At 50.7% G+C, this 255798-nt stretch overlaps 2 protein-coding genes across 3 annotated transcripts; one reads left to right on the forward strand and one right to left on the reverse strand.

Annotated features, from left to right (window-relative positions):
* Positions 1-26451: 26451 nt before the first annotated feature.
* On the reverse strand, positions 26452-193988 carry LOC121269382 (macrophage-capping protein-like). Its single transcript, XM_041173972.1, has 10 exons — positions 193836-193988; positions 110870-110920; positions 107634-107812; positions 105568-105722; positions 86275-86436; positions 83466-83615; positions 31410-31502; positions 30198-30330; positions 28741-28829; positions 26452-26780 (listed from the first exon to the last, which is right to left on the reverse strand). Exons 2-10 carry the CDS (start codon positions 110917-110919, stop codon positions 26715-26717), a joined length of 1077 nt encoding a protein of 358 aa, XP_041029906.1. The 5' UTR covers position 110920; positions 193836-193988; the 3' UTR covers positions 26452-26714.
* Positions 193989-210588: 16600 nt separating this feature from the next.
* Positions 210589-233979, forward strand: LOC121269314 (NACHT, LRR and PYD domains-containing protein 3-like). 2 transcript variants are annotated; one of them, XM_041173854.1, is made up of 9 exons: positions 210589-210744; positions 215271-215435; positions 217738-217803; positions 221359-223093; positions 224549-224635; positions 227441-227611; positions 228007-228177; positions 231438-231605; positions 232532-233979. In XM_041173854.1, exons 2-9 carry the CDS (start codon positions 215393-215395, stop codon positions 232611-232613), a joined length of 2523 nt encoding a protein of 840 aa, XP_041029788.1. In that variant the 5' UTR covers positions 210589-210744; positions 215271-215392; the 3' UTR covers positions 232614-233979. The 2 variants fall into 2 exon arrangements, with proteins under 2 accessions (XP_041029788.1, XP_041029789.1); XM_041173855.1 differs by lacking the exon at positions 228007-228177.
* The last annotated feature ends 21819 nt before the right edge of the window (positions 233980-255798 follow it).

The following is a 255798-nucleotide window of genomic DNA, read 5'->3' on the forward strand; positions in this document are numbered from 1 at the left end:
CCAGCCAATAAAGTCAGAGAAAATGGTGAAAAGACTGAGTTAAAGGCTGTTGCTCTGAATGCACTCAATATTCATAAGAAGATGGATGATTTGCTGATAGAAACTGAAATAAATGAGTATGATCTGATGGCCATTACAGAGATGTGGTTGCAAAATGACCAAGACTGGGAACTGAATATTCGAGGGTATTTGACATTTTGGAAGGACAGGAAGAAAGGGAAAGGAGGTGGGGTAGCTCTGTTAATGAAGAATGAGATCAGTTGTGTGAAATGACCTTGGTTCAGGGGATCAAAATGTGGAATCAGTTTTGGGCGGAGATAAGAAATAGCAAAGGTAAGAAGCCACTGTGGGGTGTGGTTTATAGGCTGCCCTGATAGTAACTGCACTGTAGGACAGAGTATAAATCAAGAAATAATGGGGGCTTATAAGAGAGGTACCGCAATAATTGTGAGCAATTTTAATTGTCACATAGATTGGATGAATCAAGTTGGCAAAGGTAGCCTTGGAGATGAGTTTAGATGAATTCGGGACTGTTTTGTGGAACGATGAATTCTGGAACCAGGGAAAAGGCTTTTTTTCACCTGGCAATGTGTAATGACACTGAATGAATTAATAATTTCATTGTAAAAGATCCTCTAAGCAAGAGTGATCATAACAATGACAACAACTTATATTTACATAGAGTCTTTAACGTAATGAAACATCCCAAGGCACTTCAAAGGAGCATTATAAAACAAAGTTTAACACCAAGCACTAAAGGACGTATTAGCTCAGACGACCAGAGGCTCAATCAAAGAGGTGACTTCTAAGAAGTGTATTAAAGGAGGAAAATAGTGTCGAGAGGCAGAGAGGTGTCGGCAGTGAATTCCAGAGATTGGGGCCTAAGCAAGTGAAGGCAGGACTACCATTGTTGCAGCAATTTTAATTGGGATCCTGATAAAATGATAGAATTTCACATTCGGTTTGAGGGTGAGGAACTTGGGTTTGAAACTAGAGTCTTAAACTTAGATAATGACAATTGTATGAAGACAGAGTTGTCTATAGTGGACTGGGAAAATAAGTTTAAATTAATATGGTAGGTAAGGGGTGGGAAGACATTTAAGGAGATATTTTAGAACTCAAAGATATATTCCGTTAAGAAAGGAAGATTCTAGGAGAAGAATATACCAAAAGTTAAGGATAGTATCCCATTGAAAATGAAGTAATATAGTGCTGTGAAGATTAACAGAGCACAGCAGGTTGGGAAAATTTTAGAAACTAGCAAAGTATGGTTCAAAAATAGGAAAGAGGGAGAAATTAGAATATGAGACTAAACTAGCAAGAAATATTAAAATTGACAGCAAGAGATTCTACACGTATATAAAAAGGAGGAGAGTAGCTAAAATAAGTTTTGGTCCCTTAGGGGATGAGACTGGGGGTTAATGATGGGAAACAAGGAAATAGCAGAAATATTGAATAAGTACTTTTTCCTTCACTGTAGAAGGTACAAAAAACATCCCAAGAATGGTAGGAGATCAAGGGGCAAAGGGTGGGAGGAACTTAAAATAATCATTGTCAATAGAGAAAAAAATATTAGGAAAACTAATGGGACTTAAGGTTGGCAAGCCCCTTGGAGCTGAAGGCGTGCATCCTAGTGCTACATAATAGGTTGCTACACAATAGATAACAGCTCATGGTTTTGGGGTGATATATCAGCATGGATAGAGCATTGGCTAACAGGGAGCAGAATAAATAAATTGTCGAACTGTGAAGAGTGGAGTGCCACAGGGTTCAGTGCTGGGGGCTCAACTATTTACAATCTATATTAATCACTTGGATGAAGGGACCAAGTACACTGTAGCCAAATTTGCTAACAATACAAAGATAGGTAGGGATGCAAGTTGTGAGGAGGATACTGAGACTCTTCAAATGGATTTGGACTGGTGAAGCGAGTAGGCAAAAAAAATTGGCATGTGGAGTATCATGTGAGGTTGTCCCCTTTGGCAGGAAGAATAGAAAAGCAGATTATTATTTTAATGGAGACTGCAGAATGCTGCGGTGGAGTGGGACCTGGGTGTCCTGGTACATGAAAAGCCAAAAGTTACCATGCAGTTACAGCAAGTGATTGGAAAGGCAAATGGAATGATTTGTAAGGGGAATGGGATATAAAAGCAGGGAATTCTTGTTCGAACCATAGGCAGTCACTCAGGATCGAGGATGACTAGCATCCATTCCTGTTCATTGGGTTCAATGATGGCCGGTAAGTCCAATGCGAGATCTGCAGGCCCTGCCACATGTGGGGGCGGGTGGTGCTTGAAGGGTTGGGCAGAGGAGTTGCCTGGAGGTTTGAGCGCTCCCTCCAACGCCCTCGACTTCACCTCTGTGGGCCCCAGACAAAAGTCTCTCGAGGTTCTCGGCGCCTTAACCTCCAGTTTGGTCGGCCCCAAGCCAGGGGCTCCCATGAGTTGGCGAGAGGTTTGACCTCTTCAGGGGCGCTTTGAAGGAAAAACAAAAGCGTCTCCGCTGTTCTCTCCTGTTGTGACCAAGCTCCGAGTATGACAGTTGCTTCTGCGCAGCTCGCCTGGATTTCTGCACAGAGATTTGCTCTCCTTGTTTAAGGAGGGATATGCTTGTATTAGGGGCGTTTCAGAGAGGGCTCACTAGGTATGAAGGGCCTGGGATGAAGGGTTTGTCTTATGAGGAGAGGTTGAGCAGGTTGGGCCTCTACTCACTGGAGTTCAGAAACGGGGTGATCTTATTGAAACATTCTGACAGGGTGGATGCTGAGAGGATGTTTTCCCTTGGTGGGGGGCGGGGAATCTGGAACTAGAGAACTCCCATTTAAGAATAGGGGGTCTCCCATTTAAGTCAGAAATGAGGAGGAATTTCCTCTCTCAGAGGGTGGTTATTCTGAGGATTCCTCTTCCCCAGACGGCAGTGGAGGCTGGGTCATTGAATATGTCCAAGGCTGAGATAGACAGATTTCGGATTGACAAGGGAGCCGAGGGTTATGGGGGTGGGGGCGGAGAGAGGCAGGTAAGTGGAGTTAAGGCCACATTCAGAGCAGCCATGATCGGATGGAGTGGCAGAGCTGTCCTGAGGAGACTGTCCTCCTCCTGCTCCTATTTCTCATGTTCTTCTATTCTCACTTTCACTCACAGGCTCTCACCCTCACACCCACACTCTCACACTCCCGCACACACACTCACACTCTCACACTCCCGCACACACACCCACACTCTCACACTCCCGCACACACACCCACACTCTCACACTCCCGCACACACACCCACACTCTCACACTCCCGCACACACACTCACACTCTCACACTCCCGCACACACACCCACACTCTCACACTCCCGCACACACACCCACACTCTCACACTCCCGCACACACACCCACACTCTCACACTCCCGCACATACACTCACACTCTCACACTCCCGCACACACAGCCACACTCTCACACTCCCGCACACACACTCACACTCTCACACTCCCGCACACACACTCACACTCTCACAGTCCCGCACACACACCCACACTCTCACACTCCCGCACACACACTCACACTCTCACACTCCCGCACACACACCCACACTCTCACACTCCCGCACACACACCGACACTCTCACACTCCCACACACACACTCACACTCTCACACTCCCGCACACACACCGACTCTCTCACACTCCCGCACACACACTCACACTCTCACACTCCCGCACACACACTCACACTCTCACACTCCCGCACACACACCCACACTCTCACACTCCCGCACACACACTCACACTCTCACACTCCCGCACACACACCCACACTCTCACACTCCCGCACACACACCCACACTCTCACACTCCCGCACACACACCCATACTCTCACACTCCCACACACACACTCACACTCTCACACTCCCGCACACAAACTCACACTCTCACACTCCCACACACACACTCACAGTCTCACACTCCCGCACACACACCCACACTCTCACACTCCCGCACACACACCCACACTCTCACACTCCCGCACACACACTCACACTCTCACACTCCCACACACACACTCACACTCTCACACTCCCGCACACACACCCACACTCTCACACTCCCGCACACACACTCAAACTCTCACACTCCCGCACACAAACTCACACTCTCACACTCCCGCACACACACCCACACTCTCACACTCCCGCACACACACCCACACTCTCACACTCCCGCACACACACCCACACTCTCACACTCCCGCACACACACTCACACTCTCACACTCCCGCACACACACCCACACTCTCACACTCCCGCACACACACTCACACTCTCACACTCCCGCACACACACCCACACTCTCACACTCCCGCACACACACCCACACTCTCACACTCCCGCACACACACCCACACTCTCACACTCCCGCACACACACCGACACTCTCACACTCCCGCACACACACTCACACTCTCACACTCCCGCACACACACCCACACTCTCACACTCCCGCACACACACTCACACTCTCACACTCCCGCACACACACCCACACTCTCACACTCCCGCACACACACTCACACTCTCACACTCCCGCACACACACCCACACTCTCACACTCCCGCACACACACTCACACTCCTGCACACACACCCACACTCTCACACTCCCGCACACACACCCACACTCTCACACTCCTGCACACACACCCACACTCTCACACTCCCGCACACACACTCACACTCTCACACTCCCGCACACACACCCACACTCTCACACTCCCGCACACACACTCACACTCTCACACTCCCGCACACAAACTCACACTCTCACACTCCCGCACACAAACTCACACTCTCACACTCCCGCACACACACTCACACTCTGACACTCCCGCACACACACCCACACTCTCACACTCCCGCACACACACTCACACTCTCACACTCCCTCACACACACCCACACTCTCACACTCACGCACACACACCCAAACTCTCACACTCCCGCACACACACCCACACTCTCACACTCCCGCACACACACCCACACTCTCACACTCCCGCACACACACCCACACTCTCACACTCCCGCACACACACTCACACTCTCACACTCCCACACACACACCGACACTCTCACACTCCCGCACACACACTCACACTCTCACACTCCCGCACACACACTCACACTCTCACACTCCCGCACACACACCCACACTCTCACACTCCCGCACACACACTCACACTCTCACACTCCCGCACACACACCGACACTCTCACACTCCCGCACACACACTCACACTCTCACACTCCCGCACACACACCCACACTCTCACACTCCCGCACACACACTCACACTCTCACACCCACGCACACACACACCCACACTCTCACACTCCCGCACACACACTCACACTCTCACACTCCCGCACACACACCCACACTCTCACACTCCCGCACACACACCCACACTCTCACACTCCCACACACACACTCACACTCTCACACTCCCGCACACACACTCACACTCTCACACTCCCGCACACACACCCACACTCTCACACTCCCGCACACACACTCACACTCTCACACTCCCGCACACACACTCACACTCTCACACTCCCGCGCACACACTCACACTCTCACACTCCCGCACACACACTCACACTCTCACACTCCCGTACACACACCCACACTCTCACACTCCCGCACACACACTCACACTCTCACACTCCCGCACACACACTCACACTCTCACACTCACGCACACACACCCACACTCTCACACTCCCGCACACACTCCCACACTCTCACACTCCCACACACACACCGACACTCTCACACTCCCGCACACACACTCACACTCTCACACTCCCGCACACACACTCACACTCTCACACTCCCGCACACACACCCACACTCTCACACTCCCGCACACACACTCACACTCTCACACTCCCGCACACACACCGACACTCTCACACTCCCGCACACACACTCACACTCTCACACTCCCGCACACACACCGACTCTCTCACACTCCCGCACACACACTCACACTCTCACACTCCCGCACACACACCCACACTCTCACACTCCCGCACACACACCCACACTCTCACACTCCCGCACACACACCCACACTCTCACACTCCCGCACACACACCCACACTCTCACACTCCCGCACACACTCACACTCTCACACTCCCGCACACACACCCACACTCTCACACTCCCGCACACACACCCACACTCTCACACTCCCGCACACACACTCACACTCTCACACTCCCGCACACACACTCACACTCTCACACTCCCGCACACACACTCACACTCTCACACTCCCGCACACACACTCACACTCTCACACTCCCGCACACACACCGACACTCTCACACTCCTGCACACACACTCACACTCTCACACTCCCGCACACACACTCACACTCTCACACTCCCGCACACACACTCACACTCTCACACTCCCGCACACACACCGACACTCTCACACTCCCGCACACACACTCACACTCTCACACTCCCGCACACACACCCACACTCTCACACTCCCGCACACACACTCACACTCTCACACTCCCGCACACACACTCACACTCTCACACTCCCGCACACACACCCACACTCTCACACTCCCGCACACACACCCACACTCTCACACTCCCGCACACACACCCACACTCTCACACTCCCGCACACACACTCACACTCTCACACTCCCGCACACACACCCACACTCACACTCCCGCACACACACTCACACTCTCACACTCCCGCACACACACCCACACTCTCACACTCCCACACACACACCCACACTCTCACACTCCCACACACACACCGACACTCTCACACTCCCGCACACACACTCACACTCTCACACTCCCGCACACACACCCACACTCTCACACTCCTGCACACACACTCACACTCTCACACTCCCCCACACAAACTCACACTCTCACACTCCCGCACACACACTCACACTCTCACACTCCCGCACACACACCCACACTCTCACACTCACGCACACACACACCCACACTCTCACACTCCCGCACACACACCCACACTCTCACACTCCCGCACACACACTCACACTCTCACACTCCCGCACACACAGCCACACTCTCACACTCCCGCACACACACTCACACTCTCACACTCCCGCACACACACTCACACTCTCACAGTCCCGCACACACACCCACACTCTCACACTCCCGCACACACACTCACACTCTCACACTCCCGCACACACACCCACACTCTCACACTCCCGCACACACACCGACACTCTCACACTCCCACACACACACTCACACTCTCACACTCCCGCACACACACCGACTCTCTCACACTCCCGCACACACACTCACACTCTCACACTCCCGCACACACACTCACACTCTCACACTCCCGCACACACACCCACACTCTCACACTCCCGCACACACACTCACACTCTCACACTCCCGCACACACACCCACACTCTCACACTCCCGCACACACACCCACACTCTCACACTCCCGCACACACACCCATACTCTCACACTCCCGCACACACACTCACACTCTCACACTCCCGCACACAAACTCACACTCTCACACTCCCACACACACACTCACAGTCTCACACTCCCGCACACACACCCACACTCTCACACTCCCGCACACACACCCACACTCTCACACTCCCGCACACACACTCACACTCTCACACTCCCACACACACACTCACACTCTCACACTCCCGCACACACACCCACACTCTCACCCTCCCGCACACACACCCACACTCTCACACTCCTGCACACACACCCACACTCTCACACTCCCGCACACACACTCACACTCTCACACTCCCGCACACACACCCACACTCTCACACTCCCGCACACACACTCACACTCTCACACTCCCGCACACAAACTCACACTCTCACACTCCCGCACACAAACTCACACTCTCACACTCCCGCACACACACTCACACTCTGACACTCCCGCACACACACCCACACTCTCACACTCCCGCACACACACTCACACTCTCACACTCCCTCACACACACCCACACTCTCACACTCACGCACACACACCCAAACTCTCACACTCCCGCACACACTCACACTCTCACACTCCCGCACACACACCCACACTCTCACACTCCCGCACACACACCCACACTCTCACACTCCCGCACACACACTCACACTCTCACACTCCCACACACACACCGACACTCTCACACTCCCGCACACACACTTACACTCTCACACTCCCGCACACACACTCACACTCTCACACTCCCGCACACACACCCACACTCTCACACTCCCGCACACACACTCACACTCTCACACTCCCGCACACACACCGACACTCTCACACTCCCGCACACACACTCACACTCTCACACTCCCGCACACACACCCACACTCTCACACTCCCGCACACACACTCACACTCTCACACCCACGCACACACACACCCACACTCTCACACTCCCGCACACACACTCACACTCTCACACTCCCGCACACACACCCACACTCTCACACTCCCGCACACACACCCACACTCTCACACTCCCACACACACACTCACACTCTCACACTCCCGCACACACACTCACACTCTCACACTCCCGCACACACACCCACACTCTCACACTCCCGCACGCACACTCACACTCTCACACTCCCGCACACACACTCACACTCTCACACTCCCGCGCACACACTCACACTCTCACACTCCCGCACACACACTCACACTCTCACACTCCCGCACACACACCCACACTCTCACACTCCCGCACACACACTCACACTCTCACACTCCCGCACACACACTCACACTCTCACACTCACGCACACACACCCACACTCTCACACTCCCGCACACACACCCACACTCTCACACTCCCACACACACACCGACACTCTCACACTCCCGCACACACACTCACACTCTCACACTCCCGCACACACACTCACACTCTCACACTCCCGCACACACACCCACACTCTCACACTCCCGCACACACACTCACACTCTCACACTCCCGCACACACACCGACACTCTCACACTCCCGCACACACACTCACACTCTCACACTCCCGCACACACACCGACTCTCTCACACTCCCGCACACACACTCACACTCTCACACTTCCGCACACACACCCACACTCTCACACTCCCGCACACACACCCACACTCTCACACTCCCGCACACACACCCACACTCTCACACTCCCGCACACACACCCACACTCTCACACTCCCGCACACACTCACACTCTCACACTCCCGCACACACACCCACACTCTCACACTCCCGCACACACACCCACACTCTCACACTCCCGCACACACACTCACACTCTCACACTCCCGCACACACACTCACACTCTCACACTCCCGCACACACACTCACACTCTCACACTCCCGCACACACACTCACACTCTCACACTCCCGCACACACACCGACACTCTCACACTCCTGCACACACACTCACACTCTCACACTCCCGCACACACACTCACACTCTCACACTCCCGCACACACACTCACACTCTCACACTCCCGCACACACACCGACACTCTCACACTCCCGCACACACACTCACACTCTCACACTCCCGCACACACACCCACACTCTCACACTCCCGCACACACACTCACACTCTCACACTCCCGCACACACACTCACACTCTCACACTCCCGCACACACACCCACACTCTCACACTCCCGCACACACACCCACACTCTCACACTCCCGCACACACACCCACACTCTCACACTCCCGCACACACACTCACACTCTCACACTCCCGCACACACACCCACACTCACACTCCCGCACACACACTCACACTCTCACACTCCCGCACACACACCCACACTCTCACACTCCCACACACACACCCACACTCTCACACTCCCACACACACACCGACACTCTCACACTCCCGCACACACACTCACACTCTCACACTCCCGCACACACACCCACACTCTCACACTCCTGCACACACACTCACACTCTCACACTCCCCCACACAAACTCACACTCTCACACTCCCCCACACACACCCACACTCTCACACTCCTGCACACACACTCACACTCTCACACTCCCCCACACAAACTCACACTCTCACACTCCCGCACACACACTCACACTCTCACACTCCCGCACACACACCCACACTCTCACACTCACGCACACACACACCCACACTCTCACACTCCCGCACACACACCCACACTCTCACACTCCCGCACACACACTCACACTCTCACACTCCCGCACACACAGCCACACTCTCACACTCCCGCACACACACTCACACTCTCACACTCCCGCACACACACTCACACTCTCACAGTCCCGCACACACACCCACACTCTCACACTCCCGCACACACACTCACACTCTCACACTCCCGCACACACACCCACACTCTCACACTCCCGCACACACACCGACACTCTCACACTCCCACACACACACTCACACTCTCACACTCCCGCACACACACCGACTCTCTCACACTCCCGCACACACACTCACACTCTCACACTCCCGCACACACACTCACACTCTCACACTCCCGCACACACACCCACACTCTCACACTCCCGCACACACACTCACACTCTCACACTCCCGCACACACACCCACACTCTCACACTCCCGCACACACACCCACACTCTCACACTCCCGCACACACACCCATACTCTCACACTCCCGCACACACACTCACACTCTCACACTCCCGCACACAAACTCACACTCTCACACTCCCACACACACACTCACAGTCTCACACTCCCGCACACACACCCACACTCTCACACTCCCGCACACACACCCACACTCTCACACTCCCGCACACACACTCACACTCTCACACTCCCACACACACACTCACACTCTCACACTCCCGCACACACACCCACACTCTCACACTCCCGCACACACACTCAAACTCTCACACTCCCGCACACACACTCACACTCTCACACTCCCGCACACACACCCACACTCTCACACTCCCGCACACACACCCACACTCTCACACTCCCGCACACACACCCACACTCTCACACTCCCGCACACACACTCACACTCTCACACTCCCGCACACACACCCACACTCTCACACTCCCGCACACACACTCACACTCTCACACTCCCGCACACACACCCACACTCTCACACTCCCGCACACACACCCACACTCTCACACTCCCGCACACACACCCACACTCTCACACTCCCGCACACACACCGACACTCTCACACTCCCGCACACACACTCACACTCTCACACTCCCGCACACACACCCACACTCTCACACTCCCGCACACACACTCACACTCTCACACTCCCGCACACACACCCACACTCTCACACTCCTGCACACACACTCACACTCTCACACTCCCGCACACACACCCACACTCTCACACTCCCGCACACACACTCACACTCCTGCACACACACCCACACTCTCACACTCCCGCACACACACCCACACTCTCACACTCCTGCACACACACCCACACTCTCACACTCCCGCACACACACTCACACTCTCACACTCCCGCACACACACCCACACTCTCACACTCCCGCACACACACTCACACTCTCACACTCCCGCACACAAACTCACACTCTCACACTCCCGCACACAAACTCACACTCTCACACTCCCGCACACACACTCACACTCTGACACTCCCGCACACACACCCACACTCTCACACTCCCGCACACACACTCACACTCTCACACTCCCTCACACACACCCACACTCTCACACTCACGCACACACACCCAAACTCTCACACTCCCGCACACACTCACACTCTCACACTCCCGCACACACACCCACACTCTCACACTCCCGCACACACACCCACACTCTCACACTCCCGCACACACACTCACACTCTCACACTCCCACACACACACCGACACTCTCACACTCCCGCACACACACTCACACTCTCACACTCCCGCACACACACTCACACTCTCACACTCCCGCACACACACCCACACTCTCACACTCCCGCACACACACTCACACTCTCACACTCCCGCACACACACCGACACTCTCACACTCCCGCACACACACTCACACTCTCACACTCCCGCACACACACCCACACTCTCACACTCCCGCACACACACTCACACTCTCACACCCACGCACACACACACCCACACTCTCACACTCCCGCACACACACTCACACTCTCACACTCCCGCACACACACCCACACTCTCACACTCCCGCACACACACCCACACTCTCACACTCCCACACACACACTCACACTCTCACACTCCCGCACACACACTCACACTCTCACACTCCCGCACACACACCCACACTCTCACACTCCCGCACACACACTCACACTCTCACACTCCCGCACACACACTCACACTCTCACACTCCCGCGCACACACTCACACTCTCACACTCCCGCACACACACTCACACTCTCACACTCCCGCACACACACCCACACTCTCACACTCCCGCACACACACTCACACTCTCACACTCCCGCACACACACTCACACTCTCACACTCACGCACACACACCCACACTCTCACACTCCCGCACACACTCCCACACTCTCACACTCCCACACACACACCGACACTCTCACACTCCCGCACACACACTCACACTCTCACACTCCCGCACACACACTCACACTCTCACACTCCCGCACACACACCCACACTCTCACACTCCCGCACACACACTCACACTCTCACACTCCCGCACACACACCGACACTCTCACACTCCCGCACACACACTCACACTCTCACACTCCCGCACACACACCGACTCTCTCACACTCCCGCACACACACTCACACTCTCACACTTCCGCACACACACCCACACTCTCACACTCCCGCACACACACCCACACTCTCACACTCCCGCACACACACCCACACTCTCACACTCCCGCACACACACCCACACTCTCACACTCCCGCACACACTCACACTCTCACACTCCCGCACACACACCCACACTCTCACACTCCCGCACACACACCCACACTCTCACACTCCCGCACACACACTCACACTCTCACACTCCCGCACACACACTCACACTCTCACACTCCCGCACACACACTCACACTCTCACACTCCCGCACACACACTCACACTCTCACACTCCCGCACACACACCGACACTCTCACACTCCTGCACACACACTCACACTCTCACACTCCCGCACACACACTCACACTCTCACACTCCCGCACACACACTCACACTCTCACACTCCCGCACACACACCGACACTCTCACACTCCCGCACACACACTCACACTCTCACACTCCCGCACACACACCCACACTCTCACACTCCCGCACACACACTCACACTCTCACACTCCCGCACACACACTCACACTCTCACACTCCCGCACACACACCCACACTCTCACACTCCCGCACACACACCCACACTCTCACACTCCCGCACACACACCCACACTCTCACACTCCCGCACACACACTCACACTCTCACACTCCCGCACACACACCCACACTCACACTCCCGCACACACACTCACACTCTCACACTCCCGCACACACACCCACACTCTCACACTCCCACACACACACCCACACTCTCACACTCCCACACACACACCGACACTCTCACACTCCCGCACACACACTCACACTCTCACACTCCCGCACACACACCCACACTCTCACACTCCTGCACACACACTCACACTCTCACACTCCCCCACACAAACTCACACTCTCACACTCCCGCACACACACTCACACTCTCACACTCCCGCACACACACCCACACTCTCACACTCACGCACACACACACCCACACTCTCACACTCCCGCACACACACTCACACTCTCACACTCCCGCACACACACTCACACTCTCACACTCCCGCACACACACCCACACTCTCACACTCCCGCACACACACCCACACTCTCACACTCCCGCACACACACTCACACTCTCACACTCCCGCACACACACTCACACTCTCACACTCCCGCACACGCACCCACACTCTCACACTCCCGCACACGCACTCACACTCTCACACTCCCGCACACACACTCACACTCTCACACTCCCGCACACACACTCACACTCTCACACTCCCGCACACGCACCGACACTCTCACACTCCCGCACACACACTCACACTCTCACACTCCCACACACACACCCACACTCTCACACTCCCGCACACAAACTCACACTCTCACACTCCCGCACACACACCCACACTCTCACACTCCCGCACACACACCCACACTCTCACACTCCCGCACACACACCCACACTCTCACACTCCCGCACACACACTCACACTCTCACACTCCCGCACACACACCTACACTCTCACACTCCCGCACACACACTCACACTCTCGCACTCCTGCACACACACCCACACTCTCACACTCCCGCACACACACCCACACTCTCACACTCCCGCACACACACTCACACTCTCACACTCACGCACACTCACACTCATGCACACTCATGTGTACCCTCACACCCGCATCCTCACACCCGCAACCTCACACATGCACACTCACACCCGCACCCTCACACCCGCAACCTCACACATGCACACTCACATCCGCACCCTCACACCCGCAACCTCACACCCGCACCCTCACACACGCACACTCACACAATCTCACCCCACACATGTTCCCTCACACCCTCAACCTCACACACACACCCTCACACAAGCACACTCACACACATACCCTCACACTCTCACTCCCACACATGCACCCTCACACTCACACATTCTCATGCACACATTTACAGGTGCGCACTGACACACTCTCACCCTCACCCTCACACTTTCACCCTCAGCACAGAAGACACAGACACAGGCGCACTCTTGTGCACACAGGCACACATACACACTCACTCCCTCAAGCGCCCTCCCATGCGCACACGTACACATCACACAGGTCGAACAAGGCTTGAGATGAAAGTGGGGAGAGGGTATAGATATGGAACTGGAACCCACTATTCCCCACACCCTGTCCCAACACCCCAAACCCTCCCTGAGCCCTAAATCACGTGGACTGCTACTGCCCCCTTGAACTCTTGACACGTCTCCCTTCTTACCTCTCTCTCTCCTTGAATTTCTGTCCACTGTTATGTGAACCCAAGGATCAGATTGCTTTGACAAGCTGCCTGTTTCTGGAACTCAAGACACGCTAGTGCTCTGCTTTCCCTTTCTTTGATATGCAGCCTTTAACTTAACAATCGCTTTATTGAAAACATTCACTGCGATGTGTTCCCACACACAGGCTGTCTGCAGTAGCCACAGAGAGAGGCCCCAGTGTAACAGATCAGTACCACCCACAGCTCACACACAACCTCACAGGCAGGGCTGGAAGCAGCAAGGGGATCCACTCCATTCTCCCCCCACCCCTCTGTTTCCCTCTCGCCACCTGCAAACACCACCCCCTCCATGTGCTTTCCTAGTGTAAGAACATTCGCTCCAGGGGGTTTGACAGGGCAAATGCTGAGAGGTTGTTTCCCCTTGTGGGAGAGTCTAGGACCAGAGGGCAAATCTCAAAGTGAGGGGGCGCCCATTTAAAACAGAGATGAGGAGGAATTTCTTCTCTCAGAGGGTAGTGAATCCGTGGAATTCTTTACCACAGGGGGCTGTAGAGACTGCGGTGTTAAGTATATTCAAGGCTGAGATAGACAGATTTTTAACCAGTAAGGGAATTAAGGGTTATGGGGAAAAGGCAGGAAAGCGGAGTTGAGGATTATCAGATCAGCCATGAGATTCCTGTCCCTCTTGTTGAAGGGTGGCCAAGTTGCGCTATTAGTGATGGAGCTGATCTGCAGACACTTCTTAGGTGGAAACACTAAGTTTATTTACAATACACTCAGCAGCAACTGCACGCGTGCTCCCAACTCCAACTCTATCTCCACACTGACTGCGGATGTAGCCCGCGCTGCTCTCCTATTGGTTACTGCAGATCATGTGATCTTCCTTAACAAGTATTACTCTTAAAGGTGCAATGCACACTAAATAAAACCATACTTACTGCACCTCTCCTCTCCACAACGCCTGTCTCGACCTGCTTGTACCTTAAACGTCACACTGAATCTGCTACCCCTGAAGCCTACAGTCACCTCTGCCTGTATCTCACTCTTTCTAACCCCCACCCCCCATATCTCTCTGTTCCCATCTCTGCCCCACTCGCTCTTTCTTCTGCTGCTGATCCTTTCCCCTCCCGTCCATGTGTTTTTTTTTAATTCATTCACAGGATGTGGGTGCCGCTGGCTGGGCCCAGCATTTATTGCCCATTCCCCTAACTGCCCTTTGCCCAGAGGGCATTTAAGAGTCAACCACATTGCTGTGTGGGCCCGAGGTCACGATACTGCTACACCACCCTCACCTCCCCCACTCCGGCCTCTGCTCCCAGCCTGGACTTCCCCGCTCGGGGCTGGGGGGCTAGGTAGCAGGAGCTGGGAAAGTTCACGGCTCGGCCCCCCACCCCACCCCCCGCAACAGCCTCTCGGGGAGGCGCCAGCGAAGGGGGGGCCAACGTTGCCAGGGGGTCCAGGTGCCAGCTGGTGGGTTGTGCCAGCCAACCCGGGAAGCAGTGTGGGCCAGTGGAGGGTGGGGGTTGCCCAGTGCGGTGGTGGTGGTGGGGGGGTGGGGGGTGGGGGGGAGGATGCGGGGGGAGGCATGTCAAGGACCCACCCTGGGCTCCGTGGGACTTTGCCCCCGTCAAAAAAAATCAAAACGCAAAGCCCCACCCCCTCCCTCCCCCTCCCCTCACACCCCTTCGCCTTTTCAGACACTCCCCCACGGCCCCATCCAGGCCGCCTCAAGTCCCTCCACCCACCCCGTGGCCCCCCCTCCTAATCCAGTCACTGCGCTTGCCCCCACGCCCAGTGGCCCATCATATTCCACCCCACACCCCATGCCAAGCTCAGCCCTTCCCCCCTCGCCCAATGCTGTAACTGAGGGTACAGCCCCTCCTGGCTGCCCATCATGGTTGGGGGTGGGGGGTTCACTCTGGGAGGCCAGTGAGTCCTGAGCGTGGGCAATCGAGGAGGTTGCGGGGCTTCCTGATGAGAGTCTTGATCGAGCATGTAGCCCCCGAAAAGCTCTCTGCCACAAAGTTTACCTGTTTCTTGCTGAAACCTGTCCTCTCCGCCAAGCCGTTACATTTGGGCGACCGGGGGAGGGGGGGGGTTTAAAATAGCTCCCGCACAACGCCTCACCCGGTTACCGCGGGTACGCCGAATCTTAAGTGGAAGGAAGGACTAATCGCCGGCCATGCCAGGCTTTGACAGAGCCGACGCTTGCGACGCAGCTGCGGAAGGCTGGGTTTTATTCCGCGGGGGGACGAGTTTACCACGGAGGAGAAGCAGAGAGCGGACCCCGCAGTAAAGCCGGACAGTCTGACCCGCAGCCTGACGGCCCCGAGCTCACTCCAGAGTTCGGGCCCCCCCCCTGGCCTGTGTGACGAATCTCGAGCAGCTGACAGAACAGTCAGGCTTCGGGGACACGCTCGACGATTTGGTGAGTCGGAGAGTCGGAGAGGCCTACAGCGCAGGAAAAGGCCCTTCGGCCCATCGAGTCTGCACCGGTTAAACGAGTACCTAACTACCCCAATCCCATTTCCCAGCACTAGGCCTATAGCGTTGTCTGCCACGGCATCGCAAGTGCACATCCAAATACTTCTTAAATGTTATGAGGGTTCCTGCCTCTACCACACTTTCAGGCAGTGAGTTCCAGATTCCCACCACCCTCTGGGTGAAAACATTCTTCCTCACATCCCCTCTAAACCTCCTGCCCCTTACCTTAAATCTATACCCCCACCAAGGGGAAAAGTTCCTTCCTATCTACCCTATCTATGCCCCTCATGATTTTATACACCTGCATGTTCTGCGGGGCCGATTGGTTTGTGGAGTTGCAGGTGACCCCCACACAGAGCTGCTCGCTCACTGAGGTCAACACCGATTTCAACACAGAAACATGGAAACTAGGAGCAGGAGGAGGCCATTCGGCCCCTTCGAGCCTGCTCCGCCATTCATTATGATCATGGCTGATCATCCAACTCAATAGCCTGCTCCTGCTTTCTCCCCATACCCTTTGACCCCTTTCACCCCAAGAGCTATATCTAACTGCTTCTTGAAAACATACAATATTTTGGTCTCAACTACTTTCTGTGGTAACGAATTCCACAGGCTCACCGCTCTCTGGGTGAAGAAATTTCTCCTCATCTCAGTCCTAAATGGTCTACCCCATATCCTCAGACTGTGACCCCTGGGTCTGGACTCCCCCACCATTGGGAACATCCTTCCTGCATCTACCCTGTCTGGTCCTGTTAGAATTTTATAGGTTTCTATGAGATCCCCACTCATTCTTCTGAACTCAAGCGAATATAATCCTAATCGATCCAATCTCTCATATGTCAGTCCAGCCATCCCAGGAATCAGTCGGGTAAACCTTCGCTGCACTCCCTCTATAGCAAGTACATCCTTCCTTAGTTAAGGAGACCAAAACTGCACACAATATTCCAGGTGTGGTCTCACCAAGGCCCTGTGCAATTGCAGCAAGAAATCCATTTTCCTGTACTTGAATCCTCTCGCTATGAAGGCCAACATACCATTTGCCTTCTTTACTGCCTGCTGCACCTGCAGGCTTACCTTCAGCGACTGGTGTACAAAGACACCCAGGTCTCATTGCACATTCCCCTCACTCAATTTATAGCCGTTCAAATAATAATCTGCCTTCCTGTTTTTGCTACCAAAATGGATAACCTCACGTTTATACACAGTATACTACATCTGCCATGCACTTGCCCACTCACTCAGCTTGTCAGTATTGTCAGCTTGAACCGTGCCCTGGATGTCCCCCTCCCCATGGAGAGCGCTGCGGGAGACGATCGCAGACACACATCATGGTGCCGCACTTCACGTGGGGGTGAGGACCCGCAGCTAAAGCCAGGCCCTGCAGCATGGGAGCAAGAGGCAATGGCCCGCCAGGAGGAACGCGCAAAGGCCTAGCGGGAAGGCTCCCGGCGGCGGCTCCGAGGTTAAGCTTGCTATCGGCGCGGAGGCGAGGGCGGAGCGGAGGCCTGCGAATCCAAGGAGGCCAGAGCGCCACGGTCAGCGGGATCGAAACGAGCGAGAATACAGCAGAGGCTGAGCCCGCCCAGGCCGACGCTTTGCTGCCCCCTGTGTAACGTGAATGCTGTCAAAAACCGAACCGCTCACTGTCACAGCCCAAGTTAACCCGAAGCCACAAATAATGGAGGTGGGCACTGCTGCCCCCAACTAAAGTGGTGGGAGAGCACACTCTCAGCGACCTTAACAAAGGTAGACAGCCAATAAGCCAGAGGCAAACAACCACTAAATTAAAGACGTACACGGGACAGTCCTTTCAGGTAAAGGGCATCGTCATAACAGGCCCAGGGGGGCTGAATGGGGCCTCCTCCTGTTCCTGTGTAACAGGCTCGAGGAGGGGGCTGAATGGGCTTCTACTGTTGCTGTGTAACAGGCTCACAGGGGCTGAATGGGCCTCCTCCTGTCCCTGTGATGAATAACGCCAGAGAAAGATTGAACAGGATAATCTCCAGCCAAGGGAAGGCCGGGGAGGGTCTGAATAGAGGCCCTTCAAATCCCGCAAGGTTTCTGGGTAGAGTCGATACAGGGAGAAGGTTCCCTCCTGTCGGGGGGAGCTAAGCTAGAGGCCGTGGTGATAAGGCCGATGTGGGGAAGTCCAGCAGGGAAGCAGGCAGTGACTGGCTCACCCACAGGGTGAGGAGGATGTGGGACTCGCTGTCACAGGCTGAGGTGAATAGTGATACCGAAGGTGGGGAAGTGGCTGAACCCTTCACCCCGCGGTGAGACTAGCCAGATCGGGACGGGCACAAGGGCAGCAGCTCGTTCCAATCACAAAGGGGGAGGGGGAGGGGCTGCAACTTAGGGGGGAATGTTGGCCGAGTGGGGTTGGCACTAAATCTCCCATAGGCCCAGGTTAATGCTCTTGGGGGAGGGGGAGGAGATGGGGAGGGGGAGGGGTGGGGAAGGGGAGGGAGGGGTGCAAGGGAGGGGAGCAGAGGGGAGGGGCAGCAGGAGGGGAGTGGGAGGGAGATTGGGAAGGGATGGAAGGGGAGCGGAGGGGGAGGGGAGTGCAGCACTGTCAGAGGGTCAGTACTGAGGGAGTGCTGCACTGTCAGAGGGTCAGTACTGAGGGAGTGCTGCACTGTCAGAGGGTCAGTACTGAGGGAGCGCTGCACAGTCAGAGGGTCAGTCCTGAGGGACCGCTGCACTGTCAGAGGGTCAGTACTGAGGGAGTGCTGCACTGTCAGAGGGTCAGTACTGAGGGAGTGCTGCACTGTCGGAGGGTCAGTACTGAGGGAGTGCTGCACTGTCAGAGGGTCAGTACTGAGGAAGCACTGCACTGTCGGAGGGTCAGTACTGAGGGAGTGCTGCACTGTCGGATGGTCAGTACTGAGGGAGTGCTGCACTGTCAGAGGGTCAGCACTGAGGGAGTGCTGCACTGTCGGTGGGTCAGTAATGAGGGAGTGCTGCACTGTCAGAGGGTCAGCACTGAGGGAGTGCTACACTGGCGGAGGGTCAGTACTGAGGGAGTGCCGCACTGTCGGTGGGTCAGTACTGAGGGAGTGCCGCACTGTCGGTGGGTCAGTACTGAGGGAGTGCCGCACTGTCGGTGGGTCAGTACTGAGGGAGTGCCGCACTGTCGGTGGGTCAGTACTGAGGGAGTGCTGCACTGTCGGTGGTGCCGTGATTCAGATGAGCTTGTGGATCAAGTTCTGCACACACAGTCTCTGTCGAATGTCGATGATCCCATGACCCCTATGTGAAGTGGAGCGGAGAGAGCTGAGAGCAGATTTAATCGAGGCGTTCAAAACCATGAAGGTTTTCGACCTAGTACACAAGGAGAAACCATTCCCGGTGCCAGGAGGATCAGGAACTGGTTTGAAGGTAATCGGGGAGGGCAAGAAAGGGGAAGGACTCTTTCGAACGCAGTAACCTTGAGTGTGCTGCTTGGTGAACCTCTCCAAGGACTGTCGACGGCACTGTGGGCCGATTGGCCTCATAACAGGCTCAGGGGGATGAAGGGCCTCCTCCTGTTTCTGTATATTAGGCTCGAAGAGGGGGCTGAATGGGGCCTCCTCCTGGTCCTGTGTAACAGGCTCGAGGAGGGGGCTGAATGGGGCCTCCTCCTGGTCCTGTGTAACAGGCTCGAGGAGGGGGCTGAATGGGGCCTCCTCCTGTTCCTGTGTAACAGGCTCGAGGAAGGGGCTGAATGGGGCCTCCTCCTGTTCCTGTGTAACAGGCTCGAGGAGGGGGCTGAATGGGGCCTCCTCCTGTCCCTGTGTAACAGGCTCGAGGAGGGGGCTGAATGGGGCCTCCTCCTGTTCCTGTGTAACAGGCTCGAGGAGGGGGCTGAATGGGGCCTCTTCCTGTTCCTGTGTAAAAGCTCGAGAGGGCTGAATGGGCCTCCTCCTGTTCCTGTGTAACAGGTAGAGGAGGGGCTGAATGGCCTCAGCCTGTTCCCTCTTCACACCTCGACATGCTGCAATCAAATCTTCTAAATTCCAGACAGCACAGCCCTAGCTTGTGGAATCTCCCTTCATTTGAGCCCTGGAGAACAGGTATTATTCTGGTAAATTTACACTGTGCTCCCTGCAAGGCCCATGTACCCTTCCTGAGGTGTGATACCCAGAAGTGCTCACAGTGCCCCTGGCGCTGTCAAACCAGAGCTTTTTCACCTGAAGCATGGCTTCTACCCCCACTAGGCCCCTGCGTAGAAAGACCAGCATTGCAGTTGCTTATTTGATCATTCTCTGTCCTTGTTGACGACATTGTAAAGACCCGTGTGCCTGACAGGAATCGTTGGCCCCTTGTTCCAGAGGTGACCCCCGCTGGGGAGCAATGGTCTCTCTTCCAGAAACATTTATTTCCGTGCCAACTATTTCCGAAGGCTGAATAAAACTAACTTGTAGCTGGAGCTGCCCGAGCCGAGGGGATTTCGCCTCATCTCCATTTTCAATGGGCGGCTCTCTTATTTTTTGAAGTAGTGACCCCCAGTTCTAGATTCTTCCACAAGAGGAAACATCCTCTGCCCATCCAGCCTGTCAAGACCCCTCAGGATCTTATATGTTTCAATCAAGTCGCCTCTCACTCTTCTAAACTCCAGCAGATACAAGCCTAACCTGTCCAACCTTTCATAAGACTAAAGACAAAGGAGCAGAAATTAGGCCATTCGGCCCATCTAGTCTGCTCCGCCATTCAATCATGGCTGATAGGTTTCTCAACCCCATTCTCCCGCCTTCTCCCCATAACCTTTGATCCCCTTACCAGTCAAGAACCTATCTATCTCGGTCTTAAATACACTCAATGACCAGGCCTCCACAGGCAACCCACCTATTCCATGTGTTAGTCTGATAAACCTTCCCTGAACCGACTCTGACACATTGACATCCTTCCTTAAACAAGGGGACCGATACTGTACACAGTACTCCAGACGTGGTCTCACCAGTGCCCTGTGCGACTGAAGTATAACCTCCCTGATGTATTCAGTCCCCCTCCCAATAAACGATAACATTCTATTCACTTTCCTTATTACCGGTTGCAGATGCACACCAGCATTTTGTGATTCATGCACCAGGACACCCGGATCCCTCTACCTTAGGCGAGTCATTCTGGTAAATTTACACTGCTCGCCCTCTCAGGCCAATTTATCCTCCCTAAGGCGAATTGCCCGGAACTGCTCCCAATCCTCCAAGTGTGGTCTAACCAGGGCTTTGTGTAACTGGAGTGAAAGTTCTAGTCCCTGTTCCTCTTGTATTCTCACCTCTGGATACAAAGGTCAGCAACCCCTTCACCTTTTTCATTATATTTTTGCGCCTGTTATGGACACTTCAATGATTTTTCCACCTGAAACCACCCCTAAGTCTCTTTGGCCCTGCACTGTTTTGAGCCTTTCACCATGTAGCAAGTCCACTGCTTTATCCTTTTTCTGTCCGAAGTGAGTGAATTTAGATTTGCCAACACCGAAAGGCATTGGCCCAGGATTTAGCCATTGGCTTAATTTACCCAGGTCTCTCCCTGTACTTTACGTTTCCATCTTTGCAATGCTCTCCACCTTTGTGGCTTCAGTAAAGTCAAATATGCAGCTTTTCAGCCCCGTCGATAATGAACAGGGTCAATATTTGAGGCCCCGACAGAGATCCTTGTGGGGAAGGCATCTGTTCTACCCTGAGAGTTAGGGGACATGCCCACCAACCCTACTTTCTGGGTAGCACAGCGATGAGGCACCTTTAGCTTTGTTAATGGTCTGAGCAGAGGAATGGGAATGCACACAGGCATCAGACGTGAGAATCGCTGGATGTTTACAGGGAGGAGATGATATAGTGGTATTGTTACTGGGCTAGTAATCCAAACACTCAGGATAATACTCTGGGTGGACCCAGGTTCAAATCTCACCAGAGCAGATGGTGGAATTTCAATTCAATAGAAGTCTAATGGTGACCATTGGCGCCTGTTGTAAAAACCCATCTGGGTCACTAATGTCCTCCCTTTACAGAAGGGAATCAGCTTTCCTTCCTACATGTGACTCCTGTTGACCCTTAAAGGGGTAATTCAGGATGGGGAATAAAGGTTGGCCCAGGCAGCAACACCCACATCCCCCACGAATAAATAATTAATAAAAAAACACATCCATACAAGTGTTTATGTCCCACTCAAGCCTCCTCCCACTTTTCCCCATCCAAATCTATCACAGGAACCATCTTATTCCCTTCACCTTCACCATGTGCTGACTTCACTTCTCCCTGTGTGTTTTTTATAACTGATTCATTGACGGGACATGAACATCATTGGCAAGGCTGGCAGATGTTGCCCAGCCCTAACTGCCCTTCAACTGAACGTTTTGGAGGTGAAGCCAGCAGTTCAGAGACAACCACGTGTAGGCTCGGCCAGGTGGGGACAGCGGATTCCCTTCTCTGGGTGGGAGAGATAGTTACCAGTGGCCACTGGACAAGGGCTAATTTTATAATTCCAGATGTGGTTCCTGAAGTTAAGTTCCACCATCTGCCAGCGGTGGGATTTCAGCTCATCGATCCCTAGAGAGCGTCCGGGTTACTGGTCCGGCAGCCTTACCCCTAGGGACACCTGTCTCCCCACAGCGAGGGGGTGGTGGGGGGTGGTCAGGAAGCAGAGGAAACAGGATGAAGGTGACGGGCAGAACAGCGAGGTGAGGGGTATGAGTGTTACGCAGCGAGGTATCGCCATCCGGAAGGCGCTTCCTGAAAGGGCGGAGGAAGCAGGTTCAACAGGAACTTCCAAAAGGGGAATAAAATACGGAGAATTGACAGGGCTATGGTGGGGTGGGGAAGGGGGGAGGGGAGAGGAATTGGGAGGTATGAATGGAATGGACTCTTACACAGAGACGGGATCAGTCACACAAACAGATGTAGCGGCAGCAGAGCCAGTGAAACGAAACATAACTGGCGATGAATAACGCCAGAGAAAGATTGAACAGGATAATCTCCAGCCAAGGGAAGGCCGGGGAGGGTCTGAATAGAGGCCCTTCAAATCCCGCAAGGTTTCTGGGTAGAGTCGATACAGGGAGAAGGTTCCCTCCTGTCGGGGGGAGCTAAGCTAGAGGCCGTGGTGATAAGGCCGATGTGGGGAAGTCCAGCAGGGAAGCAGGCAGTGACTGGCTCACCCACAGGGTGAGGAGGATGTGGGACTCGCTGTCACAGACTGAGGTGAATAGTGATACCGAAGGTGGGGAAGTGGCTGAACCCTTCACCCCGCGGTGAGACTAGCCAGATCGGGACGGGCACAAGGGCAGCAGCTCGTTCCAATCACAAAGGGGGAGGGGGAGGGGCTGCAACTTAGGGGGGAATGTTGGCTGAGTGGGGTTGGCACTAAATCTCCCATAGGCCCAGGTTAATGCTCTTGGGGGAGGGGGAGGAGATGGGGAGGGGGAGGGCAGGATGTGTGGGGGGGGTGGAGGGGGAGGCAGAGGGGGGAGGGTAAGGGGAGGGGGTGGGGGTTAGGGGAGTGGAGCAAAGGGGAGGGGAGGGAGGAGGGGAGCAGGAGTGGAGGGGGAGGGGAGTGCTGCACTGTCAGAGGGCCAGTACTGAGGGAGTGCTGCACTGTCAGAGGGTCAGTACTGAGGGAGTGCTGCACTGTCAGAGGGTCAGTACTGAGGGAGTGCTGCACTGTCAGAGGGTCAGTACTGAGGGAGTGCTGCACTGTCAGAGGGTCAGTACTGAGGGAGTGCTGCACTGTCAGAGGGTCAGTACTGAGGGAGCGCTGCACTGTCAGAGGGTCAGTACTGAGGGAGTGCTGCACAGTCAGAGGGTCAGTACTGAGGGAGCGCTGCACAGTCAGAGGGTCAGTCCTGAGGGACCGCTGCACTGTCAGAGGGTCAGTACTGAGGGAGTGCTGCACTGTCAGAGGGTCAGTACTGAGGGAGTGCTGCACTGTCGGAGGGTCAGTACTGAGGGAGTGCTGCACTGTCAGAGGGTCAGTACTGAGGAAGCACTGCACTGTCGGAGGGTCAGTACTGAGGGAGTGCTGCACTGTCGGATGGTCAGTACTGAGGGAGTGCTGCACTGTCAGAGGGTCAGCACTGAGGGAGTGCTGCACTGTCGGTGGGTCAGTAATGAGGGAGTGCTGCACTGTCAGAGGGTCAGCACTGAGGGAGTGCTACACTGGCGGAGGGTCAGTACTGAGGGAGTGCCGCACTGTCGGTGGGTCAGTACTGAGGGAGTGCCGCACTGTCGGTGGGTCAGTACTGAGGGAGTGCCGCACTGTCGGTGGGTCAGTACTGAGGGAGTGCCGCACTGTCGGTGGGTCAGTACTGAGGGAGTGCTGCACTGTCGGTGGTGCCGTGATTCAGATGAGCTTGTGGATCAAGTTCTGCACACACAGTCTCTGTCGAATGTCGATGATCCCATGACCCCTATGTGAAGTGGAGCGGAGAGAGCTGAGAGCAGATTTAATCGAGGCGTTCAAAACCATGAAGGTTTTCGACCTAGTACACAAGGAGAAACCATTCCCAGTGGCAGGAGGATCAGGAACTGGTTTGAAGGTAATCGGGAAGGGGACTGGATGGGAAGAAAGGGGAAGGATTCTTTCGAACGCAGTAACCTTGAGTGTGCTGCTTGGTGAACCTCTCCAAGAGCTGTCGACGGCACTGTGGGCCGATTGGCCTCATCCTGTTCCTGGAATCCTGCCCTCCTCGAGACTGACCTGGATGGACCGTGCTGATTCCTGTGCAACACTGAAACCAGTCAGAAGAAAATTCAAGGGACCATTTGAAAGTCTGAGACATTTATTGAGGGAAGGAGAGAGAGAGAAGCTGCGCTAGGAGCAGTGGGGAGGTACGGACACGATGATTTGGAGATAGGCAAGGAGGGTCAAAGGGCCCGGTTTTGTGCCCTTGTGTGGGGTAGGTTCAGAGTGTGAGGGAGGCATTGCCAGGCGGAACGTGAGAGGGAGGTGGCGACCCGCTTTCCCATTTCGTGCGTCTCATTTTCAGTCACCGCACAGGAAGATCCAAGCCGCCAATCGCTGAGCTCAGTTCCAGGCTTTGAAGAACTGCTTGAAAAAGGCCGTCTCCAGTCCTTCCGGAATGATCTCCACCTGAAAGCAAAACAAGAACAGGGTCGATAAGCCTCCATCCCACTGAACATCCAACCTGTCACACGGGAACAGGAGGAGCCCCCATTCAGCCCCTCAAGCCTGTTACACAGGAACAGGAGGAGGCCCCATTCAGCCCCTCCTCGAGCCTGTTACACAGGAACAGGAGGAGGCCATTCAGCCCCTCCTTGAGCCTGTTACACAGGAACAGGAGGAGGCCCCATTCAGCCCCCCTCCTCGAGCCTGTTACACAGGAACAGGAGGAGGCCATTCAGCCCCTTGAGCCTGTTACACAGGAACAGGAGGAGGCTCATTCAGCCCCTCGAGCCTGTTACACAGGAACAGGAGGAGGCCATTCATCCTCTTCGAGCCTGTTACACATTGCCCCAGATTCCCAGTCCGGTTATTCCGAGGTGGAGGTGGGCTGCTTCGGGACCATTGAGAATAACACCAGTCACATTCCAGTAATCATTGCAAAATGTGACCCCACTTATTTATTGAACAGAGTTTAAATTCCACCAGCTGTTGTGGATGGGATTTGGACCCATGGCTCTGAGTCATTACAGTACAGTCGGGTCTGCTGGATTACTGGGGACTGGTAACAGATCCCTCCACACCCTGTGGTGAGATCACACAGTGCAGAAGAGGCCCTTCGGCCCATCGAGTCTGCACCGACACGTGAGAAACACCTGACCTACCTCCCTAATCCCATTTACCAGCACTTGGCCCCATAGCCTTGAATGTTATGAGGTGCCAAGTGCTCATCCAGGTACTTTTTAAAGGATGTGAGGCCTCCCACCTCCACCACCCTCCCAGGCAGCGCACTCCAGACCCTCACCACCCTCTGGGTAAAAACGCTTCTCCTCACATCCCCCCCCTAAACCTCCTGCCCCTCACCTTGAACTTATGCCCCCTTGTGATTGACCCTTCAACTAAGGGGAACAGCTGCTCCCTATCCACCCTGTCCATGCCCCTCATAATCTTGTGCACCTCGATCAGGTCGCCCCTCAGTCTTCTCTGCTCCAATGAAAACAACCCAAATTATCCAACCTCTCTTCATAACTTAAATGTTTCATCCCAGGCAACATCCTGGTGAATCTCCTCTGCACCCCCTCCAGTGCAATCACATCCTTCCTATAATGTGGCGACCAGAACTGCACACAGTACACCAGCTGTGGCCTCACCAAGGTCCTATACAACTCCAACATGACCTCCCTACTTTTGTAATCATTCACTTGTCTAAAAGTGCTGAGAGGAGTTTGACAGGACCGGGTCTGAGAAGCTGTCCTTCACTCTGACTGGAGGGCCCTGGAATAAGGGGTAGGTGGTGGGGTATTGTCACTGGACTAGTGAACCGCAGGCCCAGGGTAATGCTCGAGGCACCTGGGCTTGACTCGCACCAGGTCCGACAGTGAAATTTAAATTCAATTTCAATAAAAGTCTCATGATGACCACGAACCCATCGTCCATGGTTGTAAAAAAAACACCATCCACGAATGGGTCAAGTTGGCCGTCTTTGCCTGTCCTGCAGGTGAATCCAGACCCACAGCAAAGTGGTGGACTCAGCCTGAGTGAGTGAGCCGCTGCATCAGGGATGGGCAATAATCGCTGGCAGAGCCAGCCATTCCTCACCCACCATCCAATGGGAAACGTCAAGGGACCCGAGCCCCAGGGATACGGGGACTGGCCATTCTGGACTGAGATGAGGAGGAATTCCTTCAGCCAGAGGGTTGGCAATCTTTGCGAGTCTCTGGCCCAGAGACCTTGTGGAGGCTCTTTCGTTGAACATACTCAGGGCCTGAGTTCGATAGTTGGACCCTGGGGAGAATCAAGGGTTAAGGAGCGAGGCGGGGAGAGTGGAGCTGAAGGGGGAAGGTTCAGTCATGGTCTTATTGAATGGCGGAGCAGGCTCAAAGGGCCGAATGGTCTACTCCTGAGCGATTTCCTAAGCCCTGAGGAATACCTGGGTGCAGGGTGGATACTTCCTCTGGTTAATCACATCCTCGGCAACTTTCAGGGCAGCTCGTTTCTCCTCGCTGTTTGCTCTTCGACCTGCATGAGGTAAGAGAGTAAAACAGAGTTACACGCTGGGGTTACACACTGGGGTCACCACATCATCCACTGGGGTCACACACTGGGGTCACCACATCACACGTTGGGGTTACACACTGGGGTCACCACATCACACACTGGGGTTACACACACGGGTCACCACATCACACACTGGGGTCACCACATCACACACTGGGGTTACACACTGGGGTCACCACATCACACGCTGGGGTCACCACATCACACACTGGGGTTACACACTGGGGTCACCACATCACACGCTGGGGTTACACACTGGGGTCACCACATCACACACTGGGGTCACAACATCACACACTGGGGTCACACACTGAGGTCACCACATCACACACTGGGGTCACACAGTGGGGTCACCACATCACATGCTGGGGTCACACACTGGGGTCACCACATCACACACTGGGGTCACACACTGGGGTCACCACATCACACACTGGAGTTACACATTGGGGTCACCACATCACACACTGGGTTACACACTGGAGCCACCACATCAAACACTGGGGTCACACACTGTGATCACTAAATCAAACACTGGGGTCACACATTGCGAACTCTACATCACACACTGGGGTCACACACTGCGATCAGTACATCACACACTGGGTTCACACACTGGGGTCACACACTGGGTTCACACACTGGGGTCACACACTGCGATCACTACATCACACACTGGGGTCACACACTGATTACGACATCACACACTGGGGTCACACACTGATTACGACATCACACACTGGGGTCACACACTGCGATCACTACATCACACACTGGGTTCACACACTGGGGTCACACACTGGGTTCACACACTGGGGTCACACACTGATTACGACATCACACACTGGGGTCACACACTGATTACGACATCACACACTGGGGTCACACACTGCGATCACTACATCACACACTGGGTTCACACACTGGGGTCACACACTGGGTTCATACACTGGGGTCACACACTGGGTTCACACACTGGGGTCACACACTGATTACGACATCACACACTGGGGTCACACACTGATTACGACATCACACACTGGGGTCACACACTGCGATCACTACATCACACACTGGGTTCACACACTGGGGTCACACACTGCGATCACTACATCACACACTGGGTTCATACACTGGGGTCACACACTGGGGTCACACACTGGGGTCACACACTGTGTGGTAAGTAAGCCCTCTGGCACCCATTCTTGGGGATGAGGTGCCCCAGCGGTTGAGTGGGTGAGCAGCCCACTCCTCCCCCTGAGGTGGGGCCAGTCACCTGGTCCAGCCTGCCGGATAATAGATGCCGGGAATGTGAGGTCAGGTCCTCACCTTTCCAGACGTAGATCTTCCCGCACACTCCGTTGTCCAGAACGAAGCAGTCCTCGGACTGGAGCATCTCTCTGGCGAAGGGGTTCTGGGACGACACCGGAGTGAGAGTCATGGCCCCAGTCGCATCGGAGACCTGCAGAAGCAACCAGAGTCGGTGCGGGGGCGAGTGAGAGCAGCTCTCGAATCCCTCACGGCCCTCAACCTTATCTTGTTCCAAAGCACCCCGCACACCAGCCCCACACACCAGCCCCGCACCACCCACCACAGCCCACTGCCCCCGAAGAGGACAAAAAGTGAACGGCTCACATTTATATAGCGCCTTCTGTAAACAAGTACGCGATTCAAAAGGAGTCCCCGCTGCGCTGTGGGAAACGCAGCGGCCAATACATGCACAGCAAGATCCCACAAGCAGCAATAGTCGGATACCATTTGTGCCGGGCGATGACCATCTCCGACAAGAGAGAATCTAACCATCGCCCCCACCTTGACGTTCAATGGCATCACCATCGCTGAATCCGCCCACTGTCAACACCCTGGGGGTTACCATTGACCAGAAACTGATCTGGACGAGCCATATAAATACTGTGGGTACAAGAGCGGGTCAGAGGCTGGGAATCCTGCAGCGAATAACTCACCTCCTGACTCCCCAAAGTCTGTCCACCATCTACAAGGTACAAGTAAGGAGTGTGATGGATACTCCCCACTTGCCTGGCTGAGTGCAGCTCCCACAACGCTCAAGAAGCTCAACACCGTCCAGGACAAAGCAGCCCTGCTTGATTGGCTCCCCATCCACAAACATCCACTCCCTCCACCACCGGCACACAGTAGCAGCAGTGTGTGTACCATCTACCAGATGCACTGCAGGAGCTCACCAAGGCTCCTTCGACAGCACCTTCCAAACCCACGGCCACTACCATCTAGAAGGACAAGGGCAGCAGACACATGGGGAACACCAACACCTGGAAGTTCCCCTCCAAGTCACTCACCATCCTGACTTGGAAATATATCGGCCGTTCCTTCACTGTCGCTGGGTCAAAATCCTGGAACTCCCTCCCTAACAGCGCTGTGGGTGTACCTACACCACAGGGAATGCAGTGGTTCAAGAAGGCAGCCCACTACCACCTTCTCAAGCGGGCAATTAGTGATGGGCAATAAATGCTGGCCCAGCCAGCGACGCCCACATATTATGAAAGAATTGTTAGAAAACCAGACCTTGGCTAGACTGGCCATCTGGGAATGGCTCTTATCAGCTTGTGCATCTTCCTGGGGGTTCCCCTCCTTCAACACTGGTTTCACACCCAGAACCTGCAGAGACAGAGATAAATACCCACAGTCAAAGAACTGAAGGAAAGCAAAGAACGAGGAGTGGTTATTAAATCTAACACCACAACTCACTGTCCCATTGACAGTAACTGACAGTGCAGCACTCCCTCTGTACTGACCCTCTGACAGTGCAGCACTCCCTCAGTACTCACCCTCTGACAGTGCAGCACTCCCTCTGTACTGACCCTCTGACAGTGCAGCACTCCCTCTGTACTGACCTTCTGACAGTGCAGCACTCCCTCTGTACTGACCCTCTGACAGTGCAGCACTCCCTCAGTACTGACCCTCTAACAGTGCAGCCCTCCCTCAGTGCTGACTCTCCGACAATGCAGCCCTCCCTCAGTACTGACCCTCTGACAGTGCAGCACTCCCTCAGTACTGACCCTCCGACAGTACAGCACTCCCTCAGGACTGACCCTCTAACAGTGCAGCACTCCCTCAGTACTGACTCTCCGGCAGGGCAGCACTCCCTCAGTACTGACCCTCTGACAGTGCAGCACTCCCTCAGTACTGACTCTCCGGCAGGGCAGCACTTACTCAGTACTGACCCTCTGACAGTGCAGCACTCCCTAAGTACTGACCCTCTGACAGTGCAGCACTCCCTCAGTACTGACCCTCCGACAGTGCAGCACTCCCTCAGTACTGACCCTCCGACAGTGCAGCACTCCCTCAGTACTGACCCTCCGACAGTGCAGCACTCCCTCAGTACTGACCCTCTAACAGAGGGCAAAAGGGATTGGGGAGGGACTGGTTTGGGTAAAGATGGGGGAGTGAGCGGTTTGGGAGGTATGGTTGGGGGATCTGGAAGGGAATTGGGGAGGGAGGGAGAGGTGGGGATGAAGGTGATTTTGCGGAGACAGGGGATTGAGGTGCGAGGGTTGAGAGGATTGTGGAGGGACCAGTTCGGGGTTTGATGGGCTAAGCTGGCATGGTGCGGAGTGAAGGGTGCAAGGGGAGATGGGATAGTTAGGGAAGTCTTTGGGGAGAAAGGCGGAGGTGAGGGGATGGGGACAGAAGGGTGTGGAAAGGGTATTGGGGAGAATGGAGAAAGTGGAGTGCGTGGAGGAAGAAGAACAGAGAAGGGTTTTGGGAAGGGTAGGAGGGAGTGAGGAGACTGAGAGTGGGGAGTGCAAGCAGGGAATTGGGGGGATGTGGGATGATGTGAGGAGATGGGCTGGGAGGAGAGGGGCGAGCGAGGAGATTGGGAGGGAGGGAGGGCGTTGGAAATAGATGGTGGGAGGGTGAGAAGATTGGGAGGGAGGGAGGGCGTTGGGAATAGATGGTAGGGGGGATGAGTAGATTAGGAGGGAGGGAGAGTATTGGGAATAGATGGTGGGGGGGCTGATGAGTGAGGGGATTGGCTGGGAGGGAAGGCGCTGGGAATAGATGGTGCGGGGGTTGAGGAGATTAGGAGATTGGGAGGGAGGGAGGGTGTTGGGAATAGATGGTGGGGGGGTTGAGGAGATTAGGAGGAAGGGACGGTGTTGGGAATAGATGGTGGGGGGGTGAGGAGTGAGGAGATTGGGAGGGAGGGAGGGCTATGGGAAAAGATAGTGGGGGGGTGAGGAGTGAGGAGATTGGGAGGGAGTGAGGATGTTGGGAATAGATGGTGGGGGGGGTGAGGAGATTGGGAGGGAGGGAGGGCGTTGGGAATAGATGGTGGGGGGGATGAGGAGATTGGGAGGGAGAGAAGGCATTGCGAATAGATGGTGGGGGATGAGGAGCGAGGGGATTGGGGGGGAGGGAGGGTGTTGGGAATAGATGGTGGGAGGGAGGAATGAGGAGATTGGGAGGGAGGGAGGGCGTTGGGAATAGATGGTGTGGGGGAGGAATGAGGAGATTGGGAGGAAGGGAGCACGCTGGGAATGGATGGTGAGAGGGTGAGGAGTGAGGAGATCGGGAGGGATGGAGGGCGTTGGGAATAGACGGTAAGGGGGGTGAGGGGCGAGGAGATTGGGCGGGAGGGACGGTGTTGGGAATAGATGGTGGGGGGGGTGAGGAGATCGGGAGGGACGGAGGGCGTTGGGAATAGATGGTGGGGGGGGTGAGTAGATTGGGAGGGAGGGAGGGTGTTGGGAATAGATAGTGGGGGGGGTGGGGAGAATGGGAGGGAGGGAGGGCGCTGGGAATCAATGGTGGGGGGTGAGGAGTGAGGAGATTGGGAGAGTATTGGGAATAGATGGTGGGGGGGCTGATGAGTGAGGGGATTGGCTGGGAGGGAAGGCGCTGGGAATAGATGGTGCGGGGGTTGAGGAGATTAGCAGATTGGGAGGGAGGGAGGGTGTTGGGAATAGATTGTGGGGGGGTTGAGGAGATTAGGAGGAAGGGCGTTGGGAATAGATGGTGGGGGGGTGAGGAGCGCGGGGATTGGGTGTGAGGGAGGGCGTTGTGAATAGATGGTGGGAGGGTGAGGAGTGAGGGGCTTCGGAGGGAGCGGGGCGTTGGGAATAGATGGTCGGGGGGTGAGGAGTGAGGAGATTGGGAGGGAGGGAGGGCATTGGGAATAGATGGTGGGGGGGTGAGGAAATGAGAGGGAGGGAGGGTGTTGGGAATAGAGGGTGGGGGGGTGAGGAGTGAGGGGATTGGGAGGGAGGGAGGTCGTTGGGAAGAGATGGTGGGGGGGGTGAGCAGTGAGGAGTTTGGTAGGGAGGGAGGGCATTGGGAATTGATGGTGTGAGGGGTGAGGAGATTGGGAGGGAGGGAGGGCGTTGGGAATAGATGTTGGGGGGGGTGAGGAGTGAGGAGATTGGGAGGGAGGGAGGGTGTTGGGAATAGATGGAGGAGGGGTGGTGAGGACTGAGGAGATTGGGAGTGAGGGAGGGTGTTGGGAATAGATGGTGGGGGGGTGAGGAGTGAGGAGATTGGGAGTGAGGGAGGGTGTTGGGAATAGATGGTGGGGGGGTTGAGGAGATTAGGAGGAAGGGCGTTGGGAATAGATGGTGGGGGGGTGAGGAGCGCGGGGATTGGGTGTGAGGGAGGGCGTTGGGAATAGATGGTGGGAGGGTGAGGAGTGAGGGGCTTCGGAGGGAGCGGGGCGTTGGGAATAGATGGTCGGGGGGTGAGGAGTGAGGAGATTGGGAGGGAGGGAGGGCATTGGGAATAGATGGTGGGGGGGTGAGGAAATGAGAGGGAGGGAGGGTGTTGGGAATAGAGGGTGGGGGGGTGAGGAGTGAGGGGATTGGGAGGGAGGGAGGTCGTTGGGAAGAGATGGTGGGTGGGGTGAGCAGTGAGGAGTTTGGTAGGGAGGGAGGGCATTGGGAATTGATGGTGTGAGGGGTGAGGAGATTGGGAGGGAGGGAGGGCGTTGGGAATAGATGGTGGGGGTGGTGAGGAGTGAGTTGATTGGGAGGGAGGGACGGCGTTGGGAATAGATGGTGGGGGGTGAGGAAATGAGAGGGAGGGAGGGTGTTGGGAATAGATGGTGGTGGGGTGTGTGGAATGAGGGGATTGGGAGGGAGGGAGTTGGGAATAGATGGTGGTTGGGGGTGAGGAGTGAGGGGATTGGGAGGGAGGGAGGGAGTAGGGAATAGATGGTGGGGGGATGAGGAGATCGGGTGGGAGGGAGGGCGCTGGGAATCGATGGTGGGGGGTGAGGAGTGAGGAGATTCGGAGAGTGTTGGGAATAGATGGTGGGGGGCTGATGAGTGAGGGGTTTGGCTTGGAGGGAGGGCGCTGGGAATAGATGGTGGGGGGGTGAGGAGTGAGGGGATTGGGAGTGAGGAAGGCCATTGGGAATAGATGGTGCGGGGGTTGAGGAGTGAGGGTATTGGGAGGGTGAGAGCGCGTTGGGAAGAGATGGTGGGGGGGGTGAGGAGATTGGGAGGGAGGGAGGTTGTTGGGAATAGATGGTGAGGGGGGTGAGGAGTAAGGAGATTGGGAGGGAGGGAGGGTGTTGGGAATAGATGGTGAGGGGGGAGAGATGAGGAGATTGGGATGGATGGAGGGCGTTGGGAATAGATGGAGGGGGGGTGAGGAGTGAGGAGATTGGGAGGGAGGGAGGGCGTTGGGAGTAGATGGTGGGGGGCGGTGAGGAGATTGGGAGGGAGGGTTGGCATTGGGAATAGATGGTGGGGGGCATGAGGAGATTGGGAGGGAGGGAGGGCATTGGGAATAGATGGAGGGGGGTGGTGAGAACTGAGGAGATTGAGAGGGAGGGCGTTGGGAATAGATGGTGGGGGGGTGAGGAGTGAGGAGATTGGGAGGGAGGGAGGGCGTTGGGAATAGATGGTGGGGGGTGAGGAGATTGGGAGGGAGGGAGGGTGTTGGGAATAGATGGTGGGGGGTTGAGGAGATTGGGAGGGAGGGAGGGCATTGGGAATAGATGGTGGTGGGAGTGAGGAGATTGGGAGGGAGGGAGGGCGTTGGGAATAGATGGTGGGGGGGTGAGGAGATCGGGAGGGAGGGAGGTTGTTGGGAATAGATGGTGGGGGAGGTGAGGAGATTGGGAGGGAGGTAGGGCGTTGGGAATAGATGGTGGGGGTGTTGAGGAGATTGGGCGGGACAGAGGGCGTTGGGAATAGATGGTCGGGCGGGTGACGGGATTGGGAGGGAGGGTGGGAGTTGGGAATAGATGGTGGGAGGGTGAGGATATCGGGAAGGAGGGAGGGAGTTGGGAATAGATGGTCGGGGGTGTGAGGAGATCGGGAGGGAGGGAGGGCGTTGGGAATAAATGGTCGGTGGGGGTGATGAGTGAGGAGATTGGGAGGGAGGTAGGGCGTTGGGAATAGATGGTGGGGGGGTGAGGAGATTAGGGTGGACAGAGGCCGTTGGGAATAGATGGTGGAGGGGTTGAGGAGATTGGGAGGGAGGGACGGCGTTGGGAATAGATGGTGGGGTGTGAGGAGTGAGGAGATTGGGAGGGAGGCAGGGCGTTGGGAATAGATGGTGGGGGGGTGACGGGATTGGGAGGGAGGGTGGGAGTCGGGAATAGATGGTGGGGGGGGTGAGGAGATCGGGAGGGAGGGAGGGCGTTGGGAATAGATGGTCGGGGGGGGTGAAGAGATCAGGAGGGACGGAGGGAGGGTGTTGGGAATAGATGGTGGGGGGGTGAGGAGTGAGGAGATTGGGAGGAAAGGAAGGGGTTGTGAATAGATGGTGGTGGGGTGAGAAGTGGGGAGATTGGGAGGGAGGGAGGGTGTTGGGAATAGATGGTGGGGAGGTGACGAGTGAGGAGATTGGGATGGAGGGAGGGCGTTGGGAATAAATGGTGGGGTGGGGTGAGTAGATTGGGAAAGAGGGAGGGCGTTGGGAATAGATGGTGGGGGGGTGAGGAGATTGGGAGGAAAGGAGGGGGTTGGGAATAGATGGTGGGGGGGTGAGGAGTGGCGAGATTGGGAGGGAGGGAAGGTGTTGTGAATAGATGGTGGGGGGGTGAGGAGTGAGGGGATTGGGAGGGAGGGAGGGCGTTGGGAATAGATGGTGGCGGGGCGAGGATATTGGGAGGGAGGGAGGACATTGGGAAAAGATGGTCGGGGGGGTGAGGAGATTGGGAGGGAGGGAGGACGTTGGGAATAGTTGGTGTGGGGGGTGTGGAGATTGGGAGGGAGGGAGGGCGTTGGGATTAGATGATGGGGGGGGTGAGGAGTGAGGAGATTGGGAGGGAGGCAGGGCCTTGGGATTAGATGGTGGGGGGGTGAGGAGATTGGGAGGGAGGGATGGCGTTGGGAATAGATGGTGGGGGGGGTGAGGAGTGAGGAGATTGGGAGGGAGAGAGGGCGTTGGGAATAGATGGTGGGGGGGTGAGGAGTGAGGAGATTGGGAGGGAGAGAGGGCATTGGGAATAGATGGTGGGGGGGTGAGGAGTGAGGAGATTGGGAGGGAGAGAGGGCGTTGGGAATAGATGGTGGGGGGGGAAGAGATTTGGAGGGCGGGAGGACGTTGGGATTAGATGTTATGGGGGGGTGAGGTGCGAGGCGATTGTGAGGGAGGGCGTTGGGAATGCATGGTGGTGGGGGTGAGGAGCGAGGGGATTGGGAGGGAGGGGATTGGGAGGGAGGGAGGGCATTGAGAATAGATGGTTGTGGGGGTGAGTAGATTGGGAGGGAGGGAGGTTGTTGGGAATAGATGGTGGGGGGGTGAGGAGTGAGGGGATTGGGCGGGAGGGAGGGCATTGGGAATAGATGGTGGGGGAGTTGAGGGGATTGGGAGGGAGGGAGGGCGTTGGGAATAGATGGTGGGGGGGTGAGGAGCGAGGGGATTGGGAGGGAGGGAGGGCGTTGGGAATAGATGGTGGGGGGGTGAGGAGATTGGGAGGGAGGGAGGGTGTTGGGAATTTATGGTGGGGGGGGTGAGGAGTGAGGAGATTGGGAGGGAGGGAGGGGGTTGGGAATAGATGTTGAGGGGGTGAGGAGTGAGGTGATTGGGAGTGAGGGAGGGCGTTGGGAATAGATGGTGGGGGGGTGAGGAGATTGGGAGGGAGGGAGGTTGTTGGGATTAGATGGTGGGGGGGTTGAGGAGATTGGGAGGGAGGGAGGGCATTGGGAATAGATGGTGGGGGGGTGAGGCGTGAGGAGATTGGGAGGGAGGGTGTTGGGAATAGATGGTGGTGGGGGGTGAGGAGTGAGGGGATTGGGAGGGAGGGAGGGAGTTGGGAATAGATGCTGGGGCCGTGTGGAGATCGGGAGGGAGGGAGGGCGTTGGGAATCGATGGTGGGGGGTGAGGAGTGAGGAGATTGGGAGGGTGTTGGGAATAGCTGGTGGGGGTGGTGAGGAGTGAGGGGATTGGAAGTGAAGGAGGGCATTGGGAATAGATGGTGGGGGGGTGAGGAGTGAGGAGATTGGGAGGGAAGGAGGGTGTTGTGAATAGATGGTGGGGGGGTGGGGAGATTGGGAGGGAGAGAGGGCATTGGGAAAAGATGGTCGTGGGGTGAGGAGATTGGGAGGGAGGGCGTTGGGATTAGATGATGGGGGGGTGAGGAGCGAGGGGATTGGGAGGGATGGAGGGTGTTGGGAATAGATGGTGGTGGGGGTGAGGAGATTGGGAGGGAGGTAGGGCGTTGGGAATAGATGGTGGGGGTGTTGAGGAGATTGGGCGGGACAGAGGGCGTTGGGAATAGATGGTCGGGGGGGTGACGGGATTGGGAGGGAGGGTGGGAGTTGGGAATAGATGGTGGGGGGGTGAGGATATCGGGAAGGAGGGAGGGAGTTGGGAATAGATGGTCGGGGGGGTGAGGAGATCGGGAGGGAGGGAGGGCGTTGGGAATAAATGGTCGGGGGGGTGAGGAGTGAGGAGATTGGGAGGGAGGTAGGGCGTTGGGAATAGATGGTGGGGGGGTGAGGAGATTAGGGTGGACAGAGGCCGTTGGGAATAGATGGTGGAGGGGTTGAGGAACGAGGGGAGTGGGAGGGATGGAGGGTGTTGTGAATAGATATTGGTGGGGTGAGGAGTGGGAGGATTGGGAGGGAGGGAGGCTGTTGGGAACAGATGGTGGGGGTGTTGAGGAGCGAGGTTTTTGGGAGGGATGGAGGGTGTTGGGAATAGATGGTGGGGGGTGAGGAGTGAGGAAATTGGGAGGGTGTTGGGAATAGATGTTGGGGGTTAAGGAGTGAGGGGATTGGGTGGGAGGGAGGACGCTGGGAATAGATGGTGGGGGGGTGAGGAGTGAGGGGATTGGGTGGGAGGGAGGGCGCTGGGAATAGATGGTGGGGGGGTGAGGTGCGCGGGGAGTGGGAGTGAGGGAGGGAGTTGGGAATAGATGACGGGGGGGTTGAGGAAATCGGGAGGGATGGAGGGCGCTGGGAATAGATGGTGGGGGGTGAGGAGTGAGGAGATTGGGAGGGAGGGAGGGTGTTGGGAATAGATGGTGGGGGTGGGTGAGGAGATTGGGAGGGAGGGAGGGTGTTGGGAATAGATGGTGGAGGGATTGAGGAGATTGGGAGGGAGGGACGGCGTTGGGAATAGATAGTGGGGTGTGAGGAGTGAGGAGATTGGGAGGGAGGCAGGGCGTTGGGAATAGATGGTGGGGGAGTGACGGGATTGGGAGGGAGGGTGGGAGTCGGGAATAGATGGTGGGGGGGGGTGAGGAGATCGGGAGGGAGGGAGGGCGTTGGGAATAGATGGTCGGGGGGGTGAAAAGATCGGGAGGGACGAAGGGAGGGTGTTGGGAATAGATGGTGGGGGGGTGAGGAGTGAGGAGATTGGGAGGAAAGGAAGGGGTTGTGAATAGATGGTGGGGAGGTTGAAGAAGTGGGGAGATTGGGAGGGAGAGAGGGCGTTGGGAAAAGATGGTTGAAGAAGTGGGGAGATTGGGAGGGAGAGAGGGCGTTGGGAATTGATGGTTGGGGGGGGAGGAGATTGGGAGGGAGGGAGGACGTTGGGAAAAGATGGTTGGGGGGGTGAGGAGATTGGGAGGGAGGGAGGACGTTGGGAATAGTTGGTGTGGGGACTGAGGATATTGGGAGGGAGGTAGGGTGTTGGGAATAGATGGTGGGGAGGATGAGGAGTGAGGGGATTGGGAGGGATGGAGGGTGTCGGGAAAAGATGGTGGGGGGTGAGGAGTGAGGAGATTGGGAGGGAGAGAGGGCGTTGGGAATAGATGGTGGGGGGGATGAGGAGTGTGGTGTTTGGGAGGGAGGGAGGGCGTTAGGAATAGATGGTGGGGGGGTGAGGAGATCGGGAGGGAGGGGGGGCGTTGGGATTAGATGGTGCGGGGGGGTGAGGAGTGAGGAGATTGGGGAGGAGGGAGGGTGTTGGGAATAGATGGTGGGGAGGTGAGGAGTGAGGAGATTGGGAGGGAGGGACGGCATTGGGAATAGATGATGGGGGGGGTGATGAGATTGCGATTGAGGGAGGGCGTTGGGAATAGATGTTGAGGGGGGTGAGGAGTGACGAGATTGGGAGGGAGAGAGGGCGTTGGGAATAGATGGTGGGGGGGGTGAGGAGTGAGGAGATTGGGAGGGAGAGAGGGCGTTGGGAATAGATGGTGGGGGGGGTGAGGAGTGAGGAGATTGGGAGGGAGAGAGGGCGTTGGGAATAGATGGTGGGGGGGGGAAGAGATTTGGAGGGCGGGAGGACGTTGGGATTAGATGTTATGGGGGGTGTGGAGCGAGGGGATTGTGAGGGAGGGTGTTGGGAATGCATGGTGGTGGGGGTGAGGAGCGAGGGGATTGGGAGGGAGGGGATTGGGAGGGAGGGAGGGCATTGAGAATAGATGGTTGTGGGGGTGAGTAGATTGGGAGGGAGGGTGTTGGGAATAGATGGTGGGGGGTTGAGGAGATTGGGAGGGAGGGATGGCATTGGGAATAGATGGTGGGGGGGTGAGGCGTGAGGGCATTGGGTGGGAGGGAGGGCATTGGGAATAGATGGTGGGGGAGTTGAGGGGATTGGGAGGGAGGGAGGGCGTTGGGAATAGATGGTGGGGGGGTGAGGAGCGAGGGGATTGGGAGGGAGGGAGGGCGTTGGGAATAGATGGTGGGGGGGTGAGGAGATTGGGAGGGAGGGAGGGTGTTGGGAATTTATGGTGGGGGGGGTGAGAAGTGAGGAGATTGGGAGGGAGGGAGGGGGTTGGGAATAGATGTTGAGGGGGTGAGGAGTGAGGTGATTGGGAGTGAGGGAGGGCGTTGGGAATAGATGGTGGGGGGGTGAGGAGATTGGGAGGGAGGGTGTTGGGAATAGATGGTGGGGGGTTGAGGAGATTGGGAGGGAGGGAGGGCATTGGGAATAGATGGTGGGGGGGTGAGGCGTGAGGAGATTGGGAGGGAGGGTGTTGGGAATAGATGGTGGTGGGGGGTGAGGAGTGAGGGGATTGGGAGGGAGGGAGGGAGTTGGGAATAGATGTTGGGGCCGTGTGGAGATCGGGAGGGAGGGAGGGCGTTGGGAATCGATGGTGGGGGGTGAGGAGTGAGGAGATTGGGAGGGTGTTGGGAATAGCTGGTGGGGGGGGTGAGGAGTGAGGGGATTGGAAGTGAGGGAGGGTATTGGGAATAGATGGTGGGGGGGGTGAGTAGATTGGGATTGAGGGAGGGCGTTGGGAATAGATGGTGGGGGGGTGAGGAGTGAGGAGATTGGGAGGGATGGAGGGTGTTGTGAATAGATGGTGGGGGGGTGGGGAGTTTGGGAGGGAGAGAGGGCATTGGGAAAAGATGGTCGTGGGGTGAGGAGATTGGGAGGGAGGGCGTTGGGATTAGATGATGGGGGGGGGTGAGGAGTGAGGAGATTGGGAGGGAGGGAGTGCTTTGGGAATAGATCTTGTGGGGGGTGAGGAGCGAGGGGATTGGGAGGGAGGGAGGGTGTTGGGAATAGATGGTGGTGGGGGTGAGGAGATTGGGAGGGAGGGAGGGCGTTGGGAAAAGATCGTGGGGGTGGTGAGGAGATCGGGAGGGAGGGAGGTTGTTGGGAATAGATGGTGGGGGAGGTGAGGAGATTGGGAGGGAGGTAGGGCGTTGGGAATAGATGGTGGGGGTGTTAAGGAGATTGGGCGGGACAGAGGGCGTTGGGAATAGATGGTCGGGGGGGTGACGGGATTGGGAGGGAGGGTGGGAGTTGGGAATAGATGGTGGGGGGGTGTGGAGATTAGGGTGGACAGAGGCCGTTGGGAATAGATGGTGGAGGGGTTGAGGAGCGAGGGGAGTGGGAGGGATGGAGGGTGTTGTGAATAGATATTGGGGGCTGAGGAGTGGGGGGATTGGGAGGGAGGGAGGGCGCTGGGAATAGATGGTGGGGGGGTGAGGAGTGAGGGGATTGGGTGGGAGGGAGGGCGCTGGGAATAGATGGTGGGGGGGTGAGGTGCGCGGGGAGTGGGAGTGAGGGAGGGAGTTGGGAATAGATGGTTTGGGGGGTGGGGAGATTGGAAGGGAGGGAGGGTGTTGGGAATAGATGGTGGGGTGTGAGGAGTGAGGAGATTGGGAGGGAGGCAGGGTGTTGGGAATAGATGGTGGGGGGGTGACGGGATTGGGAGGGAGGGTGGGAGTCGGGAATAGATGGTGGGGGTGGTGAGGAGATCGGGAGGGAGGGAGGGCGTTGGGAATAGATGGTCGGGGGGGGGTGAAGAGATCGGGAGGGACGGAGGGAGGGTGTTGGGAATAGATCGTGGGGGGGTGAGGAGTGAGGAGATTGGGAGGAAAGGAAGGGGTTGTGAATAGATGGTGGGGGGGTTGAAGAAGTGAGGAGATTGGGAGGGAGAGAGGGCGTTGGGAATTGATGGTTGGGGGGGGAGGAGATTGGGCGGGAGGACGTTGGGAAAAGATGGTTGGGGGGGTGAGGAGATTGGGAGGGAGTGAGGACGTTGGGAATAGTTGGTGTGGGGACTGAGGATATTGGGAGGGAGAGAGGGCGTTGGGAATAGATGGTGGGGGGGATGAGGAGTGTGGTGTTTGGGAGGGAGGGAGGGCGTTAGGAATAGATGGTGGGGGGGGTGAGGAGATCGGGAGGGAGGGGGGGCGTTGGGATTAGATGGTGCGGGGGGGTGAGGAGTGAGGAGATTGGGATGGAGGGAGGGCATTGGGAATAGATGGTGGGGGGGGTGAGGAGTGAGGGGATTGGGAGGGATGGAGGGTGTTGGGAAAAGATGGTGGGGGGTGAGGAGTGAGGAGTTTGGGAGGGAGGTAGGGTGCTGGGAATAGATGGTGGTGGGGGGGTGAGTAGATTGGGAGGGAGGGACGGCATTGGGAATAGATGGTGGGGGGGGTGATGAGATTGGGATTGAGGGAGGGCGTTGGGAATAGATGGTGGGGGTGTGAGGAGATTGGGATTGAGGGAGAGCGTTGGGAATAGATGGTGGGGGGGGTGAGTAGATTGGGAAAGAGGGAGGGCGTTGGGAATAGATGGTGGGGGGGTGAGGAGCTGGGAGGAAAGGAGGGGGTTGGGAATAGATGGTGGGGGGGTGAGGAGTGGGGAGATTGGGAGGGAGGGAGGGCGTTGGGAATAGATGGTGGCGGGGGGTGGATATTGGTAGGGAGGGAGGGCATTGGGAAAAGATGGTCGGGGGGGTGAGGAGATTGGGAGGGAGGGAGGATGTTGGGAATAGTTGGTGTGTGGGGTGTGGAGATTGGGAGGGAGGGCGTTGGGAATAGATGGTCGTGGGGGTGAGGAGGGAGGAGATTGGGAGGGAGGCAGGGCGTTGGGATTAGATGGTGGGGGGGTGAGGAGATTGGGAGGGAGGGATGGCGTTGGGAATAGATGGTGGGGGGGGATGAGGAGTGAGGAGATTGGGAGGGAGAGAGGGCGTTGGGAATAGATGGTGGGGGGGGGTGAGGAGTGAGGAGATTGGGAGAGAGAGAGGGCGTTGGGAATAGATGGTGGGGGGGTGAGGAGTGAGGAGATTGGGAGGGAGAGAAGGCGTTGGGAATAGATGGTGGGGGGGAAGAGATTTGGAGGGCGGGAGGACGTTGGGATTAGATGTTATGGGGGGTGAGGAGCGAGGGGATTGGGAGGGAGGGCGTTGGGAATACATGGTGGTGGGGGTGAGGAGCGAGGGGATTGGGAGGGAGGGGAATGGGAGGGAGGGAGGGCTTTGAGAATAGATGGTGGTGGGGTGAGGAGCGAGGGGATTGGGAGGGAGGGAGGGCATTGGGAATAGATGGTGGGGGGGTGAGGAGATTGGGAGGGAGGGAGGGTGTTGGGAATAGATGGTGGGGGTGTGAGGAGATTGGGAGGGAGGGAGGGTGTTGGGAATTTATGGTGGGGGGGGTGAGGAGTGAGGATATTGGGAGGGAGGGAGGGGGTTGGGAATAGATGTTGAGGGCGAGGAATGAGGTGATTGGGAGTGAGGGAGGGCGTTGGGAATAGATGGTGGGGGGGTGAGGAGATTGTGGGGGACAGAGGGCATTGGGAATAGATGGTGGGGGGGTTGAGGAGATTGGGGGGGACAGAGGGCATTGGGAATAGATGTTCGGGGGGGTGATGGGATTGGGAGGGAGGTTGGGAGTCGGGAAAAGATGGTGGGGTGGGTGAGGAGATCGGGAGGGAGGGTGTTGGGAATAGATGGTCGGGGGGTGAGGAGATCGGGAGGGAGGGAGGGCGTTGAGAATAGATGGTCGGGGGGGTGAGGAGATTGTGGGGGACGGAGTGCGTTGGGAATAGATGGTGGAGGGGTTGAGGAGAGAGGGGAGTGGGAGGGATGGAGGGTGTTGGGAATAGATATTGGGGGGGTGAGGAGTGGGGGGATTGGGATAGAGGGAGGCTGTTGGGAATAGATGGTGGGGGGTGAGGAGATTGGGAGGGTGTTGGGAATAGATGTTGGGGATTAAGGAGTGAGGGGATTGGGTGGGAGGGAGGGCGCTGGGAATAGATGGTGGGGGGGGTGAGGTGCGCGGGGAGTGGGAGGGAGGGAGGGAGTTGGGAATAGATGGTGGGGGTGAGGAGTGAGGAGATTGGGAGGGAGGGAGGGCGTTGGGAATAGATGGTGGGGGGGTGTGGAGATTGGGAGGGAGGGAGGGCGTTGGGAATAGATGGTGGAGGGGTTGAGAGATTGGGAGGGAGGGCGTTGGGAATTGATGGTGGGGGAGGTGAGGGGATTGGGAGGGAGGGTGGGAGTCGGGAATAGATGGTGGGGGGGGTGAGTAGATTGGGAGGGAGGGACGGCATTGGGAATAGATGGTGGGGGGGGTGATGAGATTGGGATTGAGGGAGGGCGTTGGGAATAGATGGTGGGGGGGTGAGTAGATTGGGAAAGAGGGAGGGCGTTGGGAATAGATGGTGGGGGGGTGAGGAGATTGGGAGGAAAGGAGGGGGTTGGGAATAGATGGTGAGGGGGTGAGGAGTGGGGAGATTGGGAGGGAGGGAAGGTGTTGTGAATAGATGGTGGGGGGGGTGAGGAGTGAGGGGATTGGGAGGGAGGGAGGGCGTTGGGAATAGATGGTGGCGGGGGGTGGATATTGGGAGGGAGGGAGGGCATTGGGAAAAGATGGTCGGGGGGGTGAGGAGATTGGGAGGGAGGGAGGACGTTGGGAATAGTTGGTGTGGGGGTGTGGAGATTGGGAGGGAAGGAGGGCGTTGGGAATAGATGGTCGTGGGGGTGAGGAGGGAGGAGATTGGGAGGGAGGCAGGGCGTTGGGATTAGATGGTGGGGGGTGAGGAGATTGGGAGGGAGGGATGGCGTTGGGAATAGATGGTGGGGGGGGGTGAGGAGTGAGAAGATTGGGAGGGAGAGTGGGCGTTGGGAATAGATGGTGGGGGGGGTGAGGAGTGAGGAGATTGGGAGGGAGAGAGGGCGTTGGGAATAGATGGTGGGGGGGAAAAGATTTGGAGGGCGGGAGGACGTTGGGATTAGATGTTATGGGGGGTGAGGAGCAAGGGGATTGGGAGGGAGGGCGTTGGGAATACATGGTGGTGGGGGTGAGGAGCGAGGGGATTGGGAGGGAGGGGATTGGGAGGGAGGGTGTTGAGAATAGATGGTGGTGGGGTGAGGAGCGAGGGGATTGGGAGGGAGGGAGGGCGTTGGGAATAGATGGTGGGGGGGTGAGGAGATTGGGAGGGAGGGAGGGGATTGGGAATAGATGTTGAGGGGGTGAGGAGTGAGGGGATTGGGTGGGAGGGAGGGCGCTGGGAATAGATGGTGGGTGGGGTGAGGTGCGCGGGGAGCGGGAGGGAGGGAGGGAGTTGGGAATAGATGGTGGGGGGTGAGGAGTGAGGAGATTGGGAGGGAGGCAGGGCGTTGGGAATAGATGGTGGGGGGGTGGGGAGATTGGGAGGGAGTGAGGGTGTTGGGAATAGATGGTGGGGGGGTGAGGAGATTGGGAGGGAGGGAGGGGATTGGGAATAGATGTTGAGGGTGAGGTGTGAGGTGATTGGGAGTGAGGGAGGGCGTTGGGAATAGATGGTGGGGGGGGTGAGGAGATTGTGGGGGACAGAGGGCATTGGGAATAGATGGTGGGGGGGTTGAGGAGATTGGGGGGGACAGAGGGCGTTGGGAATAGATGGTCGGGTGGGTGACGGGATTGGGAGGGAGGGTGGGAGTCAGGAAAATATGGTGGGGTGGGTGAGGAGATCGGGAGGGAAGGAGGGTGTTGGGAATAGATGGTCGGGGGGGTGAGGAGATCGGGAGGGAGGGAGGGCGTTGCGAATAGATGGTTGGGGGGGTGAGGAGATTGTGGGGGACGGAGTGCGTTGGGAATAGATGGGGGAGGGGTTGAGGAGCGAGGGGAGTGGGAGGGATGGAGGGTGTTGGGAATAGATATTGGGGGGGTGAGGAGTGGGGGGACTGGGATGGAGGGAGGCTGTTGGGAATAGATGGTGGGGGGTGAGGAGTGAGGAGATTGGGAGGGTGTTGGGAATAGATGTTGGGGGTTAAGGAGTGAGGGGATTGGGTGGGAGGGAGGGCGCTGGGAATAGATGGTGGGGGGGGTGAGGTGCGCGGGGAGTGGGAGGGAGGGAGGGAGTTGGGAATAGATGGTGAGGGGTGGGGAGATTGGGAGGGAGGGAGGGTGTTAGGAATAGATGGTGGAGGGGTTGAGGAGATTGGGAAGGAGGGCGTTGGGAATTGATGGTGGTGGAGGTGAGGGGATTGGGAGGGAGGGTGGGAGTCGGGAATAGATGGTGGGGGGGGTGAGGAGATCGGGAGGAAGGGAGGGTGTTGGGAATAGATGGTTGGGAGCGTGTGTAGTAAGGGTATTGGGAGGGAGGGAGGGTGGTGGGAATAGATGGTGGGGAGGTGAGGAGTGAGGAGATTGGGAGGGAGGGAGGGCGTTGGGAATGGATGGTGGGGTGGGTGATGAGATTTGGAGGGCGGGAGGACGTTGGGAATAGATGTTGTGGGGGGTGAGGAGGGAGGGGATTGGATGGGAGGGAGGCTGTTGGGAATAGATGGTGGGGGAGGTGAGGGGATTGGGAGGGAGGGAGCGCGTTGGGAATAGATGGTTGGGGGGTTGAGGAGATCGGGAGGGAGGCAGGGTGTTGGGAATAGAAGGTGGTGGTGTGAGGAGTGAGGAGATTGGGAGGGAGGCAGGGCGTTGGGAATAGATGGTCGGAGGGGTGATGGGATTGGGAGGGAGAGTGGGAGTCGGGAATAGATGGTGGGGGGAGTGAGGAGATCGGGAGGGAGGGAGGGTGTTGGGAATAGATGGTCAGGGGATGAGGAGATCGGGAGGGACGGAGGGAGGATGTTGGGAAAAGATGGTCGGGGGGGTGAGTAGACTGGGAGGGAGGGAGGACGTTGGGAATAGTTGGTGTGGGTGGTGTGGAGATTGGGAGTGAGGCAGGGCGTTGGGATTAGATGGTGGGGGGGGTGAGGAGTGAGGAGATTGGGAGGGAGGGAGGGCGTTGGGAATAGATGGTCAGGGGGTGAGGAGATCGGGAGGGAGGGAGGGCGTTGGGATTAGATGGTGGGGGGGGTGAGGAGTGAGGAGATTGGGAGGGAGCGAGGGTGTTGGGAATAGATGGTGGGGGGGATGAGGAATGAGGAGATTGGGAGGGAGGGAGGGCGTTGGGAATAGATGGTGGGGGGGTGAGGAGATTGGAGGGAGGGAGGGCATTTGGAATAGATGGTGGGGGGGGTGAGGAGATTAGGAGGGATGGAGGGCGTTGGGAATAGATGATGGGGCGGGGTGAGCATTGAGGAGATCGGGAGTGAGGGAGGGTGTTGGGAATAGATGGTTGGGGGGTGAGCAGATTGGGAGGGAGGGAGGGTGTTGGGAAGAGATGGTTGGGGTTGGGATGAGGAGATTGGGAGGGATGGAGTGCGTTGGGAATAGATGGTGGGGGGGTGAGGAGTGAGGAGATTGGGAGGGAGGGAGGGCGTTGGGAATAGATGGTGGGGGGTGAGCAGATTGGGAGGGAGGGAGGGCATTGGGAATAGATGGAGGGGGGTGAGGAGTGAGGGGATTGGGAGGGAGGGAGCATGTTGGGAATAGATGGTGGGGTGGTGAGGAGTGAGGGGATTGGGAGGGAGGGAAGGCGTTGGGAATAGATGGTGGGGGGCATGAGGAGATAGGGAAGGAGGGAGGGGGTTTGGAATAAATGGTGGGGGTGGTGAGGAGTGAGGAGTTTGGGAGGGAGGGAGGGCATTGGGAATAGATGGTGGCGGGTGAGGAGTGAGGAGATTGGGAGGGAGGGAGGGCGTTGGGAATAGATGGAGCGGGAGTGTGAGGAGATTGGGAGGGAGGGAGGGTGTTGGGAATATATGGTGGGGGGGGCTGAGGATTGAGGAGATTGGGAGGGAGGGAGGGTGTTGGGAATAGATGGTGCGGCGGGGTGAGGAGATTGGGAGGGAGGGAGGGCGTTGGGAATAGATGGTGGTGGGGGAGGATTGGGAGGGACGGAGGTCATTGGGAATAGATGATGGGGGGGGTGAGGAGATTGGGAGAGGGGGACGGCGTTGGGAATAGATGGTGGGGGGCGTGAGGAGATTGGGAGGGACGGAGGGCATTCGGAATAGATGGTGTGGGGGGGGAGGGATGAGGAGATTGGGAGGGATGGAGGGCATTGGGAATAGATGGTGTGGGGGTGAGGAGTGAAGAGATTGGGAGGGAGGGAGGGCTTTGGGAATAGATGGTGGGGGGGGTTGAGGAGATTGGGAAGGACAGATGGCATTGGGAATAGATGGTGTGGGGGGTGAGGAGTGAAGAGATTGGGAGGGAGGGAGGGCTTTGGGAATAGATGGTGGGGGGGTTGAGGAGATTGGGAAGGAGGGAGGGCATTGGGAATAGATGGTGGGGGGGTGAGGTGATTAGGAGGGAGGGAAGGTGTTGGGAATAGCTGGTGGAGGGGCTGAGGAGTGAGGAGATTGGGAGGGAGGGAGGTAGTTGTGAATAGATGGTGGGGGGGTGAGGAGATTAGGAGGGAGGGAGGACGTTGGGAATAGATGGAGGGGGTGTGGAGTGAGGGGATTGGGAGTGAGGGAGGGTGTTGAGAATTGATGGTGGGGGAGTGAGGAGCGAGGAGATTGGGAGGGAGGGAGGGCGTTGGGAATAGATGGTGGGGGGGTGAGCAGATTGGGAGGGCGGGAGGGAGTTGGGAATAGATGGAGGTGGGTGGTGAGGACTGAGGAGATTGGGAGGGAGGGAGGTAGTTGTGAATAGATGGTGGGGGGGTGAGGAGATTAGGAGGGAGGGAGGACGTTGGGAATAGATGGAGGGGGTGTGGAGTGAGGGGATTGGGAGGGAGGGAGGGTGTTGAGAATTGATGGTGGGGGAGTGAGGAGCGAGGAGATAGGGAGGGAGGGAGGGCGTTGGGAATAGATGGTGGGGGGGGTGAGCAGATTGGGAGGGCGGGAGGGAGTTGGGAATAGATGGAGGTGGGTGGTGAGGACTGAGGAGATTGGGAGGGAGGGAGGGTGTTGGGAATAGACGATTGAGCGGGGTGAGGAGGGAGGAGATTGGGAGGGAGGGAGGGCGTTGGGAATAGATGGTGGGGGGGTGAGGAGATTGGGAGGGAGGGAGGGCATTTGGAATGGATGGTGGGGGGTTGAGGAGATTAGGAGGGATGGAGGGCGTAGGGAATAGATGATGGGGCGGGGTGAGCATTGAGGAGATCGGGAGGGAGGGAGGGTGTTGGGAATAGATGGTTGGGGGGTGAGCAGATTGGGAGGGAGGTAGGTTGTTGGGAAGAGATGGTTGGGGGGGAGGGATGAGGAGATTGGGAGGGATGGAGGGCGTTGGGAATAGATGGTGGGGGGGTGAGGAGTGAGGAGATTGGGAGGGAGGGTGGGCGTTGGGTAAAAATGGTGGGGGTGAGAAGTGAGGAGATTGGGAGGGAGGGAGGGCGTTGGGAATATATGGTGGGGGGGGCTGAGGAGTGAGGAGATTGGGAGGGAGGGAGGGTGTTGGGAATAGATATTGGGGGGGTGAGGAGTGGGGGGATTGGGATGGAGGGAGGCTGTTGGGAATAGATGGTGGGGGGTGAGGAGTGAGGAGATTGGGAGGGAGGGAGGGCTTTGGGAATGGATGGTGGGGGGGTGAGGAGTGAGGAGATTGGGAGGGAGGGAGGGCTTTGGGAATGGATGGTGGGGGGGTTGAGGAGATTGGGAAGGACGGAGGGCATTGGGAATAGATGGTGGGGGGGTGAGGAGATTGGGAGGGAGTGAAGGTGTTGGGAATAGATGGTGGAGGGGCTGAGGAGTGAGAAGATTGGGAGGGAGGGCGGTAGTTGTGAATAGATGGTGGGGGGGTGAGCAGATTAGGAGGGAGGGAGGACGTTGGGAATAGATGGAGGGGGTGAGGAGTGAGGGGATTGGGAGGGAGGGAGGGTGTTGAGAATTGAGGGTGGGGGAGTGAGGAGCGAGGAGGTTAGGAGGGAGGGAGGCCGTTGGGAATAGATGGTGGGGGGCATGAGGAGATAGGGAGGGAGGGAGGGAGGGCATTGGGAATAGATGGTGGGGGGGGTGAGGAGATTGGGAGGGAGGGAGGGAGTTGGGAATAGATGGAGGTGGGTGGTGAGGACTGAGGAGATTGGGAGGGAGGGAAGGCGTTGGGAATAGATGGTGGGGGGGCATGAGGAGATAGGGAGAGAGGGAGGGAGGGCATTGGGAATAGATGGTGGGGGGGGGTGAGGAGATTGGGAGGGAGGGAGGGAGTTGGGAATAGATGGAGGTGGGTGGTGAGGACTGAGGAGAATGGGAGGGAGGGAAGGCGTTGGGAATAGACGGTGGGGGGGTTAGGAGTGAGGATATTGGGAGGGAGGGAGGGCATTTGTAATAGATGGTGGGGGGGTGAGGAGATTGGGAGGGAAGGAGAGCATTTGGAATAGATGGTGGGGGGGTGAGGAGATTAGGAGGGTTGGAGGGCGTTGGGAATAGATGATGGGGCGGGGTGTGCATTGAGGAGATCGGGAGGGAGGGAGGGTGTTGGGAATAGATGGTTGGGGGGTGAGCAGATTGGGAGGGAGGGAGGGTGTTGGGAAGAGATGGTTGGGGGGGAGGGATGAGGAGATTGGGAGGGATGGAGGGCGTTGGGAATAGATGGTGGGGGTGTGAGGAGTGAGGAGATTGGGAGGGAGGGAGGGAGTTGGGTAAAAATGGTGGGGGGTGAGAAGTGAGGAGATTGGGAGGGAGGGAGGGCGTTGGGAATAGATGGTGGGGGGGTGGATTGGGAGGGACGGAGGGCATTGGGAATAGATGGTGGGGGGGTGAGGAGATTGGGAGGGAGGGACGACGTTGGGAATAGATGGTGGGGGGGGTGAGGAGATTGGGAGGGAGGGACGGTGTTGGGAATAGATGGTGTGGGGGGGAGGGATGAGGAGATTGTGAGGGATGGAGGTCTTTGGGAATAGATGGTGGGGGGGTTGAGGAGATTGGGAAGGACAGAGGGAATTGGGAATAGATGGTGGGGGGTGAGGAGATTGGGAGGGAGGGAAGGTGTTGGGAATAGATGGTGGAGGGGCTGAGGAGTGAGGAGATTGGGAGGGAGGGAGGGTGTTGAGAATTGATGGTGGGGAAGTGAGGAGCGAGGAGATTGGGAGGGAGGGAGGGCTTTGGGAATAGATGGTGGGGGGCATGAGGAGATAGGGAGGGAGGGAGGGCGTTGGGAATAGATGGTGGGGGGGGTGAGGAGATTGGGAGGGAGGGAGGGAGTTGGTAATAGATGGAGGTGGGTGGTGAGGAGTGAGGAGATTGGGAGGGAGGGAGGGTGTTGGGAATAGATGGTGGGGGGTGGTGAGGAGTGAGGAGATTGGGAGGGAGGGAGGGTGTTGGGAATAGATGGAGGAGGGGTGGTGAGGACTGAGGAGATTGGGAGCGAGGGAGGGTGTTGGGAATAGATGGTGGGGGGGTGAGGAGTGAGGAGATTGGGAGTGAGGGAGGGTGTTGGGAATAGATGGTGGGGGGGTTAGGAGTGAGGATATTGGGAGGGAGGGAGGGCGTTGGGAATAGATGGTGGGGGGGTGAGGATATTGGGAGGGAGGGAGGGCGTTGGGAATAGATGGTGGGGGTGTGAGGAGATCGGGAGGCAGGGAGGGCATTTGGAATAGATGGTGGGGGGGTGAGGAGATTGGGAGGGAGGGAGGGCGTTGGGAATAGAGGGAGGGGGTGAGGAGTGAGGGGATTGGGAGGGAGGGAGGGCGTTGGGAATAGATGGAGGGGGGGCTGAGCAGTGAGGAGATTGGGAGGGAGGGACGACGTTGGGAATAGATGGTGGGGGGGGTGAGGAGATTGGGAGGGAGGGACGGTGTTGGGAATAGATGGTGTGGGGGGGGAGGGATGAGGAGATTGGGAGGGATGGAGGGCGTTGGGAATAGATGGTGGGGGGGTGAGGAGTGAGAAGATTGGGAGGGAGGGACGGTGTTGGGAATAGATGGTGTGGGGGGGAGGGATGAGGAGATTGTGAGGAATGGAGGTCTTTGGGAATAGATGGTGGGGGGGTTGAGGAGATTGGGAAGGACGGAGGGAATTGGGAATAGATGGTGGGGGGTGAGGAGATTGGGAGGGAGGGAAGGTGTTGGGAATAGATGGTGGAGGGGCTGAGGAGTGAGGAGATTGGGAGGGAGGGAGGGTGTTGAGAATTGATGGTGGGGGAGTGAGGAGCGAGGAGATTGGGAGGGAGGGAGGGCTTTGGGAATAGATGGTGGGGGGCATGAGGAGATAGGGAGGGAGGGAGGGCGTTGGGAATAGATGGTGGGGGGGGGTGAGGAGATTGGGAGGGAGGGAGGGAGTTGGGAATAGATGGAGGTGGGTGGTGAGGAGTGAGGAGATTGGGAGGGAGGGAGGGTGTTGGGAATAGATGGTGGGGGGTGGTGAGGAGTGAGGAGATTGGGAGGGAGGGAGGGTGTTGGGAATAGATGGAGGAGGGGTGGTGAGGACTGAGGAGATTGGGAGTGAGGGAGGGTGTTGGGAATAGATGGTGGGGGGGTGAGGAGTGAGGAGATTGGGAGTGAGGGAGGGTGTTGGGAATAGATGGTGGGGGGGTTAGGAGTGAGGATATTGGGAGGGAGGGAGGGCGTTGGGAATAGATGGTGGGGGTGTGAGGAGTTTGGGAGGGAGGGAGGGCATTTGGAATAGATGGTGGGGGGGTGAGGATATTGGGAGGGAGGGAGGGCGTTGGGAATAGATGGTGGGGGTGTGAGGAGATCGGGAGGGAGGGAGGGCATTTGGAATAGATGGTGGGGGGGTGAGGAGATTGGGAGGGAGGGAGGGTGTTGGGAATAGATGGTGGGCGGGGTGAGGAGATTGGGTGGGAGGGAGGGCGTTGGGAATAGAGGGAGGGGGTGAGGAGTGAGGGGATTGGGAGGGAGGGTGGGCGTTGGGAATAGATGGAGGGGGGGCTGAGCAGTGAGGAGATTGGGAGGGAGGGACGGCGTTGGGAATAGATGGTGGGGGGGTGAGGAGATTGGGAGGGACGGAGGGCATTGGGAATAGATGGTGGGCAGGGTGAGGATTGAAGAGATCGGGAGGGAGGGAGGGCGTTGGGAATAGATGGTGGGAGGGTGAGAAGATTGGGAGGGAAGGACGGTGTTGGGAATAGATGGTGTGTGGGGGGAGGGATGAGGAGATTGGGAGGGATGGAGGGCATTGGGAATAGATGGTTGGGGGGGGGTTGAGGAGATTGGGAGGGAGGGAGGGCGTTGGGAATAGATGGTGGGGGGGTGAGGAGATTGGGAGGGAGGGAAGGTGTTGGGAATAGATGGTGGAGGGGCTGAGGAGTGAGGAGATTGGGAGGGAGGGAGGTAGTTGTGAATAGATGGTGGGGAGGTGAGGAGATTAGGAGGGAGGGAGGACATTGGGAATAGATGGAGGGGATGAGGAGTGAGGGGATTGGGAGGGAGGGACGGTTTGAGAATTGATGGTGGGGGAGTGAGGAGCGAGGAGATTGGGAGGGAGGGAGGGCGTTGGGAATAGATGGTGGGGGGCATGAGGAGATAGGGAGGGAGGGAGGGCGTTGGGAATAGATGGGGGGGAGGAGATTGGGAGGGCGGGAGGGAGTAGGGAATAGATGGAGGTGGGTGGTGAGGACTGAGGAGATTGCGAGGGAGGGAGGGTGTTGGGAATAGATGGTGGGGGTTGAGGAGTGAGGATATTGGGAGGGAGGGAGAGTGTTGGGAATAGATGTTGGGGGCAGGAATGATGAGATTGGGAGTTTGGGAGGGCGTTGGGAATAGATGGTGGGGGGGCTGAGGAGTGAGGAGATTGGGAGGGAGGGAGGGCGTTGGGAATAGATGGTGGGGGGGTGAGGAGATTGGAGGGAGGGAGGGCATTTGGAATAGATGGTGGGGGGGTGAGGAGATTAGGAGGATGGAGGGCGTTGGGAATAGATGATGGGGCGGGGTGAGCATTGAGGAGATCGGGAGTGAGGGAGGGTGTTGGGAATAGATGGTTGGGGGGTGAGGAGTGAGGAGATTGGGAGGGAGGGAGGGCGTTGGGAATAGATGGTGGGGGGTGAGCAGATTGGGTGGGAGGGAGCGCATTGGGAATAGATGGAGGGGGGTGAGGAGTGAGGGGATTGGGAGGGAGGGAGCATGTTGGGAATAGATGGTGGGGTGGTGAGGAGTGAGGGGATTGGGAGGGAGGGAAGGCGTTGGGAATAGATGGTGGGGGGCATGAGGAGATAGGGAAGGAGGGAGGGGGTTTGGAATAAATGGTGGGGGTGGTGAGGAGTGAGGAGTTTGGGAGGGAGGGAGGGCATTGGGAATAGATGGTGGCGGGTGAGGAGTGAGGAGATTGGGAGGGAGGGAGGGCGTTGGGAATAGATGGAGCGGGAGTGTGAGGAGATTGGGAGGGAGGGAGGGTGTTGGGAATATATGGTGGGGGGGCTGAGGAGTGAGGAGATTGGGAGGGAGGGAGGGTGTTGGGAATAGATGGTGCGGCGGGGGTGAGGAGATTGGGTGGGAGGGACGGCGTTGGGAATAGATGGTGGTGGGGGTGGATTGGGAGGGATGGAGGTCATTGGGAATAGATGATGGGGGGGTGAGGAGATTGGGAGGGAGGGACGGCGTTGGGAATAGATGGTGGTGGGGGTGAGGAGATTGGGAGGGACTGAGGGCATTGGGAATAGATGGTGGGCTGGGTGAGGATTGAGGAGATTGGGAGGGAGGGAGGGCGTTGGGAATAGATGGTGGGAGGGTGAGAAAATTGGGAGGGAGGGACGGTGTTGGGAATAGATGGTGTGGGGGGGGAGGGATGAGGAGATTGGGAGGGATGGAGGGCATTGGGAATAGATGGTGTGGGGGTGAGGAGTGAAGAGATTGGGAGGGAGGGAGGTCTTTGGGAATAGATGGTGGGGGGGGTGAGGAGTGAAGAGATTGGGAGGGAGGGAGGGCTTTGGGAATAGATGGTGGGGGGGTTGAGGAGATTGGGAAGGACGGAGGGCATTGGGAATAGATGGTGGGGGTGGTGAGGAGATTAGGAGGGAGGGAAGGTGTTGGGAATAGATGGTGGAGGGGCTGAGGAGTGAGGAGATTGGGAGGGAGGGAGGTAGTTGTGAATAGATGGTGGAGGGGTGAGGAGATTAGGAGGGAGGGAGGACGTTGGGAATAGATGGAGGGGGTGTGGAGTGACGGGATTGGGAGGGAGGGAGGGTGTTGAGAATTGATGGTGGGGGAGTGAGGAGCGAGGAGATTGGGAGGGAGGGAGGGCGTTGGGAATAGATGGTGGGGGGCATGAGGAGATAGGGAGGGAGGGGGGGCGTTGGGAATAGATGGTGGGGGGGGTGAGCAGATTGGGAGGGCGGGAGGGAGTTGGGAATAGATGGAGGTGGGTGGTGAGGACTGAGGAGATTGGGAGGGAGGGAGGGTGTTGGGAATAGACGATTGGGCGGGGTGAGGAGGGAGGAGATTGGGAGGGAGGGAGGGCGTTGGGAATAGATGGTGGGGGGGTGAGGAGATTGTGAGGGAGGGAGGGCATTTGGAATGGATGGTGGGGGGTTGAGGAAATTAGGAGGGATGGAGGGCGTAGGGAATAGATGATGGGGCGGGGTGAGCATTGAAGAGATCGGGAGGGAGGGAGGGTGTTGGGAATAGATGGTTGGGGGTGAGCAGATTGGGAGGGAGGTAGGGTGTTGGGAAGAGATGGTTGGGGGGGAGGGATGAGGAGATTGGGAGCGATGGAGGGCATTGGGAATAGATGGTGGGGGGGTGAGGAGTGAGGAGATTGGGAGGGAGGGAGGGCGTTGGGTAAAAATGGTGGGGGTTGAGAAGTGAGGAGATTGGGAGGGAGGGAGGGCGTTGGGAATATATGGTGGGGGGTGCTGAGGAGTGAGGAGATTGGGAGGGAGCGAGGGTGTTGGGAATAGATGGTGCGGCGGGGTGAGGAGATTGGGAGGGAGGGACGGCGTTGGGAATAGATGGTGGGGGGGGGGGATTGGGAGGGACGGAGGGCATTGGGAATAGATGGTGGGGGGGGTGAGGAGATTGGGAGGGAGGAACGGTGTTGGGAATATATGGTGGGGGGGGTGAGGAGATTGGGAGGGACGAAGGGCATTGGGAATAGATGGTGGGCGGGGTGAGGAGATTGGGAGGGAGGAACGGTGTTGGGAATATATGGTGGGGGGGGGTGAGGAGATTGGGAGGGACGAAGGGCATTGGGAATAGATGGTGGGCGGGGTGAGGATTGAGGAGATCGGGAGGGAGGGAGGGAGGGTGTTGGGAATAGATGTTAGGGGGGGTGAGGAGATTGGGAGGGAGGGAGGGTGTTGGGAATAGATGGTGGGCGGTGGGTGAGGAGATTGGGAGGGAGGGAGGGCGTTGGGTTGGGAATAGATGGTGGGGGGGTGAGGAGTGAGGAGATTGGGAGGGAGGGAGGGCGTTGGGAATAGATGGAGGGGGGGTGGTGAGGACTGATGAGATTGGGAGGGAGGGAGGGTGTTGGGAATAGATGGTCGGGGGGGTGAGGAGATCGGGAGGGAAGGAGGGCGTTGCGAATAGATGGTCGGGGGGGTGAGGAGATTGTGGGGGACGGAGTGCGTTGGGAATAGATGGTGGAGGGGTTGAGGAGCGAGGGGAGTGGGAGGGATGGAGAGTGTTGGGAATAGATATTGGGGTGGTGAGGAGTGGGGGGATTGGGATGGAGGGAGGCTGTTGGGATTAGATGGTGGGGGGTGAGGAGTGAGGAGATTGGGAGGGAGGGAGGGCTTTGGGAATGGATGGTGGGGGGGGTGAGGAGTGAGGAGATTGGGAGGGAGGGAGGGCTTTGGGAATGGATGGTGGGGGGGTTGAGGAGATTGGGAAGGACTGAGGGCATTGGGAATAGATGGTGGGGGGGTGAGGAGATTGGGAGGGAGGGAAGGTGTTGGGAATAGATGGTGGAGGGGCTGAGGAGTGAGGAGATTGGGAGGGAGGGAGGTAGTTGTGAATAGATGGTGGGGGGGTGAGGAGATTAGGAGGGAGGGAGGACGTTGGGAATAGATGGAGGGGGTGAGGAGTGAGGGGATTGGGAGGGAGGGAGGGTGTTGAGAATTGAGGGTGGGGGAGTGAGGAGCGAGGAGATTAGGAGGGACGGAGGCCGTTGGGAATAGATGGTGGGGGGCATGAGGAGATAGGGAGGGAGGGAGGGAGGGCATTGGGAATAGATGGTGGGGGGGGTGAGGAGATTGGGAGGGAGGGAGGGAGTTGGGAATAGATGGAGGTGGGTGGTGAGGACTGAGGAGATTGGGAGGGAGGGAAGGCGTTGGGAATAGATGGTGGGGGGCATGAGGAGATAGGGAGAGAGGGAGGGAGGGCATTGGGAATAGATGGTGGGGGGGGTGAGGAGATTGGGAGGGAGGGAGGGAGTTGGGAATAGATGGAGGTGGGTGGTGAGGACTGAGGAGATTGGGAGGGAGGGAAGGCGTTGGGAATAGACAGTGGGAGGGTTAGGAGTGAGGATATTGGGAGGGAGGGAGGGCATTTGGAATAGATGGTGGGGGGGTGAGGAGATTGGGAGGGAAGGAGAGCATTTGGAATAGATGGTGGGGGGGTGAGGAGATTAGGAGGGATGGAGGGCGTTGGGAATAGATGATGGGGCGGGGTGTGCATTGAGGAGATCGGGAGGGAGGGAGGGTGTTGGGAAGAGATGGTTGGGGGGGAGGGATGAGGAGATTGGGAGGGATGGAGGGCGTTGGGAATAGATGGTGGGGATGTGAGGAGTGAGGAGATTGGGAGGGAGGGAGGGAGTTGGGTAAAAATGGTGGGGGGTGAGAAGTGAGGAGATTGGGAGGGAGGGAGGGCGTTGGGAATAGATGGTGGGGGGTGGATTGGGAGGGACGGAGGGCATTGGGAATAGATGGTGGGGGGGGGTGAGGAGATTGGGAGGGAGGGACGACGTTGGGAATAGATGGTGGGGGGGGGTGAGGAGATTGGGAGGGACGGAGGGCATTGGGAGTAGATGGTGGGGGTGAGGAGTGAGGGGATTGGGAGGGAGGGAGGGTTTGAGAATTGATGGTGGGGGAGTGAGGAGCGAGGAGATTGGGAGGGAGGGAGGGCGTTGGGAATAGATGGTGGGGGGCATGAGGAGATAGGGAGGGAGGGAGGGTGTTGGGAATAGATGGGGGGGGTGAGGAGATTGGGAGGGCGGGAGGGAGTAGGGTATAGATGGAGGTGGGTGGTGAGGACTGAGGAGATTGCGAGGGAGGGAGGGTGTTGGGAATAGATGGTGGGGTGGTGAGGAGATTGGGAGGGAGGGAGGGTGTTGGGAATAGATGGTGGGGGTTGAGGAGTGAGGATATTGGGAGGGAGGGAGAGTGTTGGGAATAGATGTTGGGGGCAGGAATGATGAGATTGGGAGTTTGGGAGGGCGTTGGGAATAGATGGTGGGGGGGCTGAGGAGTGAGGAGATTGGGAGGGAGGGAGGGCGTTGGGAATAGATGGTGGGGGGGTGAGGAGATTGGAGGGAGGGAGGGCATTTGGAATAGATGGTGGGGGGGTGAGGAGATTAGGAGGATGGAGGGCGTTGGGAATAGATGATGGGGCGGGGTGAGCATTGAGGAGATCGGGAGTGAGGGAGGGTGTTGGGAATAGATGGTTGGGGGGTGAGGAGTGAGGAGATTGGGAGGGAGGGAGGGCGTTGGGAATAGATGGTGGGGGGTGAGCAGATTGGGTGGGAGGGAGGGCATTGGGAATAGATGGAGGGGGGTGAGGAGTGAGGGATGGAGGGAGCATGTGGAATAGTGGGGGGTGAGGAGGGGATGGGAGGAGGAAGGCGTTGGGAATAGATGGTGGGGGGCATGAGGAGATAGGGAAGGAGGGAGGGGGTTTGGAATAAATGGTGGGGGTGGTGAGGAGTGAGGAGTTTGGGAGGGAGGGAGGGCATTGGGAATAGATGGTGGCGGGTGAGGAGTGAGGAGATTGGGAGGGAGGGAGGGCGTTGGGAATAGATGGAGCGGGAGTGTGAGGAGATTGGGAGGGAGGGAGGGTGTTGGGAATATATGGTGGGGGGGGCTGAGGAGTGAGGAGATTGGGAGGGAGGGAGGGTGTTGGGAATAGATGGTGCGGCGGGGTGAGGAGATTGGGAGGGAGGGACGGCGTTGGGAATAGATGGTGGTGGGGGTGGATTGGGAGGGATGGAGGTCATTGGGAATAGATGATGGGGGGGTGAGGAGATTGGGAGGGAGGGACGGCGTTGGGAATAGATGGTGGTGGGGGTGAGGAGATTGGGAGGGACTGAGGGCATTGGGAATAGATGGTGGGCTGGGTGAGGATTGAGGAGATTGGGAGGGAGGGAGGGCGTTGGGAATAGATGGTGGGAGGGTGAGAAAATTGGGAGGGAGGGACGGTGTTGGGAATGGATGGTGTGGGGGGGGGAGGGATGAGGAGATTGGGAGGGATGGAGGGCATTGGGAATAGATGGTGTGGGGGTGAGGAGTGAAGAGTTTGGGAGGGAGGGAGGGCTTTGGGAATAGATGGTGGGGGGCATGAGGAGATAGGGAGAGAGGGAGGGAGGGCATTGGGAATAGATGGTGGGGGGGGTGAGGAGATTGGGAGGGAGGGAGGGAGTTGGGAATAGACAGTGCGGGGGTTAGGAGTGAGGATATTGGGAGGGAGGGAGGGCATTTGGAATAGATGGTGGGGGGGTGAGGAGATTGGGAGGGAAGGAGAGCATTTGGAATAGATGGTGGGGGGGTGAGGAGATTAGGAGGGATGGAGGGCGTTGGGAATAGATGATGGGGCGGGGTGTGCATTGAGGAGATCGGGAGGGAGGGAGGGTGTTGGGAATAGATGGTTGGGGGGTGAGCAGATTGGGAGGGAGGGAGGGTGTTGGGAAGAGATGGTTGGGGGGGAGGGATGAGGAGATTGGGAGGGATGGAGGGCGTTGGGAATAGATGGTGGGGCTGTGAGGAGTGAGGAGATTGGGAGGGAGGGAGGGAGTTGGGTAAAAATGGTGGGGGGTGAGAAGTGAGGAGATTGGGAGGGAGGGAGGGTGTTGGGAATAGATGGTGGGGGGGTGGATTGGGAGGGACGGAGGGCATTGGGAATAGATGGTGGGGGGGTGAGGAGATTGGGAGGGAGGGACGACGTTGGGAATAGATGGTGGGGGGGGGTGAGGAGATTGGGAGGGACGGAGGGCATTGGGAGTAGATGGTGGGGGTGAGGAGTGAGGGGATTGGGAGGGAGGGAGGGTTTGAGAATTGATGGTGGGGGAGTGAGGAGCGAGGAGATTGGGAGGGAGGGAGGGCGTTGGGAATAGATGGTGGGGGGCATGAGGAGATAGGGAGGGAGGGAGGGTGTTGGAATAGATGGGGGGGGGTGAGCAGATTGGGAGGGCGGGAGGGAGTAGGGTATAGATGGAGGTGGGTGGTGAGGACTGAGGAGATTGCGAGGGAGGGAGGGTGTTGGGAATAGATGGTGGGGTGGTGAGGAGATTGGGAGGGAGGGAGGGTGTTGGGAATAGATGGTGGGGGTTGAGGAGTGAGGATATTGGGAGGGAGGGAGAGTGATGGGAATAGATGTTGGGGGCAGCAATGATGAGATTGGGAGTTTGGGAGGGCGTTGGGAATAGGTGGTGGGGGGGCTGAGGAGTGAGGAGATTGGGAGGGAGGGAGGGCGTTGGGAATAGATGGTGGGGGGGTGAGGAGATTGGAGGGAGGGAGGGCATTTGGAATAGATGGTGGGGGGGTGAGGAGATTAGGAGGGATGGAGGGCGTTGGGAATAGATGATGGGGCGGGGTGAGCATTGAGGAGATCGGGAGTGAGGGAGGGTGTTGGGAATAGATGGTTGGGGGGTGAGGAGTGAGGAGATTGGGAGGGAGGGAGGGCGTTGGGAATAGATGGTGGGGGGTGAGCAGATTGGGAGGGAGGGAGGGCATTGGGAATAGATGGAGGGGGGTGAGGAGTGAGGGGATTGGGAGGGAGGGAGCATGTTGGGAATAGATGGTGGGGTGGTGAGGAGTGAGGGGATTGGGAGGGAGGGAAGGCGTTGGGAATAGATGGTGGGGGGCATGAGGAGATAGGGAAGGAGGGAGGGGGTTTGGAATAATGGTGGGAGTGGTGAGGAGTGAGGAGTTTGGGAGGGAGGGAGGGCATTGGGAATAGATGGTGGCGGGTGAGGAGTGAGGAGATTGGGAGGGAGGGAGGGCGTTGGGAATAGATGGAGCGGGAGTGTGAGGAGATTGGGAGGGAGGGAGGGTGTTGGTAATATATGGTGGGGGGGGCTGAGGAGTGAGGAGATTGGGAGGGAGGGAGGGTGTTGGGAATAGATGGTGCGGCGGGGTGAGGAGATTGGGAGGGATGGAGGGCATTGGGAATAGATGGTGTGGGGGTGAGGAGTGAAGAGATTGGGAGGGAGGGAGGGCTTTGGGAATAGATGGTGGGGGGGTTGAGGAGATTGGGAAGGACAGAGGGCATTGGGAATAGATGGTGGGGGGGTGAGGAGTGAAGAGATTGGGAGGGAGGGAGGGCTTTGGGAATGGATGGTGGGGGGGTGAGGAGATTGGGAAGGACGGAGGGCATGGGAATAGATGGTGGGGGGGTGAGGAGATTGGGAGGGAGGGAGGACGTTGGGAATAGATGGAGGGGGTGTGGAGTGAGGGGATTGGGAGGGAGGGAGGGTGTTGAGAATTGATGGTGGGGGAGTGAGGAGCGAGGAGATTGGGAGGGAGGGAGGGCGTTGGGAATAGATGGTGGGGGAGGTGAGCAGATTGGGAGGGCGGGAGGGAGTTGGGAATAGATGGAGGTGGGTGGTGAGGACTGAGGAGATTGGGAGGGAGGGAGGGTGTTGGGAATAGACGATTGAGCGGGGTGAGGAGGGAGGAGATTGGGAGGGAGGGAGGGCGTTGGGAATAGATGGTGGGGGGGTGAGGAGATTGGGAGGGAGGGAGGGCATTTGGAATGGATGGTGGGGCGTTGAGGAGATTAGGAGGGATGGAGGGCGTAGGGAATAGATGATGGGGTGGGGTGAGCATTGAAGAGATCGGGAGGGAGGGAGGGTGTTGGGAATAGATGGGTGGGGGTTGAGCAGATTGGGAGGGAGGTAGGGTGTTGGGAAGAGATGGTTGGGGGGGAGGGATGAGGAGATTGGGAGGGATGGAGGGCATTGGGAATAGATGGTGGGGGGGTGAGGAGTGAGGAGATTGGGAGGGAGGGAGGGCGTTGGGAATATATGGTGGGGGGGGGCTGAGGAGTGAGGAGATTGGGAGGGACGGAGGGCATTGGGAATAGATGGTGGGGGGGTGAGGAGATTGGGAGGGAGGAACGGTGTTGGGAATAGATGGTGGGGGGGGTGAGGAGATTGGGAGGGACGGAGGGCATTGGGAATAGATGGTGGGCGGGGTGAGGATTGAGGAGATCGGGAGGGAGGGAGGGTGTTGGGAATAGATGGTAGGGGGGGTGAGGAGATTGGGAGGGAGGGAGGGTGTTGGGAATAGATGGTGGGGGGGGTGAGGAGATTGGGAGGGAGGGAGAGCGTTGGGTTGGGAATAGATGGTGGGGGGGTGAGGAGTGAGGAGATTGGGAGGGAGGGAGGGCGTTGGGAATAGATGGACGGGGGGTGGTGAGGACTGATGAGATTGGGAGGGAGGGAGGGTGTTGGGAATAGATGGTCGGGGGGGTGAGGAGATCGGGGAGGGAAGGAGGGCGTTGCGAATAGATGGTCGGGGGGGTGAGGAGATTGTGGGGGACGGAGTGCGTTGGGAATAGATGGTGGAGGGGTTGAGGAGCGAGGGGAGTGGGAGGGATGGAGAGTGTTGGGAATAGATATTGGGGTGGTGAGGAGTGGGGGGATTGGGATGGAGGGAGGCTGTTGGGATTAGATGGTGGGGGGTGAGGAGTGAGGAGATTGGGAGGGAGGGAGGGCTTTGGGAATGGATGGTGGGGGGGGTGAGGAGTGAGGAGATTGGGAGGGAGGGAGGGCTTTGGGAATGGATGGTGGGGGGGTTGAGGAGATTGGGAAGGACTGAGGGCATTGGGAATAGATGGTGGGGGGAGTGAGGAGATTGGGAGGGAGGGAAGGTGTTGGGAATAGATGGTGGAGGGGCTGAGGACGTGAGGAGATTGGGAGGGAGGGAGGTAGTTGTGAATAGATGGTGGGGGGGTGAGGAGATTAGGAGGGAGGGAGGACGTTGGGAATAGATGGAGGGGGTGAGGAGTGAGGGGATTGGGAGGGAGGGTGGGTTTGAGAATTGATGGTGGGGGAGTGAGGAGCGAGGAGATTGGGAGGGAGGGAGGGCGTTGGGAATAGATGGTGGGGGGCATGAGGAGATAGGGAGGGAGGGAGGGGGGATTGGAATAGATGGGGGGGGGTGAGGAGATTGGGAGGGCGGGAGGGAGTAGGGTATAGATGGAGGTGGGTGGTGAGGACTTAGGAGATTGCGAGGGAGGGAGGGTGTTGGGAATAGATGGTGGGGTGGTGAGGAGATTGGGAGGAGGGAGGGTGTTGGGAATAGATGGTGGGGGTTGAGGAGTGAGGATATGGGAGGGAGGGAGAGTGTTGGGAATAGATGTTGGGGGCAGGACTGATGAGATTGGGAGTTTGGAGGAGGCGTTGGGAATAGACTGGTGGGGGGGCTGAGGAGTGAGGAGATTGGGAGGGAGGGAGGGTGTTGGGAATAGATGGTGGGGGGGTGAGGAGATTGGGAGGGAAGGAGTGTGTTGGGAACAGATGGTGTGGGGGGGAGGAGATTGGGAGGGAGGGAGTGTGTTGGGAATAGATGGTGGGGGAGGTGAGGAGTGAGGAGATCAGGAGGGAGGGAAGGTGTTGGGAATAGATGGTGGGGGAGGTGAGGAGATTGAGAGCTAGGGAGGGCGTTGGGAATAGATGGTGGGGGGTTGAGGATTAAGGAGATCGGGAGGGACGGAGTGTGTTGGGAATAGATGGTGGGGGGATGAGGAGTGAGGAGATTGGGAGGGAGGGAGGGAGTTGGGAATAGATGGTGGGGGGGTGAGGAGTGAGGAGATTGGGAGGGAGGGAGGTCGTTGGGAATAGATGGTGGGGGGGTGAGGTGTGAGGAGATTGGGAGGGAGGGAGGGCGTTGGGAACAGATAGTGAGGGGGTGAGGAGATCTGGAGGGAGGGAGGGTGTTGGGAATAGATGGTCGGGGGTTGAGGAGATCGGGAGGGACGGAGGGAGGGTGTTGGGAATAGATGATGGGGGGGGTGAGGAGATCGGGAGGGACGGAGGGAGGGTGTTGGGAATAGATGGTGGGGGGGGTGAGGAGTGAGGAGATTGGGAGGAAAGGAAGGGGTTGGGAATAGATGGTGGGGGGGGGTGAGGAGTGGGGAGATTGAGAGGGAGGGAAGGTGTTGTGAATAGATGGTAGGGTGGGTGGGGAGATTGGGAGGGAGGGAAGGCATTGGGAAAAGATGGTCGGGGGGTGAGGAGATTGAGAGGGAGGGAGGACGTTGGGAATAGTTGGTGTGGCGGGTGAGGAGATCGGGAGGGAGGGAGGGCGTTGGGAATAGATGGTGGGGGGGGTGAGGAGTGAGGTGATCGGGAGGGAGGGAGGGCATTGGGAATAAATGGTGGGGGGGTGAGGATATTGGGAGGGAGGGAGGGCGTTGGGAATAGATGGTGGGGGGGTGAGGAGATCGGGAGGGAGGGAGGGTGTTGGGAATAGATGGTGGGGGGCTGTGAGGAGTGAGGAGATTGGGAGGGAGGGAGGGCGTTGGGAAGAGATGGTTGGGAGCGTAAGTAGCGAGGGTATTGGGAGGGAGGGAGGGTGTTGGGAATAGATGGTGATGGGGGGAAGAGATTTGGAGGGCGGGAGGACGTTGGGAATAGATGGTGGGCGGGTGAGGAGTGAGGAGATTGGGAGGGAGGGAGGGTGTTGGGAATAGATGGTGGGGAGGTGAGGAGTGAGGAGATTGGGAGGGAGGGAGGGCTTTGCAAATGGATGGTGGGGGGGGTGGAGGGCGGGAGAACGTTGGGAATAGATGTTGTGGGGGGGTGAGGAGGGAGGAGATTGGGAGGGAGGGCGTTGGGAATAGATGGTGGGAGGGTGAGGAGTGAGGAGATTGGGATGGAGGGAGGGCATTGGGAATAGTTGCTGGGGGGGGGTGAGGAGTGAGGGGATTGGGAGGGAGGTAGGGTGTTGGGAAAAGATGGTGGGGGGTGAGGAGTGAGGAGTTTGGGAGGGAGGGAGGGTGCTGGGAATAGATGGTGGTGGGGGGGTGAGTAGATTGGGAGGGAGGGACGGCGTTGGGAATAGATGGTGGGGGCAGTGATGAGATTGGGATTGAGGGAGGGCGTTGGGATTAGATGGTGGGGGGGGTGAGGAGTGAGGAGATTGGGAGGGAGGGAAGGTGTGAATAGATGGTGGGGGGGGAGGATATTGGGAGGGAGGGAGGACGTTGGGAAAAGATGGTCGGGGGGTGAGGAGATTGGGAGGGAGGGAGGACGTTGGGAATAGTTGGTGTGGGGGGTGTGGAGATTGGGAGGGAGGCAGGGCGTTGGGAATAGATGGTGCGGGGGGGAAGAGATTTGGAAGGCGGGAGGACATTGGGAATACATGGTGGCGATGTGAGGAGTGAGGGGATTGGGAGGGAGGGAGGGCGTTGGGAATAGATGGTGGGGGAGTTGAGGGGATTGGGAGGGAGGGAGTAGGGAATAGATGGTGGGGGGGTGAGGAGATTGGGAAGGTGGTAGGGCGTTGGGAATAGATGGTGGGGGGGGTGGGGAGACTGGGAGGGAGGGAGGGTGTTGGGAATAGATGGTGGGGGGGTGAGGAGTGAGGGGATTGGGAGCGAGCGAGGGCGTTGGGAATAGATGGTGGGGGGCTGAGGAGCTTGGGTGGGAGGGAGGGCGTTGGGAATAGATGGTGGGGTGGTGAGGGGATTGGGAGGGAGGGAGGGTGTTGGGAATAGATGGTGGAGGGGGGTGAGGAGTGAGGGGATTGGTAGGGTGTTGGCAATAGATGGTGGAGGGGTGATGAGTGAGGGGATTGGGTGGCAGGGAGGGCACTGGGAATAGATGGTGGGGGGGTGAGAAGATTGGGAGAGAGGGAGGTTGTTGGGAACTGATGGTGGGGGTGGTGAGGAGATTGGGAGGGAGGTAGGGCGTTGGGAATAGATCGTGGGGGGGTGTGGAGTGAGGGTTTGGGTGGGAGGGAGGGCATTGGGAATAGATGGTCGGGGGGGTGAGGAGTGAGGAGTTTGGGAGGGAGGGAGGGCGTTGGGAATAGATTTTGGGGGGGGTGAGGAGTGACGACATTGGGAGGGAGGTAGGGCGTTGGGAATAGATGTTGGGGGGGGTGAGGAGTGATGACATTGGGAGGGAGGTAGGGCATTGGGAATAGATGGTGGGGGGGTTGAGGAGATTGGGTGGGAGGGAGGGTGTTGGGAATAGATGGTGGCGGGGAGAGGAGTGAGGGGATTGGGAGGGAGGGAGGGTGTTGGGAAAACATGGTGTGGGAGGTGAGGGGTTTGCGAGGGAGGGAGGGCGTTGGGAACGGATGGTGGGGGGGTGAGGAGCGAGGGGATTGGGAGGAAGGGAGGGCGTTGGGAATAGATGGTGGGAGGGTGAGGAGTGAGGGGATTGGGAGGGAGGGAGGGCTTTGGGATTAGATGGTGGGGGGGTGAGGAGTGAGGAGATTGGAATGGAGGGAGGGCGTTGGGAATAGATGGTGGGGGGGGTGAGGAGATTGGGATTGAGGGAGGGCATTGGGCATAGATGGTGGGGGCGGTGAGTAGATTGGGATTGAGGGAGGGCATTGGGAATAGATGATGGGGGGGTTGAGGAGTGAGGAGATTGGGAGGAAAGGAGGGGGTTGGGAATAGATGATGAGAGGGTGAGCAGTAGGGAGATTGGGAGGGTGTTGGGAAAACATGGTGGGGGAGGTGAGGGGTTTGCGATGGAGGGAGGGCATTGGTAATGGATGGTGGGGGGGTTGAGGAGATCGGGATGGAGGGAGGGAGGGAGAGCGTTTAGAATAGATGGTGGGGGGTTGAGGAGCGCGGGGATTGGGTGGGAAGGAGGGCGTTGGGAATAGATGGTGGGAGGGTGAGGAGTGAGGAGATTGGGAGAGAGGGAGGGTGTTGGGAATTTATGGTGGGGGGGTGAGGAATGAGGAGATTGGGAGGGAGATAAGGCGTTGGGAATAGATGGTGGAGGGGTTGAGGAAATTGGGAGGGAGGGAGGGCGTTGGGAATAGATGGTGAGGGAGGTGACGGGTTTGGGAGGGAGGGAGGGCGTTGGCAGTAGATGTTGGGGGGGTGAGGAGTGAGGAGATTGGGAGGGAGGGAGGTCGTTGGGAATTGATGGTCGGCGGTGTGACGGGATTGGGAGGGAGGGAGGCGATAATAGATGGTGGGGGGTGAGGAGTGGGGAGATTGGGAGGGAGGGAGGGCATTGGGAATGGATGGTGGGGGGGATGAGGAGTGAGGAGATCGGGAGGGAGGACGTTGGGAAAAGTTGGTGTGGCGGGTGAGGTGATCGGGAGGGATGGAGGGCATTGGGAATAGATGGTGGGTGGGGTGAGGAGATCGGGAGGGAGGGAGGGCGTTGGGATTAGATGGTCGGGGGATGAGGAGTGAGGGGATTGGGAGGGAGGGAGAGCGTTGGGAATAGATGGTGGGGGTGGTGAGGAGATTGGGAGGGATGGAGGGCGTTGGGAATAGATGGTGGGGGGGTTGAGGAGTGAGTGGATTGGGAGGGAGGGAGGGTGTTGGGAATAGATGGTGGGGGAGGGGAGGAGATTGGGAGGGATGGAGGGCGTTGGGAATAGATGGTGGGGGGGTTGAGGAGTGAGTGGATTGGGAGGGAGGGAGGGTGTTGGGAATGGATGGTTGGGGGGGGGTGAAGAGATTTGGAGGGGGGAGGCCGTTGGGAATAGTTGTTGGGGGTGTGAGGAGGGATGAGATTGGGAGGGAGGGAGGGATTTGGGAGTAGATGGTGGGGGGGTGAGGAGTGAGGAGTTTGGGAGGGCATTGGGAATAGATGGTGGGGGGGGTGAGGAGTGAGGAGTTTGTGAGGGCGTTGGGAATAGATGGTGGGGGGGATGAGAATGAGGAGATTGGGAGGGAGGGAGGGCATTGGGAATGGATGGTGGGGGGGGTGAGGAGATCGGGATGGAGGGAGGGAGTGAAGGCGTTTAGAATAGATGGTGGCGGGGTGAGGGGATTGGGAGGGAGGGAGGGCGTTGGGAATAGATGGTGGGGGGGTTGAGGAGTGAGCAGATTTGGAGGGTGCGAGGGCGTTGGGAATAGCTGGTGGGGGGTTGAGGTGATTGGGAGGGAGGGAGGACGTTGGGAATAGTTGGTGTGGGGGGTGAGGTGATCGGGAGTGATGGAGGGCATTGGGAATAGATGGTGGGTGGGGTAAGGAGATCGGGAGGGAGGGAGGGCGTTGGGATTAGATGGGCGGGGGATGAGGAGTGAGGGGATTGGGAGGGAGGGAGAGTGTTGGGAATAAATGGTGGGGGGGCTGAGGAGATTGGGAGGGATGGAGGGTGTTGGGAATAGATGGTGGGGGGGTTGAGGAGTGAAGGGGATTGGGAGGGAGGGAGGGTGTTGGGAATAGATGGTGGGGGTGGGGAGGAATGAGGAGATAGGGAGGGAGGGAGGGTGTTGGGAATAGATGGTGGTAGGGGGTTAGAGATTTGGAGGGCGGACGGACGTTGGGAATAGATGGCGCGGGGGGTGAGGACTGAGGAGATTGGGAGGGAGGGAGGGTGTTGGGAATGGATGGTGGGGGGGGGGTGAAGAGATTTGGAGGGCGGGTGGCCGTTGGGAACAGATGGTGGGGGGGGTGAGGGGATTGGGAGGGAGGGCGTTGGGAATAGATGGTGGGGGGGCTGAGGAGTGAGGAGTTTGGGAGGGAGGGAGGGCGTTGGGAATAGATGGTGAGGGGGTGAGGAGATTGGGAGGAAGGCCGTTGGGAATAGATGGTGGGGGGGTGAGGAGCCCGGGGATTGGGTGTGAGGGAGGGCGTTGGGAATAGATGGTGGGAGGGTGAGGAGTGAGGGGCTTCGGAGGGAGGGAGGGCGTTGGGAATAGATGGTCAGGGGGTGAGGAGTGAGGAGATTGGGAGGGAGGGAGGGCGTTGGGAATAGATGGTGGGGGGGTTGAGGAGATTGGGTGGGAGGGAGGGTGTTGGGAATAGACGGTGGGTGGGGTGAGGAGTGAGGAGATTGTGAGGGAGGGAGGGCGTTGGGAATAGATGTTGGGGGAGTGAGCAGTGATGAGATTGGGAGGGAGGTAGGGCGGTGGGAATAGATGGTGGGGGGGTGAGGAGATTGGGAGGGAGGGTGGGTGTTGGGAATAGATGGTGGGGGGATGAGGAGTGAGGAGATTGGGAGGGAGGGTGTGGGTTGGGATTAGATGATGGGGGGGTGAGGAGTGAACAGATTGGGAGGGAGGGAGGGCGTAGGGAATAGATGGTGGGGGGTTGAGGTGATTGGGAGGGAGGGAGGATGTTGGGAATAGTTGGTGTGGGTGGTGAGGTGATCGGGAGTGATGGAGGGCATTGGGAATAGATGGTGGGGGGGTTGAGGAGATCGGGAGGGAGGGAGGGCGTTGGGATTAGATGGTCGGGCTGAGGAGTGAGGAGATTGGGAGGGAGGGAGAGCGTTGGGAATAAATGGTGGGGGGGTGAGGAGATTGGGAGGGATGGAGGGCGTTGGGAATAGATGGTGGGGGGGGTTGAGGAGTGAAGGGGATTGGGAGGGAGGGAGGGTGTTGGGAATGGATGGTGGGGGGGGTGAAGAGATTTGGAGGGCGTGTGGCCGTTGGGAATAGATGGTGGGGGGGGTGAGGAGATCGGGATGGAGGGCGTTGGGAATAGATGGTGGGGAGGTGAGGAGTGAGGGGATTGGGAGGGAGGGAGGACGTTGGGAATAGATGGTGGGTGGGTTGAGGAGATAGGGTGGGAGGGAGGGTGTTGGGAATAGATGGTGGGGCGGGTAAGGAGATTGGGAGGGAGGGAAGGCATTGGGAATGGATGGTGGGGGGATGAGGAGTGAGGAGATCGGGAGGGAGGGAGGGAGTTGGGAATAGATGGTGGGGGGGTTGAGGAGATTAGGAGGAAGGGCGTTGGGAATAGATGGTGGGGGGGTGAGGAGCGCGGGGATTGGGTGTGAGGGAGGGCGTTCGGAATAGATGGTGGGAGGGTGTGGAGTGAGGGGCTTCGGGGGGAGGGAGGGCGTTGGGAATAGATGGTCGGGGGGTGAGGAGTGAGCAGATTGGGAGGGAGGGAGGGCGTTGGGAATAGATGGTGGGTGGTTGAGGTGATTGGGAGGGAGGGAGGACGTTGGGAATAGTTGGTGTGGGGGGTGAGGTGATCGGGAGTGATGGAGGGCATTGGGAATAGATGGTGGGTGGGGTAAGGAGATCGGGAGGGAGGGAGGGCGTTGGGATTAGATGGTCGAGGGATGAGGGGTGAGGGGATTGGGAGGGAGGGAGAGCGTTGGGAATAAATGGTGGGGGGGATGAGGAGATTGGGAGGGATGGAGGGCATTGGGAATAGATGGTGGGGGGGTTGAGGAGTGAAGGGGATTGGGAGGGAGGGAGGGTGTTGGGAATAGATGGTGGGGGTGGGGAGGAATGAGGAGATAGGGAGGGAGGGTGTTGGGAATAGATGGTGGGGGTGGGGAGGAATGAGGAGATAGGGAGGGAGGGCGGGTGTTGGGAATAGATGGTGGTAGGGGGTTAGAGATTTGGAGGGCAGACGTACGTTGGGAATAGATGGTGGGGGGTTGAGGTGATTGGGAGGGAGGGAGGACGTTGGGAATAGTTGGTGTGGGGGGTGAGGTGATCGGGAGTGATGGAGGGCATTGGGAATAGATGGTGGGTGGGGTAAGGAGATCGGGAGGGAGGGAGGGCGTTGGGATTAGATGGTCGGGGGATGAGGAGTGAGGGGATTGGGAGGGAGGGAGAGCGTTGGGAATAAATGGTGGGGGGGTGAGGAGATTGGGAGGGATGGAGGGCGTTGGGAATAGATGGTGGGGGGGTTGAGGAGTGAAGGGGATTGGGTGGGAGGGAGGGAGGGTGTTGGGAATAGATGGTGGGGGTGGGGAGGAATGAGGAGATAGGGAGGGAGGGAGGGTGTTGGGAATAGATGGTGGTAGGGGGTTAGAGATTTGGAGGGCGGACGGACGTTGGGAATAGATGGCGCGGGGGGTGAGGACTGAGGAGATTGGGAGGGAGGGAGGGTGTTGGGAATGGATGGTGGGGGGGGTGAAGAGATTTGGAGGGCGCGTGGCCGTTGGGAATAGATGGTGGGGGGGGTGAAGAGATCGGGATGGAGGGAGGGAGGGAGAGCGTTTAGAATAGATGGTGGGGGGGTGAGGGGATTGGGAGGGAGGGCGTTGGGAATAGATGGTGGGGAGGTGAGGAGTGAGGGGATTGGGAGGGAGGGAGGACGTTGGGAATAGATGGTGGGAGGGTTGAGGAGATAGGGTGGGAGGGAGGGTGTTGGGAATAGATGGTGGGGGGGGTGAGGAGATTGGGAGGGAGGGAAGGCATTGGGAATGGATGGTGGGGCGGATGAGGAGTGAGGAGATCGGGAGGCAGGGAGGGTGTTGGGAATAGATGGTGGGGGGGTGAGGAGCGCCGGGATTGGGTGTGAGGGAGGGCGTTGGGAATAGATGGTGGGAGGGTGTGGAGTGAGGGCCTTCGGAGGGAGGGAGGACGTTGGGAATAGATGGTCGGGGGGTGAGGGGTGAGCAGATTGGGAGGGAGGGAAGGCGTTGGGAATAGATGGTGGGGGGTTGAGGTGATTGGGAGGGAGGGAAGACGTTGGGAATAGTTGGTGTGGGGGGGTGAGGTGATCGGGAGTGATGGAGGGCATTGGGAATAGATGGTGGGTGGGGTAAGGAGATCGGGAGGGAGGGAGGGCGTTGGGATTAGATTGTCGGGGGATGAGGAGTGAGGGGATTGGGAGGGAGGGAGAGCGTTGGGAATAAATGGTGGGGGGGATGAGGAGATTGGGAGGGATGGAGGGCGTTGGGAATAGATGGTGGGGGGTTGAGGAGTGAAGGGGATTGGGAGAGAGGGAGGGTGCTGGGAATAGATGGTTGGGGTGGGGAGGAATGAGGAGATAGGGACGGAGGGAGGGTGTTGGGAATAGATGGTGGGGGTGGGGAGGAATGAGGAGATAGGGAGGGAGTGTGTTGGGAATAGATGGTGGTAGGGAGTTAGAGATTTGGAGGGCGGACGGACGTTGGGAATAGATGGTGGGGGGTGTGAGGAGTGAGGAGATTGGGAGGGAGGGAGGGTGTTGGGAATGGATGGTGGGGGGGTGAGTAGATTGGGAGGGAGGGAGGGCATTGGGAATGGATGGTGGGGGGGGTTGAGGAGATCGGGATGGAGGGAGGGAGGGAGAGCGTTTAGAATAGATGGTGGGAGGGTGAGGGGATTGGGAGGGAGGTAGGGTGTTGGGAATAGATGGTGGGGGGGTGAGGAGATTGGGAGGGAGGTAGGGCGTTGGGAATAGATGGTGGGGTGGGTGAGGAGTGAGGAAATTGGGAGGGACGGAGGGCGTTGGGAATAGATGGTGGGGGGGGTGAGGAGATTGGGAGGGAGGGTGTTGGGAATAGATGGTGGGGGGGTGAGGAGTGAGCAGATTGGGAGCGAGGGAGGGCGTTGGGAATAGATGGTGGGGGGTTGAGGTGATTGGGAGGGAGGGAGGACGTTGGGAATAGTTGGTGTGGGGGGTGAGGTGATCGGGAGGGAGGGAGGGCGTTGGGATTAGATGGTCGGGGGATGAGGACTGAGGAGATTGGGAGGGAAGGAGGGCGTAGGGAATAGATGGTGGGGGGGTTGAGGAGTGAGGGGATTGGGAGGGAGGGAAGGTGTTGGTAATAGATGGTGGTGGGGGGCATGAGGAGATTGGGAGGGAGGGAGGGTGTTGGGAATGGATGGTGGGGGGGATGAAGAGATTTGGAGGGCGGGAGGCCGTTGGGAATAGATGTTGGGGGGGTGAGGAGGGACGAGTATGGGAGGGAGGGAGGGTTTTGGGAATAGATGGTGGGTGGGTGAGGAGATTGGGAGGGAGGGAGGGCATTGGGAATAGATGGTGAGGGAGTGAGTAGATTGGGAGGGAGGGAGGGCATTGGGAATGGATGGTGGGGGGGCTGAGGTGATCGGGATGGAGGGAGAGAGGGAGGGCGTTTAGAATAGATGGTGGGGTGGTGAGGGGATTGGGAGGGAGGGCGTTGGGAATAGATGGTGGGGGGGTGAGGTGATTGGGAGGGAGGTAGGGCTTTGGGAATAGATGGTGGGGGGGTGAGGAGTGAGGGGATTGGGAGGGAGGGAGGGCGTTGGGAATAGATGGTGGGGGGGTGAGGAGTGAGAGGATTGGTAGGGAGGGAGGGCATTGGGAATAGATGGTGGGGGGGTTGAGGAGATTGGGTGGGAGGGAGGGTGTTGGGAATAGATGGTGGGGGGGGTGAGGAGTGAGGAGTTTGGGAGGGAGGGAGCGCGTTGGGAATAGATGTTGGGGGGGTGAGGAGTGATGACATTGGGAGGGAGGTAGGGCGTTGGGAATAGATCGTGGGGGGGTTGCGGAGATTGGGTGGGAGGGAGGGTGTTGGGAATAGATGGTGGGGGGGGTGAGGAGTGAGGAGTTTGGGAGGGAGGGAGGGCGTTGGGAATAGATGTTGGGGGGAGTGAGGAGTGATGACATTGGGAGGGAGGTAGGGCGTTGGGAATAGATGGTGGGGGGGGTGAGGAGATTGGGTGGGAGGGAGGGTGTTGGGAATAGATGGTGGGGGGGGTGAGGAGTGAGGAGATTGGAATGGAGGGAGGGCATTGGGAATAGATGGTGGGGGGGGTGAGGAGATTGGGTTTGAGGGAGGGCATTGGGCATAGATGGTGGGGGGGGTGAGTAGATTGGGATTGAGGGAGGGCATTGGGAATAGATGATGGGGGGGGTGAGGAGTGAGGAGATTGGGAGGAAAGGAGGGGGTTGGGAATAGATGATGAGAGGGTGAGCAGTAGGGAGATTGGGAGGGTGTTGGGAAAACATGGTGGGGGAGGTGAGGGGTTTGCGATGGAGGGAGGGCATTGGTAATGGATGGTGGGGGGGTTGAGGAGATCGGGATGGAGGGAGGGAGGGAGAGCGTTTAGAATAGATGGTGGGGGGTTGAGGAGCGCGGGGATTGGGTGGGAAGGAGGGCGTTGGGAATAGATGGTGGGAGGGTGAGGAGTGAGGGGATTGGGAGGGAGGGAGGGCGTTGGGAATAGATGGTGCGGGGGTTGAGGAGATTGGGAGAGAGGGAGGGTGTTGGGAATTTATGGTGGGGGGGTGAGGAATGAGGAGATTGGGAGGGAGGTAGGGCGTTGGGAATAGATGGTGGAGGGGTTGAGGAAATTGGGAGGGAGGGAGGGCATTGGGAATAGATGGTGGGGGGTGAGGAGATTGGGAGGGAGTTAGGGTGTTGGGAATAGATGGTGGGGGGGTTGAGGAGTGAGGGGATTGGGAGGGAGGGAGGGTGTTGGTAATAGATGGTGGTGGGGGGCATGAGGAGATTGGGAGGGAGGGAGGGTGTTGGAAATGGATGGTGGGGGGGGATGAAGAGATTTGGAGGGCGGGAGGCCGTTGGGAATAGATGTTGGGGGGGGTGAGGAGGGACGAGTATGGGAGGGAGGGAGGGTTTTGGGAATAGATGGTGGGTGGGTGAGGAGATTGGGAGGGAGGGAGGGCATTGGGAATAGATGGTGAGGGAGTGAGTAGATTGGGAGGGAGGGAGGGCATTGGGAATGGATGGTGGGGGGGCTGAGGTGATCGGGATGGAGGGAGAGAGGGAGGGCGTTTAGAATAGATGGTGGGGTGGTGAGGGGATTGGGAGGGAGGGCGTTGGGAATAGATGGTGGGTGGGTGAGGGGATTGGGAGGGAGGTAGGGCTTTGGGAATACATGGTGGGGGGGTGAGGAGTGAAGGGATTGGGAGGGAGGGAGGGCGTTGGGAATAGATGGTGGGGGGGTGAGGAGTGAGGGGATTGGTAGGGAGGGAGGGCATTGGGAATAGATGGTGGGGGGGTTGAGGAGATTGGGTGGGAGGGAGGGTGATGGGAATAGATGGTGGGGGGGGTGAGGAGTGAGGAGTTTGGGAGGGAGGGAGGGCATTGGGAATAGATGTTGGGGGGGTGAGGAGTAATGACATTGGGAGGGAGGTAGGGCGTTGGGAATAGATGGTGGGGGGGTTGCGGAGATTGGGTGGGAGGGAGGGTGTTGGGAAAAGATGGTGGGGGGGGTGAGGAGTGAGGAGTTTGGGAGGGAGGGAGGGCGTTGGGAATAGATGTTGGGGGGGGTGAGGAGTGATGACATTGGGAGGGAGGTAGGGCGTTGGGAATAGATGGTGGGGGGGGTGAGGAGTGATGACATTGGGAGGGAGCTGGGCGTTGGGAATAGATGGTGGGGGGGTTGAGGAGATTGGGTGGGAGGGAGGGTGTTGGGAATAGATGGTGGGGGGGGTGAGGAGTGAGGAGTTTGGGAGGGAGGGAGGGCATTGGGAATAGATGTTGGGGGGGGTGAGGAGTGATGACATTGGGAGGGAGGTAGGGCATTGGGAATAGATGGTGGGGGGGTTGAGGAGATCGGGAGGGAGGGAGGGCGTTGGGATTAGATGGTCGGGGGATGAGGAGTGAGGAGATTGGGAGGGAGGGAGGTCGTTGGGAATAGATGGTGGGGGGGATGAGGAGTGAGGAGATTGGGAGGGAGGGAGGGCGTTGGGAATAGATGGTGGGGGGTTGAGGAGTGAGGGGATTGGGAGGGAGGGAGGGTGTTGGGAATAGATGCTGGGGGATGAGGAGTGAGGAGATTGGGAGGGAGGGAGTGTGTTGGGAATGGATGGTGGGGGGGGTGAATAGTTTTGGAGGGAGGGTGGGTGTTGGGAATAGATGGTGGGGGGGGTGAGTAGATTGGGAGGGAGGGAGGGCATTGGGAATAGATTGTGGGGGTGGTGAGTAGATTGGGAGGGAGGGAGGGCATTGGGAATAGATGGTGGGGTGGGTGAGTCGATTGGGAGGGAGGGAGGGCATTGGGAATAGATGGTGGGGGGGGTGAGTCGATTGGGAGGGAGGGAGGGCATTGGGAATAGATGGTGGGGGGGGTGAGTCGATTGGGAGGGAGGGAGGGCGATGGGAATAGATGGTGGGGCGGTGAGGAGTGAGGAGATTGGGAGGGAGGGAGGGTGTTGGGAATAGATGGTTGGGGGGTGAGGAGTGAGGGGATTGGGAGGGAGTGAGGGTGTTCGGAATAGATGGTGGGGGGGTGAGGAGATTGGGAGGGAGGGACGGCGTTGGGAATAGATGGTGGGGGGATGAGGAGTGAGGAGATTGGGAGGGAGGGGGTTGGGAATACATGGTGTGGGGGTGAGGGGATTGGGAGGGATGTAGGGCGTTGGGAATAGATGGTGGGGGGGTGAGGAGTGAGGGGATTGGGAGGGAGGGAGGGTGTTGGGAATAGATGGTGGGGGTGGTGAGGAGATTGGGATGGAGGGAGGGCGTTGGGAATAGATGGTGGGGGATGAGGAGTGAGGAGATTGGGAGGGAGGGATTGCGTTGGGAATGGATGGTGGGGGGGGTGAAGAGTTTTGGAGGGAGGGTGGGTGTTGGGAATAGATGGTGGGGGGGTGAGTAGATTGGGAGGGAGGGAGGGCATTGGGAATAGATGGTGGGGGGGTGAGGAGATTGGGAGGGAGTTAGGGTGTTGGGAATAGATGGTGGGGGGGTTGAGGAGTGAGGGGATTGGGAGGGAGGGAGGGTGTTGGTAATAGATGGTGGTGGGGGGCATGAGGAGATTGGGAGGGAGGGAGGGTGTTGGGAATGGATGGTGGGGGGGATGAAGAGATTTGGAGGGCGGGAGGCCGTTGGGAATAGATGTTGGGGGGGGTGAGGAGGGACGAGTATGGGAGGGAGGGAGGGTTTTGGGAATAGATGGTGGGTGGGTGAGGAGATTGGGAGGGAGGGAGGGCATTGGGAATAGATGGTGAGGGAGTGAGTAGATTGGGAGGGAGGGAGGGCATTGGGAATGGATGGTGGGGGGGCTGAGGTGATCGGGATGGAGGGAGAGAGGGAGGGCGTTTAGAATAGATGGTGGGGTGGTGAGGGGATTGGGAGGTAGGGATTTGGGAATAGATGGTGGGGGGGTGAGGAGTGAGGGGATTGGGAGGGAGGGAGGGCGTTGGGAATAGATGTTGGGGGGGGTGAGGAGTGATGACATTGGGAGGGAGGTAGGGCGTTGGGAATAGATGGTGGGGGGGGTGAGGAGTGATGACATTGGGAGGGAGGTAGGGCGTTGGGAATAGATGGTGGGGGGGTTGAGGAGATTGGGTGGGAGGGAGGGTGTTGGGAATAGATGGTGGCGGGGGGTGAGGAGTGAGGAGTTTGGGAGGGAGGGAGGGCGTTGGGAATAGATGTTGGGGGGGGTGAGGAGTGATGACATTGGGAGGGAGGTAGGGCGTTGGGAATAGATGGTGGGGGGGTTGAGGAGATCGGGAGGGAGGGAGGGCGTTGGGATTAGATGGTCGGGGGATGAGGAGTGAGGAGATTGGGAGGGAGGGAGGTCGTTGGGAATAGATGGTGGTGGGATGAGGAATGAGGAGATTGGGAGGGAGGGAGGGCGTTGGGAATAGATGGTGGGGGGTTGAGGAGTGAGGGGATTGGGAGGGAGGGAGGGTGTTGGGAATAGATGCTGGGGGATGAGGAGTGAGGAGATTGGGAGGGAGGGAGTGCGTTGGGAATGGATGGTGGGGGGGGGTGAATAGTTTTGGAGGGAGGGTGGGTGTTGGGAATAGATGGTGGGGGGGGTGAGTAGATTGGGATGGAGGGAGGGCATTGGGAATAGATTGTGGGGGTGGTGAGTAGATTGGGAGGAGGGAGGGCATTGGGAATAGATGGTGGGGGGGGTGAGTCGATTGGGATGGAGGGAGGGCATTGGGAATAGATGGTGGGGGGGGTGAGTCGATTGGGAGGGAGGGAGGGCATTGGGAATAGATGGTGGGGGGGGTGAGTCGATTGGGAGGGAGGGAGGGCGATGGGAATAGATGGTGGGGGGGTGAGGAGTGAGGAGATTGGGAGGGAGGGAGGGTGTTGGGAATAGATGGTTGGGGGGTGAGGAGTGAGGGGATTGGGAGGGAGTGAGGGTGTTGGGAATAGATGGTGGGGGGGTGAGGAGATTGGGAGGGAGGGAGGGCTTTGGGAATAGATGGTGGGGGGATGAGGAGTGAGGAGATTGGGAGGGAGGGGGTTGGGAATACATGGTGTGGGGGTGAGGGGATTGGGAGGGATGTAGGGCGTTGGGAATAGATGGTGGGGGGGTGAGGAGTGAGGGGATTGGGAGGGAGGGAGGGCGTTGGGAATAGATGGTGGGGTTGGTGAGGAGATTGGGATGGAGGGAGGGCGTTGGGAATAGATGGTGGGGGATGAGGAGTGAGGAGATTGGGAGGGAGGGATTGCGTTGGGAATGGATGGTGGGGGGGGTGAAGAGTTTTGGAGGGAGGGTGGGTGTTGGGAATAGATGGTGGGGGGGTGAGTAGATTGGGAGGGAGGGAGGGCATTGGGAATAGATGGTGGGGGGGTGAGGAGATTGGGAGGGAGGGACGGCGTTGGGAATAGATGGTGGGGGGATGAGGAGTGAGGAGATTGGGAGGGAGGGGGTTGGGAATACATGGTGTGGGGGTGAGGGGATTGGGAGGGATGTAGGGCGTTGGGAATAGATGGTGGGGGAGTGAGGAGTGAGGGGATTGGGAGGGAGGGAGGGCGTTGGGAATAGATGGTGGGGGTGGTGAGGAGATTGGGATGGAGGGAGGGCGTTGGGAATAGATGGTGGGGGATGAGGAGTGATGAGATTGGGAGGGAGGGATTGCGTTGGGAATGGATGATGGGGGGGGTGAAGAGTTTTGGAGGGAGGGTGGGTGTTGGGAATAGATGGTGGGGAGGTGAGTAGATTGGGAGGGAGGGAGGGCATTGGGAATAGATGGTGGGGGGGTGAGGAGATTGGGAGGGAGTTAGGGTGTTGGGAATAGATGGTGGGGGGGTTGAGGAGTGAGGGGATTGGGAGGGAGGGAGGGTGTTGGTAATAGATGGTGGTGGGGGGCATGAGGAGTTTGGGAGGGAGGGAGGGTGTTGGGAATGGATGGTGGGGGGGATGAGGAGGGACGAGTATGGGAGGGAGGGAGGGTTTTGGGAATAGATGGTGGGTGGGTGAGGAGATTGGGAGGGAGGGAGGGCATTGGGAATAGATGGTGAGGGAGTGAGTAGATTGGGAGGGAGGGAGGGCATTGGGAATGGATGGTGGGGGGGCTGAGGTGATCGGGATGGAGGGAGAGAGGGAGGGCGTTTAGAATAGATGGTGGGGGGGTTGAGGAGTGAGGGGATTGGGAGGGAGGGAGGGTGTTGGTAATAGATGGTGGTGGGGGGCATGAGGAGATTGGGAGGGAGGGAGGGTGTTGGGAATGGATGGTGGGGGGGATGAAGAGATTTGGAGGGCGGGAGGCCGTTGGGAATAGATGTTGGGGGGGGTGAGGAGGGACGCGTATGGGAGGGAGGGAGGGTTTTGGGAATAGATGGTGGGTGGGTGAGGAGATTGGGAGGGAGGGAGGGCATGGGAATGGATGGTGGGGGGGCTGAGGTGATCGGCATGGAGGGAGAGAGGGAGGGCGTTTAGAATAGATGGTGGGGTGGTGAGGGGATTGGGAGGGAGGGCGTTGGGAATAGATGGTGGGGGGGTGAGGGGATTGGGAGGGAGGTAGGGCTTTGGGAATAGATGGTGGGGGGGTGAGGAGTGAGGGGATTGGGAGGGAGGGAGGGCGTTGGGAATAGATGGTGGGGGGGTGAGGAGTGAGGGGATTGGTAGGGAGGGAGGGCATTGGGAATAGATGGTGGGGGGGTTGAGGAGATTGGTTGGGAGGGAGGGTGTTGGGAATAGATAGTGGGGGGGGTGAGGAGTGAGGAGTTTGGGAGGGAGGGAGGGCGTTGGGAATAGATATTGGGGGGGGTGAGGAGTGATGACATTGGGAGGGAGGTAGGGCGTTGGGAATAGATGGTGGGGGGGTTGCAGAGATTGGGTGGGAGGGAGGGTGTTGGGAATAGATGGTGGGGGGGGTGAGGAGTGAGGAGTTTGGGAGGGAGGGAGGGCATTGGGAATAGATGTTGGGGGGGGTGAGGAGTGATGACATTGGGAGGGAGGTAGGGCGTTGGGAATAGATGGTGGGGGGGGTGAGGAGTGATGACATTGGGAGGGAGGTAGGGCGTTGGGAATAGATGGTGGGGGGGTTGAGGAGATTGGGTGGGAGGGAGGGTGTTGGGAATAGATGGTGGGGGGGGTGAGGAGTGAGGAGTTTGGGAGGGAGGGAGGGCGTTGGGAATAGATGTTGGGGGGGGTGAGGAGTGATGACATTGGGAGGGAGGTAGGGCGTTGGGAATAGATGGTGGGGGGGTTGAGGAGATCGGGAGGGAGGGAGGGCGTTGGGATTAGATGGTCGGGGGATGAGGAGTGAGGAGATTGGGAGGGAGGGAGGTCGTTGGGAATAGACGGTGGGGGGGATGAGGAGTGAGGAGATTGGGAGGGAGGGAGGGCGTTGGGAATAGATGGTGGGGGGTTGAGGAGTGAGGGGATTGGGAGGGAGGGAGGGTGTTGGGAATAGATGCTGGGGGATGAGGAGTGAGGAGATTGGGAGGGAGGGAGTGCGTTGGGAATGGATGGTGGGGGGGTGAATAGTTTTGGAGGGAGGGTGGGTGTTGGGAATAGATGGTGGGGGGGGTCAGTAGATTGGGAGGGAGGGAGGGCATTGGGAATAGATGGTGGGGTGGGGGTGAGTCGATTGGGAGGGAGGGAGGGCATTGGGAATAGATGGTGGGGTGGGGGTGAGTCGATTGGGAGGGAGGGAGGGCATTGGGAATAGATGGTGGGGGGGGTGAGTCGATTGGGAGTGAGGGAGGGCGATGGGAATAGATGGTGGGGGGGTGAGGAGTGAGGAGATTGGGAGGGAGGGAGGGTGTTGGGAATAGATGGTTGGGGGGTGAGGAGTGAGGGGATTGGGAGGGAGGGGGTTGGGAATACATGGTGTGGGGGTGAGGGGATTGGGAGGGATGTAGGGCGTTGGGAATAGATGGTGGGGGGGTGAGGAGTGAGGGGATTGGGAGGGAGGGAGGGCGTTGGGAATAGATGGTGGGGGTGGTGAGGAGATTGGGATGGAGGGAGGGCGTTGGGAATAGATGGTGGGGGGGGTGATGAGATTGGGATGGAGGGAGGGCGTTGGGAATAGATGGTGGGGGGGGATGAGGAGTGAGGAGATCGGGAGGGCATTGGGAATAGATGGTGGGGGGATGAGGAGTGAGGAGATTGGGAGGGAGGGGGTTGGTATTAGATGGTGGGGGGGTGAGGAGTGAGCAGATTGGGAGGGGGGAGGGCGTTGGGAATAGATGGTGGGGGTGGGTGAGGAGTGAGGAGATTGGGAGGGATGGAGGGCATTGGGAATAGATGGTGGGCGGGTTGAGGTGATTGGGAGGGAGGGAGGGCATTGGGAATAGATGGTGGGGGGGTGAGGAGTGAGCAGAATTGGAGGGAGGGAGAGCGTTGGGAATAGATGGTGGGGGGGTTGAGGAGATCGGGAGGGAGGGAGGGCGTTGGGATTAGATGGTGGGGGGGTGATGATGAGGAGATTGGGAGGGAGGGAGTGCGTTGGGAATAGATGGTGGGGGGTTGAGGAGTAAGGGGATTGGGCGGGAGGGACGGCGTTGGGAATAGATGGTGGGGGGATGAGGAGTGAGGAGATTGGGAGGGAGGGGGTTGCGAATACATGGTGTGGGGGTGAGGGATTGTGAGGGAGGGAGTGTGTTGGGAATAGATGTTGGGGGTGAGTAGATTGGGAGGGAGGGAGGACATTGGGAATAGATGGTGGGCGGAGTGAGGAGTGAGGAGATTGGGAGGGAGGGAGGTTGTTGGGAATAGATGGTGGGGCGGGTGAGGAGTGAGGGGCTTGGGAGGGAGGGAGGGCGTTGGGAATAGATGGTGGGGGGGTTGAGGAGATCGGGAGGGAGGGAGGGCGTTGGGATTAGATGGTCGGGGATGAGGAGTGAGGAGATTGGGAGGGAGGGAGTGCGTTGGGAATAGATGGTGGGGGGGTGAGGAGTGAGGAGATTGGGAGGGAGGGAGGGCGTTGGGAATAGATGGTGGGGGGGATCTGGAGATTGGGAGGGAGGGAGGGCGTTGGGAATAGATGGTGGGGGGGTGAGGAGTGAGGAGATTGGGAGGGAGGGAGGTTGTTGGGAATAGATGGTGGGGCGGGTGAGGAGTGAGGGGCTTGGGAGGGAGGGAGGGCGTTGGGAATAGATGGTGGGGGGGTTGAGGAGATCGGGAGGGAGGGAGGGCGTTGGGATTAGATGGTCGGGGATGAGGAGTGAGGAGATTGGGAGGGAGGGAGTGCGTTGGGAATAGATGGTGGGGGGGTGAGGAGTGAGGAGATTGGGAGGGAGGCAGTGCGTTGGGAATAGATGGTGGGGGGGGTCTGGAGATTGGGAGGGAGGGAGGGCGTTGGGAATAGATGGTGGGCGGGGTGAGGAGATTGGGAGGGAGGGAGTGCGTTCGGAATAGATGGTGGGGGAGGGGTGAGTGGGTGAGAAGCGAGGAGATCTGTAGGGAGGGTGCTGCGAGCTGTGTAAGATATCTGGGATGGGGCAGCCCCTCACGTTTTGGTTGAATGTTTGTTTAGTTATTTGTCCCCAGGGCCTCAGGCTGCCCCTGACCTATCTGGCCCTCGGTCTCTAGTGGCAACTTCCTTGGGCCTGGTGTTACCCCTAACTCACCTCCATCATCTCCGCCGGCTCCTCTCCATCCTGCACAATGATCAGCTGGGATTTCCCACGGCGTTCCTGGTCCCGGATGGAACAGGCAATCTCTCCGGCCTTCTTCCGTTCAAACATATTGGACTGAGATCCACACCACTGATATATGGTCTGAGGACGGATAGAAAATAACATGGGAGCGGATAAACAAGAGAGAGATGGATTGAGGGAGAGAAACGGACAGAAAGAGAGGGAAGGAAAGAGACGGAGGGAGAGACAGGGAGAGAGCGAGACAGGGAGAGAGAGAGAGACACAGAGAGAGAGACAGAGACAGAGAGAGAGACAGGGAGAGAGAGAGAGAGACAGAGAGAGAGAGAGACACGGAGAGAGAGACAGAGACAGAGAGACAGGGAGAGAGAGAGAGACACAGAGAGAGAGAGAGAGAGAGACAGAGACAGAGAGAGAGAGAGACAGGGAGAGAGAGACAGAAAGAGATAGAGAGAGAGACAGGGAGAGAGAGAAAGGGGCAGAGAAAAAGTGACAGAGAGAGAGAGAGAGACAGGCAGAGAGAGAGAGAGTCAGAGAAAAAGACAGGGAGAGAGAGAAAGAGACAGAAAAAGACAGAGAGAAAGAGACAGAGAGAAATAGACAGAGAGAAAGAGACAGAGAGAGAGAGAGACAGGAAGAGAGACAAAGAGACAGAGAAAAAGACAGAGGGAGAGAAAAAGAGACAAAGGAAGAGAGATGGACAGTGAGAGAGAGAAAGAGAGACAGACAGTAAAAGAGAGAGAGACTGAAAGAGTGAGAGAGAGAGATCAAGATCGAGAGGAAGAGACAGAGTGAGGGAAACGGATAGAAAGAGAGAAAGAAAAGGAGAGAGAGCGAAAGATAGAGAGGAGGAGAGGGAGGGAGAAAGAGAGAGGCAGAAAGAGAAAGAGAGAATGAGAGAAAGAAAGAGAGAGAGAGAAATACTCCAACGCATCTGGAATATCGCCTCCTCATAAGTTACACTAAGTGTACAGCACAGAAGCCGGCCATTCGGCCCATCTGGTCTGTGCTGGTGTTTCTGCTCCTCATGAGCCTCTTCCCACCCCCTCACCCCTCACTATCCATCTCACCCCATCAACATCTCCTTCTCTTCCTTTCTCCCTCACGTGTTTACCCAGCTTCCCCTTAAATACATCGACATGATTCACCTCAGCCGCTCTCCGAGGGAGTGAGTTCCACATTCTCACCGCTCTCTGGGTGAAGAGGTTTTTCCTGAGTTTCCCATGAGGTTTATTCGAGTCAAGTTTCTGTTTATGCCCCAGCTCTGGGCTCCCCCACAAATATCCTCTCTCACTTAACCTCCCAGTTCTGCTTTCATGCATTTCAATCCCTCTTGCACCATATTGCAAATCCTCCATATTCCATTTAGGAAGTGAATTTATATCCTGTTTTTAATGAAAAAAATATGTTTTTATTCATCTATAGGATGAGTGTCTCTGGCTGTGCCAGCATTTATTGCCTATCCCTAATTGCCCCCTTGAGAAGGTGGTGGTGAGCTGCCGTCTTGAGCCGCTGCAGTCCATGTGGTGTAGGTACACCCACAGTGCTGTTAGGGAGGGAGTTCCAGGATTTTGACCCATCGACAGTGAAGGAACAGCCGATATATTTCCAAGTCAGGATGGTGAGTGACTTGGAGGGGAACTTCAAGGTGGTCATGTTCCCATCTATCTGCTCCCCTTGTCCTTCTAGATGGTATTGGTCGTGGGTTTGGAAGATGCTGTTGAAGGAGCCTTGGTGAATTTCTGCAATGCATCTTGTTTCTGTAGTAAGAGGCTTGAAGGGCTGAATGGGCCTCCTCCTGTTCTTATCTAACAGGCTCCAGCAGGGGCTGAATGGCCTCCTCCTGTTCCTGTGCAACAGGCTTGATGGGGCTGAATGGGCCTCCCCTGTTCCTGTGTAACAGGCTCAATGGCCTCCTCCTGTCCCTGTGTAACAGGCCTGAGAGGGCTGAATGGACCCCCTGGTGTTCCTGTGTAACAGGCTCGAGGAGGCGGCTGAATGGGGCCTCCTCCTGTTCCTGTGTAACAGGCTCGAGGAGGCGGCTGAATGGGGCCTCCTCCTGTTCCCGTGTAACAGGCTCGAGGAGGGGGCTGAATGGGCCTCCTCCTGTTCCTGTGTAACAGGCTCGAGGAGGGGGCTGAATGGGCCTCCATTGCTGCTACAACCTGAGTTCCGGCAATATTAGAATGGTACAGCACAGAAAGAGGCCATTCAGCCCATCCTGCCTGTGCTGCCTCCGTGTGGAAGAGCTACCCCAGCCCCTTGCTCTTTGCCCGTAATGCTGTGAAATATTCCCCTTGCCGGGTGAGGGGTTTTGTCCAGGGGTGGGGGGGGGGGGGGTAGACGCTGAGGGGCTGCGTTCCCCATAAACCCACCCCTGAGGGTAAGGGGTCAGCCATTTTGGACAGTGAGGCGGGAATCACTGGGACTCCCCACCCCCGAGGGCTCTGGATGCTCAGTTGTTGGCTGCGTTCGAGAGATGTTTGAGCGCCGAGGGGAATTAAGTGCGGGAAAGGGTCAAAGATCGGTCAGGAGTGGCGGCAGAACGGGCGCGAGGGGCCGAATGGCCTCCACCTGCTCCTGTTCCTTCAGGTTCTGAATTATTCAGTCCAACTCCCCTTTGGAAAGTTGCTTCTGAACCGGTCCCCTCTGCCCTGATCGCCACAACTCTCGGCCTTCAACAAGTTTGGTAACTGTCCCAGTCGCGCTGCCTCCTGGAAACGCCACCCGCTGCCGGTTCCACCCTCCCCCCTCCCCCTCCCCCACCCGCACTGGCCCTCACCTGCCCGAGGTCCAGGATGAAACAGTCCCCCGTGTTGAAACTCGCCCAGCTCATCTCCGTCTGCTTGGCACGGACGTTCTTTTTCCCCTTCACGTGGTAGAGCCTCCGGATCGAGGCCGGAGCTGTCGGAACCTTCTGGAATCCCGACTCCACTCCTCCTTCCTGGAAGACGGGGTGGGGTGGGGGAGAGCGGGGTGGGGGGAGGTGGGGGGAGAGAGACAGAGAGAGAAATTATCACTTTATACCGAGAAACAGGCCATTCAGCCCATCTGGGCCGTGCTGGTGCTTCTGCTCCTCGTGAGCCCCCCTCCTCGTCACCATCCAGTCATCAGCCCCTATGCCTTTCTCCCTCCAGTGTTTTTCCAGCTTCCCCCCTTAAACACATTAACACTATTTGCTTCAGCCACACCCTGTGGGAGAGTGTTCTGCAGTCTCACCGCTCCCTGGGTGAAGTGTGTCCCCCTGAATTTTCATGACTGTCTGATATTTTAGGGCCCCCTAGTTCTGGTCCCACCGTGCAAGTGAAAACATTTTATCAAAACCTTTCACAATCTTGAAGATGTCTATCAGAACGCCTCTCAGCCATCTCTTGTCTACACACGAGTAACCCAAACCTGTTCAATCTTTCTTTTGGGTATCAACTCCAAGCTCTGGTATCAGAGTTGAAAATAGTTTTTGCACCTTCCGCAATGTCTCTGTGCTGTTTTTGTATTATGGACCAGAACTGTGCACAGTGACTCCCAGTGAGATATGGAGACCGGGACTGTGCACGGTGACTCCCAGTGTGATATGGAGACTGGAACTGTGCACAGTAACTCCCAGAGTGATATGGAGACCAGAACTGTGCACAGTTACTCCCAGTGTAATATGGAGACCAGAACTGTGCACAGTTACTCCCAGTGTGATATGGAGACCAGAACTGTGCACAGTTACTCCCAGAGTGATATGGAGACCAGAACTGTGCACAGTTACTCCCAGTGTGATATGGAAACCAGAACTATGCACAGTAACTCCCAGAGTGATATGGAGACTGGAACTGTGCACAGTGACTCCCAGTGTGATATGGAGACCAGAATTGTGCACAATGACTCCCAGTGTGAAATGGAGAACAGAACTGGGCACAGTGACTCCCAGTGTGATATGCAGACCAGAACTGTGCACAATGATTCCCAGTGTGATATGGAGACCAGAACTGTGCACAGTGACTCCCAGTGTGATATGGAGACTGGAACTGTGCATAGTGACTCCCAGTGTGATATGGAGACCAGAACTGTGCACAGTGACTCCCAGTGTGATATGGAGACTGGAACTGTGCACAGTGACTCCCAGTGTGATATGGAGACTAGAACTGTGCACAGTGACTCCCAGTGTGATATGGAGACTAGAACAGTGCACAGTGACTCCCAGTGTGATATGGAGACTGGAAATGTGCACAGTGACTCCCAGTGTGAGATGGAGACTAGAAATGTGCACAGTGACACCCAGTGTGATATGGAGACTGGAACTGTTCACAGTGACTCCCAGTGTGATACGGAGACTAGAACTGTGCACAGTGACTCCCAGTATGATATGGAGACTAGAACTATGCACAGTGACTCCCAGTGTGATACGGAGACTAGACATATGCACAGTGACTCCCAGTGTGATATGGAGACCAGAACTGTGCACAGTAACTCCCAGCATGATATGGAAACCAGAACTGTGCACAGTAACTCCCAGCATGATGTGGAGACCAGAAATGTGCACAATGACTCCCAGTGTGATATGGAGACTAGAACTGTGCACAGTGACTCCCAGTGTGATATGGAGACTGGAAATGTGCACAGTCATCCCAGTGTGATATGGAGACTAGAACTGTGCACAGTGACTCCCAGTGTGATATGGAGACCAGAACTGTGCACAGTGACTCCCAGTGTGATATGGAGAGTGGAACTGTGCACAGTGACTCCCAGTGTGATATGGAGACTGGAACTGTGCACAGTGACTCCCAGTGTGATATGGAGACCAGAACTGTGCACAGTGACTCACAGTGTGATATGGAGACTGGAACTGTGCACAGTGACTCCCAGTATGATATGGAGACTAGAACTGTGCACAGTGACTCCCAGTGTGATATGGAGACTGGAACTTTGCACAGTGATTCCCAGTGTGATATGGAGACCGGAAATGTGCACAGTGACTCCCAGTGTGATACGGAGACCGGAACTATGCACAGTAACTCTTAGTGTGATATGGGGACCGGAACTGTGTACAGTAATTCCCAGTGTGATATGGGGACCGGAACTGTGTACAGTAACTCCCAGTGTGATATGGAGACTAGAACTGTGCACATTAACTTCCAGTGTGATATGGAGACTAGAACTGTGCACAGTAACTCCCAGTGTGATATGGAGACTAGAAATGTGCACAGTGACTCCCAGTGTGATATGGAGACTGGAACTGTGCACAGTGACTCCCAGTGTGAGATGGAGACTAGAAATGTGCACAGTGACTCCCAGTGTGATATGGAGACTAGAACTGTTCACAGTGACTCCCAGTGTGATATGGAGACTAGAACTGTGCATAGTGACTCCCAGTGTGCTATGGAGACTGGAACTGTTCACAGTGACTCCCAGTATGATATGGAGACTAGAACTGTGCACAGTGACTCCCAGTGTGATATGGAGACTGGAACTGTGCACAGTTACTCCCAGTGTGATATGGAGACTAGAAATGTGCACAGTGACTCCCAGTGTGATATGGAGACTGGAACAGTGCACAGTGACTCCCAGTGTGATATGGAGACTGGAAATGTGCACAGTCATCCCAGTGTGAAATGGAGACCAGAACTGTGCACAGTGACTCCCAGTGTGATATGAAGCCTGGAACTGTGCACAGTGACTCCCAGTGTGAGATGGAGACTAGAAATGTGCACAGTGACTCCTAGTGTGATATGGAGACTGGAACTGTTCACAGTGACTCCTAGTGTGATATGGAGACTAGAAATGTGCACAGTGACTCCCAGTGTGATATGGAGACTGGAACTGTGCACAGTGACTCCCAGTGTGATATGGAGACTGGAACTGTGCATAGTGACTCCCAGTGTGATATGGAGTCCAGAACTGTGCACAGTGACTCCCAGTGTGATATGGAGACTAGAACTGTGCACAGTGACTCCCAGTGTGATATGGAGACTAGAACTGTGCATAGTGACTCCTAGTGTGATATGGAGACTGGAACTGTGCACAGTGACTCCCAGTTTGATATGGAGACTAGAACTCTGCACAGTGACTCCCAGTGTGATATGGAGACTGGAACTGTGCACAGTGACTCCAAGTTTGATATGGAGACTAGAAATGTGCACAGTGACTCCCAGTGTGAGATGGAGACTAGAAATGTGCACAGTGACTCCCAGTGTGATATGGAGACTTGAACTGTTCACAGTGACTCCCAGTGTGATATGAAGACTAGAACTGTGCATAGTGACCCCCAGTGTGATATGGAGACTGGAACCGTGCACAGTGACTCCCAGTATGATATGGAGACTAGAAATGTGCACAGTGACTCCCAGTGTGATATGGAGACTGGAACAGTGCACAGTGACTCCCAGTGTGATATGGAGACTGGAAATGTGCACAGTCATCCCAGTGTGAAATGGAGACCAGAACTGTGCACAGTGACTCCCAGTGTGATATGGAGACTGGAACTGTGCACAGTGACTCCCAGTGTGAGATGGAGACTAGAAATGTGCACAGTGACTCCTAGTGTGATATGGAGACTGGAACTGTTCACAGTGACTCCTAGTGTGATATGGAGACTAGAAATGTGCACAGTGACTCCCAGTGTGATATGGAGACTGGAACTGTGCATAGTGACTCCCAGTATGATATGGAGACCAGAACTGTGCACAGTGACTCCCAGTGTGATATGGAGACCAGAACTGTGCATAGTGACTCCCAGTGTGATATGGAGACTGGAAATGTGCACAGTGACTCCCAGTGTGATATGGAGACTAGAACTGTGCACCATGACTCCCAGTTTGATATGGAGACTAGAACTCTGCACAGTGACTCCCAGTGTGATATGGAGACTAGAACTGTGCATAGTGACTCCTAGTGTGATATGGAGACTGGAACTGTGCACAGTGACTCCCAGTTTGATATGGAGACTAGAACTCTGCACAGTGACTCCCAGTGTGATATGGAGACTGGAACTGTGCACAGTGACTCCAAGTTTGATATGGAGACTAGAAATGTGCACAGTGACTCCCAGTGTGAGATGGAGACTAGAAATGTGCACAGTGACTCCCAGTGTGATATGGAGACTTGAACTGTTCACAGTGACTCCCAGTGTGATATGAAGACTAGAACTGTGCATAGTGACTCCCAGTGTGATATGGAGACTGGAACCGTGCACAGTGACTCCCAGTATGATATGGAGACTAGAAATGTGCACAGTGACTCCCAGTGTGATATGGAGACTGGAACAGTGCACAGTGACTCCCAGTGTGATATGGAGACTGGAAATGTGCACAGTCATCCCAGTGTGAAATGGAGACCAGAACTGTGCACAGTGACTCCCAGTGTGATATGGAGACTGGAACTGTGCACAGTGACTCCCAGTGTGAGATGGAGACTAGAAATGTGCACAGTGACTCCTAGCGTGATATGGAGACTGGAACTGTTCACAGTGACTCCTAGTGTGATATGGAGACTAGAAATGTGCACAGTGACTCCCAGTGTGATATGGAGACTGGAACTGTGCACAGTGACTCCCAGTGTGATATGGAGACTGGAACTGTGCATAGTGACTCCCAGTGTGATATGGAGACCAGAACTGTGCACAGTGACTCCCAGTGTGATATGGAGACCAGAACTGTGCATAGTGACTCCCAGTGTGATATGGAGACTGGAAATGTGCACAGTGACTCCCAGTGTGATATGGAGACTAGAACTGTGCACAGTGACTCCCAGTGTGATATGGAGACTAGAACTGTGCATAGTGACTCCTAGTGTGATATGGAGACTGGAACTGTGCACCATGACTCCCAGTTTGATATGGAGACTAGAACTCTGCACAGTGACTCCCAGTGTGATATGGAGACTGGAACTGTGCACAGTGACTCCCAGTTTGATATGGAGACTAGAAATGTGCACAATGACTCCCAGTGTGATAAGGAGACTAGAACTGTGCACAGTGACTCCCAGTGTGATACGGAGACTAGAACTATGCACAGTGACTCCCAGTGTGATACGGAGACTAGAACTATGCACAGTGACTCCCAGTGTGATACGGAGACTAGAACTATGCACAGTAACTCCCAGTGTGATACGGAGACTAGAACTGTGCACAGTGACTCCCAGTGTGATTTGGAAACCAGAACTGTGCACAGTAACTCCCAGCATGATATGGAGACCAGAACTGTGCACAGTAACTCACAGTGTGATATGGAGACCAGAGCTGTGCACAGTGACTCCCAGTGTGATATGGAGATCGGAACTATGCACAGTAACTCCCAGTGTGATATGGGGCCCGGAACTGTGCACAGTAACTCCCAGTGTGATATGGGGACCAGAACTGTGCACAGTAACTCCCAGTGTGATATGGAGACCGAAACTATGCACAGTGACTCCCAGTGTGATATGGAGACTGGAACTGTGCACAGTGACTCCCAGTGTGATATGGAGACCGGAACTGTGCACAGTGACTCCCAGTGTGATATGGGGACCGGAACTGTGCACAGTAACTCCCAGTGTGATATGGGGACCGGAACTATGCAAAGTAACTCCCAGTGTGATATGGTGACCAGAACTGTGCACAGTGACTCCCAGTGTGATATAGCTGTGGATTCTCACTGGGTGTTTGGTTGGTTAGATGTGAGGGTGAGGTGGGTGAAGTATTTGGTTTTGCACTGGGTTGAGGTTTCTGACTAGCTCCCGCCAATTGGTCATCTGTCCTCCTATATTCATCCCTACGCCTGACCCCACCCCCATCTGCCCTCCTATCTTGACCCTTGCCCTCTGACCCCCTGCCTGGCCCCCCTATTGTCAGAATCATATCTCTCAGGAATGAAGTTTTCTTTTACGAAATGGAAGCACATGGATGGGCAGTACAGAAACAGAAACAGAAATACCTTGAAAAACTCAGCAGGTCTGGCAGCATCGGTGGAGGGGAGCACAGTTGACGTTTCGAGTCCTCATGACCCTTCAACAGAACTAAGTAAAAATAGGAAAGGGGTGAAATATAAGCTGGTTTAAGGGGGGAGGGGGGGTTGTTGGAACATGCAGCCAGTGATAATGCCACTTTCAAAAGCAGTTCCTCTGACATGTCTTTCTTCCTTAACTGAGGTTTTCCACCCACGGTAGTTGACAGGGCCCTCAACCATGTCAGGCCCATCTCCCATGCATCCGCCCTCACGTCTTCTCCTCCCTCCCAGAAACATGGTAGGGTCCCCCTTGTCCTCACTTATCACCCCACCAGCCTCCGCATTCAAAGGATCATCCTCCGCCATTTCCGCCAACTCCAGCATAATGCCACCACCAAACACATCTTCCCTTCACCCCCCCCTGTTGGCATTCCGTAGGGATCATTCCCTCCGGGACACCCTGGTCCACTCCTCCATCACCCCCTACTCCTCAACCCCTACCTATGGCTCCTCCCCATGCCCACGCAAAAGATGCAACACTTGCCCCTTCACTTCCCCTCTCCTCACCATCCAAGGGCCCAAACACTCCTTTCAAGTGAAGCAGCATTTCACTTGCATTTCCCCCAACTTAGTCTACTGCATTCATTGCTCCCAATGTGGTTTCCTCTACATTGGAGAAACCAAATGCAGACTGGGTGACCGCTTTGCAGAACACCTTCGGTCTGTGCGCAAACATGACCCAGACCTCCCTGTCGCTTGCCATTTTAACACTCCACCCTGCTGTCTTTCCCACATGTCTGTCCTTGGCTTGCTGCATTGTTCCAGTGAAGCCCAACACAAACTGGAGGAACAGCACCTCATCTTCCAACTAGGCACCTTACAGCCTTCTGGATGGAATATTGAATTCAACAACTTTAGGTCTTGAACTCCCTCCTCCATCCCCACCCCCTTCCCGTTTCTTCCCCCTCCTTTTTGTTTTTCCAATAATTTATATAGATTTTTCTTTTCCCACTTATTTCCATTATTTTTAAATGTATTTCCACCCATTATTTATTTCTACCTTTTAGTATTCCCCCACCCCCACTAGAGCTATCCGAACCTTGTCTGTCCTGTCTTCTACTCTTAATTAGCACATTTCTTTAGATGATATCATCACCTTCAACACCTCTTTGTTCTTTTATCTGTGACACCTTTTGATTTTCTCCACCTATCACTGGCTCCTTGTCCCACCAACCCCACCCCCCCCCCGCCCCACCCCCTCAAACCAGCTTATATTTCACCCCTCTCCTATTTTTACTTAGTTCTGTTGAAGGGTCATGAGGATTCGAAATGTCAACTGTGCTCCCCTCCTCCGATGCTGCCAGACCTGCTGAGTTTTTCCAGGTATTTCTGTTTCTGTTTTTGTTTTGGATTTAAACAGTTTTTAAACAGTTTTTTCCTTTTATGGATGGGCAGTAAATGCTGGCCCACCCTGAGAAGTCCATGAATGAATAAAAAACAACATGGCATGGTCTGGATGTTAACCTGGGATTTTTTTTAAACCAAGGTCATAAATTCACCTTGGAACCGTCAACAAGCACGCCTCTTCCAAGAAATCACCTGATCTTTATGGTACTTGAGAGGAAGTTGTTTGTTTGTTAAAGTACTTTAATTAGAGGGACAGTAACAACGTGGGTACAATATTGACTGAGTAATAGGAATCAGAGAGCGATGGTGAATGGATATTTTTTGGGCTGGAGGAAGGTTTGTAATGGAGTTCCCCAGGGGTCGGTATTGGCACCCTTGCTTTTCCTGATATATATTAATGATTTAGATCTTGGTGTGCAGGGGACAATTTCAAAGTTTGTGGATGATACGAAGCTTGGGAACCCCCGCCTATGGCACCTCCCCATGCCCATGCAAAAGATGTAACACCTGCCCCTTCACTTCCTCTCTCCTCACCGTCCAAGGGCCCAAACACTCCTTTCAAGTGAAGCAGCATTTCACTTGCATTTCCCCCAACTTAGTCTACTGCATTCGTTGCTCCCAACGCGGTCTCCTCTACATTGGAGACACCAAACATAAACTGGGCGATCGCTTTGCAGAACACCTGCGGTCTGTCCGCAAGAATGACCCAAACTTCCCTGTCGCTTGTCATTTTAACACTCCACCCTGCTCTCTTGCCCACATGTCTGTCCTTGGCTTGCTGCATTGTTCCAGTGAAGCTCAATGCAAACTAGAGGAACAGCACCTCATCTTCCGACTAGGCACTTTACAGCCTTCTGGACTGAATATTGAATTCAACAACTTTAGATCTTGAACTCCCTCCTCCATCCCCACCCCCTTTCTGTTTCTTCCTCCTTCCTTTTGTTTTTTTCCATTAATTTATATAGATTTTTCTTTTCCCACCTATTTCCATTATTTTTAAATCTATATCTTTTATGCCATTAGCCTTTCCACCCCACCCCCACTAGAGTTGTACCTTGAGTGCCCTGCCATCCATTCTTAATTAGCACATTCGTTTAGTTAATATCACCACCTTCAACACCTCTTTGTTCCTTTATCTGTGACATCTTTTGATTATCTGCTCCTATCACTGCTTGCTTGTCCCTACAACCACACCCTCCCCAACTTCTCTCCCCTCACCCCCAACATTAAACCAGCTTATATTTTACCCCTCTCCTAATATGCACTCAGTTCTGTTGAAGGGTCATGAGGACTCGAAACGTCAACTCTTTTCTTCTCCGCCGATGCTGCCAGACCTGCTGAATTTTTCCAGGTAATTCTGTTTTTGTTTACGAAGTGTTGTGAACTACGAGGAGAAAGGTGTGGAGCTTCAAGAGGACATAGACAAGTTGGTGGAGTGGGCAGATAGGCTGCAGATGAGGTTCAACGCGGGGAAGTGTGAGGTGATGCATTTTGGTAGGAAGAACATGCAGAGGCAATATAATGTAAGGGGTGCAATTCTTAAGGGTTTGCAGCAGCAGATGGACCTGGTATATGTGCATAGATCATTGAAGGTGGCAGGACAGGTGGAGAGAGCAGTTAGTAAAGCATATAGTATCCTGGGCTTTATTAATAGGGGCATAGCGTACAAGAGCAGGACGGTTATGCTGAATTTAGATAAGACACTTGTTAGACCTTAACATTATTATGTACAGTGCTGGGTGCCACATGATAGGAAGGATGTGAATGCGTTGGAGTGAGTGCAGAAGAGGTTTACAAAAATGCTTCCAGGGATGAGAAACTTCAGTTATGAAGAAAGAGTGGAGAGGTTGGGAGTGTTCTCCTTGGAGAGGAGAAGGCTGAGAGGAGATTTGATAGAGATGTTCACAATTACAAGGGGGCTGGACAGAGTAAGATAGGGGGAAGCTGATCCTGCTCTTTAAAGGATTGAGGGAGAGAGGGCAATGGCACTAGGTCATAATGCTCATTTGGAGAGCCGGTGCAGACAGGATGGGTCGAATGGCCTCCTTCTGCGTGGTAACAATTCTGTGATTCTGTGAATTAATGGAAGATGGGAGACCGAAGGGCAATCATGTGGTTGAGGAAGAATACTGAAGTTGCAAACCTGCTTGTTTTGAAGGCAGTCTTGTTGGAGAGCAAGCTGAGGAAAGAAGGCTACCCTAACTGGCTCCTTCTCTCTACCTTGCATAAAACTGTGTGTGACTATCGACTATAACCAGAGCATGCCTCATCTGAGTGTAACAGGTCTGCGCTTGAACCTGCAAAGCTGAGACCAGTGGTCAGAATGAGTGTATCTACACACGAGAGAACTCCCGGGTGAGGCCCTGCGGACTTTATCCTTTACTTTATAATGCCCATCCTCCAAAGCCCATCTCTGCAGAAAGACTCCACCTGTTTGTCCTTTGTGTGTGTGAGTATGTGTGTGTGTGTGTGTGTGTGTATGTATGTATGTATGTGTGTGTCTGTGACTCTGTTTGTGTATCTGTCTGTGTGAGTATGTGTGTGTATGTGTATGAGTATGTCTGTGTGTGTGTGTGTGTGTGTGTGTGAGAGTGTGTATGTATGTTTGTGTGTGTGTGTATGTGTTTGAGTGTGTGTGTGTCTATGTGTGTCTGTATATGTGTGTGTGTGTGTGCGTGTCTGTGTAAGAGGGTGTCTGTGTGTATGTGTCTGTGGGTTTGTATGTCTGTTTGTGTATGAGTGTGGATGCGTCTATGTGTGTGTGTGTGTGCGAGTGTGTGTATGTGTATGCGTGTTTGTGTATGAGTGTGTGTGTGTCTATGTGTGTGAGTGTGTGTGTGTCTATGTGTGTGAGTGTGTGTGTGTGAGTGTGTATGTGTGTTTGTGTACAAGTGTGTGTGCATCTATGTGTCTATGTGTGTGAGTGTGTGTGTGTGAGTGTGTATGTGTCTTTGTGTATGAGTGTCTGTGTGTCTATGTGTGTCTGTGTGATTGTGTGTGTGTGCTGGGGGAATTCTTCAGGAAGAGATAGAGAGTTATACTTCCTGATTACAATTGTGTGATAACCAGTACTTGGAACTTGTTAAAAGAAGTTATGTCTTAAAAATAAATGAGTCATTCTGAGGCTTAGAAAGAAGCCTGGCCCGAGTCTCTTTCCTTCTGGATACTAGAGGCACAGGTGCACAATTGGCCATTTCGGTGAGAAAATTAAACTTTAAATTAATGACATGGCTGGTGGAGCAGTGGGGATTGAGCATCCACACGGTCCTCCCATCCAGGTCGTAACACTATATTCACCCAGTTCCTCTGACCCCTACCTGCCCTCATATATCGATATTGCCCTCTGACTATGATATAGTCGGGATTATGGAGACATGGCTGCAGGGTGACTAGGGATGGGAACTGAACATCCAGGGGTATTCAGTATTTAGAAAGGACAGACAAAAAGGAAAGAGCGATGGGGTTGCATTGCTGGTTAAAGAGGAAATTAACGCAATACTGAGGAAAGGTATTAGCTCCAACGATGTGGGATCTGTATGGGTAGAGCTGAGAAACATGATGGGACAAAAATTTTAGTGGGGGTTGTAAATAGACCCCCGAACTGTGGTGGTGATGTTGGGGATGGCATTAAACAGGTAATTAGAGATGCATGCAATAAAGGAACATCTGTAATTATGGGTGACTTTAATATGCATATAGAATGGGCAAATTAAATTAGTAACAATACCATGGAGGAGGAATTCCTGGAGTGTACACGGGATGGTTTTCTGGACCAATACATTGAGGAACCAACTAGAGAACAGGCCATCCTAGACTTGGTTTAGTGTAATGAGAAAGGAATAATTGGCAATCTAGATAAAAACAAAAAATTGCGGATGCTGGAAATCCAAACCAAAAACAGAATTACCTGGAAAAACTCAGCAGGTCTGGCAGCATCGGCGGAGAAGAAAAGAGATGACGTTTCGAGTCCTCATGACCCTTCAACAGAACTGAGTGAATCTTAGGAAAGGGGTGAAATATAAGTTGGTTTAAGGTTGGGGGGGGGGTGGGGTGGAGAGAAGCGGAGGGGGGTGGTGTGGTTGTAGGAACAAGCAAGCAGTGATAGGAACAGATCATCAAAAGATGTCAGACAAAAGAACAAAAGAACACAGAGGTGTTGAAGGTGGTGATATTATCTAAACGAATGTGCTAATTAAGAATGGATGGTACGGCACTCAAGGTACAGCTCTAGTGGGGGTGGGGTGGAAAGGCTAGCAGGGCATAAAAGATTTAAAAATAATAGAAATAGGTGGGAAAAGAAAAATCTATATAAATTATTGGAAAAACAAAAGGAAGGGGGAAACAAAAAGGAGGTGGGGATGGAGGAGGGAGTTCAAGATCTAAAGTTGTTGAATTCAATATTCAGTCCGGAAGGCTGTAAAGTGCCTAGTCGGAAGATGAGGTGCTGTTCCTCCAGTTTGCGTTGAGCTTCACTGGAACAATGCAGCAAGCCAAGGACAGACATGTGGGCAAGAGAGCAGGGTAGAGTGTTAAAATGGCAAGCGACAGGGAGGTTTGGGTCATTCTTGCGGACAGACCGCAGGTGTTCTGCAAAGCGGTCGCCCAGTTTACGTTTGGTCTCTCCAATGTAGAGGAGACCGCGTTGGGAGCAACGAATGCAGTAGACTAAGTTGGGGGAAATGCAAGTGAAATGCTGCTTCACTTGAAAGGAGTGTTTGGGCCCTTGGACGGTGAGGAGAGAGGAAGTGAAGGGGCAGGTGTTGCATCTTTTGCGTGGGCATGGGGTGGTGCCATAGGTGGGGTTGAGGAGTAGGGGGTGATGGAGGAGTGGACCAGGGTGTCCCGGAGGGAACGATCCCCACGGAATGCCACCGGGGGGGTGAAGGGAAGTTGTGTTTGATGGTGGCATCATGCTGGAGTTGGCGGAAATGGCGGAGGATGATCGTTTGAATGTGGAGGCTGGTGGGGTGATAAGTGAGGACAAGGGGGACCCTATCATGTTTCTGGGAGGGAGGAGAAGGCGTGAGGGCGGATGCGTGGGAGATGGGCTGGACACAGTTGAGGGCCCTGTCAACGACCGTGGGTGGAAAACCTCGGTTATGGAAGAAGGAGGACATATCAGAGGAACTGTTTTTGAAGGTAGCATCATCAGAACAGATGCGACGGAGGCAAAGGAACTGAGAGAATGGGATGGAGTCCTTACAGGAAGCGGGGTGTGAGGAGCTGTAGTCGAGGTAGCTGTGGGAGTCGGTAGGCTTGTAATGGATATTGGTGGACAGTCTATCACCAGAGATTGAGACAGAGAGGTCAAGGAAGGGAAGGGAAGTGTCAGAGATGGATCATGTGAAAATGATGGGGGGGGTGGAGGTTGGAAGCAAAATTAATAAATTTTTCCAAGTCCCGACGAGAGCATGAAGCAGCACCGAAGTAATCATCGATGTACCAGAGAAAGAGTTGTAGAAGGGGGCCAGAGTAGGACTGAAACAAGGAATGTTCCACATACTCCATAAAGAGACAGGCATAGCTGGAGCCCATGTGGGTACCCATAGCCACACCTTTTATTTGGAGGAAGTGAGAGGAGTTGAAGGAGAAATTGTTCAGTGTGAGAACAAGTTCAGCAAGACCAAATGTAAACTGGGTGACCGCTTTGCAGAATGTCCGCAAGAATGACCCAAACCTCCCTGTCGCTTGCCATTTTAACACTCCACCCTGCTCTCTTGCCCACATGTCTGTCCTTGGCTTGCTGCATTGTTCCAGCGAAGCCCAACGCAAACTGGAGGAACAGCACCTCATCTTCCGACTAGGCACTTTACAGCCTTCTGGACTGAATATTGAATTCAACAACTTTAGATCTTGAACTCCCTCCTCCATCCCCACCTCCTTTCTGTTTCTTCCCCCTTCCTTTTGTTTTTCCAATAATTTACATAGATTTTTCTTTTCCCACCTATTTCCATTATTTTTAAATCTTTTATGCCCTGCTAGCCTTTCCACCCCACCCTCACTAGAGCTGTACCTTGAATGCCCTGCCATCCATTCTTAATTAGCACATTCATTTAGATAATATCACCACCTTCAACGCCTCTGTGTTCTTTTGTTCTTTTGTCTGTGACATCTTTTGATTATCTGTTCCTATCACTGCTTGCTTGTCCCTACAACCACACCACACCCCTCCCCCACTTCTCTTCCCCCACCACACCCCCACCTTAAACCAACTTATATTTCACCCATTTCCTAAGATTCACTCAGTTCTTTTGAAGGGTCATGAGGACTCGAAACGTCAACTCTTTTCTTCTCCGCCGATGCTGCCAGACCTGCTGAGTTTTTCCAGGTAATTCTGTTTTTATAATTGGCAATCTAGTTGTGCGAGGCCCCTTGGGGATGAGTGACCATAATATGATAGAATTCTTCATCAAGATGGAGAGTGATGTAATTGATTCTGAGACTAGGCTCCTGAATCCTAATAAAGGAAACTACAATGGTATGAGGCGCGAGTTGGCTACGATGGATTGGGAAACGTTACTTAAAGGGATGATGGTGGATAGGCAATGGCAAACATTCAAAGGGCGCATGGGTGAACTGCAACAATTGTTTATTCCTGTCTGGCGCAAAAGTAAAACAGGAAAGGTGGCCAAACCATGGCTTACAAGGGAAATTAGAGATAGTATGAGATGCAAGGAAGAGGCATACAAATTGGCCAGAAAAAAACAACAGACCTGAGGGTTGGGAGCAGTTTAGAATTCAGCAAAGGAGGACCAAAGGATTGATTAAGAAGAGGAAAATAGAGTACGAGAATAAGCTTGTGGGGAACCTAAAAATTGACTGTAAAAGTTTCTCTAGGTATGTGAAGAGAAAAAGATTGGTCAAGGCAAATGTAGGTCCCTTGCACTCAGAAACAAGGGAATTTATAACGGAGAACAAAGAAATGGCTGACCAACAATCTACATACTTTGGTTCTGTCTTCACAATGAAGGACACAAATAACATACCAGAAATGTTGGGGAACACAGGGTTTAGTGAGAGGGAGGAACAGAAAAAAATCAATATTAGTTGGGGAATGGTGTTGGGGAAATTGATGGGATTGAAGGCCGATAAATCCCCAGGGCCTGATAATCTACATGCCAGAGTACTTAAGGAAGTGGCCCTAGAAATAGTGGATGCTTCGGTGGTCATCTTCCGAGATTCTATAGACTCTGGGACAGTTCCTACAGACTGGAGGGTAGCTAATGTAACCCCACTATTTAAAAAGGGAGGCAGAGAGAAAACAGGGAATTATAGACCAGTCAGCCTGATGTTGGTAGTGGGGAAAATTCTCGAGTCCATTATAAAAGATTTAATAGCTGAGCACGTGGAAAACAGTGGCACAATCAGACAGAGTCAGCATGGATTTATGAAAGGGAAATCATGCTTGACAAATCTAATGGAATTTTTCGAGGATGTAACTGGTAGAGTTGATGAGGGGGAGTCAGTGGATGTGGTTTATTTGGACTTTCAGAAGGCTTTTGACAAAGTCCCACATAAGAGATTGGAGTGTAAAATTAAAGCGCATGGGATTGGGGGTCGTGTATTGAGATAGATAGAAAACTGGTCGGCAGACAGGAAACAAAGAGGAGGAATAAACGAGCCTTTTTCCGAATGGCAGGCAGTGACTAGTGGGGTACCGCAGGGATTGGTGCTGGGACCCCAGCTATTCACAATATATATTAATGATTTAGATGAGGGAATTAAATGTAATATCGCCAAATTTGCAGATGACACAAAGCTGGGTGGGAGGATGAGCTGTGAGCAGGATGCAGAGATGCTTCAGTGTGATTTGGACAAGCTGAGTGAGTGGGAAAATGCATGGCAGATGTGGTATATGGAGCCTTGCCCTCTGATCCCCCCTGCCCTCCCTCCCCCACTTGCCCTATATCGACCCTTGCCCCCCTGACCCCGGCCTGTCCTCCTCTATGGGGTCTCTCTACGTGTTCAGAATCTGCTCGAAGGCTGACACACAGGCTCCTTGCAGGTTGGAGGAACTGATCGATCGAGTCTGGGAAGAGGGCCAAACCCGCGAGGCCAGGCTGGTGTGGAGACGCCCAGTATCACATCAGCTGGGAATGGTTAAACTGGGCGTTGTTTCCTCTTTTTAAAATAAAATTATTTGTCAGCAAAACAATGGCTGGGAATCAATTCCGAATTTCTGGCAGATTCCGAATCCAGGGAGAGGTTCAAAGAAACAGCTCATTCAGCAGCTGGGTAAATGCCAGGCACTGATGTGTGGCACTTCACCTCCCCCGATATCAGGCCAACAACCCTGGGTGAATAAAACACAGGAAATGTTTGATGAGGTTGTGGGGGGTTGTGGGGGGGGGGGGGGGGGGGGGGGGGGTGTCAGTGGTGAGATGGAGAACTGGGGGATGGGGAGAGCTCCTGCTGCGCGTGGGGTCAGGGGAGAGGGGGGGCAGGGTTACGATTACACTCACACACAACAAACACAAAGGAGGCAAGGCCCAGGCATCAGTGCCGCTCGAGTGCTGACCTAGTCTGATCGGAAAAAGTATGGAACTGAGAGCCACACACGCACAGCGTGAAGGGTACCACTCCCTTGGTACAGACTCTCTGACAGTGCAGCACTCCCTCAGTACTGAACCTCTGACAGTGCAGCACTCCCTCAGTACAGACCCTCTGACAGTGCAGCACTCCCTCAGTACTGAACCTCCAACAGTGCAGCACTCCCTCAGTACAGACCCTCTGACAGTGCAGCACTCCCTCAGTACTGAACCTCTGACAGTGCAGCACTCCCTCAGTACAGACCCTCCCACAGCGCAGCACTCCCTCAGTACTGACCCTCTGACAGTGCAGCACCCCCTCAGTACTGACCCTCTGACAGTGAAGCACTCCCTCAGTATGGACCCTTTGACAGTGCAGCACTCCCTCAGTACTGACCCTCTGACAGTGCAGCGCTCCCTCAGTACTGATCCTCCGACAGTGAAGCACTCCCTCAGTGCTGACCCTCCGACAGTGCAGCTCTCCCTCAGTACTGACCCACCAACAGTGCAGCACTCCCTCAGTACTGACCCTCCGACAGTGCAGTACCCCCTTCAGTTCTGACCCTCTGACAGTGGAACACTCCCTCAGTATGGATCCTTTGACAGTGCAGCAGTCCCTCAGTACTGACACTCTGACAGTGCAGCGCTCCCTCAGTACTGACCCTCCGACAGTGAAGCACTCCCTCTGTGCTGACCCTCCGACAGTGCAGCACTCTCTCAGTACTGACCCTCCGACAGTGCAACACTCCGTCAGTACTGACTCTCTGACAGTGCAGCACTCGCTCGGTACTGACTCTCCGACAGTGCAGCACTCCCTCGGTACTGACCCTCTGACAGTGCAGCACTCCCTCAGTACTGATTCTCCGACAGTGCTGCGCTCCCTCAGTACTGACCCTCTGACAGTGCAGCACTCCCTCAGTACTGACCCTCCGGCAGTGCAGCACTCCCTCAGTACTGACCCTCCGACAGTGCAGCTCTCCCTCAGTACTGACACTCTGACAGTGCAGCACTCCCTCAATACTGACTCTCTGACAGTGCAGGGCTCCCTCAGTACTGATCCTCCGACAGTGCAGCACCCCCTCAGTACTGACCCTCTGACAGTGCAGCACTCCCTTAGTACTGCTCCCAGTGCCGTGGTAACACCACTCGGGCCACTGAGTGTGGCCAGAGTTTGCGGTCAGAGGAGGGAAGTGATTGGATGTTTCACTTAATATTCCAACACAGCCTGGGTTATAACATTGATAATCCTAAACCCTGCCCTTCCCTCAGCTACTCACACCTCCTACACTGAGCATTGTCAGGGTAACTGTCCATGGACACTTTGTAGTATCCTGTCATAATATGGCACAGAAGCAGGCCATTTGGTCCATCAAGGCCGTGCTAGACCTTTGAAATGTCCTATCACATTCATCTCAACTCCCTGCTCCTCCTCGACCTCACCCATAGATTTTTCCCCTTCCGGTCTGCATCCAGTTGAAAGTCCCCCATCGACTCTCCTCCCCTCCCTTTTTCACATAGAAAATTCCGGATGAAAGCTCCCTGTGCTGAAACACGCTCCCCCTCATTTCCCACTGCACTTCTATTGTCAATCCACTTAAATCTGTGTCCCCCTGGTTACTGACCCTCCTGCCACTGGAAACCCTGGCCCTTCACTTACGCTCTCCGTGGTTTCCAATGCCTTGGCCAAATCTCCTCTCCACCTCCTCTGCTCTGAGGGGCGCAATCCCGGCTTCTCCAGCCTCTCCACGTGAACTGAAGTCCCTCAGTCCCTGGCGCCGGCTCCGGTAAGCCCCTTCCGCACCGTCTCGGACGCCTGGACGCTCTTCCTGAAGTGCGGCGCCCAGAAATTGGACGCAGTACTCCAGCTGGGGCCTAGCCAGTTTCCCTGAAAGATTCGGAGGGACTTCTTCACTGGTCCACGCCACAGGGCCCGGGTGTTGCTTCAGGGAGGGGGCATGTTGGTGAAGCTTGGGCCTCACGCTCATCAGGACAAACGGAAGAGTTCCAAATTTCAAACCTTCGCCGCAATTCAGCATTGCGGGAGATAAGGGTGCCGATTGGGCTGGCGGGTCGGCTCCCATTGGTCAGGGCATCGCCATGGGGAAAGAGAAGGAAAAATGTTGGCTCCCTGAGCTAGGGGAAAGGCGCAAGGCTTGGAAACATTTATTCCTTTTGTGTGCGGAGGGCCAGGTCCCTGTGTAAGAATTCAAGCCGGCCTGCTGACCAATCCTCACCCCTTTTCCATTGCAGTATAAATTGTTGTTAGAGTTTGAGGTTTGACACACCTTCGTTTACTTGTCCCATGACCATCAACCCTTGCCTTCAACCTTAACATCAACTCTTTGGCTATGTAATCTGTTCTGCCTGCCACCCTCTCACAGACCCATCCTTCCGTTCCTTCCTCCCCTTTCCCCCTGTACCAGCCTCTGAACTTGTTTTTAGTGAGGAGGAGGAGGAGGAGGAGGAGGAGGAGGAGGAGGAGGAGGAGGAGGAGGAGGAGGAGGAGGAGGAGGAGGAGGAGGAGGAGGAGGAGGAGGAGGAGGAGGAGGAGGAGGAGGAGAAGAAGAAGAAGAGGGGCTTATGGCGTAGCAGTATTGTCGGTAGACTGGTTATCCAGTGACCCAGGATAATGATCTGGGGACCAGGGTTCAAATCCCACCACAGCAGATGGTGGAATTTGAATTGAATATATAAAAAAAAAATCTGGGATTAAAAGTCTAATAATGTCAATTGTCATAAAAGCCCATCTGGTTCACCAATGTCCCCCCACCTTGAGGGAAGGAAATCTGCCATCTTTACCTGGTCTGGCCTATATGTGACTCCAGACCACACAGCAGTGTGGTTGACTCTTAAATGCCCTCTGAACAGGGGCAGGGACTAAGATGCTGGCCTGGCCAGCAATGCCCACATCCAATGAATTTAAAAAAAAAAGCCAGTTACATATGGAGGGACCTGTTCTCCGCAACCACCAATGGGAATGCGTCCGAGCGTTTATTGAATTACCCACGAGCCTTCAGCTGCACGGTGACTCGGACAATCAGGGCCGACTTGCTGACCAATCAGACCCCCTGCTGTGTAAATTGCTCTGACGGTTTGATATCTGGCATTCCTGCATTTGTCCTGGTGACCGCAAGGCCGGAAGCTTTGGTGACATCTGTCTGGCTTCCCAGGAGCACTCACTGCTTTAGTCCTCCGGGCCTTGGCTTACAAGGGCCTCAGTGGTGGGTTACTCACCTGGTACTTGATGCCCTTTGGGAAGTAGCTCATGAAGACGTCACTCTCGTTGCCCTGGGCCTCCCGGTGTTGGACGGGCCTACCTTGCAGGCTGTCATCCAGCTGTGTGGCAAAGAGGGCACTGGCCCCTTTCTCATCGGACGAGGCCTTCTCACCTGGCGGGAGGGAAAGAGAAGGGCTCAATTTTTTCTCTCGGGCCTTTTCACGAGCGCCAGGCTTTTCGGGCAGTTGCTATCCCCGAGGAAACCACCTCAACCACACTTTGCACAGCAAACTCCAATCAAGAGTGGAGCCGTCCATGACCGGATTAATCTCTTCTCTTTGTGACATTGTTAAAGGGAAGAAATGTGGGCCTCACGGTCACAGGGGGGAGAATTCTCCACTGCTCCTCTTCCAGGAGTGGCCGTGGGATCTTTCACACCCACCAGACAGAGTAGACGATTTAGTGTCTAACCCTCAAAGATGGGACATCTGACAGTGCAGCACTCCCACAGGACTGACCCTCTAACAGTGCAGCTCTCCCTCAGTACAGACCCTCTGACAGTGCAGCACTCCCTCAGTACTGACCCTCTGACAGTGCAGCACTCCCTCAGTATTGAACCTCTGACAGTGCAGCACTTCCTCAGTACTGACCCTCTGACAGTGCAGCACTCCCTCAGTACTGACCCTCCGACAGTGCAGTGCTCCCTCAGTACTGATCCTCTGACAGTGCAGCACTCCCTCAGTACTGACCCTCCGACAGTGCAGTGCTCCCTCAGTACTGACCCTCTGACAGTGCAGCACTCTTTCAGTACTGCTCTTTGACAGTGCAGCACTCCCTCAGTATTAACCTTGCAACAGTGCAGCACTCCCTCAGTACTGAACCTCCGACAGTGCAGCATTTCCCTAGTGCTGACACTCTGACAGTGCAGCACTCCCTCAGTACCAACCTTCCGAGAGTGCAGCACTCCCTCAGCACTGACCCTCTTACAGTGCAGCATTCCCTCAGTACTGACCCTCAGATAGTGCAGCACTCCCTCAGTACTGACTCTCCAACAGTGTAATGTTCAATCAGTACTGACTCTCCAATAGTGCAGCACTCCCTCAGCACTGGACCTCAGATAGTGCAGCATTCCCCTAGTACTGACCCTCAGACGGTGCAGCACTCTCTCAGTACTGGCACCAGGAGTGTTGGCCCGGAATATGGCTCAGTTCTCTGGGATACCACAATTTACATTAACATCACTAGAGATACAGTCAGTAACACAGGGTGCTGGGGGAGAGGGGTTACTGAGTGACAGTGTGAGGGAGCTGGATTCACATCAGTAGAGATAAAGTCAGTAATAAAGGGTGCTGGGGGAGAGGGGTTACTGGGTGACAGTGAGAGGGAGCTGGATTGACATCAGTAGAGAGACAGTCAGTAACACAGGGTGCTGAGGGAGAGGGGTTACTGAGTGATAGTGTGAGGGAGCTGGATTAACATCAGTAGAGATACAGTCAGTAACACACGGCACTGGGGGGAGAGGGGTTACTGAGTGACAGTGTGAGGGAGCTGGATTAACATCAGTAGAGATGCAGTCAGTAACACACGGCACTGGGGGGAGAGGGGTTACTGAGTGACAGTGTGAGGGAGCTGGATTAACATCAGTAGAGATACAGTCAGTAACACACGGCACTGGGGGGAGAGGGGTTACTGAGTGACAGTGTGAGGGAGCTGGATTAACATCAGTGGAGATACAGTCAATAACACAGGGTGCTGGGGGAGAGGGGTTACTGACTGACAGTGTGAGGGAGCTGGATTAACATCAGTAGAGATACAGTCAGTAACACAGGGTGCTGGGGGAGAGGGGTTACTGAGTGACAGTGTGAGGGAGCTGGATTAACATCAGTAGAGATACAGTCAGTAACACAGGGTGCTGGGGGAGAGGAGTTACTGAGTGACAGTGTGAGGGAGCTGGATTGACATCAGTAGAGATACAGTCAGTAACAGGTTGCTGGGGGGAGAGGGGTTACTGAGTGACAGTGTGAGGGAGCTGGATTAACATCAGTAGAGGTACAGTCAGGAACGCTGAACCAGTGCCACTTACCATGCCAGATGTGTAGGTGGGCACGATCCTCATCGCGGTGGAGGACCAGGTACGCGTCCCCGGTGAAAAAGGTGCCAAAGTTCTCCTTGGGCACAGCCACAAGCTTCATTTTCTCCACTCTCCAGATCTGGATTCCTTGCCCTTCACTGGCCTTCTCAAAGCAGGCATGCACACCCATACTGCCACAGGGAATGAGAGGAGGGACAGTCAGCCAAGTCTGGAAACCCCTCAGCATGTAGATCTCCGTGTGGGTAATGCCACCCCCCTCTGCCTCTATCTCAGCTCATCTGCTGCTGGAACCCTCAGCCAGCCCTTTGCCACCTTCAGACATGACTGTTCCTGGTGATCTCGTACAACGTCCCCTCTGTCCCACCCAAACCCCCGCTGTCCATATCCTCGTTCAAAACATTCCTGCTCTGCTAACTGATTGACATGAGCTTCTGGCCTGGTAATGGCCATTTTAACAACTCTTATCTTTACTTTCAAATCCTTCAGGCCCTTGTCCCTCCCTATCTCTGTAACCTCCTCCAGCCCCTACAACCCTCCCTATCTCTGTAACCTCCTCCAGCCCCTACAACCCTATCTCTGTAACCTCCTCCAGCCCCTACAACCCTCCCTATCTCTGTAACCTCCTCCAGCCCCTACAACCCTCCCTATCTCTGTAACCTCCTCCAGCCCCTACAACCCTATCTCTGTAACCTCCTCCAGCCCCTACAACCCTCCCTATCTCTGTAACCTCCTCCAGCCCCTACAACCCTCCCTATCTCTGTAACCTCCTCCAGACCCTACAACCCTCCCTATCTCTGTAACCTCCTCCAGCCCCTACAACCCTCCCTATCTCTGTAACCTCCTCCAGCCCCTACATCCCTCCCTATCTCTGTAACCTCCTCCAGCCCCTACAACCTCCCTATCTCTGTAACCTCCTGCAGCACCTACAACCCTCCCTATCTCTGTAACCTCCTCCAGCCCCTACAACCCTCCCTATCTCTGTAACCTCCTCCAGCCCCTACAACCCTCCCTATCTCTGTAACCTCCTCCAGCCCCTACAACCCTCCCTATCTCTGTAACCTCCTCCAGCCCCTACAATGCTCCCTATCTCTGTAACCTCTTCCAGTCCGTACAACCCTCCCTATCTCTGTAACCTCCTCGATTCCCTACAACTCTCCCTATCTCTGTAACCTCCTCGATTCCCTACAACCCTCCCTATCTCTGTAGCCTCCTCCGACACCTACAACCCTCGGAGATCTTTGTGCCCCTCCAATTCCGGCTTCTTGCTCGTCCCCAATGTTAGTCACTCCACTATCGTGCCTTCAGCTGCCTGGGCCCTAAGCTCTGGAATTCCATCCCTAAACCTGTTTGCCCCTCTCTCCTCCTTCAAGAAACTCCTAAAAACCTCTTTGAACCAGCATTTGCCATCTGCCCCAATTTCACCTCATGTGTCTCAGGAGAAACTTGGCTACATTCTACTGCCTGTGGAATGCCTTCTGATGGTTCGCTATTTTCATGTTGTGTTAGGAAATAGCTGCAGTTTACGTAAGTTATTTTGGTATTTGTGGGCATTAGGAATGAGATTTAGCTTTAATGTTTGAGTTTTATTTGTATTTTTGTATCTGTGTTAAGAAAAGGTTAAGTTGAGTTTTAGTTTCACTTTAAAAGGTGCCTGCATTTCTAATGAGAGTTTTACGACTATTGCAGCTGAGTTAAACAAACAAGGGTAGAGAAACTGGGCTGTTGCCCAGCACCAGGGGTCCAGAGAAGCAGATCCCTCCCATAGGCACACACACAGAAAAACTAGATATAACAGTTTGATTTGGAAGCTGTTTGCGTTCAGTTGGTTTTGAAGACAGTTGTTGGGAGACACTGGACGCTGGAAGATGGAACTTCAGGCAGAGTAGATTTCCCAAGGGAACCAGAAGTTCCCAAGGCCAAAGGAGTGAGACAGAGCCAGGAGAAAGTCCCAAGCAGACCATCTCGTCAAAGGAAGGACAGGAACCTGGAAAAGTTCCTCTTCTGTGGAAATGAAAGTAAGGAGCAGAGGGAAAGGCTCCAAGCTTCAAGAGATAAAGGCTTGCAAGAAGTCAGGGGGTCCAAAGAGACAACTGAAGGTCTGTAACTCTTTGCTATGGGATTGTGAAGCCGTTGTGTAGTATTGACGGCTGAGTCAGTGAGACGGAGAGTGTGTGGGAGACAGCTCGAACGCATGTGGTGGCCCAGGGGTGAGGAACATCGGAAGGAGAGATGAACCCTTGTGGAAGGCGTCTGAGAGAAAGCGTCGGTTTGGGAGAAGATTCCAAGGCGCGGAGAAAGGCTTGGAGAGAGGAGATTGGAAAACCTCATGTGAAAGACTGGTTGGCTCACAGTATGACAGGTGTCTGGGGGGAGTTGAGGAGAGATCCATAGCATTTGGCTGAGGAGGCATCCGTCACTTGGTTTCAGGGTGTGGTGTACTGACCACACAGTGCCCATTGGTACATGGACTGTGCACGGTGAACATTAGAGTATAAGATAATTTTTGTAACTTGCGCTATCCTTATAAATTTGTATATATTTGTAAAGGTTAAGCTGTAGGTGAAGGAGTATTGAAACATAGTTCACCCTCTCCTGTTGAATAAATGTTTTATTTTTTTAAATATTCATTCATGGGATATGGGCATCGCTGGCTGGGCCAGCATTTATTGCCCAGGTGAGCATTTAGTGCCCATCCCTAATTGCCCTTGAGGACTGAGTGGCTTGCTAGGCCATTTTAGGGGCAGTTAAGAGTCAACCACATTACTGTGGGTCTGGAGTCACATGTAGGCCACACCAGGCGTGGACAGCAGATTTCCTTCCTAAAGGGGCATTAGTGAACCAGATGTTTTTTTTATTTACAACAATCATTTCATGGTCATCATTAGATTATTAATTCCAAAATATTTATTGAGTTCAAATTTAAACTCTGCCATGGTGGGTGTTCAAACCCAGGTCCCCAGAGCATTACTTTGGGTATCTGGAGTAATAATCCAATGACAATACCACTATACCACCCTTCTTTTGTTAATAGTCCATTAGCTGACTCCTGTGACTCTGCTCAGTCACCACACTCCTAAACAAAAAATAAAAGTCAGGACTTATCAAGCTGGGATCAGGCATGTCCAGGAGTAATCTCAGCTGAGGGTGATAACAGTTGCTGTGGAAGTACATGTTTCCTTTGTGATAAAGCTGTGTTTCCTTGTGCGGTGACCGTAAGGATCCTTTACCTTTTCTGCCATTTCCAGTAAGGTTGAATCTTCTCCGTGGTCCCGGACATCCTGTTGAACAGAGAAACAGAAACTCAGCCGCCGCACAGCTAGGGAGAATCACGGAATCAGAATCACAGAATCACAGTGCAGAAGAGGCCCTTCGGCCCATCGAGTCTGCACCGACAAGTGAGAAACACCTGACCTACTTCCCTAATCCCATTTACCAGCACTTGCCCCCATAGCCTTGAATATGATGATGTGCCAAGTGCTCATCCAGGTACTTTTTAAAAGATGTGAGGCAACCTGCCTCCACCACCCTCCCAGGCAGCGCATTCCAGACCATCACCACCCTCTGGGTAAAAAAGTTTTTCTTCACATCCCCCCCCCAAACCTCCTGCCCCTCACCTTGAACTTATGCCCCCTTGTGACTGACCCTTTAACTAAGGGGAACAGCTGCTCCCTATCCACCCTGTCCATGCCCCTCATAATCTTGTACACCTCGATCAGGTCGCCCCTCAGTCTTCTCTGCTCCAACGAAAACAACCCAAGTCTATCCAACCTCTCTTCGTAACTTAAATGTTTCATCCCAGGCAACATCCTGGTGAATCTCCTCTGCACCCCCTCCAGTGCAATCACATCCTTCCTATAATGTGGCGGCCAGAACTGCACACAGTACTCCAGCTGTGGCCTCACCAAGGTCCTATACAACTCCCATATGACCTCCCTACTTTTGTAATCTATGCATCGATTGATAAAGGCAAGTGAACGGTATGTCTTTTTCACCACACCCACTAACCCCCACTAACATGCCCCTCCTCAGAACTTCCTAGTGTCATGCCATTCATTGAATACTTCCTTGTCAAATTACTCCTTCCAAAGTGTATCACCTCCCACTTTTCAGGGTTAATTTCCATCTGCTACTTATCTGCCCATTTGACCATCCCATCTATTTCTTCCTGCAGCCCAAGACACTCATCTACCGGTGGTTTTGAATTTCACCAAATCGAGACCCGTGCAGTTAAAAGGGGCAGTGGCGGCATGTTTGCAAACGTGGCTGGGTGACAGGAAGCAGCGAGGGGCGGTGGACAGCTGGACTGGTGAGGGCCGGGGGTGGGGTGCATGGGGGGAGGAGGGGGGGTGAGGTCTGCAGCAGTATTTCTCAGGTATTAGAGCACTGCACTTTTTGATGTATATTCATGACCCCTCGAGCCCGGGTACACAGGTAGAAAGACAAAGTTTGCAGGTTTTGTGGTGCACAGGGATGTGTCTGGAGGATAGCCACAGATGCCAGAGGGACATGGGCATGGCAGGCAAAGCGGGCAGACAACACTGGCAGACAATGTTTAACCTGGAGTGTTCTGTGCAGCTTTGTCTCCTTACCAAAGAAAGAATATGCTTGCCACAGAGCTGGTGCAGCGAATGTTCAGTGGCTCCTTCGACAGCACCTTCCAAACCCAAGACCACTACCATCCAGAAGGACAAGGGCAGCAGACACATGGGAACACCAAAACCTGGAAGTTTCCCTTCAAGTCGCTCACCACCCTGACTTGGGAATATATCGGCCGCTTCTTCATTGTCGCTGGGTCAAAATCCTGGAACTCCCTCCCTAACAGCACTGTGGGTGTACCTACACCACATGGACTGCAGCGGTTCAAGAAGGCAGCTCACCACCACCTTCTCAAGGGGCAATTAGGGATGGGCAACAAATGCTGGGCCCGGCCAGCGAAGCCCACATCCCACGAACAAATCAATTAAAAAATAGATAGGGATACTTCAGTTAATGTGGGGAGAAGCTGGGGTTTTTCTCCTAAGAGCAGAGAAGGTTAAGAGGAGATTTAATTGAGGCGTTCAGAATCATGAAGGGCTTCAAAAGAGTACACAAGGAGAAACTGTTTCCAGCGAACCAGAGGGACACAAATTCATTTTTATTAACTATTCCTTCATGGGACGTGGGGGTCGCTGGCTAGGCTAGCATTTATTGCCCATCCCTAATTGCCCCTTTAACTGAGTGGCTTCCCTGGCCATTTCAGAGGGCAGTTAAGAGTGGATCTGGAGTCACATGTAGGCCAGACCGGGTAAGGCTGGCAGATTTCCTTCCCTGAAGGACATTAGTGAACCAGGTGGGGTTTTTATAACAATCCACAATGGTTTCACGGTCACCACCAGACTTGTAATTTCAGGTTTTTCATGGAATTTGAACTCAATATTTGAATTCAAGGATTCGAACCCTGGTCCCCAAGGCATTACCCTGAGTCTCTGGATGACCAGTCCAGCGACAATACCACCATCATCGCAAAATTTGCAAGGGGGAGGGGGAGAATTTGGTGTCAGGCAGTGAGGTGTTGTGATCTGGAATGTTCTACCTGAAAGAGCGGTGTTGGCGCAATTAAAACCACTCGAAGATGGTGAAGTGGGTGAATGCTTGAAGAGGAAAGGAGTTGCAGGCTGGGGAGGAAAGAGCAGGGAAGCGTGACTAATTGAAAGACCCGTTGAAGGGGCAGGCCCAGGCATGAGGGCTGCATGGCCTCATTCTGTGCTGTATCATTATGTCAGCCTACCTCTGTATGCTTCATTGACGCCAGACAATTACAAGGCTTCGTGTCAACACACAAGCCCTCCCTGAGCCTGCAGCCTCAGCCAGAGAGCACAGAAACAATGGGATCTTATCCAGGGGAGTGGAGCTTACCAAAATCATTCACAACCAAAGTTGTCTCACTGGCAAGGTCATTGTACCTGGGTAAAAGTTAAGAGTCTCATTCCAGAATCTCAACCCTCATTGATAGCACTGACACTTCATCAGTACTGAGGGAGTGCCGCTCTGTCGGAGGGTCAGTGCTGAGGGAGTGCCGCACTGTTAGAGGGTTAGTGCTGAGGGAGTGCCGCACTGTCAGAGGGTCAGTGCTGAGGGAGTGTCGCACTGTCAGAGGGTCAGTGCTGAGGGAGTGTCGCACTGTCAGAGGGTCAGTGTGAGGGGACACTGCACTGTTGGAGGGTCAGTACTGGAGGAGGTTACAGAGATAGGGGGATTGTAGGGACTGGGGGAGGTTACGAGATAGGGAGGAGGTTACAGGGATAGGGAGGGTTGTAGGAGCTTGAAGAGGTTACAGAGTTAGGGAGGGTTGTAGGGGCTAGAGGAGGTTACAGAGATAGGGAGGGTTGTAGGGGGCTGGAGGAAGTTACAGAGATAGGGAGGGTTGTACGGGCTGGAGGAAGTTACAGAGATAGGGAGGGTTGTAGGGGCTGGAGGAAGGTACAGAGATAGGGAGGGTTGTAGGGGGCTGGAGGAAGTTACAGAGATAGGGAGGGTTGTAGGGGGCTGGAGGAAGTTACAGAGATAGGGAGGGTTGTAGGGGCTGGAGGAAGTTACAGAGATAGGGAGGGTTGTAGGGGGCTGGAGGAGGTTACAGAGATAGGGAGGGTTGTAGGGGGCTGGAGGAGGTTACAGAGATAGGGAGGGTTGTAGGCGCTGGAGGAAGTTACAGAGATAGGGAGGGTTGTAGGCGCTGGAGGAAGTTACAGAGATAGGAAGAGTGGGGCCATGTTGGGTGTTGATGTTAAGAATGAGATTTCTCAGATCCAGTCACTCTTTGACTGGGATCCAATGCGAGTCAGTGAATATGGGGGCTCGGGAGGGCCTTGGATGTCGGGTGTGCGGGTGATAACGGAACCCAGCCTGCTGTCAGTTCAGACGGAGGATGCAGAGTTTTGGGATGACCTCAAGCTTAGCCGGAGGGTGGGGGGTAGGACGCGGGAGAGCGCGGTCAGCAGTGCTTCGAGGCAGTCAATTGTGGAGGACGCAAAGGCATGAAGGAGGCGTTCAGCAGCTGCTGAGCTGTGATAGGGCCCAATGTCGGCTGATGCTATTGAGGTGGAAGAGGTGTGAATATGTGGTCAGGTTTTCATTCCTGTAAGCGTGTCTCAGAGCACCTGCAGTGCCTGTATCTCTACGTATCTGCAGCCTTACATCTTGCGACCACAGCCACTCGGTTTCTCAGCAGGAGATGCAGGACTCTCCCTGCGATCACCTCCCGGACACGCTGGGCGTGTGACTGCACACACCACCCTCAGAAGCCAGTTCAAGGTTCAATTATTACCTACCCCGAAGCAAAAAGGACAGAATACGGCGGCTGCTGGGAATCCGAAATAAGACGCTGGAAACGCTGACCAGCTCCAGCAGCACCTGTGGAGAGAGGAACAGAGTTCATCCTTCAGGTCCAGGTAACGCTGGCCTGAAACGTTAACTCTGTTTCTCTCTCTCCACAGGTGCTGTCAGGCCTGGGGGGTTATTTACAGCACTCTCCGGGTGTTTTTGTTTTTGTGATTTAAGTTAAAGCTTCTCCGCACTCTCTGTTGTAAACCCGACTGATGTGTTGCCACAGGAAGCAGGGAAAGCGGAGAAACAGTGTCTTCAACAATGGAAAGGGTGCGAAAGGTTTTAGACATAGTCATAGAGTGAAAGAGAGAGAGAGAGGCAGAGGCAGAGAGGGAGAGAATGAAAGGGAGGGAGAAAGACAAAGAAAGGGACAAAGAGAGAGACACAAATAAATATGAAGAGGGAGAAAGAGAGAGACAAAGAGAGGGGAGAGTGAAAAGGAGAGAAAACTACAGAAAGAGACAGACAGAGAAAGATGGAGAGAGATAGGGGTGAGAGACAGGAAGCGAGAGAGTGAGACAGAGAAAGATGGAGAGAGATAGGGGATGATTGACGGAGAGAGAGAGATAGAGTGACAGATTGAGAGAGGCAGAGCTATAGTGAAAGAAAGACAGATAGATGGAGAGAGACAGATAGAGAGAAAGATGGGGAGGAAGAGGGAGAGACAGTGAGGGAGGGACAGAGAGAGGGAGAGAGAGAAAGACAGAAGGAGAGAGATACAGACGGAGGGACAAAGAGATGGAGAGAGACAGAGAGAGAGGGAGGGAGAGAGAGAGCAAGACAGAGAGAGAGACAGACAGAGTAAGACAGAGAAAGACAGAGAGAGAGAGAGGAGAGACAGCATGAGACAGACAGAGAGAGAGTGAGAGACAGAGTAACACAGAAACAGAGTGAGACATACAAAGAGATAGAGAGCAAGACAGCGGGAGAGAGACATAGTAAGGCAGAGAAAGAGAGAGACAGCAAGATAGAGTGGGAGAGACAGACACAGAGTGCGAGAGAGGCAGAGAGGCAGAGACAGAGAGAAAGACAGAGAGAGACAGAGAAGGAGAAAGATACAGAGAAAGTGACAAAGAAATGGAGAGAGAGAGACAGAGTAAGACACAGAGACACAGAGAGAGAGAGAGAGTAAGACAGAGAGAAAGAGCGAGAGAGAGAGAGAGACTGCGGATAGAATCTGTTCACTTGTGGTCTGTTCCTGAGCTACCGTTAAAATGCTATTTCCAGAACATCTCACTCTGTACCACTGATAACTCAGGCGAGTTTGGTAACCTCTTGCAGCCTCTCATTGTATCAATCCAGTGAGAATGACACACTCACACTCTCAAACTGCCTCGTACAAATGTTACCGGACCTCGTCCACATGTGAGATTGGAAGTCACAGCCATGGTCAGCACAGTGGAGATGTGGGATTAAACACTGCATCACAGTATTTCATTCTGAGTCCAGTGCCCTGGAATCAGTAGCTAGTCCTCAGGTAAAACCGAAAAGTACACGGTCTTGTCATTCTCGCTTTGCAGTTAATGGGATCCTGCTGTGTGCACATTGGTTGCCATGTCTCCCAACATTACAATCAGGCAGCCCATCACCCCATCCAGCACCTTCAACATTCACTCCCTCCACCACCGACGCACAGTAGCAGCAGTGTGTGTACCATCTACAAGAGGCTCCTGAGACAGCACCTTCCAAACCCATGACCACTACCATCTAGAAGGACAAGGGCAGCAGATAGATGGGGACACCACTAGCTGGAAGTTCCCCTCCAAGCCATTCACCATCCTGACTTGGAGATATATCGGCCGTTCCTTCATTGTCGCTGGGTCAAAATCCTGAGAACAACCTCCCTAACAGCACAGTGGGTGCACCTACACCACATGGACTGCAGCGGTTCAAGAAGGCAGCTCACCACCACCTTCTCAAGAGGCAATTAGAGATGGGGAATAAACGCTGGTCTAGCCAGTGACACACACGTCCCATGGGTGAATAAACAAAGAACCACAGGGATATCTCGATGTAAGATATGTGTCTGATTTCAACTCAGCTGAAGGGGCTCAGGAGGGTTCTAATTTCTCTATTTCCTTGGTTCTGATGAAGAGTCATAGGGACCCGAAACGTCAACTATGGCCCCTCTGCAGATGCTGTCAGAGCTACTGAGTATTTCAAGCAATATTTGTTTTTCTTTCAGACGTCCAGCATCTGCAGTATTTTGAGTTTATCTTAGGATTTAAAAAGTAGTCATTGGTGCCACAGATCCTGTGTCTTGCTGAAAAAAGATGTTTGGTCGAAGATTTTGTCTCTCACTCATCAGGACATTGGCAAAAATATCAATGCCAGGGAAAAGAACAAGATTACTATTTGTGAAGAGAGTGCAGATCTCTCTCCTTTACTGTATGAGAAGAGAGTGCTGATCTCTCTCCTTTACTGTTGGTGAAGAGAATGCTGATCTCTCTCCTTTACTCCTTGTGAAGAGAGTGCGGATCTCTCTCCTTTACTGTTTGTGAAGAGAGTGCTGATCTCTCTAATTTACAGTTTCAGAAGAGAGTGCTGATCTCTCTCCTTTACTGTTTGTGAAGAGAGTGCTGATCTCTCACCTTTACTGTTTGAGAAGAGATTGCTGATCACTCTCCTTTACTGTTTCTGAAGAGAGTGCTGATCTCTCTCCTTTACAGTTTCAGAAGAGAGTGCTGATCTCTCTCCTTTACTGTTTGAGAAGAGAGTGCTGATCTCTCTCCTTTACTGTTTGTTAAGAGAGTGCTGAACTCTCTCCTTTACAGTTTCAGAAGAGTGCTGATCTCTCTCCGTCACTGTTTGAGAAGAGAGTGCTGATCTCTCTCATTCACTCTTAGAGAAGAGAGTGCTGATTTCTCTCCTTTACTGTTTGTGAAGAGAGTGCTGATCACTCTCCTTTACTGTTTGTGACGAGAATGCTGATCTTTCTCCTTTACGGTTTGTGAAGAGAGTGCTGATCTCTCTCCTTTACAGTTTCAGAAGAGAGTGCTGATCTCTCTCCTTTACAGTTTCAGAAGAGAGTGCTGATCTCTCTCCTTTACTGTTTGAGAAGAGAGTGCTGATCTCTCTCCTTTACTGTTTGAGAAGAGAGTGCTGAACTCTCTCCTTTACTGTTTGAGAAGTGGGTGCTGATCACTCTCATTTACTGTTTGTGAAGAGAGTGCTGATCTCTCACCTTTACTGTTTGAGAAGAGATTGCTGATCACTCTCCTTTACTGTTTCTGAAGAGAGTGCTGATCTCTCTCCTTTACTGTTTGAGAAGAGAGTGCTGAACTCTCTCCTTTACTGTTTGAGAAGTGGGTGCTGATCACTCTCATTTACTGATTGTGAAGAGAGTGCTGATCTCTCACCTTTACTGTTTGAGAAGAGATTGCTGATCACTCTCCTTTACTGTTTCTGAAGAGAGTGCTGATCTCTCTCCTTTACAGTTTCAGAAGAGAGTGCTGATCTCTCTCGTTTACTGTTTGAGAAGAGAGTGCTGATCTCTCTCCTTTACTGTTTGTGAAGAGAGTGCTGAACTCTCTCCTTTACAGTTTCAGAAGAGAGTGCTGATCTCTCTCCGTCACTGTTTGAGAAGAGAGTGCTGATCTCTCTCATTCACTCTTAGAGAAGAGAGTGCTGATTTCTCTCCTTTACTGTTTGTGAAGAGAGTGCTGATCACTCTCCTTTACTGTTTCAGAAGAGAGTGCTGATCTCTCTCCTTTACTGTTTGAGAAGAGAGTGCTGATCTCTCTCCTTTACTCTTTGAGAAGAGAGTGCTGATTTCTCTCTTTTACTGTTAGTGAAGAGAGTGCTGATCTCTCTCCTTTACTGTTTGTGAAGAGAATGCTGATTTCCCTCCTTTACTGTTTGAAAAGAGAGTGCTGATCTCTCTCCTTTACACTTTGAGAAGAGAGTGCTGAATTATCTCCTTTACTGTTTGTGAAGAGAGTGCTGATCTCTCTCCTTTACTCTTTGAGAAGAGAGTGCTGATATCTCTCCTTTACTGTTTGTGAAGAGAGTGCCGATCTCTCTCCTTCACTGTTTGTGAAAAGAGTGCCGATCTCTCTCCTTTACTGTTTGAGAATAGAGTGCTGATCTCTCTCCTTTACACTTTTAGAAGAGAGTGCTGAATTCCCTCCTTTACTGTTTGTGAAGAGAGTGCTGATCTCTCTCCTTTACTGTTTGTGAAGAGAGTGCTGATCTCTCCTTTACTGTTTGAGAAGAGAGTGCTGATTTCTCTCCTTTACTGTTTGTGAACAGAGTGCTGATTTCTCTCCGTTACTGTTTGAGAAGAGAGTGCTGATCTCTCTCCTTTACACTTTGAGAAGAGAATGCTGAATTCTCTCCTTTACTGTTTGTGAAGAGAGTGCTGATCTCTCTCCTTCACTGTTTGTGAAGAGAGTGCCGAGCTCTCTCCTTTACTGTTTGTGAAGAGAGTGCCGATCTCTCTCCTTTACTGTTTAAGAGAGTGCTGATCTCTCTCCTTTACTATTTGTGAAGAGAGTGCTGATCTCTCTCCTTTACTGTTTGAGAAGAGAGTGCTGATCTCTCCTTTACTGTTTGAGAAGAGAGTGCTGATCTCTCTCCTTTACTGTTTGTGAAGAGAGTGCTGATCGCTCTGCTTTACTGCTTGTGAAGAGAGTGCTGAACTCTCTCCTTTACTGTTTGAGAAGTGGGTGCTGATCACTCTCATTTACTGTTTGTGAAGAGAGTGCTGATCTCTCACCTTTACTGTTTGAGAAGAGATTGCTGATCACTCTCCTTTACTGTTTCTGAAGAGAGTGCTGATCTCTCTCCTTTACAGTTTCAGAAGAGAGTGCTGATCTCTCTCGTTTACTGTTTGAGAAGAGAGTGCTGATCTCTCTCCTTTACTGTTTGTGAAGAGAGTGCTGAACTCTCTCCTTTACAGTTTCAGAAGAGAGTGCTGATCTCTCTCCGTCACTGTTTGAGAAGAGAGTGCTGATCTCTCTCATTCACTCTTAGAGAAGAGAGTGCTGATTTCTCTCCTTTACTGTTTGTGAAGAGAGTGCTGATCACTCTCCTTTACTGTTTCAGAAGAGAGTGCTGATCTCTCTCCTTTACTGTTTGAGAAGAGAGTGCTGATCTCTCTCCTTTACTCTTTGAGAAGAGAGTGCTGATTTCTCTCTTTTACTGTTAGTGAAGAGAGTGCTGATCTCTCTCCTTTACTGTTTGTGAAGAGAATGCTGATTTCCCTCCTTTACTGTTTGAAAAGAGAGTGCTGATCTCTCTCCTTTACACTTTGAGAAGAGAGTGCTGAATTATCTCCTTTACTGTTTGTGAAGAGAGTGCTGATCTCTCTCCTTTACTCTTTGAGAAGAGAGTGCTGATTTCTCTCCTTTACTGTTTGTGAAGAGAGTGCCGATCTCTCTCCTTCACTGTTTGTGAAAAGAGTGCCGATCTCTCTCCTTTACTGTTTGAGAATAGAGTGCTGATCTCTCTCCTTTACACTTTGAGAAGAGAGTGCTGAATTCCCTCCTTTACTGTTTGTGAAGAGAGTGCTGATCTCTCTCCTTTACTGTTTGTGAAGAGAGTGCTGATCTCTCCTTTACTGTTTGAGAAGAGAGTGCTGATTTCTCTCCTTTACTGTTTGTGAACAGAGTGCTGATTTCTCTCCGTTACTGTTTGAGAAGAGAGTGCTGATCTCTCTCCTTTACACTTTGAGAAGAGAATGCTGAATTCTCTCCTTTACTGTTTGTGAAGAGAGTGCTGATCTCTCTCCTTCACTGTTTGTGAAGAGAGTGCCGAGCTCTCTCCTTTACTGTTTGTGAAGAGAGTGCCGATCTCTCTCCTTTACTGTTTAAGAGAGTGCTGATCTCTCTCCTTTACTATTTGTGAAGAGAGTGCTGATCTCTCTCCTTTACTGTTTGAGAAGAGAGTGCTGATCTCTCCTTTACTGTTTGAGAAGAGAGTGCTGATCTCTCTCCTTTACTGTTTGTGAAGAGAGTGCTGATCGCTCTGCTTTACTGCTTGTGAAGAGAGTGCTGATCTCTCTCCTTTACTGTTTGTGAAGAGAGTGCTGATTTCCCTCCTCTACTGTTTGAAAAGAGAGTGCTGATCTCTCTGCTTTACTATTTGTGAAGAGAGTGCTGAACTCACTCTTTTACTGTTTGGGAAGAGATTGCTGATCTCTCTCCTTTAGTGTTTGAGAAGAGAATGCTGATTCTCTCCTTTACTGTTTGGGAAGAGAGTTCTGATCTCTTTCCTTTACTGTGTGAGTAGAGTGTGCTGATCTCTCTCCTTTACTGTTTGAGAAGAGAATGCTGATCTCTCTCCTTTATTGTTTGGCAAGAGAGTGCTGATCGCTTTGCTTTTCCTGTTTGAGAAGAGAGTACTGATTTCACTCCTTTACTGTTTGGGAAGAGAATACTGAACTCTTTCCTCTACTGTTTGAGAAGAAAATACTGATCTCTCTACTTTACTGTTTGTGAAGAGAGTGCTGATCTCTCTCCTTTACTGTTGGTGAAGAGAATGCTGATCTCTCTACTTTACTGTTTGAGAAGAGAGTGCTGATCTCTCTCCTTTGCTGTTTGAGAAGAGAGTGCTGAACTCACTCCTTTACTGTTTGGGAAGAGAGTGCTGTTCTCTCTCCTTTACTGTTTGAGAAAAGAGTGCTGAACTCACTCCTTTACTGTTTGGGAAGAGAGTTCTGATATCTTTCCTTTACTGTTTGAGAAGAGAATGCTGATCTCTCTCCTTTATTGTTTGGCAAGAGAGTGCTGATCTCTCTCCTTTACTGTTTGTGATGAGAATGCTGATTTCACTCCTTTACTGTTTGAGAAGAGAGAGCTGATCTCTCTCCTTTACTGTTTGTGAAGAGAGTGCTGAACTCACTCCTTTACTGTTTGTGAAGAGTGTGCTGATCTCCTTCCTTTACTGTTTGTGAAGAGAGTGCTGATCTCCTTCCTTTACTGTTTGAGAAGAGAGTGCTGATCTCCTAACTTTATTGTTTGAGAAGAGAATGCTGATCTCTCTACTTTACTGTTTGAGAAGAGAGTGCTGATCTCTCTCCTTTACTGTTTGTGAAGAGAGTGCTGAACTCACTCCTTTACTGTTTGTGAAGAGTGTGCTGATCTCCTTTGCTGTTTGAGAAGCCAGTGCTGATCTCTTTCCTTTACTGTTTGGGAAGAGAGTGCTGATCATTCTCCTTTACTGTTTGGGAAGAGTTTGCTGATCTCTGTCCTTTACTGTTGGCGAAGAGAGTGCTGATCTCCCTCCTTTACTGTTTGGGAAGAGAGCGCTGATCTCTCTCCTTTACTGTTTTGGAAGAGATTGCTTAGCTCTCTCCTTTACTGTTTGAGAAGAGAGTGCTGAACTCACTCTTTTACTGTTTGGGAAGAGTGCTGATCTCTCTCCTTTACTGTGTAAGAACAGAGTGCTAATCTCTTTCCATTACTGTTTGTGAAGAGAGTGCTGATCTCTCTACTTTACTGTTTGAGAAGAGAATGCTGATTCTCTCCTTTACTGTTTGGGAAGAGAGTTCTGATCTCTTTCCTTTACTGTGTGAGAAGAGTGTGCTGATCTCTCTCCTTTACTGTTTGAGAAGAGAATGCTGATCTCTCTACTTTACTGTTTGAGAAGAGAGTGCTGATCTCTCTCATTTACTGCTTGTGAAGAGAGTGCTGAACTCTCTCCTTTACTGTTTGGGAAGAGTGTGCTGATCTCCTTCCTTTACTGTTTGTGCAGAGAGTTCTGATCTCTCTCCTTTGCTGTTTGAGAAGACAGTGCTGATCTCTTTCCTTTACTGTTTGGGAAGAGAGTGCTGATCTCTCTCCTTTACTGTTTGAGAAGAGAGTGCTGAACTCACTCTTTTACTGTTTGGGAAGAGAGTGCTGATCTCTCTCCTTTACTGTGTAAGAACAGAGTGCTAATCTCTCTCCTTTACAGTTTGTGAAGAGAGTGCTGATCTCTCTCCTTTACTGTTTGAGAGGAGAATGCTGATTCTCTCCTTTACTGTTTGGTAAGAGAGTTCTGATCTCTTTCCTTTACTGTTTGAGAAGAGAATGCTGATCTCTCTCCTTTATTGTTTGGCAAGAGAGTGCTGATCTCTTTCCTTTGCTGTTTGAGAAGAGAATGATGATTTCACTCCTTTACTGTTTGAGAAGAGAATAATGAACTCTTTCCTTTACTGTTTGAGAAGAGAATGCTGATCTCTCTACTTTACTGTTTGTGAAGAGAATGCTGATCTCTCTCCTTTACTGTTTGTAAAGAGAATGCTGATCTGTCTCCTTTACTGTTTGAGAAGAGAGAGCTGATCTCTCTCCTTTACTGTTTTGTGAAGAGAGTGCTGATCTGTCTCCTTTACTGTTTTGTGAAGAGAGTGCTGATCTGTCTCCTTTACTGTTTGAGAAGAGATTACTGATCTCTCTCCTTTACTATTTGTGAAGAGATTGCTGATCTCTCTCCTTTACTGTTTGTGAAGAGATTGCTGATCTCTCTACTTTACAGTTTGAGAAGAGAGTGCTGATCTCTTTCCTTTACTGTTTGTGAAGGGAGTGCTGATCTCTCTCCTTTACTGTTTGTGATGAGAGTGCTGATCTCTCTCCTTTACTGTTTGTGAAGAGAGCGATTATCTTTCTCCTTTACTTTTTGAGAAGAGAATGCTGATCTCTCTCCTTTACTGTTTGAGAAGAGAGTGCTGAACTCTTTCCTTTACTGTTTGAGAAGAGAATGCTGATCTCTCTCCTTTACTGTTTGTGAAGAGAGTGCTGATCTTTCTCATTCACTGTTTGGGAAGAGAATGCTGATCTCTCTCCTTTACGTTTTGAGAAGAGAATGCTGATCTGTCTCATTTACTGTTTGAGAAGAGAATGCTGATCTCTCTCCTTTACTGTTTGTGAAGAGAGTGCTGATCTCTCTCCTTTACTGTTTGGGAAGAGAATGCTGATCTCTCTCCTTTACGTTTTGAGAAAAGAATGCTGATCTGTCTCCTTTACTGTTTGAGAAGAGAGAGCTGATCTCTCTCATTTACTGTTTTTGAAGAGAGTGCTGAACTGACTCCTTTACTGTTTGTGAAGAGTGTGCTGATCTCCTTCCTTTACTGTTTGTGAAGAGAGTGCTGATCTCCTTCCTTTACTGTTTGAGAAAAGAGTGCTGATCTCCTTCCTTTACTGTTTGAGAAGAGAGTGCTGATCTCTCTCCTTCACTGTTTGTGAAGTGAGTGCTTATCTCCTTCCTTTACTGTTTGAGAAGAGACTGCTGATCTCCTAACTTTATTGTTTGAAAAAAGAGTGCTGATCTCCCTCCTTTACTGTTTGTGTAGAGTGCGGATGTCTCTCCTTTACTGATTGAGTAGAGAGTGCTGATCACTCTCCTTTACTGTTCGTGAAGAGAGTGCTGATCAGCTCCTTTATTGTTTGAAAGGAGTTTGCTGATCTCTGTCCTTTACTGTTTGTGAAGAGAGTGCGGATCTCCCTCCTTTACTGTTTGGGAAGAGAGTGCTGATCTCTCTCCTTTACTGTTTGGGAAGAGATTGCTTATCTCTGTCCTTTACTGTTTAAGAACAGAGTGCTAATCTCTTTCCTTTACTGTTTGTGAAGAGAGTGCTGAGCTCTCCCCTTTACTATTTGAGAAGAGAGTGCTGATCTCTCTCCCTTACTGTTTGAGAAGACATTGCTGATCTCTCTCCTTTACTGTTGATGAAGAGAATGCTGAGCACTCTCCCTTACTGTTGGAGAGGAGAATGCTGATCTCTCTCCTTTACTGTTTGGGAAGAGAGTTCTGATCTCTTTCCTTTACTGTTTGAAAAGAGAGTGCTAATCTCTCTCCTTTATTGTTTGGCAAGAGAGTGCTGATCACTTTGCTTTTCCTGTTTGAAAAGAGAATGCTGATTTCACTCCGTTACTGTTTGAGAAGAGAATACTGAACGCTTTCCTTTACTGTTTGAGAAGATAATGCTGATCTCTCTACTTTACTGTTTGAGAAGAGAGTGCTGATCTCCTTCCTTTACATTTTGAGAAGAGAATGCTGATCTCTCTACTTTACTGTTTGAGAAGAGCGTGCTGATCTTTCTCCGTTACTGTTTGTGAAGAAAGTGCTGAACTCACTCCTTTACTGTTTGTGAAGAGTGTGCTTATCTCCTTCCTTTACTGTTTGTGAAGAGAGTGCTGATCTCCTTTGCTGTTTGAGAAGCCAGTGCTGATCTCTTTCCTTTACTGTTTGGGAAGAGAGTGGTGATCTCTCTCCTTTACTGTTTGGGAAGAGTTTGCTGATCTCTGTCCTTTACTGTTTGTGAAGAGAGTGCTGATCTCCCTCCTTTACTGTTTGGGAAGAGAGTGCTGATCTCTCTCCTTTACTGTTTTGGAAGAGATTGCTTATCTCTCTCCTTTACTGTTTAAGAACAGAGTGCTGATCTCTTTCATTTACTGTTTGAGAAGAGAATGCTGAGCTCTCCCCTTTACTCCTTGAAAAGCCAGTGCTGATTTCTTTCTTTTACTGTTTGAGAAGAGAATGCTGAGCTCCCTCCTTTACTGTTTGAGAAGAGAGTGCTGATCTCCTTCCTTTACTGTTGGTGAAGAGAGTGCTGATCTCCTTCCTTTACTGTTTGAGAGGAGACTGCTGATCTCCTAACTTTATTGTTTGAAAAAAGAGTGCTGATCTCTCTCCTTTACTGTTTGTGTAGAGAGTGCTGATGTCTCTCCTTTACTGATTGAGTAGAGAGTGCTGATCACTCTCCTTTACTGTTCGTGAAGAGAGTGCTGATCAGCTCCTTTATTGTTTGAAAAGAGTTTGCTGATCTCTGTCCTTTACTGTTTGTGAAGAGAGTGCGGATCTCCCTCCTTTACTGTTTGGGAAGAGAGTGCTGATCTCTCTCTTTTACTGTTTGGGAAGAGATTGCTTATCTCTGTCCTTTACTGTTTAAGAACAGAGTGCTAATCTCTTTCCTTTACTGTTTGTGAAGAGAGAGCTGAGCTCTCCCCTTTACTATTTGAGAAGAGAGTGCTGATCTCTCTCCCTTACTGTTTGAGAAGACATTGCTGATCTCTCTCCTTTACTGTTGTTGAAGAGAGTGCTGATCACTCTCCTTTACTGTTGGAGAGGAGAATGCTGATCTCTCTCCTTTACTGTTTGGGAAGAGAGTTCTGATCTCTTTCCTACACTGTTTGAAAAGAGAGTGCTAATCTCTCTCCTTTATTGTTTGGCAAGAGAGTGCTGATCACTTTGCTTTTCCTGTTTGAAAAGAGAATGCTGATTTCACTCCGTTACTGTTTGAGAAGAGAATACTGAACGCTTTCCTTTACTGTTTGAGAAGATAATGCTGATCTCTCTACTTTACTGTTTGAGAAGAGAGTGCTGATCTCTTTCCTTTACAGTTTGAGAAGAGAATGCTGATCTCTCTACTTTACTGTTTGAGAAGAGCGTGCTGATCTTTCTCCGTTACTGTTGGTGAAGAGAGTGCTGAACTCACTCCTTTACTGTTTGTGAAGAGTGTGCTTATCTCCTTCCTTTACTGTTTGTGAAGAGAGTGCTGATCTCCTTTGCTGTTTGAGAAGCCAGTGCTGATCTCTTTCCTTTACTGTTTGGGAAGAGAGTGGTGATCTCTCTCCTTTACTGTTTGGGAAGAGTTTGCTGATCTCTGTCCTTTACTGTTGAAGAGAGTGCTGATCTCCCTCCTTTACTGTTTGGGAAGAGAGTGCTGATCTCTCTCCTTTACTGTTTTGGAAGAGATTGCTTATCTCTCTCCTTTACTGTTTAAGAACAGAGTGCTGATCTCCTTGATTTACTGTTTGAGAAGAGAATGCTGAGCTCTCCCCTTTACTCCTTGAAAAGCCAGTGCTGATCTCTTTCTTTTACTGTTTGAGAAGAGAATGCTGAGCTCCCTCCTTTACTGTTTGAGAAGAGAGTGCTTATCTCTCTCCTTCACTGTGTGAGAAGAGAGTGCTGATCTCCTTCCTTTACTGTTTGTGAAGAGAGTGCTGATCTGTCTCCTTTACTCATTGAGAAGAGAGTGCTGATCTATCTCCTTTACTGTTTGAGAATAGAGTGTTGATTTTTCTCCTCTACTGTTTGTGAAAAGCGTGCTGATCTCTCTCCTTTACTGTTAGAGAAGAGAGTGCTGATCTCTCTCCTTTACTATTTGTGAAGAGAGTGCTGATCTCTCACCTTTACTGTTTGAGAAGAGAGTGCTGAACTCACTCTTTTACAGTTTGGGAAGAGAGTGCTGATCTCTCTCCTTTACTGTGTAAGAACAGAGTGCTAATCTCTTTCCTTTGCTGTTTGTGAAGAGACTGCTGAGCTCTCCCCTTTACTATTTGAGAAGAGAGTGCTGATCTCTCTCCCTTACTGTTTGAGAAGAGATTGCTGATCTCTCTCCTATACTGTTGATGAAGAGAGTGCTGATCTCTCTCCTTTGCTGTTTGAGAGGAGAATGCTGATCTCTCTCCTTTACTGTTCGGGAAGAGAGTTCTGATCTCTTTCCTTTACTGTTTGAGAAGAGAATGCTGATCTCTCTCCTTTACTGTTTGTAAAGAGAATGCTGATCTGTCTCCTTTACAGTTTGAGAAGAGAGAGCTGATCTCTCTCCTTTACTGTTTGTGAAGAGAGTGCTGAACTCACTCCTTTACTGTTTGTGAAGAGTGTGCTGATCTCCTTCCTTTACTGTTTGTGAAGAGAGTGCTGATCTCCTTCCTTTACAGTTTGAGAAGAGAGTGTTGATCTCCTAACTTTATTGTTTGAGAAGAGAATGCTGATCTCTCTACTTTACTGTTTGAGAAGAGAGTGCTGATCTCTCTCCTTTACTGTTTGTGAAGAGAGTGCTGAACTCACTCCTTTACTGTTTGTGAAGAGTGTGCTGATCTCCTTCCTTTACTGTTTGTGAAGAGAGTGCTGATCTCCTTTGCTGTTTGAGAAGCCAGTGCTGATCTCTTTCCTTTACTGTTTGGGAAGAGAGTGCTGATCACTCTCCTTTACTGTTTGGGAAGAGTTTGCTGATCTCTGTCCTTTACTGTTGGTGAAGAGAGTGCTGATCTCCCTCCTTTACTGTTTGGGAAGAGAGCGCTGATCTCTCTCCTTTACTGTTTTCGAAGACATTGCTTAGCTCTCTCCTTTACTGTTTAAGAAAAGAGTGCTGATCTCTTTCATTTACTGTTTGAGAAGAGAGTGCTGATCTCCTAACTTTATTGTTTGACAAGAGATTGCTGATCTCTCACCTTTACTGTTTGAGAAGAGAGTGCTGAACTCACTCTTTTACTGTTTGGGAAAAGAGTGCTGATCTCTCTCCTTTACTGTGTAAGAAAAGAGTGCTGATCTCTTTGCTTTACTGTTTGTGAAGAGAGTGCTGATCTCTCTACTTTACTGTTTGAGAGGAGAATGCTGATTCTCTCCTTTACTGTTTGGGAAGAGAGTTCTGATCTCTTTCCTTTACTGTGTGAGAAGAGTGTGCTGATCTCTCCTTTACTGTTTGAGAAGAGAATGCTGATCTCTCTCCTTTATTGTTTGGCAAGGGAGTGCTGATCGCTTTGCTTTTCCTGTTTGAGAAGAGAGTGCTGATTTCACTCCTTTACTGTTTGAGTAGAGAATACTGAACTCTTTCCTTTACTGTTTGAGAAGAGAATGCTGATCTCTCTACTTTAATGTTTGTGAAGAGAGTGCTGATCTCTCTCCTTTACTGTTGGTGAAGAGAGTGCTGATCTCCTTCCTTTACTGTTTGAGAAGAGAGTGCTGATTTCACTCCTTTACTGTTTGAGAAAAAACTGCTGAACTCTTTACTGTTTGAGAAGAGAATGCTGATCTCTCTACTTTACTGTTTGAGAAGAGAGTGCTGATCTCTCTCATTTACTGCTTGTGAAGAGAGTGCTGAACTCACTCCTTTACTGTTTGGGAAGAGTGTGATGATCTCCTTCCTTTACTGTTTGTGCAGAGAGTTCTGATCTCTCTCCTTTGCTGTTTGAGAAGACAGTGCTGATCTCTCTCCTTTACTGTTTGAGAAGAGAGTGCTGAACTCACTCTTTTACTGTTTGGGAAGAGAGTGCTGATCTCTCTCCTTTACTGTGTAAGAACAGAGTGCTAATCTCTTTCCTTTACTGTTTGTGAAGAGAGTGCTGATCTCTCTCCTTTACTATTTGAGAGGAGAATGCTGATTCTCTCCTTTACTGTTTGGTAAGAGAGTTCTGATCTCTTTCCTTTACTGTTTGAGAAGAGAATGCTGATCTCTCTCCTTTATTGTTTGGCAAGAGAGTGCTGATCTCTTTCCTTTGCTGTTTGAGAAGAGAATGATGATTTCACTCCTTTACTGTTTGAGAAGAGAATAATGAACTCTTTCCTTTACTGTTTGAGAAGAGAATGCTGATCTCTCTACTTTACTGTTTGTGAAGAGAATGCTGATCTCTCTCCTTTACTGTTTGTAAAGAGAATGCTGATCTGTCTCCTTTACTGTTTGAGAAGAGAGAGCTGATCTCTCTCCTTTACTGTTTTGTGAAGAGAGTGCTGATCTGTCTCCTTTACTGTTTTGTGAAGAGAGTGCTGATCTGTCTCCTTTACTGTTTGAGAAGAGATTACTGATCTCTCTCCTTTACTATTTGTGAAGAGATTGCTGATCTGTCTCCTTTACTGTTTGTGAAGAGATTGCTGATCTCTCTCCTTTACTGTTTGTGAAGAGATTGCTGATCTCTCTGCTTTACAGTTTGAGAAGAGAGTGCTGATCTCTTTCCTTTACTGTTTGTGAAGGGAGTGCTGATCTCTCTCCTTTACTTTTTGAGAAGAGAATGCTGATCTCTCTCCTTTACTGTTTGAGAAGAGAGTGCTGAACGCTTTCCTTTACTGTTTGAGAAGAGAATGCTGATCTCTCTCCTTTACTGTTTTTGAAGAGAGTGCTGATCTTTCTCATTCAATGTTTGGGAAGAGAATGCTGATCTCTCTCTTTTACGTTTTGAGAAGAGAATGCTGATCTGTCTCATTTACTGTTTGAGAAGAGAATGCTGATCTCTCTCATTTACTGTTTTTGAAGAGAGTGCTGAACTAACTCCTTTACTGTTTGTGAAGAGTGTGCTGATCTCCTTCCTTTACTGTTTGTGAAGAGAGTGCGGATCTCCTTCCTTTACTGTTTGTGAAGAGAGTGCTGATCTCCTTCCTTTACTGTTTGAGAAGAGAGTGCTGATCTCCTTCCTTTACTGTTGGTGAAGAGAGTGCTGATCTCCTTCCTTTACTGTTTGAGAAGAGAGTGCTGATCTCTCTCCTGCACTGTTTGTGAAGTGAGTGCTTATCTCCTTCCTTTACTGTTTGAGTAGAGACTGCTGATCTCCTAACTTTATTGTTTGAAAAAAGAGTGCTGATCTCTCTCCTTTACTGTTTGTGTAGAGAGTGCTGATGTCTCTCCTTTACTGATTGAGAAGAGAGTGCTGATCACTCTCCTTTACTGTTCGTGAAGAGAGTGCTGATCAGCTCCTTTATTGTTTGAAAAGAGTTTGCTGATCTCTCTCCTTTACTGTTTGTGAAGAGAGTGCGGATCTCCCTCCTTTACTGTTTGGGAAAAGAGTGCTGATCTCTCTCCTTTACTGTTTGGGAAGAGATTGCTTATCTCTGTCCTTTACTGTTTAAGAACAGAGTGCTAATCTCTTTCCTTTACTGTTTGTGAAGAGAGTGCTGAGCTCTCCCCTTTACTATTTGAGAAGACAGTGCTGATCTCTCTCCCTTACTGTTTGAGAAGACATTGCTGATCTCTCTCCTTTACTGTTGTTGAAGGGAGTGCTGATCACTCTCCCTTACTGTTGGAGAGGAGAATGCTGATCTCTCTCCTGTACTGTTTGGGAAGAGAGTTCTGATCTCTTTCCTTTACTGTTTGAAAAGAGAGTGCTGATCTCTCTCCTTTATTGTTTGGCAAGAGAGTGCTGATCACTTTGCTTTTCCTGTTTGAAAAGAGGATGCTGATTTCACTCCGTTACTGTTTGAGAAGAGAATACTGAACGCTTTCCTTTACTGTTTGAGAAGATAATGCTGATCTCTCTACTTTACTGTTTGAGAAGAGAGTGCTGATCTCTTTCCTTTACAGTTTGAGAAGAGAATGCTGATCTCTCTACTTTACTGTTTGAGAAGAGCGTGCTGATCTTTCTCCGTTACTGTTTGTGAAGAGAGTGCTGAACTCACTCCTTTACTGTTTGTGAAGAGTGTGCTGATCTCCTTCCTTTACTGTTTGTGAAGAGAGTGCTGATCTCCTTTGCTGTTTGAGAAGCCAGTGCTGATCTCTTTCCTTTACTGTTTGGGAAGAGAGTGGTGATCTCTCTCCTTTACTGTTTGGGAAGAGTTTGCTGATCTCTGTCCTTTACTGTTTGTGAAGAGAGCGCTGATCTCCCTCCTTTACTGTTTGGGAAGAGAGTGCTGATCTCTCTCCTTTACTGTTTTGGAAGAGATTGCTTATCTCTCTCCTTTACTGTTTAAGAAGAGTGCTGATCTCTTTCATTTACTGTTTGAGAAGAGAATGCTGAGCTCTCCCCTTTACTCCTTGAAAAGCCAGTGCTGATCTCTTTCTTTTACTGTTTGAGAAGAGAATGCTGATCTCCATCCTTTACTGTTTGAGAAGAGAGTGCTGATCTCCTTCCTTTACTGTTTGTGAAGAGAGTGCTGATCTGTCTCCTTTACTCATTGAGAAGAGAGTGCTGATCTATCTCCTTTACTGTTTGAGAATAGAGTGCTGATCTCTCACCTTTACTGTTTGAGAAGAGAGTGCTGAACTCACTCTTTTACAGTTTGGGAAGAGAGTGCTGGTCTCTCTCCTTTACTGTGTAAGAACAGAGTGCTAATCTCTTTCCTTTGCTGTTTGTGAAGAGACTGCTGAGCTCTCCCCTTTACTATTTGAGAAGAGAGTGCTGATCTCTCTCCCTTATTGTTTGAGAAGAGATTGCTGATCTCTCTCCTATACAGTTGATGAAGAGAGTGCTGATCTCTCTCCTTTGCTGTTTGAGAGGAGAATGCTGATCTCTCACCTTTACTGTTTGGGAAGAGAGTTCTGATCTCCTTCCTTTACTGTTTGTGAAGAGAGTGCTGATCTCTTGCCTTTACTGTTTGAGAAGAGAGTGCTGATCTCACTCCTTTCCTGTTTGAGAAGAGAGTTCTGATCTCTCTACTGTTTGTGAAGAGAGTGCTGGTCTCTCTCCTTTACTGTTTGAGAAGAGAGTGCTGATCTCCTTCCTTTACTGTTTGTAAAGACAGTGAAGATCTCTCTCCTTTACTGTTTCCGAAGAGAGTGCTGATCTCTCTCCTTTACGGTTTGAGAAGGGAGTGCTGATTTCCCTCCTTTAGTGTTTGTGAAGAGAGTGCTGATCTCTGTCCTTTACTGTTTGTGAAGAGAGTGCTGAACTCATTCCTTTACTGTTTGTGAAGAGTGTGCTGATCTCCTTCCTTTACTGTTTGTGAAGAGAGTGCTGATCTCCTTCCTTTACTGTTTGAGAAGAGAGTGCTGATCCCCTAACTTTATTGTTTGAAAAGAGATTGCTGATCTCTGTCCTTCACTGTTTGGGAATAAAGTGCTGATCTCTCTCCTTTACTGTTTGTGAAGAGATTGCTGATCTCTCTTCTTTACTGTTTGTGAAGAGAGTGGTGATCTCTCTCCTTTACTGTTTGCGAAGAGAGTGCTGAACTCTCCCCTTTACTATTTCAGAAGAGAGTGCTGATCTCTCTCCCTTAGTGTTTGAGAAGAGATTGCTGATCTCTCTTCTTTACTGTTGATGAGGAGAGTGCTGATCTCTCTCCTTTACTCTTTGAGAGGAGAATGCTGATCTCTCTACTGTTTGGGAAGATAGTTCTGATCTCTTTCCTTTACTGTTTGAGAAGAGAATGCTGATTTCACTCCTTTACTGTTTGAGAATACTGAACTCTTTCCTTTACTGTTTGAGAAGAGAATGCGGATCTCTCTACTGTTTGTGAAGAGATTGCTGATCTCTCTCACTTACTGTTTGTAAAGAGAATGCTGATCTGTCTCCTTTACTGTTTGAGAAGAGAGTGCTTATCTCTCTCCTTTACTGTTTGTAAAGAGAATGCTGATCTCTCTCCTTTACTGTTTGTGAAGAGAGTGCTGATCTCTTTCCTTTACTGTTTGTGAAGAGAGTGCTGATCTCTTTCCTTTACTGTTTGTGAAGAGAGTGCTTATCTCTCTCCTTTACTGTTTGTAAAGAGAATGCTGATCTCTCTCCTTTACTGTTTGTGAAGAGAGTGCTGATCTCTTTCCTTTACTGTTTGTGAAGAGAGTGCTGATCTCTCTCCTTTACTGTTTGTGAAGAGAGTGCTGATCTCTCACCTTTAATGTTTGAGAAGAGAGTTCTGATCTCTTCCCTTTACTGTTTGAGAAGAGAGTGCTGATCTCACTCCTTTCCTGTTTGTGAAGAGAGTTCTGATCTCTCTACTGTTTGTGAAGAGAGTTCTGATCTCTCTACTGTTTGTGAAGAGAGTGTTGGTCTCTCTCCTTTACTGTTTGAGAAGAGAGTGCTGATCTCCTTCCTTTACTGTTTGTAAAGACAGTGAAGATCTCTCTCCTTTACTGTTTCCGAAGAGAGTGCTGATCTCTCTCCTTTACGGTTTGAAAAGAGAGTGCTGATCTCCCTTCTTTAGTGTTTGTGAAGAGAGTGCTGATCTCTGTCCTTTACTGTTTGTGAAGAGAGTGCTGAACTCATTCCTTTACTGTTTGTGAAGAGTGTGCTGATCTCCTTCCTTTACTGTTTGTGAAGAGAGTGCTGATCTCCTTCCTTTACTGTTTGTGAAGAGAGTGCTGATCTCCTTCCTTTACTGTATGAGAAGAGAGTGCTGATCCCCTAACTTTATTGTTTGAAAAGAGATTGCTGATCTCTGTCCTTCACTGTTTGGGAATAAAGTGCTGATCTCTCTCCTTTACTGTTTGTGAAGAGATTGCTGATCTCTCTCCTTTACTGTTTGTGAAGAGAGTGGTGATCTCTCTCCTTTACTGCTTGCGAAGAGAGTGCTTAACACTCCCCTTTACTATTTCAGAAGAGAGTGCTGATCTCTCTCCCTTACTGTTTGAGAAGAGATTGCTGATCTCTCTCCTTTACTGTTGATGAGGAGAGTGCTGATCTCTCTCCTTTATTCTTTGAGAGGAGAATGCTGATCTCTCTCCTTTACTGTTTGGGAAGAGAGTTCTGATCTCTTTCCTTTACTGTTTGAGAAGAGAATGCTGATTTCACTCCTTTACTGTTTGAGAATACTGAACTCTTTCCTTTATTGTTTGAGAAGAGAATGCGGATCTGTCTCCTTTACTGTTTGAGAAGAGAGTGCTTATCTCTCTCCTTTACTGTTTGTAAAGAGAATGCTGATCTCTCTCCTTTACTGTTTGTGAAGAGAGTGCTGATCTCTTTCCTTTACTGTTTGTGAAGAGAGTGCTGATCTCTCTCCTTTACTGTTTGAGAAGAAAATACTGAACTCTATCCTTTACTGTTTGAGAAGAGAATGCGGATCTCTCTACTGTTTGTGAAGAGATTGCTGATCTCTCTCATTTACTGTTTGTAAAGAGAATGCTGATCTGTCTCCTTTCCTGTTTAAGAAGAGAGTGCTTATCTCTCTCCTTTACTGTTTGAGAAGAGAATGCGGATCTCTCTCCTTTATTGTTTGTGAAGACAGTGCTGATCTCTCTCCTTTACTGTTTGTAAAGAGAATGCTGATCTCTCTCCTTTACTGTTTGTGAAGAGAGTGCTTATCTCTCTCCTTTACTGTCTGTAAGGAGAATGCTGATCTCTCTCCTTTACATTTTGTGAAGAGACTGCTTATCCCTCTCCTTTACTGTTTGGGAATAAAGTGCTGATCTCTCTCCTTTACTGCTTGTGAAGAGAGTGCATATCTCTCTCCTTTACTGTTTGAGAAGGGTATGCTGATCTCTTTCCTTTATTGTTTGTGAAGAGAGTGCTGATCTCTCTCCTTTACTATTTGAGAAGTGAGTGTTGATCTCTCTCCCTTACTGTTTGAGAATAGAGTGCTAATTTTTCACCTCTACTTTTTGTGAAGAAAGTGCAGATCTCTCTCCTTCACTGTTTGAGAAGAGAGTGCTTATTGCTTTCCTTTACTGTTTGTGAAGAGAGTGCTGATCTCTTTCCTTTACTGTTTGTGAAGAGAGTGCTGATCTCTCTCCTTTACTGTTTGTGAAGAGCGTGCTGATCTCTCACCTTTAATGTTTGAGAAGAGAATGCTGATCTCTTTACTTTACTGTTTGGGAAGAGAGTGCTGATCTCTTTCCTTTCCTGTTTGAGAAGAGAGTGCTGATCTCACTCCTTTACTGTTTGAGAAAAGAGTTCTGATCTCTCTACTGATTGTGAAGAGAGTGCTGGTCTCTCTCCTTTACTGTTTGAGAAGAGAATGCTGATCTCTCTCCTTTATTGTTTGGCAAGGGAGTGCTGATCGCTTTGCTTTTCCTGTTTGAGAAGAGAGTGCTGATTTCACTCCTTTACTGTTTGAGAAGAGAATACTGAACTCTTTCCTTTACTGTTTGAGAAGAGGATGCTGATCTCTCTACTTTAATGTTTGTGAAGAGAGTGCTGATCTCCTTCCTTTCCTGTTTGAGAAGAGAGTGCTGATTTCACTCCTTTACTGTTTGAGAAAAAACTGCTGAACTCTTTACTTTACTGTTTGAGAAGAGAATGCTGATCTCTCTACTTTACTGTTTGAGAAGAGAGTGCTGATCTCTCTCATTTACTGCTTGTGAAGGGAGTGCTGAACTCTCTCCTTTACTGTTTGGGAAGAGTGTGCTGATCTCCTTCCTTTACTGTTTGTGCAGAGAGTTCTGATCTCTCTCCTTTGCTGTTTGAGAAGACAGTGATGATCTCTTTCCTTTACTGTTTGGGAAGAGATTGCTGATCTCTCACCTTTACTGTTTGAGAAGAGAGTGCTGAACTCACTCTTTTACTGTTTGGGAAAAGAGTGCTGATCTCTCTCCTTTACTGTGTAAGAACAGAGTGCTAATCTCTTTCCTTTACTGTTTGTGAAGAGAGTGCTGATCTCTCTACTTTACTGTTTGAGAAGAGAATGCTGATTCTCTCCTTTACTGTTTGGGAAGAGAGTTCTGATCTCTTTCCTTTACTGTGTGAGAAGAGTGTGCTGATCTCTCTCCTCTACTGTTTGAGAAGAGAATGCTGATCTCTCTCCTTTATTGTTTGGCAATGGAGTGCTGATCGCTTTGCTCTTCCTGTTTGAGAAGAGAGTGCTGATTTCACTCCTTTACTGTTTGAGAAGAGAATACTGAACTCTTTCCTTTACTGTTTGAGAAGAGAATGCTGATCTCTCTACTTTAATGTTTGTGAAGAGAGTGCTGATCTCTCTCCTTTACTGTTGGTGAAGAGAGTGCTGATCTCCTTCCTTTACTGTTTGAGAAGAGAGTGCTGATTTCACACCTTTACTGTTTGAGAAAAAACTGCTGAAATCTTTACTTTACTGTTTGAGAAGAGAATGCTGATCTCTCTACTTTACTGTTTGAGAAGAGAGTGCTGATCTCTCTCATTTACTGCTTGTGAAGAGAGTGCTGAACTCACTCCTTTACTGTTTGGGAAGAGTGTGCTGATCTCCTTCCTTTACTGTTTGTGCAGAGAGTTCTGATCTCTCTCCTTTGCTGTTTGAGAAGACAGTGCTGATCTCTCTCCTTTACTGTTTGAGAAGAGAGTGCTGAACTCACTCTTTTACTGTTTGGGAAGAGAGTGCTGATCTCTCTCCTTTACAGTGTAAGAACAGAGTGCTAATCTCTTTCCTTTACTGTTTGTGAAGAGAGTGCTGATCTCTCTCCTTTACTGTTTGAGAGGAGAATGCTGATTCTCTCCTTTACTGTTTGGTAAGAGAGTTCTGATCTCTTTCCTTTACTGTTTGAGAAGAGAATGCTGATCTCTCTCCTTTATTGTTTGGCAAGAGAGTGCTGATCTCTTTCCTTTGCTATTTGAGAAGAGAATGATGATTTCACTCCTTTACTGTTTGAGAAGAGAATAATGAACTCTTTCCTTTACTGTTTGAGAAGAGAATGCTGATCTCTCTACTTTACTGTTTGTGAAGAGAATTCTGATCTCTCTCCTTTACTGTTTGTAAAGAGAATGCTGATCTGTCTCCTTTACTGTTTGAGAAGAGAGAGCTGATCTCTCTACTGTTTTGTGAAGAGAGTGCTGATCTGTCTCCTTTACTGTTTTGTGAAGAGAGTGCTGAACTGTCTCCTTTACTGTTTGAGAAGAGATTACTGATCTCTCTCCTTTACTATTTGTGAAGAGATTGCTGATCTGTCTCCTTTACTGTTTGAGAAGAGATTACTGATCTCTCTCCTTTACTATTTGTGAAGAGATTGCTGATCTCTCTCCTTTACTGTTTGTGAAGAGATTGCTGATCTCTCTACTTTACAGTTTGAGAAGAGAGTGCTGATCTCTTTCCTTTACTGTTTGTGAAGGGAGTGCTGATCTCTCTCCTTTACTGTTTGTGATGAGAGTGCTGATCTCTCTCCTTTACTGTTTGTGAAGGGAGTGCTGATCTCTCTCCTTTACTGTTTGTGATGAGAGTGCTGATCTCTCTCCTTTACTGTTTGTGAAGAGAGTGATTATCTCTCTCCTTTACTTTTTGAGAAGAGAATGCTGATCTCTCTCCTTTACTGTTTGAGAAGAGAGTGCTGATCTCTTTCATTTACTGTTTGAGAAGAGAATGCTGATCTCTCTCCTTTACTGTTTGTGAAGAGAGTGCTGATCTTTCTCATTCAGTGTTTGGGAAGAGAATGCTGATCTCTCTCCTTTACGTTTTGAGAAGAGAATGCTGATCTGTCTCATTTACTGTTTGAGAAGAGAATGCTGATCTCTCTCCTTTACTGTTTGTGAAGAGAGTGCTGATCTCTCTCCTTTACTGTTTGGGAAGAGAATGCTGATCTCTCTCCTTTACGTTTTGAGAAGAGAATGCTGATCTGTCTCCTTTACTGTTTGAGAAGAGAGATCTGATCTCTCTCATTTACTGTTTTTGAAGAGAGTGCTGAACTGACTCCTTTACTGTTTGTGAAGAGTGTGCTGATCTCCTTCCTTTACTGTTTGTGAAGAGTTTGCTGATCTCTGTCCTTTACTGTTTGTGAAGAGAGTGCTGATCTCCCTCCTTTACTGTTTGGGAAGAGAGTGCTGATCTCTCTCCTTTACTGTTTTGGAAGAGATTGCTTATCTCTCTCCTTTACTGTTTAAGAACAGAGTGCTGATCTCTTTCATTTACTGTTTGAGAAGAGAATGCTGAGCTCTCCCCTTTACTCCTTGAAAAGCCAGTGCTGATCTCTTTCTTTTACTGTTTGAGAAGAGAATGCTGAGCTCCCTCCTTTACTGTTTGAGAAGAGAGTGCTTATCTCTCTCCCTTACTGTGTGAGAAGAGAATGCTGATCTCCATCCTTTACTGTTTGAGAAGAGAGTGCTGATCTCCTTCCTTTACTGTTTGTGAAGAGAGTGCTGATCTGTCTCCTTTACTCATTGAGAAGAGAGTGCTGATCTATCTCCTTTTCTGTTTGAGAATAGAGTGCTGATTTTTCTCCTCTACTGTTTGTGAAGAGCGTGCTGATCTCTCTCCTTTACTGTTAGAGAAGAGAGTGCTGATCTCTCTCCTTTACTATTTGTGAAGAGAATGCTGATCTCTCACCTTTACTGTTTGAGAAGAGTGCTGAACTCACTCTTTTACAGTTTGGGAAGAGAGTGCTGATCTCTCTCCTTTACTGTGTAAGAACAGAGTGCTAATCTCTTTCCTTTGCTGTTTGTGAAGAGACTGCTGAGCTCTCCCCTTTACTATTTGAGAAGAGAGTGCTGATCTCTCTCCCTTACTGTTTGAGAAGAGATTGCTGATCTCTCTCCTATACTGTTGATGAAGAGAGTGCTGATCTCTCTCCTTTGCTGTTTGAGAGGAGAATGCTGATCTCTCTCCTTTACTGTTTGGGAAGAGAGTTCTGATCTCCTTCCTTTACTGTTTGTGAAGAGAGTGCTGATCTCTTGCCTTTACTGTTTGAGAAGAGAGTGCTGATCTCACTCCTTTCCTGTTTGAGAAGAGAGTTCAGATCTCTCTACTGTTTGTGAAGAGAGTGCTGGTCTCTCTCCTTTACTGTTTGAGAAGAGAGTGCTGATCTCCTTCCTTTACTGTTTGTAAAGACAGTGAAGATCTCTCTCCTTTACTGTTTCCGAAGAGAGTGCTGATCTCTCTCCTTTACGGTTTGAGAAGAGAGTGCTGATCTCCCTCCTTTAGTGTTTGTGAAGAGAGTGCTGTTCTCTGTCCTTTACTGTTTGTGAAGAGAGTGCTGAACTCATTCCTTTACTGTTTGTGAAGAGTGTGCTGATCTCCTTCCTTTACTGTTTGTGAAGAGAGTGCTGATCTCCTTCCTTTACTGTTTGTAAAGACAGTGAAGATCTCTCTCCTTTACTGTTTCAGAAGAGAGTGCTGATCTCTCTCCTTTACGGTTTGAGAAGAGAGTGCTGATCTCCCTCCTTTAGTGTTTGTGAAGAGAGTGCTGTTCTCTGTCCTTTACTGTTTGTGAAGAGAGTGCTGAACTCATTCCTTTACTGTTTGTGAAGAGTGTGCTGATCTCCTTCCTTTACTGTTTGTGAAGAGAGTGCTGATCTCCTTCCTTTACTGTTTGTGAAGAGAGTGCTGATCTCCTTCCTTTACTGTTTGAGAAGAGAGTGCTGATCCCCTAACTTTATTGTTTGAAAAGAGATTGCTGATCTCTGTCCTTCACTGTTTGGGAATAAAGTGCTGATCTCTCTCCTTTACTGTTTGTGAAGAGATTGCTGATCTCTCTTCTTTACTGTTTGTGAAGAGAGTGGTGATCTCTCTCCTTTACTGTTTGCGAAGAGAGTGCTGAACTCTCCCCTTTACTATTTCAGAAGAGAGTGCTGATCTCTCTCCCTTAGTGTTTGAGAAGAGATTGCTGATCTCTCTCCTTTACTGTTGATGAGGAGAGTGCTGATCTCTCTCCTTTACTGTTGATGAGGAGAGTGCTGATCTCTCTCCTTTACTCTTTGAGAGGAGAGTGCTGATCTCTCTCCTTTACTGTTGATGAGGAGAGTGCTGATCTCTCTCCTTTACTCTTTGAGAGGAGAATGCTGATCTCTCTCCTTTACTGTTTGGGAAGATAGTTCTGATCTCTTTCCTTTACTGTTTGAGAAGAGAATGCTGATTTCACTCCTTTACTGTTTGAGAATACTGAACTCTTTCCTTTACTGTTTGAGAAGAGAATGCGGATCTCTCTACTTTACTGTTTGTGAAGAGATTGCTGATCTCTCTCATTTACTGTTTGTAAAGAGAATGCTGATCTGTCTCCTTTACTGTTTGAGAAGAGAGTGCTTATCTCTCTCCTTTACTGTTTGTAAAGAGAATGCTGATCTCTCTCCTTTACTGTTTGTGAAGAGAGTGCTGATCTCTTTCCTTTACTGTTTGTGAAGAGAGTGCTGATCTCTCTCCTTTACTGTTTGTGAAGAGAGTGCTGATCTCTCACCTTTAATGTTTGAGAAGAGAGTTCTGATCTCTTTCCTTTACTGTTTGAGAAGAGAGTGCTGATCTCACTCCTTTCCTGTTTGTGAAGAGAGTTCTGATCTCTCTACTGTTTGTGAAGAGAGTGCTGGTCTCTCTCCTTTACTGTTTGAGAAGAGAGTGCTGATCTCTGTCCTTTACTGTTTGTGAAGAGAGTGCTGAACTCATTCCTTTACTGTTTGTGAAGAGTGTGCTGATCTCCTTCCTTTACTGTTTGTGAAGAGAGTGCTGATCTCCTTCCTTTACTGTTTGTGAAGAGAGTGCTGATCTCCTTCCTTTACTGTTTGAGAAGAGAGTGCTGATCCCCTAACTTTATTGTTTGAAAAGAGATTGCTGATCTCTGTCCTTCACTGTTTGGGAATAAAGTGCTGATCTCTCTCCTTTACTGTTTGTGAAGAGATTGCTGATCTCTCTCCTTTACTGTTTGTGAAGAGAGTGGTGATCTCTCTCCTTTACTGTTTGCGAATAGAGTGCTGAACTCTCCCCTTTACTATTTCAGAAGAGAGTGCTGATCTCTCTCCCTTACTGTTTGAGAAGAGATTGCTGATCTCTCTCCTTTACTGTTGATGAGGAGAGTGCTGATCTCTCTCCTTTACTCTTTGAGAGGAGAATGCTGATCTCTCTCCTTTACTGTTTGGGAAGAGAGTTCTGATCTCTTTCCTTTACTGTTTGAGAAGAGAATGCTGATTTCACTCCTTTACTGTTTGAGAATACTGAACTCTTTCCTTTATTGTTTGAGAAGAGAATGCGGATCTCTCTACTTTACTGTTTGTGAAGAGATTGCTGATCTCTCTCATTTACTGTTTGTAAAGAGAATGCTGATCTGTCTCCTTTACTGTTTGAGAAGAGAGTGCTTATCTCTCTCCTTTACTGTTTGTAAAGAGAATGCTGATCTCTCTCCTTTCCTGTTTGTGAAGAGAGTGCTGATCTCTTTCCTTTACTGTTTGTGAAGAGAGTGCTGATCTCTCTCCTTTACTGTTTGAGAAGAAAATACTGAACTCTATCCTTTACTGTTTGAGAAGAGAATGCGGATCTCTCTACTTTACTGTTTGTGAAGAGATTGCTGATCTCTCTCATTTACTGTTTGTAAAGAGAATGCTGATCTGTCTCCTTTCCTGTTTGAGAAGAGAGTGCTTATCTCTCGCCTTTACTGTTTGAGAAGAGAATGCGGATCTCTCTCCTTCACTGTTTGTGAAGAGAGTGCTGATCTCTATCCTTTACTGTTTGTAAAGAGAATGCTGATCTCTCTCCTTTACTGTTTGTGAAGAGAGTGCTTATCTCTCTCCTTTACTGTTTGTGAAGAGAGTGCTGAACTCCTTCCTTTACTGTTTGAGAAGAGAGTGCTGATCTCCTAACTTTATTGTTTGAAAAGAGATTGCTGATCTCTGTCCTTCACTGTTTGGGAATAAAGTGCTGATCTCTCTCCTTTACTGTTTGTGAAGAGAGTGCTGATCTCTCTCCTTTACTGTTTGTGAAGAGAGTGCTGATCTCTCTCCTTTACTGTTTGTGAAGAGAGTGCTGATCTCTCACCTTTAATGTTTGAGAAGAGAGTGCTGATCTCTTTACTTTACTGTTTGGGAAGAGAGTTCTGATCGCTTTCCTTTACTGTTTGAGAAGAGAATGCTGATCTCTTTCCTTTACTGTTTGAGAAGAGAGTGCTGATCTCTTTCCTTTACTGTTTGAGAAGAGAGTGCTGATCTCACTCCTTTCCTGTTTGAGAAGAGAGTTCTGATCTCTCTACTGTTTGTGAAGAGAGTGCTGGTCTCTCTCCTTTACTGTTTGAGAAGAGAATGCTCATCTCCTTCCTTTACTGTTTGTAAAGACAGTGAAGATCTCTCTCCTTTACTGTTTCCGAAGAGAGTGCTGATCTCTCTCCTTTATGGTTTGAGAAGAGAGTGCTGATCTCCCTCCTTTAGTGTTTGTGAAGAGAGTGCAGATCTCTTTCCTTTACTGTTTGTGAAGAGAGTGCTGAACTCATTCCTTTACTGTTTGTGAAGAGTGTGCTGATCTCCTTCCTTTACTGTTTGTGAAGAGAGTGCTGATCTCCTTCCTTTACTGTTTGAGAAGAGAGTGCTGATCCCCTAACTTTATTGTTTGAAAAGAGATTGCTGATCTCTGTCCTTCACTGTTTGGGAATAAAGTGCTGATCTCTCTCCTTTACTGTTTGTGAAGAGAGCGGTGATCTCTCTCCTTTACTGTTTGCGAAGAGAGTGCTGAACTCTCCCCTTTACTATTTCAGAAGAGAGTGCTGATCTCTCTCCCTTACTGTTTGAGAAGAGATTGCTGATCTCTGTCCTTTACTGTTGATGAGGAGAGTGCTGATCGCTCTCCTTTACTCTTTGAGAGGAGAATGCTGATCTCTCTCCTTTACTGTTTGGGAAGAGAGTTCTGATCTCTTTCCTTTTCTGTTTGAGAAGAGAATGCTGATTTCACTCCTTTACTGTTTGAGAATACTGAACTCTTTCCTTTATTGTTTGAGAAGAGAATGCGGATCTCTCTACTTCACTGTTTGTGAAGAGATTGCTGATCTCTCTCATTTACTGTTTGTAAAGAGAATGCTGATCTGTCTCCTTTACTGTTTGAGAAGAGAGTGCTTATCTCTCTCCTTTACTGTTTGTAAAGAGAATGCTGATCTCTGTCCTTTACTGTTTGTGAAGAGAGTGCTGATCTCTCTCTTTTATTGTTTGAGAAGAAAATACTGAACTCTCTCCTTTACTTTTTGAGAAGAGAATGCGGATCTCTCTACTTCACTGTTTGTGAAGAGATTGCTGATCTCTCTCATTTACTGTTTGTAAAGAGAATGCTGATCTGTCTCCTTTACTGTTTGAGAAGAGAGTGCTTATCTCTCTCCTTTACTGTTTGTAAAGAGAATGCTGATCTCTCTCCTTTACTGTTTGAGAAGAGAGTGCTGATCTCTGTCCTTTACTGTTTGTGAAGAGAGTGCTGAACTCATTCCTTTACTGTTTGTGAAGAGTGTGCTGATCTCCTTCCTTTACTGTTTGTGAAGAGAGTGCTGATCTCCTTCCTTTACTGTTTGTGAAGAGAGTGCTGATCTCCTTCCTTTACTGTTTGAGAAGAGAGTGCTGATCCCCTAACTTTATTGTTTGAAAAGAGATTGCTGATCTCTGTCCTTCACTGTTTGGGAATAAAGTGCTGATCTCTCTCCTTTACTGTTTGTGAAGAGATTGCTGATCTCTCTCAGTTACTGTTTGTAAAGAGAATGCTGATCTGTCTCCTTTACTGTTTGAGAAGAGAGTGCTTATCTCTCTCCTTTACTGTTTGTAAAGAGAATGCTGATCTCTCTCCTTTACTGTTTGTGAAGAGAGTGCTGATCTCTTTCCTTTACTGTTTGTGAAGAGAGTGCTGATCTCTCTCCTTTACTGTTTGTGAAGAGAGTGCTGATCTCTCACCTTTAATGTTTGAGAAGAGAGTTCTGATCTCTTTCCTTTACTGTTTGAGAAGAGAGTGCTGATCTCACTCCTTTCCTGTTTGTGAAGAGAGTTCTGATCTCTCTACTGTTTGTGAAGAGAGTGCTGGTCTCTCTCCTTTACTGTTTGAGAAGAGAGTGCTGATCTTCTTCCTTTACTGTTTGTAAAGACAGTGAAGATCTCTCTCCTTTACTGTTTCCGAAGAGAGTGCTGATCTCTCTCCTTTACGGTTTGAAAAGAGAGTGCTGATCTCCCTCCTTTAGTGTTTGTGAAGAGAGTGCTGATCTCCCTCCTTTAGTGTTTGTGAAGAGAGTGCAGATCTCTTTCCTTTACTGTTTGTGAAGAGAGTGCTGAACTCATTCCTTTACTGTTTGTGAAGAGTGTGCTGATCTCCTTCCTTTACTGTTTGTGAAGAGAGTGCTGATCTCCTTCCTTTACTGTTTGAGAAGAGAGTGCTGATCCCCTAACTTTATTGTTTGAAAAGAGATTGCTGATCTCTGTCCTTCACTGTTTGGGAATAAAGTGCTGATCTCTCTCCTTTACTGTTTGTGAAGAGAGCGGTGATCTCTCTCCTTTACTGTTTGCGAAGAGAGTGCTGAACTCTCCCCTTTACTATTTCAGAAGAGAGTGCTGATCTCTCTCCCTTACTGTTTGAGAAGAGATTGCTGATCTCTGTCCTTTACTGTTGATGAGGAGAGTGCTGATCGCTCTCCTTTACTCTTTGAGAGGAGAATGCTGATCTCTCTCCTTTACTGTTTGGGAAGAGAGTTCTGATCTCTTTCCTTTTCTGTTTGAGAAGAGAATGCTGATTTCACTCCTTTACTGTTTGAGAATACTGAACTCTTTCCTTTATTGTTTGAGAAGAGAATGCGGATCTCTCTACTTCACTGTTTGTGAAGAGATTGCTGATCTCTCTCATTTACTGTTTGTAAAGAGAATGCTGATCTGTCTCCTTTACTGTTTGAGAAGAGAGTGCTTATCTCTCTCCTTTACTGTTTGTAAAGAGAATGCTGATCTCTGTCCTTTACTGTTTGTGAAGAGAGTGCTGATCTCTCTCTTTTATTGTTTGAGAAGAAAATACTGAACTCTCTCCTTTACTTTTTGAGAAGAGAATGCGGATCTCTCTACTTCACTGTTTGTGAAGAGATTGCTGATCTCTCTCATTTACTGTTTGTAAAGAGAATGCTGATCTGTCTCCTTTACTGTTTGAGAAGAGAGTGCTTATCTCTCTCCTTTACTGTTTGTAAAGAGAATGCTGATCTCTCTCCTTTACTGTTTGAGAAGAGAGTGCTGATCTCTGTCCTTTACTGTTTGTGAAGAGAGTGCTGAACTCATTCCTTTACTGTTTGTGAAGAGTGTGCTGATCTCCTTCCTTTACTGTTTGTGAAGAGAGTGCTGATCTCCTTCCTTTACTGTTTGTGAAGAGAGTGCTGATCTCCTTCCTTTACTGTTTGAGAAGAGAGTGCTGATCCCCTAACTTTATTGTTTGAAAAGAGATTGCTGATCTCTGTCCTTCACTGTTTGGGAATAAAGTGCTGATCTCTCTCCTTTACTGTTTGTGAAGAGATTGCTGATCTCTCTCATTTACTGTTTGTAAAGAGAATGCTGATCTGTCTCCTTTACTGTTTGAGAAGAGAGTGCTTATCTCTCTCCTTTACTGTTTGTAAAGAGAATGCTGATCTCTCTCCTTTACTGTTTGTGAAGAGAGTGCTGATCTCTTTCCTTTACTGTTTGTGAAGAGAGTGCTGATCTCTCTCCTTTACTGTTTGTGAAGAGAGTGCTGATCTCTCACCTTTAATGTTTGAGAAGAGAGTTCTGATCTCTTTCCTTTACTGTTTGAGAAGAGAGTGCTGATCTCACTCCTTTCCTGTTTGTGAAGAGAGTTCTGATCTCTCTACTGTTTGTGAAGAGAGTGCTGGTCTCTCTCCTTTACTGTTTGAGAAGAGAGTGCTGATCTTCTTCCTTTACTGTTTGTAAAGACAGTGAAGATCTCTCTCCTTTACTGTTTCCGAAGAGAGTGCTGATCTCTCTCCTTTACGGTTTGAAAAGAGAGTGCTGATCTCCCTCCTTTAGTGTTTGTGAAGAGAGTGCTGATGTCTGTCCTTTACTGTTTGTGAAGAGAGTGCTGAACTCATTCCTTGACTGTTTGTGAAGAGTGTGCTGATCTCCTTCCTTTACTGTTTGTGAAGAGAGTGCTGATCTCCTTCCTTTACTGTTTGTGAAGAGAGTGCTGATCTCCTTCCTTTACTGTTTGAGAAGAGAGTGCTGATCCCCTAACTTTATTGTTTGAAAAGAGATTGCTGATCTCTGTCCTTCACTGTTTGGGAATAAAGTGCTGATCTCTCTCCTTTACTGTTTGTGAAGAGATTGCTGATCTCTCTCATTCACTGTTTGTAAAGAGAATGCTGATCTGTCTCCTTTACTGTTTGAGAAGAGAGTGCTTATCTCTCTCCTTTACTGTTTGTAAAGAGAATGCTGATCTCTCTCCTTTACTGTTTGTGAAGAGAGTGCTGATCTCTTTCCTTTACTGTTTGTGAAGAGAGTGCTGATCTCTCTCCTTTACTGTTTGTGAAGAGAGTGCTGATCTCTCACCTTTAATGTTTGAGAAGAGAGTTCTGATCTCTTTCCTTTACTGTTTGAGAAGAGAGTGCTGATCTCACTCCTTTCCTGTTTGTGAAGAGAGTTCTGATCTCTCTACTGTTTGTGAAGAGAGTGCTGGTCTCTCTCCTTTACTGTTTGAGAAGAGAGTGCTGATCTCCTTCCTTTACTGTTTGTAAAGACAGTGAAGATCTCTCTCCTTTACTGTTTCCGAAGAGAGTGCTGATCTCTCTCCTTTACGGTTTGAAAAGAGAGTGCTGATCTCCCTCCTTTAGTGTTTGTGAAGAGAGTGCTGATCTCTGTCCTTTACTGTTTGTGAAGAGAGTGCTGAACTCATTCGTTTACTGTTTGTGAAGAGTGTGCTGATCTCCTTCCTTTACTGTTTGTGAAGAGAGTGCTGATCTCCTTCCTTTACTGTTTGTGAAGAGAGTGCTGATCTCCTTCCTTTACTGTTTGAGAAGAGAGTGCTGATCCCCTAACTTTATTGTTTGAAAAGAGATTGCTGATCTCTGTCCTTCACTGTTTGGGAATAAAGTGCTGATCTCTCTCCTTTACTGTTTGTGAAGAGATTGCTGATCTCTCTCCTTTACTGTTTGTGAAGAGAGTGGTGATCTCTCTCCTTTACTGTTTGCGAATAGAGTGCTGAACTCTCCCCTTTACTATTTCAGAAGAGAGTGCTGATCTCTCTCCCTTACTGTTTGAGAAGAGATTGCTGATCTCTCTCCTTTACTGTTGATGAGGAGAGTGCTGATCTCTCTCCTTTACTCTTTGAGAGGAGAATGCTGATCTCTCTCCTTTACTGTTTGGGAAGAGAGTTCTGATCTCTTTCCTTTACTGTTTGAGAAGAGAATGCTGATTTCACTCCTTTACTGTTTGAGAATACTGAACTCTTTCCTTTATTGTTTGAGAAGAGAATGCGGATCTCTCTACTTTACTGTTTGTGAAGAGATTGCTGATCTCTCTCATTTACTGTTTGTAAAGAGAATGCTGATCTGTCTCCTTTACTGTTTGAGAAGAGAGTGCTTATCTCTCTCCTTTACTGTTTGTAAAGAGAATGCTGATCTCTCTCCTTTACTGTTTGTGAAGAGAGTGCTGATCTCTTTCCTTTACTGTTTGTGAAGAGAGTGCTGATCTCTCTCCTTTACTGTTTGAGAAGAGAGTGCTGATCTCTCTCCTTTACTGTTTGAGAAGAGAGTTCTGATCTCTTTCCTTTACTGTTTGAGAAGAGAGTGCTGATCTCACTCCTTTCCTGTTTGTGAAGAGAGTTCTGATCTCTCTACTGTTTGTGAAGAGAGTGCTGGTCTCTCTCCTTTACTGTTTGAGAAGAGAGTGCTGATCTCTGTCCTTTACTGTTTGTGAAGAGAGTGCTGAACTCATTCCTTTACTGTTTGTGAAGAGTGTGCTGATCTCCTTCCTTTACTGTTTGTGAAGAGAGTGCTGATCTCCTTCCTTTACTGTTTGTGAAGAGAGTGCTGATCTCCTTCCTTTACTGTTTGAGAAGAGAGTGCTGATCCCCTAACTTTATTGTTTGAAAAGAGATTGCTGATCTCTGTCCTTCACTGTTTGGGAATAAAGTGCTGATCTCTCTCCTTTACTGTTTGTGAAGAGATTGCTGATCTCTCTCATTTACTGTTTGTAAAGAGAATGCTGATCTGTCTCCTTTACTGTTTGAGAAGAGAGTGCTTATCTCTCTCCTTTACTGTTTGTAAAGAGAATGCTGATCTCTCTCCTTTACTGTTTGTGAAGAGAGTGCTGATCTCTTTCCTTTACTGTTTGTGAAGAGAGTGCTGATCTCTCTCCTTTACTGTTTGTGAAGAGAGTGCTGATCTCTCACCTTTAATGTTTGAGAAGAGAGTTCTGATCTCTTTCCTTTACTGTTTGAGAAGAGAGTGCTGATCTCACTCCTTTCCTGTTTGAGAAGAGAGTTCTGATCTCTCTACTGTTTGTGAAGAGAGTGCTGGTCTCTCTCCTTTACTGTTTGAGAAGAGAGTGCTGATCTCCTTCCTTTACTGTTTGCAAAGACAGTGAAGATCTCTCTCCTTTACTGTTTCCGAAGAGAGTGCTGATCTCTCTCCTTTACGGTTTGAGAAGAGAGTGCTGATCTCCCTCCTTTAGTGTTTGTGAAGAGAGTGCTGATCTCTGTCCTTTACTGTTTGTGAAGAGAGTGCTGAACTCATTCCTTTACTGTTTGTGAAGAGTGTGCTGATCTCCTTCCTTTACTGTTTGTGAAGAGAGTGCTGATCTCCTTCCTTTACTGTTTGTGAAGAGAGTGCTGATCTCCTTCCTTTACTGTTTGAGAAGAGAGTGCTGATCCCCTAACTTTATTGTTTGAAAAGAGATTGCTGATCTCTGTCCTTCACTGTTTGGGAATAAAGTGCTGATCTCTCTCCTTTACTGTTTGTGAAGAGATTGCTGATCTCTCTCATTTACTGTTTGTAAAGAGAATGCTGATCTGTCTCCTTTACTGTTTGAGAAGAGAGTGCTTATCTCTCTCCTTTACTGTTTGTAAAGAGAATGCTGATCTCTCTCCTTTACTGTTTGTGAAGAGAGTGCTGATCTCTTTCCTTTACTGTTTGTGAAGAGAGTGCTGATCTCTCTCCTTTACTGTTTGTGAAGAGAGTGCTGATCTCTCACCTTTAATGTTTGAGAAGAGAGTTCTGATCTCTTTCCTTTACTGTTTGAGAAGAGAGTGCTGATCTCACTCCTTTCCTGTTTGTGAAGAGAGTTCTGATCTCTCTACTGTTTGTGAAGAGAGTGCTGGTCTCTCTCCTTTACTGTTTGAGAAGAGAGTGCTGATCTTCTTCCTTTACTGTTTGTAAAGACAGTGAAGATCTCTCTCCTTTACTGTTTCCGAAGAGAGTGCTGATCTCTCTCCTTTACGGTTTGAAAAGAGAGTGCTGATCTCCCTCCTTTAGTGTTTGTGAAGAGAGTGCTGATGTCTGTCCTTTACTGTTTGTGAAGAGAGTGCTGAACTCATTCCTTTACTGTTTGTGAAGAGTGTGCTGATCTCCTTCCTTTACTGTTTGTGAAGAGAGTGCTGATCTCCTTCCTTTACTGTTTGTGAAGAGAGTGCTGATCTCCTTCCTTTACTGTTTGAGAAGAGAGTGCTGATCCCCTAACTTTATTGTTTGAAAAGAGATTGCTGATCTCTGTCCTTCACTGTTTGGGAATAAAGTGCTGATCTCTCTCCTTTACTGTTTGTGAAGAGATTGCTGATCTCTCTCATTCACTGTTTGTAAAGAGAATGCTGATCTGTCTCCTTTACTGTTTGAGAAGAGAGTGCTTATCTCTCTCCTTTACTGTTTGTAAAGAGAATGCTGATCTCTCTCCTTTACTGTTTGTGAAGAGAGTGCTGATCTCTTTCCTTTACTGTTTGTGAAGAGAGTGCTGATCTCTCTCCTTTACTGTTTGTGAAGAGAGTGCTGATCTCTCACCTTTAATGTTTGAGAAGAGAGTTCTGATCTCTTTCCTTTACTGTTTGAGAAGAGAGTGCTGATCTCACTCCTTTCCTGTTTGTGAAGAGAGTTCTGATCTCTCTACTGTTTGTGAAGAGAGTGCTGGTCTCTCTCCTTTACTGTTTGAGAAGAGAGTGCTGATCTCCTTCCTTTACTGTTTGCAAAGACAGTGAAGATCTCTCTCCTTTACTGTTTCCGAAGAGAGTGCTGATCTCTCTCCTTTACGGTTTGAGAAGAGAGTGCTGATCTCCCTCCTTTAGTGTTTGTGAAGAGAGTGCTGATCTCTGTCCTTTACTGTTTGTGAAGAGAGTGCTGAACTCATTCGTTTACTGTTTGTGAAGAGTGTGCTGATCTCCTTCCTTTACTGTTTGTGAAGAGAGTGCTGATCTCCTTCCTTTACTGTTTGTGAAGAGAGTGCTGATCTCCTTCCTTTACTGTTTGAGAAGAGAGTGCTGATCCCCTAACTTTATTGTTTGAAAAGAGATTGCTGATCTCTGTCCTTCACTGTTTGGGAATAAAGTGCTGATCTCTCTCCTTTACTGTTTGTGAAGAGATTGCTGATCTCTCTCCTTTACTGTTTGTGAAGAGAATGGTGATCTCTCTCCTTTACTGTTTGCGAAGAGAGTGCTGAACTCTCCCCTTTACTATTTCAGAAGAGAGTGCTGATCTCTCTCCCTTACTGTTTGAGAAGAGATTGCTGATCTCTCTCCTTTACTGTTGATGAGGAGAGTGCTGATCTCTCTCCTTTACTCTTTGAGAGGAGAATGCTGATCTCTCTCCTTTACTGTTTGGGAAGAGAGTTCTGATCTCTTTCCTTTACTGTTTGAGAAGAGAATGCTGATTTCACTCCTTTACTGTTTGAGAATACTGAACTCTTTCCTTTACTGTTTGAGAAGAGAATGCGGATCTCTCTACTTTACTGTTTGTGAAGAGATTGCTGATCTCTCTCATTTACTGTTTGTAAAGAGAATGCTGATCTGTCTCCTTTACTGTTTGAGAAGAGAGTGCTTATCTCTCTCCTTTACTGTTTGTAAAGAGAATGCTGATCTCTCTCCTTTCCTGTTTGTGAAGAGAGTGCTGATCTCTTTCCTTTACTGTTTGTGAAGAGAGTGCTGATCTCTCTCCTTTACTGTTTGAGAAGAAAATACTGAACTCTATCCTTTACTGTTTGAGAAGAGAATGCGGATCTCTCTACTTTACTGTTTGTGAAGAGATTGCTGATCTCTCTCATTTACTGTTTGTAAAGAGAATGCTGATCTGTCTCCTTTCCTGTTTGAGAAGAGAGTGCTTATCTCTCGCCTTTACTGTTTGAGAAGAGAATGCGGATCTCTCTCCTTCACTGTTTGTGAAGAGAGTGCTGATCTCTATCCTTTACTGTTTGTAAAGAGAATGCTGATCTCTCTCCTTTACTGTTTGTGAAGAGAGTGCTTATCTCTCTCCTTTACTGTTTGTGAAGAGAGTGCTGAACTCCTTCCTTTACTGTTTGAGAAGAGAGTGCTGATCTCCTAACTTTATTGTTTGAAAAGAGATTGCTGATCTCTGTCCTTCACTGTTTGGGAATAAAGTGCTGATCTCTCTCCTTTACTGTTTGTGAAGAGAGTGCTGATCTCTCTCCTTTACTGTTTGTGAAGAGAGTGCTGATCTCTCTCCTTTACTGTTTGTGAAGAGAGTGCTGATCTCTCACCTTTAATGTTTGAGAAGAGAGTGCTGATCTCTTTACTTTACTGTTTGGGAAGAGAGTTCTGATCGCTTTCCTTTACTGTTTGAGAAGAGAATGCTGATCTCTTTCCTTTACTGTTTGAGAAGAGAGTGCTGATCTCTTTCCTTTACTGTTTGAGAAGAGAGTGCTGATCTCACTCCTTTCCTGTTTGAGAAGAGAGTTCTGATCTCTCTACTGTTTGTGAAGAGAGTGCTGGTCTCTCTCCTTTACTGTTTGAGAAGAGAATGCTGATCTCCTTCCTTTACTGTTTGTAAAGACAGTGAAGATCTCTCTCCTTTACTGTTTCCGAAGAGAGTGCTGATCTCTCTCCTTTATGGTTTGAGAAGAGAGTGCTGATCTCCCTCCTTTAGTGTTTGTGAAGAGAGTGCAGATCTCTTTCCTTTACTGTTTGTGAAGAGAGTGCTGAACTCATTCCTTTACTGTTTGTGAAGAGTGTGCTGATCTCCTTCCTTTACTGTTTGTGAAGAGAATGCTGATTTCACTCCTTTACTGTTTGAGAATACTGAACTCTTTCCTTTATTGTTTGAGAAGAGAATGCGGATCTCTCTACTTCACTGTTTGTGAAGAGATTGCTGATCTCTCTCATTTACTGTTTGTAAAGAGAATGCTGATCTGTCTCCTTTACTGTTTGAGAAGAGAGTGCTTATCTCTCTCCTTTACTGTTTGTAAAGAGAATGCTGATCTCTCTCCTTTACTGTTTGTGAAGAGAGTGCTGATCTCTTTCCTTTACTGTTTGTGAAGAGAGTGCTGATCTCTCTCTTTTATTGTTTGAGAAGAAAATACTGAACTCTCTCCTTTACTTTTTGAGAAGAGAATGCGGATCTCTCTACTTTACTGTTTGTGAAGAGATTGCTGATCTCTCTCATTTACTGTTTGTAAAGAGAATGCTGATCTGTCTCCTTTCCTGTTTGAGAAGAGAGTGCTTATCTCTCTCCTTTACTGTTTGAGAAGAGAATGCGGATCTCTCTTCTTTATTGTTTGTGAAGACAGTGCTGATCTCTCTCCTTTACTGTTTGTAAAGAGAATGCTGATCTCTCTCCTTTACTGTTTGTGAAGAGAGTGCTTATCTCTCTCCTTTACTGATTGTAAAGAGAATGCTGATCTCTCTCCTTTACTGTTTGTGAAGAGAGTGCTTATCCCTCTCCTTTACTGTTTGGGAATAAAGTGCTGATCTCTCTCCTTTACTGCTTGTGAAGAGAGTGCATATCTCTCTCCTTTACTGTTTGAGAAGGGTATGCTGATCTCTTTCCTTTATTGTTTGTGAAGAGAGTGCTGATCTCTCTCCTTTACTATTTGAGAAGAGAGTGCTGATCTCTCTCCCTTACTGTTTGAGAATAGAGTGCTAATTTTTCACCTCTACTTTTGTGAAGAAAGTGCAGATCTCTCTCCTTCACTGTTTGAGAAGAGAGTGCTGATAGCTTTCCTTTACTGTTTGTGAAGAGAGTGCTGATCTCTTTCCTTTACTGTTTGTGAAGAGAGTGCTGATCTCTCTCCTTTACTGTTTGTGAAGAGAGTGCTGATCTCTCTCCTTTACTGTTTGAGAAGAGAATGCTGATCTCTTTACTTTACTGTTTGGGAAGAGAGTGCTGATCTCTTTCCTTTACTGTTTGAGAAGAGAGTGCTGATCTCACTCCTTTCCTGTTTGAGAAGAGAGTTCTGATCTCTCTACTGTTTGTGAAGAGAGTGCTGGTCTCTCTCCTTTACTGTTTGAGAAGAGAATGCTGATCTCCTTCCTTTACTGTTTGTAAAGACAGTGAAGATCTCTCTCCTTTACTGTTTCCGAAGAGAGTGCTGATCTCTCTCCTTTATGGTTTGAGAAGAGAGTGCTGATCTCCCTCCTTTAGTGTTTGTGAAGAGAGTGCAGATCTCTTTCCTTTACTGTTTGTGTAGAGAGTGCTGAACTCATTCCTTTACTGTTTGTGAAGAGTGTGCTGATCTCCTTCCTTTACTGTTTGTGAAGAGAGTGCTGATCTCCTTCCTTTACTGTTTGAGAAGAGAGTGCTGATCCCCTAACTTTATTGTTTGAAAAGAGATTGCTGATCTCTGTCCTTCACTGTTTGGGAATAAAGTGCTGATCTCTCTCCTTTACTGTTTGTGAAGAGAGCGGTGATCTCTCTCCTTTACTGTTTGCGAAGAGAGTGCTGAACTCTCCCCTTTACTATTTCAGAAGAGAGTGCTGATCTCTCTCCCTTACTGTTTGAGAAGAGATTGCTGATCTCTGTCCTTTACTGTTGATGAGGAGAGTGCTGATCGCTCTCCTTTACTCTTTGAGAGGAGAATGCTGATCTCTCTCCTTTACTGTTTGGGAAGAGAGTTCTGATCTCTTTCCTTTTCTGTTTGAGAAGAGAATGCTGATTTCACTCCTTTACTGTTTGAGAATACTGAACTCTTTCCTTTATTGTTTGAGAAGAGAATGCGGATCTCTCTACTTCACTGTTTGTGAAGAGATTGCTGATCTCTCTCATTTACTGTTTGTAAAGAGAATGCTGATCTGTCTCCTTTACTGTTTGAGAAGAGAGTGCTTATCTCTCTCCTTTACTGTTTGTAAAGAGAATGCTGATCTCTCTCCTTTACTGTTTGTGAAGAGAGTGCTGATCTCTTTCCTTTACTATTTGTGAAGAGAGTGCTGATCTCTCTCTTTTATTGTTTGAGAAGAAAATACTGAACTCTCTCCTTTACTTTTTGAGAAGAGAATGCGGATCTCTCTACTTTACTGTTTGTGAAGAGATTGCTGATCTCTCTCATTTACTGTTTGTAAAGAGAATGCTGATCTGTCTCCTTTCCTGTTTGAGAAGAGAGTGCTTATCTCTCTCCTTTACTGTTTGAGAAGAGAATGCGGATCTCTCTTCTTTATTGTTTGTGAAGACAGTGCTGATCTCTCTCCTTTACTGTTTGTAAAGAGAATGCCGATCTCTCTCCTTTACTGTTTGTGAAGAGAGTGCTTATCTCTCTCCTTTACTGATTGTAAAGAGAATGCTGATCTCTCTCCTTTACTGTTTGTGAAGAGAGTGCTTATCCCTCTCCTTTACTGTTTGGGAATAAAGTGCTGATCTCTCTCCTTTACTGCTTGTGAAGAGAGTGCATATCTCTCTCCTTTACTGTTTGAGAAGGGTATGCTGATCTCTTTCCTTTATTGTTTGTGAAGAGAGTGCTGATCTCTCTCCTTTACTATTTGAGAAGAGAGTGCTGATCTCTCTCCCTTACTGTTTGAGAATAGAGTGCTAATTTTTCACCTCTACTTTTGTGAAGAAAGTGCAGATCTCTCTCCTTCACTGTTTGAGAAGAGAGTGCTGATAGCTTTCCTTTACTGTTTGTGAAGAGAGTGCTGATCTCTTTCCTTTACTGTTTGTGAAGAGAGTGCTGATCTCTCTCCTTTACTGTTTGTGAAGAGAGTGCTGATCTCTCTCCTTTACTGTTTGAGAAGAGAATGCTGATCTCTTTACTTTACTGTTTGGGAAGAGAGTGCTGATCTCTTTCCTTTACTGTTTGAGAAGAGAGTGCTGATCTCTCTACTGTTTGTGAAGAGAGTGCTGGTGTCTCTCCTTTACTGTTTGAGAAGAGAGTGCTGATCTCCTTCCTTTACTGTTTGCAAAGACAGTGAAGATCTCTCTCCTTTACTGTTTCCGAAGAGAGTGCTGATCTCCCTCCTTTAGTGTTTGTGAAGAGAGTGCTGATCTCTGTCCTTTACTGTTTGTGAAGAGAGTGCTGAACTCATTCCTTTACTGTTTGTGAAGAGTGTGCTGATCTCCTTCCTTTACTGTTTGTGAAGAGAGTGCTGATCTCCTTCCTTTACTGTTTGTGAAGAGAGTGCTGATCTCCTTCCTTTACTGTTTGAGAAGAGAGTGCTGATCCCCTAACTTTATTGTTTGAAAAGAGATTGCTGATCTCTGTCCTTCACTGTTTGGGAATAAAGTGCTGATCTCTCTCCTTTACTGTTTGTGAAGAGATTGCTGATCTCTCTCCTTTACTGTTTGTGAAGAGAATGGTGATCTCTCTCCTTTACTGTTTGCGAAGAGAGTGCTGAACTCTCCCCTTTACTATTTCAGAAGAGAGTGCTGATCTCTCTCCCTTACTGTTTGAGAAGAGATTGCTGATCTCTCTCCTTTACTGTTGATGAGGAGAGTGCTGATCTCCCTCCTTTACTCTTTGAGAGGAGAATGCTGATCTCTCTCCTTTACTGTTTGGGAAGAGAGTTCTGATCTCTTTCCTTTACTGTTTGAGAAGAGAATGCTGATTTCACTCCTTTACTGTTTGAGAATACTGAACTCTTTCCTTTACTGTTTGAGAAGAGAATGCGGATCTCTCTCCTTTACTGTTTGTGAAGGGAGTGCTGATCTCTTTCCTTTACTGTTTGTGAAGAGAGTGCTGATCTCTCTCCTTTACTGTTTGTGAAGAGAGTGCTGATCTCTCTCCTTTACTGTTTGTGAAGGGAGTGCTGAACTCCTTCCTTTACTGTTTGAGAAGAGAGTGCTGATCTCCTAACTTTATTGTTTGAAAAGAGATTGCTGATCTCTGTCCTTCACAGTTTGGGAATAAAGTGCTGATCTCTCTCCTTTACTGTTTGTGAAGAGAGAGCTGATCTCTCTCCCTTACTGTTTGTGAAGAGAGTGGTGATCTCTCTCCTTTACTGTTTGCGAAGAGATTGCTGAACTCTCCCCTTTACTATTTCAGAAGAGAGTGCTGATCTCTCTCCCTTACTGTTTGAGAAGAGATTGCTGATCTCTCTCCTTTACTGTTGATGAGGAGAGTGCTGATCTCTCTCCTTTACTCTTTGAGAAGAGAATGCTGATCTCTCTCCTTTACTGTTTGGGAAGAGAGTTCTGATCGCTTTCCTTTACTGTTTGTGAAGAGAATGCCGATTTCACTCCTTTACTGTTTGAGAAGAGAATACTGAACTCTTTACTGTTTGAGAAGAGAATGCGGATCTCTCTACTTTACTGTTTGTGAAGAGATTGCTGATCTCTCTCATTTACTGTTTGTAAAGAGAATGCTGATCTGTCTCCTTTACTGTTTGAGAAGAGAATGCTGATTTCACTCCTTTACTGTTTGAGAATACTGAACTCTTTCCTTTACTGTTTGAGAAGAGAATGCGGATCTCTCTACTTTACTGTTTGTGAAGAGATTGCTGATCTCTCTCATTTACTGTTTGTAAAGAGAATGTTGATCTGTCTCCTTTACTCTTTGAGAAGAGAGTGCTTATCTCTCTCCTTTACTGTTTGTAAAGAGAATGCTGATCTCTCTCCTTTACTGTTTGTGAAGGGAGTGCTGATCTCTTTCCTTTACTGTTTGTGAAGAGAGTGCTGATCTCTCTCCTTTACTGTTGATGAGGAGAGTGCTGATCTCTCTCCTTTACTCTTTGAGAGGAGAATGCTGATCTCTCTCCTTTACTGTTTGGGAAGAGAGTTCTGATCTCTTTCCTTTATTGTTTGAGAAGAGAATGCTGATTTCACTCCTTTACTGTTTGAGAAGAGAATACTGAACTCTTTCCTTTACTGTTTGAGAAGAGAATGCGGATCTCTCTACTTTACTGTTTGTGAAGAGATTGCTGATCTCTCTCATTTATTGTTTGTAAAGAGAATGCTGATCTGTCTCCTTTACTGTTTGAGAAGAGTGTGCTTATCTCTCTCCTTTACTGTTTGTAAAGAGAATGCTGATCTCTCTCCTTTCCTGTTTGTGAAGAGAGTGCTGATCTCTCTCCTTTACTGTTTGTGAAGAGAGTGCTGATCTCTCACCTTTCATGTTTTAGAAGAGAATGCTGATCTCTTTACTTTACTGTTTGGGAAGAGAGTTCTGATCTCTTTCCTTTACTGTTTGAGAAGAGAGTGCTGATTTCACTCCTTTACTGTTTGAGAAGAGAATACTTAACTCTTTCCTTTACTGTTTGAGAAGAGAATGCGGATCTCTCTACTGTTTGTGAAGAGATTGCTGATCTCTCTCATTTACTGTTTGTAAAGAGAATGCTGATCTGTCTCCTTTACTGTTTGTGAAGAGAGTGCTGATCTCTCTCCTTTACTGTTTGTAAAGAGAATGCTGATCTCTCTCCTTTACTGTTTGTGAAGAGAGTGCTTATCTCTCTCCTTTACTGTTTGTGAAGAGAGTGCTGAACTCCTTCCTTTACTGTTTGAGAAGAGAGTGCTGATCTCCTAACTTTATTGTTTGAAAAGAGATTGCTGATCTCTGTCCTTCACTGTTTGGGAATAAAGTGCTGATCTCTCTCCTTTACTGTTTGTGAAGAGAGAGCTGATCTCTCTCCTTTGCTGTTTGTGAAGAGAGTGGTGATCTCTCTCCTTTACTGTTTGCGAAGAGATTGCTGAACTCTCCCCTTTACTATTTCAGAAGAGAGTGCTGATCTCTCTCCCTTACTGTTTGAGAAGAGATTGCTGATCTCTCTCCTTTACTGTTGATGAGGAGAGTGCTGATCTCTCTCCTTTACTCTTTGAGAGGAGAATGCTGATCTCTCTCCTTTACTGTTTGGGAAGAGAGTTCTGATCTCTTTCCTTTACTGTTTGAGAAGAGAATACTGAACTCTTTACTGTTTGAGAAGAGAATGCGGATCTCTCTACTTTACTGTTTGTGAAGAGATTGCTGATCTCTCTCCTTTACTGTTTGTAAAGAGAATGCTGATCTCTCTCCTTTACTGTTTGAGAAGAGAGTGCTGATCTCTCTCCTTTACTGTTTGTAAAGAGAATGCTGATCTCTCTCCTTTACTGTTTGTGAAGAGAGTGCTTATCTCTCTCCTTTACTGTTTGTGAAGAGAGTGCTGAACTCCTTCCTTTACTGTTTGAGAAGAGAGTGCTGATCTCCTAACTTTATTGTTTGAAAAGTGATTGCTGATCTCTGTCCTTCACTGTTTGGGAATAAAGTGCTGATCTCTCTCCTTTACTGTTTGTGAAGAGATTGCTGATCTCTCTCCTTTACTGTTTGTGAAGAGAGTGGTGATCTCTCTCCTTTACTGCTTGTGAAGAGAGTGCATATCTCTCTCCTTTACTGTTTGAGAATGGTATGCTGATCTCTTTCCTTTATTGTTTGTGAAGAGAGTGCTGATCTCTCTCCTTTACTATTTGAGAAGAGAGTGCTGATCTCTCTCCCTTACTGTTTGAGAATAGAGTCCTAATTTTTCACCTCTACTTTTTGTGAAGAAAGTGCAGATCTCTCTCCTTCACTGTTTGAGAAGAGAGTGCTGATTGCTTTCCTTTACTGTTTGTGAAGAGAGTGCTGATCTCTTTCCTTTACTGTTTGTGAAGAGAGTGCTGATCTCTCTCCTTTACTGTTTGTGAAGAGAGTGCTGATCTCTCACCTTTAATGTTTGAGAAGAGAATGCTGATCTCTTTACTTTACTGTTTGGGAAGAGAGTGCTGATCTCTTTCCTTTACTGTTTGAGAAGAGAGTGCTGATCTCACTCCTTTACTGTTTGAGAAGAGAGTTCTGATCTCTCTACTGTTTGTGAAGAGAGTGCTAGTCTCTCTCCTTTACTGTTTGAGAAGAGAGTGCTGATCTCCTTCCTTTACTGTTTGTAAAGACAGTGAAGATCTCTCTCCTTTACTGTTTCCGAAGAGAATGCTGATCTCTCTCCTTTACGGTTTGAGAAGAGAGTGCTGATCTCCCTCCTTTAGTGTTTGTGAAGAGAGTGCTGATCTCTGTCCTTTACTGTTTGTGAAGAGAGTGCTGAACTCATTCCTTTACTGTTTGTGAAGAGTGTGCTGATCTCCTTCCTTTACTGTTTGTGAAGAGAGTGCTGATCTCCTTCCTTTACTGTTTGTGAAGAGAGTGCTGATCTCCTTCCTTTACGGTTTGAGAAGAGAGTGCTGATCTCGCTCCTTCACGGTTTGAGAAGAGAGTGCTGATCTCCCTCCTTTAGTGTTTGTGAAGAGAGTACTGATCTCTTTCCTTTACTGTTTGTGAAGAGAGTGCTGATCTCTCTCCTTTACTGTTTGGGAATAAAGTGCTGATCTCTCTCCTTTACTGTTTGTGAAGGTAATGCTGATCTCTCTCCTTTACTGTTTGAGAAGAGTGATGATCTCTGTCCTTTACTGTTTGTGAAGAGAGTGCTGAACTCATTCCTTTACTGTTTGTGAAAAGTGTGCTGATCTCCTTCCTTTACTGTTTGTGAAGAGAATGCTGATCTCTCTCCTTTACAGTTTGGGAATAAAGTGCTGATCTCTATCCTTTACTCATTGTGAAGAGAGTGCTGATGTCTCTTCTTTACTGTTTGTAAAGAGAGTGCTGATCTCTCTCCTTTACTGTTTGTGAAGAGAGTGCTGATCTCTATCTTTTACTGTTTGAGAAGAGTGTGCTTATCTGTCTCCTTTACTGTTCGAGAAGAGATTGCTGATCTCTCTCCTTTACTGTTTGTGAAGAGATTGCTGATCTCTCTACTTTACTGTTTGGGAAGAAAGTGCTAATCGCTTTCCTTTACTGTTTGAGAATAGAATGCTGATCTCACTCCTTTACTGTTTGAGAAGGGAGTGCTGATCTCTCTGCTTTACTGTTTGTGAAGAGACGGCTGATCTCCTTCCTTTACTGTTTGTGAAGTGAGTGCTGATCTCCTTCCTTTACTGTTTGTGAAGAGAGTGCTGATCTCCTAACTTTATTGTTTGAGAAGAGACTGCTGATCTCTCTCTTTACTGTTTGTGAAGAGATTGCTGATCTCTCTCCTTCACTGTTTGGGAATAAAGTGCTGATCCCTATCCTTTACTGTTTGTGAAGAGAGTGCTGATCTCTCTCCTTTACTGCTTGTGAAAAGAGTGCTGATCTATCTCCTTTACTGTTTCTTAAGAGAGTGCTGATCTCTCTCCTTTACTCTTTGAGAAGGGAATGCTGATCTCTTCCCTGTACTGTTTGTGAAGAGTGTGATGATCTCTCTACTTTACTGTTTGAGAATAGAATGCTGATATTTCTCCTTAACTGTTTGAGAAGAGAGTGCTGATCTCTCTCCTTTACTGTTTGTGAGGAGAGTGCTGAACTCTCTCCTTTACTGTTTGAGATGAGAGTGCTGATCTCCTTCCTTTACTGTTTGTAAAGACACTGCTGTTCTCTCTCCTTTACTGTTTCCGAAGAGAGTGCTGATCTCTCTCCTTTACAGTTTGAGAAGAGAGTGCTGATCTCCCTCGTTTGGTGTTTGTGAAGAGTGTGCTGATCTCTCTCCTTTACTGTTTGAGAAGGGAATGCTGATCTCTCTCCTTTACTATTTGAGAGGAGAGTGCTGATCTCTCTGCTTTACTGTTTGAGAAGAGATTGCTGATATCTCTCCTTCACTGTTGGTGAAGAGATTGCTGATATCTCTTCTTCACTGTTGGTGAACAGAGTACTGATCTCTATCCTTGAATCTTTGAGAAGATAATGATGATCTCTCTCCTTTACTGTTTGAGAATAGAATGCTGATATTTCTCCTTAACTGTTTGAGAAGAGAGTGCTGATCTCTCTCCTTTACTGTTTGGGAATAAAGTGCTGATCTCTCTCCTTTACTGTTTGTGAAGGTAATGCTGATCTCTCTCCTTTACTGTTTGAGAAGAGTGATGATCTCTGTCCTTTACTGTTTGTGAAGAGAGTGCTGAACTCATTCCTTTACTGTTTGTGAAAAGTGTGCTGATCTCCTTCCTTTACTGTTTGTGAAGAGAATGCTGATCTCTCTCCTTTACAGTTTGGGAATAAAGTGCTGATCTCTATCCTTTACTCATTGTGAAGAGAGTGCTGATGTCTCTTCTTTACTGTTTGTAAAGAGAGTGCTGATCTCTCTCCTTTACTGTTTGTGAAGAGAGTGCTGATCTCTATCTTTTACTGTTTGAGAAGAGTGTGCTTATCTGTCTCCTTTACTGTTCGAGAAGAGATTGCTGATCTCTCTCCTTTACTGTTTGTGAAGAGATTGCTGATCTCTCTACTTTACTGTTTGGGAAGAAAGTGCTAATCGCTTTCCTTTACTGTTTGAGAATAGAATGCTGATCTCACTCCTTTACTGTTTGAGAAGGGAGTGCTGATCTCTCTGCTTTACTGTTTGTGAAGAGACGGCTGATCTCCTTCCTTTACTGTTTGTGAAGTGAGTGCTGATCTCCTTCCTTTACTGTTTGTGAAGAGAGTGCTGATCTCCTAACTTTATTGTTTGAGAAGAGACTGCTGATCTCTCTCCTTTACTGTTTGTGAAGAGATTGCTGATCTCTCTCCTTCACTGTTTGGGAATAAAGTGCTGATCCCTATCCTTTACTGTTTGTGAAGAGAGTGCTGATCTCTCTCCTTTACTGCTTGTGAAAAGAGTGCTGATCTATCTCCTTTACTGTTTCTTAAGAGAGTGCTGATCTCTCTCCTTTACTCTTTGAGAAGGGAATGCTGATCTCTTCCCTGTACTGTTTGTGAAGAGTGTGATGATCTCTCTACTTTACTGTTTGAGAATAGAATGCTGATATTTCTCCTTAACTGTTTGAGAAGAGAGTGCTGATCTCTCTCCTTTACTGTTTGTGAGGAGAGTGCTGAACTCTCTCCTTTACTGTTTGAGATGAGAGTGCTGATCTCCTTCCTTTACTGTTTGTAAAGACACTGCTGATCTCTCTCCTTTACGGTTTAAGAGAGTGCTGATCTCCCTCGTTTGGTGTTTGTGAAGAGTGTGCTGATCTCTCTCCTTTACTGTTTGAGAAGGGAATGCTGATCTCTCCCCTTTACTATTTGAGAGGAGAGTGCTGTTTGAGAAGAGATTGCTGATATCTCTCCTTCACTGTTGGTGAAGAGATTGCTGATATCTCTTCTTCACTGTTGGTGCCAGAGTACTGATCTCTATCCTTGAATCTTTGAGAAGGTAATGCTGATCTCTCTCCTTTACTGTTTGTGAAGAGAGTGCTGATCTCTTTCCCTTACTGTTTGTGAAGAGAATGCTGATCTCTCTCCTTTACTGTTTGAGAAGAAAGTGCTGATCCCTCTCTTGTACAGTTTGTGAAGACAATGCTGATCTGTCTCCTTTACTCTTTGAGACGAGCGTGCTGATCTCTCTCCTTTACTTTGGGAAGAGAGTGATAATCTCTTTCCTTTACTGTTTGAGAAGAGAATGCTGATCTCACTCCTTTACTGTTTGAGAAGGGAGTGCTGATCTCTCTCCTTTACTGTTTGAGAAGAGCGTGCTTATCTGTCTCCTTTACTGTTTGAGAAGAGATTGTTGATCTCTCTACTTTACTATTTGAGAAGACAGTGCTGATCTGCCTCCTTTAGTGTTTGTGAAGGGAGTGCTGATCTCTCTCCTTTACTGTTTGTGAAGGGAATGCTGATCTCTCTCCTTTACTGTTTGAGAAGAGTGTGCTTATCTGTCTTCTTTACTGTTTGAGAAGAGATTGCTGATCTCTCTACTGCTTGAGAAGAGAGTGCTGATCTCCCTCCTTTAGTGTTTGTGAAGAGACTGATTATCTCCCTCCTTTACTGTTTCATAAGAGAGTGCTGATCTCTCTCCTTTACTGTTTGTGAAGAGAGTGCTGATCTCTCTGCTTTACTGTTTGAGAAGAGATTGCTGAATATCTCTCATTTACTACTGGTGAAGAGATTGCTGATATCTCTCCTTCACTGTTGGTGAGGAGAGTGCTGATCTCTCTCCTTTAATCATTGAGAAGATAATGCTGATCTCTCTCCCTTACTGTTTGTGAAGAGAGTGCTGATTTCTCTCCTTTACTGTCTGTGAAGAGAATGCTGATCTGTCTCCTTTACTGTTTGAGAACAGTGTGCTGATCCCTCTCCTTTACTCTTTGTGTAGACAATGCTGATCTGTCTCCTTTACTCTTTGAGAAGAGCGTGCTGTTCTCTCTCCTTTACTTTGGGAAGAGAATGCTAATATCTTTCCTTTACTGTTTGAGAAGAGAATGCTGATCTCACTCCTTTACTGTTTGTGAGGAGAGTGCTGAACTCTCTCCTTTACTGTTTGAGATGAGAGTGCTGATCTCCTTCCTTTACTGTTTGTAAAGACAGGGCTGATCTCTCTCCTTTACTGTTTCCGAAGAGAGTGCTGATCTCTCTCCTTTACGGTTTGAGAAGAGAGTGCTGATCTCCCTCCTTTGGTGTTTGTGAAGAGTGTGCTGATGTCTCTCCTTTACTGTTTGAGAAGGGAATGCTGATCTCTCTCCTTTACTATTTGAGAGGAGAATGCTGATCTCTCTGCTTTACTGTTTGAGAAGAGATTGCTGATATCTCTCCTTCACTGTTGGTGAACAGAGTACTGATCTCTATCCTTTAATCTTTGAGAAGATAATGCTGATCCCTCTCTTGTACTGTTTGTGAAGACAATGCTGATCTGTCTCCTTTACTCTTTGAGACGAGCGTGCTGATCTCTCTCCTTTACTTTGGGAAGAGAGTGATAATCTCGTTCCTTTACTGTTTGAGAAGAGCTTGCTGATCTCACTCCTTTACTGTTTGAGAAGGGAGTGCTGATCTCTCTCCTTTACTGTTTGAGAAGAGTGTGCTTATGTCTCCTTTACTGTTTGAGAAGAGATTGTTGATCTCTCTACTTTACTGTTTGAGAAGAGCGTGCTGATCTGCCTCCTTTAGTGTTTGTGAAGGGAGTGCTGATCTCTCTCCTTTACTGTTTGTGAAGGGAATGCTGATCTCTCTCCTTTACTATTTGAGAAGAGAGTGCTGATCTCGCTCCTTTACTGTTTGAGAAGAGTGTGCTTACCTGTCTTCTTTACTGTTTGAGAAGGGATTGCTGATCTCTCTACTGCTTGAGAAGAGAGTGCTGATCTCCCTCCTTTAGTGTTTGTGAACAGACTGCTTATCTCCCTCCTTTACTGTTTCATAAGAGAGTGCTGATTTCCCTCCTTTACTGTTTGAGTAGAGAGTGCTGATCTCTCTCCTTTACTGTTTGTGAAGAGAGTGCTGATCTCTCTCCTTTACTGCTTGTGAAAAGAGTGCTGATCTATCTCCTTTACTGTTTCTTAAGAGAGTGCTGATCTCTCTCCTTTACTCTTTGAGAAGGGAATGCTGATCTCTTCCCTGTACTGTTTGTGAAGAGTGTGATGATCTCTCTACTTTACTGTTTGAGAATAGAATGCTGATATTTCTCCTTAACTGTTTGAGAAGAGAGTGCTGATCTCTCTCCTTTACTGTTTGTGAGGAGAGTGCTGATCTCTCTCCTTTACTGTTTGAGAAGCGAATGCTGTCCTCTCTCCTTTACTGTTTGTGAAGAGAATGCTGATCTCTCTCCTTTACTGTTTGAGAAGAAAGTGCTGATCCCTCTCTTGTACTGTTTGTGAAGACAATGCTGATCTGTCTCCTTTACTCTTTGAGACGAGCGTGCTGATCTCTCTCCTTTACTTTAGGAAGAGAGTGATAATCTCTTTCCTTTACTGTTTGAGAAGAGAATGCTGATCTCACTCCTTTACTGTTTGAGAAGGGAGTGCTGATCTCTCTGCTTTACTATTTGAGAAGAGCGTGCTTATCTGTCTCCTTTACTGTTTGAGAAGAGATTGTTGATCTCTCTACTTTACTATTTGAGAAGAGAGTGCTGATCTGCCTCCTTTAGTGTTTGTGAAGGGAGTGCTGATCTCTCTCCTTTACTGTTTGTGAAGGGAATGCTGATCTCTCTCCTTTACTATTTGAGAAGAGAGTGCTGATCTCTCTCCTTTACTGTTTGAGAAGAGTGTGCTTATCTGTCTTCTTTACTGTTTGAGAAGAGATTGCTGATCTCTCTACTGCTTGAGAAGAGAGTGCTGATCTCCCTCCTTTAGTGTTTGTGAAGAGACTGATTATCTCCCTCCTTTACTGTTTCATAAGAGAGTGCTGATCTCTCTCCGTTACTGTTTGTGAAGAGAGTGCTGATCTCTCTGCTTTACTGTTTGAGAAGAGATTGCTGAATATCTCTCATTTACTGTTGGTGAAGAGATTGCTGATATCTCTCCTTCACTGTTGGTGAGGAGAGTGCTAATCTCTCTCCTTTAATCTTTGAGAAGATAATGCTGATCTCTCTCCCTTACTGTTTGTGAAGAGAGTGCTGATTTCTCTCCTTTACTGTCTGTGAAGAGAATGCTGATCTGTCTCCTTTACTGTTTGAGAACAGTGTGCTGATCCCTCTCCTTTGCTCTTTGTGTAGACAATGCTGATCTGTCTCCTTTACTCTTTGAGAAGAGTGTGCTGATCTCTCTCCTTTACTTTGGGAAGAGAGTGCTAATATCTTTCCTTTACTGTTTGAGAAGAGAATGCTGATCTCACTCCTTTACAGTTTGTGAGGAGAGTGCTGAACTCTCTCCTTTACTGTTTGAGATGATAGTGCTGATCTCCTTCCTTTACTGTTTGTAAAGACAGTGCTGATCTCTCTCCTTTACTGTTTCCGAAGAGAGTGCTGATCTCTCTCCTTTACGGTTTGAGAAGAGAGAGCTGATCTCCCTCCTTTGGTGTTTGTGAAGAGTGTGCTGATCTCTCTCCTTTACTGTTTGAGAAGGGAATGCTGATCTCTCTCCTTTACTATTTGAGAGGAGAGTGCTGATCTCTCTGCTTTACTGTTTGAGAAGAGATTGCTGATATCTCTCCTTCACTGTTGGTGACCAGAGTACTGATCTCTATCCTTTAATCTTTGAGAAGATAATGCTGAGCTCTCTCCTTTACTGTTTGTGAAGAGAGTGCTGATCTCTTTCCTTTACTGTTTGTGAAGAGAATGCTGATCTCTCTCCTTTACTGTTTGAGAAGAAAGTGCTGATCCCTCTCTTGTACTGTTTGTGAAGACAATGCTGATCTGTCTCCTTTACTCTTTGAGACGAGCGTGCTGATCTCTCTCCTTTACTTTGGGACGAGAGTGATAATCTCTTTCCCTTACTGTTTGAGAAGAGAATGCTGATCTCACTCCTTTAGTGTTTGAGAAGGGAGTGCTGATCTCTCTTCTTTACTGTTTGAGAAGAGAATGCTGATCTCTCTCCTTTACTGTTTGAGAAGAGTGTGCTTATCTGTTTCCATTACTGTTTGAGAAAAGATTCCTGATCTCTCTACTTTACAGTTTGAGAAGAGAGTGCTGATCTCTTTCCTTTACTGTTTGTGAAGAGAGTGCTGATCTCCTAACTTTATTGTTTGAGAAGAGATTGCTGATCTCTCTCCTTTACTGTTTGTGATTAGATTGCTGATCTCTCTCCTTCACTGTTTGGGAATAAATTGCTGATCCCTCTCCTTTACTGTTTGTGAAGAGAGTGCTGTTCTCTCTCCTTTACTGTTTGCTAAGAGATTGCTGATCTCTCTCCTTTACTGTTTGGGAAGGGAATGCTGATCTGTTTCCTGTACTGTTTGTGAAGAGTGTGCTGATCTCTCTCCTTTACTCTTTGATAAGAGAGTGCTGTTCTCTCTCCTTTACTGTTTGCTAAGAGATTGCTTATCTCTCTCCTTTACTGTTTGGGAAGGGAATGCTGATCTCTTTCCTGTACTGTTTGAGAATAGAATGCTGTTCTCACTCCTTTACTGTTTGAGAAGAGAGTGCTGACCTCTCTCCTTTACTGTTTGTGAGGAGAGTGCTGATCTCTCTCCTTTACAGTTTGAGAAGCGAATGCTGTCCTCTCTCCTTTACTGTTTGAGAAGAGAATGCTGATATTTCTCCTTTAATGTTTGAGAAGAGAGTGCTGGTCTCTCTCCTTTACTGTTTGAGAAGAGTGTGCTTATCTGTTTCCATTACTGTTTGAGAAAAGATTCCTGATCTCTCTACTTTACTGTTTGAGAAGAGAGTGCTGATCTCTTTCCTTTACTGTTTGTGAAGAGAGTACTGATCTCTCTCCTTTACTGTTTGAGAAGAGAGTACTGATCTCTCTCCTTTACTGTTGTTGAAGACAGTGCTGATCTCTCTGCTTTACTCTTTGATAAGAGAGTGCTGATCTGTCTCCTTTACTGTTTGAGAAGAGAGTGCTGATCTCTCTCCTTTACTGTTTGAGAAGAGAGTGCTGATCTCTCTCCTTTACTGTTTGTGAATAGAGTGCTGATCTCTCTCCTTTACTGTTGTTGAAGAGAGTGCTGATCTCTCTGCTTTACTGTTTGAGAAGAGAATGCTGATCTCTCTCCTTTACTTTTTGGGAAGAGACTGCTGATTTCTTTCCTTTACTGTTTGAGAAGAGAATGCTGATCTCTCTCCTTTACTTTGGGAAGAGAGTGCTAATCGCTTTCCTTTACTGTTTGAGAATAGAATGCTGTTCTCACTCCTTTACTGTTTGAGAAGAGAGTGCTGACCTCTCTCCTTTACTGTTTGTGAGGAGAGTGCTGATCTCTCTCCTTTACAGTTTGAGAAGCGAATGCTGTCCTCTCTCCTTTACTGTTTGAGAAGAGAATGCTGATCTTTCTCCTTTAATGTTTGAGAAGAGAGTGCTGGTCTCTCTCCTTTACTGTTTGAGAAGAGTGTGCTTATCTGTTTCCATTACTGTTTGAGAAAAGATTCCTGATCTCTCTACTTTACTGTTTGAGAAGAGAGTGCTGATCTCTTTCCTTTACTGTTTGTGAAGTGAGTGCTGATCTCTCTCCTTTACTGTTTGTGATTAGATTGCTGATCTCTCTCCTTCACTGTTTGGGAATAAATTGCTGATCCCTCTCCTTTACTGTTTGTGAAGAGAGTGCTGTTCTCTCTCCTTTACTGTTTGTTAAGAGAGTGCTGATCTCTCTCCTTTACTGTTTGGGAAGGGAATGCTGATCTCTTTCCTGTACTGTTTGTGAAGAGTGTGCTGATCTCTCTCCTTTACTTTTTGAGAAGAGAGTGCTGATCTCTCTTCTTTACTGTTTGTGAAGAGAGTACTGATCTCTCTCCTTTACTGTTTGAGAAGAGAATGATGATCTCACTCCTTTACTGTTTGAGAAGAGAGTGCTGACCTCTCTCCTTTACTGTTTGTGAAGAGAGTGCTGATCTCTCTGCTTTACTGTTTGAGAAGAGATTGCTGATCTCTCTCCATTACTGTTTGAGAAGAGAATGCTGATCTCTCTCCTTTACTGTTTGAGAAGAGTGTGCTTATCTGTTTCCATTACTGTTTGAGAAAAGATTCCTGATCTCTCTACTTTACTGTTTGAGAAGAGAGTACTGATCTCTTTCCTTTACTGTTTGTGAAGGGAGTGCTGATCTCCTTCCTTTACTGTTTGTGAAGAGAGTGTTGATCTCCTAAATTTATTGTTTGAGAAGAGATTGCTGATCTCTCTCCTTTACTGTTTGTGATTAGATTGCTGATCTCTCTCCTTCACTGTTTGGGAATAAATTGCTGATCCCTCTCCTTTACTGTTTGTGAAGAGAGTGCTGTTCTCTCTCCTTTACTGTTTGCTAAGAGATTGCTGATCTCTCTCCTTTACTGTTTGGGAAGGGAATGCTGATCTCTTTCCTGTACTGTTTGTGAAGAGTGTGCTGATCTCTCTCCCTTACTTTTTGAGAAGAGAGTGCTGATCTCTCCCCTTTACTGTTTGTGAAGAGAGTACTGATCTCTCTCCTTTACTGTTTGAGAAGAGAATGCTGACCTCTCTCCTTTACTGTTTGTGAGGAGAGTGCTGATCTCCCTCCTTTACTGTTTGAGTAGAGAGTGCTGATCTCTCTCCTTTACTGTTTGTGAAGAGAGTGCTGTTCTCTCTCCTTTACTGTTTGTTAAGAGAGTACTGATCTCTCTCCTTTACTGTTTGGGAATGGAATGCTGATCTCTTTCCTGTACTGTTTGTGAAGAGTGTGCTGATCTCTCTCCTTTACTTTTTGAGAAGAGAGTGCTGATCTCTCTCCTTTACTGTTTGTGAAGAGAGTACTGATCTCTCTCCTTTACTGTTTGAGAAGAGAATGCTGATCTCACTCCTTTACTGTTTGAGAAGAGAGTGCTGACCTCTCTCCTTTACTGTTTGTGAGGAGAGTGCTGATCTCCCTCCTTTACTGTTTGATAAGAGAGTGCTGATTTCCCTCCTTTACTGTTTGAGTAGAGAGTGCTGATCTCTCTCCTTTACTGTTTGTGAAGAGAGTGCTGATCTCTCTGCTTTACTGTTTGAGAAGAGATTGCTGATATCTCTTCTTTACTGTTGGTGAAGAGATTGCTGATATCTCTACTTCACTGTCGGTGAAGAGAGTGCTGATCTCTCTCCTTTAATCTTTGAGAAGATAATGCTGATCTCTCTCCTTCACTGTTTGTGAAGAGAGTGCTGATCTCTCTCCTTTACTGTTTGTGAAGAGAATGCTGATCTGTCTCCTTTACTGTTTGAGAAGAGAGTGCTAATCCATCTCCTTTACTCTTTGTGAAGACAAGGCTGATCTGTCTCCTTTACTCTTTGAGAAGAGCATGCTGATCTCTCTCCTTTACTTTGGGAAGAGAGTGCTAATCTCTTTCCTTTACTGTTTGAGAAGGGAGTGCTGATCTCTCTCCTTTACTGTTTGTGAAGAGAGTGCTGATCTCCTTCCTTTACTGTTTGTGAAGTGAGTGCTGATCTCCTTCCTTTACTGTTTGTGAAGAGATTGCTGATCTCTCTCCTTTACTGTTTGTGAAAATAGCGCTGATCTATCTCCTTTACTGTTTGTTAAGAGAGTGCTGATCTCTCTCCTTTTCTGTTTGAGAAGGGAATGCTGATCTCTTTCCTGTACTGTTTGTGAAGAGTGTGCTGATCTCTCTCCTTTACTTTTTGAGAAGAGAGTGCAGATCTCTCTCCTTTACTGTTTGTGAAAGAGTACTGATCTCACTCCTTTACTATTGTTGAAGAGAGTGCTGATCTCTCTGCTTTACTGTTTGAGAAGAGAATGCTGATCTCTCTCCTTTACTTTTTGGGAAGAGACTGCTGATTTCTTTCCTTTACTGTTTGAGAAGAGAATGCTGATCTCTCTCCTTTACTTTGGGAAGAGAGTGCTAATCGCTTTCCTTTACTGTTTGAGAATAGAATGCTGTTCTCACTCCTTTACTGTTTGTGAAGAGAGTGCTGATCTCTATCTTTTACTGTTTGAGAAGAGTGTGCTTATCTGTCTCCTTTACTGTTCGAGAAGAGATTGCTGATCTCTCTCCTTTACTGTTTGTGAAGAGATTGCTGATCTCTCTACTTTACTGTTTGGGAAGAAAGTGCTAATCGCTTTCCTTTACTGTTTGAGAATAGAATGCTGATCTCACTCCTTTACTGTTTGAGAAGGGAGTGCTGATCTCTCTGCTTTACTGTTTGTGAAGAGACGGCTGATCTCCTTCCTTTACTGTTTGTGAAGTGAGTGCTGATCTCCTTCCTTTACTGTTTGTGAAGAGAGTGCTGATCTCCTAACTTTATTGTTTGAGAAGAGACTGCTGATCTCTCTCCTTTACTGTTTGTGAAGAGATTGCTGATCTCTCTCCTTCACTGTTTGGGAATAAAGTGCTGATCCCTATCCTTTACTGTTTGTGAAGAGAGTGCTGATCTCTCTCCTTTACTGCTTGTGAAAAGAGTGCTGATCTATCTCCTTTACTGTTTCTTAAGAGAGTGCTGATCTCTCTCCTTTACTCTTTGAGAAGGGAATGCTGATCTCTTCCCTGTACTGTTTGTGAAGAGTGTGATGATCTCTCTACTTTACTGTTTGAGAATAGAATGCTGATATTTCTCCTTAACTGTTTGAGAAGAGAGTGCTGATCTCTCTCCTTTACTGTTTGTGAGGAGAGTGCTGAACTCTCTCCTTTACTGTTTGAGATGAGAGTGCTGATCTCCTTCCTTTACTGTTTGTAAAGACACTGCTGATCTCTCTCCTTTACTGTTTCCGAAGAGAGTGCTGATCTCTCTCCTTTACAGTTTGAGAAGAGAGTGCTGATCTCCCTCGTTTGGTGTTTGTGAAGAGTGTGCTGATCTCTCTCCTTTACTGTTTGAGAAGGGAATGCTGATCTCTCTCCTTTACTATTTGAGAGGAGAGTGCTGATCTCTCTGCTTTACTGTTTGAGAAGAGATTGCTGATATCTCTCCTTCACTGTTGGTGAAGAGATTGCTGATATCTCTTCTTCACTGTTGGTGAACAGAGTACTGATCTCTATCCTTGAATCTTTGAGAAGATAATGATGATCTCTCTCCTTTACTGTTTGAGAATAGAATGCTGATATTTCTCCTTAACTGTTTGAGAAGAGAGTGCTGATCTCTCTCCTTTACTGTTTGTGAGGAGAGTGCTGAACTCTCTCCTTTACTGTTTGAGATGAGAGTGCTGATCTCCTTCCTTTACTGTTTGTAAAGACACTGCTGATCTCTCTCCTTTACGGTTTAAGAGAGTGCTGATCTCCCTCGTTTGGTGTTTGTGAAGAGTGTGCTGATCTCTCTCCTTTACTGTTTGAGAAGGGAATGCTGATCTCTCCCCTTTACTATTTGAGAGGAGAGTGCTGTTTGAGAAGAGATTGCTGATATCTCTCCTTCACTGTTGGTGAAGAGATTGCTGATATCTCTTCTTCACTGTTGGTGCCAGAGTACTGATCTCTATCCTTGAATCTTTGAGAAGGTAATGCTGATCTCTCTCCTTTACTGTTTGTGAAGAGAGTGCTGATCTCTTTCCCTTACTGTTTGTGAAGAGAATGCTGATCTCTCTCCTTTACTGTTTGAGAAGAAAGTGCTGATCCCTCTCTTGTACAGTTTGTGAAGACAATGCTGATCTGTCTCCTTTACTCTTTGAGACGAGCGTGCTGATCTCTCTCCTTTACTTTGGGAAGAGAGTGATAATCTCTTTCCTTTACTGTTTGAGAAGAGAATGCTGATCTCACTCCTTTACTGTTTGAGAAGGGAGTGCTGATCTCTCTCCTTTACTGTTTGAGAAGAGCGTGCTTATCTGTCTCCTTTACTGTTTGAGAAGAGATTGTTGATCTCTCTACTTTACTATTTGAGAAGACAGTGCTGATCTGCCTCCTTTAGTGTTTGTGAAGGGAGTGCTGATCTCTCTCCTTTACTGTTTGTGAAGGGAATGCTGACCTCTCTCCTTTACTGTTTGAGAAGAGTGTGCTTATCTGTCTTCTTTACTGTTTGAGAAGAGATTGCTGATCTCTCTACTGCTTGAGAAGAGAGTGCTGATCTCCCTCCTTTAGTGTTTGTGAAGAGACTGATTATCTCCCTCCTTTACTGTTTCATAAGAGAGTGCTGATCTCTCTCCTTTACTGTTTGTGAAGAGAGTGCTGATCTCTCTGCTTTACTGTTTGAGAAGAGATTGCTGAATATCTCTCATTTACTGCTGGTGAAGAGATTGCTGATATCTCTCCTTCACTGTTGGTGAGGAGAGTGCTGATCTCTCTCCTTTAATCTTTGAGAAGATAATGCTGATCTCTCTCCCTTACTGTTTGTGAAGAGAGTGCTGATTTCTCTCCTTTACTGTCTGTGAAGAGAATGCTGATCTGTCTCCTTTACTGTTTGAGAACAGTGTGCTGATCCCTCTCCTTTACTCTTTGTGTAGACAATGCTGATCTGTCTCCTTTACTCTTTGAGAAGAGCGTGCTGTTCTCTCTCCTTTACTTTGGGAAGAGAATGCTAATATCTTTCCTTTACTGTTTGAGAAGAGAATGCTGATCTCACTCCTTTACTGTTTGTGAGGAGAGTGCTGAACTCTCTCCTTTACTGTTTGAGATGAGAGTGCTGATCTCCTTCCTTTACTGTTTGAAAAGACAGGGCTGATCTCTCTCCTTTACTGTTTCCGAAGAGAGTGCTGATCTCTCTCCTTTACGGTTTGAGAAGAGAGTGCTGATCTCCCTCCTTTGGTGTTTGTGAAGAGTGTGCTGATGTCTCTCCTTTACTGTTTGAGAAGGGAATGCTGATCTCTCTCCTTTACTATTTGAGAGGAGAATGCTGATCTCTCTGCTTTACTGTTTGAGAAGAGATTGCTGATATCTCTCCTTCACTGTTGGTGAACAGAGTACTGATCTCTATCCTTTAATCTTTGAGAAGATAATGCTGATCCCTCTCTTGTACTGTTTGTGAAGACAATGCTGATCTGTCTCCTTTACTCTTTGAGACGAGCGTGCTGATCTCTCTCCTTTACTTTGGGAAGAGAGTGATAATCTCGTTCCTTTACTGTTTGAGAAGAGCTTGCTGATCTCACTCCTTTACTGTTTGAGAAGGGAGTGCTGATCTCTCTCCTTTACTGTTTGAGAAGAGTGTGCTTATGTCTCCTTTACTGTTTGAGAAGAGATTGTTGATCTCTCTACTTTACTGTTTGAGAAGAGCGTGCTGATCTGCCTCCTTTAGTGTTTGTGAAGGGAGTGCTGATCTCTCTCCTTTACTGTTTGTGAAGGGAATGCTGATCTCTCTCCTTTACTATTTGAGAAGAGAGTGCTGATCTCGCTCCTTTACTGTTTGAGAAGAGTGTGCTTACCTGTCTTCTTTACTGTTTGAGAAGGGATTGCTGATCTCTCTACTGCTTGAGAAGAGAGTGCTGATCTCCCTCCTTTAGTGTTTGTGAACAGACTGCTTATCTCCCTCCTTTACTGTTTCATAAGAGAGTGCTGATTTCCCTCCTTTACTGTTTGAGTAGAGAGTGCTGATCTCTCTCCTTTACTGTTTGTGAAGAGAGTGCTGATCTCTCTCCTTTACTGCTTGTGAAAAGAGTGCTGATCTATCTCCTTTACTGTTTCTTAAGAGAGTGCTGATCTCTCTCCTTTACTCTTTGAGAAGGGAATGCTGATCTCTTCCCTGTACTGTTTGTGAAGAGTGTGATGATCTCTCTACTTTACTGTTTGAGAATAGAATGCTGATATTTCTCCTTAACTGTTTGAGAAGAGTGTGCTGATCTCTCTCCTTTACAGTTTGTGAGGAGAGTGCTGATCTCTCTCCTTTACTGTTTGAGAAGCGAATGCTGTCCTCTCTCCTTTACTGTTTGTGAAGAGAATGCTGATCTCTCTCCTTTACTGTTTGAGAAGAAAGTGCTGATCCCTCTCTTGTACTGTTTGTGAAGACAATGCTGATCTGTCTCCTTTACTCTTTGAGACGAGCGTGCTGATCTCTCTCCTTTACTTTAGGAAGAGAGTGATAATCTCTTTCCTTTACTGTTTGAGAAGAGAATGCTGATCTCACTCCTTTACTGTTTGAGAAGGGAGTGCTGATCTCTCTGCTTTACTATTTGAGAAGAGCGTGCTTATCTGTCTCCTTTACTGTTTGAGAAGAGATTGTTGATCTCTCTACTTTACTATTTGAGAAGAGAGTGCTGATCTGCCTCCTTTAGTGTTTGTGAAGGGAGTGCTGATCTCTCTCCTTTACTGTTTGTGAAGGGAATGCTGATCTCTCTCCTTTACTATTTGAGAAGAGAGTGCTGATCTCTCTCCTTTACTGTTTGAGAAGAGTGTGCTTATCTGTCTTCTTTACTGTTTGAGAAGAGATTGCTGATCTCTCTACTGCTTGAGAAGAGAGTGCTGATCTCCCTCCTTTAGTGTTTGTGAAGAGACTGATTATCTCCCTCCTTTACTGTTTCATAAGAGAGTGCTGATCTCTCTCCGTTACTGTTTGTGAAGAGAGTGCTGATCTCTCTGCTTTACTGTTTGAGAAGAGATTGCTGAATATCTCTCATTTACTGTTGGTGAAGAGATTGCTGATATCTCTCCTTCACTGTTGGTGAGGAGAGTGCTAATCTCTCTCCTTTAATCTTTGAGAAGATAATGCTGATCTCTCTCCCTTACTGTTTGTGAAGAGAGTGCTGATTTCTCTCCTTTACTGTCTGTGAAGAGAATGCTGATCTGTCTCCTTTACTGTTTGAGAACAGTGTGCTGATCCCTCTCCTTTGCTCTTTGTGTAGACAATGCTGATCTGTCTCCTTTACTCTTTGAGAAGAGTGTGCTGATCTCTCTCCTTTACTTTGGGAAGAGAGTGCTAATATCTTTCCTTTACTGTTTGAGAAGAGAATGCTGATCTCACTCCTTTACAGTTTGTGAGGAGAGTGCTGAACTCTCTCCTTTACTGTTTGAGATGATAGTGCTGATCTCCTTCCTTTACTGTTTGTAAAGACAGTGCTGATCTCTCTCCTTTACTGTTTCCGAAGAGAGTGCTGATCTCTCTCCTTTACGGTTTGAGAAGAGAGAGCTGATCTCCCTCCTTTGGTGTTTGTGAAGAGTGTGCTGATCTCTCTCCTTTACTGTTTGAGAAGGGAATGCTGATCTCTCTCCTTTACTATTTGAGAGGAGAGTGCTGATCTCTCTGCTTTACTGTTTGAGAAGAGATTGCTGATATCTCTCCTTCACTGTTGGTGAACAGAGTACTGATCTCTATCCTTTAATCTTTGAGAAGATAATGCTGAGCTCTCTCCTTTACTGTTTGTGAAGAGAGTGCTGATCTCTTTCCTTTACTGTTTGTGAAGAGAATGCTGATCTCTCTCCTTTACTGTTTGAGAAGAAAGTGCTGATCCCTCTCTTGTACTGTTTGTGAAGACAATGCTGATCTGTCTCCTTTACTCTTTGAGACGAGCGTGCTGATCTCTCTCCTTTACTTTGGGACGAGAGTGATAATCTCTTTCCCTTACTGTTTGAGAAGAGAATGCTGATCTCACTCCTTTAGTGTTTGAGAAGGGAGTGCTGATCTCTCTTCTTTACTGTTTGAGAAGAGAATGCTGATCTCTCTCCTTTACTGTTTGAGAAGAGTGTGCTTATCTGTTTCCATTACTGTTTGAGAAAAGATTCCTGATCTCTCTACTTTACAGTTTGAGAAGAGAGTGCTGATCTCTTTCCTTTACTGTTTGTGAAGAGAGTGCTGATCTCCTAACTTTATTGTTTGAGAAGAGATTGCTGATCTCTCTCCTTTACTGTTTGTGATTAGATTGCTGATCTCTCTCCTTCACTGTTTGGGAATAAATTGCTGATCCCTCTCCTTTACTGTTTGTGAAGAGAGTGCTGTTCTCTCTCCTTTACTGTTTGCTAAGAGATTGCTGATCTCTCTCCTTTACTGTTTGGGAAGGGAATGCTGATCTGTTTCCTGTACTGTTTGTGAAGAGTGTGCTGATCTCTCTCCTTTACTCTTTGATAAGAGAGTGCTGTTCTCTCTCCTTTACTGTTTGCTAAGAGATTGCTTATCTCTCTCCTTTACTGTTTGGGAAGGGAATGCTGATCTCTTTCCTGTACTGTTTGAGAATAGAATGCTGTTCTCACTCCTTTACTGTTTGAGAAGAGAGTGCTGACCTCTCTCCTTTACTGTTTGTGAGGAGAGTGCTGATCTCTCTCCTTTACAGTTTGAGAAGCGAATGCTGTCCTCTCTCCTTTACTGTTTGAGAAGAGAATGCTGATATTTCTCCTTTAATGTTTGAGAAGAGAGTGCTGGTCTCTCTCCTTTACTGTTTGAGAAGAGTGTGCTTATCTGTTTCCATTACTGTTTGAGAAAAGATTCCTGATCTCTCTACTTTACTGTTTGAGAAGAGAGTGCTGATCTCTTTCCTTTACTGTTTGTGAAGAGAGTACTGATCTCTCTCCTTTACTGTTTGAGAAGAGAGTACTGATCTCTCTCCTTTACTGTTGTTGAAGACAGTGCTGATCTCTCTGCTTTACTCTTTGATAAGAGAGTGCTGATCTGTCTCCTTTACTGTTTGAGAAGAGAGTGCTGATCTCTCTCCTTTACTGTTTGAGAAGAGAGTGCTGATCTCTCTCCTTTACTGTTTGTGAATAGAGTGCTGATCTCTCTCCTTTACTGTTGTTGAAGAGAGTGCTGATCTCTCTGCTTTACTGTTTGAGAAGAGAATGCTGATCTCTCTCCTTTACTTTTTGGGAAGAGACTGCTGATTTCTTTCCTTTACTGTTTGAGAAGAGAATGCTGATCTCTCTCCTTTACTTTGGGAAGAGAGTGCTAATCGCTTTCCTTTACTGTTTGAGAATAGAATGCTGTTCTCACTCCTTTACTGTTTGAGAAGAGAGTGCTGACCTCTCTCCTTTACTGTTTGTGAGGAGAGTGCTGATCTCTCTCCTTTACAGTTTGAGAAGCGAATGCTGTCCTCTCTCCTTTACTGTTTGAGAAGAGAATGCTGATCTTTCTCCTTTAATGTTTGAGAAGAGAGTGCTGGTCTCTCTCCTTTACTGTTTGAGAAGAGTGTGCTTATCTGTTTCCATTACTGTTTGAGAAAAGATTCCTGATCTCTCTACTTTACTGTTTGAGAAGAGAGTGCTGATCTCTTTCCTTTACTGTTTGTGAAGTGAGTGCTGATCTCTCTCCTTTACTGTTTGTGATTAGATTGCTGATCTCTCTCCTTCACTGTTTGGGAATAAATTGCTGATCCCTCTCCTTTACTGTTTGTGAAGAGAGTGCTGTTCTCTCTCCTTTACTGTTTGTTAAGAGAGTGCTGATCTCTCTCCTTTACTGTTTGGGAAGGGAATGCTGATCTCTTTCCTGTACTGTTTGTGAAGAGTGTGCTGATCTCTCTCCTTTACTTTTTGAGAAGAGAGTGCTGATCTCTCTTCTTTACTGTTTGTGAAGAGAGTACTGATCTCTCTCCTTTACTGTTTGAGAAGAGAATGATGATCTCACTCCTTTACTGTTTGAGAAGAGAGTGCTGACCTCTCTCCTTTACTGTTTGTGAAGAGAGTGCTGATCTCTCTGCTTTACTGTTTGAGAAGAGATTGCTGATCTCTCTCCATTACTGTTTGAGAAGAGAATGCTGATCTCTCTCCTTTACTGTTTGAGAAGAGTGTGCTTATCTGTTTCCATTACTGTTTGAGAAAAGATTCCTGATCTCTCTACTTTACTGTTTGAGAAGAGAGTACTGATCTCTTTCCTTTACTGTTTGTGAAGGGAGTGCTGATCTCCTTCCTTTACTGTTTGTGAAGAGAGTGTTGATCTCCTAAATTTATTGTTTGAGAAGAGATTGCTGATCTCTCTCCTTTACTGTTTGTGATTAGATTGCTGATCTCTCTCCTTCACTGTTTGGGAATAAATTGCTGATCCCTCTCCTTTACTGTTTGTGAAGAGAGTGCTGTTCTCTCTCCTTTACTGTTTGCTAAGAGATTGCTGATCTCTCTCCTTTACTGTTTGGGAAGGGAATGCTGATCTCTTTCCTGTACTGTTTGTGAAGAGTGTGCTGATCTCTCTCCCTTACTTTTTGAGAAGAGAGTGCTGATCTCTCCCCTTTACTGTTTGTGAAGAGAGTACTGATCTCTCTCCTTTACTGTTTGAGAAGAGAATGCTGACCTCTCTCCTTTACTGTTTGTGAGGAGAGTGCTGATCTCCCTCCTTTACTGTTTGAGTAGAGAGTGCTGATCTCTCTCCTTTACTGTTTGTGAAGAGAGTGCTGTTCTCTCTCCTTTACTGTTTGTTAAGAGAGTACTGATCTCTCTCCTTTACTGTTTGGGAATGGAATGCTGATCTCTTTCCTGTACTGTTTGTGAAGAGTGTGCTGATCTCTCTCCTTTACTTTTTGAGAAGAGAGTGCTGATCTCTCTCCTTTACTGTTTGTGAAGAGAGTACTGATCTCTCTCCTTTACTGTTTGAGAAGAGAATGCTGATCTCACTCCTTTACTGTTTGAGAAGAGAGTGCTGACCTCTCTCCTTTACTGTTTGTGAGGAGAGTGCTGATCTCCCTCCTTTACTGTTTGATAAGAGAGTGCTGATTTCCCTCCTTTACTGTTTGAGTAGAGAGTGCTGATCTCTCTCCTTTACTGTTTGTGAAGAGAGTGCTGATCTCTCTGCTTTACTGTTTGAGAAGAGATTGCTGATATCTCTTCTTTACTGTTGGTGAAGAGATTGCTGATATCTCTACTTCACTGTCGGTGAAGAGAGTGCTGATCTCTCTCCTTTAATCTTTGAGAAGATAATGCTGATCTCTCTCCTTCACTGTTTGTGAAGAGAGTGCTGATCTCTCTCCTTTACTGTTTGTGAAGAGAATGCTGATCTGTCTCCTTTACTGTTTGAGAAGAGAGTGCTAATCCATCTCCTTTACTCTTTGTGAAGACAAGGCTGATCTGTCTCCTTTACTCTTTGAGAAGAGCATGCTGATCTCTCTCCTTTACTTTGGGAAGAGAGTGCTAATCTCTTTCCTTTACTGTTTGAGAAGGGAGTGCTGATCTCTCTCCTTTACTGTTTGTGAAGAGAGTGCTGATCTCCTTCCTTTACTGTTTGTGAAGTGAGTGCTGATCTCCTTCCTTTACTGTTTGTGAAGAGATTGCTGATCTCTCTCCTTTACTGTTTGTGAAAATAGCGCTGATCTATCTCCTTTACTGTTTGTTAAGAGAGTGCTGATCTCTCTCCTTTTCTGTTTGAGAAGGGAATGCTGATCTCTTTCCTGTACTGTTTGTGAAGAGTGTGCTGATCTCTCTCCTTTACTTTTTGAGAAGAGAGTGCAGATCTCTCTCCTTTACTGTTTGTGAAAGAGTACTGATCTCACTCCTTTACTATTGTTGAAGAGAGTGCTGATCTCTCTGCTTTACTGTTTGAGAAGAGAATGCTGATCTCTCTCCTTTACTTTTTGGGAAGAGACTGCTGATTTCTTTCCTTTACTGTTTGAGAAGAGAATGCTGATCTCTCTCCTTTACTTTGGGAAGAGAGTGCTAATCGCTTTCCTTTACTGTTTGAGAATAGAATGCTGTTCTCACTCCTTTACTGTTTGTGAAGAGAGTGCTGATCTCTATCTTTTACTGTTTGAGAAGAGTGTGCTTATCTGTCTCCTTTACTGTTCGAGAAGAGATTGCTGATCTCTCTCCTTTACTGTTTGTGAAGAGATTGCTGATCTCTCTACTTTACTGTTTGGGAAGAAAGTGCTAATCGCTTTCCTTTACTGTTTGAGAATAGAATGCTGATCTCACTCCTTTACTGTTTGAGAAGGGAGTGCTGATCTCTCTGCTTTACTGTTTGTGAAGAGACGGCTGATCTCCTTCCTTTACTGTTTGTGAAGTGAGTGCTGATCTCCTTCCTTTACTGTTTGTGAAGAGAGTGCTGATCTCCTAACTTTATTGTTTGAGAAGAGACTGCTGATCTCTCTCCTTTACTGTTTGTGAAGAGATTGCTGATCTCTCTCCTTTACTGTTTGTGAAGAGAATGCTGATCTGTCTCCTTTACTGTTTGAGAAGAGAGTGCTAATCCATCTCCTTTACTCTTTGTGAAGACAAGGCTGATCTGTCTCCTTTACTCTTTGAGAAGAGCATGCTGATCTCTCTCCTTTACTTTGGGAAGAGAGTGCTAATCTCTTTCCTTTACTGTTTGAGAAGGGAGTGCTGATCTCTCTCCTTTACTGTTTGTGAAGAGAGTGCTGATCTCCTTCCTTTACTGTTTGTGAAGTGAGTGCTGATCTCCTTCCTTTACTGTTTGTGAAGAGATTGCTGATCTCTCTCCTTTACTGTTTGTGAAAATAGCGCTGATCTATCTCCTTTACTGTTTGTTAAGAGAGTGCTGATCTCTCTCCTTTTCTGTTTGAGAAGGGAATGCTGATCTCTTTCCTGTACTGTTTGTGAAGAGTGTGCTGATCTCTCTCCTTTACTTTTTGAGAAGAGAGTGCAGATCTCTCTCCTTTACTGTTTGTGAAAGAGTACTGATCTCACTCCTTTACTATTGTTGAAGAGAGTGCTGATCTCTCTGCTTTACTGTTTGAGAAGAGAATGCTGATCTCTCTCCTTTACTTTTTGGGAAGAGACTGCTGATTTCTTTCCTTTACTGTTTGAGAAGAGAATGCTGATCTCTCTCCTTTACTTTGGGAAGAGAGTGCTAATCGCTTTCCTTTACTGTTTGAGAATAGAATGCTGTTCTCACTCCTTTACTGTTTGAGAAGAGAGTGCTGACCTCTCTCCTTTACTGTTTGTGAGGAGAGTGCTGATCTCTCTCCTTTACTGTTTGAGAAGCGAATGCTGTCCTCTCTCCTTTACTGTTTGAGAAGAAAATGCTGATCTTTCTCCTTTAATGTTTGAGAAGAGAGTGCTGATCTCTCTCCTTTACTGTTTTTGAAGAGAGTGCTGATCTCTCTCCTTTACTGTTTGAGAAGAGAATGCTGATCTCTCTCCTTTACTGTTTGTGAAGAGAGTGCTGATCTCTCTCCTTTACTGTTTGAGAAGAGAGTGCTGATCTCTCTCCTTTACTGTTTGAGAAGAGAGTGCTGATCTCTCTCCTTTACTGTTTGAGAAGAGAATGCTGATCTCTCTCCTTTACTGTTTGAGAAGAGTGTGCTTATCTGTTTCCATTACTGTTTGAGAAAAGATTCCTGATCTCTCTACTTTACTGTTTGAGACGAGAGTGCTGATCTCTTTCCTTTACTGTTTGTGAAGGGAGTGCTGATCTCCGTCCTTTACTGTTTGTGAAGAGAGTGCTGATCTCCTAACTTTATTGTTTGAGAAGAGATTGCTGATCTCTCTCCTTTACTGTTTGTGATTAGATAGCTGATCTTTCTCCTTCACTGTTTGGGAATAAATTTCTGATCCCTCTCCTTTACTGTTTGTGAAGAGAGTGCTGTTCTCTCTCCTTTACTGTTTGTGAAAAGAGTGCTGATCTCTCTCCTTTACTGTTTGGGAAGGGAATGCTGATCTCTTTCCTGTACTGTTTGTGAAAAGGGTGCTGATCTCTCTCCTTTACTTTTTGAGAAGAGAGTGCTGATCTCTCTCCTTTACTGTTTGTGAAGAGAGTACTGATCTCTCTTCTTTACTGTTTGAGAAGAGAATGCTGATCTCACTCCTTACTGTTTGAGAAGAGAATGCTGACCTCTCTCCTTTACAGTTTGTGAGGAGAGTGCTGATCTCCCTCCTTTACTGTTTGATAAGAGAGTGCTGATTTCCCTCCTTTACTGTTTGAGTAGAGAGTGCTGATCTCTCTCCTTTACTGTTTGTGAAGAGAGTGCTGATCTCTCTGCTTTACTGTTTGAGAAGAGATTGCTGATATATTTTCTTTACTGTTGGTGAAGAGATTGCTGATATCTCTCCTTCACTGTTGGTGAAGAGTGCTGATCTCTCCTTTAATCTTTGAGAAGATAATGCTGATCTCTCTCCTTTACTGTTTTTGAAGAGAGTGCTGATCTCGCTCCTTTACTGTTTGTGAAGAGAATGCTGATCTGTCTCCTTTACTGTTTGAGAAGAGAGCGCTGATCCGTCTCCTTTACTCTTTGTGAAGACAAGGCTGATCTGTCTCCTTTACTCTTTGAGAAGAGCGTGCTGATCTCTCTCCTTTACTTTGGGAAGAGAGTGCTAATCTGTTTCCTTTACTGTTTGAGAAGGGTGTGCTGATCTCTCTCCTTTATTGTTTGTGAAGTGAGTGCTGATCTCCTTCCTTTACTGTTTGTGAAGAGAGTGCTGATCTCCTAACTTTATTGTTTGCGAAGTGATTGCTGATCTCTCTCCTTTACTGTTTGTGAAAAGAGTGCTGATCTATCTCCTTTACTGTTTGTTAAGAGAGTGCTGATCTCTCTCCTTTACTGTTTGAGAAGGGAATGCTGATCTCTTTCCTGTACTGTTTGTGAAGAGTGTGCTGATATCTCTCCTTTACTTTTTGAGAAGAGAGTGCTGATCTCTCTCCTTTACTGTTTGAGAAGAGAATGCTGATCTCTCTCCTTTACTGTTTGAGAAGAGTGTGCTTATCTGTTTCCATTACTGTTTGAGAAAAGATTCCTGATCTCTCTATTTTACTGTTTGAGAAGAGTGTGCTTATCTGTCTCCTTTACTGTTTGAGAAGAGATTGCTGATCTCTCTACCTTACTGTTTGAGAAGAGAGTGCTGATCTCCCTCCTTTACTGTTTGAGAAGAGAGTGCTGATCTCTCTCCTTTACTGTTTGTGAAGAGAGTGCTGATCTCTCTCCTTTACTGTTTGATAAGAGAGTGCTGATCTGTCTCCTTTACTGTTTGAGAAAAGAGTGCTGATCTCTCTCCTTTATTGTTTGAGAAGAGAGTGCTGATCTCTCTCCTTTACTGTTTGTGAAGAGTGCTGATCTCTCTCCTTTACTGTTTGAGAAGAGAGTGCTGATCTCACTCCTTTACTGTTTGATAAGAGAGTGCTGATCTGTGTCCTTTACTGTTTGAGAAGAGTGCTGATCTCTCTCCTTTACTGTTTGAGAAGAGATTGCTGATCTCTCTCCTTTACTGTTTGTGAAAAGAGTGCTGATCTATCTCCTTGACTGTTTGTTAAGAGAGTGCTGATCTCTCTCCTTTACTGTTTGTGAAGAGAGCGCTGATCTCTCTCCTTTACTGTTTGAGAAGAGAGTGCTGATCTCTCTCCTTTGCTGTTTGATAAGAGAGTGCTGATCTGTGTCCTTTACTGTTTGAGAAGAGTGCTGATCTCTCTCCTTTACTGTTTGAGAAGAGAGTGCTGATCTCTCTCCTTTACTGTTTGTGAAGAGAGTGCTGATCTCTCTCTTTTCCTGTTTGAGAAGAGAATGCTGATTTCTCTCCTTTACTGTTTGAGAAGAGAATGCTGATCTCTCTCCTTTACTGTTTGAGAAGAGAATGCTGACCTCTCTCCTTTACAGTTTGTGAGGAGAGTGCTGATCTCCCTCCTTTACTGTTTGATAAGAGAGTGCTGATTTCCCTCCTTTACTGTTTGAGTAGAGAGTGCTGATCTCTCTCCTTTACTGTTTGTGAAGAGAGTGCTGATCTCTCTGCTTTACTGTTTGAGAAGAGATTGCTGATATATTTCTTTACTGTTGGTGAAGAGATTGCTGATATCTCTCCTTCACTGTTGGTGAAGAGTGCTGATCTCTCCTTTAATCTTTGAGAAGATAATGCTGATCTCTCTCCTTTACTGTTTTTGAAGAGAGTGCTGATCTCGCTCCTTTACTGTTTGTGAAGAGAATGCTGATCTGTCTCCTTTACTGTTTGAGAAGAGAGCGCTGATCCGTCTCCTTTACTCTTTGTGAAGACAAGGCTGATCTGTCTCCTTTACTGTTTTGAAGAGAGTGCTGATCTCTCTCCTTTACTGTTTGAGAAGAGAATGCTGATCTCTCTCCTTTACTGTTTGTGAAGAGAGTGCTGATCTCTCTCCTTTACTGTTTGAGAAGAGAGTGCTGATCTCTCTCCTTTACTGTTTGAGAAGAGAGTGCTGATCTCTCTCCTTTACTGTTTGAGAAGAGAATGCTGATCTCTCTCCTTTACTGTTTGAGAAGAGTGTGCTTATCTGTTTCCATTACTGTTTGAGAAAAGATTCCTGATCTCTCTCCTTTACTGTTTGTGAAGAGAGTGCTGATCTCTTTCCTTTACTGTTTGTGAAGGGAGTGCTGATCTCCGTCCTTTACTGTTTGTGAAGAGAGTGCTGATCTCCTAACTTTATTGTTTGAGAAGAGATTGCTGATCTCTCTCCTTTACTGTTTGTGATTAGATAGCTGATCTTTCTCCTTCACTGTTTGGGAATAAATTTCTGATCCCTCTCCTTTACTGTTTGTGAAGAGAGTGCTGATCTCTTTCCTTTACTGTTTGTGAAGGGAGTGCTGATCTCTCTCCATTACTGTTTGTGAAGGGAATGCTGATCTCTCTCCTTTACTATTTGAGAAGAGAGTGCTGATCTCTCTCCTTTACTGTTTGAGAAGAGTGTGCTTATCTGTCTCCTTTACTGTTTGAGAAGAGATTGCTGATCTCTCTACTTACTGTTTGAGAAGAGAGTGCTGATCTCACTCCTTTACTGTTTGAGAAGAGAGTGCTGATCTCTCTCCTTTACTGTTTGTGAGGAGAGTGCTGATCTCTCTCCTTTACTGTTTGATAAGAGAGTGCTGATCTGTCCCTCCTTTACTGTTTGAGAAAGAGTGCTGATCTCTCTCCTTTACTGTTTGTGAAGAGAGTGCTGATCTCTCTCCTTTACTGTTTGTGAAGAGATGCTGATATATCTCCTTTACTGTTGGTGAAGAGAGTGCTGATCTCTCTCCTTCACTGTTTGATAGAGAGTGCTGATCTGTGTCCTTTACTGTTTGAGAAGAGTGCTGATCTCTCTCCTTTACTGTTTGAGAAGAGATTGCTGATCTCTCTCCTTTACTGTTTGTGAAAAGAGTGCTGATCTATCTCCTTGACTGTTTGTTAAGAGAGTGCTGATCTCTCTCCTTTACTGTTTGTGAAGAGAGCGCTGATCTCTCTCCTTTACTGTTTGAGAAGAGAGTGCTGATCTCTCTCCTTTGCTGTTTGATAAGAGAGTGCTGATCTGTGTCCTTTACTGTTTGAGAAGAGTGCTGATCTCTCTCCTTTACTGTTTGAGAAGAGAGTGCTGATCTCTCTCCTTTACTGTTTGTGAAGGGAGTGCTGGTCTCTCTCCATTACTGTTTGTGAAGGGAATGCTGATCTCTCTCCTTTACTATTTGAGAAGAGAGTGCTGATCTCTCTCCTTTACTGTTTGAGAAGAGTGTGCTTATCTGTCTCCTTTACTGTTTGAGAAGAGATTGCTGATCTCTCTACCTTACTGTTTGAGAAGAGAGTGCTGATCTCTCTCCTTTACTGTTTGAGAAGAGAGTGCTGATCTCTCTCCTTTACTGTTTGTGAAGAGAGTGCTGATCTCTCTCCTTTACTGTTTGATAAGAGAGTGCTGATCTGTCTCCTTTACTGTTTGAGAAAAGAGTGCTGATCTCTCTCCTTTACTATTTGAGAAGAGAGTGCTGATCTCTCTCCTTTACTGTTTTTGAAGAGAGTGCTGATCTCTCTCCTTTACTGTTTGAGAAGAGAATGCTGATCTCTCTCCTTTACTGTTTGTGAAGAGAGTGCTGATCTCTCTCCTTTACTGTTTGAGAAGAGAGTGCTGATCTCTCTCCTTTACTGTTTGAGAAGAGAGTGCTGATCTCTCTCCTTTACTGTTTGAGAAGAGAGTGCTGATCTCTCTCCTTTACTGTTTGAGAAGAGAGTGCTGATCTCTCTCCTTTACTGTTTGAGAAGAGAGTGCTGATCTCTCTCCTTTACTGTTTGATAAGAGAGTGCTGATCTGTCTCCTTTACTGTTTGAGAAAAGAGTGCTGATCTCTCTCCTTTACTGTTTGAGAAGAGAGTGCTGATCTCTCTCCTTTACTGTTTGTGAAGAGTGCTGATCTCTCTCCTTTACTGTTTGAGAAGAGAGTGCTGATCTCACTCCTTTACTGTTTGATAAGAGAGTGCTGATCTGTGTCCTTTACTGTTTGAGAAGAGTGCTGATCTCTCTCCTTTACTGTTTGAGAAGAGATTGCTGATCTCTCTCCTTTACTGTTTGTGAAAAGAGTGCTGATCTCTCTCCTTTACTGTTTGTGAAGAGTGCTGATCTCTCTCCTTTACTGTTTGAGAAGAGAGTGCTGATCTCTCTCCTTTACTGTTTGATAAGAGAGTGCTGATCTGTGTCCTTTACTGTTTGAGAAGAGTGCTGATCTCTCTCCTTTACTGTTTGAGAAGAGATTGCTGATCTCTCTCCTTTACTGTTTGTGAAAAGAGTGCTGATCTATCTCCTTTACTGTTTGGGAAGGGAATGCTGATCTCTTTCCTGTACTGTTTGTGAAAAGGGTGCTGATCTCTCTCCTTTACTTTTTGAGAAGAGAGTGCTGATCTCTCTCCTTTACTGTTTGTGAAGAGAGTACTGATCTCTCTTCTTTACTGTTTGAGAAGAGAATGCTGATCTCACTCCTTTACTGTTTGAGAAGAGAGTGCTGACCTCTCTCCTTTACAGTTTGTGAGGAGAGTGCTAATCTCCCTCCTTTACTGTTTGATAAGAGAGTGCTGATTTCCCTCCTTTACTGTTTGAGTAGAGAGTGCTGATCTCTCTCCTTTACTGTTTGTGAAGAGAGTGCTGATCTCTCTGCTTTACTGTTTGAGAAGAGATTGCTGATATATCTTCTTTACTGTTGGTGAAGAGATTGCTGATATCTCTCCTTCACTGTTGGTGAAGAGTGCTGATCTCTCCTTTAATCTTTGAGAAGATAATGCTGATCTCTCTCCTTTACTGTTTTTGAAGAGAGTGCTGATCTCGCTCCTTTACTGTTTGTGAAGAGAATGCTGATCTGTCTCCTTTACTGTTTGAGAAGAGAGCGCTGATCCGTCTCCTTTACTCTTTGTGAAGACAAGGCTGATCTGTCTCCTTTACTCTTTGAGAAGAGCGTGCTGATCTCTCTCCTTTACTTTGGGAAGAGAGTGCTAATCTGTTTCCTTTACTGTTTGAGAAGGGAGTGCTGATCTCTCTCCTTTACTGTTTGTGAAGTGAGTGCTGATCTCCTTCCTTTACTGTTTGTGAAGAGAGTGCTGATCTCCTAACTTTATTGTTTGCGAAGAGATTGCTGATCTCTCTCCTTTACTGTTTGTGAAAAGAGTGCTGATCTATCTCCTTTACTGTTTGTTAAGAGAGTGCTGATCTCTCTCCTTTACTGTTTGAGAAGGGAATGCTGATCTCTTTCCTGTACTGTTTGTGAAGGGAGTGCTGGTCTCTCTCCATTACTGTTTGTGAAGGGAATGCTGATCTCTCTCCTTTACTATTTGAGAAGAGAGTGCTGATCTCTCTCCTTTACTGTTTGAGAAGAGTGTGCTTATCTGTCTCCTTTACTGTTTGAGAAGAGATTGCTGATCTCTCTACCTTACTGTTTGAGAAGAGAGTGCTGATCTCCCTCCTTTACTGTTTGAGAAGAGAGTGCTGATCTCTCTCCTTTACTGTTTGTGAAGAGAGTGCTGATCTCTCTCCTTTACTGTTTGATAAGAGAGTGCTGATCTGTCTCCTTTACTGTTTGAGAAAAGAGTGCTGATCTCTCTCCTTTACTGTTTGAGAAGAGAGTGCTGATCTCTCTCCTTTACTGTTTGTGAAGAGTGCTGATCTCTCTCCTTTACTGTTTGAGAAGAGAGTGCTGATCTCACTCCTTTACTGTTTGATAAGAGAGTGCTGATCTGTGTCCTTTACTGTTTGAGAAGAGTGCTGATCTCTCTCCTTTACTGTTTGAGAAGAGATTGCTGATCTCTCTCCTTTACTGTTTGTGAAAAGAGTGCTGATCTCTCTCCTTTACTGTTTGTGAAGAGTGCTGATCTCTCTCCTTTACTGTTTGAGAAGAGAGTGCTGATCTCTCTCCTTTACTGTTTGATAAGAGAGTGCTGATCTGTGTCCTTTACTGTTTGAGAAGAGTGCTGATCTCTCTCCTTTACTGTTTGAGAAGAGATTGCTGATCTCTCTCCTTTACTGTTTGTGAAAAGAGTGCTGATCTATCTCCTTGACTGTTTGTTAAGAGAGTGCTGATCTCTCTCCTTTACTGTTTGTGAAGAGAGTGCTGATCTCTCTCCTTTACTGTTTGAGAAGAGAGTGCTGATCTCTCTCCTTTGCTGTTTGATAAGAGAGTGCTGATCTGTGTCCTTTACTGTTTGAGAAGAGTGCTGATCTCTCTCCTTTACTGTTTGAGAAGAGAGTGCTGATCTCTCTCCTTTACTGTTTGTGAAGAGAGTGCTGATCTCTCTCTTTTCCTGTTTGAGAAGAGAATGCTGATTTCTCTCCTTTGCTGTTTGTGAAGAGAGTGCTGATCTCTCTCCTTTACTGTTTGTGAAGAGAGTGCTGATCTCTCTCTTTTCCTGTTTGAGAAGAGAATGCTGATTTCTCTCTTTTACTGTTTGTGTAGAGAGTGCTGATCTCTCTCCTTTACTGTTTGTGAAGAGAGAGCTGATCTCGCTCCTTTACTGTTTGTGAAGAGAGTGCTGATCTCTCTCCTTTACTGTTTGAGAAGAGAATGCTGATCTCTCTCCTTTACTGTTTGTGAAGAGAGTGCTGATCTCTCTCCTTTACTGTTTGAGAAGAGTGCTGATCTCTCTCCTTTACTGTTTGTGAAGAGAATGCTGATCTCTCTCCTTTACTGTTTGAGAAGAGAGTGCTGATCTCTCTCCTTTACTGTTTGTGAAGAGAGTGCTGATCTCTCTCCTTTACTGTTTGTGAAGAGAGTGCTGATCTCTCTCCTTTACTGTTTGTGAAGAGAGTGCTGATCTCTCTCCTTTACTGTTTGAGAAGAGCGTGCTTATCTATTTCCATTACTGTTTGAAGAAAGATTCCTGATCTCTCTCCTTTACTGTTTGAGAAGAGAGTGCTTATCTCTTTCCTTTACTGTTTGTGAAGGGAGTGCTGATCTCTCTCCATTACTGTTTGTGAAGGGAATGCTGATCTCTCTCCTTTACTATTTGAGAAGAGAGTGCTGATCTCTCTCCTTTACTGTTTGAGAAGAGTGTGCTTATCGGTCTCCTTTACTGTTTGAGAAGAGATTGCTGATCTCTCTACTTTACTGTTTGAGAAGGGAGTGCTGATCTCCCTCCTTTACTGTTTGAGAAGACAGTGCTGATCTCTCTCCTTTACTGTTTGTGAAGAGAGTGCTGATCTTTCTCCTTTACTGTTTGAGAAGAGAGTGCTGATCTCTCTCCTTTACTGTTTGATAAGAGAGTGCTGATCTGTCTCCTTTACTGTTTGAGAAGAGAGTGCTGATCTCTCTCCTTTACTGTTTGAGAAGAGAGTGCTGATCTCTCTCCTTTACTGTTTGAGAAGAGAGTGCTGATCTCTCTCCTTTACTGTTTGATAAGAGAGTACTGATCTGTCTCCTTTACTGTTTGAGAAGAGTGCTGATCTCTCTCCTTTACTGTTTGAGAAGAGAGTGCTGATCTCTCTCCTTTACTGTTTGTGAAGAGAGTGCTGATCTCTCTCCTTTACTGTTTGAGAAGAGAATGCTGATCTCTCTCCTTTGCTGTTTGATAAGAGAGTGCTGATCTGTGTCCTTTACTGTTTGAGAAGAGTGCTGATCTCTCTCCTTTACTGTTTGAGAAGAGAGTGCTGATCTCTCTCCTTTACTGTTTGTGAAGTGAGTGCTGATCTCTCTCTTTTCCTGTTTGAGAAGAGAATGCTGATTTCTCTCCTTTGCTGTTTGTGAAGAGAGTGCTGATCTCTCTCCTTTACTGTTTGTGAAGAGAGTGCTGATCTCTCTCTTTTCCTGTTTGAGAAGAGAATGCTGATTTCTCTCCTTTACTGTTTGTGTAGAGAGTGCTGATCTCTCTCTACCGTTTCAGAGAGTGCTGATCTCTCGAGGAACACATTGTAACGTTGTATTTTTGCTAACTTCCTTTTGAATGCAAGACAAAGCTTCAGCAAAATGTCATTATTGAGCAACACCCCGGTTTTATTCCAGTAAAGGTGCTTTATAAAAAGATCTGACCTCTCCAGAGTTAAAAGAATCTACAGGAGCATGGAATAAAACTGGGGCTGTAAAATAAATTATCTGCAGAGATCATATTTTACCCGGAGGAAATAACTATTGCCTAATTTTGGTTGAAGATGCAATGATTGATTCAATCTTAAATGCATAGGTTAAAAGAGAGCCTGCTGACATGCTTCCTGAGATCAGTGGATAACAGACAGATGCTCTGAGTCAGAAAGTCATGGGGTCAAGGCCCATGAATGGAGGCTGGCACTTGCTGCTTTCAGCACTGAGAGAGTGCTGCACTGTCAGAGGGTCAGTGCTGAGGGAGTGCTGCACTGTCAGAGGGTCAGTGCTGAGGGAGTGCTGCACTGTCAGAGGGTCAGTGCTGAGGGAGTGCTGCACTGTCAGAGGGTCAGTGCTGAGGGAGTGCTGCACTGTCAGAGGGTCAGTGCTGAGGGAGTGCTGCACTGTCAGAGGGTCAGTGCTGAGGGAGTGCTGCACTGTCAGAGGGTCAGTGCTGAGGGACCGCTGCACTGTCTGAGATTTAGTACTGAGGGAGCGCTGCACTGTCAGAGGGTCAGTACTGAGGGAGTACTGCACTATCAGAGGGTCAGTACTGAGGGAGTGCTGCACTGTCAGAGAGCCAGAACTGAGGGAGCGCTGCACTGTCTGAGGGTCAGTACTGAGGGAGTGCTGCACTATCAGAGGGTCAGTGCTGAGGGACTGCTGCACTGTCTGAGATTTAGTACTGAGGGAGCGCTGCACTGTCAGAGGGTCAGTACTGAGGGAGTACTGCACTATCAGAGGGTCAGTACTGAGGGAATGCTGCACTGTCAGAGAGCCAGAACTGAGGGAGCGCTGCACTGTCTGAGGGTGAGTACTGAGGGAATGCTGCACTGTCAGAGGGTCAGTACTGAGGGAATGCTGCACTGTCAGAGGGTCAGTACTGAGGGTGTGCTGAACTGTTGGAGGGTCAGTACTGATGGAGTGCTGCACTGTCGGAGGGTCAGCACTGAGGGAGTGCTGCACTGTCAGAGGGTCAGTATTGAGGGACTGCTGCACTGTTGGAGGGTCAGTACTGAGGGAGCGCTGCACTGTCAGAGGGTCAGTATTGAGGGACTGCTGCACTGTCGGAGGGTCAGTACTGAGGGAGTGCTGCACTGTCGGAGGGTCAGCACTGAGGGAGCGCTGCACTGTCAGAGGGTCAGTATTGAGGGACTGCTGCACTGTCGGAGGGTCAGTACTGAGGGAGTGCTGCACTGTCGGAGGGTCAGTACTGAGGGAGTGCTGCACTGTCGGAGGGTCAGCACTGAGGGAGCGCTGCACTGTCAGAGGGTCAGTATTGAGGGACTGCTGCACTGTCAGAGGGTCAGTACTGAGGGAGTGCTGCACTGTCAGAGGGTCAGTATTGAGGGACTGCTGCACTGTCGGAGTGTCAGTACTGAGGCAGTGCTGCACTGTTGGAGGGTCAGTACTGAGGGAGTGCTGCACCGTCGGAGGGTCAGTACTGAGGGAGTGCTGCACTGTCAGTGGGTTCAATTTTGCAAGCGTATGAGGATTATGAATACAGAATCAGGCACTTAGTCACATTCTCCTGCTCGTACATACGATATAAGAAGAGTGATTAAGCAACATGCCATGCATGCAGCTTGTGTCATGGTGATGCTGGTTGAGTAATAACCACGGGGCCACAACACTGGAGAAAATTCCTCCCACACTGTTCTTAATTCCGACTTCTACCTTTTACATCTAACTCAGAAAGGGGACAGGGCCTTGGTTTAACCTCTCATCCAATCGACAACACCGTTGACAGTGCCATACTCCCACATTGCTGTCAGCCTGCAGGAGGTTAGAGAGAGGGATTGATGTAGGGGATGAGGGAGGTTACACACAAAGGGAGGGTTATAGGTGCTGGAGTAAGTTTCAGAGATAGGGAGGGTTGTAGGGTCTGCAGAAGGTTACAGAGATAGGGAGGATTGTAGGGGCTGGAGTAAGTTTCAGATATAGGGAGGGTTGTAGACGCTGGAGGAGGTTACAGAGATATGGAGAGTTGTAGGTGCTGGAGGAGGTTACAGAGATAGGGAGGGTTGTAGGTGCTGGAGGAGGTTACAGAGATAGGAAGGGTTGTAGGGACTGGAGGAGGTTATAGAGTTGGGAGGTTTGTAGGGGCTGGAGGAGGTTACAGAAATAGAGAGGTTTGTAGGGGCTGGAGAAGGTTACAGAGATAGGGAGGGTTGTAGGGGCTGGAGGAGGTTACAGAGATAGGGAGGGATTTCAAACTCAGGAGGATTATTTTGGGACATTGCTGGACTGTGAGTCGGTGTAGCTCAGCGAGGACAAGGCTGATATTCACAGGGTAACTCTGGCACTGACTGTTAAGCTGCGTGTTGTCTGTCAGACAGGGAGCAAGCGTCAGGATTAATGATGGCAACTTGCATGTCTGTGCAAGAGCACACGACAGAGCGTTCCAAGTCATCCCGCTCCCTGCTCTTTCCCCATAGCCACGCGCATTCCTGCCCTTCAGCTATTCATCCAGTCAGGGGAGGGGTGACAAACACTGGGCTTGCCAGCGATGTTCAAATCCCAGGAACAGGATGAAGGAAAGGCTTCCTTGCTTTGTACGCAACTCCTCCATTTAAAAGGCCCAGCCTGTTTCAAATGGCTTGCTCGCCCGGTGAGAGAATCTGTGCAATGCGCCCTCAGGTCTCCCTCTTTCTGCGCCTCTTTAGAATTTGTATCCTTCAGTTTATCTCGCCCGCATCCCCACCCCCCCACCGCATTCCTCCTCTTAAAATCAATCGCTTCACACCTCTCCACGTCCCCTTTCATCTGCCCGTCCAGTGCGCCTCGTTGTCTGCCTCCGACTTCAACCTCTGGATGCCCAGACTCACACTCCCAGCCAGCGAAGGCGCTGGGGGTGGGGCGGGGGGAGAAGGGGGTGCCACCTCGCAGACGAGGCATCAAAGCGAGTGTCCCACCCGCTGCTGCGGAGATGTCAGTCCCTCCTGACCCTCGCCCTCCACGGCATTTCCCAACGTTGAGCACGTCCTCCTGCACGCTTTGAAGCGCTGCCCCCCCCCCCCACCTCCCCAGTAAGGACTGCACCCCTACCCCCCACCCCCCACCCGCCACAAATCCTCAGACACACACCCACCCAACTGTACTACCCCACCCCCCCTCCCTCCTCTCTCAAGCACCCATTTAAAGAGTTCATAGTCCTGCATCGCTGACACAGGCTACACACACACACACACTTCACAGGGGGAAAGGAATGCAGCTTGGTGCAGCCAGGCGGAGAATTCGTACAGTGAAGTGGCCGATGGGAGGCACTAAAAAGAATGAGACAAAACTTTTCACTTACTTCAGTAACTCTTGACGCTTTCTTCAGGCTGTGCGAGCTGCTGATCTCTGGGTGCTTGCTGCTGCTGCTCTCTCTTCCTCTCTCTCTCCGTGTCTTCCTTTCTCTCTCTCTGCTTCTTCCTTTTTCTCTCTCTCTGCTTCCTTTCTCTCTCTCTATCTGCTTCTTCCTTTCTCTCTTTCTCTCTCTGCTTCCTTTCTCTCTCTCTCTCTCTGCTTCTTCCTTTCTCTCTCTCTCTGCTTCCTTTCTCTCTCTCTCTCTCTGCTTCCTTTCTCTCTCTCTCTGCTTCTTCCTTTCTCTCTCTCTCTGCTTCCTTGCTCTCTCTCTCTCTCTCTCTCTGCTTCCTTTCTCTCTCTTTCTCGCTCTCTCTCTCTCTCTCTCTGTGCCTGCCGTCAGCACCTCCCCAGCCGGTGGTTAAGTGAGCTATTTGAGCGCTTCCTGCTCAATCTGTGAATCACCTCAGCTGATGTTGTGTGGTGCCTGAAGTCAGTTTTTTTTTAATAACTCTTTCACAGGATGTGGGTTTCTTTGGCTGGGCTGGCATTCAGTTGCCCACCTACCACCACCCCGCCCTCCCCTGTTTGCCCCATGAGGTGGCTGCGGTGAGCTGCCTTCCTTGAACCTCTGCAGTCCACGTTGTGAGGAGGCTGCCATTGGGAGCCTCTCTGCAGCGCCGAAGGAGGGGGTTCCCATGAACCCGCGCAGTTCACCATAAGGTGGGTGAAATGAAGTGCACCCTCCATCCCTGCTGTGAGGCAGAGGTGCCAGGAAGAGGCCGGGGGCGGGGACATTTCAGATGTGGAAACAGTCCCAGTTTTGGTCTCCTTATGTAAGGAAGGATATACTTGCTATAGGGGGAGTGCGGCGAAGGTTTACCAGACTGATTCCCGGGATGGCGGGACTGACATATGAGAGATGCATCGATTAGGATTATATTCGCTGGAGTTCAGAAGAATGAGGGGGGATCTCATAGAAACGTATAAAATTCAAACAGGGTCAGACAGGGTCGATGCAGGAAGGATGTTCCCGATGGTGGGGGAGTCCAGAACCAGGGGTCACAGTCTGAGGATGCGGGGTAGACCATTTAGGACTTAGATGAGGAGAAATCTCTTCACCCAGAGAGGGGTGAGCCTGTGGAATTTGTTACCACAGAAAGTAGTTGAGGCCAAAACATTGTATGTTTTCAAGAAGTGGTTAGATATAGCTCTTGGGGTGAAAGGGGTCAAAGGGTATGGGGAGAAAGCGGGAGCAGGCTATTGAGTTGGATGATCAGCCATGATCATAATGAATGGAGGAGCAGGCTCCAAGGGGCCGAACGGCCTCCTCCTGCTCCTAGTTTCCATGTTTCTATGAAAGCAGAGTCGGCTGATCAGGATGGAGGCTCAGCCAGGAACCCGCCCACAGTGCAGAGGCCGAGTGAGAATCCTGCCACGAGCAACGACCCGCACTTGTGTAGCGCCGGGTGAAGCGTGCAAACCTGGTGAGGCGATTCACTGGAGTGTAACTCGGTGAATGTTTGATACGGAGGCGTTATAGAGACTCCTGTTTCTCTTGCAGCTTCCACCGTCTCAGTGCGTCGCACGTCACAAAGCTCCACACAGCCCCAGCGAAGTATTTTTTCAAACGTAGTCGCTGCGGCCAGCTTGTGCACAGCAAGAACCCGCAAACAGGGAGGTGAAAAGCGGATGCCCCTTCTGCTCTTTAGTGACGCCAATCGAGGGCTGAATATCGGGGCCAGGACACCGGGTAGAACGAGCACCGCGTTCCATCCAAATGGGAAATCGTTTACTTTCAGCTGAGACAGCAGACGGGGCCTGGGTTCACGATCACATCTAAAAGATGGCAGCACCAACCGTGCAGCACTCCCTCAGTACCGACTCTCTGACAGTGCAGCACTCCGTCAGCACTGACCCTTCCGGCAGTGCAGCACTCCCTCAGTACTGATCCTCCGACAGTGCAGCACTCCCTCAGTACTGACCATCCGACAGTGCAGCACTCCCTCAGGACTGACCCTCTGACAGTGCAGCACTCCCTCAGTACTGACCCTCTGACAGTGCAGCACTCCCTCAGTACTGACCCTCCGACAGTGCGGCACTCCCTCAGTAATGACCCTCCGACAATGCAGCACTCCCACAGTACTGACCCTCTGACAGTGCAGCACTCCCTCAGTACTGACCCTCTGACAGTGCAGCACTGTCTCATTACTGAACCTCTGACAGTGCAGTGCTCCCTCAGCACTGACCCTCAGAGTTTTGGGGATGTTACAGAGATAGGGAGGGTTGTAGCAGCTGGAGGAGTTTCCAGAGATAGGAAAGGTTGTAGGTGCTGGAGGAGGTTACAGAGATAGAGAGGGTTGTAGGTGCTGGAGGAGGTTACGGTGATAGGGAGGGTTGTAGCAGCTGGAGAAGGTTACAGAGATAGGGAGGTTTGTAGGGGCTGGAGGAGGTTACAGAGATAGGGAGGGTTGTAAAGGCTGGTGGAGGTACAGAGACAGAGAGGGTTGTAAAGGCTGGAGGAGGCTACAGAGATAGGGAGGGTTGTAAAGGCTGGAGGGAGTAATGTAGAAATGATTGTGGGTGGGGCGAAGGTTATGGTTTGGAAAATATGTGGCGAAATTGAACGGTGACTTTTGGCAGACATGAGACCATTTGCTGTCACCAGTCGAGGTCAGCAAATGTTTACAGGTCAGTAAATCATTAGAACTGAGATGGGGGGAGTGCACTGTCTGTCTCTACTTCCACCACTCCACGGGCCACAACATATATTGAAATGATTTCTCCAGCCAGCTCTACGGCCAAATGTGTGCTTTACCTATGAATCTGAGAATGACCACTGAATACCCAGGTTTCTTCAATAAACAGTAACGTGATTAGTTTATTATAACACCAGACCTATCAGGTGGAAAGGCAAAGCTTGTTCATGTACAGTGTGAAATATGAAAGTATAATCCTTAGTGTTTCGAAATATCCGAACTCTCTCTCACACATACTCACTCACACAAAGAAATACACACACACACTCACACACACACTCTCTCACACAGACACAGAAATACTCACACACACTCTCAATCACTCACACACAAACTCACTCACGCACACACACACAGAAATGCTCACACACACGTACACAAACTCTCTCTCACTCACACACACACAAACTCTCTCACGCAGAAATACTCATACACACACAAACTCTCACACACACAAATACTCACACACACAAACTCTGCCTCTCACTCACGTACACAAACCCTCTCACACACACAAACTCTCCCTCTCACACACACAAACTCTCCCTCTCACTCTCACACACAAACTCTCTCTCACACACAAATACTCACACACACACTCAAACTCTTTCTCACACACACAAACTCTCTCACTCACACACACACAAACTCTCTCACACACAGAAATACTCACACACACAAACTCACACATGCACAAAAATACTCACACACACACAAACTCTTCTCTCTCACTCACATACACAAACTCTCTCTCACACACACAAAAATACACACACAAACTCTCTCTCACACACACAAACTCTTCTCTCTCACTCACACACAAACTCTCTCACACACATACAGAAATACTCACACACACTCAAACTCTCTCTCTCTCTCACACACAAACTCTCTCTCTCACAAATACTCACACACACACACTCAAACTCTCTCTCACACACAGAAATACTCACACACCCACACACAAACCCTCTCTCTCACACACAAACTCTCTCTCACATACACAGAAATACTCACACACACACACAAACTCTTTCTAACACACACACACCCCAAAAGAATAATAAAATGAAATAGAGGAATTTTGCCAGAAGGATAAAGTCACTGGTTCAAGGGAAAAAGACAGATGATGGAGTTTTTCCTTGAAATGGAGTCTGGGTTATACAATTGCCCTCTCAGCCCTGGTGTGTGAAACAATCGCTGTCTCTCGCACGACTTTTCAGGCCGACTTTACTGAAAACTCGTGGTCCATCGAATTCGGAAAGTCGAGCGACTTCGGAGCAACTTCCGTCCCCATTTTACTTCCCACTGGCCCTGGAATTCCGCAACTGTTGTCTTCTTTACCCAGGCAGTTGATCCTTAGAGCTTCCTCCCCGAAAGGGAAACCAGCCGATCAGCTTTCGAAACACAGTTTTTCCAGGGATGGTTATTTTCCCCAAAGCCACAAACCATGAATGTGACCCTTCAGTAAACAGCCCACCGGGGGCCAAGGGGCTTTCTGCTGCTTTCAAACTGCTTCATTACCCTTCCCTGCAAAAAAAAATGCTGACCTTTCCAGCAACAGCAGCCACCAGAGACCTTGCGTTAACCCTTTGAGGGACAAATGTTCCAGCATGTTCTCAGAACGTCCTTGAAGATGAACCATTTTCCGTGATTGAGGTGTTTGTGACAAAATTCACACTGCTCGGTGTTCAGCCCAGTTCAGTACGGGCAGAAGCAAGATAAGGATCGCAATGTTCGGAACTTGTAATTCAACCATCTGCACTGTTCAATAATTCAAGTGACTGCAATGCATGGGCCCAGTCAACGGCAGACAGCAAACAACATGCGGTGCAGGCTCCAGGCAAGGAGAGCTGGTGGCTTGGTTGTATTGCCACTGGAAGTGGTCAATTCCAAAACCCAGTGTAATGCTCTATGGGACCTGGGTTTGATTCCCAACATGGCAGATGGTGAAATTTGAATCCAATAAAATCTAATAGCGATCATGATCTGGGTTCGCTAATGCCCTGTCGGGAAGGGAAATCTACCATCCTTATCTGATCTGGCCTACGTGTGGTTCCAGATGCACAGCAACATGGTTAACTCTTGAAAAAAAAAACACCCTCTGAATGTGGGCAATAAATGCTGGCCCAGCCAACAACACCCACATCCTGTCAGCAAATCAAAAAAAAAACCCATTGTTTTAGAGTCTGGAGCCAGACCAAGTAAGGACGGCAGAATTCTTTCCCTAAAGGGCATTAGTGAACCGGATGATTGACAATAGTTTCATGGTAATGCCAGGTTTTCACTGGACTCAAATTCCACCATCTGGCGTAGTGGGATTTGAACCCAGGTCCCCAGAATATTACATTACCCTGGGTGTCTGGATTGCTAGTCTGGTGACAACACGTGTACTCCACCGCCTTCCCCCTCAATAACATGTACTGCTGGGTGACTGGAACCCTAGTTAGAGTATTCCGTGGGCTTTCAAACAAAATATGATACCTATTGTGTCAGGTGGCCTAAAGTTTTAGCAAGGACCGCCTTAAAGGAAGAGAAAGAGAGGGAGAGTGAGGGACAGAGAGCGAGAGAGAGGGGAGTGGTTTAGGAGGAGAACTCAAAAGCTAAATGTGCAGGTGGCTGAAGACACAGCACTCAGTGGAGTGACTAAAATTGGGGGCAATCAAAACAAGGGACAGCGTTCACCCTTGTGAGTTCCGTAAACACACACCACTCACACAGTGGTTCAAGCTATACCATTTTCTAACCTAACGTGAAATTCTATCATATTATGGTCACTCTTCCCTAAAGGTTCCATTACGATGAGATCATTATTGAACCCTCTCTCCTTACATGATACTAGCTCCAAAATAGCCCGCTCCCTAGTTGGTTCCTCAACAAACTGTTCTGGAAAACCATCTCACATACATTCCAGGAATTCTTCCACCACGGCATGAGTGCTAATTTGCTTGACCCAGTCTAGATATCCATCAAAGTATCCCATTATTACTGTATTACCCTTGTTACATGCACCTCTAATTTCCTGATTTAGACCGTGCCCTACATTGCCACTACTATTTGGTGGCCTATAAATAACTCCCACCAATGTGTGCTGCCCCTTGCTGTTTCTTAGCTTGACCCAAAAAAATTCTTTTCTTTCATTCACGGAGTATGGGCTTCGCTGGCTGGGCCGGCATTTATTGCCCATCCCTAGTTGCCATTGAGAAGGTGGTGGTGAATTACCTTCTTGACCCGCTGCAGTCCATGTGGTGTAGGTACACACACAGTGCTGTTAGAGAGAGAGTTCCAGCGACAGTGAAGGAACGGCTATATATTTCCAAGTCAGGATGGTGAGTGGCTCGGAGGGGAACTTCCAGGTGGTGGTGTTCTTATATGTCTGCTGCCCTTGTCCTTCTAGATGGCAGTGGTCGTGGGTTTGGAAAGTGCTAAGGAGCCTTTGTGAATTTCTGCAGTGCATCCTGTAGATGGTACACACACTGCTGCTACTGTGCGACGGTGGTGGAGGGAGTGAATGTTTGTGGATGGGGTGCCGATCAAGTGGGGGTGCTTTGTCCTGAACGGTATCAAACTTCTTGAGTGTTGTGGGAGCTGCGCTCATTCAAGCAAGTGAATCACACTCTTGACTTGTGCCTTGTAGATGGTAGACAGGCTTTGGGGAGTCAGGAGGTGAGTTACTCCTCACAGGATTCCTAGTCTCTGACCTGCTTTGTAGCTACAGTATTTATATGGCTAGTCCAGTTCAGTTTCTGGTCAATGGTAACCCTCAGGTTGTTGACGGTGGATAATTCAGTGATGGTAATGCCATTGAACATCAAGGGGTGATGCTTAAATTCTCTCTTTTTGGAGATGGTCATTGCCTGGCACTTGTGTGGCATGAATTTCACTTGCCACTTGTCAGCCCAAGCCAGGATATTGTCCAGGTCTTGCTGTATTTGGACATGGACTGCTTCAGTATCTGAGGAGTCACAAATGGTGCCCAACATTGTGCAATCATCAACAAACATCCCCACTTCTGACCTAATGACGGACAGTCATTGATGAAGCAGCTGAAGATGGTTGTGCCAAGGACACTACCCTGAGGAACTGCTGTAGTGATGTCCTGGGGCTGAGATGACTGATCTTCAAAAACCACAACCATCTTCCTTTGCGCTAGATATGACTCCAACCAACAGAGAGGTTTCCCCCTGATTCCCATTGACTCCAGTTTTGCCGGGGCTCCTTAATGCCACACTCAGTCAAATGCTGCCTTGATGTCAAGGGCAGTCACTCTCACCTTGCCTTGGGAGTTCAGCTCTTTTGTCCATGTTTGAACTAAGGCTGTAATGAGTTCAGGAGCTGAGTGCCCCTGGCAGAGCCCAAACTGGGCGTCAGTGAGCAGGTTATTGCTAAGCAAGTGCCACTTGATAGCACTATTGATGACTCCTTCCATTACTTCACTGATGATCGAGACTAGACTGATGGGGTGATAGTTGGCCGGGTTGGATTTGTCCTGCTCTTTGTGTTCAGGACACACCTGGGCAATTTTCCACATAGCCGGGTAGATGCCAGTGTTGTAGCTGTACTGGAACCTCTTGGCTAGGGTGCAGCAGTTCTGGAGCACAAGTCTTCAGTACTATTGCTGGAATATTGTCAGAGTGCATAGCCTTTGCAGTATTCAGTGCCTTTAGCCATTTCTTGATATCACGGGGAGTGAATCAAATTGGCTGAAGACTGGCAACTGTGATGCTGGTGAACTCTGGAGGTGGCCGAAATGGATCATCCACTCGGCCTCTCTGACTGAAGATTGTAGCAAATGCTTCAGCCTTATGTTTTGCATTAATGTGCTGGGCTCTCCCATCATTGAGGGTGGGGATATTTGAGGGGCCTCCTCATTCAGTGAGTTGTTTATTTATCCACCACCATTCACGACTGGATATGGCAGAACTTAGATCTGATCTGTTGGTTGTGGGATCGCTTAGATCTGTCTATCACTTGCTGCTTATGCTGTTTGGCCTACATGTAGTCCTGTGTTATAGCTTCACTAGGTTGACACCTCATTTTTAGGTATGCCTGGTGCTGCTCCTGGCATGCCCTCCTGCACTCTTCATTGAATCAGGGTTGATCCCCTGGTTTGATGGTAATGGTAGAGTGGGGGATATGCCGGGCTGTGAGGTTACAGATTGTGTTTGAGTACAATTCTGCTGCTGCTGATGGCCCACAGCACCTCATGGATGCCCAGTCTTGCATTGCTAGAACTGTTTGAAATCTATCCCATTTAGCACGGTGTTAGTGCCACACAACACGATGGAGGGTATCCTCAATGTGAAAGCGTGACTTCGTCTCCACAATGACGGTGTGGTGGTCACTCCTACCGATATTGTCATGGACAAATGCATTTGTGGAAGGCAGGTTAGTGAGGATGAGGTCAAGTATGTTTCTCCCTCCTGTTTGTTCCCTCAGCACCTGCCACAAACCCAGTCTAGCAGCTTTGTCCTTTAGGACTCAGCCAACTCAGTCAGTAGTGGTGCTACCGAGCCACTCTCGGTGATGGACATTGATGCCCCCCACCCAGGGTACATTCTGCACCCTCGTTCTTGCTACACTCAGTGCTTCCTCCAAGTGGTGCTCAACATGGAGGAGCACTGATTCATCAGCTGAGGGAGGGCGGTACATGGTAATCAGCAGGAGGTTTCCTTGCCCATGTTCCATTTTTAAATTGATGCTATGAGACCTCATGGGGTCCAGAGTCGATGTTGAGGACTCCCAGGGCCACTTCCTCCTGATTATATACCACTGTGCCGCCACCTCTGCTGGGATGGTGAAGGGGGTATCTAGGACATCTCCTGTAAGATATGATTCTGTGAGGGTTACAATGTCAGGCTGTTGCTTGACTGATCTGTGGGACAGCTCTTCCAATTTTGACACTAGATGTGAGTCAGGAGTGTTAGGGGAAAATTAAAAATGCTAAAAGTGAATACAGTAAGAATTTACTGAAAAACCCTTAAAATCTCCAGGCAGTCATGGCTGCTAAACATATTAAGAGTTGAAGATTACCAGAGGAACATTGCACAGCCTTGAAAGTCAGACTGGAGGCAAATATCTGACATAAATTAGATTAAATGTACTCCCCTCTCACATAGGGAAGGGGCAGATGGTTTTAGCTTAGATATGGGAAGATGAACAATGGACAAAGAGGAGACTTTGTAGCGGTTTGATACAACTGAGAGACTTGCTAGGCTATTTCAGAGGGCATTTAAGGGTCACACACATTGCTGTTGGTATGGAGTCACATGTAGTTAAGGACAGAAGGTTTCCTTCCCTAAAGGGACATTAGTGAGCTAGATAGGTTTTTACAACAATTGACAATGGTTTCATGGTCATCATTAGACTTTTAATTCCAGATTTTTATTGAATTCAAATTTCACCATCTGCTGTGGTGGGATTTGAGTCCACGTTCCAGGGCATTACCCTGAGCCTCTGGATCACTAGTCCAGCGACAATATCATTATCACTCAGCGATAATACCACAATGCCATTGCCTTCCCCCTTGATCATCCAATCTAAGAGCCTCTCTCACTAATGTGCTGATCTCATGCTTTATTAACAGCGCTACCCCACCTCAGTTTGCTTTTTTTCTATCCTTCCTAAATGCTGAATACTCTTGAACATTCTGTTCCCAACCACGTCTCCGTAATAGCAGTTAGAACATACCTGTTTACTTCTATTTGTGCCATCAATTCATCTACATTGCTGTGAATAAGGTGCCTATTCAGATGGAATGCCTTTAATTTTGCCTTTTTAACATCTTTCTGCATTTGGACCCTATTTGATGCTGGACTTTGTTTTTGCTGCCTTCCAATTTCACTTCCTAGTGTTCTTCCTACCATTACCAGCTGTGCCTCTCGCTCCCAGTTGAATTCACTCTCAGGTTCTCATCTCTCTGCAAAGCACGATTAAAAGGTCCCCAGTGGCACTAGCAAATCTCCCGGCGAGGGTATTGGTCTGGTCCTGCTAAGATGTAAGCCGTCCACCTCCTACGGGTCACACCTGCCCCAGGTCTGCTCCCAGCGCCTCAGGAAATCTAAAGCCTTTCTCTCCTCCAGCCACGCGGGCGTTCGCTTGTTCCCTCTTCCCACTTCGGTAGTCCCAATCCTCGAAAGGACAGCATTCCAGGGGAGGGCGAAGAAAAGGCTTCGAAGGTGCACTGGGTCTCTCCTCGAGGGGCGGCAGCACCGACGTTCATGGCTGGGGAGGAGCTCGCCGCCAATCGTTTCACAGAGCATCCATCGGGCTGCGTCGCCCTTGGAGAGCGGAGGCAGAGAAGGAAGGACAGGGAGGCCAATCCAGATGGCGGGATGCCCTGCCCCCATGCGCCCGATCGTCGGCGGGGTGGAGGATCGAGCCACGCCAGGTTCCCGTGACCCTGAGTCCACCGACACCCTTCGGGTACAGGGATAAATAGTTGAATGATGGGACAGCAGGGGAGGGGGGGGGGAGGGAGGATGATGGGGATAGCAGAGGCTGGAGGGGCCGAGCAGCCGCCTTCTGGGCCAGGCCTGCTGTGGTTCATTTTCCCCCAGCATTTTCTGTATTTCTGGGCTTCCTTCCTTGGCTCTGAGATGCCACCCTACCCCACCCCACCATGTTGTGAATGGGGACCCGACATGTCAGTTGCCGACGACCACATGAGGGGCTGGGAGAAGGAGGCAAAATGGACACCCCGCTACTGCGCAGGCTCAGTGCTTGCGGCTGGCCCGTGCTCAGTGCGCAGGCGCCGCCTCACCCCCCCCCCCCCCCGCCCCGTCCCGTCCCGTCCCGTCCCGGTCAACATCCACCAAGTGGTCGCGTCTGGACAATGGCCCCGCTCCCAACCCAACCCCCGGGCCTCCCGCGCACGCGCACTATGGCCAGCTGACTTTCGGTCCTGCGCGGCCACAGGTGCGAAGAGCGCGAACCATCCGCCCAAGGGCGCCGGCCTTGCCGAGCAGTCGCCCAGTCCCGCCAACAACGTGACGGAGTTGCGATTTTTTTGTCTGCATTCCCGGCTCCCCCTCCCCCGAGGTACACGCAGGCGCAGTGCTGCCCTCGAGCTCCCCAACAACACCCTCCCCCTTCCTCCAACCAGAATAACAGAAGTCCCGAGGCGACATCCCCTAACACGCAAGCGCTATGTTGCTGGTAGCCCCGCCCCGGAAGAAGACGCAAAGCCGCAGCGTTGCCCTGTAGCTCCGCCCCAAGAGCACGAAGGCGTATTTGCCTTGTAGCCCCGCCCCCAGGAACGCCCAGGCCCAGTGAAGCCCAGCAGTCCCGCGCATGAAGAACACGCAGGCGCAGTGTTGCACTGTAGCCCCGCCCCCCCAAAAAAATACGCAGGCGCACTGTCGGCATATAGCTCCGCATCCTTAAACACAAACGCAGCGTCAGCCCGAAAAGTACCCAGACACAGTGCTAGCCTGTAGCCCCGCTTTCGAGGGGGAGGCAGGCACAATGTTGACCCGTAGCCCCGCCCCCAAGGTGGGGACGCAGGTGCAGTACTGACCTGTAGCCCCGCCTCCGAGGGGGAGGAGTGAGGCAGGCGCAGTGCTGACCTGTAGCCCCCCACCTCCGATGGGGAGGCAGGCGCTGTGCTGGCCTGTAGCCCCGCCTCCGAGGGGGCGGGGGGAACGCAGGCGCAGTGCTGACCTGTAGCCCCGCCTCCGAGGGGGGGAACGCAGGCGCAGTGCTGACCTGTAGCCCCGCCTCTCCCTTTGAGTGGGATGATTTGAATCCGGCCGGAGGGCGCTGATGGCGGCGGAAGGGGAGGGGAGGGTGTGGGATCAGGGCCCTGTCCTGGAGCCCGGGCCTTGTTGAGGTGGTGGATGTTTGTGGATGGGGAGCCAATCAAGTGGGGCTGCTTTGTCCTGGATGGTGTCGAGCTTCTTGAGCGTCGTGGGAGCTGCACTCACCCAGGCAAGTGGGGAGTATCCCATCACCCTCCTGACTGGTGCCTTGTAGATGGTGGACAGGCTTTGGGGAGTCAGGAGGTGAGTGACTCGTCACAGGATTCCCAGCCTCTGACCTGCTCTTGTAGCCACAGTATTTATATGGCTCGTCCAGTTCAGTTTCTGGTCACTGGTAACCCCCAGGATGTTGATAGTGGGGGGATTCCGTGATGGTGATGCCATTGAATGTCAAGGGGCGATGGTTAGATTCCCTCTCGCTGGAGATGGTCATTGCTTGGCACTTGTGTGGCGCGAATGTCACCTGGGTCGCTCGTCCGCCCCCCCCCCCCCCCCCCCCCCCCAAGCCTGGCTGTTGTCGGGGTCCTGCCGCGTTTGGAAGTGGGCTGGCTTCAGTACCTGAGGAGCCGCGAATGTGCGTCCAACATTGTGCAATCGTCAGCCAGCGTCCAGGTCTCGCTGCCGATGGGAATGGGCTGCCTCCGGTCCTGGGCTGTGGCCTTCTTTGCCCATTCCTTGTTGCCCCCCCCCACCGAGAAGGTGGTGGTGTTGGTGAGCCGCTGCAGTCCCCGTGTGGTGTAGGTACACCCACAGTGCTGTTAGGGAGGAACGGCCAATGTGTTTCCGAGTCAGGGTGGTGAGCGGCCTGGAGGTAAACTTCCTGGTGTTGGTGTACCCATCTATCGACAGCTTCTAGATGATAGTTGTCATGGGTTTTGGCGGCACTGTCTAAAGAGCCTTGGTGAGTTGCTGCAGTGCATCTTGTAGATGGTACACACACTGCTGCTACTGTGCGTCGGTGGTGGAGGGATTGAATGTTTAAGGTGGTGGATGGGGTGCTGTAGTTCAGCGATGGTCATGTCAGTGAGCAGTTCTCCCTGAAGGCTTTCCTGTTATATTGACTACAGAGTACCAGAGTTCGTGGGTCTGTCTCAACATGGCTAATCGTCGACAGTTACAAGAAGATTCATCCACTCCGAAAAGGATGAGAACAGACACGGGCAAGTACAGAGAGAAAGCCTTCAATTGTCAACCCTCTCTGCACAGTATTATACTGCAGAAGAGGCCAATTGGGCCACAGTGCCTGTGCTGTATCTTTGGCAGAGTTATCCAATCTGAAGGCACATTTATAGCCTTCTGGGTTCCACATTGAGCTCAGTAATTTCAGATCGTAGCCCCTGGGACTGCTTTTTAATGGTCACTGATGATTTTGTTCCTGTTTGCGCATCCTCTAGACCGCCTTTTTGTTTCTTTACTTGTCCCGTTCCCATCACCTTTTGTCTTGCACCATCAACTCTTTTGCATGTGATCTGTTCTGTCTTCCACCCTATCACAGGCCTCCCACCATTTTCCTCTATTCCATAATGGAGGGACCCTCTCTCTAAAACAAAAGGGATGCGTTCCAAGCCTTGTTCTTTCTTTGAGTTACCCAGGAGCTTGGGAGCCTGTAGTTTCCCATGGCAATACCTCAGCCAATCAGAGTCAGCTTGCCAACCAATCAGCACCCTTTTCTCCTGTGGTATAAATTGCTGCGATCGTTTGAAATTTGGAATTCTTGCATTTGTCCTGATGTGTGTAAGATGAAAAGTTTTGGCAACATACATCTTTTTTCAGCAATGTTCAGCTCTCGTTATATCCCTAATTTTTTTTTCTCAGTTCTGACTGACTGTCACCGACCTGAGAGGTTTACTCTCTGCGCAGATCATGCCAGACCTGCCGAGTATTTCCAGCATCTTCTGTGTTTAATATTAAATAGTTAACTAATTCCAGCAGAGGGAATAGGGGCCGAATGGCCCTCTTTGTGCATCATTGTATGAATTCTCCCCATTCTGAAATGTTTGCTTGAATCTCTGCCCCTTTATGCAGTTCAGTGACAAGTCACTATGGGGAAAAGAAAATTGGTTCATCTCCCTTGCGGCTTGTTAAGTCCGTGTCCCTCTGGTTCCCAACCCTCCTGCCACCGGAAACAATTTCTCCTTATTTACTTGATCGGAACACTGCTTGATTTCGCACGCCTCCATTAAATCTCTCCTTTAACCTTCTCTGCTGCAAGGGGAACAATCCCGGCTACTCCAATCTCTCCGCACGAACTCAAGCTCCTGGTGCTGATGTGGCCGATCTCCTCTGCACCTTCTCCAAACAAAGCCTGGACACTCTTCCTGAAGTGCGGCACCCGGAATTGGACACAATAGTCCAGCTAACCAATGCCCAGAAAGGGTATTAGCAGTGACGGCCCTACCTTTGTGGGCTATGCCTCAATTTATAACATCCATCGTTCCATATGGCTTTTTAACAGCTTTCCCAACTTGTCTGGCTACTTTCAGAAATTCATGTACATGCACCAGCCCCCGCCCTCGGTTTCTCTGTATCTTTAATCGAACAGTCCAGGGTCTGCAAGCTAAAGTGACTTGCGCTGCAAGAGGCAGCCATGTAGGCCATCACCACCACCATGTAGACAGTGAAGTGAGCGAGCCTCTTCTTGTTTTTATTTTGAATTCATAGGATGTGTGTGTCTCTGGCTAGTCTCCTTGCATTGGCATTCCCTTTCTGGCCACAGGAAGGTGCTGGTGAGGATTTGCCGGACGGGGAATTGATGTAGGTCAGCGAGCACAGGGCCGATGGGGGAATGGGAATGGCTTTTCTCTCTCCCTCAATCCTGAGCAATGTGCATTCCAAATTCAATTCACCCGTGTCCTCCAGCCCCTACAACCCTCCCTATCTCTGTAACCTCCTCCAGCCCCTACAACCCTCCCTATCTTTGTAACCTCCTCCAGCCCCTACAACCCTCCCTATCTCTGTAACCTCCTCCATACGTACAACCCACCCTATCTCTGTAACCTCCTCCAGCCCTTACAACCCTCCCCATCTCTGTAACCTCCTCCAGCCCCTACAACCCTCCCTATCTCTGTAACCTCCTCCAGCCCCTACAACCCTCCCTATCTCTGTAACCTCCTCCAGCCCCTACAACCCTCCCTATCTCTGTAACCTCCTCCAGCCCCTACAACCCTCCCTATCTCTGTAACCTCCTCCAGCCCCTACAACCCTCCCTATCTCTGTGACCTGCTCCAGTCCCTACAACCCTCCCTATCTCTGTAACCTCCTCCAGCCTCTACAACCCTCCCTGTCTCTGTAACCTCCTCCAGCCCCTACAACCCTCCCAATCACTGTAACTTCCTCCAGCCCCTACAATCCTCCCTATCTCTGTAACCTCCTCCAGCCCGTACAACCCTCCCTATCTCTGTAACCTCCTCTGGCCCCTACAACCCTCCCTATCTCTGTAACCTCCACTACCCTCCCTTTCTCTGTAACCTCCTGCAGCCCCAACAACCCTCCCTATCTCTGTAACCTCCTCTGGCCCCTACAACCCTCCCTATCTCTGTAACCTCCTACAACCCTCCCTATCTCTGTAATCTCCTCCAATTCCTACAACCCTCCCTATCTTTGTAACCTCCTCCAGCCCCTACAATCCTCCCTATCTCTGTAATCTCCTCCAATTCCTACAACCCTCCCTATCTTTGTAACCCCCTTCAGCCCCTACAGCCCTCCCTATCTCTGTAACCTCCTCCAGCCCCTACAACCCTCCCTATCTCTGTAATCTCCTCCAATTCCTACAACCCTCCCTATCTCTGTAACCGCCTGAGGCCCCTACAACCCTCCCTATCTCTGTAACCTCCACTACCCTCCCTTTCTCTGTAACCTCCTGCAGCCCCAACAATCCTCCCTATCTCTGTAACCTCCTCTGGCCCCTACAACCCTCCCTATCTCTGTAACCTCCTACAACCCTCCCTATCTCTGTAATCTCCTCCAATTCCTACAACCCTCCCTATCTTTGTAACCTCCTCCAGCCCCTACAATCCTCCCTATCTCTGTAATCTCCTCCAATTCCTAAAACCCTCCCTATCTTTGTAACCCCCTTCAGTCCCTACAGCCCTCCCTATCTCTGTAACCTCCTCCAGCCCCTACAACCCTCCCTATCTCTGTAATCTCCTCCAATTCCTACAACCCTCCCTATCTTTGTAACCTCCTTCAGCCCCTACAGCCCTCCCTCTCTCTGTAACCTCCTCCAGCCCCTACAACCCTCCGTATCTCTGCAACCTCCACAACCCTCCCTATCTCTGTAACCTCCTCCAGCCCCTACAACCCTCCGTATCTCTGCAACCTCCACAACCCTCCCTATCTCTGTAACCTCCTCCAGCCCCTACAACCCTCCCTCTCTCTCTAACCTCCTTCACCTCTTACAACCTTCCGAGATCCCTGCCCTCCTCCAATCCTGCCCTCCTGCTTGTCTCCGTTTTTAATTGCTCCGCTATGTCTTGCAGCCACCATTTAGTGTGCAAGTGATGTGTGTTTAACCAGCGTTTGCCTGTTAATCCGTATTTATCTCCGGTGAATTCAGAACTTTGGTGTAGAAGTTAGACATCGTAAATCCTTTTACTTTTCTGTCTTTATGAAGTTTCTTTTGTTTAAATGATTAGAATCTTGTGGCTTTATTCTCCTAGTTTCAAACTTTGCCTCCTTTAAACAAAGAGTTACTGGTCCCTGACGCACACTAACAATGCCATATCAATATGAAGTCGATTGACAAGAGACCGGGTTCTTAATTAATTATTTTTTTTGTTCGTCCATGGGACGTGGGGTGTCGCTGGCTAAGCCACCATTTATTGCCCATCCCTAATTGCCTCTTGAGATCTCAGTGGCTTGCTAGGCCCTTGGAGAGCCAACTACATGGCTGTGGGCCTGGAGTCACATGTAGTCCAGACCGGGTGTGGACGGCAGATTTCCTTCCCTAACGGGACATTACTGAACCAGATGGGTTTTCACGACAATCGACATTGGTTTCATGGTCACCGTTAGACTTTTAATTCCAAATTTTTTTTATTGAATTCAAATCTCTCCATCTGCCGTGATGGGATTCGAACCCGGGTCCTCAGAGCATTACCCTGGGTCTCTGGGTTACTCATCCAGCGGCAATACCACTATGCCATCGCCTCACGAGTCCATCAATTAGGTCGCCTTTAGAACGGACATCAATGGTCCAAATTTTCATTGGTATTCAATCGAATCTTCCAAATTTTGTTTGACAGATCCAAGCCCCATCTCTGAAATCCTGGCCGACGATTTTGAGCTGTACAGATGCACAAAGTTCTATCGCGACAGACTAGAGCAGGCCATTGAAGGAGGAGTGAGGGACATCAGCCTGGCTTTAAACCGTGGGAAGTGTCTCGGCAACAAAGAGCACCAGGTAAGGTGGCAGAACAGGGCATAGCCTAGTGGTCTGCAGCTCTCAGAAGCCCCAGGAGCCATTAGCAGGCTCCAGGCAGTTAGGGCTCAGAGAAGCCTTGGGAGCCATTTATAGCTAGGAGCAGCCAGGACACGAGTTAGGGGAAACCCGGGGTGGGGGCAGTGTTGGCTTAGTGAAGTGACCGCTTTGTGAAAGACTTAAGAGTTATGCCAGTAACTAGAGGCAGGAGTACAATTTTGCGAATCCCGTGGGATGCAGTCTCAGGAGGAGAGATTGAATGATGAGGAGGTGAACAGCCATTGAGGCAGTCTGAGTAAGAGGGGGGTCAGTAGCACCAAGCAGCCCAGGATATGCAATAGCACGGTGTTGTGGAATGGAATGAGGCCTTGTAGGGGGTAGGGGAGGGAGGAGAAACCAGACTAGAAAGGAAATTGGATAGATGATAATTTATAAATGATCTGATGAGGCCATTCGACCCATCATGCCTGTGATGGCTCTTTGAAGGGGCTATCTGCTTAGACCCACCCCCCTCCTGCTCTTTCCCCATAGCCCTGTAAATTTTCCCACTTATCATCAGAAATAGGAGCAGGAGGAGGCCATTCAGCCCCTTGAGCATTCTCCACCATTCAATAACACCATGACTGATCTGTTTGTGGCCTGAACTTGACTCTCCTGCCTGTTCTCCATAACCTTGACTCTCTTGTTGATCAAAAACCTCTCTAACTCAGACTTGAACGTATTTAATGACCCAGCCTCCACTGCTGTCTGAGGTAGAGAATTTCAAAGAGCAATGACCCTCTTGAGAGGAGATATTCCTCCTCATCTCCATCTTAAATGGGAGTCTCCTTATTTTTAAACTATGCCCCCCCGCCCCCATCGTTCTAGACTACCCCATGAGGGAAATGTGCTCTCATCATCTATCCTACCGAGTCCCCCCAAAATCTTATGTTTCAATAAGATCACCTTTCATTCTTCTGAACTCCAATGGGCACAGGCCCAACCTGCTCAACCTTTCCTTATAAATCAAATCCCTCCCTCCCAGGAAACAGCTTAGTGAACCTTCTCTGAATTACTTCCCTCCCTCCTCCCCCCACCTTAAGTATGGCGACCAAAACTATACATGCTATTCCTGGGGTGGTCTCACCAACGTCCTGGACTTTCATAGCAAGACTTAGTAATGACAGGAATGGGAGGAGTGTGCGGATTACCTAGCCCCGCTACGCCACATGTCTTGCAATAGTTTAAACGTTTAATTTACTCATCAGCGTGGCCAGTTGTTTACCTTCACTACTGGTACCCAGAATAAAAGAGACCTTAATCAGGCTCCCTTCAACAAGCAACACACTTATTAGTTTATTTATAAAACCAGTCTTGTCAAACAGAAAGACAAAGCTCATCATCGTCCAGTATGGAATATGAAATTATACTAATTACTCTTTTGAGATACCCTAAGTCTCTCACCCACTCACCCATACAGAAAAAAAACGCAATGAACTAATAATAGAAATGGAGGGATTTGGCTAGAGGTTAAAGCTCAAGGGTTCAAAGGCAAAAGATAGATGGTGGGGCTCTTGAAATGGCACCTGGGTTATACAGTTGGTGTCTCAGCAATGATGCCTGAAACAGTCAATACCTCTGGCATCATTTTTCAGGCCCCTCGTGGAATACCCGAGGGTACTCTATTCCGGCACGTTGAGCATCTCGGGAGCAGCTTTTATTCACTTCCAGCTGTGGGCTAGGGCTGGACTGCAAAAGGCCGCTGTCTTTCTTCTCAAGCTGTTGGTCCTTCTCTTCTCAAAGCAAAACCAAAACTGACTTCTAAACCACAGTCTTCCAGGAATGGTTCTCTTTTGGAGCCGTGTGACACACACACACCCCCCCCACTCCTTGTACACAGCTCACCCGGGTCAAGCGCTTTTATGGCTGCTTCGTTACCTTCTCTTGTAAAAGGATGCTTCCAGGAATAGCAATCAGAGTTTTGCATTAACCCTTGACGGGACAGTGTCTGTTCAAACATAAATTCTTCCAGAATGTTCTAAGCCCTTGAAGGTGAACCATTTTCTGTGATTAAAGTGTTCATGCCAGCTTCCCCACTTTAATATTCCATTCCCCTTTCAATAAAGGCCACGTTTCTTTTGCCTTCCTAATTACTCGCTGTACTGCACGGTGACTTTGTGAGATTCATGGATAAGTGTACCCAGATCCCTCTGTACCACAGCATCCTGCAGTCTCACTTCATTGACATTGTAGTTTGCTTCTCTACTCTTCATGCCAAAGTGGATAGCCTCACATTTTCTCTCATTTTACTCCAGAGCCCACAGAGATAGGGAGGGTTGTAGGGGCTGGAGGAGGTTAGAGAGATAGGGAGGGTTGTAGGGGCTGGAGGAGGTTAGAGAGATAGGGAGGGTTGTAGGGGCTGGAGGAGGTTAGAGAGATAGGGAGGGTTGCAGATACTGAAGGAGGTTACAGAGATAGGGAGGATTGTAGGAGCTGAAGGAGGTTACAGAGAGAGGGAGGGTTGTAGGGGCTGGAGGAGGTTACAGAGATCAGGAGGGTTGGAGGGGCTGGAGCAGGTGACAGAGATAGGGAGCGTTGTAGGGGCTGGAGGAGGATGCAGAGAAAGGGAGGGTTGTAGGGGCTGGAGGAGGTTACAGAGATAGGGAGGGATGTAGGGGCTGGAGGAGGTTACAGAGATAGGGAGGGATGTAGGGGCTGGAGGAGGTTACAGAGATAGGGAGGGTTGTAGGGGCTGGAGGAGGTTGCAGAGATGAGGGTTGTAGGGGCTGGAGGAGGTTACAGAGATAGGGAGGGTTGTAGGAGATGGAGGAGGTTACAGAGATAGGGAGGGTTGTTGGGGCTGGAGGAGGTTACAGAAATAGGGAGGGTTGTAGGGACTGCAGGAGGTTACAGAGATGAGGGTTGTAGGGATTGGAGGAGGTTACAGAGATAGGGAGGGTTGTCAGGATTGGAGGAGGTTACAGAGATAGGGAGGGTTGTAGGGGCTGGAGGAGGTTACAGAGATAGCAGGGTTGTAGGGACTGGAGGAGGTTACAGAGATGAGGGTTGTAGGGATTGGAGGAGGTTACAGAGATAGGGAGGGTTGTCAGGATTGGAGGAGGTTATAGAGATAGGGAGCGTTGTAGGGGCTGGAGGAGGTTACAGAGATGAGGGTTGTAGGGATTGCAGGAGGTTACAGAGATAGGGAGGGTTGTCAGGATTGGAGGAGGTTACAGAGATAGGGAGGGTTGTAGGGACTGGAGGAGGTTACAGAGATGAGGGTTGTAGGGATTGGAGGAGGTTACAGAGATAGGGAGGGTTGTCAGGATTGGAGGAGGTTTCAGAGATAGGGATGGTTGTAGGGGCTGGAGGAGGTTACAGAGATAGGGAGGGTTGTAGGAGCTGGAGGAGGTTACAGAGATAGGGATAGTTGTAAGGGCTGGAGGAGGTTACAGAGATAGGGAGGGTTGTAGGGGCTGGAGGAGGTTACAGAGATAGGGGGGGTTGTAGGGGCTGGAGGAGGTGACAGAGATAGGGAGGGTTGTAGGGGCTGGAGGAGGTTACAGAGATAGGGAGGGTTGTAGGGGCTGGAGGAGGTTAAAGAGATAGGGAGGGTTCTAGGGGCTGGAGGAGGTTACAGAGATAGGGAGGGTTGTAGAGGCTGGAGGAGGTTACAGAGATAGGGATGGTTGTAGGGGCTGGAGGAGGTTACAGAGATAGGGAGGGTTATAGGGGCTGGAGGAGGTTACAGAGATAGGGATGGTTTTAGGGGCTGGAGGAGGTTACAGAGATAGGGAGGGTTGTAGGGGCTGGAGGAGGTTACAGAGATAGGGAGGGATGTAGGGGCTGAAGGAGGTTACAGAGATCGGGAGGGTTGTAGGGGCTGGAGGAGGTTACAGAGATAGGGATGGTTGTAGGGGCTGGAGGAGGTGACAGAGATAGGGAGGGTTGTAGGGGCTGGAGGAGGTGACAGATAGGGAGGGTTGTAGGGGTTGGAGGAGGTGACAGAGATAGGGAGGGTTGTAGGGGTTGGAGGAGGTTACAGAGATAGGGAGGGTTGTAGGGGCTGGAGGAGGTTACAGAGATAGGGAGGGTTGTAGGGGCTAGAGGAGGTTACAGAGATGGGTGTTTGTAGGGGCTGGAGGAGGTGACAGAGATAGGGAGGGTTGTAGGGGCTGGAGGAGGTGACAGAGATAGGGAGGGTTGTAGGGGCTGGAGGAGGTTACAGAGATGGTCACAATATTAGATTATCATTAATAAACCTAGTGGGGAATTTTGGAGAAACCTCTTCACCCAGAGAGAGCAGCGAGAACGTGGAAATCCCTCCCTCGGGGAGCGGGTGAGGTGAATAGCGGCAATGTATTTAAGGGGGAAGCCGGCTAAACGCAGGAGGGATGAGAGGAATAGACGATGTCGGGAGGGGCTGGGAGGAGGCTGGCGCGGAGCAGAAACACCAGCGTGGACCGGCCTGTTCCCACGCGGCGGGGCCTGTGCACTTGGCAACTTACCCGCTGTTGTCCTTCCCCCAGAGGGTGAGCGAGCTGGCGGAGAGCGGGGAGCGGGCGCCGAGCTGCTTCTGGACCTGGTGTTGGAGAAGGGCTGTGAGGCGCGGCGAGTGCTGTGGCAGTCCCTCTCGGAGGCGTGCCACGGCATGCCGAAGCTGGAGCGCGTCCTGAAGGACGTGGAGAAACACGGTAAGGCCTGGCTTGTTGGCCCGCCCCCCCCCCCCCCCCCCTCCGGCTTCACGGCGATGGGAATTGGAGGCGGGGAGGGTCGTGGAGGGCAGTAACCGGCCTCACTGGAACGGGCAGGCGGGCGAGCGGCCAATGCAGTTTAACGCAGGGAAAGTGCGTTGAGCTGTTCCCGCTTTGCTGGGAGGGTCAAGTGGGAGAAATTTAAATTGGGGGGGCACTGTTTTAAAAAGGGGACGCAGGAGCTGGTACCTGGTGGCGGGGGGGGTTTCTGTACGCCAATGTGGAGCTGGGTGGCACAACTTGAGAAGGCTGCCTTGAAATAAATGGAGATAGCCACACTGGCATCCTAGGCGTCATATTGGTAGGGGCACAGTGTCCATTCCCTTCCTGGGGCGAAGGGGCTTACCCGATGAAGAACGGTGGAAGAGACAGGTTGGGCCCCCGCCCAACGGGGGCAGAGGGACGAGAGGTGACCTCGTTGAAACATTAAGACCCTGCGGGGACTCGATAAGGGCGGATGCCGGGGCGACGTCTCCTCTTGCGAGGGAGACTAGAAGCAGGGGCGCGGTTTCAGAATAAGAGGGTCTCCCTTTTGAAGACGGAGAATTTTGTTCTCTGGAAGGTCGGCCTGTGGAAATCTCTTCGCCGGAGAGCAGTGGAGGCTGGGCCATTAAATTTACCCCAGGCTGGGTTGGACAGATTTTTGATAGCCGTTGCCTCCCTTGTCTATGATGTGGGGGTCGATGACAGGAGTGGAGTTTAGACCACAGCCGTGACTTAATGAATGGGCGGCGGCTCAGGCTCAGGCTGCAAGGGCGAAGTGGCCTTCCTCCTGCTCCTCTCTGCCCACCACAAAAGCAAGGGAGCTATGCTAACCTTGTCCAAACCGTTGGGTTTGCCTGGATGGTTGAATCCAATTCTGGGCGCCGCACTCGAGGAAGGATGTCAGGTTGCAGAGTTGGGTGGGGTAGGGGGCGGGGTGGATTGACCAGAATGGGTGTACCCCAAGGGGGAGTGAGGGGCTGCAGTTAACGTGGGGAGACCGGAGAAGCTGGGATCGTTCTCCCGAGAGCAGGGAAGGTGAGGAGGAGCGTTGTCCGAGGCTTTCCAGGTGGCCAAGGGCTTTTGATGGAGTAACTGAGGAGAAACTATTTTTGGCGGTGGGGAGTAGGGAGCGGGGGGGGGGGGGCGGCGGGGATGTTGGGTGTCGGTCACCAGAGGGGGTCCAGCTCCAGATCCACCCAGCAGGAAGCTCGGGGGGAGAAGCGCGGGATGGACGGCGGCTTTAACAGACGAGTTGTCATGACCGGGAACGCGCCCGCCCGGAAAAGGCGGAAGGAGCGGCTTCAATGGGAATTCCCCAAAAGAGGAATTGGATAAAGAGGGAAAACTCACAGGGCGGCGGGGAAAAGAGAGAGGAAGAGCTGGAGGTTTCGTTGGATGGGGTCTTTCAGAGAGCCAGCCGCAGGGGCGATGGGCTGAATGGCCCCTTCCGTTACACCCGTTCTTTGTTCCACTTTCTCGCCCTTGTCCGCCGCCCGGACACGCCCTGGCGTGCCTTGTTGCCGTCCGGCGGCGGAGGCCCCCGATGGGAGGCTCTCTACGGAGGTGTCCTCCCCCTTTCTATCGGGGACTTGGGTTGGAGGGTGTTGCATGCAGCAGTTCCCTACAACCAGAGAATGTGTAGGTTCACAGACTCCCAGGACACCTGCCCTTTTTGTGGTCTTGTGGAGTCCGTGGACCATGCTTATATAGAGTGTGGTAGGTTGCACTCCCTTTTTAGTTATTTACAAAACCTTTTATTAATATTTTGTTTGCACTTCAGCCCCACGCTCCTGATCTATGGACACCTGGTGCGGAAGGGGGTCGGGAAGGAGGAGGACCTGCTCCTGGGCCTGGCCAAGTTGGCCATTAACAGGTCCAGGCAGCGGGCGATCGACGGGGGAGTCCCGCCCGATTGTTTGTCCCTCTTCTGTGGCTACGTTCGCGGCAGGGTGTCCCTGGAGAGGGAGCACTTGGTGTCTGCCGGCACACTTGAGGCCTTCCGTGCTCGGTGGGCACCGCGGGGACTGGGGTGCTTTATTGACCCCTTTAATCACATTTTGGTTTAAAATTTGTAAGTTTCCTCTAAACTTTGTCCTTAGTTTCACAGCTGACCTGACTTAGGGGCTGTGCTTGATTTATCCTTCATTTTGTTAATTTAGTTTAATTGTTTTAACTCTAAAAGAGTTACACCGTTCTTTGAACTAGATGACCCTGTTTCGCTGAAATGGTTGCACCGCTGTGGTTTGATTTTAAACAGGTCCTGATCCGTCTGATTACATGGACATCACGGAAGGTTTACTGGATGTCCCCAGTCAGCTCGCCGGTAGGTGACTTGGCAAAGGTTTCGAACACCTTGCATTTTGTTATTTAAAAGAAGAAAACCCACAAAAGGCTGGAAGAGCTCGGCAGGTCCTGGCAGCGGCAGCGGGTAGAGCAGCAGAGTTAACACAGTGGTCCGTGTGACTCCGCAGACCGGTCCCCGAGTCGAAACGTTAGCCCAGGTTCCTTCTCCCTCCGCAGAGGCCGCCAGACCCTCCCGGTTTCTCCAGCCCTTTTCCTGTCCTCAAATTCAGATTCCACCCCCCCCCCCCCCCCCCCCCCCCCCGCCCAACCCCCACCACCACCCGGGGAACTTCGCTTTTCCTTGGGTTTTTGTTCCTGATTACCTGGGAGTTTGCCTCTGACCCCCTTGAACACAGGAACGGGAGGAGGCCGTTCAGCCCCTTTGATTCAATCCCTCCTACGATGGCTGCCCCTTGGCGACATCGCCCGAGAGCAGTTTTCCCACGTGCGCTGGAAGGGAGGGGCGCCCAGCTCTACCTCACCCGCCGCCTCTCTTGACTCCCTCTCCGCTGCCGCTAAACGGCCAGGCTTGCTTACCCGACGGCCCAGCGCTGGATGAGCAGGGACCACCTCCGGTTGGATGCTGGGTGGGCCGAAGCCATTGCCTTTGTAAGCCCCCGCCCCAAGCCCCCTGCACTAGCTGCCGACACTCCACCCCTCTCCTGGGCTACCGCCTGAGACCGAGCCAGATTTCTCCCAACCTCCCTCCGCGTCACGTTTGACCCGAGCTGACCCGCCCTGTCCCCGTAAGTCATAAAAACGGACGATGCTGGAAAAGCTCAGCAGGTCTGACTGCGTCAGGAGGGAGGGAGAGAGAGAGAGACAGTTAATGTTTCGAGCCCGCATCGTTTCCGATTTCCAGCACCCGTGGGTATTTTGCCTTCAACCAATTTAAGGTAGTCAGTCAGGCTCATGATGGGGACTCACTTCCACTTGCTGGGAGAAGCATCCCTGCAGACACCAGAACCCGTTCTCGGCAAACAAAAGCAATGGGTCCAAGCCTTTTTTTGTTTTTGTTTTAATTACCCAGGAGCTTAGGGGGCCTACAGTTCCCAGTTGCTCTCCCCATGGCAATGCCTCAGCCAGTCGGGGCCAACTTGCCGACCAGTCGGCATCCTTTACCCCCACCCCTGCAGAATAAATTGTGGCGATGGTTTGAAATTTGGCATTCCTGCATTTGTCCTGATGAGTGCAGGACAGAGAGCTTCGGCGACAGGGCAGCAGGACTTAAAAACTTCTATCCTCCTTTTCGGATCCCTCCAGGGCCCCCGCGCCTCCTTAGCTCTGCAGCCTCCGGCGCTGAGAACCTCCAAGATCTCTGCGCCCCTCCAATCTTGGTCTTGTTGCGCAGCCGCCCCACCAAATTTCCACCGTTTTCACCATTGGTGGCCGTACCTGCAGCTGCCCGGGCCCTGAGCTCTGAAATTCTCTCTTTAAAACCTCTCCATATATCACTCTCCTGTCCTCGCTCTCTGGCCCCTCGCTCTCTGGCCCCTCGCTCTCTGGCCCCTCGCTCTCTGGCCCCTCGCTCTCTGGCCCCTCGCTCTCTGGCCCCTCGCTCTCTGGCCCCTCGCTCTCTGGCCCCTCGCTCTCTGGCCCCTCGCTCTCTGGCCCCTCGCTCTCCTGTCCTCGCTCTCCTGTCCCCTCGCCCTCTGGCCCCCTCGCCCTCTGGCCCCCTCGCCCTCTGGCCCCCTCGCCCTCTGGCCCCCTCGCCCTCTGGCCCCCTCGCCCTCTGGCCCCCTCGCCCTCTGGCCCCCTCGCCCTCTGGCCCCCTCGCCCTCTGGCCTCCTCGCCCTCTGGCCTCCTCGCCCTCTGGTCTCCTCGCTCTCTGGCCTCCTCGCTCTCTGGCCCCCTCGCTCTCCTGTCCTCACTCTCTGGCCCTCCCTCTCCTGTCCTCGCTCTCCGGTCCTCGCTCTCCGGTCCTCGCTCTCCGGTCCTCGCTCTCCGGTCCTCGCTCTCCTGTCCTCGCTCTCTTGTCCTCGCTCTCTTGTCCTCGCTCTCTTGTCCTCGCTCTCTTGTCCTCGCTCTCTTGTCCTCGCTCTCCTGTCCTCGCTCTCCTGTCCTCGCTCTCCTGTCCTCGCTCTCCTGTCCTCGCTCTCCGGTCCTCGCTCTCCGGTCCTCGCTCTCCGGTCCTCGCTCTCCGGTCCTCGCTCTCCGGTCCTCGCTCTCCGGTCCTCGCTCTCCGGTCCTCGCTCTCTTGTCCTCGCTCTCTTGTCCTCGCTCTCTTGTCCTCGCTCTCTTGTCCTCGCTCTCTTGTCCTCGCTCTCTTGTCCTCGCTCTCTTGTCCTCGCTCTCTTGTCCTCGCTCTCTGGTCCTCGCTCTCTGGTCCTCGCTCTCCGGCCCTCCCTCTCCCGTCCTCGCTCTCCTGTCCTCGCTCTCCTGTCCTCGCTCTCCTGTCCTCGCTCTCCTGTCCTCGCTCTCCTGTCCTCGCTCTCCTGTCCTCGCTCTCCTGTCCTCGCTCTCCTGTCCTCGCTCTCCTGTCCTCGCTCTCCTGTCCTCGCTCCCTTGTCCTCGCTCTCCTGTCCTCGCTCCCTTGTCCTCGCTCCCTTGTCCTCGCTCCCTTGTCCTCGCTCCCTTGTCCTCGCTCTCTTGTCCTCGCTCTCTTGTCCTCGCTCTCTTGTCCTCGCTCTCTTGTCCTCGCTCTCTTGTCCTTGCTCTCTTGTCCTCGCTCTCTTGTCCTCGCTCTCCGGTCCTCGCTCTCCGGTCCTCGCTCTCCGGTCCTCGCTCTCCGGCCCCCTCGCTCTCCGGCCCCCTCGCGCGCTCTGTCCCCCCCGCGCGCTCTGTCCCCCCCGCGCGCTCTGTCCCCCCCGCGCGCTCTGTCCCCCCCGCGCGCTCTGTCCCCCCCGCGCGCTCTGTCCCCCCCGCGCGCTCTGTCCCCCCCGCGCGCTCTGTCCCCCCCCGCGCGCTCTGTCCCCCCCGCGCGCTCTGTCCCCCCCCGCGCGCTCTGTCCCCCCCGCGCGCTCTGTCCCCCCCGCGCGCTCTGTCCCCCCCGCGCGCTCTGTCCCCCCCCGCGCGCTCTGTCCCCCCCGCGCGCTCTGTCCCCCCCGCGCGCTCTGTCCCCCCCGCGCGCTCTGTCCCCCCCGCGCGCTCTGTCCCCCCCGCGCGCTCTGTCCCCCCCGCGCGCTCTGTCCCCCCCGCGCGCTCTGTCCCCCCCGCGCGCTCTGTCCCCCCCGCGCGCTCTGTCCCCCCCGCGCGCTCTGTCCCCCCCGCGCGCTCTGTCCCCCCCGCGCGCTCTGTCCCCCCCGCGCGCTCTGTCCCCCCCGCGCGCTCTGTCCCCCCCCGCGCGCTCTGTCCCCCCCGCGCGCTCTGTCCCCCCCGCGCGCTCTGTCCCCCCCGCGCGCTCTGTCCCCCCCGCGCGCTCTCGCTCTCTTTCTCTCCCTCTCTCTTTGTTTAAGACGCTCATTAAACCTAATTCTTTGACCGAGCCATTGGCTGCCTGTCCTCCCATCTCCTTTATGTGGCACCGTGTCATATTTTGCCTGTTGTTTGGTTTGGTTGGCTGCATGACTGTCGCTGTGTAAAATGCTCATCATAGGTGTTCAAGAGAAGCACAGGGAAAAGCTCCGAGCCCAAACGGAAAGGCTGTGTGTGAACACTATCCTGATAAAGGAGAAGACTAAGGTCTTCCAGCTGGTCGACCATTACACTCGGCTCACGGTCATCTCTCCCGGTCGGGACCTTGCGAACGTCGAGCATGAGCTGCTCGCTCGAGGTCAAGACCACGAGAAACGCAGAGAGAGGCAGCTGCGAAGAAAGCTGGAACAAATCCGACCGTCTCAGTTGTTCCGGAGCAGCTTTTCCCGGAGAAGCTCCAAGTGTGGGAGCTCAGCAGCAGTGAGCGGTGCCCCAGGCATGGGGAAAACAACCCTGGTGCAGAAGATTGTTCATGACTGGACCATGGGGAAAATATTCCCTCACTTTCAATTTGTCTTCAGTTTTAAATTTCGGGAGTTGAACGCAATTAACGGCAGAATAAACTTGCGGAACCTGGTCCTTATTTTCTATCCTTACTTTGGGAACGTTCTGGGGGAGCTCTGGAAGAACCCAGAGGGCTTGCTGTTCATATTCGATGGCTTGGATGAATTCAAGGACAGTATTGATTTCGCCGACAGTTGGAGAAACACAGAGCCTCAGTCTGTGTGCACAGATCCTGAATTCCGGTGTAGAGTGTCTGACATTGTGTACGGTTTAATACAGCGCAAGCTGCTCCCAGGATGTTCGATGCTAGTTACCAGCCGGCCCGCAGCCTTACGCTTAATGGAAAAGGCTGAGATCAATCTCTGGACTGAAATCCTGGGATTGGTTGGTGATGAACGGAAGGAATATTTCAACAAGTTTTTTGAAGATCAGGCAGTGGCAGCAGCTGTTTTCAAGCACGCGGAGGAGAACGAGATCCTGTACACCATGTGCTACAACCCTTCCTACTGCTGGATCCTCGGTCTGTCACTGGGCCCCTTCTTTACGCAAAGAGACAGGAAACACCAGCAAGTTCCCAAGACCGTCACCCAACTATATTCCTACTACATTTACAACATCCTGAAAAACCACAGCCGAGAGATTAAGAGCCCCCATGATGTGTTACTGAGGCTTGGTGAGATGGCCTTCGCAGGAGTCTCCCAGAAGAAGGTTGTGTTTAGGAACGAAGATTTGATCCAGTGGGATCTGCAGCCTTCCCAGTTCCTGTCTGGGTTCCTGACGGAACTCTTGGAGAGAGATGACTCCGCCCAGAGCGTGGTGTACACATTCCCGCACCTCACCGTCCAAGAATTCATAGCCGCGCTCGCGCAATTCCTGACTCCGGATCCCGGGGATATCAGGAAGCTCCTCAGTGAAGCCCGGGGCAAGGAAGACGGGCGATTTGAGATCTTTCTCCGCTTCGTTGCTGGTCTCTCCTCCCCACAGGCAGCTCGGCCCCTGGAGGAGCTTCTGGGCCCGTTTCCTCACCAAACAACCTGCCGGGTGATCGACTGGCTGAAGGAGAAGGTGACAGGGCAGATGGGGACTGGAAAGGCCGGGACCGTTCCGGGGGAGGGGGTCCTCCTGAACACGATGCACTACCTGTTTGAGTCTCAGAATAAAGCGCTGGCTCGGGGCTCGATGGAGGCCCTTCAGCTTGGCGGACTGCGACTTACCCCGATCGATTGCGTAGTCCTGTCCCACGTCCTCGGAATGTGCGACGCTGTGAAGGAGCTGGATCTGGAGGGGTGCTACGTTGAGCAAGAGGGACTGAAGAGGTTGCTGCCTGCGCTGCGCAGATGTCAGGAGTTGGGGTAAGCGTTTGGAACCCGTAAATTTAATCCCGGTCCTCCGTCTCTTCCTCTCGGAGGGAAAGAAAACTGAGCGAGTGTCCTGATAGGTGCTTATCAAAGAGTTCGATAAGGCAGATGCAGAGAAGGTGTTTTTACTTGTGGGCTATACCAGATCTACGGCCCATAAATATAAGGGAGTCACTAATATTTTTTTCTTAATTCATTTTACGGGATATGGGCTGTCGCTGGCTGGGTCAGCATTGATTGCCCATCCCTAATTGCCCCCTTGAGAAGGTGGTGGTGAGCTGCCTTCTTGAGCCACTGCAGTCCCATGTGGTGTAGGTACACCCACGGCGCTGTTAGGGAGGGAGTTCCAGGATTTTGACCCAGCGACAGTGAAGGAACGGCCGATATATTTCCAAGTCAGGATGGTGAGTGGCTGGGAGGGGGATCATGGAGCATTCAGGAGAAACGCCTTTACCCAGAGAGTGGTGAGAATGTGGAACTCACTCCACAGGGAGTGGTTGAGGCGAATAGGGTCGATGTATTTAAGGGGAAGCTGGATAAACATGCGAGGGAGAGGAGGAATAGAAAGGAGATGGTGATATGGTGAGATCAAGAGATGACCATTCAGCCCCTCAAGCCTGTTACACAGGAACAGGAGGAGGCCCATTCAGCCCCTCAAGCCTGTTACACAGAAACAGGAGGAGGCCCATTCAGCCCCTCAAGCCTGTTACACAGGGACATGAGGAGGCCCATTCAGCCCCTCAAGCCAGTTACACAGGAACAGGAGGACGTTGGTCAGTCTAGGATTTCGACCCAGCGACAGTGAAGGAACGGCCGATATATTTCCAAGTCAGGATGGTGAGTGGCTCAAAGGGGAACTTCCAGGTGGTGATGTTCCCATCTATCTACTGCCCTTGTCTTTCTAGAAGGTAGAGGTCGTGGGTTTGGAAGGTGCTGTCGAAGGAGGGTTGGTGAGTTGCTGCAGTGCATCTTGTAGATGGTACACACACTGCTGCTACTGTGCATCGGTGGTGGAGGGAGCGAATGTTTGTGGATGTGGTGCCGATCAAGCGGGGCTGCTTTGTCCTGGACGGTGTTGAGCTTCTTGAGTGTTGTAGGAGCTACACTCATCCAGGCGAGTGGGGAGTATTCCATCACACTCCTGACTTGTGCCTTGCAGATGGTGGACAGACTTTGGGGAGTCAGGAGGTGAGTTACTAGCTGCAGGATTCCCAGCCTCTGACCTGCTCTTGTAGCCACATGTGGTTAGTCCAGTTCAGGTTCTGGCGAATGGCAAACCCCAGGATGTCGATAGTGGGGGATTCAGCGATAGTAATGTCAAGAGGAGATGATGACAGTGACTGATGGCATTGTTCATTTCCCAGAGCTGTTTCTGTGCTGTCTGTACTAACCACAACAGGGAACAAAAAGATAAAGTCTGTGTGTTTCTCACTCTGTCTGTCTTTTTAGACTGGAGAGAAATAAACTGCGAGACCCTGGAGCGAAACTACTGTCCACGTTCCTGAGGAGCCCGGACTGTGAACTACAGAGACTGCAGTAAGGACCAGACTCTACGGCTGTGTTTAAAATAACTGAATACCTAACACCAATAACCCCAGGAATCCTCCTCCTGCAGGTGGATACCACGACACCTAGGAGGTGGTGACCATTGACTCCCATTGGGTTGGCAAGTTACTGCAGTGGTTCACCATTGCCTCCTGCAGTGTGACTGACTGGCAAACTCTCCCGATCTTTACCGCCCGCCTTCAGACCCATCGGAAGGACTTACGGGCTGGTAATCCCGTTTGCCTCTCATGGCCAACAAGCCCTGATCTGGGACTTGAGCCCAGAGCTTCTGGCCCAGAGGTAGAGACGCGACTCGCTGCGCCACAAGACCTCCCCCTCATGTCAGGAATGCTATTCATGAACCAAACACCGCACGTCGGTATTATCGGTCATAACCCCCAGCGTCTATTAATCAGGTTATTACAGATAAGCGGCAGCATTTATCCCGTCTGCAGTTTCATTTCTGAAATAACAGCAAATTCTATTTCTAGAACCGCTAAGTCGCTCCACGAGAGCGATTTACAAACCCAAATTTGTCGACAAGTCTCACAAGGGAGGTATTTGGGGCAGGCGGTGGAGTTGGTGACCGAGTGACCATGTCACTAGCCCGGTCATCCAGAGGCCCAGGCTAACTCTCTGGGGGAAACACGGGTTCAAATCCCACCACCGACAGCCGGTGAAGCTTAAGTTCAATGAATAAATCCGGGAGGTAAAGCGAGCCTCTCGGTAATGGTGACCATGGAACTATCACCGATTGTCCATCTGGTTTGCTAATGTCCCTTTAGGGAGTGAGGTTTGCCCTCCTCACTCCGGTCACATGACCCCAGACCCGCAGCGACGTGCTTGACTCTAGACTGCTCCCTCTGTAATGGCCGAGCGAGACACTCAGCTCGAGGACCTTTGGGGCTCGCATCCCGTGAGAGAATTTAAAAAAAAAAAAATAAAATGTTTAAAAAGTGATTAAAATCTTGGTCACGGTGTTCGTTTTTACGGAGCTTTTTTTTTCAAAGGAAGAGAGAGGGAGGCGGAGAGATACAGGGAGGGCTTTAGCGCCTAGGCAGCTGAAGACATGGCCGCCATTGGTGGAGCGATGGAAATCGGGGATGGGCAATTGAGGGCTGGAGGGCGTCACATGATTCGGGGGCGGCAGAGGGACTTGAAAACAATGAGAATTTTAAAGTCAACATGTTGCCGATCAGACTGACAGTTTAGGCCGATGAGCCCAGGGGAACGGGACTTTTTCCTCTATTCGTTCGTGGGGATGGGGGCAGCCGCTGGCTGGGCCAGCATTTATTGCCCACCCCTAACCTTGTTCGGAGGGCATTTAAGAGTCAACCGCGTTGTTGTGGGTCTGGAGCCACATGTAGGCCAGACCGAGTAAGGATGGCAGATTTCCTTCCCTATCATCATCAGACTTATATTGAATTCGAATTTCACCATCTTGGCCGTGGTGGGGATTCGAACCCCGGTCCCCAGAGCATTACCCTGGGTCTCTGGAATACCAGCGAGTGTCAGTGCCGCTACACCACCGCTGTGAGTTAAGGCATTTTGGATGACCTCAAGTTTGGGAAGGGGGGAATGTGGAAAACCAGCCAGGGGCGTGCTGGGATAGTCGAATCTGGAGGGAATGAAGGCGGGTTTAAGGATTTCGGCAGCAGGTGAGCTGAGAAAGGGACAAGCACTGCAGCGGTGAGGATATGTGATTGGATGCTCATCTTGGGACCACACGTGACGCCAAAGTTGTGGACAGACCTGCTTAACCTCAGACTGTCGGCCGGGGAGAGGGACGGGGGCAGGAGCTAGGGTTCGGGGTTTGGGGTGGGGGCCCAAAACAATGTCTTCAGCCTTCCCAATATTTAATTGGAGGACATTTCTGCTCATCCAGTACCGGATGTCGGATAAGCAGTCCGATAATGTAGCAGCAGAGGAGGAGTCTAGAGAGGGTGGGGGGGGGTGAGGTAGAGCTGGGTGTCCACAGTGTCCATGTGAAAACTAACACCGTTCCATCAGATAATGTCGCCAAGGGGCAGCGTGTAGATGGGAAACAGGAAGGGGCTAAGGATAGATTCCCTGGGGGGGAGGCCAGAGGTAACGGTGTGCGAGCAGGAAGGGGGAGCCTTTGCAAGTGATTCTCCGGCTGCGATCAGACGGATAAGAATGGGGCCGGGTGAGAGCAGTCCCACCCAGCTGGATGACAGCGGGGAGGCCGAGGAGGAGGAGGGATGGTGTGGTCAACCCTGTCAAAGTCTGCAGACAGGTCGAGAGGGACGGGGAGGGAAAGTTAACCTTTCTCACAGTCACAGAAGATGTCGTGTGTGACTTTAATAAGAGGCGTTTCAGTAATGTGGCAGAGATGGAAGTCTGATCGGAGGGGCTCTAACTTATGGGAGTCCCGGGAAAGATGGGCACTGATTTGGGAGGAGACAGGACGTCCAAGGAATTTGGGGCGGGGGGGGTGGTGGGGGTAGGGAAGAGGGAGCTTGGAGATGGGACAGTAGTTTGCAAGGACGGAAGGGATCAAGAATGTGTTTTTTTTTGAGAGGGGGTGGCGATGGAAGATTTGAAAGAGAGAGGAACAACACCGGAAGAGAGAGAATGGGTCATAATGTTGGCTAAGATGGGAGCGCCGGGGGTGGGGGTGCTGGGGGGGGGGTGCGGGGGTTAGTATTCAGGAAGGCTGCAGCTTATCTTCAGTAATGGAGTGAGTAATCCCTGCACGTTACCAGAGCTGTCAACGGACCTGGAGGATTTTCCCTGATTCCTCTCTCTCTCTCTCTCTCTCTCTCCGATCGGCAGGTTGGCCGAGAACGGACTAACGGAGCGCGGTGCTGCTGATCTCGCCGCCTCTCTCCTCGCCAGCCGCTCGCTGGCAGGTCTGGACCTGGGGAGGAATAAACTGGGAGATTCCGGAGTGAAATTCCTGTGCGAGGCCCTGAGGAACCCAGACTGCGCAATGGAGCAAGTGAAGTCAGTACCTGAGCGGGGTTGCAGGGAGGGGTGGGTTCTGTTCGTAATGCCGTGGGCGGGCGTTCGTTCTCTCTCTTTCTCCCCATCTCTCTCTCTCACTGTCACGCCAACAACCCCACCCACCACAGGCACCGCAGCCTCATCGTGATTCTGTTCCCTCCCCTGGTCACACGTGCGTCTCCCACACCCCCCCCCCCCCCCCCCCCACCACCCACCCCGGGCCCACGCGGTGTTCCATTCCTTCCCCTCCCCCCGCGTGCTCATGGTTGTGCCCGGTGTCTTGCCCAGCTCCCGGACACCCATTTGCCCCCTCTCCCCACAACCCCACCCCTCCCCCCACCACACCCAATCTCGCTGCATCCTTCCTTCACGTTCTCACTCGCCGATTTCTCCAGGCTGTACGGAGTTAGCCTCACGCCTTGCTGTGCCCAGGACCTCGCCTCTGTCCTCCGTACCAACCGGTCACTGCAGGAGCTGGACCTGAGCAATAACAAGCTGGGGGATTCGGGAGCGAGGCTGCTGTCTGAGGCTCTGAGAAACACGGACAGCGCGATACAGAAGCTACGGTAGGGGGGTCCACGCTCTCTTAATGATAACCGAATGTCTGATGCTGTGCTTTTTATTTTTGTGCATGGGGCAGTGTTAGCAAACCCGCGTCCACAGGAAACAGGAGCAGGAGTAGGCCAGTCAGGCTCGCTACGCCATTCAATACAATCATGGGTTTCAGCTCCATTTTACCGCCCCCTCTCCCCCCTGTCCGCTAATTCCCCGAAAATCTGGCTATCCCGGCTTTAACTGTGCTCAGTGACAGAGCATCCACCACCCTCTGGGGTAGAGAGTTCACACCCCTTCGAGTGAAGTGACTTCTCCTCATCTCGGTCCTAAATGATCCGTCCCCCTTATGCTGAGGCTGTGCCGCCCCCCCCCCCCCGACGTGTTTTAGATTCCCCCACCGGCAGAAACAATCTCTCATCACCTCGCTCTTGATCAAAGCCCCTCAGGATTTTGCAGGCTTCAGTGAGATCGTCTCTCATTCTTCTAAACTACAGAGAATATAAGCTCAATTTACTCCGCCACTCATCACAGGACATCACCCTGATCCCCGGGACCAGACTAGTGAACCTTCGCTGTACCGCCTCCAATGCAAGTATACCCTTCCTTAAACGTGGAGACCAAAACTGCACTCAGTATTCCAGATGTGGTTGCACCAAAACCCTGTACAACTGTAGCAAGACTTCTCTCTCCTTGTACTCCACTCCCCTTGCATTAAAGGCCAACATACCATTTGTCTTCCTAATTGCTTGCTGCACCTGCATGTTAACTTTCTGCACCCCTTGTACCAACAAACCCAAGCCCCTTTGAACCTCAACACTTAACGAGTTTCTCGCCTTTTAAAAAAAAATTCGTCTTTTCCATTCTTACGGCCAATGTGAATAACTTCACGCTTCCCCACGTTATACCCAATCTGCCCACTCACTTAACCTGTCGATATCTCTCTGCAGCCTCTCTGTGTCCTCCCCACAGCTTACCTTTCCACCTGGCTTGCTGTCGCCAGCTAACTTAGATACGTCATTCTCTGTCCCTTCATCTAAGTCATTAATATGGATTGTAAATAGCTGCGGCCCTAGCACTGGTTCTTGCGACGCTCCGCTATTCACTGCCTGCCACCTTGAAGAAGCCCAGTTTATGCCCACCCTCTGCCTCCTGTCTATTAGCTAATCCTCTATCCATGCTAATATATTACCCCCCAACCCTATGAGCCCTTATCTTCCCTTACCTCGTTAAACTTTCTCAACGGTGGAGCATCCCTCTGGGGTATGGAGAATTCCAAAGATTCACACCCCTTTGAAAGAAGTAATTTCCCCTCATCTCGGGCCTAAATGCTCAGCCCCCCCCTTATCCCGAGGCTGCGCGCCCATGTTTTAGACTCCCTGACTAGCGGGGAAGCGGCCTCTCCATGCTTAGCCTGTCAGGCCCCTTCAGAACTCACTGTTTCAATCAGATCGCCTCCCCTCCTTCTAAGCTTTCAGGGGAGAGAGGCCAATTTTGTTCAATTTCTCATCCCAGGAGCCAGTCTAGTGAAACGTCCATTGCACTCTCTCCAAGTCCCGATGGTAAAGTGACCAAAACTACACAGTATAATTGTAGTAATACTATCCTGTTGTATTTCAACCCCTTTGCCATAAAAGCTAATATATCATTGACGTGCCTAATGTCGTGCCCAACTGTTTGATTTACTGCATGTTAGCTTTCTGTATGAGGATGTATAAGGACATGTCAACATTCGTGGGCCATGGTGGTGTAGTGGTAAGGTCACTGGACTAGGAATCCTGAGGCCCATTCTGGAGGGACATGGGTTCAAATCCCACCCAGGGCAGCTGGTGGAATTTAAATTCGATTGATAAATCTGTATTATAAATGGCTCGTGGACACCATGGCAACTATCGTCGATTGTCATAAAAACCCATCTGGTTCACTGATTCCACCCACCTCCCCCCCCCCCCCACTTAGGGAAGGAGGAGGTTACAGAGATAGGGAGGGTTGTAGGGGCTGGAGGGAGTTACAGAGATAGGAGGGATTGTCAGGGCTGGAGGAGGTTACAGAGATAGGAGGGATTGTCAGGGCTGGAGGAGGTTACAGAGATAGGGTTGTAAGGGCTGGAGGAGGTTACAGAGATAGGGAGGGTTGTAAGAGCTGGAGAAGGTTACAGAGATAGGGAGGGTTGTAAGGGCTGGAGGAGGTTACAGAGATAGGTAGGGTTGTAGGGGCTGCAGGAGGTTACAGAGATGGGGAAGAGCATTGCCGTGTCTCTGGGTTACAACCTTGCCTCTGGTAGGCCTCCAGGGACCAGTGAATAGGGTCGCACTCCTCTCTAAAGGCTCTTCCCCTTTGACTGCCCAATAGCGACTCCCTCCCTCAACCTCATCTCCCTTGGAAGTGCTTGGAAATTCAAAAAAGCTTTTTTTATTATTCATTGATGAACCATGGATGGTGTGTGACTTGGACGGGGCTCTTCCAGGTGGTGGTGTTCTCCTCTATCTGCTCCCCTTGTCCTTCTAGATGGTAGTGGTCGTGGGTTTGGAAGGTGCTGTCTAAGGAGCCTTGGTGAGTTCCTGCAGTGCATCTTGTAGATGGTACACACACTGCTGCTACTGTGCGTCGGTGGTGGAGGGAGTGAATGTCTGTGGATGGGGTGCCGATTAAGCGGGGCTGCTTTGTCCTGGACGGTGTCGAGCTTCTTGAGTGTTGTGGGAGTTGCACTCATCCAGGCAAGTGGGGAGTATCCCATCACACTCCTGACTTGTGCCTTGTAGATGGTGGTCAGGCTTTGGGGAGTCTGGAGGTGAGTTACTCGCCACAGGAATCCCAGCCTCTGACCTGCTCCTGTAGCCACAGTATTTATATGGCTCGTCCAGATCAGTTTCTGGTCAATGGTAGCACCCAGGGTGTTGATAGTGGGGAATTCAGCGATGGTGATGCCATTGAATGTCAATGGGAGATGGTTAGATTCTCTCTCGCTGGAGATGCAGCAGGTAGTGATCTGGTCCACGCTGCCTGAAGGTGGCGATAGAAGCGGATTCAGTCATAACCTTCATAGGGAACCTGAATAAACACTTGGATGGGACGAGGGGGGAAATAAATTGGTCGCGTTGCTGGCTAAGAGCAGGGGAAGTGGGGCTAACTGGGTAGGATCTTTCAAAGAGTTGGCGAAGTCGCGGTGGGCTGAAGGGCCTCCCATGCTGTGCGATTCTCTCATGGTGCATTTGCGTTGCTGTTGTTTATCGCTCCCTCTCCCTCCCTCCCCCTCTCCCCTCCTCATCCCCAGGCTGGACGATAACGGCCTCACAGATTCCTGTACCGAGGATCTCTCCTGCGCTCTCGGCACGAGCCGCTCATTGACGATTCTGTCCCTGCGCTCTAACGGCTTCACAGACAATTCCTACGAAGCTTTCTTCAACCTCATCCAGTGCTGCCAGAGCCTGGAGATGATCGGGTGAGTGTGAATATTTCACGTGGCTAAGAAAACTCCGGCGGCATCTGTCCCTCTTCGGACAGCGACCCGTGGGGTAATTATAATTCAAAACGTTTTTGTGAAGGAGGACTTAGATCCCTGCAGCGCCCACCAGCACCTCGGGGGCTCTTCCCAAAGCGCTGCACAGCTGGGGGAAGCAGTTTTATTGAAGGGTTATCGCCTTTGTAATGTGGGCAATGCCGCAGCCCAATTTACCGCAATCAGGAACGTGATAACGAGCTGAAAATTTGAAGTGCTCCCTCAGCGCTGGCACTGAGCCTCTGGCAGTGCGGCGCTCCCTCAGCGCTGACCCACCGCGGCACTCCCTCGGCGCTGACCCACCTCAGCACCACAGCGGTCCCTCGGCACTGACCCACCTCAGCACCACGGCGCTTCCTCGGCACTGACCCACCTCAGCACCGCGGCGCTCCCTCGACACTGACCCACCTCAGCACCGCGGCGCTCCCTCGGTGTTGGCGTTGAGTCTCCAGCACTGTGGTGCTCCCTCAGCGCTGACCCACCTTGGCACCGTGGCGCTCCCTCGGCGCTGACCCACCGCGGCACTCCCCCGGCGCTGATCCACCTCAACACCGCGACGCTCCCTCGGTGTTGGCACTGAGCCTTCGCCACCGCGGCTCTTCCTCGGCACTGACCCACCGCAGCGCTCCCTTAGCACTGACCCACCACGGCGCTCCCTCGGCGTTGACCCACCTCGGCACTCACCCACCTCGGCACCGCGGTGCTCCCTTGGCGCTCCACTGTGTCTGTGAGGCTTGAATTAGTTCTCCAGCGTCTACACAGGCACTTGAGCTCAGCGCGGTGATATTGATGCAGGACTGTTAAGTCGCTGAGCAGCACCGTCACTTATTCACTACATTCACACTGTTCATTTTTGTTATCTGTTTCAGACTGAGAGAGAATCAGTTCACTGCCAACGTGAGGAAACTCCTGAGATCCGTGCAGAAACCGCACTTGCAAGTGATTGTGTGATTTTAGTTATGCCAAGATTGCAGCTCGAATCTCGGGACGTGAATAACCAGCGGGAAGTATCAACAGGAACCGAGTTTTGTTGGAGGCAAGACCTCGAACATGGAATCGTAGAATCCGGCAGGGCAAAAGGTGGCCATGCAGCACATTGTACCTGTGCTAGCCCTTTGAGAAACGTGTCCCCTTTCGTTCTCCGCACCACCCCCCACCCCCCAGCGTTCTCTTCCAGAGCCCCTGCAACTCTCTCCTCTTCCCATCTTGAAAATCTGCGCCTATCGCTCTTTCAGGATGTGTGTTCCAGATATCGATGACTCGCTCTATGCATGTGTTTGTGTGTGTGTGTGTGTGTGTGTGTGTGTGTGTGTGTGTGTGTGTGTGTGTGTGGAGAAATGTCTCCCCATTTGCCCTCCAGTTCTTAACGCAAGTTATTTGAAATGAATTAGCCCACGTGGCACCGGAAACAGTTTCTCCTCCCTTACCTTATCGCAACCCTTCCTGACGTGTGAGCGCCTCCTGTTAAATCTCCCCCTTGACCTTCCCTGCTCTAAGGGGAGTCAAGCCCGGCTTCTCCAGTCCCTCCACGATAAATAAACTCCCCCGCCCCTGGCAGCATTCCGGTAAACCCCCCTCGTGTCCTGCTATGGAGTGGTGGCGGCCAGAAATACGAACCAGATATCAGAGCGGCAGCAGGAGGCCATTCGTTCCCTCGAGGCTGCTGTGCTGTTCTGTACGATGGTGGCTGATAATCGGCATCAGTTCCACTTTCCCGCTTGTTCCTTAATCCCTTGATTCCCTGGGACACCACAAACCTCTCTCTTGGCCTTGAATGTGTTCAGCGATGTAGCATCCCCCAGCTCTCTGGGGGCACAGAAACCCGTAACCCTCTAGCGTGAAGCAGTTTTTCCTCCGTCTCTGTCCTAAACGATCGGCCCCCCGCTATCCTGAAACAGAACCTGTGTTCTCGACTCTCCAGCCAGCGGGGAAAGGGCTCCTTGGGCTCTGAGCTCCTCTCAGAGATTCATACGTCCCAGTGAGATCGCCTCTCATTCTTCTAAACTCCAGGGAATATAACCCCAGCCCACCCGATCTCTCCTTAAAGGGGCGGTCCCTTCGTCCGAGGAAGCAGTCTAGTCAATTGTACTTAATCCTCCATTTATGAATATCAGTATAAAGGCAGACATTATATAAATATTCTCTTTTATCTAGAAAGGAGAACGCTTAAGGATTGCCTGATAGAGGTCTTTAAGATTACACAGGATAGACATTGAGCTGGTTCCACTTGCATAGGGAGACCAGTAGGGATCAAATGTGACACTATCTCTGTACCAGCATTCTCATGATGAAAAAGCATTAAATTATTTATTCCTCAGCTTGGAAATTGTGTAATATATCCACTTCTTTCTTCACTCGTTCATCGCTGGCATTTGTTGGCCATCTTTAATTGCCCCTTGAGAATGTGATGGTGAGCTGCCTCCTTGACAATGGAGCGGGTTTTCTGGGCCCCTTCAGAGGGCAGTTTAGAGTCAACCACATGTGGAGTCACATGTAGACCAGACTGGGTAAGGATGACAGGGTTTCCTTCCCTGAGGGAACATTAGTGAAGCAGATGGTCACTGTTGGCTAATGGTTACTAGGATCTAAGCCAATTGGTGAAGCTGAGACCAAGACAGAGGTTTTCTCTGTTGAGAGAGTTTATTGACTTGTTCTGTTTCAAAGCTCTCCTCCTGCACACCAAGTGTCCCAGCTATCCCCTATTTATACTCTTTAACGAATTGACAGCCCCTTAAAGGGGCACGGTAGAAAAAGACAAAACGTTAAGGGAAACAAATTAAATGATGATGTTTCCTGGTGATGCACTCCAGCTCCTGTGGTGCCCACCGGGCATGCCTGGAAGACCTCAAGTGTACCAATGGGCGCCGCATGCTCCCTCACTTGGGGCACCCAGACACGGAGGCAACCACAGAAGAGGGGCAGGCAGTCAGGTCTCACGGCCCCCTCCTGCTCGACTTGTTGATGGCCACTTTGGCCAGACCGAGGAGCAGACCCACAAGGAGGTCCTCCGATCTGCCCCCCCACACCGCTTGGCCAGGAATGTCCCCTATTTTTACGTGCTCAAAGAACTCAAACTCATCGCCTGTTTCTCTTAACTTTAACAATGTAATTGACGTGATATTAACACTGATGTGCAATTGTTGAATGGCGTGATTTGAAGCTATGTTTCTGCATCATTAGCTCAGGCCTCAGGATTTACAACATATTCTTGTCTACACCTGAAAAGTAAAAAAAACAATGACATGCATTTCTGTGCTGCCCTTCACCGCCTGGGGGAGTCCCAAAGCTGTTTGCAAACAAGGAAACCCTTTTCGAGGCGTGGTCACTGTTTTAATGTGAGAAGCCTTGGCAGCCAATTTGTTCACAGCCAGCAAAATGAGAGAACTGGCCAGATCAACATTCATTGATGTTGGTTGGGTGATGTATATTGGCCACAGTGAGGAGCTCCTCTTCAAACACACAGGCCATTGGACCTCACATGTCCACTGGAGAGGGCAGAAGGGGATTTAGTTTAATGTCTCATCTGAAAGACCGACAGCGCGGTGCTCCCTCAATACTGCCCCTCCGAAAGTGCGAATGAATCAGAGGCAACCTAACAGACTCAAGGGGGATGAATGGCCTCCACCTGTTCCTGTGTAACAGGCTCGAGGAGGGGGCTGAATGGGGCCTCCTCCTGTTCCTGTGTAACAGGCTCGAGGAGGGGGCTGAATGGGCCTCCTCCTGTCCCTGTGTAACAGCCTCGAGGAGGAGGGGGCTGAATGGGCCTCCTCCTGTTCCTGTGTAACAGGCTCGAGGAGGGGCTGAATGGGGCCTCCTCCTGTTCCTGTGTAACAGGCTCGAGGAGGGGGCTGAATGGGGCCTCCTCCTGTTCCTGTGTAACAGCCTCGAGGAGGGGGGCTGAATGGCCTCCCCCTGTCCCTAGGATGGGATAATTGGTTTGACCCTTCTCATGGTCAAAGGGCGCCCGAGAAAATGAACCGTGAGGCACTTCATGGAGAGTAAATTATCTTTTATTATTGCTTTGGAGCTTACAGGAACGTATCGACAGCCCGTCGAGTGGTGGCAAGGAGGCAGCTCCCCACAGCGACCGTCCCCAACTGTTCAACTCCTCAGCCAGCCAGCCGGAGGAAGGGATGCTGGTACTGGACCGCCAAGGAGGGATGGCGGTGGCCATCGGAGTGGATAGGGGCAGCAAGTGGGGAGGTGCGTTGGCGTTGAACAGTGCGGTACCAAGCTGACGGCCTGTTGGGCACCAGGCTCGATTGTCTCCTGCTTTGGGTTCAACGGCAGGGAGAGTTGGGGGGGGTAGCGGGAGAATGGGGTGGGGTTGGGGCTTCTAACCGGCGGACAATTCCACAATCAAGCGGCTGGTCTCCGACTGGGTTCGACCCCCTCCCCCCTCTGGTCCAGCACGAAGGGATTCCTGGGACCGAGAAAACTTCACCAGGGACTGGGTTTGGGATGTCGGGTGGAGGGGGTGATAGGTCGCGAGCAGATTGGCAGGGGGTTAGTCTGAGACCCCCCCCCCCAGTTGCAGAATTGCCTTGTTGCCCTCCAGTACCCTCCTCTCATCCCCTTTCATTTGTTTTGCCTCCACCCCCAACCAATCCCAAAAACCTCCCACCCACCCACCCCGTTGTGTCAGCCAAGATCACTGGACGGCGATGGTCGGCGGTGATCCCCGGGTAACCTGGCTGCTGTTCAGAAGCTCCTCGCTGGGGTTGCTGGTGTCTGAGCAGGGAGGCTCATCTGTGAAGAGGATGGATCAAAATGTTACTACAAATACCTCGACTCCTCTCTCGAGGCCGGAGAATCAAAAAAACACGCCGATGTAGAATAGCATCAAATTTATACAGCGCCGACAAAGGCCGTTCATCCCATCTGGTCCATGCTGTTTGTGCTCCACACCAGCCTCCTCCCACCCCTCTCTCCATCTCACCCCCATCAACAGCTCCTTCTGTTCCTTTATCCAGCTTCCCCTTAAATACATCAACACGATTCACCTCAACCACTCCCTGAGGGAGGGAGTTCCACATTCTCACCGCTCTCTGGGTGAAGGAATTTCTCCTCAATTCCCCAATGGAATTATTAATGACTTATCTCATATTGATGGCCCCTTCATTTTGGTCCACAAGTGGAAATATCATCTCTACATCGGCCCTTTTATTCATTCATGGGATGTGGGCGTCGCTGGCTGGGCCAGCATTTATTGCCCATCGCTAATTGCCCCTTGAGAAGGTGGTGGTGGGCTGCCTTCTTGAACTGCTGCAGTCCCTGTGGTGTAGGTACACCCACAGTGCTGTTAGGGAGGGAGTTACAGGATTTTGACCCAGCGGCAGTGAAGGAACGGCCGATATATTTCCAAGTCAGGATGGTGAGTGGCTTGAAGGGGAACTTCCAGGGACTGGTGTTCCCATCTATCTGCTGCCCTTGTCCTTCTAGATGGTAGTGGTCGTGGGTTTGGAAGGTGCTGCTGAAGGGGCCTTGGTGAGTTCCTGCAGTGCATCTTGTAGATGGTACACACACTGCTGCTACTGTGCGTCGGTGGTGGAGGGAGTGAATGTTTGTGGATGGGGACCCGATCAAGGGGGGCTGCTTTGTCCTGGACGGTGTCGAGCTTCTTGAGTGTTGTGGGAGCTGCACTCATCCAGGCAAGTGGGGAGTATCCACCACACTCCTGACTTGTGCCTTGTAGATGGTGGACAGGCTTAGGGGAGTCAGTAGGTGAGTTACTCTCCACAGAATTGCCAACCTCTGACCTGCCCTTGTAGCCACAATATTTATATGGATAGTCCAGTTCACCTCTGGGGTTACCATTGACCAGAATCTGTTGGTAGTGGGGTATTCAGCAATGCTGATGGCATTGAATGTCAAGGGAGAGGGTTATGAATGAAATTTGGAGCAGAAAGAGGTGATTTGGCCCTTCAAGCCTGATCTGCTATTCAATAAGATTGTGGCTGATCTTGTGTTTTGAGTTCCACATTCCCATCAACCCCCCCCCCCCATCTAACCTTTGATTCCTTTGCCTAATGAGAATCTACCTACCTCCGCCTTAAAAATATTCAGTGACCCCACCCCCACCCCCTTCTGAGGCAAAGAATTCCAAAGTCGCACAGCCCTCTGGGAGAAAAAAATTCTCATCTCTGTTCTGAAATGGCGACCCCTAATTTTAAAACAGTGCCCCCTAGTTCTGGACTCACCCACCAGAGGAAACATCCTTTCCACATCCACCTTATCAATAACGTTCAGGATCGTGTACACTTCAATCAAATCACCCCCCATTCTTCTAAGCTCCAGTGGAAACCAGCCCAGTCTGTCCAACCTTTCCTCATAAGACAACCCATTCATTCCAGGTATCAATCTAGTGAAAACAGAATTACCTGGAAAAACTCAGCAGGTCTGGCAGCATCGGCGGAGAAGAAAAGAGTTGACGTTTCGAGTCCTCATGACCCTTCGACAGAACTTGCGTTCGAGTCCAAGAAAGTCTCTTTCTTGGACTCGAACGCAAGTTCTGTCGAAGGGTCATGAGGACTCGAAACGTCAACTCTTTTCTTCTCCGCCGATGCTGCCAGACCTGCTGAGTTTTTCCAGGTAATTCTATTTTTGTTTTGGATTTCCAGCATCCGCAGTTTTTTTGTTTTTATATCAATCTAGTGAACCTTCCCTGAACCACCTCCGATGCATTTACACCCTTCCTTAAATAAGGGGAGCAAAACTACACACAATACTTGAGAACAAAAACAGAATTACCTGGAAAAACTCAGCAGGTCTGGCAGCATCGGCGGAGAAGGAAAGAGTTGACGTTTCGAGTCCTCATGACCCTTCGACAGAACTTGAGTTCGAGTCCAAGAAAGAGTTGAAATATAAGCTGGTTTAAGGTGTGTGTGTGGGGGGCGGAGAGATAGAGAGAGGTGGAGGGGAGGGGGTGTGGTTGTAGGGACAAACAAGCAGTGATAGAAGCAGATCATCAAAAGATGTCAACGACAATAGTACAATAGAACACATAGGTGTTAAAGTTAAAGTTGGTGATATTATCTAAACGAATGTGCTAATTAAGAATGGATGGTAGGGCGCTCAAGGTATAGCTCTAGTGGGTTTTTTTTTAATACAATGGAAATAGGTGGGAAAAGGAAAATCTTTATAATTTGTTGGAAAAAAAAAAGGAAGGGGAAACAGAAAGGGGGTGGGGATGGGGGAGGGAGCTCACGACCTAAAGTTGTTGAATTCAATATTCAGTCCGGAAGGCTGTAAAGTCCCTAGTCGGAAGATGTGTCGAAGGGTCATGAGGACTCGAAACGTCAACTCTTTTCTTCTCCGCCGATGCTGCCAGACCTGCTGAGTTTTTCCAGGTAATTCTGTTTTTGTTTTGGATTTCCAGCATCCGCAGTTTTTTTGCTTTTATCACAGTACTTGAGATGCGGTCTCACTAATGCCCTGTATAACTGAAGCATGACATCCTTACTTTAATGTTCAATTCCTTTCCTGATAAAGGATAGCATTCCATTCAGCTTCCTGATTACGTGCTGTACCTGCACACTAACTTTTTGTGACTCATGCACTAGAACACCCAGATCCCTCTGCGCTTCGGAATTCTGCAGCTGTTCCCCGTTTAAGTAATTCACTTTTTTTTAATTCTTCTCGCCAAACTTATCTATTGTCCGTCTGCAAATTCCTTGGCCAGGATTTTCCCCTTGGCGATTTGGGGGCTGAGGCCCACTTGCCGAGGGGAAAATGACGCGGGAGGAATTTTTAGGAAGGCGGGCGAACAGCGGAATTAACGGTCCGCCCGCCGACCTGTCAATGGCCAATGTGGAACAGATGTTAGTAAGGAGGACTTTGCAGGGTCAATGGGGCCAGGTTGTTGTTTCTGGTGCCCAGGCCAATGCAGTGGTTCGTTCCTTTTTGACTACAACTGTAGGGACGACAGTTTTCCTTCCGTAAGCCAGGTGGGTTTTTAGGATGATAGTTTCATGGTCACCATCACTGAGACTAGCTTTCAACTCCAGATTTTACCAATTGAATTCACATTCCACCAGTTGCCATGGTGGGATTTGCACCCAGGCCCCCAAAGCATTAGCCTGGGCCTCTGGTCTACCAGTCCAGTGCCATTACCACGATGCCATCGTCTCCCCTCACATTATTGAGCCCCTATCAAGTCATAAGAACCAGGAGCAGGAGTGGGCAATTCAGCCCCTCGAGCCTGCTCCCCGCCATTCATTACGATCATGGCTGATCTCGTTTCGGCCTCAACTCCAATTTCCCGCCCTCTCCCCATAACCTTTCAACCCGTTACTAATTAAAAATCTGTCCATCTCCTCCTTAAATTTATTCAGCGTCCCGGCATCCACTGCGCTCTGAGGTAGTGAGTTCCACAGATTCAAGACCCTTTGAGAAAAGTAATTCCTCCTCATCTCTGATTTAAATCTACCACCCCTTAGCCTAAAACTCTAGCCTCTCGTTCTAGAATGCCCCACAGGGGGAAACATCCCCTTGTCTATTCCCTTTAGCATCTTAGATACCTCAATTAGTTCCCCTCTCATCCTTCCAAACTCTAGCGAGTATCGGCCTAAACTGCTCAATCTCTCCTCGTAAGACAAGCCCCGCGTCTCTGGAATCAATTAAGGAATCCTCAATCTTCACTTTTCTAGAGAAAACCATCCTAGCTGGTTTGATCTTTTTGATGGGTGTAACATCTCAGTTCATCTAATATTCCATAACATTTTGTTGCTGCTTTGCACTGTCTCCATGTTCATTTAATAATGTGGAGACCAGAATTGTGCCTGGTAACTCCAGAAGAGATGACAGAGGTCGGGAGGGTTGTAGGGGCTGGAGGAGGTTACAGAGATTGGGAGGGTTGTAGGGCATGGAGCAGGTTACAGAGATAGGGTTGTAGTGGCCGGAGGATGTTACAGATATAGGGAGGGTTGTAGGAGCTGGAGGAGGTTACAGAGATAGGGAGGGTTGTAGGGCATGGAGCAGGTTACAGAGATAGGTTGTAGTGGCCAGAGGATGTTACAGAGATAGGGAGGGTTGTTGGGGCTGGAGGAGATTACAGAGATAGGGAGGATTGCAGAGGCTGGAGGAGGTTACAGAGATAGGGAGGGTTGCAGAGGCTGGAGGAGGTTACAGAGATAGGGAGGGTTGTATGGGCTGCAGGAGGTTACAGAGATTGGGAGGGTTGCAGGGGCTGGAGGAGGTTACAGAGGTAGGGAGGGTTATAGGGTCTGGAAGAGTTTACAGAGACAGGGTGGGTTGTAGGGGCTGGAGGAGGTTTCAGAAATAGGGAGGGTTGTAGGGGCTGGTGCAGGTTACAGAGATAGGGAGGGTTGTAGGGGCTGGAGGGGGTTACAGAAATAGGGAGGGTTGTAATGACTGGAGGAGGTTACAGAGATAGGGAAAGTTGTAGGGGCTGGAGGAAGTTACAGAGATAGGGAGGGTTGTAGGTGCTGGGGGAGATTACAGAGATAGGGAGGGTTGTAGGGGCTGGAGGAGGTTACAGAGATAGGGACGGTTGTAAGTGCTGGAGGAGGTTACAGAGATAGGGAGAGTTGTACGGGCTGGAGGAGGTTATAGAGATAGGGTTATAGGTGCTGGAGGAGGTTACAGAGATAGGGAGGGTTGTAGGGGCTGGAGGAGGTTACAGAGATATGCAGAGTTGTAGGGGCTGGAGGAGGTTACAGAGATAGGGAGGGTTGTAGGGACTGGAGGAGGTTACAGAGATAGGGAGGGTTGTAGAGGCTGGAGGAGGTTACAGAGATAGGGAGGGTTGTAGGGGCTGGAGGAGGTTATAGAGATAGAGAGGGTTGTAGGGGCTGGAGGAGGTTACAGAGATTGGGAGGGTTGCAGGGGCTGGAGGAGGTTACAGAGGTAGGGAGGGTTTTAGGGTCTGGAGGAGTTTGCAGAGACAGGGTGGGTTGTAGGGGCTGGAGGAGGTTTCAGAAATAGGGAGGGTTGTAGGGGCTGGTGCAGGTTACAGAGATAGGGAGGGTTGTAGGGGCTGGAGGGTGTTACAGAAATAGGGAAGGTTGTAATGACTGGAGGAGGTTACAGAGATAGGGAAGGTTGTAGGGGCTGGAGGAAGTTACAGAGATAGGGAGGGTTGTAGGTGCTGGAGGAGGTTACAGAGATAGGGAGGGTTGCAGGGGCTGGAGGAGGTTACAGAGGTAGGGAGGGTTTTAGGGTCTGGAGGAGTTTGCAGAGACAGGGTGGGTTGTAGGGGCTGGAGGAGGTTTCAGAAATAGGGAGGGTTGTAGGGGCTGGTGCAGGTTACAGAGATAGGGAGGGTTGTAGGGGCTGGAGGGTGTTACAGAAATAGGGAAGGTTGTAATGACTGGAGGAGGTTACAGAGATAGGGAAGGTTGTAGGGGCTGGAGGAAGTTACAGAGATAGGGAGGGTTGTAGGTGCTGGAGGAGGTTACAGAGATAGGGAGGGTTGTAGGGGCTGGAGGAGGTTACAGAGATAGGGACGGTTGTAAGTGCTGGAGGAGGTTAAAGAGATAGGGAGAGTTGTACTGGCTGGAGGAGGTTACAGAGATAGGGAGGGTTATAGGTGCTGGAGGAGGTTACAGAGATAGGGAGGGTTGTAGGGGCTGGAGGAGGTTACAGAGATAGGGAGGGTTGTACGGTCTGGAGGAGGTTACAGAGACAGGGAGGGTTGTATGGACTGGAGGAGAAGGAATGGTCAACACAAGCGCCCTCTGCTGCCCTCAATCCCATTACCTGAACTGCAGAGCCGCTTCACGTCCAGGTAGCTTCTTCCCTCCATGGCCGGGATAGCAGCAGTGATGGCCATGATGTCCGGCGGCATCTGGTTGATGATGTTGTCGAGCATCGTTTGCAGGGACTGCAAGCAGTTGTAAACGTTTGTCAGAACCCCCAACTTCGGGCCCAATTTGGCGTTCAAGACCTGCCAAGAGAAAGGGAGGTGAATTCAAGGTGACGCATGATATGTGGAAAGGGTGAGGTGTTTCTTTCGCCGTAGGGCATGGATAACGTCAACGTTGTGAAGTTCTTACGTACCCGGAGAAACTCGGGTGTGATTGTATGAGGTACAGGCAATGTTACCATCCCAGGTACAGCAAGAAATCAGGGAGGCAAATGGCACGTTGGCCTTCATTGCAAAGGGGATCGGAGTACAGGAATAGAGACGGCTTGCTGCAATTGTACGGGGCTCTGGTGAGACAGCTGTGTGCAGTTCTGGTCTCCGCATTGAAGGAACTTTGCCTTGGGGGAGTGAAGGTTGACCAGATTGGCCCCTGGGATGACGGGGTAGGCGGGGGGGTTGTCCTGTCATGAGAGGCCTAGTAAAATCGGGTCCATGTTCTCTGGAGTTCAGAAGAATGAGAGTTGATTCCATTGAAAGACGGCGAATTCTTCAGGGGCTTGACGGTGAGACACTGAGAGGTTGTTTCCATTAAGCTGGGGAATCTCGAACAAGGGGGCATGTCTCTGAGGATAAGGGGAAACGATCATTTAGGACTGCGATGGGGAGTAATTTCTTCAGCCACAGGGTTGTGAATCTTTGGAATTCGCTACCCCAGAGGCTCCATCGTTGAATACATTTATAAGGCGGGGATAGACAGATATTTTGGTTTCTCAGGGAATTCTGGGATATGGGGAGAAGGTGGGAAAATGGAGGTGAAGCCCAAGATCAGCCATGAGTACTCCCCACTTCCCTGGATGACTGCAGCTCCCACGACACTCAAGAAGCTTGACACCATCCAGGACAAAGCAGCCCCGCTTGATCGGCTCCCCATCCACAAACATTCACTCCCTCCACCACCGACACACAGTAGCAGCAGTGTGTGTACCATCTACAAGATGTACTGCAGCAACTCACCAAGGCTCCTTCAACAGCACCTTCCAAACCCATGACCACTACCATCTAGAAGGACAAGGGCAGTAGATAGATGAGAACACCACCACCTGGAAGTTCCCTCCAAAACACTCACCATCCTGACTTGGAAATATATCGGCCGTTCCTTCACTGTCGCTGGAACTCCCTCCCTAACAGCACGGTGGGTGTACCTACACCACAGGGACTGCAGCGGCTCAAGAAGGCAGCTCACCAACACCGCCTTCTCAAGGGGCAATTAGGGATGGGCAATAAATGCTGGCCCAGCCAGCGAAGCCCACATCCATACTGAATGGCGGAGAAGGCTGGATAGGTCTGCTCCTCCTGTTCCTTAAACTATTACGGGGGGGAGAAACGTCTTCACACATGAGGGCCACACAGGATGCCATGTCCTGTAACAGGAAAGGAAGTAGATTCTGTTGAAGATTCAAAGGGAAGATGGGAAACACACGAAGAGAAAAAATGCCATTGTCTGGGCCTAAATTGGATAGAACCTCACGTGATGCATTTCCATAGCACCTTGCGTCGTTTCAGGGGGCCCTGTGCCCGGCGATCAGCATCCTGACTTTGGATGAATTGGTCTCCTTGTGTTTCCAAAGGCACTGCTGCACTCCCTCGGTACACAGCCGGGATTTCAGCTCTGCGGTTCCTGGAGTGTGCTTTGAGCCTACGGCCTGCTGACTCAGAACCTGTGGAGTTGCCGAGGGAGACAGGGATGACACAAGTCCAGTGGAGGACCCGGGAGCTGGGCCGCCTGCTCTTGTGCAGTGCCAGCCATTGGATCACTGCAGCCAGCTATCAGCACGCCAGGGGATCATGGCTTTGAGTTGAACTATAGAGACTCGAGCTCCATGATCCAGTGCTGAGTGAGTTTTGCACTGTCGGAGGGTCAGTGCTGAGGGAGTGCGGCACTGTCGGCGGGTCAGTGCTGAGGGAGTGCGGCACTGTAGGAGGGTCAGTACTGAGGGCGTGCGGCACTGTGGGAGGATCAGTACTGAGGGAGTGCTGCACTGTGGGAGGGTCAGTACTGAGGGAGTGCTGCACTGTGGGAGGGTCAGTACTGAGGGAGTGCTGCACTGTGGGAGGGTCAGTACTGAGGTAGTACAGCTCTATCAGAGGGTCAGTACTGAGGGAGTGCTGCACTGTTGGAGGGTCAGTACTGAGGTAGTACAGCACTATCAGAGGGTCAGTACTGAGGGAGTGTTGCACGGTCGGAGGGTCAGCACTGAGGGAGTGCCGTACTGTCGGAGGGTCAGTACTGAGGGAGTGCTTCACTGTCGGAGGGTCAGTGTTGAGGGAGTGCTGCACTGTCAGAGGTCAGTACTGAGATGGTGCTGCATTGTCGGAGGGTCAGTGCTGAGGGAGTGCCGCACTGTCGGAGGGTCAGTATTGAGGGAGTGTTGCACGGTCGGAGGGTCAGCACTGAGGGAGCGCGGCACTGTCGGAGAGTTAGTACTGAGGGAGTGCCACACTGTCAGAGGGTCAGTACTAAGGGAGTGCTGTACTGTCGGAGGGTCAGTGCTGAGGGAGTGCCGTACTGTCGGAGGGTCAGTGCTGAGGGAATGTCGCACTGTTGGAGATTCAGTGCTGAGGGAGAATGGCACTGTTGGAGGGTCAGTACTGAGGGAGCGTTGCACGGTCGGAGAGTCAGTACTGAGGGAGTGCTTCACTGTCGGAGGGTCAGTGTTGAGGGAGTGCTGCGCTGTCAGAGTGTCAGTACTGAGGGAGTGCTGCACTGTCGGAGGGTCAATGCTGAGGGAGTGCCGCACTGTCGGAGGGTCAGTGCTGAGGGAGTGCCGTACTGTCGGAGGGTCAGTGCTGAGGGAATGTCGCACTGTTGGAGATTCAGTGCTGAGGGAGAATGGCACTGTTGGAGGGTCAGTACTGAGGGAGCGTTGCACGGTCGGAGAGTCAGTACTGAGGGAGTGCTTCACTGTCGGAGGGTCAGTGTTGAGGGAGTGCTGCGCTGTCAGAGTGTCAGTACTGAGGGAGAGCTGCACTGTCGGAGGGTCAGTGCTGAGGGAGTGCTGCACTGTCGGAGAGTCAGTACTGAGGGAGTGCTTCACTGTCGGAGGATCAGTGTTGAGGGAGTGCTGCACTGTCAGAGGGTCAGTACTGAGGGAGGTTTTTTTATTCATTCACGGGATGTGGGCTGTCGCTGGCTGTGCCAGCATTTATTGCCCATGCCTAATTGCCCCTTGAGAAGGTGGTGGTGAGCTGCCTTCTTGAGCCGCTGCAGTCCCTGTGGTGTAGGTACACCCACAGCGCTGTTAGGGAGGGAGTTCCAGGATTTTGACCAAGTGACAGTGAAGGAGCGGCCGATATATTTCCAAGTCAGGGTAGTGAGTGACTTGGAGGGGAACTTCCAGGTGGTGGTGTTCCCATCTATCTGCTGCCCTTGTCCTTCTAGATGGTAGTGGTCGTGGGTTTGGAAGGTGCTGTCTAAGGAGCCTTGGTGAGTTGCTGCAGTGCATCTTGTAGATGGTACACACACTGCTGCTACTGTGTGTCGGTGGTGGAGGGAGTGAATGTTTGTGGATGGGGAGCCAATCAAGCGGGACTGCTTTGTCCTGGACGGTGTCGAGCTTCTTGAGTGTTGTGGGAGCTGCACTCATCCAGGCAAGTGGGGAGTATCCATCACCCTCCTGACTTGTGCCTTGTAGATGGTGGACAGGCTTTGTAGAGTCAGGAGGTGAGTTACTCGTCGCACAATTCCTAGCCTCTGACCTGCTCTAGTGGTCACAGTATTTATATGGCTAGTCCAGATCAGTTTCTGGTCAATGGTCACCCCGAGGATGTTGATAGTGGGGGATTCAGTGATGGTAATGCCATTGAACATCAAGGGGCGATGGTTGGATTCTCTCTTGTTGAAGATGGTCATTGCCTGGCACTTGTGTGGCATGAATGTTACTTGCCACTTGTCAGCCCAAACCTGGATATTGTCCAGGTCTTGCTGCATTTGGACAGGGACTGCTTCAGTATCTGGGGAGTCGCGAATGGTGCTGAACATTGTGCAATCATCAGCGAACATCCCCACTTCTGACCTTATGATGGAAGGAAGGTCATTGATGAAGCAGCTGAAGATGGTTGGGCCAAGGACACTACCCTGAGGAACTCCTGCAGTGATGTCCTGGAGCTGAGATGACAGACCTCCAACAACCACAACCATCTTTCTTTGTGTTGGATATGACTCCAACCAGCGGAGAGTTTTCCCCAATTCCCACTGACTCCAGTTTTGCTAGGGCTCCTTGATGCCGCACTCGGTCAAATGCTGTCAAGGGCAGTCACTCTCACCTCACCTCACCTCAGCTCGGGAGTTCAGCTCTCTTGTCCATGTTTGAACCAAGGCTGTAATGAGGTCAGGAGATGAGTGCCCCTGGCGGAACCCAAACTGGGCATCAGTGAGCAGGTTATTGCTAAGCAAATGCTGCTTGATAGCATTGTTGATGACTCCTTCTGTTACTTTACTGATGGTCAAGAGTAGAGTGATGGGGTGGTAATTGGCCGGGTTGGATTTGTCCTGCTTTTTGTGTACAGGACAAACCTGGGCAATTTTCCACATAGCCGGGTAGATGCCAGTGGTTGTAGCTGTGCTGGAACAGCTTGGCTAGGGGTGCGGCAAGTTCTGGAGCAGAAGTCTTCAGTACTATTGCTGGAATATTGTCAGAGCCCATGGCCTTTGCAGTGAATTCAGCTGTTTCTTGGTATCATGTCGAGTGAATCGAATTGGCTGAAGACTGGCATCTGTGATGCTGGGGACCTCCAGAGGAGGCCAAGATGGATCATTCACTCAGCACTTCTGATTGTAGCAAATGCTTCAGCCTTATCTTTTGCACTAATGTGCTGGGCTCCCCCATCATTGAGGAAGGGGATATTTGTGGAGCCTCCTCCTCCAGTGAGTTGTTGAATTATCCACCACCATTCATGACTGGATGTGGCAAGACTGCAGAGCTTAGATCTGATCCATTGTTTGTGGGATTGCTTAGCTCTGTCTATCACTTGCTGCTTATGCTGTTTGGCATGCTAGTAGTCCTGTGTTATAGCTTCACTAGGTTGTCACCTCATTTTTAGGTATGCCTGGTGCTGCTCCTGACATGCCCTCCTGTACTCCTCATTGAATCAGGATTGATCCCCTGGTTTGGTGGTAATGGTAGAGTGGGGGATATGCTGGGCTGTGAGGTTACAGATTATGTTCGAGTACAGTTCTGCTGCTGCTGATGGCCCACAGCACCTCATGGATGCCCAGTATTGAGTTGCTAGATCTGTTTGAAATCTATCCCATTTAGCACGGTGGTAGTGCCACACAACACGATGGAGGGTATCCTCAATGTGAAGGTGGGACTTTGTCTCCACAGTGACTGTGAGGTGGTCACTCCTACCGATATTGTCATGGACAGATGTATCTGTAGCAGGCAGGTTGGTGAGGAAGGGGTCAAGTATGTTTTTCCCTCTTGTTGGTTCTCTCACCACCTGCCGTAGACCCAGTCTAGCAGCTTTGTCCTTTAGGACTCGGCCAGTTCGGTCAGTAGTGGTGCTACTGAGTCACTCTCGGTGATATACATTGAAGTCCCCACCCAGAGTACATTCTGCGCCCTTGCCACCCTCAGTGCTTCCTCCAAGGAGTGTTCAACATGGAGGAGCACTGCTTCATCAGCTGAGGGAGGGCGGTACATGGTAATCAACAGGAGGTTTCCTTGCCCATGTTTGATTTGATGCTCTGAGACTTCATGGAGTCCAGAGTTGATGTTGGGGACTCCCAGGGCAACTCCCTCCCGATTGTATACCACTGTGCCACCACCTCTGCTGGGCCTGTCCTGCTGGTGGGACAGGACATACCCAGGGAAGGTGATGGTGGAGTCTGGAACGTTATCTGGAAGGTATGATTCCGTGAAGATGACTATGTCAGGCACGAGCCCTCAGATGTTAGCAAAGAGGACTTTACAGGGTCAACAGGCCTGCGATTGTCCTCGTTTCCGGTGCCTAGGTCGATGCCTGGTGGTCCGTCTGGTTTCATTCTGTTTTTGTGACTTTATGGTGGTCTGATACAACTGAGTGGCTTGCTAGGCCACTTCAGAGGGTGGGTCAACCACATTGCTGTGGGTCTGGAGTCACATGTAGGCCAGACCAGGTAAGGCTGGCAGATTTCCTTCCCTAAAGGGCATTAGTGAACCAGATGGGTTTTTAGGACAATCGACAATGGTTTTCATGGCTTTTCATTCCAGGGTGGGTTTTGGGTCCGGGTCCCCAGAGCATTACCCTGGAGGGTGTCTGGATTACCAGCCCAGTGACAATACCACTTCACCACCGCCTCCCCACAGCCAGCGTACACGCCACACAATTCCCATTCTCAGACAGTCCAATGGACAGAGAGGACACCGAGTGTAACTGATGATTTGCTGATCTGTGACGAGAGATGGGTCACTCCGAGTCCTGAGACTCGACGCACTGTAATGGCTGTGCTGGACAGGTGCTTATCGCAAAATGCTGAGCCAGAGTAAGATATTCGATTTGGTGGCTGTAGTCACTGTAGGAGATGATATCTCTTGTGCTATTCATCGTCAGGAGACAAAAGAACCATTGACGTCACAGAATCACAGAGTTCAGAAGAGACCCTTCGGCCCATCGAGTCTGCACTGACATGTGAGAAACACCTGACCTACCTCCCTAATCCATTTACCAGCATTTGGCCCATAGCCTTGAATGTTATGATGTGCCAAGTGCTCATCCAGGTACTTTTTAAAGGATGTGAGGCAACCCACCTCCAGCACCCTCCCAGGCAGCGCATTCCAGACCGTCACCACCCTCTGGGTAAAAAAGCTTCTCCTCACATCCCCCCTAAACCTCCTGCCCCTCACCTTGAACTTATGCCCCCTCGTGACTGACCCTTCAACTAAGGGGAACAGCTGCTCCCTATCCACCCTGTCCATGGCCCTCATAATCTTGTACACCTCGATCAGGTCGCCCCTCAGTCTTCTCTGCTCCAACGAAAACAACCCAAGTCTATCCAACCTCTCTTCATAACTTAAATGTTTCATCCCAGGCAATATCCTGGTGAATTTCCTCTGCACCCCCTCCAGTGCAATCTCATCCTTCCTATAATGTGGTGGCCAGAACTGCACACAGCACTCCAGCTGTGGCCTCACCAAGGTCCTATACAACTCCAACATGACCTCCCTACCTTTGTAATCTATGCCTCGATTGATAAAGGCAAGTGTCCCATGTGCCTTTTTCACCAGCCCCACTAACATGCCCCTCCTCCTTCAGAGATCTATGGACACACACGTCAAGGTTCCTTTGTTCCTCAGAACTTCCTTGTGTCATGCTGCTCATTGAATACTTCCTTGTCAAGACCATGGGGATAGTCTTGGATGGACCTTTTTGAACACGGAGGTGGGATGTTCTTGATCATGGCGGACGACTATTCTAGATAGATAGAAGTCAAGCAACTGCAGGGTTACACCTCAGAAGTAGCGATTATATCGCCGAGGGAGATATTTGCAACACCGTGGAACCTTAGACACTAATCTAAGACAATGGACCGCAGTTTTCCAATGAATACTTTAAAGAGTTCACAGCACGATATGGATTTGTCCATATGACCCGCTCCCCAAGATATCCTCAAGCCAATGGTGAAGTGGGAAGAGTACGTACTCTTGACATCCAACTTGTACTTCTGAGCTATCGTTTAGCTCCCTTCCAGAATGGCTCAGCATCACGTGAGCTCCTCATGGGGAAAAGACCGAGAACTCAGCTCCCTGCTCTCCCACACGCTCCCATTAGGCATGTATGGTATGATGACCTGGACAAGGTGAGGAAGAAAGAGTTCGAGTATCGGTTCCAGCCAGAGGTGGAGCTGTGCCAAGCGTCACAAAGCGCACGACCTGTCAGAGCTCCAACCAGGAGAGCCAGTTCGGATCCGAGACCAAGCTTGCTCTGATTGAACAGACGCCGTGCCCATGGTCCTGCCTCATCCCAACAGATTAACGGTACAGCGAGGCAGAGCAGAGGGGCACTAGTTTCTACACTGAAGCAACCTTCTACACAGTAATAGCAGTCAGCTACACAACCGAACAGACCGGAGATGCTACGCTCATCGAAGAGAGCCAGATGACTACCAGATTGGAGAACCTGAGGTATCTGTTGATTCTCCTCCTGCCCGGCACAGCCTGAGACCACATGCAGGACCCAAATTCCCAACCTCCTCCAAAGGAGCAGAGCACCAGTTTGGGTGGGCCAGTGAAGCCGTCACAGCAACTGTCTCTATAAGAAAAGAAATGGAAGTCAGAGACTTGTGGGAGATGTAGTATAATGGGGAGAATAAGAGGCTTGGGGGGGCAGGGTGGATGTAGTATAAGGGATTAATTCCAACTGTGTGATATGCTAATGAGACACTGCATACATCATCACAGGAAGTGACATGATGTCCAATGATCTTGCCATCCTGTTGACCTCATGGCAAGATGAAGCCACTATAAGGTGTTTCTCAATAAAGTTAATGTTTTCCTTACATCAGCTGAATCTGTAAATATACTGTTAGCACAAGACCAAGAATATTATACTCTCGATTTAAATAATATTCTACTTTTATATTCTTCATATCAAAATGAACTCCTCACATTATATTCCATCTACCAACTTTTTGCCCACTCACCTAACCTATCTATATCTCTTCTCAGACCCTTTGTATCCCCCTCACAACTTTCCTACCTATACTTGTATTGTTAGCAAATGTGGCAAAAGTTTGTCCCTTCATCCTAGTCATTAATATACATTGTAAATAGCTGAGGACCCAGCACTGATCCCTGTGGTATTTTGTGAGTTACAGTTTGCCAATCTGACCCATTTAACCCGACTCACTGTTCCCTCTGATCTAACCTGTCCTGTATCCATGCTAACATGTTGTACTCAAACACCATGAGCTCTTATCTAGTGTAGTAATCTTTTATGTGGCACTTTATTGAATGTCTTTTGGAAATCCAGATCCACTAATTCCCCTATATCAACCCTCCTTGTTACATCCTCAAAGAACTCAAATAAATTCATTCAGCACAGTTTCCCTTTCACGAAACCATGTTGACTCTGCCCGATTGTATTATGATTTTCTCAACGCCCTGCTACTACCTTCTCAATAATGGAATCCCCGATGACAACAGTTGTCAGGCTAACTTTCCTGCTTTCCCCCTCCCCTCCTTTTTTGAATGGGGGTGTTACATTTGCGGTTTTCCAGTCCACTGGGACTTTTCCAGGATCCTGATACTTTTGGAACATTATAACCAATGCATCCACAATATTTGCAGCCACTTCTTTCAAGACCCTGGAACACAGGTCACCAGGTCCAGGGGACTTGTTAGCCTTTAGTCTTATTACTTTTCCTAATTATTTTCCTCTAGTCGTCGTGATTGTTTGTAAGTTCCTCCTTCCCTTTTGCCCCTTGAATTTATTCTATTCTCAGGATGCTTTTTGGGTCTTAGAAATACTTGTTCATAATCTCTGCCATTTCCTCATCATTAATTCCTCAGTCCAACCCTCTTCAGGGACAAACTTCAGCTACTCTCTCTCTCGTAACTCCTCTCCATCTCTGTCACTCTCTCTCTCTCACTCTGGGTCCCTCTCTCTTCCTCCCTCCCTCTCTTCCTCCACAACCCTCTCTCTCTCTCTCTGACACCTCATTCTCACAAACACCACACCCTCCACCTCCTCCACACCACACACACACACACACACACACACACACTGGGCAATACCTGGATGACCAGGCCGGTCTCATAAGCACTCCCAAAGCTACCGTCCGGCTGTAAGTTCTGAAGTAAGTCCGTCAGCAGCAGTTCGATGGCGACCTGCATCCTGCTGCATAGGATGCTCAGGTTGCTTTGTGTATTCAGCAAGCAGCTCAGTGCTAGAATATAACTGCACTTGGCTCCTGCAAAAGGAGACACAAGGAGTCAAGGGATGGGCTCGATGGTTTCAACTGCATTCTCTCCGAGCCTCGTCAATCATAATTATACATCGGGCAGATCCAACCCCCTTTCGAACCGGGAAACGGAAGATGGGACGAGGATGAAATGTTTGTGACCGGAATCTTCCCTGTCTGAGACGGTGCGAGTGTATTTTCTTTCTGTTTGGTGAGGGGCTTTAGCGGGCGAAGGAACCAAGGCAGGTTTGTGGAGCTAAGGTACAGTTCAGCCATGTTCTGACCGAATGGTGGGAAACAAATCAAGAGGGGCTTTTTGTAAATTCATTCATGGGATGTGGGCTTCGCTGGCTGGGCCAGGATTTATTGCCCATCCCTAAATGCCCCCTTGAGAAGGTGGTGCTGAGCTGCCTTCTTGAACCGCTGCAGTCCAATGTGGTGTAGGTACACCCACAGCGCTGTTAGGGAGGGAGTTCCAGGATTTTGACCCAGCGACAGTGAAGGAACGGCCGATATATTTCCAAGTCAGGATGGTGAGTGGCTTGGAGGGGAACTTCCAGGTGGTGGTGTTCCCATCTATCTGCTGCCCTTGTCCTTCTAGATGGTAGTGGTCGTGGGTTTGGAAGGTGCTATCTAAGGAGCCTTGGTGAATTCCTGCAGTGCATCTTGTAGATGGTACACACACTGCTGCTACTGTGTGTCGGTGGTGGAGGGAGTGAATGTTTGTGGATGTGATGCTGATCAAGCGGGGCTGCTTTGTCCTGGACGGTGTCGAGCTTCTTGAGTGTTGTGGGAGCTGCACTCATCCAGGCAAGTGGGGAGTATTCATCACACTCCTGACTTGTGCCTTGTAGATGGTGGACAGGCTTTGGGGAGTCAGGAGGTGAGACAATCGCCGCAGGATTCCCAGCCTCTGACCCGCTCTTGTAGCCACACAGGCTGAATGGCTCTCTCATGTGTCTGTGCTGAGGTTTGAGGAGGTGAATGGCCTCCTCCTGCCTGGGCTCTGATTGACCATAAGAAGGTAAGAAACAGGAGCAGGAGTAGGCCATTTGGCCCATGAAGCCTGCTTCACTGTTCATTAACAGCGTGGCTGACCTGACTATGGCCTTAACTCCACTTTCCTGCCTGCTCCCTAAAGCCTTTGACTCCCTTGTCAATCAAAGACCTAACTCAGCCTTGGACATATTCACTGACCCAGCCTCCACTGCTGTCTGGGGTAGAGGAATCCTCAGAGTAAGCACCCTCTGAGAGAGGAAATCCCTCCTCATCTTCGTCTTAAATGGGAGACCCCTTATCTTTAAACCGTGCCCCCGGTTCTAGAATCCCCCACGAGGGCAAACATCCTCTCAGCATCTACCCTGTCGGACCTCCTCCCCTCTCCCAGTGGAGTCTCAAGTGAAGATCGCCACTCCTTCTTCCAAACTCCGATCAGCACAGGCCCAACCTGCTCAATCTTCTCTCATGAGGCAATCCCTTCACCCCAGGACTCAGCCGAGTGAAGCTTCCCTGAAGTTGCTTCCCATGGAAGATTGACTGAGGGGGGGTCAAAAGGAGCTCACTGGATTTGGTGGTGCGTGATTCTCCCCCTGGCCTGGTCTCCACCAGGGTACGACACAGGGTTGGGAGGGCTGATGCCTCAGCCATTGCTCTGTGGGGGGACAAGCTTGAGGGGCCGATTGGCATCTTCGTTCCTTCAGTTTAGCCAGAACATCCAGCCAATGGGGAGGTTCCCCCCCCCCCCCTCAAGAGGCCATTGACAAGTCAGTGGAATGAGGGGGGGACCAGTGGAAAAATGAAAGTTAATGCAGAAAATCGTCAAGCGATTCATTTCTGGAAGACAGAGACAGAGGGGCGACATGGACCAGATTATTAAAGTCTAAAGGGGGTGCAGGAGCAGAGGGGCCTGGGTAGATATGTGCACACTCATCGTGAAAGGTGGCAGGAGAGGTGCTGAAGTATTTGTGGTTAAGACATACGGGAACGTGGACTTTATACACTGGCACACAGAGCAAAAACAAGGAAGTCATGGTAAATCTGTATAAGAGTGGATTTTGTTTAAAAGGGTAAATTGTTATCAAAAGATGATGGGGGGGCAGGGGTGGAGAGATTAAACTGGAGATGGGAATATTGCCAGAAAGGGGGAAATGGTATTTGCGATAGTTATCCACACGTGTCCGCTCTGCTCAGTGGGTTACACGCTCACTCCAAGGAAGCAGGTCACGGTTTCAATTCTCTCTCCAGATTCTCAATCCCCTCAATCCAGGCAGGCAATCTCCGGTGTCAGTATTGAGGGAGCGCCGCTCTGTCGGAGGGTCAGTACTGAGGGAGTGCTGCTCTGTCGGAGGGTCAGTACTGAGGGAGTGCTGCTCTGTCGGAGGGTCAGTACTGATGGAGTGCTGCTCTGTCAGAGGGTCAGTACTGAGAGAGTGCTGCACTGTCAGAGGGTCAGTACTGAGGGAGCGCTGCACTGTCAAAGGGTCAGTACTGAGGGAGTGCTGCACTGTCAGAGGGTCAGTACTGAGGGAACACCTTAGGAGCACCTTCCAAACCCACGACCACTACCACCTAGAAGGACAAGGGGAGCAGATAGATGGGAACACCACCACCTGGAAGTTCCCCTCCAATCCACTCACCGTCCTGATTTGGAAATATATCGGCCGTTCCTTCACTGTCGCTGGGTCAAAATCCTGGAACTCCCCCCCTAACAGCGCTGTGGGTGTACCTACACCACAGGGACTGCAGCAGTTCAGGAAGGCAGCTCACCCACCACCTTCTCAAGGGGCAATTAGGGACAGGCAATAAATACTGGGCCCAGCCAGCGACAGCCACATCCCATGTGTCACAAACACGTTAATCAAGGAAAATGGTTCATCTTTAAGGACATTCTAAGAACATATTGGAAGAATTTGTGTTTCTGAAAATAAATTGTCCCTCAAAGGGTTAACGCAAGGTCTCTGGTGGCTGCTGTTGCTGGAAAGGTCAGTATTTCTTTTTTGCAGGGAAGGGTAATGAAGCAGTTTGAAAGCAGCAGAAAGCCCCTTGGCCCCCGGTGGGCTGTTTACTGAAGGGTCACATTCGTGGTTTGTGGCTTTGGGGAAAATAACCGTCCCTGGAAAAACTGTGTTTCAAAAGCTGATCGGCCGGTTTCCCTTTCGGGGAGGAAGCTCTAAGGATCGACTGCCTGGGTAAAGAAGACAACAGTTCCGGAATTCCAGGGCCAGCGGGAAGTAAAATGGGGACGGAAGTTGCTCCGAAGTCGCTCGACTTTCCGAATTCAACGGAACACGAGTTTTCAGTAAAGTCGGCCTGAAAAGTCGTGCGAGAGACAGCGATTGTTTCACACACCAGGGCTGAGAGAGCAATTGTAT

The sequence above is a fragment of the Carcharodon carcharias genome, chromosome 24 (assembly GCF_017639515.1).
Source record: "Carcharodon carcharias isolate sCarCar2 chromosome 24, sCarCar2.pri, whole genome shotgun sequence".
NCBI classification, from domain to species: domain Eukaryota; kingdom Metazoa; phylum Chordata; class Chondrichthyes; order Lamniformes; family Lamnidae; genus Carcharodon; species Carcharodon carcharias.

What these genes read in the sequence shown, in the direction of transcription:
- LOC121269382 (XM_041173972.1), bottom strand. Translation starts at nt 110,919, where the DNA reads ATGTCCGGGACCACGGAGAAGATTCAACCTTACTGGAAATGGCAGAAA. An exon ending in CAAAGGGCATCAAGTACCAG is followed by an intron (nt 86,437 to 105,567) that starts GTGAGTAACCCA and finishes CCCGTCTTCCAG; the next exon opens with GAAGGAGGAGTGGAGTCGGG. An exon ending in AGATGGCCAGTCTAGCCAAG is followed by an intron (nt 30,331 to 31,409) that starts GTCTGGTTTTCT and finishes TTGCTTCTGCAG; the next exon opens with GTCTCCGATGCGACTGGGGC.
- LOC121269314 (XM_041173854.1), top strand. Translation starts at nt 215,393, where the DNA reads ATGCCGAAGCTGGAGCGCGTCCTGAAGGACGTGGAGAAACACG. An exon ending in TGTGAACTACAGAGACTGCA is followed by an intron (nt 224,636 to 227,440) that starts GTAAGGACCAGA and finishes TCCGATCGGCAG; the next exon opens with GTTGGCCGAGAACGGACTAA. An exon ending in AGCGCGATACAGAAGCTACG is followed by an intron (nt 228,178 to 231,437) that starts GTAGGGGGGTCC and finishes CCTCATCCCCAG; the next exon opens with GCTGGACGATAACGGCCTCA.